Source organism: Anomaloglossus baeobatrachus, chromosome 4 (assembly GCF_048569485.1).
Source record: "Anomaloglossus baeobatrachus isolate aAnoBae1 chromosome 4, aAnoBae1.hap1, whole genome shotgun sequence".
NCBI lineage: Eukaryota > Metazoa > Chordata > Amphibia > Anura > Aromobatidae > Anomaloglossus > Anomaloglossus baeobatrachus.
Window position 1 is genome coordinate 85,707,294 of NC_134356.1, and position 288,358 is coordinate 85,995,651.

The following is a 288,358-nucleotide window of genomic DNA, read 5'->3' on the forward strand; positions in this document are numbered from 1 at the left end:
GGCTCCTTGAGTACTAGGTGGCAGACGTTGGTCTGGGCCTGGTAGGAGCTGGAACCCCGGTCGCAGGGGATCGTGTCAAGGGGCACGGACTGCTGAGGAGGGCAGCCGGCGGCCTTGAGCCATCACCGGGCAGGGGCCAGGGCACGACAGGGTATGTGGACCCTAGGCCGGGAAGTAGTTTCACGCGTCCCGGTAATTTACCCGACGGGGTTGAAGACTTCAAGATTCATCCCCAACCCGCTCCAAAATTGCAGTACTAGCGTACTGATAGGATAGGACTTTCCCAAATTACAGTTCAAAGAAATCTTATGCGTGAACCCTGAGAGCAAGCTCACTCCGTTAGCCATACAGGTGAGCGGGACCCGAATAGTTCCAAACTTGAGGGTCCAATAGTTAAAAGGTGCCACGGAAAAGGCCACAGGCTAACAGCAACACCAAGGACATGGATCCAGGCGTGCTCCCTCCATATTGCAGCGGTGCTCAGAATTCTGGCTTACAAGCTGTCGGTGTTATTATTCTTGGACTGAGTGAGTACGCTGAAAAATCCCTTTGCTTCTTCCCAACGGCACCCTGTCACTGACACCTAACGGGCCCCGGGGCAAAAACCCCTACCCACAGAGGGGTTAAACACCTTGCTGCTATACCACTGCCACCGGGCTCCTCCCCCACCAACAGCAGCGGTGGTACACCATCTTACCACGCACCGTGGGTGGCGTCACAAACTTCTAATCCCCCTGTACATAGTCCCCCTTTTAAAATTCGAGTGTCCGCACGACCCCCGGGTCCGGAGACCCCTCGAGCTACCGTGGATCCGGATCCGAGCAGTCCGGCTGCTGGCACGGGGGGCGACACAAGGTCAAGTTCAAGTCCAGAGTCCTGAGTCAAGATCAGGTTGTCAGGCAATATCTATAGCCAAAGAGGGTAGTAAGTCAACCTAGATGTCAAACTAATAGGTTATATCATGGTTAAACAGAAGTATCAAGATTCAGTCAGTCTAAAAACAGAAAGAAACAATTTTTAGTAGTATTACACCAGGCTAATAAATTAAACAAAACCAGGCAATGACAGTTCGAATCTGCAGATTTAACTAAAGTGCTATGAGCTTCCATTAGCTGTTAAGGTCCTGTCCCACACAGAGATAAATCTGTGAATTGTGGACAATCAGTGCCAGGTTTGTGGCTGTGTACAAATGGAACAATATGTCTATGATTTCACTGCAACCACAGATCTGCCAAAGATTTATCTCTGTGTGTGACGGGGCCTATAATCCTGCTCTGTGGTCAACTGACTTACATTTGTGATGATCTGGCCAATAGGTTTGTTTTGAACAGTAAGGCGGGCTTTGCACGCTGCGACATCGGTAACAATGTGTTACCGATGCTGCAGCGATAGTCCCGCCCCCGTCGCACGTGCAATATCTAGTGAAAGCTGCCGTAGCGATTATTATCGCTATGGCAGTTTCACACGCACATACCTGCCGTGCTTCCCTCTGGCCGGCGACCCGCCTCCTTCCTAAGGGGGCGGGTCGTGCGGCGTCATAGCGACGTCACACGGCAGGCGGCCAATTGAAGTGGAGGGGCGGAGATGAGCAGGATGTAAACATCCCGCCAAACTCCGTCCTTCTCATTGCAGCTGGGAGGCAGGTAAGGTGATGTCCCTCGCTCCTGCGGCTTTACACACAGCGATGTGTGCTGCCGCAGGAGCGAGTAACAACATCGCACCTGTCGCTGCACCGGCATTATGGAAATGTCGGAGGCTGCAGCGATGATACGATAACGACGCTTTTGCGCTCGTTCATCGTATCAAAAAGGATTTACACGTTGCGATATCGACTGCGACGCCGGATGTGCGTCACTTTCGATTTGACCCCATCGACATCGCACGTGCAATGTCGCAACGTGCAAAGCCACCCTAAGAGACAAACAGCGGGTGAAATAAGTATTGAACACATCACCAGTATTCTAAAGGCCCCGTCACACACAGAGATAAATCTGTGGCAGATCTGTGGCAGATCTGTGGCAGATCTGTGGCAGATCTGTGGCAGATCTGTGGTAGATCTGTGGTTGCAGTGAAATCATGGACATATTGTTCCATTTGTATACAGCCACAAACCTGGCACTGATTGTCCACAATTTCACTGCAACCACAGATCTGCCGCAGATTTATCTCTGTGTGTGACAGGGTCTTAAGTAAATATATTTCTAAAGGTGCTATAAACATGAATTTCTCAAGCCCCTGAAAAACTGGGATTATATATTCGGTAATATGAAAACAAAATCGAACTCTTCTGATGCCATAATAGATACCATGTTTCGATGAAAAAGGGCAAGTTAACCCCAAAACACCATACGAACAGTGTAGTTTTGAGGTGGGAACAAGTTTCATGTAATTGAAGGAAGGATGAATGGACTAATGTACCAAGCTATTCTTCATAAAAAAAAAAAATCTGTTGCCATCTACCAGGATTATGAAAATGACATGAGGGTGGACATTTCAGCAAGACAATGATCCCAAACACACAGTCATGGAAGCTCTCAAATGGTTTCAGAGAAAGAAAATTAAACTGCTAGAATGGCCCAGCCAATCACCTGACCTGAATCCAATAGAACATTTATAGCAGGAACTAAAGCTCAGAGTTTATAGAAGGATCTTAGGTGACCTTCAGGATTTCAAGAGTGTTTGTGTGGAAGAATGGACCAAAATCACACCTAAGCACACCATGTGATTAGTTTCTTCATACAGAAGGTGTACAAGATATTACATAAATTTCAGTGAGCATGTTCAGTACTTTTTTGGTGTGTCATTTCTCATTATTACACATCACTAAATCTATGGACATCTATGGTTTGATTTCTTTGTCAGTGTGGATTTGATGGGTTGTTACCAACATCTGGTGATGAATTCATGTCAATAGCACGTTTATAAATAGATTTTCTGAGACGTGTTCACTACATATTTGACCTGCTGTATAAGTGATTCTGGAATGGTGGCACACACACCTCAACATCAGCAAAGATACAAGCAATATGCTCAAGAACAAAGATGTCTGACAGTGGTAGCAAGTACAGTAGATGAGTAAGTTTATTACAGATAATGGCTTAGTTTTAATTTGTAGATGTAAAGATGCAAAGCTGAATAATGAGTATTCTGTGTAATCAGATGTTATATAAAATGAGAAAAATAACTCTCCTTGTACGAAAAGAGACAAAGAGAGAGCATTAGTAGAGGAGGATGTTATCACATTGTATGGGCTACAGTGCAGTAGATGAGAAGTCTATTGTGTTTCAAAATACCGTATATTTCGAATTATAAGACGCACTTTTCCTCCCAAAAATTTGGGAGGAATATGAGGGGTGCGTCTTAAAACCCAAATATTGTTCTAGTGTCACTTCGTTGAGAAACACGTGATGGTGTCTCTGCGGTTTTGGATGTTGATCTCCCCGAGGTCAACCATCCTTACCAATGTATTAAAACCCGAATATGACTTACCAGGAGGTTGAGAATTGGCGGCTCTCTGTGCGGGTGGCTGGGTGCCTGTTGGTGCATGCGAGCGGCTGCCTCTCTGTGCCAGTGGCCGGCTGCCTCTCTTTGCGGCTGGGCGGGCAGTCTGCTGGCTGCCACTCTGTAAGGGCCGCCAGCTAGCTGTGAGGACTGCGGTGGCTGTGCTGGCAGCGGAAACTGCGGTGGTTGTGTGGCGGATGTCCCAGATTGTCTGTTCATGATGGCGCCCGGAGTCAGCACATGTGCAGATGGAGCTCTTAGATGAGAGCTCCATCTGCGCACATGCCACGCCCGTCGCTATTTCTTTGTAGCCCAGACCATCGAAAGAGCATCTGGGACACTCTCCCCACCGTCCTGCTTCACCACACAACCACCACAGCGTCCGCTGCCAGCACTGACCCACCGTCGCTGCCACCACTGACACGTCGCCACTTCCGCCAGCACTAATCCACCGCCGCTGCTTCCACTGACCTGTTGCCGCTACCACTAGGACTGATCCCCCCGCTGCCACCACCAGCACTGGCCAGCTGCCAGCACAGCCTCTGGCTCCTGTGACCCCATTCCACCACCTCTGCCACTCCCCTCCGGTAAGACAACACCGGAGTATAAGACAGATCCCATTTTTTTTATTTATTTATTTTTTTTTACCTTTTTTATCTTTAAATTTGAGGTGCGTCTTATAATCCATGGGTCTTATAAAATGAAAAATACGGTAGCTTTTTATTGTGCCAATATGTTTCATTGAAAGACCAGCGCATTCCTCAAGGTAAGGCTAAGGTCAGATGGATGAATAACCCAGAAGATGATGGCATTAAAATACCCGGAATGGTCGGTAGCTCTCCTGACCCGAGCATTAGAGCTACATAGAAAAACATGAAGCTGACACAATAGGATCAGGAGAGCCGCGGCCAGTACGATCCTCATACGAGTTATACGGCCTTCTGACCCAGGTCAAATAAATCTAATTAGTCAAGAATAACCAGAGAGAATTGTGTGATAAGTTTGTAGAAGCCAAAAAAGTGTGTATGGAGATAAACCTATAGACATGTTCAGTGCTTTTTTTGTAAAAAATTATTTGCTGGTACGCATCTTTGAGGCCTGAGGTGAGTAGCGGGGGTGCGGCGGGGTGTGCCAGTGCCAGTGGAGAGAGTGGACGATCATGTGAGCACAAGTATGAGATTTGTACACTTCTGTCCGCATTCTGGTTTGATGTGTCCAGCCTCAGTCAATTCATTTTCATTGAGCATGTCTGTTCAGCACGTGACCACAACTATGTAAATCGCATACATGAATCAGACAAAAAAGGACAAGATGTACGACCAATTTAACCATGTTATTGTGACTGCACCCAATATACATAAGCACAACCAAAGAGAAACAGGGGCAAAGCAGTCATGGGTCACACCAGGGACCATCAAATCAGTAGTCAATCCAACAACTTTTGCAAAAATATAATAAATATTTATTTAAATATAGTGCATAGCAAAAGAAGTGACTTTAGATACACATTACAAAAAATCATGAATGTTGATCAGGCTAAAGCAGTATCACTGATGAAAAACACGGTCCACAGACCCTATGGGGAGTACGGGTGTACATATATCATCAAAGGACTCCTCAAAGTAATTTGCACACAAACAGTAGCTGCCCATCATACAGTGACAAGAAACACACACAATTTAAGGGGCGTTACAGTGTATGTCCAGGGTGACGGGCACTTATTCAGTTAATAGTTCACATCACTCGGAGGGGTCAAATCCATGTAAGGACAGCCAGATAGGGAGTACAACATGATGGTAATTAGAAGCACTCCCATCTGACACTCACCCATAGGTAGCCGTGGAGACCGAGGAAAACGTGCCCCGACGCGCACGTTTCGCTGACTTCTTCAGGGGGCCGTGAAGTGGTGTGGATGAGGCTAACGTGCTTTTAAATATCCCGCTGCAAAGGCCGCTTAACAGCCATTGGGCGCACGCGAGGCGGGACTCCGGCCAGAGACAGCGTCATCGGGCACTCCCGGAAGTGACACGAGACTTAACCCCCCTTTTGGGATTTTCCGGACACACCATCCTGCAATTATAAGTGATGGCTCCACGACCGTCTCTCTCTCCTTGTCTAATAAGTTAGGAGCGTCTGGGGAAAAAAAATCCCTTTTGGAGGAAGTGATCTTAGGCAGACCTTTTGATGCCTGCTGATACAACCCTGGACATATGGAGAATCATGTCATTGTACCAGCGTTTTTTTAATGCACAGTGATTAGTCTGATTATTGGAGAGAAGAAATAACACCCTGCACTATATCTGCTGATTATGGACTGAGCGGGGGGGGGGGTGCTTTTTGCTCATTTTTGTGTGGATCTTCCCTTACTGATTTGATTCCCTGTACTGTTGGCAGCTGCTTTACGTTTATTATAATCATGTCATATGCTGTACTTTAAATGCAGGCGCTTTATGAATGCAGGGACGGGGATCCTATTCTATGATCTTTTTGGTTACCCCTACTCAAACCGCTCATCACTGTCATGGTGCAGACCTTCTCTCTACCTGTTATGATTTGCCCTTTATTTTGCCCTTTACCTCCATGGCCACTTCAGCGGCACGCACGCGCAGCGTCACTCCTACCATGCCAGCGTCAGCCGGCCTCCATACGGCGTGACACGTGCATCCTGTGTGACGACACGGGAATTGCTCGCGTCACTTCCGGGAGTGCCCGATGACGCGGTCTCTGGCCGGAGTCCCGCCTCACGTGCGCCCAATGGCTGTTAAGCGGCCTTTGCAGCGGGATATTTAAAAGCACGTTAGCCTCATCCACACCACTTCACGGCCCCCCGAAGAAGTCAGCGAAACGTGCGCGTCGGGGCACGTTTTCCTCGGTCTCCACGGCTACCTATGGGTGAGTGTCAGATGGGAGTGCTTCTAATTACCATCATGTTGTACTCCCTATCTGGCTGTCCTTACATGGATTTGACCCCTCCGAGTGATGTGAACTATTAACTGAATAAGTGCCCGTCACCCTGGACATACACTGTAACGCCCCTTAAATTGTGTGTGTTTCTTGTCACTGTATGATGGGCAGCTACTGTTTGTGTGCAAATTACTTTGAGGAGTCCTTTGATGATATAAGTACACCCGTACTCCCCATAGGGTCTGTGGACCGTGTTTTTCATGAGTGATACTGCTTTAGCCTGATCAACATTCATGATTTTTTGTAATGTGTATCTAACGTCACTTCTTTTGCTATGCACTATATTTAAATAAATATTTATTATATTTTTGCAAAAGTTGTTGGATTGACTACTGATTTGATGGTCCCTGGTGTGACCCATGACTGCTTTGCCCCTGTTTCTCTTTGGTTGTGCTTATGTATATTGGGTGCAGTCACAATAACATGGTTAAATTGGTCGTACATCTTGTCCTTTTTTGTCTGATTCATGTGTGCTTTCTGTGTTTTTTCACAGCAACTTCTAGTGGGCAGATGGACCTAGGAGCACGAGAACAATCGTGGCTCCAAAAAATTGATCAGGTTTTTAAGGAGAGTCCTGATGTTGGTTTTAATCCGGACACGGAGGCTAATAATCTACTCATTTCTAAATTGAAATCTCTACTCAATCAGAAGACTAGGGTCTGGTGGAACAAGACCTTTATGGAAAGATATGTGGAAAAAGGTCTTGTTCCACGGGGCTTACGCATCCAGCTATGTCCCTCCTTTGAGGTTGAAGATGCCTCTTTCAAAAAAAGATGGGAAATGGCTTCTAATGAATGTTCTGCAACATATATGAAATTACTCATTGATCATAACACAAATACCCTGAGCCAGTTGGAATTCGAGATCAATTTGAGCTATGAAAAACTTACTACGGCCTTATCTGACGAGGGGTTATCCGCATTAAATGCAGATTTGGAGAAAGACTTTGCTAGATGGGAAAAAGAAATCATTACGGTCAAGACTAAAAAATATCAGAGAGATGCGTCTGACTATAGTAATGGCTATGTCTATAGGTGGAGACAGAACCGGCCCTTCAAAAAATATATCACGCGTTCCCGATCCAACTCTTTGTCCTCAACATCCTCATGTGAAAATATGCAGCCGGTTGGAAATAAAACTAATAAATTTCTTGAAAGATTTCATCTACCAGTGAGAACAGAGTTTCGGGGGGGAAAGGGCCCCAATCAGAAGCGGAAGCTGACTCCTCCACAGTCACTTGACAAAAAAAGTAAAAACGATCTTCAGGTGATTAACTTATCTAATGTTGTACTTAGTAAAGATCAGGTGGAGGTGCTTGAATTGGGACTTACTTTCTCTCCCGACTCTAATTACGATTCCTTTACAGTGATCAAGGATCTCCACTTGTTCTCAAGAAAATTAATCCTTCACAAGCTGCACGCACGAGGGAATGTTGATTCACAACAATTCACATCACAAGAATTGGAGGCTATTGCCATCTTGAAAGAGTTGGAGGAGGAATCTTTGGGCACCCCCACAGGTAAATTTCCACCTAAGACATACCCTAAATCAACCACGTTCCCGCCTTTTTCTCTTTGCCCTCAGGTGGAAATCTTTAATAAACTTGTGATGGAAGACTTGAAAAAATTGCAGAGACTGGGTCACCATCACAATCTCTCCACTAAACAGAGGAATGCTCTGAAAGAATTAAAAGCAATGGAGGGGATTGAGATTAAACCTGCGGACAAGGGCGGGAACGTGGTTATTTGGCCAGTGCAAATGTATGAACGGGAGGCCTTTAAACAGCTTAGAGTCCGGGAGGCCTATACCCCATTATCTCATAACCCCACTGGCAACTTTATGACTGAATTGGTTGGCATCTTGGACGCGGCTTTATGCAAGGGAATCATTACTAAAAAGATCTACGAAGGCCTATACACCAAATTCCCAGTCACTCCCACATTCTATCTGCTGCCCAAGATACATAAGAACCCCCGTTGTCCCCCAGGGCGTCCCATTGTCTCTGGCATAGGAGGGCTTTGCGATCCGATATGTAAATTTATTGAATATTATCTACATCCATTAGTCGAGACGCTCCCCTCCTATGTCAGAGACACCTCAGACGTCCTGAGGCGGATTGACGGACTGTATCTTGATCAGGGTTCTATCTTGGTGGCAGCAGATGTGGAGTCTCTGTACTCCTGTATTCAACATAGTGATGGGCTTGTGGCAACGAAATTTTTCCTACGAATGAGCCGCTGGGAGATACCTATGCAGGACCTGGTCTTGGAGCTCCTTGAGTTCATCCTGACACGTAATTTATTTTTGTTCAAGGATCGGTTCTTCCTCCAGAAACGCGGCACTGCAATGGGCGCGGCGTGCGCGCCGTCGTACGCAAATCTCTTTCTTGGCTATTGGGAGAGGGAGATTTTCGTCGATGGTGCCTACGCCGCTTCCCATTTGCAGTACTGGTTACGTTACATTGATGATGTATTGATGATCTGGGGGGGAACCGACCTTGAACTAAATTCCTTTTTTTCTGTTTTGAACGCTAACAATCGAAATGTCAGGATGACCTTTAGGAGCGACAATGAGACCATGGATTTTTTGGACATCAAAATCTTTGTCCAACCTGATAGGTCTATCCACACTGACGTCTTCCGGAAGGAGACGTCAGTGAATAGCCTGTTACACGCATCATCCTCACATTTACCCTCAACAATCAAGGCGATCCCTGTTGGACAATTTCTGAGGATCAAGAGGATATGCTCCTCTGATCAATTGTTTGATGCACAGGCTAGAGATCTCTCCCAGCGCTTCAGGAATAGGGGGTATAGTGCGCGTAGTATCAAGCAAGGTTATTCCAGGGCTAAAGCCGCCTCCAGACACAAATTGTTATCCACATCATACAAAACGAAATCTATTTCTGGACCAATTCGATTTATTTCCACCTTCAGTAACCAGTGGGGGGGGATAAGACGCATTTTGGACAAGCACTGGTCGATACTTAAAACTGAACCTACACTAGCCAAAGCCCTCCCTGACCATCCCCTTATGACAGCAAGGAGGGGAAAAAATCTGCGGGATATTCTGGTACATAGCCACTTTGTGCATCGTGACATCTTACCCTTTAATATTGGGAAACCAAAATGGGGATGCTTTCCCTGTGGCTCATGCGTGTCATGCGGTAATATTGAAAGAGCCTTTTCTTTCACATCGGTGGATGGGACAAGGGAATTCACTATTAGACACTACATCTCCTGCAATACTGATCATGTCATCTACCTTGCCAAGTGTGGTTGTAACTTACTATATGTGGGCCTGACGACTCGTCAATTCCGTGTGCGTACACGTGAGCATGTTTGGGCCATTATAGCAGCAAGGGAGGTGGATGATCTGCAGTCCCTTAGGACCATTCCTCGACACTACAAGTTGCATCATGACTGCAACCCTGCATCCCTTAGAGTACGGGCCATAGATAGGTTACATCTGGGCTCAAGGGGCGGCAATTATCAACAAGCATTGTCGCGCCTTGAGTGCAGGTGGATTGTCACCCTGGGTACAATGGCACCTGGGGGACTCAATGAAAAATTGTCATTTGACCCCTTCCTATGAATTCCGCCTGACCCAGTCTTCAATTGAGTTTTTCATTATGTTTTGGATTTTAGTAATATGCCTCGGTGTCCTTTTTAAAACATTTTATTAATGTTGGTGTGTTGTCTTTTTTGTTTCTCTGTTTCAATTTGTTTACAGGCTTTGGCTACAGCATTTACATGTATCCCGTTTCATGGACCCCTTTTTGGAGGCTTAACCCCCCCTTTTGGGATTTTCCGGACACACCATCCTGCAATTATAAGTGATGGCTCCACGACCGTCTCTCTCTCCTTGTCTAATAAGTTAGGAGCGTCTGGGGAAAAAAATCCCTTTTGGAGGAAGTGATCTTAGGCAGACCTTTTGATGCCTGCTGCTACAACCCTGGACATATGGAGAATCATGTCATTGTACCAGCGGTTTTTTAATGCGCAGTGATTAGTCTGATTATTGGAGAGAAGAAATAACACCCTGCACTATCTCTGCTGATTATGGACTGAGCGGGGGGGGGTGCTTTTTGCTCATTTTTGTGTGGATCTTCCCTTACTGATTTGATTCCCTGTACTGTTGGCAGCTGCTTTACGTTTATTATAATCATGTCATATGCTGTACTTTAAATGCAGGCGCTTTATGAATGCAGGGACGGGGATCCTATTCTATGATCTTTTTGGTTACCCCTACTCAAACCGCTCATCACTGTCATGGTGCAGACTTTCTCTCTACCTGTTATGATTTGCCCTTTATTTTGCCCTTTACCTCCATGGCCACTTCAGCGGCACGCACGCGCAGCGTCACTCCTACCATGCCAGCGTCGGCCGGCCTCCATACGGCGTGACGCGTGCATCCTGTGTGACGACACGGGAATTGCTCGCGTCACTTCCGGGAGTGCCCGATGACGCGGTCTCTGGCCGGAGTCCCGCCTCGCGTGCACCCAATGGCTGTTAAGCGGCCTGTGCAGCGGGATATTTAAAAGCACGTTAGCCTCATCCACACCACTTCACGGCCCCCCGAAGAAGTCAGCGAAACGTGCGCGTCGGGGCACGTTTTCCTCGGTCTCCACGGCTACCTATGGGTGAGTGTCAGATGGGAGTGCTTCTAATTACCATCATGTTGTACTCCCTATCTGGCTGTCCTTACATGGATTTGACCCCTCCGAGTGATGTGAACTATTAACTGAATAAGTGCCCGTCACCCTGGACATACACTGTAACGCCCCTTAAATTGTGTGTGTTTCTTGTCACTGTATGATGGGCAGCTACTGTTTGTGTGCAAATTACTTTGAGGAGTCCTTTGATGATATAAGTACACCCGTACTCCCCATAGGGTCTGTGGACCGTGTTTTTCATCAGTGATACTGCTTTAGCCTGATCAACATTCATGATTTTTTGTAATGTGTATCTAACGTCACTTCTTTTGCTATGCACTATATTTAAATAAATATTTATTATATTTTTGCAAAAGTTGTTGGATTGACTACTGATTTGATGGTCCCTGGTGTGACCTATGTAAATCGCATACTTGCAGCTTCATAACCTCCCACTGTCACCGCCGGCACCAGAGAGTCTTGACAGCGGGCAGTGTGCACACTGTGAGAATTCAGAAGGCTGCAGTCACAGAGTGACACACAGAGTGACTGCAGACTCATCACAAATTTGGACAATCCCTTTGATGCCCCTAACAACATAAATAAAAACATAGTAACCCTTAACTTGTCAGACGGCACAAGACTTTATTAAAGAGATTTTCCACTACTTTAACATTAATGACCTTTCCTTAGGATAGGTTACCATTGTCTGACTAGTCAGGGTCCGGCACCTGGCAACCCCGCCAATTCCCTACTCTAGGTGTCGGTGGTGGCAGGTGGCCAGAAGTGCTCAGTTCTGGATCTGCTCCGTCTTCTGATAGTGGCAGCCGTCTCCTATTAAAATCAATGAGGCGGATGTGCAGTACCCGGCCGCAGACACCATCAGAGGACAGAGCGGATCCAGAAATAAGCATTTCCGGCCACCTGCACCAAGATCAGCTGATCAGTGGAGTCCCATTGTGCTCACATCAGAAGCAATGCGCTAAGTGGGACAAAGGCCTAATGATGATACACAGTCAGTATCACAAATAAACATTTACATTCAGGTACCTTATAGATTAAGTTGTCTCTGAGTCGTTTCTTTCTTTCTTTCTATTCACCTTGTCCTGACGCAATGATGACTTTTCACATTCACATCTCATCTCTGCAGATTTCCATCTTCTCCGGTCTTCTGTAACACATCCAGACACGATGCCCCTAAAATATCAGAATGATTATAATACTTCTACTTAAAAATATCTGCCCTACACTGTGCCCCAGAATAAATAATGGCCCCTCACTGGGTTTTCTGCACAAAATATGACCCACACTGTCCCTCTTATGGTACATGCCCTCCATATTCCCTCTTTCCAAACTGAGCCTACTGTTTACAGTGTCCTTTACACTGTGTCCCCTTATACTGCCCAGTCTTTATACTGTGCCCTGATCACATTCCCCCTCCTTGCTATGACCTCACACTGTCCTCCAATTCTGCCCTCTCTCCATACCACCCCCACTACTACCCAGTCTTTATTCTGTGCCCCTCACATTCTTCTCATCCCTTCCTGTCTCCTCACTACCTTCTGTGTGTCCATATACTTTTCCCCTCACTCCCCATCCTGCCCACTTGCTCCTCATACCATGTCACTCTTTATTCTGTGTCCTCAAAATTTCTTTCCAGTTCGCTCCCCATCCTCTCTCCCCCCATGCACGAAACCTCATCCTCTCTCTCCCCATACATGAAACCTCATCCTCTCTCTCCCCATACATCACCTCTCATCATTTCTCTCCCCATGCATGAAACCTCATCCTTTCTCTCCCCATGCATTAAACCTCATCCTCTCTCTCCCCATACATCACCCCTCATCCTCTCGCCCCATGAATGAAACCTCATTCTCTCTCTCCCCATACATCACCCCTCATCATTTCTCTCCCCATGCATGAAACCTCATCCTCTCTCTCCCCATACATGAAACCTCAGCCTCTCTCTCCTCATGCATGAAACCTCATCCTCTCTCTCCCCATACTCTGTCCACAGATAGTTCCCTCCCCCACCCATTCTGTGTACAGTATATACATATTGCCCCCTCCCCACCCTCTGTCCCCCCCATAGTGTGTACACAGATAGTTCCCTCCCCCACCCTCTCTCCCCCATACTGTTTCATAAATACTCCCCTCTTACCCCATAATGTTCCTCCGTCCGTGTCTTCTTCAGCTCCACAGTGGAGCACTTCTCAGCGTTTCTCTGCCGCCTCTGCGCTGCAGCGCTGGCTTCCGGGTCAGCAGTCTGATCAGCTGACCTGATCACATGACAGCCGTCGCACTGACCCGGAAGTCAGCGCCGGCGACACTGCTTCAATTGTCCTCGCGTCTGACAGATGCTAGGACAATTGAGCAGTGGGAGCCGCGCGCTGCACTTTCTATGAGTGCAGCTGTCAGTGTGACAGCTGCGCTCAGAGAATAGCAGCTCCCACCCGGCAGACTTCCACACCGCCGCATCAGGCAGCCCGATAGCACCCCCTGGAGACGCTTCTGGCTTGTGCCTCCGCTCCACATGGCTAATTTGTATAGTTTACAAATTAGCCATGTGGACAGAGCCAGAGGCGCTCTTCAGATTTTCTGGTACGCCGTACCGGCGCGTACCACAGCAAAAAAAGCACTGGACATGTTAAATAAATATATTTATGGCATTAATGTTTCATACTAGAAAGCAGCGCTAAGTTTACCGGTTTGTATTTTTGTCTTGTTATACTATTTCTTTCAATTAAGTTATTTTCCTGTTCATGTAGCAAGAATGTTCTTACATTTATAGGCCTAAAATATGTTCATGATGAATATAATCCTTTTAGTACCACCTACTAAGATAATGAACCTTCCAGCAGCTACAAGAGAAATACCTATTTAGAACTGAGGCGAGGTATAATTTTATCTTCACGCAGAAATAGATGACAGATAAATTGATGTTTGTTAAGGTTCCGATTCACATCTTACATATATGCATTTAAAAAGTGCTTATACTTCACACTTAAGGAACATATCATAGATGCCTGGAAGTATATTATTTTAAAAAATGACATACCACCATGTGTAATATATGTCTAGAAATGTATAATGCCTGTTATTAAATATCTATATATCAATTACACATGTATTACCTAGTTAAAACCCCATTACATTTTCATTGTAGTAATTTTAGAACAAATAAACTGTAACATACCTGTAAGAAACATATGTTCAGACAGTAAGTAATTCTACTTGAGAATTTCAACCTTGTGTTCTCAAAATCTTAAAAATAAAACAATGCTTGAAGTCATGGATGCTTTTATTGGCTAGCATGCTTAAAATATCTCAACAAGAGACATTTTTATAGACAATGGCATGCAGTATCGGACTGGCTACCGGAGAAGCCGCCAGTAATACCAGGCCTGGCTGCGGTATATAGAGAAAGTCCAGCTCACCCAATGGAGATGCTGGATATTTTTCTACACCAGGCCTGGCTGCGGGTACCTGGATTGAACTCCAGAGCTCTCACCTGAGCTCCGGAGTGCAAACTGGACTGAACTCAGGGTTTGCAGGACTGAACTGCGAGAATGATTCAATGTCAATTGTGGTTCACTTTATGTCACAGCAGCGGACAGGCCGGGCTGAAGTCCGGAGCTCAGGTGAGAGTTTCAGAGTGCAGCCCGGCCTGTCCGCAGCTGTCATGAACTGAACTGGAAACATCAGGGAATCAGTCTTTACTTGCAGTTCAGTCCTGAAAACCCTGAGTTCAGTCCAGGCTGCACTCTGGAGCTCAGGTGAGAGCTACGGAGTTCAACCCAGGTAACCGCAGCCAGAAACGCTATTACTGGAGGTTCCTCCGGTAGCCAGTCCGACACTGGTGACATGCAAACATTTGCCCTCCCCCAGTCAAAATACTGCTAATGTGAACAGTTAAGCAAGTTGAAGATAAAAAGTATCCCTAAAAGCCATAAAGTAAAAGAGGACACATTTAATTTGTATTTTAGGCAAAAATAAAAAAAAATACAAGTTTTCATCTTTTACATATTCAAGTGAACAAAAAAAGGGTAAATGGGTTGATGCAAAAGTTTGGGCACCCTACATGGTTAGTAACTAGTAGAACTCTCTTTGGGAAGTATTCGATCTTTTAAACACTTTTGTAGCAGCCAAGAATCTTTCAGTTCTTGCTTGAGGGATTTTCATCCATTCTTCTTTGGAAAAGTTCTCGCAGATTCCTGGGTCCTCTTGCATGCACTCCTATTTTGAGGTCCAGCCACAGATTTTCAATGATGTTCAGATCAAGTGACTGTGAGGGCCATTGTAAAACCTTCAGCTAGAGCCTTTTGAGATAATTTATTGTGGATTTTGACTTGCGCTTAGGATCATTTTAGAAAACCAGAGGATTTTTCCTGTAGACTGCCAGGGAGGTCTGAGGAGGGACTGGAAATCACTGGAAAGGATGCAAACACCACTAAAATGGAATGGGGACAGCAAAAGGAAAATTACTGGACACATCTCAGACTCTCAAGTTTATGCTGAAAACAATGTTGTCCAAGTATTAAGCCCCTTTAACACTTTCATCCCAGGTGATACTCCATTTTTCGTTGGGTTTTTTGCTCCTCTTCTTCCAAGAGCCGAAGCTTTTTAAGATTTCAATCAATCTTGCCATATGAGGGCTTGTTTTTTATGAGACAAGTTATTTTTCTAAATGAAATCATAAGTTTTACCATATAGTGTACTAGAAAATAGAAAAATTCCAAGTGTGGAAAAATTTCACTAAATGGTAAATCTGATGTATCAGTGTGATGCATTAATTGATTTTATATTTTGATAGATTTGTAATTTCTTAATGCGGCAATACAGAATGTGTATTTTTTTTTAAAAAAATTACCTCTTTAATGTGAACATTTAAGTTTATTATTTTTTCTAAAAATATATATATTTTTTAATTTTACTAGTTTCCCTAGGGGGCTATAAGGATTAGTAGTCTGATCACTCATTCTATTGTCGTGATCAAAGCAGCACCACTCTGATCAGACTCTGTCGACTGTAACAGAAACTACGTCATGATAGCGACAGGAGTCATCACATGACCCGTCTCTACCATGGCAACGATCGGCTCCCCGTGATCGCATCATGGGGCCTCCGGTCATATTTTCACAGCGCGATTCAAGGGGTTAACAGGTACAGGTGGATCGTGGATCCACCTGTGCCTGCGAGGTACACATGCATGCTATTGAAATCAGCAGACATATGTAAGGATCGCCGCTAGCTCAACACAGCAGCCAGTGGTGATCACCCCTTCATGATTTAGGATGTACCGATACGTCCTAGGACACGAAGGAGTTAATGGACTAAAAATAAAATGGACAAAAATGACAATATAATAGATTTTAACCCCTTCACCCCAGGGCGATTTTCTGTTTTTTACTTTCATATTTTCCTCCCCTTCTACCGAGAGCCATCACTTTTTTTTCCATCAAATTGCCATATGAGGGCCTATTTTTTTGTGGGACAAGCTGTACTTTTGAATGAAACTATTAGTTTTACCATATAGTGTAATGGAAAATAGGAAAAAAATTCCAAACTGATGTGGCACTATGATGCCTCAGGTTGGCTCAGGTTTGTAGATACCAAACATTTATACTTTTACTGTTATCCAAGGGCTGAAAAAAATTGAGATGTTTGTCCAAATAAAGAATAGCGCTTTTGTCGCCATTTCCCGAGAACCATAGCGCTCTCATTTTCTTGGGGTTCTTGGATCAGTGATGGCGTATTTTTTGCATCTTGAGCAGACATTTTTAATTATGCTATTTTTGTGTAGATGCACTGTTTTGATCACCTGTTATTGCATTTTAAAGAAATGTTGCGGCAACCAAAAAATGTAATTTTGGCATTTGAAATTTTGTTCTCTCCATGCAGTGTACCTGTTAAGACCAGGAGGACGGGTAGGTCCAGGAGGTGGATCCACTGGGCTGAACACCTCACCGAGGGCAAGGTGCCCGGTAGCCAGAGCACTACAGGTAGCAGGACAGTCCGTTCAGAGGAGTGGAGTGAAGAAGTCCCTGGGACCACGGAGTCTCTGAAGGTAGTCCGGGTGACGGAGCTCAGGTTCGGAGGCCGAGATGATGTTAGGCAGAGTCCGGAACCAGCGGAGCGAGGAGGTGGGTCACCACACGGATCCAGTGATCGGAGATGGTAGGGACTGACGGGATGGCAGGCAGTCACCGTTCGGGGTTCGGGAGTCGTCAGGACCGGTTGGCGAGACAGGGGCGACTCTACAAGACAGATAGGTAAGTATGGCACAAGACACAAGGAGACCTGACTCCTAGCTTAGCAAACACGAAGAACAGGCCCCGCTCACTTGGAAAGGATCCCCCTATATACCCTGTACCTGATTCTTCAATATCCTGTTGGAGGACACTGGCCCTTTAAGAGAGGGTCAATGACCGCGCGCGCGCCCTAATGCGCATGCGCGAGGCCCGGGTGCCAGAAGCCAGAGCAGGGAGCGGTGCACCGGAGGCAGGAGTGCCGGGCTGGCTCAGCGTTACCGATGGGCGCCGGGAGCGGAGACCGGGCTGCCTGGGGACTGCAGGTGATGGGGCATGAAGGCTGTGGAGCGGGGGACCGGGAAGCCTGGCGCGGGAGCGGCGGAGCGTAACCTGAGAGCGGGGAAGCGTGGCAGGGGAGCCGGTGAGCAAGGCAGGGGAGCCGGGGAGCATGGCAGGGGAGCCGGGGAGCATGGCAGAGGAACCGGGGAGCGTGACAGTACCCCCTCCCCCACGCCCCCCTCCCCGCAACCGGGACAGGAAGGCACGAATCAGGGGAGTACCCACATTCTCCCGGGGTTCCCAGGACCTATCCTCAGGACCATACCCAGCCCAGTCCACCAGGAAGAACTGTCGGCCCCGCACGGTCTTCATGGCCACGATATCCCTTACCGCATAGATGTCATCATCAGCAATAGGAGGAGGAGCAGAACTGGCAACAGCGGAGAAGGGACCAAGGACAACCGGCTTGAGCAGGGAGACGTGGAAGGAGTTGGGTATCCTCATCGTGGCCGGGAGCTGCAGCTTGTAGGAGACCTCATTGATCTTGCTGATGACTTTAAACGGCCCGATGTAGCTATGACCCAGCTTGTATGATGGTAGCTTCAATCGGACGTACTTGGAAGCAAGCCAGACCAGATCTCCTGGAGAGAAACACGGAGGATCCAGACGCCTCTTGTCTGCGTGTCTCTTCATCCGCAGGGAAGCACGTCCAAGGGACGTCTTGACAGAGTCCCAAATTGTTGAAAAGTCACGGACTACAGTATCAGCAGCAGGGACATCCGAGGAAGAAGATACAGGTAATGGGACGGAAGGCTGAAGTCTGTAAACGACATGGAAGGGAGAGCTGGAGGAGGACTCACTGACGTGGTGGTTATGGGAGAATTCAGCCCAAGGAAGAAGCGTGGACCAGTCGTCTTGATGGGTATTAACGTAGGGACGCAAGAAGGAGGTCAGGATCTGATTGACTTGTTCCACTTGGCCATTCGACTGAGGATGGTAGGCTGAAGAAAAGTCCAGAGCCACTCCCAGATGTTTGCAGAGGGCCCTCCAGAAGCGGGAGGTAAACTGAGTTCCTCTGTCGGACACAATGTGTGATGGAAAGCCATGCAATCGGAAGATGTGCTGTATGTAGGCGTCAGCGAGTTCCTGGGCAGAGGGCAATCCAGCCATAGGGACGAAATGAGCCATTTTGGAGAACCGATCCAACACGACCCATATGACTGTGTGTCCGGCGGACAAGGGTAAGTCTGTAATAAAGTCCATAACAATGTGTTGCCACGGAACGGAGGGAATTGGCAGAGGCAGAAGGCGACCATATGGCAGGTGTTTGGGCGTCTTGTTCCGGGCACAAGAGGAGCAGGCTGAGACAAAGGACGCGACGTCCATGCGAAGGGATGGCCACCAGTAGTGACGTACAATTGCACTCCATGTTCTCTTCTGACCAGCATGGCCGGCTATTCTCGAGGCATGACCCCAATGCAACACTTTTTGTCTGTCAGTCTCAGAGACATAGGTCTTCCCGGGCGGTATCTGGGCCAGGGTGACAGGGGCCACCGGAATGATTTTACTTGGGAAGATGATGGGTTGGGATGTCTCCTCCTCCTGTTCCATGGGCACGAATGACCTGGACAAGGCATCTGCTCGCACATTCTTATCCGCGGGCCGAAAATGGAGCTGAAAATCGAATCTGGCAAAGAACAAGGACCACCTGACTTGTCGTGGGTTCAATCGCTGAGCAGACCGCAGGTATTCCAGGTTCTTGTGGTCCGTGTAAATGATCACGGGGTACACTGCTCCCTCCAGAAGGTAGCGCCACTCCTCCAGAGCCAGTTTGACTGCTAATAGCTCTCGGTCACCGATGGTGTAATTGCGTTCAGGCGCTGAGAAGCTCTTGGAGTAGAGACCGCAAGTAACCATCTTCCCAGAGGAGGACTTCTGCATGAGCACTGCTCCAGCTCCCGAGGAGGAGGCATCCACCTCCAAGGTGAACTGTCGGTTTAACTCAGGACGGTGGAGCACAGGAGAGGAAGCAAATGCCTGTTTCAGGGAGCCAAACGCGGCGTCGGCCGCAGGTGACCAGTCCTTTGGATTAGCCCCCTTCTTGGTCAAAGCGGAGAGAGGCGCAGTCAGGGCAGATATGTAAGGGATAAACTGACGGTAATAGTTCGCAAATCCAAGAAACCATTGGATTGCCTTCAGTCCGGAAGGAGGGGGCCAGTTGAGAATGGAAGAGACCTTCTCTGGGTCCATCTGCAGACCGGTATCGGAGATTATGTAACCCAGGAAGGGAAGAGAGGACTGCTCGAAGACACACTTCTCGTACTTGGCGTACAGACGATTCTCTCTCAGTCTTTGTAGTACCAGCTGCATGTTCTCTCTGTGGGTCTGGAGGTCCGGAGAGAAGACCAGGATGTCATCCAGATACACCACCACACAGACGTAGAGAAGGTCCCGGAACACGTCGTTTACCAATTCTTGAAAGACTGCTGGTGCGTTACACAGGTCGAAGGGCATCACACAGTATTCGTAGTGCCCATCGCGAGTATTGAATGCGGTCTTCCATTCGTCCCCAGAGCGGATGCGGACCAGGTTGTAGGCACCCCGAAGATCCAACTTGGTAAACACACGAGCTCCTCTAAGCCGATCAAACAATTCGGGGATGAGCGGCAGGGGGTATTTATTTTTTACGGTGATTTGGTTTAATCCCCGGTAGTCAATGCATGGGCGTAGGTCACCCTCTTTCTTCTTAACGAAGAAGAAGCCTGCTCCGGCAGGAGAGGAGGATCTCCGGATGAATCCCCTTGCCAGGTTCTCAGTGATGTAGGCAGACATGGCCCTTGTTTCAGCAGGAGACAAAGGATATATCCATCCTCGAGGTGGTGTAGTTCCCGGGAGTAGGTCGATGGCACAGTCGTAAGGACGATGTGGCGGCAGTACCTCTGACTTCTTTTTATCAAAGACATCCGCGTAGGACCAGTAGGCCGAAGGCAATCCTGGTAGGGACTCCGGAACCGGAGGTCGTCGGATGGGCTGTATGGACTTCAGGCAGTTCTCGTGGCAAGAGGAGCCCCATCGGGTAATTTCACCAGTACGCCAGCTGACCGACGGTTCGTGTGTCCGTAACCAGGGGAGTCCCAGCAGGATTTGATGAGACATGTGTGGGAGGACGTAGAGAGTGATGTTCTCGGTGTGCAGGGCACCGATACGTAGTCCTACTGGCTTGGTGATCCACGAGATGGTGTCAGAGAGGGGTCTCCCATCTACAGAGGCAATCACGAGGGGTTGGTCGAGTGGAGTAACCGGCACCTGGTACTTGTCCACCGTGGCCTGCTGGATGAAATTGCCTGCTGCCCCGGAATCGAGGTACGCCTCGGCCGTGAACCGCGTCTCTCCCGTTGTCACTTGAACGGTCCACGTAACCGGGTCTGAGAGAGTCCCAGCACCTAGGATGGCCTCTCCTACCAACCCTAAGCTTTGGAGTTTCCTGGCCTCTCTGGACAGGAACGTAGCAGGTGTGTGCCCTCTCCGCAGTAGAAGCAGAGACCCTTAGCGAGCCGTTCTGCTCGGCGTTGTTCGGACTGCCTCAGACGGTCAATCTGCATGGGTTCGTGGACAGAGACGCCAGACAATGCCGACTGAGGTACGACGGGCTTCTGCGGAGGAGAGGAATGCCATATCGGATGTCTCTCGCGGGACACCTCTTTGGATCGTTCCTGGAATCTGAGGTCCACGCGGGTGGCTAATGCAATTAGGGCATCCAGTGTGGAAGGAACATCGCGGCCTGCCAGCTCGTCCTTAATACGACTGGAGAGTCCTTCCCAGAAGGCGGCGGTGAGGGCTTCATTGTTCCACCCCAATTCTGAGGCCAAGGTGCGAAAGCGGATGGCATACTGCCCCACCGTCAGGGTCCCCTGACGTAGCATGAGGAGTGATGAGGCGGATGTGGCGGCACGTCCGGGTTCGTCAAAGGTGGTTCTAAACGCCTGAAGGAAGTCCTGGATGTTCGCAGTTACAGGGTCCTCCTTCTCCCACAAGGGGTTCATCCAGGCCAGTGCCTCACCCTCCAGATGGGACATCACAAACGCCACCTTGGCTTGGTCGGAGGCAAACAGGTGCGGAAGCAGCTTAAAGTGGAGGGAGCACTGATTTAAGAATCCTCTGCAGGTCTTGGGATCTCCGGCATAGCGGGGTGGAGAGGCCAAGCGGAGTTTAGAAGCTTCCGAGGTAGCCGCCACGGGAACTGTGGCCGTGGCCTGTGCTGTAGAAGCCTGAGATGCCAGGGACGTGGCAGTTGCTTGCAGCGTGTTCAGGCGGATATCCACCGAGGACATGAAGGCCAGCATGTGGGACTGGGTCTCGCGCTGTCGTCCGAGTTCCTGCTGCAAGTTGCCCAGCTGGGCCGCTAGTGCTTCGGCGGGATCCATGGCCTGTTCTTACTGTTAGGACCAGGAGGACGGGTAGGTCCAGGAGGTGGATCCACTGGGCTGAACACCTCACTGAGGGCAAGGTGCCCGGTAGCCGGAGCACTAAAGGTAGCAGGACAGTCCGTTCAGAGGAGTGGAGTGAAGAAGTCCCTGGGACCACGGAGTCTCTGAAGGTAGTCCGGGTGACGGAGCTCAGGTTCGGAGGCCGAGATGATGTTAGGCAGAGTCCGGAACCAGCGGAGTGAGGAGGTGGGTCACCACACGGATCCAGGGATCGGAGATGGTAGGGACTGACGGGATGGCAGGCAGTCACCGTTCGGGGTTCGGGAGTTGTCAGGACCGGTTGGCGAGACAGGGGCGACTCTACAAGACAGATAGGTAAGTATGGCACAAGACACAAGGAGACCTGACTCCTAGCTTAGCAAACACGAAGAACAGGCCCCGCTCACTTGGAAAGGATCCCCCTATATACCCTGTACCTGATTCTTCAATATCCTGTTGGAGGACACTGGCCCTTTAAGAGAGGGTCAATGACCGCGCGCGCGCCCTAATGCGCATGCGCGAGGCCCGGGTGCCAGAAGCCAGAGCAGGGAGCGGTGCACAGGAGGCAGGAGTGCCGGGCTGGCTCAGCGTTACCGATGGGCGCCGGGAGCGGAGACCGGGCTGCCTGGGGACCGCAAGTGATGGGGCATGAAGGCTGTGGAGCGGGGGACCGGGAAGCCTGGCGCGGGAGCGGCGGCGCGTAACCTGAGAGCGGGGAAGCGTGGCAGGGGAGCCGGTGAGCAAGGCAGGGGAGCCGGGGAGCATGGCAGGGGAGCCGGGGAGCATGGCAGAGGAACCGGGGAGCGTGACAGTACCGATAAAATTCATTATTTTATATTTTGATTTAACAGGTATTTCTGAACACGGCAATGCTAAATATGTGTATTTTGTTTTTAAAAAAATTACCTGTTTATTTCCAATGGGGCATATGGTGGGGTGATTTGAACTTTTAGAGGGTTTTTATTTTTTCATATTTTTAAAACTTGCTTTTTTACATTTGTTATTTATTTTACAGAGATGCTCACCTCCTGTGAGTGCCGGCGCTCTATCAGCTTTCACAGGAGGTGATTCATGGCAGCGTCATAAGTCATAAGCTGACCCCGCGTTACCATAACAACGCATTGACGCCCCGTGATTGTGCCGATGGCAATGGGGAACAGTGCGATACTCGCCATGGCTAGTAAATGCGCACTGTCAGTGCTTGGTAGCATGATCTAAAGGATCAACTGGCACGGGTGCATCTCTGATCCACTTGAGCCTGTTAGCCCCACATGTCTGCTGATCAGATCAGCAGACATGTGCGGAGATTACCACGGGCTCACCGCTGGAGCCTGTGGTAACCAGAGGTAGGCGACCAGGGACATACCAGTACGTCCTTGGTCATAAACGGTTTAATGAACAAAATGTTAAAAAACATTCCTGTACAATAACTTGCTTATAAAACAAATTTATATTTATATATATATATATATATATATATATATATATATATATATATTTATATTTCCCTCTTTATTATATTACAGTAAAAAAAAAATTCCGTTTTTCTAATTTTTTCACAAATGTAGATCTATTCTACAGGTGGTCTCTAATGAATTTTATAAATCTATATATATAATTGCCTTATTCTGTCTGTCTTGCTCAAAAATGACGTCATTACAGTGACAACCGCACGCATTGGCCGCTCGGCTCCACCCCCCACACACATTGCCCACTCGGCCCCACCCCCCACACACATTGGGCACCTATACACCTCTCCCCAGGACTACTCCACCTATTAGACATCTCCCCCCAGGACTACTCCACCTATTATACTCCTCTCCCCCCAGGACTACTCCTCCTATTATTCTTCTCTCCCCCCAGGACTACTACTTCTATTATACTCCTCACTCCACAGGACTACTCCTCCTATTATACTCCTCACCCCACAGGACTACTCCTCCTATTATACTCCTCACTGCACAGGACTACTCCTCCTGTTATACTCCTCTCTCCCCAGGACTACTACTCCTATTATACTCCTCTCTCCTCAGGACTACTCCTCCTATTATACTCCTCTCGCCGAGGACTACTACTCCTTTTATACTCCTCTCTCCCCAGGACTACTCCTCCTATTATACTCCTCTCGCCCCAGGACTACTCCTCCTATTATACTCCTCTCTCCCAGGACTACTCCTCCTATTATACTCCTCTCGCCCCAGGACTACTCCTCCTATTATACTCCTCTTTCCTCAGGACTCCTCCTCCTATTATACTCCTCACTCCCCAGGACTACTCCTATAATACTCCTCTCTCCCCAGGACTACTCCTCCTATCATACTCCACTCCAATGGAGGATGCGCAGCATGGGGGGATGAAGCACGATGGGGGGTGCGCAGCATGGGGGGATGAAGCACGATGGGGGTGCACAGCATGGGGGGATGAAGCACGATAGGGGTGTGCAGCATGGGGGATGAAGCATGATGGGGGTGCACAACTCCTCCCAAAACACACACACCACCACACACGCACCGCACAACACACCACACACACACTGGTAACCACAAACACCGTCCTACACAGACACTCACACACACAGACAACGCCACACACACACAACACCCAACACACAAACACCGCGGAACACACAAATATATGTACACACCGCGCAACACACACACTGCACAAAACATATTTCCACCAAACCACACACGCGCACCCCACACACACAAACCGCACAACACACAGAGGACCACACACACAACGCTGCAGACACACATCGCTCCACAAACAACGCAACACACAAACAACACACAAACAACACCGCTCTCACACACCCCCACACCCAGACAACACCCAGAACATTTACAGTGCCCTACACAAACACTTGGCAACTACACACAACAACATCTCCAAACAAATAGCCACATGGTCACAAATTGGAGTCTCATATGGGTCACACCGGATAGGGCATAATTGAAACCTCCCAGTGTGGCCCCGAGACGGCACACTCCAAAAGGTATGTAACAAACAAGAGCACTAGGAGTACTGATGCAAATAGTATAAATGTATTTAATATTTATAAATGACAAGTAGAAAAGTAGTAGGACGTTTACAAGCATAGGTTAAGGGAATAAAATTCTGGATCCCACTGACCACAATAGGAAACTCAGTAACAGGTAAGTACAAAGCTTGAGCTCAAATCACACACTGATGGTGCATAGGAGTGTGATTTTTGGATTGTGAACAAATATAAAGGAATGGGGAAGGACAGATATTTATTGAGCTCACACAATGAAAAAAGGGAGGGCTAAGTGTGAATAATGTCACAAAGAATTAGTGATAGTTGGAACAAGGCCCGTATCCACGGTATGACATGGCGCTTATCTGGTAGTAAAGCATTTTGCCCATTCACTATAATAGTACAGGGGAGCCAAATCTAAAAGGCTGGGTTACCAAAGATCTGAATCGCATAGGCCACAACCGTGAGCTCAATCACATATATATGTAGCTAAATAGCAAGTAGTGCCCAAGTGGGTATATAAATGTGATATGGGAGATAATCGGGTAAGAGACAAATATGAAGGAAATGGAGGGGAAAGGACAAGATGGTTTGAGCTCATATGATATCTGTGGAAGCAGGGCTGAATATAATGCGGTAATCAGTAGCAGTATAAATATAGCCCATATCATAAATAGCATAATGCTTACCAGAATCAATGGTGGTTCAGGGGAGCCAGGCCAGCCCAGAGAGGACCTCCGACGGCCGTTTCGCTGGATATACCCGCTTCTTTCGGGAGGAGTGAGTGCAGTGTATGCAGCCGTGCCATCCTTTTGAAGACGCCACCCGGTCACGTGATACGGATCACCTGACCGGATGCCAGAGAGGGCCGGAAGACCCGCGCAGACTCACAGCAAAGACCCGGGCGGCGCGCCCGGCGCGCACGCGCGGGATATGCCGGGAACGCCCAGCAGAATCCCGGGCAGCGCACCCAGCGAGCACCTGCGGGGCATGCCGGAGAGAGCACGGAGTCACCGCTCCCTGGCAACAGGAGGGACGAGAAGTGCAGACAGCCCAGGCAAACAAGAGGTTCGTTGCACCCAGTGCGTACCGGACATCACGCGTGTCGCGTCCCCCCTGGTGGCTGGATAGGGAAGGCAACCAGATTGAGATAAATAGAGATTATATAAATTCCAAACGGACTGCCACAAGTAGTATACATCATCAAGCAAAAATGTCATAAGGCTCAGGGAGGGGACGCGTCACCACTGACGAGCGTGACAATTGCTCCAAATGGAAAATAGTACCCGTGGGAGTCTTAGGATGATAAAAATAATAACCAATCTGGCTGCCTTACCCGGGTCCAAAAGGAGGGGTGGGAAAAAGAAGAAAGATATATAGAAATGAATAGGTAATTAACCATTTTTCATACTACCAGATAAGAGCAACATCACCCCATAGTAAGGGAGTATACATCATGGGATATATCCAAGAACAAAGATATATAAAGAGCATATATGCATGTGCATTTGTATACATTAAAACATGCAATTATACAGTGTATGTCAAAAAGAATTATAATGTAATTCACAAAGTTAACGAAAGTCCCATGAAAGAAGGAGGAAGATGTTCCTATTAGAACATATTAGTATCTCAAATATTTATTATATTTTAGTTCTTTATCCCAGGAATTTATTATTATGGATCCTCCATCATGATAGATTCATACTTCTTAGCTTGGTAGTTGAGTAGAATTAAAAGTCGAAACACCGCATAAATCAGAAAAAGGGATGACGAAGAAAAACCTAACAAAAAAAGGGAGATAAAAGAATTTTGTGAGTAAAACACAAAAATTAAAAACACTTGTATGGATGAGAGAATCATAAGTCACCCGGATTTCCCGGATGCCAACTCCAGTCCTCCTCAAAATGAGTTACTGTATTCCATAGTCCCAATAAAATTAGGGAAACATAGAACATAGTCTAAAAATCAAGGCATGGAGATTCAGGAATCAAGGATCAAAAGATGAAGGACGACAGGGAGACCGAGGGGCTCAAAGGGAATTGTTAGTTTGGCGACCCACATATGGCTTATAAGAAAGGGGCATAGCTGATAGACTCATTGAGATTGGCCGGAGTAAGTGTACCCAAAGTGGAAATCCAACGGGTCTCAGTCTGAGCTAAACGTTTCTTCAGGTTGCCCCCTAGAATGCCCCCATGTACCACGTCTATAACCAGGACCTTTAATGATCAAGGATTGCATTGGTGCGCAGCTCTAAAATGTCTAGGTAGGGTTTTTAAAGTTGAGATGTCAGTAACTGTCTTAGCCCCACATATGTCTCTCACGTGTTCACGTGTACGAACACGAAGTTCTCGCGTAGTTAAGCCAACATAAATCAACATGTTGCATAATAATTGACATGGGTAGTTTGACATGAGATGTGTTCCCTGATCTGAAACGTGCGTGACCCATCAGCAGAGGAGAAAGAATTCCCCCTGCTGATGTTGACGCACGCCACACAGTGGCCACATAGGGTGCATCCCCTTCTAGGTGTAACTGAACCAAGAAAGTGTTTTGAAGGGGTAGGGACATAATGGCTGCGCACCAGTAGGTCACGGAGATTCCTAGATCTCCTCGATGTCATAGAGGGGACATCAGGGAGGCAACCCCTAAGTGCCGGCTCAGACTGCAAGATCGGCCAGTGCTTAACGAGTATATCACGCATGTTTTCCCACTGTTGGTTGTGAGTGGATATAAATCTGATAGTGTTATCAGTCCTCCTCAGTTTGGATGGAAGCAGGAGTTGTCCCCTAGTCTTATGAATGGCACGATTGTAGCCATTCTTGATGGCCCTCTCACTGTATCCATGGTCCCGAAACCTCTCTTTAAGATCTTCTGACTGACGTCGGAAATTAGCCTTTGTTGAGCATATCCGCCTCATCCTGAGGAACTGACCAATCGGGATTGCTTTAATTGTTGAATAAGTATGTGCGGATGATGCATGGATAAGTGAATTTACAGAGGTCGATTTCCTGAATACATCAGTCTGGATGACCCGGTGGTGGTCTAATTCCAGACTGATGTCTAGGAAATCGACCCTGTTAGAATGGTACTGATAAGTTAATTTAATATTATATGAATTATTATTTAGTTCTTTCATAAAATCCCCGAGCTCTTCAGCTTTGCCCTGCCACAAAAACAAAATATCATCAATGTACCTCATCCAGCACAGCACATGGTCGGCCGTCCCCATGCCTCCATCGCCAAATAGTCCCCTCTCCCAGAATCCCAGGAAAAGGTTGGCGTACGAAGGCGCGCAGGCCGCCCCCATGGCTGTGCCCCGGGTCTGGAGGTAAAAAAGATCTTTAAATACAAAAAAATTATGTTTCAGGACAAAGCCGAGGAGCTCGAGGATCAATTCCAGTAGATGTGAAACCAGATTGGTCATTCCCAGGAAGAAGCGGACAGCGGTGAGGCCGTCACTATGTGATATGCATGTATATAGGGATTCGACGTCAGTCGTGACCAGAAGTACTCCAGAATCCACAAATATCCCATCGACCCTACTCAGAACGTCCGTAGTGTCCCAGACATACGAAGGAAGAGTTTCCACAATAGGTTTCATGTAAAAGTCTAAGAATTTACAAATTGGGTCACTCAATCCTTCGATGCCGGACATTATGGGACGTCCGGGTGGGTCAAGGGGATCTTTGTGGATCTTGGGCAACAGATAAAAGGTCGGGACTTTAGGGGACACAGTGAGAAGGCCATCATGCACTTTTTTAGTAATTATGCCCTCATCCACTGCCCGTTGTAAGATGAGTGATAGTGCACCCAAGAAACGAGGGAGAGGATTGTAATCCAATTTTTGGTATGTATCCCTGTTAGTGATGAGCGAGTACTAAAAAGCTCGGGTGCTCGAGGCTCGGGCCGAGCATCCCAAGATACTCGTGTACTCGGCCCGAGCACCGAGCCCAATGTTATCCTATGGGAGACCCGAGTATTTTTCTGAAATGACCCCCGGCAGCATGTAGAAACCCTAAAAATGTCACAAAAGTCTCAGAAGAGTGCTCAAATGACATGGCAACAGCATGGGGAAGACCCCTTGAAGCATTTATCACTCAAAAGCTGTGAACAATTTTGTCCGAGTTTTACGCCATTTTTACGGACTCACCAGAAAACCTTCCAAAATGACACCAAAATGAATTTTCATGGCGGAAATGTTAAGGGCACATACCCAATAGTGAGATAGAGCTGGTGTATGTTACTTTTTGAGATTAATACATGAAAGATTTTACGTAAAACATTGTGTGGCACTCCGATGTACAAAATGCACGTTTTGTGCTTTTTACTAGCGATGTCGGTCATTTTTTTTTTCATTCTATCTCCCGTCGGTCGGTCTCACTCTGTCTGTCTCTCTCTGTCTTGTCTGTCCCCCTCTCACAGTCTGACGGTCATTCTCCCCCCTCTCTCTTACTTACCGTTCCCCGATCACTGCCGCGGCACTGCACAGCTGTTCACTAAACTTCGGCGGCTTTTCCTCTTTGTTAAAGGCTCGGTCACGCTGTGCAGGCCGGCCAATCACTGCAATTCCATAACTAACAGGGCTGTGGCATTGCAGTGGTCTGCAAGCCAATCCCTGCATGAGGGCTGGCTCTCAAAAGAGCGCCAACATGCAGGGATGAAGACCACGAGTACAGCACGAGTATCGCGAAATTACTCGGTACCCGCCGAGTAGCCCGAGTACAGTGATACTCGTGCGAGTACCGAGTAGTAACAAGCATACTCGCTCATCACTAATCCCTGTTTCTAAGGTGCCTAAAAGCCTCCCTCTCGTATTTGTCACCAGGCCAAATGACAATGTTGCCCCCCTTGTCCGAAGGTTTAATCACTACATCAGTCAAGGATTGTAATTGTCTAAGTGCAAAACGGTGGTTGCGACCCAGATTATCACCACGTCTTTGGGTGGTAATTTTCATAAAATCTTGGGTCACTACTTTGGTGAAGATATCCACCGCTGCACATAAGGACAAGGGGGGAAACTTGGATGACCTGGGATAGACGTTAGGAGGAAACGTACCTTGGGTTTGGGCATCCTGCTCCTCTAACAGATCATTAAGTGCTTGTAATGCCTCCCTTTCCTGCGTACTGTCCAGTCCGTCCTCCCCACGATCTCGATGATGTAATTTCCTTAAAATCAGTTTTCTCGCAAAGAGGTGCAAGTCTTTCACTGCAGTGAAGAGGTTAAAACAATTAGTTGGGACAAAACTCAAACCCCTAGAAAGCAAATCAATTTGATGTTGTGTCAAAATATGATTAGAAAGATTGATTACCTCTAGGGCATTTGGTTTCTTAGCGGCTTTTCCTTTTGCCTGGTACTTAGGGGGGGATTATTGGATCGATTCCTATCCCTCGTGTTAATTATATTGGTTTCCGAAGTACCAACTTTGCCGGATGATTCCCCAATAGATTCATTATCAGAGACAATAGATTGCAGGGAGGTTGAACGAGAACGGGAAGCAGATCCAGACCTAAAAGTAGGCCTGGATCTACCACCCGTTGACCTCCATCGGTACATTTTATTGTTATTAAAATCGCTCAAATCCCTCTGCAATTTCTTAAATTTAAATTTCCTTTATATTTGTTCACAAACCAAAAATCGCACTGCACCATCAGTGTGTGATTTGAGCTCAAGCTTTGTACTTACCTGTTACTGAGTTTCCTATTGTGGTCAGTGGGATCCAGAATTTTATTCCCTTAACCTATGCTTGTAAACGTCCTACTACTTTTCTACTTGTCATTTATAAATATTAAATAAATTTATACTATTTGCATCAGTACTCCAAGTGCTCTTGTTTGTTACATACCTTTTGGAGTGTGCCGTCTCGGGGCCACACTGGGAGGTTTCAATTATGCCCTATCCGGTGTGACCCATATGAGACTCCAATTTGTGACCATGTGGCTATTTGTTTGGATATTGACTATTTCTGTGCTTTTCACAGTTTGGCCGTGGTTCATCATGGACTTTAGGACACGTGACCAGACGTGGCTCCTAGAACTTGACAAAGCATTTAAGGATGGGAATAAAACCACCCCAGAGGGCGTGAATGATGGAGTTAAAGAGAGAATTTTTAAATATAAGGGTATCCTTAGGAAAAGGACCCACATGTGGTGGAACAAGTCCTTCCTGGAAAAATATTTAGAAAGGGACCTTATCCTCAGAGGCCTCAGAATCCAGGTCTTCCCTTCGTATGGAGTTGAGGATAGAGAATTTAAGGATGAGTGGGAGTTGCTGTCCAGCACGTGCTCCCGCGGATACATGAAGCTTCTCATTAAGTCAAATACCCAATCATTAAAAGACTTCGAACATGAGATGGATGAATTGCAAGCTTCTATCTCCCGAGATATACCCCACGAGTCTTCACTGCACTTGAGGAGGAATTGAAGCAATTGGTTGAAAAATGGGACAAAGAAGTCCGTGATTTTAAATTTAAGAAATTGCAGAGGGATTTGAGCGATTTTAATAACAATAAAATGTACCAATGGAGGTCAACGGGTGGTAGATCCAGGCCTACTTTTAGGTCTGGATCTGCTTCCCGTTCTCGTTCAACCTCCTTGCAATCTATTGTCCCTGATAATGAATCTATTGGGGAAGCATCCGGCATAGTTGGTACTTCGGAAACCAATATGATTAACACGAGGGGTAGGAATCGATCCAATAATCCCCCCCTAAGTACCAGGCAAAAGGAAAAGCCGCTAAGAAACCAAATGCCCTAGAGGTAATCAATCTTTCTAATCATATTTTGACACAACATCAAATTGATTTGCTTAGTAGTGACCCAAGATTTTATGAAAATTACCACCCAAAGACGTGGTGATAATCTGGGTCGCAACCACCGTTTTGCACTTAGACAATTACAATCCTTGACTGATGTAGTGATTAAACCTTCGGACAAGGGGGGCAACATTGTCATTTGGCCTGGTGACAAATACGAGAGGGAGGCTTTTAGGCACCTTAGAAACAGGGATACATACCAAAAATTGGATTACAATCCTCTCCCTCGTTTCTTGGGTGCACTATCACTCATCTTACAACGGGCAGTGGATGAGGGCATAATTACTAAAAAAGTGCATGATGGCCTTCTCACTGTGTCCCCTAAAGTCCCGACCTCTTATCTGTTGCCCAAGATCCACAAAGATCCCCTTGACCCACCCGGACGTCCCATAGTGTCCGGCATCGAAGGATTGAGTGACCCAAATTGTAAATTCTTAGACTTTTACATGAAACCTATTGTGGAAACTCTTCCTTCGTATGTCCGGGACACTACGGACGTTCTGAGTAGGGTCGATGGGATATTTGTGGATCCTGGAGTACTTCTGGTCATGACTGACGTCGAATCCCTATATACATGCATATCACATAGTGACGGCCTCACCGCTGTCCGCTTCTTCCTGGGAATGACCAATCTGGATTCACATCTACTGGAATTGATCCTCGAGCTCCTCGGCTTTGTCCTGAAACATAATTTTTTTGTATTTAAAGATCTTTTTTACCTCCAGACCCGGGGCACAGCCATGGGGGCGGCCTGCGCGCCTTCGTACGCCAACCTTTTCCTGGGATTCTGGGAGAGGGGACTATTTGGCGACGGAGGCGTGGGGACGGCCGACCATGTGATGTGCTGGATGAGGTACATTGATGATATTTTGTTTTTGTGGCAGGGCAAAGCTGACGAGCTCGGGGATTTTATGAAATAACTAAATAATAATTCATATAATATTAAATTAACTTATCAGTACCATTCTAACAGGGTCGATTTCCTAGACATCAGTCTGGAATTAGACCACCACCGGGTCATCCAGACTGATGTATTCAGGAAATCGACCTCTGTAAATTCACTTCTCCATGCATCATCCGCACATACTTATTCAACAATTAAAGCAATCCCGATTGGTCAGTTCCTCAGGATGAGGCGGATATGCTCAACAGAGGCTAATTTCCGACGTCAGTCAGAAGATCTTAAAGAGAGGTTTCGGGACCGTGGATACAGTGAGAGGGCCATCAAGAATGGCTACAATCGTGCCATTCATAAGACTAGGGGACAACTCCTGCTTCCATCCAAACTGAGGAGGACTGATAACACTATCAGATTTATATCCACTCACAACCAACAGTGGGAAAACATGCGTGATATACTCTGATATACTCGTTAAGCACTGGCCGATCTTGCAGTCTGAGCCGGCACTTAGGGGTTGCCTCCCTGATGTTCCCTCTATGACATCGAGGAGATCTAGGAATCTCCGTGACCTACTGGTGTGCAGCCATTATGTCCCTACCCCTTCAAAACACTTTCTTGGTTCAGTTACACCTAGAAGGGGATGCACCCCATGTGGCCACTGTGTGGCGTGCGTCAACATCAGCAGGGGGAATTCTTTCCCCTCTGCTGATGGGTCACGCATGTTCCAGATCAGGGAACACATCTCATGTCAAACTACCCATGTCAATTATTATGCAACATGTTGATTTATGTTGGCTTAACTACGCGAGAACTTCGTGTTCGTACACGTGAACACGTGAGAGACATATGTGGGGCTAAGACAGTTACTGACATCTCAACCCTACCTAGACATTTTAGAGCTGCGCACCAATGCAATCCTAGATCATTAAAGGTCCTGGTTATAGACGTGGTACATGGGGGCATTCTAGGGGGCAACCTGAAGAAACGTTTAGCTCAGACTGAGACCCGTTGGATTTCCACTTTGGGTACACTTACTCCAGCCGATCTCAATGAGTCTATCAGCTATGCCCCTTTCTTATAAGCCATATGTGGGTCGCCAAACTAACAATTCCCTTTGAGCCCCTCGGTCTCCCTGTCGTCCTTCATCTTTTGATCCTTGATTCCTGAATCTCCATGCCTTGATTTTTAGACTGTGTTCTATGTTTCCCTAATTTTATTGGGACTATGGAATACAGTAACTCCTTTTGAGGAGGACTGGAGTTGGCATCCGGGAAATCCGGGTGACTTATGATTCTCTCATCCATACAAGTGTTTTTAATTTTTGTGTTTTACTCACAAAATTCTTTTATCTCCCTTTTTTTGTTAGGTTTTTCTTCGTCATCCCTTTTTCTGATTTATGCGGTGTTTCGACTTTTAATTCTACTCAACTACCAAGCTAAGAAGTATGAATCTATCATGATGGAGGATCCATAATAATAAATTCCTGGGATAAAGAACTAAAATATAATAAATATATGAGATACTAATATGTTCTAATAGGAACATCTTCCTCCTTCTTTCATGGGATTTTCATGAACTTTGTGAATTACATTATAATTCTTTTTGACATACACTGTATAATTGCATGTTTTAATGTATACAAATGCACATGCATATATGCTCTTTATATTTCTTTGTTCTTGGATATATCCCATGATGTATACTCCCTTACTATGGGATGATGTTGCTCTTATCTGGTAGTATCAAAAATGGTTAATTACCTACCTTATGACATTTTTGCTTGATGATGTATACTACCTGTGGCAGTCCGTTTGGAATTTATATAATCTCTATTTATCTCAATCTGGTTGCCTTCCCTATCCTGCCACCAGGGGGGGCGCGACGCGCGTGATGTCCGGTACGCACTGGGTGCAACGCACCTCTTGATTGCCTGGGCTGTCTGCGCTTCTCGTCCCTCCTGTTGCCAGGGAGCGGTGACTCCGTGCTCTCTCCGGCATGCCCCACGCGTGCGCGCTGGGTGCGCTGCCCGGGATTCTGCTGGGCGTTCCCGGCATATCCCGCATGTGGGCGCCGGGCGCGCCGCCCCGGGCTTTGCTGTGTGTCTGCCCGGTCTTCCGGCCCTCTCTGGCATCCGGTCAGGTGATCCGTATCACGTGTCCGGGTGGCGTCTTCAAAAGGATTGCGTGGCTGCATACACCGCACTCACTCCTCCCGGAAGAAGCGGGTATATCCCGCAAAACGGCCGTCGGAGGTCCTCTCTGGGCTGGCCTGGCTCCCCTGAACCACCATTGATTCTGGTAAGCGTTATGCTATTTATGATATGGGCTATATTTATACTGCTACTGATTACCGCATTATATTCAGCCCTGCTTCCACAGATATCATATGAGCTCAAACCATCTTGTCCTTTCCCCTCCATTTCCTTCATATTTGTCTCTTACCCGATTATCTCCCATATGACATTTATATACCCACTTGGGCACTACTTCCTATTTAGCTACATATATATGTGATTGAGCTCACGGTTGTGGCCTATGCGATTCAGATCTTTGGTAACCCAGCCTTTTAGATTTGGCTCCCCTGTACTATTATAGTGAATGGGCAAAATGTTTTACTACCAGATAAGCGCCATGTTATACCGTGGATACGGGCCTTGTTCCAACTATCACTAATTCTTTGTGACATTATTCACACTTAGCCCTCCCTTTTTTCATTGTGTGAGTCAATAAATATCTGTCCTTCCCCATTCCTTTATATTTGTTCACAAACCAAAAATCCCACTCCTATGCACCATCAGTGTGTGATTTGAGCTCAAGGTTTGAACTTACCTGTTACTGAGTTTCCTATTGTGGTCAGCGGGATCCAGAATTTTATTCCCTTAACCTATGCTTGTAAACGTCCTACTACTTTTCTACTTGTCATTTATAAATATTAAATAAATTTATACTATTTGCATCAGTACTCCTAGTGCTCTTGTTTGTTACACAACAACATCTATATATATAACAAAAATCATACATTAACTACACAAAAAATGCTAGAATACCCGATGCGTTAGAATCGGGCCACCATCTAGTCCCTAATAAGATCACAGGAGAGAATCTGTCTAAACAAGAACACATAAGATTGAGGGAGTTACAAAAATTGTCCGATGTAGTGCTGAAGTCGGCTGACAAAGGTAGCAACGTTATCATCTGGCCTACCCCAATGTATGAGAAAGAAGCATTTCCTCAACTGCATAATAAAACTTGTTCTAAAAAATTAACATTTAATCCTTTAGCAACCTTTAAGAAACAATTTAGTGAAATCATTGGGGGGCCATTAGTGACAATGTTGTCACCAAAGATCTGGCTTCAGTACTACAGTTAATGGAACCAATGATTTTCACCTTATATATCCTACCCAAACTACATAAAAATATGAGCGTACCGCCAGGTAGACCCACTATGTCGGGAAAAGCAATTTCATAGCAAATATCAACAGATGGATAGATTTTAATGCCTACCGCTGTTCATCAGAGATATTGGGGAATTTCTAAAAACAGTTGATGGTATACACATTGGGGAAGATACTGTACCTTACTGATAACAGGAGATGTGGAATCTTTATACTAATATTAGACATAGTGATAGACTAGCTGCCACCATGTTCTTCCAAAATATGTCAAATACATCTGATCCAATGAGTAATTTCATCATATGTTTACTCACGCATAAAATTTTTACCTTTTAGGGGTCCTTCTACCTGCAGCTCCATGGAACAGCGATGGGTGCATCCGTCACACCATCATACACCAACCTGTTCTTGGGGCTGTGGGAGAGAGACCTCTTCCTGTCGGATCAGTCATCGTGAATGGACCATGTTCTTTTCTGGGCACGGTACATTGATGGCATTTTCCTGATCTAACAGGGAACGGAGACAATGCTCCATCAGGTTATGAGCCAATTAAATGGAAATGAGTGTGATATCCACATCGTTTACCAATGGTCAAAAAATGATTTTCCAGATTTGACATTAAAGAGACACTCCCAGAATCATGTACAGACTGATCTGTACAGGAAACCCATGTCCACCAATGCAGTATTGCATGCATTCTCCTCCCATCCCAAACTCGTGATTATATCTATTTTTGCGGAATAGTTTTTGCATCCATGCCAAGTCTGTTCAACCGATGTGGATTTAGAGAAACAGACTGTACACAAATAGATTTAAAGAACGAGATTATAGTAGACGTATGATTAATCAGGCGTACCACGGAGCGAAATATTCTACTCATGAATCTCTTCCATACTCCAACAAAGACAAAAATAAACTACTGAGCAAATTTGATTAATTTTCAATTTACATAATTTGGACCTATGCAACAGTGCTTAGAAAGATCATGGCCAATTTTTCAATCAGTTCCGGTCTTGGCTAAAATTTTCCCCCAAAAACCTAGCATCACTATCAGTTGTTCTAAAAACTTAAGAGACCATCTAGTCCATAGCCATTCAGCATCAATGTTGATCATTCGGTTTTAGTACGATTTCCCCTACTCCTGTGCTTGGATGCGTACAATGTGGCAGATGCATCGCATACACTAATATCATCAGAAGCACCTCCTTCACTGCGTAAACTGTACAAAAAGGTTATGAAATTAAAAAACATATAACATGCAATTCTAGGGCAGTTATTTACTATTCCAGGTGCTCATGTGCCAAGATATATATATATAGGATTGACTACACGTCAAGTTTGTGTGAGGAAACATGTGCTTGGCATTGCAGCAGCGGCTGATCAGATGGATGCATCAGGTCTCAAAACTATACATCGCCATTTTAAGGAACATCATGGTTCCAATGGGGCACTTTAGAAAGTAAGCTGTATTTATTGCATTGACTTGAATTCCATGCCTGGAAACATTAGCCAACCTCTAGCACAATTTGAGACCAGATGGATATGTACCTTGTGCACTATACACTCCCTGACAGAAGTTCTGTCGCTAATCCATTGTCATGATTGACTCCTGGCTCAGCTGGAGCTGAGCCTTTTTTTTAGTTTCACTTCTGATGCAGGTCACGTTAGGGGTTAATCCTTTCTGCCTCGTTCTGGAGGTCAGGCTGCTTTATTAGGGCACTGTTTCTCTTGGACTTCGCCAGTGATATTTCTGGCTCTGCTGTGACCTGTTGTCTGCCCTGCCCCCTCCTGACCTCCGTGTTCACCTGACCTGTTAACCTCCTCTGTTGTCTGTTTCCATCAGTGTCTCTCCCGCTGTCTCCCTGTTCGTTCTTTATCTGTTTACCTTTATTCTGTCTTGTCTTCCCATTCCCCCTCGCTTCTAGGCTCTGATTTCCCGGCTACTGACTATTTGCTTCCCTCTGACTACGTTTAGACTTTGCTCTTGTGTATTTACAAGACCTCATGTTGTGACACGGCTTTCTGATGATTCTACTGCCATCTGGTGGGCTTGACTAGTATTACCTCTGCTAGGGAATTCCCTGCTCATACGTTTCCTCCACTTTTACGCCCCCTAGTGGTTTACCAGCTAACTACTTTCTCAGATAGTTTCAGGAATCCTCTCAGTCCCACATTACTGCGCTGTACTGCTATTGTACATCTTAGAGTACAGCGTGACATCCATGTTATGTAAATTAAAGTTTATAACCTGACTTTAAATTCATCCATTGGTTGTATAAATTACTCTTTTGAAAGCTGAAACACTCCCAAATTTAGTGAAAATAAAGTTGCTGCAAAGCTGAAATATTGATCATTTAATGAACACAGAAAGGTCAGATTTTGGCAGGACAAAAATGTTGTCACCCACAGAAAGCAATGTGAAATTCAAACAAATAATTAACTTCTAATACAAAGATATGTTGCATAACATTGGTAAATGAAGTTGTGGTGCTATTAGAGCCATATTTAATATTTTGTGTGACTTCCATGAGCTTGAAGGACTGCATTCATGCGATTCAACAATGATTCATACAATTTATTGATGAAGTCATCAGGAATAGCAAAGAATGCAGTCTGATATGCCTCCCAGAGTTCATCTAGATTCTTTGGTTTTGTCTTCCAAGCTTCCTCTTTCATCCTACCCCAAACATGCTCAATGATGTTCATGTCTGGTGATTGGGCTGGCCAGTCCTTGAGCACTTTGATCTTCTTTGCCAGGAGGAACAATGTTGTAAAGATAGATGTATAAGATGGAGCACCATCCTGCTGCAGAATTTGACACCTTTTATGATTGGGAATGTAAGAGGTAGCTAATGCTTCTTCGTATTTTAGACTATTGATATTGCCTTCCACCTTGCAAATGTTTCGCACACTCCCATACTGAATGTAACCCCAGACCATGATCTTTCCACCACCAAACTTAACTGTTTTCTGGGTGTATTTTGGATCCATACGGGCTCCAGTAGGTCTCCTGCTGTATTTGCGGCGGTTATGGTGTAATTCAACTGAAGATTCATCAGAGGAATCCACCTTCTGCCACTTTTCCAGCGTCCATCTGTTTAGCAGGCTGTGGCAAATGCCACACGGTTTTTTAATTGCCTTTTGTTTAGTGCTGGCTTCTGGGCACTGATCCGACCATGGAGGCCATTTTGAGACAGAATCCTACAAACCAGGCCTGTGGGAGCTTTGCTGCAGTGAAAGAGGGGCTGGCTTTGGATTTTCTAACCAACAAACGTTCCTCCTGAGCAGTTGTCTTGCGGAGGTCTGCTGGACCTGGGCTTGTCAAAAACATCTCCAGTCTCTTCAAATCTTTTTTGTAATACTTTGTACTTGACGCTGAGACACATTAAAGGTGCCAGCCACCTCTGCAGTGGATCTGGTCTTCAGCCTCTTGATAATCAAGGCTTTAGTCGCAGGGTGGATTTTTGGCATGTTGTCAGAGGTCAAGTTGCAGCTCAACTGAAGGTCTTGGGTGCTGGGTTTCTTTTTATACACACCCACTAATTAACCGATCAGTTAGTGAGCACAGGTGAGGATGTAAACTAGGATTGGGTGCATTATATGAGAAGGCGACAAAACGTTTGTCTTGCAAAAATCTGACCTTTCTGTGTTCATTAAATGATCAATATTTCAGCTTTGAAGCAACTTTATTTTCATAACCTAAACCAAATTTGGGAGGGTTTCAGCTTTCAAAAGAGTAATTTAAAAAAACAAAGGATTAATTTAAAGTCAGGCTATAACCTTTTATTTACATAACATGGATAAGCGACAGAACTTCTGTCAGGGAGTGTCTATCCATTTGGTCACAATGAAAATATGAGCTTTGTCCCCTTTTTACGATCCCATATTTATATAGGGGGTTGTGTTTTTCCTCTATTTTCTTAATTTTAATCCATTGTTTTTATTCACATTTAGGGTTTTTCTGCTAACATAAGTATGATCATCAGACATGACCCTCTCAGTATTGAAAATATATTTTCAAAATGCAAGACCAGAATGCACCATCAGTGACACCATAAATGCATCATCCTAAATTTATTACATGCTTTATATGGTATTGGACATTATATAACTATATTGTAACTATTTTTTTCCCAGGAATGATATACTTATTTGTCATTGTATATACTGTCATTGTATATCAGATATGTGTATTATGTCCACACATAAATGTGGTAGTCCCTGCTTACATGCCAGCACCACAGGTTTTTTATTATATATGTATATTGACTATTAGAAAAGTGAGCAGTATACACTACAATTCAAAAGTTAGGTCACTTAGTTATTTCCTTATTTTTGAAAGAAAAGCACATTTTTTTCAATGAAGCTAACATTAAATTAAACAGAAATATACTCTATATATTGTTACTGTGGTAAATATAATTCTAGCTGTAAACATCTGGTTTTGAATGCAATATGTGCATAGGTGTATAGAGGCCCATTTACAACCACCACTCCAGTGTTCTAATGGGGCATAGTGTTTCCTAGCTGTGTTAGAAGGCTAATGAATGTTTAGAAATCCCTTGAAAACCCTTGTGAAAGTATGTTAGCACAGCTGAAAACAGTTTTGCTGATTAGAGAAGCTATAAAACTTACCTTTCTTTGAGCTAGTTGAAAATCTGGAGCATTACATTTGTTGGTTCCTCTCAAAATGACCAGAAAAAGGGAACTTTCATGTGAAACTCAACAGTTTATTCTTGTTCTTCGAAATGAAGAATATTCCATGCGAGAAATTGCCAAGAAACTGAAGATTTCCTGCAACGGTGTGTACTGCTCCCTTCAGAGAAGAGCAGAAAAAGGCTCTAACCAGAGTAGAAAGAGTAGTGGGAGGCCGCGCTGCACAACTGCGCAACAAGACAAGTACATTAGAGTCTCTAGTTTAAGAAATTGACGCCTCACAGGTCCTCAACTGGCAGCTTCATTAAATAGTACCCGCAAAACCCCAGTGTCAATGTCTACAGTGAAGAGGAAACTTTCGGATGCTGACCTTCAGGGCAGTGTGGCAAAGAAAAGCAATATCTGAGACTGGCTAATAAAAGGAAAAGATTAATATGGGCAAAAGAACACAGACATTGGACAGTGGAAGATAGGAAAAAAGTGTTATGGACAGATGAATCGAAGTTTGAGGTGTTTGAATCACACAGAAGAAAATTTGCGAAACGCATAACTACTGAAAAGATGCTGGAAGAGTTCTTGACGCCATCTGTTAAGAATGGTGGAGGTAATGGTATGGTCTGGGGTTGCTTTGGTGCTGGTAAAGTGGGAGATTTGTACAATGTAAAAGGGATTTTGAACAAGGAAGGCTATCACTCTATTTTGCAATGCCATACTCTGTGGACAGCACTTGATTGGAGCCAATTTCATCCTACAACAGGACAATGACTCAAAGCACACCTCCAAATTATGCATCAACTATTTGGGGAAGAAGCAGGCAGCTGGTATTCTATATGTAATGGAGTGGCCAGCCCAGTCACCAGATCTCAACCCTATTGAGCTGTTGTGGGAGCAACTTGATCGTATGGTATGCAAAAAGTGCCCATCAAGCCAATCCAATTTGTGGGAGGGGGGGGAAGCTTGGGGGGAAATATCTCCAGATTATCTCAGCAAATTAACAGCTAGAATGCCAAAGGTCTGCAAAGCTGTAATTGCTGCAAAGGGAGCATTCTTTGATGAAAGCAAAGTTTGAAGGAGAAAATTATTATTATAAGTAAAAATCCTTATTTCTAACCTAGTCAATGTCTGGACTATATTTTCTATTCATTGTGCAACTCATTTGATAAATAAAAGTATGATTTTTCATGCAAAAGACAAAATTGTCTGGGTTACTTGACTTGCATTGCAAACGCTATTCGGAACGAATATACGAGTATTAGACAGTACTCGTTATGAGTATAAAGAGTATGAAGAGTTAGGTACTCGCTCAACTCTAATTAAAAGATCAAGTCCAAAAACACACATAAATTGATTAAAAATGTATAAAACAGGGTGCATTAAAGTCAGGAGGCTGCGAAATGGATATAAAAATAATCAATCACATACTGTATATACAATTATGTACTGCATATATCAATGTGTGAACAAAAAGCCCTCGGTCATATAACAGGTAGAGTTGAGCGAGTACCTAACTATTCGTATCTGTGAGAATTGGCCATTATTGGCCTGTTATTAGAGTTGAGCGAGCACCTAACTCTTAACTCGCTATACTCATAACAAGTACTGTCTAATACCCGCATGTTCATTCCGAATAGCATGTGCAATGCAAGTCAATGGGGAATACTCACAATGTAACTAGTAACTGAATTCTGCACTACTTGCTACTCACATGAATAGTAAGGAATTCGGGTTACTCGTTACTTTGCAAGTTGTCCCCCATTGACTTGCATTGCATATGTTATTCGAAATGAATACGCGAGTATTAGACAGTACTCGTTATGAGTATAGTGAGTAGAAAGAGTTAGGTGATGGCTCGACTCTAATAACAGGTCAATGATTGGCAATTCTCATAGATGTAAATAGACATCAAGCCGTAATTACAGAACCAACATGCATATAGAAGATACTTGACATATTAACAGCTTATAAAGAATAATATATATATATATATATATATATATATATATGCTACCGACATGCAGTTGCTAGGCACTTTATATGTTCATTATCTACTCAACTGGCCCTAATGAGCCCTAGAAGTCCCTACGTAGTAATGTAGGGTATGACACCCTTTCATCATCATATGGGCTGTCCCATATTGTTTAAAGGCATAGTATACTTAGTGTATGAAAACTTTTTACTTTGCAGAAAGAAATAAACATGCCTAGGCCACCAGGGAGGCCCATAGTATCAGCGTCAGGGTCCCTCACCGAGCCCCTATCGGCATATCTAGATTGGTTGCTACACCCATTATTAGAGACTATTCCTTCCTTTGTGAGGGATACAAGTGATCTGGTGAAACAGCTAGAGCTTTTTGAGTGGCAAGAAACATTCTGCTGGGCTTCACTGGATGTGGAAAGCCTTTTCACCAGAATACCACAACAACTGGGTATTAGCACCATAATAGATATGCTGAAGGGGCTTGGTGAGGATAATCTTCTTATAAATTTTGCGGAGCAAGCTCTGACATTTATTCTGAAAAATAACACCTTTAAATTTGGCCACACCTGGTTCTTACAGAGCAGCGGGGTGGCCATGGGGACCCCTGTGGCTTGTACCCTCGCAAACCTTTTCCTTGCGCATTTGGAAGACAATTTGATTTACAGTCCCAACAATCCTTATATAAAGCATATAAGAAAATATTTATGCTTTGTCGATGACATACTGATTGTCTGGGATGGGGACAGAGAGCAATTCGAGTCCTTTGTGACATATCTGAATTTACATAATGATTACAACATGTTGTTCACACATCTATTTGGGGGTCAGACTATAGAGTTCCTGGATGTTAAATTAACTGCCCAGGATGGGAGGATTATACGGGAGCTCTATAGAAAACCTGCCACAGTGAACGCATTATTACATTCTGAAAGTGCTCACCCAGGACACGTGTTGCAATCTGTCCCTTTTGGACAATTTCTAAGGCTTAATAGGATTACTAACAGTCCAGATAGATTAAAAGCAAAGACCCTTGATTTGAGACATAGGTTCCTAGAAAGAGGTTACTCCCTCAATCTTATTGATCAGATACAGAAAGAAGCAGAAATTAAATTTCGTTCTGATAACCAAGAAAAGAAAAAATCATGCAATATACGTGCCAAAAAACAATTGAACCGTTTTGTTTTTAATTTTAAGTATGGCCCTATGGACCGAATGATAAAAACAATTATAAATAAAAACTGGCACATTATTGAGGGAATCCAGGAATTGAAAGAAATGGCGCTTAATAAGCCTCTATTGACACATAGGCGCTGTAAAAATATCGGCGACATATTGGTCAAAAAGCGCTATATGCCCCCTAAATCGTGGTTGCACCATCTTGGTCCGGTAGGCAATTTCAGATGCGGCAATTGTTCGTTCTGTGCCTCCCATAAAATGGGCAGAATTTTAGATATTGGAGGCCATTCACACAGGGTTAGGCATCTGATTACCTGTAGGACTAAAATGGTAGTATACGTCATATACTGTCCTTGCCATTATTTTTATATTGGCAAAACTATACGACAGTTATTTATCAGGTTCAGGGAACACAGGAATTCCATTGCGAGTGGCATAGGGTCTATACGTTTAATCAATCACATAAAAAATTATCATGATGCAGATTGCAATGTGCTGACCTTTGCAGGGATTGACCTGGTTGAACCTGCGGCTAGAGGGGGTGACACCCATAAGTCGCTGCTTAGAAGAGAGGCAGAATATATAATGAAATTTAATGCCACAGGCCCTTTAGGTCTGAATGATAAGATTGATTTAAGTGTGTTCCTAGGATAATTTTTCCGGATTTTTCTCCATTATGGAAAAGTATATTTTGTATTTTGTATTTTTCTACTGCTGCATTCCTAAGATATGTTGATATGTAATGTTTTTAATTCACTTTAATTGTCTGACATCAGCCACATAGGCTATGTGGTTAAAAACGGACATGATGTCATGTTCATCCAGACCAGATGAAGCACTTTGTAAGTGCGAAACGGCCGTCGTCGGACATGCATAGCTCTCCCTCCCCACCCACCTGCCCTGCACATGTAACCTCCAGATCCGAATAAACACGATTTTATACAGCAATACCTGGTGAGTGCCATTCTCCTTTTACATTGGATAAACATGCCTTAAAACATTCTCTTTCATTATTCTGGCATTTGGCAAATATAAGGTTTATTCTGATTTCATATCAAAGTGGGAAAAACCTGCATATGTATCTTTTTAGCTAGTATATGTAAACTTCTGGTTTCAACTGTATATAATAATGTAGCCCCATAGTCCCAAATATATTATAATGCAAACCCCATAGTCCTCCATATATGATAATGCACACCCCATAGTTCTCCATACATTATAATGCACCCCCATACTCCTCCATATATTATAATGCACACCCCATAGTCCTTCACCAATGTGCTGACTGCCAAAAAAATACTTACCTCTCTTTCCCATTCTGCTTCTGTCTCCTTGGTGAGAAGTCTGCAGATCTACACATCTTGGGCTGGCATAATGGGCGCTCAGTAGTGATGTCAACACACCTGCTGCGCTAAGATGTCAGAGCGCAGACACAGCAGGAGAATGGTGGAGGGAATGTCAGTAGAGCACTCCCTTTTTTATCATTGCTTTAAACTGTGTTGGCATCTGCAATGCTGACACAGTTGAAAGTTCAATGCCTTGCCTACCATAATAGCCACGTGGTCTGCTGCCACTGGCATTACGCCATTGACTGTGAGGATCCGCCAGTGTCAGAGCCATTAATGGCGGTCATGCTGCCGAGAGTGTGTGAAATGTAGAATCTTACTAGATGTAAGGGGCCTCGTTCAATGCAAGTGTATGGATCGAGGTCATGCCCATCTACTCAGACTCTGGCCAGTGCACAGTGCATGCGATGTGAGGATTCATAAATCTACAATCACATAGAGCGAGTGCAGACTTGTAAATTCAAATCAGACAACCCCTTTGAGTTCTGAAAACATTAAAGCTGAAAAGCTGATGCCTTTACTTAGGGGTACTTTGCACGCTGTGACATCGCAAGCCGATGCTGCGATGTCGAGCGTGATAGTCCCTGCCCCCGTCGCAGCAGCGATATCTTGTGATAGCTGCCGTAGCGAACATTATCGCTACGGCAGCTTCACATGCACTCACCTGGCCTGCGATGTCGCTCTGGCCGGCGACCCGCCTCTTTTCTAAGGGGGTGGGTCGTGCGGCATCACAGCGATGTCACACATCAGGCGGCCAATAGCAGCGGAGGGGCGGAGATGAGCAGAATGTAAACATCCCGCCCACCTCCTTCCTTCCGCATTGCAGCCGGGACGCAGGTAAGGAGAAGTTCCTCGCTCCTGCGGCTTCATACACAGCGATGTGTGCTGCCGCAGGAGCGAGGAACTACATCGTACCTGTCGCTGCACCGGCATTATGGAAATGTTGGACCCTACACCGATGATACGATAACGACGCTTTTGTGCTCGTTAATCGTATCAAAAAGGATTTGCACACTACGATATCGACTGCGACTCCGGTTGTGCGTCACTTTCGATTTGACCTCACTGACATCACACCTGCGATGTCGTAGTGTGCAAAGCCTGCCTAACAGTTGATGCCAGTAGCATCAATTCATCATTAACAGCATGATTTCCTATCTTTCCCAAAGATTTAGTCATTGAAGTCAGAGTATGTTAGGAGGTTTAGAACAGCCAGAAACCTCCAAATTTCCTAAAACTTTTTTCTCCTCTGCAAGTGTTTTGTAAAGTCTCAGAGAAATGATACGATTCATTATTGATAGTCACTCTGATGTGACTAATACTAGTAATTGGTTTGTACTAATATTGCTTGTCTTTCAAACTTTGTTTTCGGTTAACATGCCAAACAGCACTTTCTAAGATAGAGGGTGATGCCTTAGAAGATAATGCTCTGTGGAATGCTTCTGAGCATATAATTTAAAGTTGAAGTCAATTTATTTTGAGCATCCTTTCTCAAAGATGAAGATACTGGTAGGAGACATAGATCAAAGGCTACTTACACTGTAAGAGATAGAGTTTAATTACCACCCAACAACTTCACTTCTTTTTGTATTAAGTTAATAGCTTCATTTAGAATCCCAACTGCTTTCAATTAGTCATCAACTTCAACAGTCATTCTTGCCCTGGTGCTCATTTCTATCTGAAATTGTCCCTAACAACTTTGAACAATTCCAGCTGCTCTTAATATATTTTATCTGAATTAAATCGATTTTATGTCCATTATTTTGTCTTCTAATGTACAGTGTCTGGTGATCAGACTTCCACAATTTTATATTATTTTCATCCCTAATTGCAATGTTCAAATATTTGCTTAATTGTGTACACATATCTGTGGTACTGTACCTAGTCTCAGTGTCACGGGGTATGAAATGATTGTACAGGGGCTCCTAGACTGGCCCTCAGACTAGAGACCATGCGCTGTCCCTTATCTCAGAGGTATCCTTGATGGTAGCAAGGTCCGAGCCCCCAGCATGGCCTTGACTACTTTTCAAACCCTGATCTTACTCTTTAGCTGGGTTTACACGCTGCGACATTGCTAGCATCGGCTAGCGATGTCAAGCACGATAGCACCCGCCCCCGTCGTACGTGCGATACAGACAGTATGGTCACCATAGTAAGCAGTATAATATTCCCCACAGCCCGTACAGTCACCACAGCCCACACATAATATGTAGGCTACGATCCTCCCTGTGTTCTGTCTTCATCTATGCTTTTAACAAGAATGAAATAAGCACACTTTTAATTTAATATCTCCATGGATGTGTTGCTGGATCCTCCTTTTCAGTCACCACAGCTCCCAGTATAATGTATTCCACAGCCCCCTATACAGTATGGTCATCATAGTCCACAGTATAATATCCCCCACAGCCCACCACAGTATGATGTTCTCCACAATCCCCTATACTGAATGGTCACCACTGCCCCCAAACTGTATAATGTCCACCACAACCCCCTATACAGTATGGCTACCACAGCCCCAGTATAAAATCCCCTACAGACCCCCATATAATATGATGTTCTCACAGTCCCCAGTACATCCCCCAGAGACCCCCATATAATATGAAGTCCCACAGCCCCAGTATACAGTCATATGTAAAAGTTTGGGCACCCCTATTAATGTTAACCTTTTTTCTTTATAACAATTTGGGTTTTTGCAACAGCTATTTCATGTTCATATATCTAATAACTGATGGACTCATTAATATTTCTGAATTGAATTGAGGTTTATTGTACTAACAGAAAATGTGCAATCTGCATTTAAACTAAATTTGACAGGTGCATAAGTATGGGCACCTCAACATAAAAGTGACATTAATATTTTGTAGATCCTCCTTTTGCAAAAATCACAGCCTCTAGTCGCTTTCTGTAGCTTTTAATGAGTTCCTGGATCCTGGATGAAGGTATATTTGACCATTCCTGTTTACAAAACAATTCCAGTTCAGTTAAGTTTGATGGTCGCCGAGCATGGACAGCACTCTTCAAATCATCCTACAGATTTTCAATGATATTCAGCTCTGGGGACTGGGATGGCCATTCCAGAACATTGTAATTGTTCCTCTGCATGAATGCCTGAGTAGATTTGGAGCGGTGTTTTGGATCATTGTCTTGCTGAAATATCCATCCCCTGCGTAACTTCAACTTCGTCACTGATTCTTGCACATTATTATCAAGAATCTGCTGATACTGAGTTAAATCCATGCGACCCTCAACATTCCTGGTGCTGGCATTGGCACACAGCCCCAAAGCATGATGGAACCTCCACCAAATTTTACTGTGCGCAGCAAGTGCTTTTCTTGGCATGCTGTGTTTTTTACCTCCATGCATAACACCTTTTTGTATGACCAAACAACTCAATCTTTGCTTCATCAGTCCACAGGACCTTCGTCCAAAATGTAACTGGCTTGTCCAAATGTGCTTTTGCATACCTCAGGCGACTCTGTGGTGTGCTTTCAGAAACAGCTTCTTTTGCATCACTCTCCCATACAGCTTCTCCCTGTGCAAAGTGCGCTGTATTGTTGACCGATGCACAGTGACACCATCTGCAGCAAGATGATGCTGCAGGTCTTTGGAGGTGGTCTGTGGATTGTCCTTGACTGTTCTCACCATTCTTCTTCTCTGCCTTTCTGATATTTTTCTTGGCCTGCCACTTCTGGACTTAACAAGAACTGTACTTGTGTTCTTCCATTTCCTTACTATGTTCCTCACAGTGGAAACTGACAGTTTAAATCTCTGAGACAACTTTTTGTATCCTTCCCCTCAACAACTATGTTAAATATTTTTTTTTTAGATCATTTGAGAGTTGTTTTGAGGAGCCCATGATGCCTCTCTTCATAGGAGATTCAAGTAGGAGAACAACTTGCAAGTGGCCACCTTAAATACCTTTTCTCATGATTGGATACACCTGCCTATGAAGTTCAAAGCATAATGAGGTTACAAAACCAATTAAGTGCTTCAGTAAGTCAGTAAAATGTAGTTAGGAGTGTTCAAAACAAGAAATTGCTAAGGGTGCCCATATTTATGCACCTGTCAAATTTAGTTTAAATGCAGATTGCACATTTTCTGTTAGTACAATAAACCTCATTTCAATTCAGAAATATTAATGAGTCCATAATTTATTAGATATATGAAAATGAAATAGCTGTTGCAAAAACCCAAATTGTTATAAAGAAAAATTGTTAATATTAATAGGGGTGCCCAAACTTTAACATATGACTGTAATATCTCCCACAGACCCCCATATAATATGATGTTCTCACAGTCCCCAGTATAATATCCCCAACAGACCCCCATATAATATGATGTCCCACAGTCCCCAGTATAATGTCCCACACAGACCCCCATATATTATGATGTTCCCACAGTCCCCAGTATAATATCCCCCACAGACCCCATATAATATGATGTCTTACCATTCCAGTATAATATCCCCCACATATATGTCCCACAGAACCAGTATAATATTTCCCACAGACCCCCATATAATATGATGTCCCCAAAGCACCAGCATAATATCCTCACAGACACCATATAATATGATGTTCCCACACAGCCCCCAGTATGTCTACACAGACCCCCATAATATATGATATTCCCACACAGCCCCAAGTATAGTACCCACAGACCCCCCCATATTATACTGTATGCCCCCAAACAGCCCCCACAGACCCCCATATAATATGATGTCCCCACACAGCCCCCAGTATAATGTCTACACAGACCCCCATATAATATGATGTCCCCACACAGCCCCCAGTATAATGTCTACACAGACCCCCATATAATATGATGTCCTCCCAGCTCCCAGTATAATGTCTACACAGACCCCCATATAATATGATGTCCTCCCAGCTCCCAGTATAATGTCTACACAGACCCCCATATAATATTATGTCCTCACAGCTCCCAGTATGTCTACACAGACCCTCATATAATATGATGTCCTCACAGCTCCCAGTATAATGTCTACACAGACCCCATATAATATGATGTCCTCACAGCTCTCAGTATGTCTACACAGCCCCCCATATAATATGATGTCCTCACACAGCTCCCAGTATAGTACCTACAGACCCCCCATATAATACTGTATGCCCTCACAGACTCCCATATAATATGATGTCCCCACACAGCCCCCAGTATAGTCCCCACAGACCCCCATATAATATGATGTCCCCATACAGCCCCCAGTATAATGTCTACACAGACTCCCATATAATATGATGTCCCCACACAGCTCCCAGTATAGTACCCACAGACCACCATATAATACTTTATGCCCCCACACAACCCTCACAGACCCCCATATAATATTATGTCCTCACACAGCTCCCAGTATAGTAGCTACAGACCCCCCATATAATACTGTATGCCCTCACAGACTCCCATATAATATGATGTCCCCACACAGCCCCCAGTATAGTCCCCACAGACCCCCATATAATATGATGTCCCCATACAGCCCCCTGTATAATGTCTACACAGACTCCCATATAATATGATGTCCCCACATAGCTCCCAGTATAGTACCCACAGACCACCATATAATACTTTATGCCCCCACACAACCCTCACAGACCCCCATATAATATGATGTCCCCACACAGCTCCCAGTATAACGTCTACACAGACCCCCATATAATATGATGTCCTCACACAGCCCCCAGTATAATGCCTACACAGATCCCCATATAATATGATGTCCCCACACAGCTTCCAGTATAATGTCTACACAGCTCCCAGTATAGTACCTACAGACCCCCCCATATAATACTGTATGCCCTCACAGACTCCCATATAATATGATGTCCTCACACAGCTCCCAGTATAATGTCTACACAGACCCCATATAATATGATGTCCTCACACATCTCCCAGTATAATGTCTACACAGACCCCATATAATATGATGTCCTCACACAGCTCCCAGTATAATGTCTACACAGACCCCCATATAACATGATGTTCCCACACAGCCCCCAGCATAATGTCTACACAGACCCCCATATAATATGATTTCCTCACAGCTCCCAGTATAATGTCTACACAGACCCCCATATAATATGATATCCTCACAGCTCCCAGAAGGTCCCCCCATTCAGTATCCAAATATATAAACCGCTTACACGCTTGTAAGTTGGGTGCTCTCTCCACCTCAGCCACCATCTCCTCTCCTATCTCACGTCTCACAGAGGATGCAGGTAGTGATGTCATCACGCTGTGTGACGTCCTCTGCACTCGCGGGCCCAACGGTCCTCCTGAAGTAACCGGCGGTACCGTAAGCTCTTACGGCTCCGGTCCCCGGTGGTGCTCCCGAAGCACTAGGGAAGGACGACAGCGGGGAGCAGGAAGAGAGCGGTGACCGCCTGACCGAAGCTGGAAGGAGGAGCCCGCAGGGGGTGCAGCAGCCACACAGTACATGGAGTGTAAAGCTGCTTTCACACATCCGTTTTTTGCTGAGCGGCACAATACGGCACTCTGCAGAAAAAACGCAACCGTTTTTTTTGCCGCCGGTTGCATTTTTTCACGCATAGACTTGCATTAGCGTCGTATTGTGCTTTGCGTTGCGTCTGGTTTTTGCCGGATGCGGCATATTTAGCCAATGCGTCGGCCGGATGGAACGTTGCCTGGCACGTTTTTTTGTGCGGCGAAAAAAACGCATCGTGCTGGATCCGGCGCAATGCGGCGCGATTTACAATGCAGGCCTATGGACGCCGGATGCGGCGTCCTGCGGCAAAAACCGCATCCGGCTGCTGGATGCAGTTTTTTGCACTGCGCATACTTAGTATCAAGCCGCATCCATCAAAAAACGGACGGGCCGCATGGAAAAACTTATGCAATGGATATGTTTTTTTTGCCGCATCCGTTGCATAGGTTTTTGAGCCGGATTGAGCCGCACTGCAAAAACCGGATGTGTGAAAGCAGCCTAAGGCCTTATGCAGTCAGCTCCCGTGCTCCCTCTGCTGGCGGCTGCAGGTAGTGTTGTGTCATCATCTATAGAGGAGTGAGATCTCTGAGCTAAGTCATCCGGTATAAAGAATAGGTGCTGAATGTTACACCTGTATGCTGTAGATATGTGAAAAGAACAGAGCATTCATTCATTTTGCTGGTGACCCAAAACAATGCCGAGTTTTCAAGAACCAGTGTGCCTGGCACTTTGAGCTGTTGGCCCATCAGTTTTCTTCAGACGGGTGCAACATAGCGTTCCTAATGTCGCATCTCGCTGGAGATGCTTTTGCTTGGGTCAGTCCCCTGTGGGACATAAATGACCCAATTACCACTGATGTGTAGTACTTTCTGTAGGCCTTCCAAAAAATTTTTGAGGACCTGTTTGGGTCATCTATGTTTCATCCTCTTTTCTGTACTTGTGTCATGGAGTTCTGACTGTGGAACAATATGCGGTTCAGTTTTCCAACCTGGCTTCAAAATTAGGATGGAATCATGAAGCATTCGCAGCCATGTTTTGGGAAGTTCTATCTGGCAGAATCATGGACAAATTTGCAAGTCATGATATACCCGCTTCTCTGGATGATCTTATCTCCTTAGCCATGAGGGTTGGTCATACGTTCCTGGAATGATCCAAGGAGGTTTCCTGCAAGAAAAAACCTATTCGCCTGTCTCCATCCTTCCAGAGGCCATTTGCTTCCCATGTTTCAATTTCCACTTTGATTCGTAAGCCTTAGCAAGTGAATAGTATGTGTAGATGTAGATGTGTGATCAACAATGGGAAAATCGCCAAGCCATAGGTTTGTGTGGAGGAGCAGAGCACCTCGTTCAAACCTGTCCTTTGAAGCCGGAACCCTCTTGCCTTGACTGGGTAGGAGGGATCACCCTCGGCGACTGCAGTTCCTCTTTTATCATTTTATCATGTTCAAAATAATAATGATTATGTCATAAATATACACAACCAATGTATACATAGCCATATTTTGAAATTCTTTCTTAATGCTTCAGCTCTGGTCATCTGAATCCATACCGTCTCTGGTTGCTCCACCTCATTTTGCTGGTGACCCAAAACAATGCCGAGGTTTCAAGAACCAGTGCGCCCAGCACTTTGAGCTGTTGGTCCATCAGTTTTCTTCAGACGGGTGCAACATAGTCTTCCTGATGTCGCACCTCAGTGGAGAAGCTTTCGCTTGGGTCATTCCCCTGTGGGACATAAATGACCCAATTATCACTGATGTGTAGAAATTTCTGTAGGCCTTCCAAAAAGTTTTTGAGGACCTGTTTGGGTCATCTTGGTTTCTTTTTCCCTAAGAACGCATGCGGAATCCGGTGACTCCCAAAACAGGAAGTGCAAAGGACAGTGGGTCACGCGAGATTATGTTAGGTCCTGGTGGTGGAAACACTGAACCGTACACCGGATTCCCCTTGTGAGGCAACCAGGCCGGTCACCCCGCCAGAAGGCCTTGATGCACGGCAGACAAAGGACTCCTGGTAGCAAGACAGTCCGTACAGAGAACTGGGAAGTAGATGTCCCTTGGATCACAAAGTTCCAGAAGGTAGTCCGGGTGACGAGACTCAGGGTCAGAGGCCGGGTAGAGATGTCAGATGGAATCCGGAACCAGCTGAGCGAGATGGCAGGTCACCAAACGGAGCCAGGGACCAGAGACTGGCGGGATTGAAGAGGTAGTGGAATATCAGCCGACAGTCACCGACAGGAGTTCTGGAGCAGTCGTGGTAAGGACCGGTTGGCGTGGCAGGACAGGCTCTGCGAGACAGACAGGGTTAGTACCGAACAAGGCAAAAGGAGTACCTGAACGCTTAGCTTACTAAACACGTAGAACAGGCCCCGCCCACCTGGAAGGAGAATCCTCTTATACCCTGTACCAGCATAGGCAATATCCTGTTTCTGGACGCTGGCCCTTTAAGAGAGGGTCAATGACCGCGCGCGTGCCCTAATGCGCATGCGCGAGGCCCATGTGCTAGAAGCCAGGGCAGGAAGCGGTGCAGAGGAAGCAGGAGTGCCCGGCAGAGTGTCCTGCATCGCAGAGGAGCGCCGGGAGCGGGGAACAGGACGCATGCAGGACGCAGGCGAGGGAGAGGGAGCAGGAAGGCCGTGGAGGAGAGGACCAGAGACTGGAGTGGTGAGCTGGGAGCACCGTGGGAACTGTAGAGCGGGACACGGGGACCGGGGAGCGTGACACGGGGACCGGGAAGCGTGACAGTACCACCTCCCCCACGACCCCCTCCCCGCAACCGGAACATGAAGTCACGTATCAGGGGGGTGCCAACATTCTCCCGGGGCTCCCAGCACCTATCCTCGGGGCCATAACCCGCCCAGTCCACCAGGAAGAATTGCCGGCCCCGCACGGTCTTCATGGCCACGATATCCCTTACCGCATAGATGTCATCATCAGCAATAGGAGGAGGAGCAGTACTGGCATCAGCGGAGAAGGGACCAAGGACAACCGGCTTGAGCAAGGAGACATGGAAGGAATTGGGTATCCGCATCGTGACTGGGAGCTGCAGCTTGTAGGAGACCTCATTGATCTTGCCAATAACTTTAAACGGCCTGATGTATCGAGGACCCAACTTGTACGACGGTAGCTTCAATCGGACATATTTGGAAGCCAGTGAGACCAGATCACCTGGAGAGAAACATGGAGGATCCAGGCGCCTCTTGTCCGCTTGTCTCTTCATCTGCAGGGAAGCGCGCTCAAAGGACATCTTGACAGAGTTCCATATAGCTGAGAAGTCCCAGACTAGAGCATCAGCAGCAGGGACATCTGAAGCCGAGGATACTGGTAATGGGACGGGAGGCTGAAGTCCGTAAACGACATGGAAGGGAGAGCTGGAGGTGGACTCGCTGATGTGATGGTTATGGGAGAATTCAGCCCAAGGAAAGAGCGTGGACCAATCGTCGTGATGGATGTTGACATAGTGCCGCAGGAAGGAGGTCACGATCTGATTGACTCGTTCCACTTGGCCATTCGACTGAGGGTGGTAGGCCAAAGAAAAGTCTAGAGACACTCCCAGATGTTTGCAGAGGGCCCTCCAGAAGCGCGAGGTAAACTGAGCTCCTCTGTCGGACACAATGTGTGCGGGAAAGCCATGCAATCAGAAGATGTGCTGTATGAAGGCATCAGCGTGCTCCTGGGCGGAGGGCAGTCCGACCATGGGAACGAAGTGAGCCATCTTTGAGAAACGGTCCACCACGACCCATATGACCGTGTGTCCGGAGGACAAGGGCAAATCCGTAATAAAGTCCATTGCAATGTGTTGCCACGGAACGGAGGGAATTGGCAGAGGCAGGAGACGGGAGGGAATTGGCAGAGGCAGGGCTTGTCGCGGGTTCAGTCTTTGGGCAGACCGCAGGTATTCCAGGTTCTTGTGGTCAGTGTAGATGATCACAGGGTATACTGCTCCCTCCAGGAGGTAGCGCCATTCCTCCAAACCAGTTTGACAGCCAGTAGCTCTCGATCACCGATGGTGTAGTTGCGTTCTGGTGCCGAGAAGCTCTTGGAGGAGAATCCGCAAGTGACCATCTTCCCGGTGGAGGATTTCTACATGAGTACTGCCCCGGCCCCTGAGGAGGAGGCATCCACCTCCAAGGTGAACTGTCGGTTCAAGTCAGGACAATGGAGAACAGGAGAGGAAGCAAACGCCCGCTTCAAGGAGCAGAACGCGATGTCAGCCGCATGTGACCAGTCCTTCGGGTTAGCCCCCTTTTTGGTCAAGGCAGAGAGAGGCGCAGTCAGAGCAGAGAACTGGGGAAGGAACTGCCGGTAATAGTTGGCAAAGCCGAGAAAGCGCTGAATAGCCTCCAGTCCGGAAGGAGGGGGCCAGTAGAGGATAGAAGAGACCTTCTCTGGGTCCATCTGCAGGCCGGTGTTGGAGATCACGTAACCCAGGAAGGGAAGAGACGACTGTTCGAACACGCACTTCTCGTACTTGACGTACAGGCGATTCTCTCTGAAACTTTGTAGTACCAGCTGCACGTTCTCTCTGTGGGTCTGTAGGTCTGGGGAGAAGACCAGGATGTCATCCAGATAAACGACCACACAGACGTAGAGGAGGTCCCTGAACACGTGGTTCACTAGTTCTTGGAAGACTGCCGGAGCGTTACACAGGCCAAAAAGCATCACACAATACTCGTAGTGCCCATCACGAGTGTTGAATGCGGTCTTCCATTCGTCCCCAGAGCGAATGCGAACCAGGTTGTAGGCACCGCGGAGGTCCAGCTTGGTGAACACACGGGCTCCTCTGAGCCGATCAAATAATTCGGGGATGAGCAGCAGAGGGTATTTATTTTTCACGGTGATCTGGTTTAATCCCCGGTAGTCAATGCAGGGGCGCAGGTCGCCTTCTTTCTTCTTAACGAAGAAGAAGCCTGCCCCAGCAGGAGACGAGGATCTCCGAATGAATCCCCTTGCCAGGTTCTTCGTGATGTAGGAAGACATGGACCGTGTTTCAGCAGGGGACAAGGGGTATATCCTTCCTCGAGGAGGTGTGGTTTCCGGCAGCAGGTTGATGGCACAGTCGTAGGGATGATGTGGCGGTAGAACCATTGATTCCTTTTTATCGAAAAAGTCCGCAAAGGACCAATAGGTGGAAGGCAGACCTGGTAGAGACTTCGGGACCGGAGGTCGTCGGATGGGCTGTATGGACTTCAGGCAGTTCTCATGACAAAAGGGGCCCCATCGGGTAATCTCACCAGCATGCCAGTCGACCGAAGGTTCGTGTGCCCGTAACCAGGGCAGTCCCAGCAGGATCTGATGAGACATGCGTGGAAGGACATAGAGGGCTATTCTCTCGGTGTGCAGGGCTCAGATACGAACTTCCACAGGCTTTGTAATCAACGAGACAGTGTCAGAGAGGGGTCTCCCATCCACTGAGGCAATGACGAGGGGTTTTACTAGTGGAATAACAGGCACCCGATACTTGTCCACCGTAGCCTGCTGGATGAAGTTGCCTGCTGCTCCGGAATCGAGATATGCCTCTGCCGTGAACCGAGTCTCTTCCGTTGACACCTGCACCGTCCATGTCACTGGGTCTGAGAGAGTCCCATTACCTAGGGTGGCCTCTCCCACCAACCCTAGGCTTTGGAGTTTCCTGGCTTCTCTGGACAGGAACGTAGCAAGTGTGTGCCATCTCCGCAGTAGAAGCAGAGGCCCTTGGCAAGCCGTTCTGCTCAGCGTTGCTCGGACTGCCTCAGACGGTCGATTTGCATAGGCTCGTGGGCAGGGACGCCAGATGACGCCGCCTGGGGAACGGCGGATTTCAGCGGAGGAGAGGAGTGCCGTACCCGACGTCTCTCACAGGACAGTTCTTTGGATCGTTCCTGAAAGCGGAGGTCCACTCAGGTTACTAGAGCGATCAGGGCATCCAAGGTGGAGGGAACGTCGCGGCTGGCCAGCTCGTCCTTGATACGACCAGAGAGCCCATCCCAGAAGGTGGCAGTTAAAGCCTCATTGTTCCATCCTAATTCCGAAGCCAAGGTGCGGAAGCGGATGGCATACTGGCCCACCGTCAAGGTCCCCTGACATAACTTGAGGAGTGATGAGGTGGACGTGGAGGCGTGTCCGGGTTCGTCAAATGTGGTGCGAAAAGCTTGCAGGAAGTCCTGGATGTTGGTGGGTCACAGGGTCCTGTTTCTCCCACAGGGGATTCATCCAGGCCAGGGCCTCACCCTCTAGATGGGACATCACAAAAGCTACTTTGGCTTGGTCTGAGGCAAAAAGATGCAGAAGCAGCTTGAAGTGGAGGGAGCACTGATTCAAAAATCCCCTGCAGGTCTTAGGGGTACTTTGCACGCTACGACATTGCAAGCCGATATTGCGATGCCGAGCGCGATAGTCCCCGCCCCCGTCGCAGCTGCGATATCCTTGTGATAGCTGCCGTAGCGAACATTATCGCTACGGCAGCTTCACATGGACTCACCTGTCCTGGGACTCGCTCTGGCCGGCGACCCGCCTCCTTATTAAGGGGGCGGGTCGTACGGCGTCACTGCGACGTCACACGGCAGGCGGCCAATAGGAGCGGAGGGGCGGAGAGGAGCGGGATGTAAACATCGCGCCCACCTTCTCCCTTCCGCATATCCTACGGAAGCCGCGGTGACGCCGGTAGGAGATGTTCCTCGCTCCTGCGCCTTCACACACAGTGATGTGTGCTGCTGCTGGAGCGAGGAACAACATCGGACCATCGCATCCGTGTAATTATGGATTACGCCGACGCTACACCGATGATACGATTACGACGCTTTTGCGTGGTAAGGACCGGTTGGCGTGGAAGGACAGGCTCTGCGAGACAGACAGGGTTAGTACCGAACAAGGCAAAAGGGGGACCTGAACTCCTAGCTTACTAAACACATAGAACAGGCCCTGCCCACCTGGAAGGAGAATTCTCTTATACCCTGTACCAGCATAGGCAATATCCTGTTTCTGGACGCTGGCCCTTTAAGAGAGGGTCAATGACCGCGCGCGCCCTAATGCGCATGCACGAGACCCGTGTGCCAGAAGCCAGGGCAGGAAGTGGTGCAGAGGAATCAGGAGTGCCCGGCAGAGTGTCTTGCGTCGCAGAGGAGCACCGGGAGCGAGGGAGAGGGAGCAGGAAGGCCGTGGAGGAGAGGACCAGAGGCCAGAGCGGTGAGCAGGGAGCGCCGTCGGGAACCGGAGAGCGTGACACGGGGAGCGTGACACAGGGATCGGGGAGCGTGACACGGGGACCGGAAAGCGTGACAGATTACTGTTGAAAAACCAAGGGGGAGGGCAGGAAGGAGCGGCATGTGATCTGAGAAGATAAAGGGCAGGGACACCAGGACTCTGCAAAATTCTGTTCCTGGACACCCAAGCGGCAGGATGTCTCAGCGGTCTGGCAACCAGCATGTGGAGGGTTCCGTTCCCGGGACCGTCGACTGAATTGAGGAGCAGACGGAGAAGATGTGCCGAAGAATCCAGGCACAGGCTCACTTTATCCTGACAAGGTGGATGATCGAAATGAAGGGCCTGGCTGCAGCTGTCTGGGCACGCGAGATAGAGATGACCTCGGAGGAGCGGGTAAGCAGTGGCCAACGCCCCTATGTTCCTTAGGAACTGGCCGTTCCGGCTGAGGGTTCCGGCCTGCCCCCGTCCGCCACGTCACCTCCCTCGCCGCCCGTGTCTCCGGCCAGTGCCCCGATCAACCCGCTCCCCCAAGCTGTGGCAGTGGAACCCGTCTCGTCTAAAGAGGAGAACCAAGCAACAGGGACCTCGGGCCTCGCCTGCACACGTCTCGGCTCCGAGCCAGGCCGCAGCCCTGACGACATCCCATCCGGCCCCGAGCCAGGCCGCAACCCCGAAGACGCCTTCCCCAGCTGCGGCAGTCCGCCTGGCCGCAACAGTGATGACGTCAGCTCCGGTAGTCCGCCCGGCCACGATGGAGGCGGCACCCGACCTGAAGCCTACTCCAGCTGCGGCGCCAGCCGCTCCCAAATACCGCATCCCGGCTGTGGAGCAGCCGGAATGTACCTGCAGGGAGGTGGAGCAGGCCACTGATCGATGTGGCCCATGGCAATGTGAGAGGCCGGTCGTTGCCGGCACCGAGGGTATCATTGTGGGCCTGGCTCCCGAGCTGGAGTCGGAGCACGGAACCCGTGCCCGGTACTTGGAGCGGCAGCAACAGTAGCTGCGCAGGGAGATCGCTGCCCGAGAAAAACGAAAAGCGGATGTGCTTGCCTGCAATTATAAAGAAAATGATCACCTGCGGCAGGCTACTTTTCGGGTTCAGGGCCCGACTTACAGAGGACAAGTCCAATATTTTGACTCCCAGAAGGCATGGGGTTTCATTTATGAAATTTTCGTATCCTGGAGGGATGTAGTCCCGAACTTGCCAACCAGCCACCCAGATCGTAATCTGGAACCGGGAGATATGGTGAGCTACACTCGGCATTGTGGAGAGCAAGGGTGGTTTGCCCTAGACATCAAAAAGTGGGTCATGGTGAATGAAACGCCCTTCCTCGCCTCCCACCATCATCTATATGAAGATAAGGAGTAGGTAGCGGATTCCAGCTACCCTTCTACAGTTTACCCCCCTGTTTTAAAGTTAAAAATGGACCATGGCTTCAGGACTGGCGAAGCCACCCAAAAACTTTCTTTGGCCATGTAAATAACCCCCATCTACCTTCTTGTTACCTCACCACCAGGACTGTAACTCCTCTGGAGAGGTTGGTTGGAGGAAGGGCCTGCGGTAGAGTTGGCCGAGGCCCAGACACTAACAAAACCAGTGGCTAACCTCCAGGCCAAGGGTTCCTGGACCATGGAACTCTTGGGGTGGGCTGGTGGGTAAGGGACATTTACCCTGACATTTCTGGACACCCACAGGAACTCGGGACAGTGTGCACCTGTGAGTAGCGGTGGCAAAGAGGGTGGGTTCAGGTGTTTTGGGTGGCGGGTGAAAGTGGGAGAAGGAGATGTTTGTTTGTTTATTGCAATGTTCAAGTGATGTGCCTCCCGTAAGGGATGAAAGTTTTACAATGTTTTATATGCTTGTTACCATTTTTCTGCTTTCAGTTGCTGCAAAATAAACGTCAGTGGCCGGACAGCCCACGGACGGGCTGTATTCAACCAAGGGGGAGTGTGACGCCCTGGCAAAACCTGGTAGTCACAAAAGTGTTCATCCTCCTTGTTACCACCAAAACCCACACTCAGGTATAACACACAGCCATTAAAGCCTAACAACCCCCTCATGATAATAAGGTCACACCAGTGGGCGGGATCAGGCACATGAGAACGCCCACCTAGGGGTCCTGAGGTGTCAGGGGCGGAAAGACAACAGATCAGTTGTGACAGTTGAAGTCGAGTAGTCAAGTCAAGTGGTGGTACTAGTCAGAGCTGACAGTGAAGTATAGTCAGGGGTAGGAGCCCTTGGATTACCCGGCTAGGTGGCAGACAGTGAACAGGGCCACAGGCGATGGAGATCCGGTCACGGGAAACCTTAAGTGGACGAGAGCAGGGTCGTAGCCCGCCAGTGCTGACAGCGGGAATCCGGTCCAGAGGCTGTGCTGACTGAGGCAGTCAGGGTGCCTGGACCCTAGGACGAGGAAGGTTGCATGCCCCCTTGTTAATTAACCAGCAGAGGACAAGGTTGCAGACCTTGTTCTCCCGAAGCCCAGAGAGCGACACGGAAGCCCAACGCGGCGGATAGATTGTCCGTCAGAACCCACAGAGATCCCAAGGGTCAGATTTTGCGGGCCACAGCTCCCAAATACACACAGAACCGGGAGTGGACTTGTCCGTTCCATGCAAAGTCGTCTAACAGAAAAGACAAACACAGCGTGCAGGAGGAAGGGATACCTGTTCACTAACCTGGGTGTGGGACCCGAATACACCCTTTAACAGCAGCCGGTCACTGGCAACTTGGTTTACCACTGGACTTGTATGAAATTACTGAACTGTGAGTACACCATTGACCCAGGGTCCAATCCGGTGTGCCACCTCCAGCAGCCATCACTCCCATGTTCCGACCACGGGCCCCGGGACTACACCTCCCCTACCCGTGGAGGGGATCCCATCTGACTGCCCAGCTACACCAGCTCCGGGTGTCCCATCACCAAGCAGAGGCTACCATCCCTCACCGCAACCCACGGGTGGCGTCACCGACACAACACATCCCCTGTAAATATCCCCTTCCGACGGTTGTAAGGACGGACGGCCGTGCTAGCCTGGGTCCGGTCACCACTCGAGCCACAGCAGTGAACCCGAATCCGAGCAGGCCCAGAGAAGCGGCAGCGGCCCCCGCCTGCAAGAAATGTCCACATGACTCAATATAGCAAACTACAGGAACTGGATCACCACAAAGACTGGAATTGCTGGAGCTATGTTGAAGCTATTATTGGCTCAAAGAAACAGACTCCCATCCCTTAGGCCTGCAACACACATCCGTGCCTCCAGTATGTGTTTGGTACATTTTTGCACGTACCGGAGACACGGAGACCAATGTTACTCTATGGTAGATGGCACACACACGTAAAATCACACGGAACGTGTGTCCATGTCGTAAGTACGTGTGTGCGGTTTTCTACACGGACAACATGTCCGTTTTTGGCCGGCACCACGCAGGCACCTACCCGCTATAGTCTATGGGTCCGTGCCTGCACGGACCGCACACTATGTCCGGGTTCAGCACGTTTCGTCCGTGTGCGTTTTTAAACGAGCGATCTGTTTTTTTTTTTTTAAATTAAAGTCAGTATACTTACCTTTTTTTCTGCTGTTCTCAGTCATACTTACATTGGCGCTCGTTTTTTTTCTTCCCCCGGCTCATACCGCTCCCCGATCCCCGAATTAAAAAAAATAAATAAATAAGATCGCTAGTGTAGAAATGCACACGCACGAAACGTGCTGAACACGGACATACTCCGTGTGCGGTACGTGCAGGCACGGACCCATAGACTAAAGCGGGTCCGTGCCTGCGTGCTGCCGGCCAAAAACAGACATGTTGTCCGTGTAGAAAAGCGCACACACGTACTTACCTCACGGACACACGTTCCGTGCGATTTTACGTGTGTGTGCCATCTACCATAGAACAACATGGGTCTCCGTGTGTACGTGTCTCCGGTACGTGCAAATATGTACCGCACACATACAAATTAAACGGATGTGTGTTGCGGGTCTTAAGAGGTGGAGGCATGAAAAGAAAACCAGCCACCAGCTGACAACTAGATTCCCACACAGCATTAACATAAGACAAGACCTCATATATCATTATGAGTGAATGAAGGAGCAGATGGAGACTCATTAGTCAGTCAGCAGGTGGTCAGGAAAGAAGTGAGGCTGAGCAACAGGAAAATGTGAAGACTAAGTGAGATAAATCCATGGTCTCCAGAGTTTTTTTTCAACTGCAATAGGAGGGGCTGCTGATAAGTCTTTAAGTTCCACATACTCTCCACTGATGTCAACATACTTCTTACATTGGTATTCCAAGTTCCGTAAGCCTAGCAAAAAGAAGGAATTCAGTTGTGCCTCAAACCAGTCATCCATAGCAGTCATAGCATCAGAAATGGTGTTAAATTTGGTACCCTTGTGATGTTTTTTCAGGTTTGGAAACAGATAATAGTCGGAGGGAGCTAGATCTGATGAATAAGGTGGGTGGTCAACCAGCTGTAAGCCCAGCTCTGCCAGTTGTGCCGTGGTTCCTTGTGCAGTGTGAACGGAGGCATTGTCTTGCAGGAACAACATTCCTTTGGCAAGCTTGCTGTGCCTTTTGGCCTTCAGAGCTGCCTTCAATTGGTGCAAAAGTTCAATGTAAAACATTACATTGATGGTGGAACCCTTTTAAAGGTAGTCCACTAGCAGCACACCCTCCTCATCCCAGAACACAGACGGCATCACCTTAGTGGCTGATTTTTGCACCCTGAACTTCTTTGGACAAGGAGAACATTGGTGGCTCCACTCTTTTGACTGCTCCTTGTTTTCAGGGTCATACAAATAAATTCAGGTCACATCCATAGTGACCAGTCGATCCAGGAAGTTCTTATCAGCCCGGAAATGCTGACAAATGGATCGGGAAGTTTTCACTCGCATGCTTCTCTGAGCTGTTGTTAAACATTTGGCGACTCGCTTTGCAGATCGCTTCCTCATGTCCAAATGGTTATGGATAATGACACAAACACATTCACGGGAAATCCCCATGATGTCTGCTATTGATTTAGCTGAAATTCATTGATTCTCTAGTATGAGGTTGTGCACAGCATCAACGATCTTTGGAACAACAATCACTCTCGGTCATCCAGGACGTTCCTCATCATTGGTGCTGAAGTGGCCCGTTTTATAATTGGCAACCCAGTTCTTAACTGTGTAATATAAAGGCCATTGATTCCCCAATGTCTCCAACATATCACCATGAATATCCTCTGCAGACTTTCCTTGCAGAAACAAGAATTTTAGTACTCCTCTGCTCTCAGTTGCTGTGAATATCGCATTAGACTTTGCCATTTTGTTTTCCCGCATGTGTAGAACAGTGTTGCCATATGCAACAAACATTTTGAAATCATATATTAGGCACATAAGGCTTTCATGTGATGTAACATTCGTTACCAAAGAAACAAAAAAAGATCACAAAGCTAAAGACTTATCAGCAGCCCCTTGTAATTAAGGGGACACCACCAAAAACACATCTGCAAATTTTAACCTCCCCAACCCCTCACTCTCCTAACCTTTTTTCATGTAAGGGACTTTGAATTTGTACTTGGATTAAAGTAAAAAAAAAAATACTATCGGATCAAGAACTGGAACCACTACTTCTTAAGCAAAACTAGTTGTTTTAGCAGAGAATTAACCGAGGATAATAAAAACAAATCCTTAATTTTCAAGATACAGGTGCTGAACATGTCAAGTTGATAAGATGGGCACTGTTTGGCTACATTGTGAGGAATAGAAAGATATATAAAGTGCCACTACATCACAAGATGACCATTCATATTCCTTCAGCCATTGGAAATTATCAAATATAGAAACTACTGATTTTGTATCCTTATTCAAAATGGAAGAGTCTTTATATTTACCAAGATATGAAATTACCCCAATGACACCATGATACAAATGTATAAACATTTTTATTTTTTCAATGCATAGGGTAAACATAACAATAACAATGATTTTAGAAAAAAACGGAGTAAGTAAGTGAAAGGAGGGGAATAACCCCACGTGACCCAGGCAAGAATCTTAGATCTCACATAAAGAAACTGCACATAGATTGAAATTATGCTAGAAGGTAACCTCATGCAAGTGCAAAATGCTGACACAAAAGAACCCAAGGTCTCCTATATAGCCAGTCAAATGAGGGGCTTACCTAGCAGGCAGATCAGCAGTTTAGTCCTGGTGTACACGTGGGGACCGGCGTCCCAACACGTGTTTCGTCTAGTGCTTCGTCGGGGGACAATGAATAAAAGTGCATAGTGTGGAGTTTAAAAAGGGCACCTAATTGTCATAATCAAGCCTGTACACCCGCACGTCAGGTGTGACTCACCGCTACGAGCAGCGCCGTGGGTCAGTCTCGGCAGCGAAGAGTCGGCGGAAGAAAGACTTCCGGTGACGTCACCAGTACTTCCGGCTCTTTGCCGCAACGAGCGTCGCCACGGACGCGAGCAAGGGGGCGTGTGTCACATCACCTGATCTATCTAAGAGCCCCCACCAGCAAGGAGTTGGCAGGTCGGGCTCCGTCAGTCAAGTCAGAAACAATGCAGCTTAAAACGTAAATGTACCATAGGCACTCATATATAGTTTACAACATTGAATATCCGTTTTGACAAATATTATAAATAGAGACAGGGAGGAATTGGAGTAAAAAAAGAGGAAAAGAGGAGCAGACGTCTGCAAGACATGTAGATGTGAAAACATATATAACATTTATTAGCATAGATACAACTATATATAATCGATGTCTGTTTCCTCCATAAATCCAAGTTTAAGCATATTAATAAGGCATAATTGCCACGTAGATCTCCATTCCTTCCAGATCTCACTGAACCAGGAGCAAGATGGGGAGGGGGGGGGGGGAGGGGGTGTTTTGAGAGGCGTGTTTTCTGACAGGAAAGGGTCCCCTTTAAAATTAAACAGGTAAAAAAACACACTGTTAAAAGAGTCATACTAGGATAACCAAAATATATACAGCATGAACATAGAAACTATTATACCGAGAAGGCAGCACGATATCATTCATTTAAGATCTCCATAATGGATCAACCACTATCCAGACCCACAGATCGTAGATGGGTTGAAATCCATTTAGAAAAAGTCCACGAGTGGAAATCTCCAAAGGGGAGAAGCTGATATGTTAAAAATGGATTAAAATAATGGGAAATAGGGATCACAGGAACGGGGCAAAAGAAAGCCGTTCATTAAGCCCATGTGGTGCCTGGGTGCCCAAGACAAAAATCCAGCGGCACTCCACCTGTGCCAAGCATTTTTTGAGGTCACCCACCCGAACTCCAAGATGTACCCTATCGATACCCCGGACCTGCAAGGATATAGGGTCACAGTTGTTAACCTCCCTGAAGTGTTGGGGTATCGTTTTTAGGGATTCGGGGTTGGTGACCTCCTTGGCTGCCAAAATATCCCGCACATGCTCCCTCGTGCGGATTCGGAGCTCACGAGAGGTCAGCCCAACATATATCTTGTTACATCCACATGTGGCGTAATAAATTACGCCAGAGGTGCTGCAGGAGATATATTCACGGATGGAAAACTCCCTCTTTCCATCCGCAGAGCAAAATTTCGTGGCTCGAATAATATTCTGGCAGCCACGGCAGCTACCACAAGGGTAGCAACCTACACGTTGGGGACCACATCCAAAAAGGGGGGTTCTCTTAGCGACATAATGGCTATGTACCAATGTATCTCTGAGACTCTTACCCCTCCTTGCTGTCATCAGAGGACGTTCTGGTAGATACCCACAAAGGGAGGGCTCAGTTTGAAGAATGGCCCAATGTTTGTTCAGTATGCCTCTGATTTGCTCCCACTGGCGACAATAGGTGGAGATAAATCTCGCCACAGGGGTAGATGTTGACTTCAACGTGACGTTCCCAGACAGGAGCTGAGCCCGCTGGGAATGTTTAGCACGCTGATATCCCTTTTTAATGGACCTCCTACTGTAGCCCCTATTGGAGAACCTCTCCCTCATATCTCCTGATTCAAATTCGAAGGTACTGTCCGAGGAGCACAGTCTGCGTAATCGCAAAAACTGGCCAGTCGGGATGGCGTTCACAGTCGACCTGGGATGTCCTGAAGTGGCGTGGAGGAGGGAATTAACTGCTGTAGTTTTCCGAAAGATGGTGGTGGATACTGCCCCATTCGGTTCCACGGAGATTCGAATATCCAGAAAATCTATGGTCCTTGGTCCGATCTGATGGGTCAAATAGATGTTATAGCTGTTGGAGTTGAGCCGACGCACAAAGTCTTCTAGCTCAGAGCCGGTTCCTCCCCAAACGACCAGAATGTTGTCGATATAGCGGAGCCAGCACTGCGCAAGGGAGCTCGCTGGCACGCCGTCCCCGAAAACCTCCCTCTCCCAAAAACCGAGAAAGAGGTTTGCGTAAGACGGCGCGCAGGCCGCCCCCATCGCAGTGCCGCGCCGCTGGAGGAAGAACCGGTCCCGAAACACAAAAAAGTTGTGCGTCAACACAAACTCCAACAGTTCCATAATAAGACCGGCCAAGGACCCATCAAGATTACTCGAATCCAAATAGAATTGTACAGCAGCAAGACCATGTTGGTGACAAATACTAGAATATAAGGCCTCAACATCCATCGTTACCAATATGACCTCCTCCTCCAAAATTAAACCCTCCAATCTCCTCAGGACGTCAGATGTGTCCCTGACATGGGAGGGCAACGTCTCCACTAAGGGATGCAGATAATATTCAATGAATTTACACGTGACGTCACATAGCCCTTCCATGCCAGAGACAATGGGACGCCCAGGAGGTACTCCAGGGTTTTTATGAATCTTGGGGAGGAGGTAAAAGGTTGGAACCACTGGTGTTTTTACTAAGAGGCCTTCATAGATTTTTTTAGGAATAGTCCCCTCCTCAAACGCCCTCAATAGTATCATCTCCAGGTCATTAGTGAAGCTGCGTACTGGGTTATGGTGGAGAGGTTCATAGGCCTCACAATCCCTTAGTTGGTGCCATGCCTCCCTCTCATATAATTCCACTGGCCATATCACCACGTTTCCACCTTTGTCGGCGGGTTTTATCACCACCCCATCAAGAGACTCAATTTCCCGGAGTGCCATCTGTTGTTGTCTAGTGAGATTATTTTTACCCCCTCGCCGTGGGAGTTGCTGAATATCTCTCGACACTAATTCACCAAAGATCTGAATCGGGGGGCATAATGACAAAGGTGGAAACGTGGTAGATTTTGACATAGTATGGCGTGGAAAGTTACCTTGTGGGTGGTGGATAGACTCCTCCTCCAGCTCTTCGAGCGCAGCCAAAGCCTCCTGTTCACGGATCGAGGTACTAGGTTCTCCTAGAGTTTTCTTAGAGTGTAGTTTATGTAGTACCAGTTTCCGCAGAAACAGATGGAGGTCTTTAATTACTGAAAAGAGATTGAAGTTAGTTTGAGGCACAAAAGATAACCCCAACTTCAACACCTCAGTCTGCATAGGGGTGAGGACATGTTTGGATAGATTGATTACCTCCATAAGTCCTTCACCTCCTTTCCTCTGGGCTGGAGGAGGAGCTACCCGTGCACCACCCACCACCGAGATCTGTTTATTCCGAGCATTAGTTGCTCTTGTGTTAGGTCTTGCATTCCTCGTATTATCCGATGTAATATCTTCATCTAATGAGGACATAGATGAGGCAGAGACTGACATGGATGAGGCCTGATGTTTCTTCTTAAAAGTAGGAGTACCCCGCCAACGAAAAACTTGGCCATTTTTATAATCTGCGACGTCCCACTGGTATTTCTTAGTCTTAAGCTGGTGTCACACTAAACGACAGCGACAACGACGTCGCTGTTACGTCACCATTTTCGGTGACGTAACAGCGACCTTGTAAGTCGCTGTTATGATCGCTGCTTAGCTGTCAAACACAGCAGAAGCAGCGATCATAACGTCGCTGTGCTACATGTTCAGAGAGCAGGGAGCCGCGCTTAGCGCTGGCTCCTTGCTCTCCTGCAGCACACATCGGGTTAATTAACCCGATGTGTGCTGCAGCTACATGTCACAGTTCAGAGAGCAGGGAGCCGCGCTTAGCGCTGGCTCCTTGCTCTCCTGCAGCACACATCGGGTTAATTAACCCGATGTGTGCTGCAGCTACATGTCACAGTGCAGAGAGCAGGGAGCCGCGCGCACTGCTTAGCGCTGGCTCCTTGCTCTCCTTGCTACAGTATGCATCGGGTTAATTACCCGATGCATACTGCAGCCACATGTCACAGTGCAGGAGCCGGCGCTGGCAGCAAGAGCGGAGGCTGGTAACCAGCGTAAACATCGGGTAACCAGGGAAAGGTCTTCCCTTGGTTACCCGATGTTTACGCTGGTTACAGCTTACCGCAGCTGCCAGTGCCGGCTCCTGATCGCTTCATTTCGTCGCTCTCTCGCTGTCACACACAGCGATGTGTGTGTCACAGCGGGAGAGTGACGACGAAAAAATGAAGCTGGACATTCAGCAACGACCGGCGACCTCACAGCAGGGGCCAGGTCGTTGCTGGATGTCACACACAGCGACAGCGACGGGACGTCGCTGCAACGTCACAGAAAATGGTGACGTAGCAGCGACGTCGTTGTCGTCGTCGTTATGTGTGACACCAGCTTTAGTGTTCAATATCTCTTTTTCCCATTTAGAGAATTCCTTATCAAGTGAATCATTATATTTAGACAATTCATCAGGGGAAAGTTCTGAGTTTAGATGGACCTGGGCGTCTGCAATTTCAATCTCCAGATCACTGATGGATTTTTCATTCAGCTCAATCAAGAGCTGCATGAAAATCCTGGAGCAATTGGACGCAGCCTCCTCCCACTTTGTTTTAACTGTCTCATCCGAGACGATAAAGGAGGGAAAAACTCTAACCCTTAGTCCCCTGGGGATCAATCCCCTGTCTATATATCTTTTCATGAAAGCTACGTTCCACCATAGTCTTGTCTTTCTATTAAGCATGGTTTTAAGGCTGTTCATGCGGTCTATGGTAGACCTAGAACTCAATGTAGGTAACTCATCCCCTCCAACTTCAAAAACTCGATCCAGTTGGGTTTCCCACGTTTTTTCGCGGGCTTTGTGATCCATGGGATCCTGAAAAAGACCTGTGATAAACCACAGAATAACTGTAATGTATAACATAAGGAACCACAGAAGGTTAAAGGCAACAACTCAATTTGTATCCTTGATGTATCCCAGAATATCTTGCACCAATGGTTAGAAATAAAGATTGATTCATGCTCTCAATATCTTGCCTAAAGAGCTAATGCCAGAAACTATAGGACTAAAGGGAGGTGAGGGAAAGATGTTTTTGTGGATTTTGGAAACCAAATGATATATGATAAAAAAATTTGCTTAATGAAACGCATGGTCCCCTCCCTCCTGTTTGTCACATATTGTTATGCTGTTTTTTCTATACATTTTTAAGCTAATTAATAAAGACAAGTTTTCCTAATTTTTTTTGGACACTTTTTTTACTCACTGGAAAAACCTTCTCTCTCTTTCCCCAAATGATACATGGGTATCTTAGAATGACCTATGCTAATATAGTCCAATAGTTTTTATTTATGTCTCCTGTATGGAGACCTTCCTCTAAAGGCCGCTTTACATGCTCCGATTTATCTGACGATATGTCGTCGGGGTCACGGTTTTCGTGACGCCCTTCCGTCATCGTTAGCGACATCGTTGCGTGTGACACCTACGTGTGACTCCGAACGATCGCAAATAGGGTGAAAATAGTTGATCGTTGACATGTCATTCAGTTTAAAAATATTGTTCGTCATTTGGAACGCAGCAGACATATTGCTGCGTTTGACACCCTTCCAACGATGAACAACATCCACACGACCGCCTTGGTCAAATAGTATATCGCAGAACGATGTAGCGTCGTTTGTGAGATGTGTACGTGTGACCGCTACAAAACGACCTATGAGCGATCTCGGCAAATAGTAACAACGATCTGGCCGTGTCACATCGCTAACGATATCGCTAGCGATATCATTGTGTGTAAAGTAGCCTTTAGAATGGCTGTAATGACTCATTGAATAATTTAGTAGGATCTTTAGACAATTCTAACTATACAGTATCTACAGATTTTCCAAGTCAATTAAATTCAATTTTATATATGTTAGGGTGAACTCTTAATCAGAGAACACTAGTTGCCTACTGCCTGGCCGAATTGGTATGGGCCAAGTGCATGCGTAAAAGAATTCACACCAGACAAAGTCAGATATGAAATCTCTTCTTGGTCACAGTAAAGATGGCACCGAACAGACTGAGGAGAAGCATGCGTCCTCTTGATATAGGCTAGGGGCGTACACAAGTTCAGATATGCACATTTAGTGGGACAGTTCATGAGCTAGCCAATGGGGAGATCCGTGTTGCTGTTGATAGGCGGGTCTGACCAGTGGATGAAACCATGGTAATGGGAGGGACGTCATCTGGTGGATCCATGCTGATGGTTTGGTCTGTGATGTCATCTGATCTGTGGGTTGGTCTTCTAGCTTGACCAGGGGTCTTCCCTTATATGGTATCTTCTTTCATTCCTTGCATTCCAAGCAAGGTGTGGAGAACAGGAAATGGCAGCCATCTTTATGTCTGTGTCATGTGTATGATCTGAAACCTGAATTATGTAAGGCAAATCGACATATTTCCCACAATCACTTGTCAAGAGGTTAATTAAGTATTTGATGGAAAGGTCATCCTCAACAGTCCCCCTAAATACTTTATTAACCTTCTGACCCTACTCCTAACCCATCAGTCTCCAATACCTGGCTGCAACTATTTTCTTTTTGCTGCCCACTATACGAGCAATGCTAAGCCTTTGCCCCCATTGGTACAGACTTCGATCGGAGCCTGATGTACTCGCCCTACTTTGACTGCCTAGCTGGGGACTGTGAAAGACTGAAGGGGGCCTAGCTGCTCTATATCTACAGAATAGCTAACCTCCTGAGCTAGGAAAGTGGGTTCTGACGTTTCTACTCCTTTCTCGATCATCTTCCTTATACAGGGAAAAACACAACAAACAATAGCTACAACAATTAAGACAACAAGGATCTCTATGCCTATATGAGCTAGCCATCTCTGCCATCCCTTCATCCATAAAAAGTATTGGTCCCAGGGATCCTCTACACCTGAATTCCTTTTTAATTCTTTTTGTAGAGAAGCTAGCTTTTTTATGGCTACCATAACCTTCCCGGTGGGACCCGTATTATCTGGAATGTAGGTACAACACGAGGATTTTGTCAATTTACAAACACCTCCTTTCTCTGCCACTATCATGTCAAGAGCCATCCTGTTTTGAAACGCCATTATTGATGTAGGGCCTAGCTGATCTGCCAAACCTTGAAGAGCTTCTCTAGTGTAATTGACAAATCTTTGTTGGTTATAATAGATGTAATTGATCCAGTCTACGATTTTATTTATTGTCACTAGAGGTAGTATGAATGACTCAAAACCTGCTTTGACTTGATCCCTGGCTTTAAATTCTTCTGGTACCCCCCGTGGGACTCCTATAGCATCAATGTAAACATGGGAGTCAAAACTGCCTTTGATTTCGGGATTTGTCTCTCTTTTTGTTCTGTGTAGCTCTTCTGACGTTAGGGCTTCCTCTCCTTCTGCTGCTATGTAGAAGGGCATTATGGCTTTGGCTAGTGTGCATTCCCCCATCCATTCACCTTCTAAATGACTTCTGATCTTCATGTCCCCACATATCCAGAAGACATCAGAAATGGACTGGGTCTGGTTGACCAGGTCCTCTCTGGTGGCATTACTATATCTGCTGCAATATCCCTCTGTGAAATTACCCACAAATGTGTTTCCCTCAGTGTTCGTATGACAGATGTATTTTCCTGGATATATGGTGATGCCTTGACCTGGGTTAGGTGTGTCTGTGACTATGGGGTACTTCTTTTTCCAGTTTTCACAATTTAATTCACTAAGGGATTTGTTAGTGAACAGACTCAGGAAACATTTTTCCACATCTGGGGGGAGATCTAGAGGGACAGATCCTAGTTGGGGTCTCGCCCCTGCACAGACAAAGCAATTAGATTTATTATATTGATTGGCGGTATATTTCATCCACTTCAACCATAAGTTGGTCTCAGTGTACCCTGTTTCAACGGCAAGGATATCTTCAAATGTGGGGTTTGCAATGGCCATCATTTTATTAAGTTTTTGAATACGGAACATTAGGAAATTTGAGTGTGTGTTTCTATCTTTTGTCGACATTTCTCTTATGTCTGCTAATCTGAACACACCTAGATGGGCACAACAAGCACACCCACCATATACATATTTGCCCAGTAGATAGGTGCTATTATCGCCAGGTTGAGGGTTCTCTAGGTTAAGGACTAGTGGATTACATTGGCCAATAGTATCACAGGGCTTGATGACTTTTGTATGGGAGAGTGTCATCCTGTTGAGTAGGGGTTTGCTATGGGAGTCTAGTTTATTTAGGGCTGTTTTTGGTCGATAACCCCAATCTTCACCAGTGTTCCACCCGACTGTCCTCCATGAACTACATGTTTGTCCCCACCCATCACCTGTAACACATATATTGTTGTCCTGATCTTAATTGTGCTGGTTGACTCATTGAGGAAGGTGAGGAAGCCCATTGAGTGTCACACTCTACTACATCACAATAATCGAATTTAAAAGAAGCAACATGTGTAGTGGTGTTATACCAGAACGTAATCACCCCCCCTGCTTTGGTGATCGCGGCCTGTTGTGCTCCTACAAAGGAGTGTAGAACTGTGTAACACATAAGGTAAAAGATATGCGGCATTATGCAGAAGTCTCTTATGGAGGCGTGACCTTCTTGCAGTGGGAGGCGTGTATCCACGTTGGTCTTCCTTCAAGTTTGACAGAAGTGGAAGTAGTCAGGAGCACTTGGTAGAGACCTTCAAATCTCGGTTCCAGGGATGTCTTTCTGGTGAACTTCTTTACCAGCACGTAGTCACCAGGTTGGAAATTATGGACACCTTCACTGGAATCTGGATCTGGAATGGATGATAAAACTCGTGCATGTGTTATTGACAATTCTTTAGTAAGGGCAACAACATAATTCACAAAAGTATCACTTCCTAAAGCTAGCTGTTGTGGGAAGTATTGACCCAGCCTTGGAGTCCCCCCCAAAAAGAATCTCGTATGGTGTGAGTTTAGTGGGACACCTTGGAGTGTTTCTGACTGAATATAAGGCAATAGGCAAAATGTCTATCCAGGGAAGTTTGACCTCCTGACTATCTTTCAGGATTTTGTTTTTCAGGGTACCATTAAGTCTTTCTACTTTTCCATTGCTCTGAGGGTGATATGGGGTATGTAGACCCAAATCCGCTCCTACAAACGTCCATAGCTCCTTCGTCAATACTGCCGTGAATGCAGGTCCTTGGTCACTCTCAATTACCTCTGGGACCCCATATCTGCATACTAACTCAGTTATCAGTCTCTTAACAGTCACCCTGGCAGTCATATTGGTTACCGGATAGGCTTCGGGCCATCCTGAGAACATGTCAGTCACTACCAGTACATACTCATACTTCCCTACTTTTGGCATTTGAATATGATCAATTTGAATTCTTTGGAAAGGATAGAGTGGTTTGGCCAAATGTTTTTAAGTAACTTTCTGGGGTGGTGCTGGATTGCATTTTGCACACACAAGGTAGGACTTGCAATAGTTTTGGGTGACAGTAGAGATCCCTGGTGCCAGATACGTCTTCCAAATCAAGTCATTCATCTGGTTCTTGCCTCTATGGGTGATACCGTGTGCCCATTCTGTCACCGAGGGGTATAGGTTGCGGGGTAGACAGATCTTTTTGTTCTTCCTCCAAACTCCATCTTCATCCTTTTTTGCTCCTGTTTCTAGCCAATGCTTTTTCTCATCATCGGGTGCCTTGTCTTGGTGTAAATGAATAAACTTCATAGGAAAGCTCTGGAGTCCCTCTTCAGGATCTTGAGGCACGTACACCACTGCTTTTTCTTTCCCAGGTGGGTGCACAGCATACGTTTTCGCTATTTTGTCAGCAAAAAAGTTTCCCTTTGCCTCTGGAGAATTTAATTTCCCGTGATCTTTAATCTTGATCCCTGCAACCTCTGAAGGTAGGTCCACAGCAGCCACAAGTTCTTTTATGGCAGCAGCATGTTTTACAGGATTTCCACTGGACGTTAGGTATCCTCTGGCTGCCCAGATACTGCCGAAGTCATGAGCCACTCCGAAAGCATATCTTGAATCCGTGTAGATGTTGGCCACCTTCTCTGCCACTTCTTGACAGGCCAGTGTCAAAGCCTTAAGTTCTGCTTCTAGTGCAGACATGTGTGATGGTAGGGATCCTGCTGAGATAACCTGGTCATATGTAACCACGGCATATCCTGTATGGAACCTTCCTGTTTCATCTGCAAATCTGGAACCATCGGTAAAAAACGTCAGGTCAGGGTGCGGGAGTGGGTCTTCAGACACAATTTTCTTTGAGGCTGCTTCTTGCTGCATCTGTTGTAGACAGTCATGATCCTCTGAGTATATATAGGCCTCTTCTCCTGGAGCATGATTGTCATTGTCTATATCCCCCCTGGAAAGAGGAAGCAGTGTGGACGGGTTAAGAACGGTACAGCGGACAAGAGTGACATTATCCGGAATTAGGAGGGAACATTGGAGTCTCATATGACGCTGTAGTGACAGATGTTTAGGTTGAGTCTGGTCAAGTATAGCTTTGAGATCGTGTGGAGCCATCAAGAGCACTGGATGTCCTAAGATGATGTCTAAAGTCTTGTCCAGTAGCATATGTGCAGCATGTACGACTCTAAGGCAAGTTGGTGAAGCTTGAGACATAGAGTCCAGACGGGCAGAGTAATAACCGGTGGGTCTTGTTTTTCCCCCATGTTTCTGGGCTAGGACTCCGGAGGCATGTCCTGCTACTTCACTGATAAACAGGTAGAAAGGCAGCTGATAATTCGGGATTCCAAGGGCTGGTGCAGATTGTATGGCTTGTTTAAGAGCATAAAAAGCTTCCACAGACTCTGGTTTTAGTGGGAAAGCAGACATCTTGAGGTCATCATACAATGGTTGCATCAACTTGGAGGCGTCTGGAATCCACTGCCGGCAGTAGGTGATAAGTCCCAAGAAAGCTTGTAGCTGCTTAGTTCCTTTTGGTAGAGGAAATGTCTCAATTGCGTCCTTTCTTTCACTTGTGAGATGTTTTAACCCTGGAGAGAGACAGTGTACTAGAAACACGACTCTGGGTTGACACCATTGAACTTTGTTGAGGGACACTTTGCAGTTCTGTTGTGCGAGGTGAAGTGGAAGACTGAGACTTGATTTTTCAGCTGCTGCTTGATCAGGACAACACAACAGAAGATCATCCACATACTGAAGGAGAACAACCTGATGGTTCCTCTCTCTCCAAGGCTGCAGACAAGAGGCAAGGGCTTGAGAGAAATTACTTGGTGAATTCTGTGCTCCTTGTGGCAAGACCGTCCAGGTGTATTGTGATCCTTGGTAAGTGAAGGCAAACAGGTACCAATCTTCTGGATGCAATGGTACGCTGAAGAAAGCATTGGCTAGATCGATGACAGTGAAACGTGTAGCATCCGATGGTATCTGAGACAGCAATGTATGTGGATTGGGCACAATGGGACTTTCCAATACAGTTGCTGGTTAACAGCCCGGAGATCTTGAACCATACGGTACTTTGGGGCTTCTCCCTTCAATGTCCTCTTCTTGACTGGGAACAAATGCGTGTTACAGAGAGAGGTACACTTGACTAGTGCCCCGTTATCCAAGAGAGTCTTAATTTGAGTACCCAAGGACTCTTCCTAGGCAGATTTGAGTGGGTACTGAGGCACCCTGTGGAGTTGAGCTCCAGGTTTAAGAATGGCCCGTACAAGAGGTACAGCAAGACGTCCAATATCTTCAGGACCAGTGGACCATAGAGTAGATGGGACTTGCGATATCACTTCTGGTGGAATACCCGAGGCAGCATTAACGACTTCGTCCATCATCATAAGCAACGGTGCTGCTTGAAGTTGACACTCTTCACTCGGATCGAGCGGATCAGTAATGGTGTTGGTAAGACCATTAGATGAATAGTTGATAGTCGCTCTCAATCTTTGGAGAAGGTCTGCTCCCAGAAGGTTAGTGGGACAAGTGGGGGACACCACTAGGCGCATAAATACATCTTCGTATGGTCCAACCTGTACTTCTCGGGTGAGCTTGTTAGAAGTAGGCTTGCCATCTACTCCCACGCATGTCACAGCTTCAGAGGATATCAGGTCGGGAAAAGGCAGGTCCTGTAGTCTGATAACACTTCTGGCTGCACCTGTATCCATAGGAACAGTAAGGGTTTGCCTTGAACGTTGATGGTTACTTTGGCTATTGGACCAGACGTAGAAGCCAAAGTAGTGGACACGGGCTTGCCCCTGTCCTATCGGTTACTTAGATGCATCAGAGCAGCGGTATGGTTAGCATTAGTGATGAGCGAGCATGCTTGTCACTACTCGGTACTCGCACGAGTATCACTGTACTCGGGCTGCTCGGCGGGGACCGAGTAATCTCGCGATACTCGTGCTTTACTCGTGGTCTTCATTTCTGCATGTTGGCGCTCTTTTGAGAGCCAGCCCTCATGCAGGGATTGGCTGGCAGACCACTGCAATGCCACAGCCCTGTTAGTTGTGGAATTGCAGTGATTGGCCGGCCTGCACAGCGTCACCGAGCCTTTATATCGGCCGGCGCGCTGTGCTCTGCTCACAGCTATTCTGACAGTGAGTGTAGGGAGAGTGTCGCTGATTCAGGGAAAGCTTTGCGGCCCTTTATAGCTTTTTCAGTTGCAGGGCTGCAAACAGTGTGACCAAAAGTCCTTCTCAGGACTATTCTAGTTGTATACAGGCAGGCAGGGTATAGCCAGGTCGGAGTACAGTAGCAGAGTCCTTCTCAGGACTATTGTTGCTATATACAGGCAGGGTATAGCCAGGTCTGAATACAGGCTAGTGACCAAAAGAGTCCTTGTCAGGACTATTGTAGCAGTATACAGGCAGGCAGGCAGGCAGGGTAGTGGTGACCGTATACCAGCCTTCATATCTGGGGCTGGTGTACACAGTGTAAAACAGTCCAGATAGTGTCTGACTTGTCTGTACTGTAATTGTCGCTCCCCAAAAAAACCTGTTAGTAGGTTATTATTGCGTCCGTGCTTGGTTTTTAAAACCGCACGTGTGTGCCTGTTGGTGGCAGCGTACAGGTGCACTGGTGTGCGTTTACCAAACTATTATATAACGCACAAGTGTAGTGTATAATACACGTCAGTCAGCAGTGGCTGATAGTGTCAGAGTTCTTAATTTTTGCTCCTAAAACCTGTGTTAGGTTATTATTGCGTCCGTGCTTGGTTTTTAAAACCGCACGTGTGTGCCTGTTGGTGGCAGCGTACAGGTGCACTGGTGTGCGTTTACCAAACTATTATATAACGCACAAGTGTAGTGTATAATACACGTCAGTCAGCAGTGGCTGATAGTGTCAGAGTTCTTAATTTTTGCTCCTAAAACCTGTGTTAGGTTATTATTGCGTCCGTGCTTGGTTTTTAAAACCGCACGTGTGTGCCTGTTGGTGGCAGCGTACAGGTGCACTGGTGTGCGTTTACCAAACTATTATATAACGCACAAGTGTAGTGTATAATACACGTCAGTCAGCAGTGGCTGATAGTGTCAGAGTTCTTAATTTTTGCTCCTAAAACCTGTGTTAGGTTATTATTGCGTCCGTGCTTGGTTTTTAAAACCGCACGTGTGTGCCTGTTGGTGGCAGCGTACAGGTGCACTGGTGTGCGTTTACCAAACTATTATATAACGCACAAGTGTAGTGTATAATACACGTCAGTCAGCAGTGGCTGATAGTGTCAGAGTTCTTAATTTTTGCTCATAAAACCTGTGTTAGGTTATTATTGCGTCCGTGCTTGGTTTTTAAAACCGCACGTGTGTGCCTGTTGGTGGCAGCGTACAGGTGCACTGGTGTGCAATTTCCAGAAACTTTGATATAACGCACAAGTAGTGAATATACACGTCAGCAGTGCACAGCATTGCAAAATGCGCAAGGGCATTGGCAAGGAACAAGGAAGTGGACGTGATGGTGGTGCAGGCAGAGGCCGAGGTCGTGGGCAAGCTCTAATTTCGCCACAACAAAGGGCCACATCTAGTCGCTCGCACGTCCTGTCCCAAATTCTTGGGGACCGCAGCAGTACACCGCTCTTGAACCAAGACCAGTGTCAACAGGTTGTTAGTTGGATAGCGGATAATGCTTCCAGTCAGATTGGCACCACCACAAACACTCTGTCTTCCACACGGTCAAGTGTCAGTAGCCGTGATACTGCACCGCACATTTCTGAACCTGATCCTCCTTCCTACCACCAGGCTGAGTACACGTCCTCCTCGGACATTAATGATCCCACACTTGGACACTCGGAAGAGCTGTTCACGTTTCCATTCACACATTCTGGCCTCTCGCCAGCTCATATTGAAGTGGGTCATGAGGAGATCGTCTGTACAGATAGCCAAATATTTGAGCAGCCACGTTCTCACGAAGTTGGCAACGTGTCTCAACAAGTGGTGGACGATGATGAGACACAATTGTCAGCAAGTCAGGAGGAGGAGCAGGGTGCGGAAGAGGAAGACGACGTGGTGGATGATCCAGTAACTGACCCAACCTGGCAGGAGGATATGCAGAGCGAGGACAGCAGTGCACAGGGGGAGGGAGGCGTAGCATCACAACAGGCAGTAAGAAGCAGGGTGGTGGTCCCAGGCAGAAGTCAGGCAACCGTTCCCCGTAACAACACGACGACACAAGGTGCCTGTACAAATGTTAGGTCTTCACGAGTCTGGCAGTTTTTTAAGTTGGATCCAGATGATTCAAAAAAGGCCATTTGCAACACCTGCCGTGCCAGCATCAGCAGGGGTACCAAAACTAGCAGCCTGACCACCACCAGCATGATCAGGCACATGTCAGCCAAGCACCCGACTTTGTGGGAAGTACAACAGAGTCGAGGAGCAGTGCTTGCTGATGTCACTGCTACGTCTTCGCTGGTTGTGCATGCGAGCCAATCCTCTGTCCATGCTGCCTGCGAACAAGCCTCCTCCACTCCTGCACCTGCAGTTGCCTACGCAGAAAGAACACCATCATCAAGCACGTCCTTGTCCCAGCGCAGCGTTCAGTTATCCATTCAGCAAACCTTTGAACGCAGGCGCAAATACACTGCCAACACCCCACATGCCACAGTTCTAAATGCTAACATTTCGCGACTGCTTGCGCTGGAAATGTTGCCTTTTAGGCTGGTGGAGACAGAAGCATTCCGTGACCTGATGGCGGCAGCTGTCCCACGTTACTCGGTCCCCAGCCGCCACTATTTCTCCCGGTGTGCCGTCCCCGCGTTGCATAACCACGTGTCACAAAACATCACACGTGCCATGAACAACGCTGTTTCACCCAAAGTCCACCTAACCACAGACACGTGGACAAGTGCTTGTGGGCAAGGCCGCTACATCTCGTTGACGGCACACTGGGTTAATATTGTGGAAGCTGGGACCCAGTCTGAGCGAGGGACGGAACACGTCCTTCCCACACCAAGGTTTGCAGGCCCTACCTCAGTCAGTGTTTCACCCACACTCTACAGCTCCGGAATGTCATGCTCTTCAGCCTCCTCCTCCTCCTGCGCATCCTCATCCACTGTGCCCTCCACACCAGTCACAAGCTGGAAGCACTGCAGCACTGCCTCGGCGAAGCGGCAACAGGCTGTGCTGAAGCTAATCTGCATAGGTGACAAACCCCACAATGCAGAAGAGCTGTGGACAGCTCTGAAACAGCAGGCAGATCACTGGCTCACACCTCTGAACCTAAAGCCAGGAAAGGTCGTTTGTGACAATGGCCGGAACCTGGTGGCGGCTTTGAGGCGAGGCCAGCTGACACATGTTCCATGCGTGGCCCATGTGCTCAACCTCGTGGTTCAGCGGTTTATAAAGTCATACCCAGAGCTGTCTGATCTGCTGGTAAAAGTTCGCCGCCTGTCTGCACATTTTCGAAAGTCACCTACTGCTTCAGCCGGCCTTGCCGGCTTTCAGCGCCGTTTGCATCTTCCGGCTCACAGACTGGTGTGTGATGTCCCCACGCGTTGGAATTCAACTCTGCACATGTTGGTCAGGATATGTGAGCAGAAGAGGGCAGTTGTTGAGTACCTGCATCACCTAAGCCGTCGGGAAATGGGTCAAACTCCACACATAACACCTGAGGAGTGGAGATGGATGTCAGACCTATGTACCATCCTCCAAAACTTTGAGGACTCCACCAAGATGGTGAGTGGTGATGACGCCATTATTAGCGTCACCATACCGCTACTCTGCCTTCTAAAACGGTCCCTTTTGAAAAACAAACATGATGCATTGCAGGCGGAGCGCGATGAGTTGCAGCAAGAAACAGTAGTGGGTGTGGGTGATAACACACAGCCCAGCCTCGTCTCATCACAACGTGCAGTGGAGGACTATGACGAGGAGGAGGATGAAGACATGGAGCAACTCTCCGGCCAAATTGAGGATATGACATGCACACCAGTCATATCCTCGATTCAGCGTGGCTGGCCAGAGGACAGGGTAGATGAGGAGGAGGAGGAGGAGGAGGAGGAGGAGGACAGCATGTTCAGTCATCTTGTTGGTCAGGCTACTGAAGTCCTGGCTGTTAAGAGTCTGGCGCACATGGCTGACTTTATGGTAAGCTGCCTGTCTCGTGACCCTCGCGTTAAGAACATCTTGGCCGACAATCATTACTGGTTGGTAACACTGTTAGACCCACGCTACAAGGAGAACTTTTTGTCTCTTATTCCCGTGGATGAGAGGTCAACCAAAATGCAGCAGTTTCGGAAGGCCATACTCACGGAAGTAGGCAAAGCATTCCCCTCACAAAACGCTAGCGGCATAGGTCAGGAATCAGTGGACAACCGAGGCGTACAGCCGAGAGAGGCACAAGTCCAATCCGCCAGAGGTAGGGGAACAGTCTTTAAGATGTGGGACAGTTTTCTCAGCCCCTCACGTACCACAGCCCCTGAGGTGCGGGGTAGTGCCACAAGAAATCCTAAGTTTGCCCAGATGCTGAAGGAGTACCTTGCAGATCGAACAACTGTACTCCGACATTCCTCTGTGCCTTACAATTATTGGGTATCCAAGCTGGACACGTGGCATGAATTGGCTCTCTACGCCTTGGAAGTCCTGGCCTGCCCTGCTGCTAGCGTTTTGTCAGAGCGTGTTTTTAGTGCCGCAGATGGAATCATTACAGATAAACGCACCCGCCTGTCAACTGAAAATGCTGACAGGCTGACTCTGATAAAGATGAACAAGGGTTGGATTGGGCCAGACTTCACCACACCACCAGCAAATGAGAGCGGAATTTAAAGTTTGCCATGTACCTCCACTCACCCATGGGTACACTTCTCGACTTTGGATAATCGCTGGACTGCTCCTCCTTCTCCTCATGCGCCATCATGATGACCGTTACAATAGTTAGGTCTTTGTTTCAGGTATACCCCCAGTGGTAAATTTTTTCGCCCATTCTTTGCAGAATGGACATTACAACGACAGGAGACCCGCTCCTTTGCAATGGGAACAATGTTTTGAGGCCCTCATGCACGTCTCTACCCAGGGACAACGTGTAGCCTCCCAATTTTTGGCTGCCCTGCCTAAGGGCTATACTGAAATACACCCACTTCCTTAAAATGGACACTTAATGTTTTGAGGCCCTCATGCACGTCTCTACCCAGGGACAATGTGGAGCCTCCCAATTTTTGGCTGCCCTGGCAAAGGGCTATACTGAAATAGACCCACTTCCTTACAATGGGCACTTCAGGTTTAAAGGCCATCATGCACGTCTCTACCCAGGGACAATGTGGAGCCTCCCAATTTTTGGCTGCCCTGCCTAAGGGCTATACTGAAATACACCCACTTCCTTAAAATGGACACTTAATGTTTTGAGGCCCTCATGCACGTCTCTACCCAGGGACAATGTGGAGCCTCCCAATTTTTGGCTGCCCTGCCTAAGGGCTATACTGAAATACACCCACTTCCTTAAAATGGACACTTAATGTTTTGAGGCCCTCATGCACGTCTCTACCCAGGGACAATGTGGAGCCTCCCAATTTTTGGCTGCCCTGCCTAAGGGCTATACTGAAATACACCCACTTCCTTAAAATGGACACTTAATGTTTTGAGGCCCTCATGCACGTCTCTACCCAGGGACAATGTGGAGCCTCCCAATTTTTGGCTGCCCTGCCTAAGGGCTATACTATAATACACCCACTTCCTGACAATGGACACTTAATGTTTTGAGGCCCTCATGCACGTCTCTACCCAGGGACAATGTGGAGCCTCCCAATTTTTGGCTGCCCTGGCAAAGGGCTATACTGAAATAGACCCACTTCCTTACAATGGGCACTTCAGGTTTAAAGGCCATCATGCACGTCTCTACCCAGGGACAATGTGGAGCCTCCCAATTTTTGGCTGCCCTGCCTAAGGGCTATACTGAAATACACCCACTTCCTTAAAATGGACACTTAATGTTTTGAGGCCCTCATGCACGTCTCTACCCAGGGACAACGTGTAGCCTCCCAATTTTTGGCTGCCCTGCCTAAGGGCTATACTGAAATACACCCACTTCCTTAAAATGGACACTTAATGTTTTGAGGCCCTCATGCACGTCTCTACCCAGGGACAATGTGGAGCCTCCCAATTTTTGGCTGCCCTGCCTAAGGGCTATACTATAATACACCCACTTCCTGACAATGGACACTTAATGTTTTGAGGCCCTCATGCACGTCTCTACCCAGGGACAATGTGGAGCCTCCCAATTTTTGGCTGCCCTGGCAAAGGGCTATACTGAAATAGACCCACTTCCTTACAATGGGCACTTCAGGTTTAAAGGCCATCATGCACGTCTCTACCCAGGGACAATGTGGAGCCTCCCAATTTTTGGCTGCCCTGCCTAAGGGCTATACTGAAATACACCCACTTCCTTAAAATGGACACTTAATGTTTTGAGGCCCTCATGCACGTCTCTACCCAGGGACAACGTGTAGCCTCCCAATTTTTGGCTGCCCTGCCTAAGGGCTATACTGAAATACACCCACTTCCTTAAAATGGACACTTAATGTTTTGAGGCCCTCATGCACGTCTCTACCCAGGGACAATGTGGAGCCTCCCAATTTTTGGCTGCCCTGCCTAAGGGCTATACTGAAATACACCCACTTCCTTAAAATGGACACTTAATGTTTTGAGGCCCTCATGCACGTCTCTACCCAGGGACAATGTGGAGCCTCCCAATTTTTGGCTGCCCTGCCTAAGGGCTATACTGAAATACACCCACTTCCTTAAAATGGACACTTAATGTTTTGAGGCCCTCATGCACGTCTCTACCCAGGGACAATGTGGAGCCTCCCAATTTTTGGCTGCCCTGCCTAAGGGCTATACTATAATACACCCACTTCCTGACAATGGACACTTAATGTTTTGAGGCCCTCATGCACGTCTGTATGCAGGGGCATTGGTGAACCTCACAATTTAGGACTGCCCTGGCAAAGGAAAATACTACAAAGACTCACTTCCTCAAAATGGGCACATTAGACTCAAGAGGCCTTCATGTACGTCTCTTCTCAGGGACATCGGAGTGCCACACAATGTTTTCACGTAAAATCTTTCATGTATTGATCTCAAAAAGTAACATACACCAGATCTATCTCACTATTGGGTATGTGCCCTTAACATTTCCGCCATGAAAAATCATTTTGGGGTCATTTTGGAAGGTTTTCTGGTGAGTCCGTAAAAATGGCGTAAAACGCGGACAAAATTGTTCACAGCTGTGACTTTTGAGTGATAAATGCTTCAAGGGGTCTTCCCCATGCTGTTGCCATGTCATTTGAGCACTCTTCTGAGACTTTTGTGACATTTTTAGGGTTTCTCCATGCTGCCGGGAGGTCATTTCACAAAAATACTCGGGTCTCCCATAGGATAACATTGGGCTCGTTGCTCGGGCCGAGTACACGAGTATCTTGGGAGGCTCGGCCCGAGCTTCGAGCACCCGAGCTTTTTAGTACTCGCTCATCACTAGTTAGCATGAGTCTGAGCTTGTGATGGACGGTCATAATATTGTTCATTGCGATGAGAATAGTTGTATCTGCGATTGTCCTCATTGTGGTGTTTCAATCTACGTTCTTGAAAAGGGACTCTACAATCACGTCTGTAGTGACCTGAGTTACCACAACTGAAGCAGACTACTTTGGCATGAGGTAATGAAGGCTCCTGGTTTTGATTCTGCACAGCAGTCCATAGAATGTGGGTTTTCTTGTTTAAGGTTGTTATAGTTTTCTCAGGGAGTATTTTCTCGAACCCCTTAGCTATAGTTAACACATCCTTAGGATCCAATGTGGCATATTCAGGTCTGATTGCTTGAAATTGCTTCCTCAGGGCTTCTCGAAGGCCTTCAACAAAAGAGTAGACAAGCAATGTTCGTTGAATTTTAATTTGGTTACTGAAACCGAGGTCATTAAACATTTGGGTTAATCAAGCATGATATCTCTCCACTGATTCTCCTGGTTCTTGTGTGACATCCTTAAAAGATGTTGATTGATCAGCCAGCTTATCTGAAGCCCCTGTTTTAAGTTATTGACAGAACTCAACACCGGAGTTCCACGTGGTGTCACTGACAAGTGTAGCGTCATTGAATGCAGTTTCCATAACAGGCCAATATGCATCACCCGCTTTAAGATTTGCCAAGGAAATGAGATCTTGCCACGTTGCAGAGTAATTCCTCTTGATTTGAAGCGTACTTCTGTAGAAAGGCATCGGCTGCTTTTCTGGATCTGGAAGCTGGTTCAATAGAGTAGCGGCTTGCTGTGGTGTAAACTTGACATAGAGGGTGGGCCCCACAGACGTGAGCTTTCCTGTTATTGGTAGTGGTACCAGCGGTGGGATTGGAAGAGGCAGCGGGGGTATGGGCATTGACACTTGTATGAGAGGAGCAGGAGGAGGTAGTAAGCCTAGAAGGAGAGTTTCTGACTGAACAGTTCCTATATCATGAGGAGGAGTCCAGGTGAGGCAGGTAGTCTTGAGAGCTTTTACTATCCGGTGTTCATTACTAATCAACCTGATTTCAGAGAGACAGCAAATGTTTGGGGGGCTGCATTTGTTCATTATAACGCCTACTATCTCTCTTGCGCATGCATGAATGGGATATCCTAAAAGCGTCTGTCTCCATTGTTGTTATGTCACCTTTACCCACCACCAACAAAGGTCCCTCTGGAATCTCTTTTTCAAGAACTGGTTGCCAGTACTCCCTTCCCCCTATGCTACCTGTGGTACTACTGTTCCCTTCCCAAATTGTGCCTTCCTCTGATACAGTGGCTACCGTCCCATATAGATGTGCACTTGGTTGTGAAAGGACTCTCGAGGCGCCGGGAGTAGTATTAGAGAGACTGCGTGAACGTGGGAGTGCTGTTGCATCAGAAGTGTTGGGAGGAAAGGCCGCTGAGTGGAGTGGCTCACGTGAGTGTGTGACTGGATTGACCTCAAAGGTGACAGTGGAAAGGGTTGGTGCTGAGAGTGATTCCTGTGGTTGTGCAGCTAAATTAGCAGCGGAAGTGACAGTGGAAAGTGTCGGTGCTGGGGATGATCCAGGTGGGAGGATAGCTGGATTCACAGGGGAAGTGGTGGGGGAAAGGGTTAATGCTTCACCGGACATCATTGTGACAGGAAATGTGGGTCATGTCTGTTCACTTCCCAGAGGGATGTAGTACTGACCATTAATGGTCATTACTGGGTAGAGGGATCTGGGCGGGTGCCACTAGGGACAGCACATTTGTCTCCAACAAAATGGCTACCACCAGGGAGTGCACATTTGTCTACAACAAAATGGCTACCACTGGGGACATCACATTTGTCTTCAACAAAATGGCTACCACCAGGGAGAGCACATTTGTCTACAACAAAATGGCTACCACCGGGGACAGAACATTTGTCTACAACAAAATGGCTACCACCTGGGAGAGCACATTTGTCTACAACAAAATGGCTACCACCGGGGACAGAACATTTGTCTACAACAAAATGGCTACCACCTGGGAGAGCACATTTGTCTACAACAAAATGGCTACCACTGGGGACAGCACATTTGTCTTCAACAAAATGGCTACCACCGGGGACAGCACATTTGTCTTCAACAAAATGGCTACCACCAGGGAGAGCACATTTGTCTTCAACAAAATGGCTACCACCGGAGACAGCACATTTGTCTCCAACAAAATGGCTGACACTGGAAGTGGCACATGTTCCTCCTCCAAGATGGCCACCAGCAGATTCAGCACATGGCTTTTGTCCACCATTTTGCGGCCTAGAGTCACCACATCCACAACAAAATTCATTCTCATCCGAATTTCTACAACTGCAACCAGAACAGGTCAATACCACAGCATCAGCATTATATGGAGGTGGTCGCTCACAAGGTATATTCTTGTAATACACATAATTTAAAACTCTGCCTTTCTTTTTCCTCACTTCTTTTACCCAATTCTCTCTATATAATCTTTCCGAAACTCTTCCCCATGCACAAGCAGCAGATAGCAATCCATTGTCTTCCAAAACACCTTTTCTCTCTGTTAGCATAAGCTTCCACTCTAAAGGCTGCAATCTTCCTCCTGCTGGCATTCCACACAATTTCATGAGTTTTGTACATTGTTTAATATGACTCTTTCCTTCATGAGAAGCAACTAATGTGCATGGGTATAATTTGCCATCTGAATTTGGCTTATTACCAATACGACAAAACTTCATCAATTTATCCATCTTTTTCTATGCAGACCAAGATAAAAACAGACAATAGACGGGGGAAATGATAAATAACTGAAACACTAAAGCAAACCTAGGGTTTGCAGCATACACTTCCAAAGTAGTCCTTGTTCTGAACTCTACAAAACAGTTCCTCTACCTGGTCTCTACTTGCCTCAATCTACCCTTGTACCCAGTCTCTATAACACCCAGGCTCCTGTTAACAAGCTCCTCTTTGGAGGACTTGTAACTAGCCTCTCTAACACAGGCTCCCGTTAACAAGCTCCTCTTGGAGGACTTGTAACTAGCCTCTCTAAAGCCCGCTACACACGCTTCAATATATCTCACAATCCGTCGTTGGGGTCAAGTTGTAAGTGACGCACATCCGGCATCGTTTGTGAGGTATCTGCGTGTGACACCTACGTGCGATCAGGATTGAACGCAAAACCGTTGATCGCAAACACATCGTATCTTTCTCTAGAATTGAGCGTTTTGTTGCACGAACCTAGTGAATTGTAACGTGTGACATCCCTCATACGATTTTGGTGTCTGATGCTATGTGCGCAGGTGTGCGCTCTGCACCGCAGCTTTAAAAAGGTCCGCTTCAGAGCGCAGCTGAAAAGCTGCGTTCTGAAGCGCCTCACAATGTCTGTCATTCACTAATCTCTGTCAGTCGGTCACTATCTCTGTCCCTCACTCTCTGTCCATGTCAGTCTATCCCCCTCTCTCATATACTCACCGATCCCCGATCCCCGGCGCTGCACGGCGTTCACACTGCTCCGGCGGCTTTTACTGTTTTGAAAAAGCCGGCCGCCCATTAAACAATCTCGTATTCCCTGCTTTCCCTGCCCACCGGCGCCTATGATTGGTTACAGTGAGACACGCCCCCACGCTGAGTGACAGGTGTCTCACTGCACCCAATCACAGCAGCCGGTGGGCGTGTCTATACTGTGTAGTGAAATAAATAATTAAATAATTAAAAAAAACGGCGTGCGGTTCCCCCAATTTTAAAACCAGCCAGATAAAGCCATACGGCTGAAGGCTGGTATTCTCAGGATGGGGAGCTCCACGTTATGGGGAGCCCCCCAGCCTAACAATATCAGCCAACAGCCGCCCAGAATTGCCGCATACATTAGATGCGACAGTTCTGGGACTGTACCCGGCTCTTCCCGATTTGCCCTGGTGCGTTGGCAAATCGGGGTAATAAGGAGTTATTGGCAGCCCATAGCTGACAATAAGTCCTAGATTAATCATGTCAGGCGTCTCCCCGAGATTCCTTCCATGATTAATCTGTAAATTACAGTAAATAAACACACACACGAAAAATCATTTATTAGAAATAAAAAACACAAACATATACCCTGGTTCACCACTTTAATCAGCCCCAAAAAGCCCTCCATGTCCGGCGTACTCCAGGATGCTCCAGCGTCGCTTCCAGCGCTGCTGCATGGAGGTGACCGGAGCTGCAGCAGACACAGCCGCTCCAGTCACCTCCACGCAGGTAATGAAGACAGCCGCACGATCAGCTGAGCTGCCGCGGGTAACCTCAGTGACAGCTCAGCTGATCGCGCTACTCACCGCTGCTCCTCTCACCTCCACGCAGCAACTGAGGTGAGTAGCGCGATCAGCTGAGCTGTCACTGGATCCAGCGGTGGCCGTGGGTAACCTCAGTGACAGCTCAGCTGATCGCGCTACTCACCGCCGCTCCGGTCACCTCCACGCAGCAACTGAGGTGAGTAGCACGATCAGCTGAGCTGTCACTGAGGTTACCCGCGGCCACCGCTGGATCCAGTGACAGCGGGTAACCTCAGTGACAGCTCAGCTGATCGCACGGCTGTCTTCATTAGCTGTGTGGAGCTGTCAGGAGCGGCGGTGTATTCTGCAGCTCCTGTCACCTCCATGCAGCAACGCTGGAAGCGACGCTGGACCATCCTGGATTACGCCGGACATGGAGGGCTTTTTGGGGCTGATTAAAGTGGTGAACCAGGGTATATGTTTGTGTTTTTTATTTCTAATAAATGATTTTTTCTGGTGTGTGTGTTTATTTACTGTAATTTACAGATTAATCATGGAAGGTGTCTCATAGACGCCTGACATGATTAATCTAGGACTTATGGCTATAGGCTGCCAATAACTTCTTATTACCCCAATTTGCCAACGCACCAGGGCTAATCGGGAAGAGCTGGGTACAGCCCCAGAACTGTCGCATCTAATGTATGCGGCAATTCTGGGCGGCTGTTGGCTGATATTGTTAGGCTGGGGGGCTCCCCATAACGTGGAGCTCCCCATCCTGAGAATACCAGCCTTCAGCCGTATGGCTTTATCTGGCTGGTTTTAAAATTGGGGGGGACCGCACGCCGTTTTTTTAATTATTTAATTATTTATTTCACTACACAGTATAGACACGCCCACCGGCTGCTGTGATTGGGTGCAGTGTGACACCTGTCACTCAGCGTGGGGGCGTGTCTCACTGTAACTAATCATAGGCGCCAGTGGGCGGGGAAAGCAGGGAATACGAAATTGTTTAATGGGCGGCCGGCTTTTTCAAAACAGTAAAAGCCGCCGGAGCAGTGTGAACGCCGTGCAGTGCCGGGGATCGGGGATTGGTGAGTATGAGAGAGGGCTGCTAACTTCAGTAACTTAGGAGTTTAGCGGTCACCGGTGAGCCCTTCACAGGTGACCGCTAATCAGGACGCGACACAGACAAAGCCGCAGCATGACCGTGAAGTCAGGTGAAGTTCACCCGAGTTCATTCTGACAGTGCGGCTCTGTCTGTGTCTGCTGTCATCTGCCATTCAGCTCTGCTACATGGCTTTCTGTGTCTGCTGTCAGCGGCCATGTAGCAGAGCTGAACGGCAGATGACATAGTAAAAACACATCCCTACGCATTACACACGCTTGGCAAGTCAATAAATAAAAAAAAAAAAAAAGGTGCCCAATACATACGTCACAGAACACATGATCTAAAGGATCGCACACAAAATTGATCAATTTAACATAGACTACTAACGCACGTGTGACAGCAAATGAACGACCTACGTGGGATCTCATAAGATCCCGTATGCGACCTGGGCGTGTCACATCGCAAATGCGATTGTACAACTAATTGCAACGTGTAAAGTGGGCTTTACACAGGCTCCTGTTAACAAGCTCCTCTTTGGAGGACTTGTAACTAGCCTCTCTAACACAGGCTCCCATTAACAAGCTCCTCTTGGAGGACTTGTAACTAGCCTCTCTAACACAGGCTCCCATTAACAAGCTCCTCTTTGGAGGACTTGTAACAAGCATCTCTAACACAGGCTCGTGAGTCCCTGGAAAACACGTGCCTAACCTGGCCAATTAAAACCGCGCTATATCTCTAGGTCTTGTACCAAACCGTATTAACTACTTAAGTCTCCACTAGACCCACAAACCATATCCCAGGCGACAACTAACAGAACTCAAAACCCACTTGCTCTCTTAACTACCAGTCAATCTCCCCTCGAGACAACACAAAACAGGCAGCAGGCAACTAAACACGTGATGGTTCTTCTGCAATTAATATGGCCAGCAGCCGTGAGACCCGTCTGCCGTGTACAGAGACCCTGAAAACCGAACACAGTCAGGCAATCAGTGCCACACACCAAGAGATCACACAGGGAAGATTACAGATTATAAAAATCAGCAGACTCACCGTGTTCAGTGGGAGGCGATCAATCTCCTTTCTCAAGGTGTGGAGCTCATCCTATTTCTGATTCCAAGGGTTTTCGGGTGTCGACGTCTGATGGCTCCACGTTGGCGCCAATAATGTTAGGGGGAACTCTTAATCAGAGAACACTAGTTGCCTACTGCCTGGCCGAATTGGTATGGGCCAAGTGCATGCGTAAAATAATTCACACCAGACACAGTCAGATATGAAATCTCTTTTTGGTCACAGTAAAGATGGCACCGAACAGACTGAGAAGCATGCATCCTCTTGATATAGGCTAGGGGCGTACACAAGTTCAGATATGCACATTTAGTGGGACAGTTCATGAGCTAGCCAATGGGGAGATCCGTGTTGCTGTTGATGGGCGGGTCTGACCAGTGGATGAAACCATGGTGATGGGAGGGACGTCATCTGGTGGATCCATGCTGATGGTTTGGTCTGTGATGTCATCTGATTTGTGGGTTGGTCTTCTAGCTTGATCAGGGGTCTTCCCTTATATGGTATCTTCTTTCCTCTGGACATTCCTTGCATTCCAAGCAAGGTGTGGAGAACAGGAAATGGCAGCCACCTTTTATATCTGTGTCATGTATATGATCTGAAACCTGAATTATGTAAGGCAAATCGACATATTTCCCACAATCCCTTGTCAAGAGGTTAATTAAGTATTTGATGGAAAGGTCCTCCTCAACAGTAGAGTCCTAAATTAAAAATAGCTTTGGATCCTACTTTATCAACGTATAAAGGCCACTTTACACACTGCGATCTCGCTAGCGAGATCGCTAGTGACCGTACCCGCCCCCATCGGTTGTGCGTCACGGGCAAATCATTGCCTCTGGCGCACAACATCGCTTGGACCCGTCACACTACTTACCTGCCTAGCGACGTCGCTGTGACCAGCGAACCACCTCCTTTCTAAGGGGGCAGTTCGTTAGGCGTTACAGCGACATCACTAAGCGGCCGCCCAATAGAAGCAGAGGGGCGGAGATGAGCAGGATGAACATCCCGCCCACCTCCTTCCTTCCTCATTGCGGGTGGCCGCAGGTAAAGTGATGTTCCTTGTTCCTACGGTGTCATACATAGCGATGTGTGCTGTCGCAGGAACGACGAACAACATCGTACCTGCAGCAGCAATGATATTTGGGAAATGGACAGCTTGTCAACGATCAATGATACGGTGAGTATTTTTGATCGTTAGCGGACGCTCGTACGTGTCACACGCAACAACGTCGCTAACGAGAATGGATGTGCGTCACGAATTCCGTGACCCCAACGACATCTCCTTAGCGATGTCGTTGCGTGTAAAGCAGCCTTTAGGCTCTGTTCACACTAGAAAAAAGATTTTTGTCAAGGAATTTCTTGAGTCTGAAAGAGTAGCGCACTTGCGGTCAAAAAACGCACCAATAACGCACCATAAAACTGCATGCGTTATTACCGCGGTTTTAATGCGTTTTTGAGGCGTTTTTGGTGCGTTTTTGAGGCGTTTTTTCCACAGCTTGGTCCCTGTGGTTTTTTACCATTATGGCAAAAAATGCAGGTATCTGCAGAAAAGAAGTGACATGCACATTCCTTTTCTCAAGAAATTCTGCAGAAAGAATGTTCTTTAGAAAAAAACGCAGTGTGTAAACAGCTATTTTTTTCCCATAGATTTAGCTGGGGAATGTCTACAGAAAGGTTGCAACTGTTTACTAAAGAAATTTCTGCAGCAAAAATGCAAAAAAGCAGGTAAAAACACAGTGTGCGCACAGGGTCTTAGAATGTCTATTACTTCTTAATTATTTTAGTGTTTTTCTTTGGTTTGTTGACAGATGTTGTGTGTAGTTTCCAAGTATCCCACTGTTTTGTCCCGTTTGATAAGTTGTTTTTTCTATAATTTCTTGAAATTGGTCTAGTATTTGTGATTAAGATTGTATAAAGGATAAAAGAATGGGTCTGCATTAACACAGCTATCATTCAATGTAGTCCTGGTTGTTAAAAAAAATCTGTTTTTGTTAAATTTAGGCAGAACAATGTTTTTTTTTACTGTACAATTAAATGTTACGTTTTATGCACCTGGGATTACTGATACTACGCTGTATCTTCTTTTTTTGTTTACTGTTTCTATTATCCTTTTTGGTGTTTATCTTAAGAATTACATCTAATATATAAAGCTGAATGTGTGTGTGTGTGTGTGTGTGTGTGTTGTGTGTGTGTGTGTGTGTGTCCGGGATTGGCATCTGCACAGTCGCAGCTACAGCCGCAAAATTTTGCACACTCACACGTCTGGACCCCAAGAGCGTCATAGGCTATATTGTGAGGTGAAATTTTGACCCCGCGGATTCCAATTTACCAATCAATGTTGCCCCTATCTACAGATTATGGGGAAAAAGTGAAACGAAAAGTGTATCCGCACAGTCGCATCTACAATCACAAAATTTTGCACAGACACCTCATGTGACCCAGGGAACGTCTTAGAGTATGTTTTGACAGGAAAATTTAACCTCGCGCTTTACAGTTACTCTCCAAAAAACATGCCTTCATTAAAGTAAATGGAGCCTGGAACTACAGGTTATTAGTAGGAGCTGTGAGTGGTTGCTATAGGAACAAAAGACATTCATAGTACAAGAAGCTTATATGTGAGGTAATAAGAAGTCGGTGGGGAGCCGGATAGAGAGAGACAGAGAGAGACAGAGAGACAGACAGGGAAAGAGACAGAGAGATAGAGACAGACAGGGAAAGAGACAGACAGAGACGAACTGTGAAAGACAGACAGAGACAGACGGGGAAATAGACAGGCAGAGACAGACCTGGAAAGAGACAGACCTAGAAAGAGACAGACATGAAAAGAGACAGATTGGGAAAGAGACAGATAGACTTGCAGACAGGGACAGAGACAGGCAGACAGGGAAGGAGGAGACAGCCAGAGAGACAGACAAAGATAGATTCGGAAAGACACAGACCTTGATAGAGACAGAAGGGGAAAGAGACAGAGAAATAGAGACAGACAAAGATAGGCAGACAGGGAAAGAGACAGACAGGAAAAGACACAGACAAAGAGACGGGGAGACACATGGGGAAAGAGACAGACCTGGGAAAGAGACAGACCTGGAAAGAGACAGATAGGGAAAGAAACAGAGAGATAGAGACAGACAAAGAAAGAGACAGACAGAGAAAGGCAGACGGGGAAAGAGACAGATGGAAAAAGAGACAGACGGGGAAAGAGACAGACGGGAAAGAAACAGATGGGGAAAGAGACAGACAGAGACAGACGGGAAAAGAGACAGACGGGGAAAGAGACAGACGGGGAAAGAGACAGACGGGGAAAGAGACAGACGGGGAAAGAGACAGACGGGGAAAGAGACAGACGGGGAAAGAGACAGACGGGGAAAGAGACAGACGGGGAAAGAGACAGACGGGGAAAGAGACAGACGGGGAAAGAGACAGACGGGGAAAGAGACAGACGGGGAAAGAGACAGACGGGGAAAGAGACAGACGGGGAAAGAGACAGACGGGGAAAGAGACAGACGGGGAAAGAGACAGACGGGGAAAGAGACAGACGGGGAAAGAGACAGACAGAGACAGACGGGGAAAGAGACAGACAGAGACAGACGGGGAAAGAGACAGACAGAGACAGACGGGGAAAGAGACAGACAGAGACAGACGGGGAAAGAGACAGACAGAGACAGACGGGGAAAGAGACAGACAGAGACAGACGGGGAAAGAGACAGACGGGGAAAGAGACAGACGGGGAAAGAGACAGACGGGGAAGGAGACAGACGGGGAAGGAGACAGACGGGGAAGGAGACAGACGGGGAAAGAGACAGACGGGGAAAGAGACAGACGGGGAAAGAGACAGACGGGGAAAGAGACAGACGGGGAAAGAGACAGACAGAGACAGACGGGGAAAGAGACAGACGGGGAAAGAGACAGACAGAGACAGACGGGGAAAGAGACAGACAGAGACAGACGGGGAAAGAGACAGACAGAGACAGACGGGGAAAGAGACAGACAGAGACAGACGGGGAAAGAGACAGACAGAGACAGACGGGGAAAGAGACAGACAGAGACAGACGGGGAAAGAGACAGACGGGGAAAGAGACAGACGGGGAAAGAGACAGACGGGGAAAGAGACAGACGGGGAAAGAGACAGATGGGGCACATTACTTGGCCAATTTTGTTAAATATGTGTGGAATATCTGTGGTGTTGAAATATATGTTGTGAAATGCTTCTATTAGCTTAGTTTTTGCCTTTTAATAATTACATTTCTATCTATTTGTTTTGTGGTTTTTGTGTGCAGAATAAATTTTTGTTAAAACATTCTACTTTGTTAACAGCAGTTATTAACCCGGGCAAAGCCGGGTAGTACAGCTAGTAATTTAATATTTTGATGATAACATGACAAAATGATAACCAATATGTTACATTTGTATTTTTTAAATTTCTTTACTGTTTAATTGGGAAAAGGGAGGGGAGTAATACAATTTTTGCTATATTAAAAATGTGAAATTAATCTTTACTTTAATTTTAAATCTCACAAGGGACTTTAATCTGCAAGTATTTGATTGCTTGCACTATATAATGCAATACATTGGCATCCCATCAGCTCTCCGATATCTAATCAGAACAATTGTACCACAGAATAACGCTATTTAGATGCCACTATAAGAGATTGACAGCTACATTTAAATATTTTTAAGCCCCAGTCACATTTAACGACTTACCAGCGATCCCAAAAAGGATGCGACCTGATAAGGATCGCTGGTAAGTCGCTGGGAGGTCGCTGGTGAGATGTCACACAGTAAGACCTTACCAACGATGCAGGAATGATACAGGTCAACGTAGCAACCTGTATAACGATCTCTGCTGTCATTGGGACCCTGTCACACAGTCTCAAATATACCGATGTGGGACAGCAGGACATCGCCTTTGAAGAAAATGGTCCAGGACATTCAGCAACAACCGGCGACCTCGCAGCAGGGGCCAGGTCGTTGCTGGATGTCACACACAGTGACATCGCTAGCAAGATCGCTGTTGTGTCACGAAAACCGTGACTCAGCAGCGATGTTGCTAGCGATGTCGCTTAGTGAGACGTGGCCTTAAGTACAGTGATCAAAGCTAACACTGGTGGCAGGTGCTTGAAAGAAAAAGTCCGTACACCTTGAAGACTTTGTAGACAATCCTTTCCAAGCAAAGACTGAAGTTTATTCTGAGATAGCAACAGAGCAGATAAGACAGGTTATGCGGCGAGAAGACACAAGCAGGTGTCTTGCAGAACAGCAGAATTAGCAACAGATGAAGATGTGTCCCCCGAAAGGCTTGTGGTGGCTTTTATATATGTTACACAAAGGAAAGCTCATACTGCAGAGAAAGGCGTATATGTTAGAGAACAAAGAATATAATGAGACATCATGACATTATTTACGAGCAGTGCAGTAAAAACATATTAGAATCCTATAGGCCTCCATGACACTTTTAACTAATTCAGTAATGTTGTCATTGCTGACATCTCTGATCCCTGAAGGCGCCTCTACTTCACATAACTCTTCAAACACTGGCAACTCTATTGATAACTTAGTTTCTTTATCAATTCAATATACCTGCTATTCATGACTACACATCACCATCTATCAACTGACGCAATTGTCTTCTTCTAGTCAAATTAACCTTTTTGGACTTTTTCTTATACTTGTTAATAACACTGATGTCATCTCTATCCCCTCTCTGGGGGGAGAACTCTAGGCAATGTATCACATTAGCTGAAAAGTTAATTTGCTAAAGTCTAGAGTTGAGCGCGGTTTGCGGTTCGAGGTTCTCCAGTTCGCGGCTCGAGTGATTTTGGGGGCTGTTCTAGATAGAACTAGAACTTGAGGTTTTTGCTAAAGCTCGATAGTTCTAGATACGTTCGAGAACGGTTCTAGCAGCAAAAAGACCAGCTAATTACTAACTGGCTTTCCGCTGTAATAGTGTAAGTCACTCTGTGACTCACACTATTATGAAATTTCAGTGTATAGTGTGCGGGAACAGCGCATTCAGATCACTGCTGTATGGATAATGGCGATCGCCATTTTTTTTTTTTTCCCTTGTCTTCCTTCCCTAAGCGCGCGCGTGTAGTGGGGCGGGCCAGCATGTCAGCCAATCCCAGACACACACACAGCTAAGTGGACTTTTAGCCAGAGAAGCAACGGCATGTGTGATAGGATGTCCATGTCACATGTCCCTGCATTATAAAAACGGACATTTTCCTCCAGCACGCCATTATCTTCCTTCTGCGTCCTTGGTGTCAGTCATCACTGGCGCAGCTCCTATCTCCGATACTGCTGTGTATGCTCCATACACAGCGCTGTACAGAATAGGGATAGAAGTTTCTATCAGTCCTTTAAAGGGCTAATACCGGCAGGGTCAGAGCCATAGGTAACAGGTCCGTGAAAACAGAGTTTAACAGCTACACAAGATGACAGCGTCTGTGTAGCTAAGGTCAGGGATTTCCTCGCTGCATTTCCCCATTAGGAGGGATAGAAAGGCAGGCTTCCTTTCCTCTACCCAGAGACCCACAACCCTGCCACTGTACCCTCCTGCCCTTTGCACACTTAAACTCATTGTTACTAAGCCATTATACTAGCAAACACTGAGTAAACTTAGTGGCATCCTAAAAGTGGCTGTTGGACTTCTGTATTGTCCCACTAGTACAAAGATATTTGCAGCACGTCTGCCTGCATTGCACACTCAAACTCATTGTTACTAAGCCATTATACTAGCAAACACTGAGTGAACTTAGTGGCATCCTAAAAGTGGCTGTTGGACTTCTGTATTGTCCCACTAGTACAAAGATATTTGCAGCATGTCTGCCTGCATTGCACACTCAAACTTATTGTTACTAAGCCATTACACTAGCAAATACTGAGTGAACTTAGTGGCATTCTAAACGTGGCTGTTGGACTTCTGTATTATCCCACTAGTGCAAAGATATTTGCAGCACGTCTGCCTGCATTGCACACTCAAACTCATTGTTACTAAGCCATTATACTAGCAAACACTAAGTGAACTTAGTAGCATCCTAAACGTGGCTGTTGGACTTCTGTATTGTCCCACTAGTGCAAAGATATTTGCAGCAAGTCTGCCTGCATTGCACACTCAAACTCATTGTTACTAAGCCATTATACTAGCAAACACTGAGTGAACTTAGTGGCATCCTAAACGTGGCTGTTGGACTTCTGTATTGTCCCACTAGTGCAAAGATATTTGCAGCACGTCTGCCTGCATTGCACACTCAAACTCATTGTTACTAAGCCATTATACTAGCAAACACTGAGTGAACTTAGTGGCATCCTAAACGTGGCTGATGGACTTCTGTATTGTCCCACTAGTGCAAAGATATTTGCAGCACGTCTGCCTGCATTGCACACTCAAACTCATTGTTACTAAGCCATTACACTAGCAAACACTGAGTGAACTTAGTGGCATCCTAAACGTGGCTGTTAGACTTCTGTATTATCCCACTAGTGCAAAGATATTTGCAGCACGTCTGCCTGCATTGCACACTCAAACTCATTGTTACTAAGCCATTATACTAGCAAACACTGAGTGAACTTAGTGGCATCCTAAACGTGGCTGTTGGACTTCTGTATTGTCCCACTAGTGCAAAGATATTTGCAGCACGTCTGCCTGCATTGCACACTCAAACTCATTGTTACTAAGCCATTATACTAGCAAACACTGAGTGACCTTAGTGGCATCCTAAACGTGGCTGTTGGACTTCTGTATTGTCCCACTAGTGCAAAGATATTTGCGGCACGTCTGCCTGCATTGCACACTCAAACTCATTGTTACTAAGCCATTATACTAGCAAACACTGAGTGAACTTAGTGGCATCCTAAACGTGGCTGTTGGACTTCTGTATTGTCCCACTAGTGCAAAGATATTTGCAGCACGTCTGCCTGCATTGCACACTCAAACTCATTGTTACTAAGCCATTACACTAGCAAACACTGAGTGAACTTAGTGGCATCCTAAACGTGGCTGTTAGACTTCTGTATTATCCCACTAGTGCAAAGATATTTGCAGCACGTCTGCCTGCATTGCACACTCAAACTCATTGTTACTAAGCCATTACACTAGCAAATACTGAGTGAACTTAGTGGCATTCTAAACGTGGCTGTTGGACTTCTGTATTGTCCCACTAGTGCAAAGATATTTGCAGCACGTCTGCCTGCATTGCACACTCAAACTCATTGTTACTAAGCCATTATACTAGCAAACACTGAGTGAACTTAGTGGCATCCTAAACGTGGCTGTTGGACTTCTGTATTGTCCCACTAGTGCAAAGATATTTGCAGCACGTCTGCCTGCATTGCACACTCAAACTCATTGTTACTAAGCCATTATACTAGCAAACACTGAGTGAACTTAGTGGCATCCTAAACTTGGCTGTTGGACTTCTGTATTGTCCCACTAGTGCAAAGATATTTGCAGCACGTCTGCCTGCATTGCACACTCAAACTCATTGTTACTAAGCCATTACACTAGCAAACACTGAGTGAACTTAGTGGCATCCTAAACGTGGCTGTTAGACTTCTGTATTATCCCACTAGTGCAAAGATATTTGCAGCACGTCTGCCTGCATTGCACACTCAAACTCATTGTTACTAAGCCATTATACTAGCAAACACTGAGTGAACTTAGTGGCATCCTAAACGTGGCTGTTGGACTTCTGTATTGTCCCACTAGTGCAAAGATATTTGCAGCACGTCTGCCTGCATTGCACACTCAAACTCATTGTTACTAAGCCATTATACTAGCAAACACTGAGTGAACTTAGTAGCATCCTAAACGTGGCTGTTGGACTTCTGTATTGTCCCACTAGTGCAAAGATATTTGCAGCAAGTCTGCCTGCATTGCACACTCAAACTCATTGTTACTAAGCCATTATACTAGCAAACACTGAGTGAACTTAGTGGCATCCTAAAAGTGGCTGTTGGACTTCTGTATTGTCCCACTAGTGCAAAGATATTTGCAGCACGTCTGCCTGCATTGCACACTCAAACTCATTGTTACTAAGCCATTATACTAGCAAAAACTGAGTGAACTTAGTGGCATCCTAAACGTGGCTGTTGGACTTCTGTATTGTCCCACTAGTGCAAAGATATTTGCAGCACGTCTGCCTGCATTGCACACTCAAACTCATTGTTACTAAGCCATTATACTAGCAAACACTGAGTGAACTTAGTGGCATCCTAAATGTGGCTGTTGGACTTCTGTATTGTCCCACTAGTGCAAAGATATTTGCAGCACGTCTGCCTGCATTGCACACTCAAACTCATTGTTACTAAGCCATTATACTAGCAAACACTGAGTGAACTTAGTGGCATCCTAAACGTGGCTGTTGGACTTCTGTATTGTCCCACTAGTGCAAAGATATTTGCAGCATGTCTGCCTGCATTGCACACCCAAACCCATTGTTACTAAGTCATTGCACTAGCAAACACTGAGTGAACTTAGTGGCATCCTAAACGTGGCTGTTGGACTTCTGTATTGTCCCACTAGTGCAAAGATATTTGCAGCACGTCTTCCTGCATTGCACACTCAAACTCATTGTTACTAAGCCATTATACTAGCAAACACTGAGTTAACTTAGTGGCATCCTAAACGTGGCTGTTGGACTTCTGTATTGTCCCACTAGTGCAAAGATATTTGCAGCACGTCTGCCTGCATTGCACACTCAAACTCATTGTTACTAAGCCAATATACTAGCAAACACTGAGTGAACTTAGTGGCATCCTAAACGTGGCTGTTGGACTTCTGTATTGTCCCACTAGTGCAAAGATATTTGCAGCACGTCTGCCTGCATTGCACACTCAAACTCATTGTTACTAAGCCATTATACTAGCAAACACTGAGTGACCTTAGTGGCATCCTAAACGTGGCTGTTGGACTTCTGTATTGTTCCACTAGTGCAAAGATATTTGCAGCACGTCTGCCTGCATTGCACACTCAAACTCAATGTTTCTAAGCCATTATACTAGTAAACACTGAGTGAACTTAGTGGCATCCTAAACGTGGCTGTTGGACTTCTGTATTGTCCCACTAGTGCAAAGATATTTGCAGCACGTCTGCCTGCATTGCACACTCAAACTCATTGTTACTAAGCCATTATACTAGCAAACACTGAGTGCCCTTAGTGGCATCCTAAACGTGGCTGTTGGACTTCTGTATTGTCCCACTAGTGCAAAGACATTTGCAGCACGTCTGCCTGCATTGCACACTCAAACTCATTGTTACTAAGCCATTATACTAGCAAACACTGAGTGAACTTAGTGGCACCCTAAACGTGGCTGTTGGACTTCTGTATTGTCCCACTAGTGCAAAGATATTTGCAGCACGTCTGCCTGCATTGCACACTCAAACTCATTGTTACTAAGCCATTATACTAGCAAACACTGAGTGAACTTAGTGGCATCCTAAACGTGGCTGTTGGACTTCTGTATTGTCCCACTAGTGCAAAGAAATTTGCAGCACGTCTGCCTGCATTGCACACTCAAACTCATTGTTACTAAGCCATTATACTAGCAAACAGTGAGTGAACTTAGTGGCATCCTAAACGTGGCTGTTGGACTTCTGTATTGTCCCACTAGTCCAAAGATATTTGCAGCACGTCTGCCTGCATTGCACACTCAAACTCATTGTTACTAAGCCATTATACTAGCAAACACTGAGTGAACTTAGTGGCATCCTAAACGTGGCTGTTGGACTTCTGTATTGTCCCACTAGTGCAAAGATATTTGCAGCACGTCTGCCTGCATTGCACACTCAAACTCATTGTTACTAAGCCATTATACTAGCAAACACTGAGTTAACTTAGTGGCATCTTAAACGTGGCTGTTGGACTTCTGTATTGTCCCACTAGTGCAAAGATATTTGCAGCACGTCTGCCTGCATTGCACACTCAAACTCATTGTTACTAAGCCATTATACTAGCAAACACTGAGTGAACTTAGTGGCATCCTAAACGTGGCTGTTGGACTTCTGTATTGTCCCACTAGTGCAAAGATATTTGCAGCACGTCTGCCTGCATTGCACACTCAAACTCATTGTTACTAAGCCATTATACTAGCAAACACTGAGTTAACTTAGTGGCATCTTAAACGTGGCTGTTGGACTTCTGTATTATCCCACTAGTGCAAAGATATTTGCAGCACGTCTGCCTGCATTGCACACTCAAACTCATTGTTACTAAGCCATTATACTAGCAAACACTGGGTGAACTTAGTGGCATCCTAAACGTGGCTGTTGGACTTCTGTATTGTCCCACTAGTCCAAAGATATTTGCAGCACGTCTGCCTGCATTGCACACTCAAACTCATTGTTACTAAGCCATTATACTAGCAAACACTGAGAGAACTTAGTAGCATCCTAAACGTGGCTGTTGGACTTCTGTATTGTCCCACTAGTGCAAAGATATTTGCAGCAAGTCTGCCTGCATTGCACCCTCAAACTCATTGTTACTAAGCCATTATACTAGCAAACACTGAGTGAACTTAGTGGCATCCTAAACGTGGCTGTTGGACTTCTGTATTGTCCCACTAGTGCAAAGATATTTGCAGCACGTCTGTCTGCATTGCACACTCAAACTCATTGTTACTAAGCCATTATACTAGCAAACACTGAGATAACTTAGTGGCATCCTAAACGTGGCTGTTGGACTTCTGTATTGTCCCACTAGTGCAAAGATATTTGCAGCACGTCTGCCTGCATTGCACACTCAAACTCATTGTTACTAAACCATTATACTAGCAAACACTGAGTGAACTTAGTGGCATCCTAAACGTGGCTGTTGGACTTCTGTATTGTCCCACTAGTGCAAAGATATTTGCAGCACGTCTGCCTGCATTGCACACTCAAACTCATTGTTACTAAGCCATTATACTAGCAAACACTGAGTGAACTTAGTGGCATCCTAAACGTGGCTGTTGGACTTCTGTATTGTCCCACTAGTGCAAAGATATTTGCAGCACGTCTGCCTGCATTGCACACTCAAACTCATTGTTACTAAGCCATTATACTAGCAAACAGTGAGTGAACTTAGTGGCATCCTAAACGTGGCTGTTGGACTTTTGTATTGTCCCACTAGTGCAAAGATATTTGCAGCACGTCTGCCTGCATTGCACACTCAAACTCATTGTTTCTAAGCCATTATACTAGTAAACACTGAGTGAACTTAGTGGCATCCTAAACGTGGCTGTTGGACTTCTGTATTGTCCCACGAGTGCAAAGATATTTGCAGCACGTCTGCCTGCATTGCACACTCAAACTCATTGTTACTAAGCCATTATACTAGCAAACACTGAGTGACCTTAGTGGCATCCTAAACGTGGCTGTTGGACTTCTGTATTGTCCCACTAGTGCAAAGATATTTGCAGCACGTCTGCCTGCATTGCACACTCAAACTCATTGTTACTAAGCCATTATACTAGCAAACACTGAGTGAACTTAGTGGCACTCTAAACGTGGCTGTTGGACTTCTGTATTGTCCCACTAGTGCAAAGATATTTGCAGCACGTCTGCCTGCATTGCACACTCAAACTCATTGTTACTAAGCCATTATACTAGCAAACACTGAGTGAACTTAGTGGCATCCTAAACGTGGCTGTTGGACTTCTGTATTGTCCCACTAGTGCAAAGATATTTGCAGCACGTCTGCCTGCATTGCACACTCAAACTCATTGTTACTAAGCCATTATACTAGCAAACAGTGAGTGAACTTAGTGGCATCCTAAACGTGGCTGTTGGACTTCTGTATTGTCCCACTAGTCCAAAGATATTTGAAGCACGTCTGCCTGCATTGCACACTCAAACTCATTGTTACTAAGCCATTATACTAGCAAACACTGAGTGAACTTAGTGGCATCCTAAACGTGGCTGTTGGACTTCTGTATTGTCCCACTAGTCCAAAGATATTTGCAGCACGTCTGCCTGCATTGCACACTCAAACTCATTGTTACTAAGCCATTATACTAGCAAACACTGAGAGAACTTAGTAGCATCCTAAACGTGGCTGTTGGACTTCTGTATTGTCCCACTAGTGCAAAGATATTTGCAGCAAGTCTGCCTGCATTGCACACTCAAACTCATTGTTACTAAGCCATTATACTAGCAAACACTGAGTGAACTTAGTGGCATCCTAAACGTGGCTGTTGGACTTCTGTATTGTCCCACTAGTGCAAAGATATTTGCAGCACGTCTGTCTGCATTGCACACTCAAACTCATTGTTACTAAGCCATTATACTAGCAAACACTGAGATAACTTAGTGGCATCCTAAACGTGGCTGTTGGACTTCTGTATTGTCCCACTAGTGCAAAGATATTTGCAGCACGTCTGCCTGCATTGCACACTCAAACTCATTGTTACTAAACCATTATACTAGCAAACACTGAGTGAACTTAGTGGCATCCTAAACGTGGCTGTTGGACTTCTGTATTGTCCCACTAGTGCAAAGATATTTGCAGCACGTCTGCCTGCATTGCACACTCAAACTCATTGTTACTAAGCCATTATACTAGCAAACAGTGAGTGAACTTAGTGGCATCCTAAACGTGGCTGTTGGACTTTTGTATTGTCCCACTAGTGCAAAGATATTTGCAGCACGTCTGCCTGCATTGCACACTCAAACTCATTGTTACTAAGCCATTATACTAGCAAACACTGAGTGACCTTAGTGGCATCCTAAACGTGGCTGTTGGACTTCTGTATTGTCCCACTAGTGCAAAGATATTTGCAGCACGTCTGCCTGCATTGCACACTCAAACTCATTGTTACTAAGCCATTATACTAGCAAACACTGAGTGAACTTAGTGGCATCCTAAACGTGGCTGTTGGACTTCTGTATTGTCCCACTAGTGCAAAGATATTTGCAGCACGTCTGCCTGCATTGCACACTCAAACTCATTGTTACTAAGCCATTATACTAGCAAACACTGAGTGAACTTAGTGGCATCCTAAACGTGGCTGTTGGACTTCTGTATTGTCCCACTAGTGCAAAGATATTTGCAGCACGTCTGCCTGCATTGCACACTCAAACTCATTGTTACTAAGCCATTATACTAGCAAACAGTGAGTGAACTTAGTGGCATCCTAAACGTGGCTGTTGGACTTTTGTATTGTCCCACTAGTGCAAAGATATTTGCAGCACGTCTGCCTGCATTGCACACTCAAACTCATTGTTTCTAAGCCATTATACTAGTAAACACTGAGTGAACTTAGTGGCATCCTAAACGTGGCTGTTGGACTTCTGTATTGTCCCACGAGTGCAAAGATATTTGCAGCACGTCTGCCTGCATTGCACACTCAAACTCATTGTTACTAAGCCATTATACTAGCAAACACTGAGTGACCTTAGTGGCATCCTAAACGTGGCTGTTGGACTTCTGTATTGTCCCACTAGTGCAAAGATATTTGCAGCACGTCTGCCTGCATTGCACACTCAAACTCATTGTTACTAAGCCATTATACTAGCAAACACTGAGTGAACTTAGTGGCACCCTAAACGTGGCTGTTGGACTTCTGTATTGTCCCACTAGTGCAAAGATATTTGCAGCACGTCTGCCTGCATTGCACACTCAAACTCATTGTTACTAAGCCATTATACTAGCAAACACTGAGTGAACTTAGTGGCATCCTAAACGTGGCTGTTGGACTTCTGTATTGTCCCACTAGTGCAAAGATATTTGCAGCACGTCTGCCTGCATTGCACACTCAAACTCATTGTTACTAAGCCATTATACTAGCAAACAGTGAGTGAACTTAGTGGCATCCTAAACGTGGCTGTTGGACTTCTGTATTGTCCCACTAGTCCAAAGATATTTGCAGCACGTCTGCCTGCATTGCACACTCAAACTCATTGTTACTAAGCCATTATACTAGCAAACACTGAGTGAACTTAGTGGCATCCTAAACGTGGCTGTTGGACTTCTGTATTGTCCCACTAGTGCAAAGATATTTGCAGCACGTCTGCCTGCATTGCACACTCAAACTCATTGTTACTAAGCCATTATACTAGCAAACACTGAGTTAACTTAGTGGCATCCTAAACGTGGCTGTTTGACTAATGTATTGTCCCACTAGTGCAAAGATATTTGCAGCACGTCTGCCTGCATTGCACACTCAAACTCATTGTTACTAAGCCATTATACTAGCAAACACTGAGTGACCTTAGTGGCATCCTAAGCGTGGCTGTTGGACTTCTGTATTATCCCACTAGTGCAAAGATATTTGCAGCACGTCTGCCTGCATTGCACACTCAAACTCATTGTTACTAAGCCATTATACTAGCAAACACTGAGTGACCTTAGTGGCATCCTAAGCGTGGCTGTTGGACTTCTGTATTATCCCACTAGTGCAAAGATATTTGCAGCACGTCTGCCTGCATTGCACACTCAAACTCATTGTTACTAAGCCATTATACTAGCAAACACTGAGTGACCTTAGTGGCATCCTAAGCGTGGCTGTTGGACTTCTGTATTATCCCACTAGTGCAAAGATATTTGCAGCACGTCTGCCTGCATTGCACACTCAAACTCATTGTTACTAAGCCATTATACTAGCAAACACTGAGTGAACTTAGTGGCATCCTAAAAGTGGCTGTTGGACTTCTGTATTGTCCCACTAGTGCAAAGATATTTGCAGCACGTCTGCCTGCATTGCACACTCAAACTCATTGTTACTAAGCCATTATACTAGCAAACACTGAGTGAACTTAGTGGCATCCTAAACGTGGCTGTTGGACTTCTGTATTGTCCCACTAGTGCAAAGATATTTGCAGCACGTCTGTCTGCATTGCACACTCAAACTCATTGTTACTAAGCCATTATACTAGCAAACACTGAGTTAACTTAGTGGCATCCTAAACGTGGCTGTTGGACTTCTGTATTGTCCCACTAGTGCAAAGATATTTGCAGAACGTCTGCCTGCATTGCACACTCAAACTCATTGTTACTAAGCCATTATACTAGCAAACACTGAGTGAACTTAGTGGCATCCTAAACGTGGCTGTTGGACTTCTGTATTGTCCCACTAGTGCAAAGATATTTGCAGCACGTCTGCCTGCATTGCACACTCAAACTCATTGTTACTAAGCCATTATACTAGCAAACAGTGAGTGAACTTAGTGGCATCCTAAACGTGGCTGTTGGACTTTTGTATTGTCCCACTAGTGCAAAGATATTTGCAGCACGTCTGCCTGCATTGCACACTCAAACTCATTGTTTCTAAGCCATTATACTAGTAAACACTGAGTGAACTTAGTGGCATCCTAAACGTGGCTGTTGGACTTCTGTATTGTCCCACTAGTGCAAAGATATTTGCAGCACGTCTGCCTGCATTGCACACTCAAACTCATTGTTACTAAGCCATTATACTAGCAAACACTGAGTGACCTTAGTGGCATCCTAAACGTGGCTGTTGGACTTCTGTATTGTCCCACTAGTGCAAAGATATTTGCAGCACGTCTGCCTGCATTGCACACTCAAACTCATTGTTACTAAGCCATTATACTAGCAAACACTGAGTGAACTTAGTGGCACCCTAAACGTGGCTGTTGGACTTCTGTATTGTCCCACTAGTGCAAAGATATTTGCAGCACGTCTGCCTGCATTGCACACTCAAACTCATTGTTACTAAGCCATTATACTAGCAAACACTGAGTGAACTTAGTGGCATCCTAAACGTGGCTGTTGGACTTCTGTATTGTCCCACTAGTGCAAAGATATTTGCAGCACATCTGCCTGCATTGCACACTCAAACTCATTGTTACTAAGCCATTATACTAGCAAACAGTGAGTGAACTTAGTGGCATCCTAAACGTGGCTGTTGGACTTCTGTATTGTCCCACTAGTCCAAAGATATTTGCAGCACGTCTGCCTGCATTGCACACTCAAACTCATTGTTACTAAGCCATTATACTAGCAAACACTGAGTGAACTTAGTGGCATCCTAAACGTGGCTGTTGGACTTCTGTATTGTCCCACTAGTGCAAAGATATTTGCAGCACGTCTGTCTGCATTGCACACTCAAACTCATTGTTACTAAGCCATTATACTAGCAAACACTGAGTTAACTTAGTGGCATCCTAAACGTGGCTGTTTGACTTCTGTATTGTCCCACTAGTGCAAAGATATTTGCAGCACGTCTGCCTGCATTGCACACTCAAACTCATTGTTACTAAGCCATTATACTAGCAAACACTGAGTGAACTTAGTGGCATCCTAAACGTGGCTGTTGGACTTCTGTATTGTCCCACTAGTGCAAAGATATTTGCAGCACGTCTGCCTGCATTGCACACTCAAACTCATTGTTACTAAGCCATTATACTAGCAAACACTGAGTGACCTTAGTGGCATCCTAAGCGTGGCTGTTGGACTTCTGTATTATCCCACTAGTGCAAAGATATTTGCAGCACGTCTGCCTGCATTGCACACTCAAACTCATTGTTACTAAGCCATTATACTAGCAAACAGTGAGTGAACTTAGTGGCATCCTAAACGTGGCTGTTGGACTTCTGTATTGTCCCACTAGTCCAAAGATATTTGCAGCACGTCTGCCTGCATTGCACACTCAAACTCATTGTTACTAAGCCATTATACTAGCAAACACTGAGTGAACTTAGTGGCATCCTAAACGTGGCTGTTGGACTTCTGTATTGTCCCACTAGTGCAAAGATATTTGCAGCACGTCTGCCTGCATTGCACACTCAAACTCATTGTTACTAAGCCATTATACTAGCAAACACTGAGTTAACTTAGTGGCATCCTAAACGTGGCTGTTTGACTAATGTATTGTCCCACTAGTGCAAAGATATTTGCAGCACGTCTGCCTGCATTGCACACTCAAACTCATTGTTACTAAGCCATTATACTAGCAAACACTGAGTGACCTTAGTGGCATCCTAAGCGTGGCTGTTGGACTTCTGTATTATCCCACTAGTGCAAAGATATTTGCAGCACGTCTGCCTGCATTGCACACTCAAACTCATTGTTACTAAGCCATTATACTAGCAAACACTGAGTGACCTTAGTGGCATCCTAAGCGTGGCTGTTGGACTTCTGTATTATCCCACTAGTGCAAAGATATTTGCAGCACGTCTGCCTGCATTGCACACTCAAACTCATTGTTACTAAGCCATTATACTAGCAAACACTGAGTGACCTTAGTGGCATCCTAAGCGTGGCTGTTGGACTTCTGTATTATCCCACTAGTGCAAAGATATTTGCAGCACGTCTGCCTGCATTGCACACTCAAACTCATTGTTACTAAGCCATTATACTAGCAAACACTGAGTGAACTTAGTGGCATCCTAAAAGTGGCTGTTGGACTTCTGTATTGTCCCACTAGTGCAAAGATATTTGCAGCACGTCTGCCTGCATTGCACACTCAAACTCATTGTTACTAAGCCATTATACTAGCAAACACTGAGTGAACTTAGTGGCATCCTAAACGTGGCTGTTGGACTTCTGTATTGTCCCACTAGTGCAAAGATATTTGCAGCACGTCTGTCTGCATTGCACACTCAAACTCATTGTTACTAAGCCATTATACTAGCAAACACTGAGTTAACTTAGTGGCATCCTAAACGTGGCTGTTGGACTTCTGTATTGTCCCACTAGTGCAAAGATATTTGCAGAACGTCTGCCTGCATTGCACACTCAAACTCATTGTTACTAAGCCATTATACTAGCAAACACTGAGTGAACTTAGTGGCATCCTAAACGTGGCTGTTTGACTTCTGTATTGTCCCACTAGTGCAAAGATATTTGCAGCACGTCTGCCTGCATTGCACACTCAAACTCATTGTTACTAAGCCATTATACTAGCAAACAGTGAGTGAACTTAGTGGCATCCTAAACGTGGCTGTTGGACTTTTGTATTGTCCCACTAGTGCAAAGATATTTGCAGCACGTCTGCCTGCATTGCACACTCAAACTCATTGTTTCTAAGCCATTATACTAGTAAACACTGAGTGAACTTAGTGGCATCCTAAACGTGGCTGTTGGACTTCTGTATTGTCCCACTAGTGCAAAGATATTTGCAGCACGTCTGCCTGCATTGCACACTCAAACTCATTGTTACTAAGCCATTATACTAGCAAACACTGAGTGACCTTAGTGGCATCCTAAACGTGGCTGTTGGACTTCTGTATTGTCCCACTAGTGCAAAGATATTTGCAGCACGTCTGCCTGCATTGCACACTCAAACTCATTGTTACTAAGCCATTATACTAGCAAACACTGAGTGACCTTAGTGGCATCCTAAGCGTGGCTGTTGGACTTCTGTATTATCCCACTAGTGCAAAGATATTTGCAGCACGTCTGCCTGCATTGCACACTCAAACTCATTGTTACTAAGCCATTATACTAGCAAACACTGAGTGAACTTAGTGGCATCCTAAACGTGGCTGTTGGACTTCTATATTGTCCCACTAGTGCAAAGATATTTGCAGCACGTCTGTCTGCATTGCACACTCAAACTCATTGTTACTAAGCCATTATACTAGCAAACACTGAGTGAACTTAGTGGCATCCTAAACGTGGATGTTGGACTTCTGTATTGTCCCACTAGTGCAAAGATATTTGCAGCACGTCTGCCTGCATTGCACACTCAAACTCATTGTTACTAAGCCATTATACTAGCAAACACTGAGTGAACTTAGTGGCATCCTAAACGTGGCTGTTGGACTTTTGTATTGTCCCACTAGTGCAAAGATATTTGCAGCACGTCTGCCTGCATTGCACACTCAAACTCATTGTTTCTAAGCCATTATACTAGTAAACACTGAGTGAACTTAGTGGCATCCTAAACGTGGCTGTTGGACTTCTGTATTGTCCCACTAGTGCAAAGATATTTGCAGCACGTCTGCCTGCATTGCACACTCAAACTCATTGTTACTAAGCCATTATACTAGCAAACACTGAGTGACCTTAGTGGCATCCTAAACGTGGCTGTTGGACTTCTGTATTGTCCCACTAGTGCAAAGATATTTGCAGCACGTCTGCCTGCATTGCACACTCAAACTCATTGTTACTAAGCCATTATACTAGCAAACACTGAGTGAACTTAGTGGCACCCTAAACGTGGCTGTTGGACTTCTGTATTGTCCCACTAGTGCAAAGATATTTGCAGCACGTCTGCCTGCATTGCACACTCAAACTCATTGTTACTAAGCCATTATACTAGCAAACACTGAGTGAACTTAGTGGCATCCTAAACGTGGCTGTTGGACTTCTGTATTGTCCCACTAGTGCAAAGATATTTGCAGCACGTCTGCCTGCATTGCACACTCAAACTCATTGTTACTAAGCCATTATACTAGCAAACAGTGAGTGAACTTAGTGACATCCTAAACGTGGCTGTTGGACTTCTGTATTGTCCCACTAATCCAAAGATATTTGCAGCACGTCTGCCTGCATTGCACACTCAAACTCATTGTTACTAAGCCATTATACTAGCAAACACTGAGTGAACTTAGTGGCATCCTAAACGTGGCTGTTGGACTTCTGTATTGTCCCACTAGTGCAAAGATATTTGCAGCACGTCTGCCTGCATTGCACACTCAAACTCATTGTTACTAAGCGATTATACTAGCAAACACTGAGTTAACTTAGTGGCATCCTAAACGTGGCTGTTTGACTTCTGTATTGTCCCACTAGTGCAAAGATATTTGCAGCACGTCTGCCTGCATTGCACACTCAAACTCATTGTTACTAAGCCATTATACTAGCAAACACTGAGAGAACTTAGTAGCATCCTAAACGTGGCTGTTGGACTTCTGTATTGTCCCACTAGTGCAAAGATATTTGCAGCAAGTCTGCCTGCATTGCACACTCAAACTCATTGTTACTAAGCCATTATACTAGCAAACACTGAGTGAACTTAGTGGCATCCTAAAAGTGGCTGTTGGACTTCTGTATTGTCCCACTAGTGCAAAGATATTTGCAGCACGTCTGCCTGCATTGCACACTCAAACTCATTGTTACTAAGCCATTATACTAGCAAACACTGAGTGAACTTAGTGGCATCCTAAACGTGGCTGTTGGACTTCTGTATTGTCCCACTAGTGCAAAGATATTTGCAGCACGTCTGTCTGCATTGCACACTCAAACTCATTGTTACTAAGCCATTATACTAGCAAACACTGAGAGAACTTAGTAGCATCCTAAACGTGGCTGTTGGACTTCTGTATTGTCCCACTAGTGCAAAGATATTTGCAGCACGTCTGCCTGCATTGCACACTCAAACTCATTGTTACTAAGCCATTATACTAGCAAACACTGAGTGAACTTAGTGGCATCCTAAACGTGGCTGTTGGACTTCTGTATTGTCCCACTAGTGCAAAGATATTTGCAGCACGTCTGCCTGCATTGCACACTCAAACTCATTGTTACTAAGCCATTATACTAGCAAACACTGAGTGAACTTAGTGGCATCCTAAACGTGGCTGTTGGACTTCTGTATTGTCCCACTAGTGCAAAGATATTTGCAGCACGTCTGCCTGCATTGCACACTCAAACTCATTGTTACTAAGCCATTATACTAGCAAACAGTGAGTGAACTTAGTGGCATCCTAAACGTGGCTGTTGGACTTCTGTATTGTCCCACTAGTCCAAAGATATTTGCAGCACGTCTGCCTGCATTGCACACTCAAACTCATTGTTACTAAGCCATTATACTAGCAAACACTGAGTGAACTTAGTGGCATCCTAAACGTGGCTGTTGGACTTCTGTATTGTCCCACTAGTGCAAAGATATTTGCAGCACGTCTGCCTGCATTGCACACTCAAACTCATTGTTACTAAGCCATTACACTAGCAAACACTGAGTGAACTTAGTGGCATCCTAAACGTGGCTGTTGGACTTCTGTATTGTCCCACTAGTGCAAAGATATTTGCAGCACGTCTGCCTGCATTGCACACTCAAACTCATTGTTACTAAGCCATTATACTAGCAAACACTGAGTGAACTTAGTGGCATCCTAAACGTGGCTGTTGGACTTCTGTATTGTCCCACTAGTGCAAAGATATTTGCAGCACGTCTGCCTGCATTGCACACTCAAACTCATTGTTACTAAGCCATTATACTAGCAAACAGTGAGTGAACTTAGTGGCATCCTAAACGTGGCTGTTGGACTTCTGTATTGTCCCACTAGTGCAAAGATATTTGCAGCACGTCTGCCTGCATTGCACACTCAAACTCATTGTTACTAAGCCATTATACTAGCAAACACTGAGTGAACTTAGTGGCATCCTAAACGTGGCTGTTGGACTTCTGTATTGTCCCACTAGTGCAAAGATATTTGCAGCACATCTGCCTGCATCGCACACTTAAACTCATTGTTACTAAGCCATTATACTAGCAAACACTGAGTGAACTTAGTGGCATCCTAAAAGTGGCTGTTAGACTTCTGTATTGTCCCACTAGTGCAAAGATATTTGCAGCACGTCTGCCTGCATTGCACACTCAAACTCATTGTTACTAAGCCATTATACTAGCAAACACTGAGTGAACTTAGTGGCATCCTAAACGTGGCTGTTGGACTTTTGTATTGTCCCACTAGTGCAAAGATATTTGCAGCACGTCTGCCTGCATTGCACACTCAAACTCATTGTTTCTAAGCCATTATACTAGTAAACACTAAGTGAACTTAGTGGCATCCTAAACGTGGCTGTTGGACTTCTGTATTGTCCCACTAGTGCAAAGATATTTGCAGCACGTCTGCCTGCATTGCACACTCAAACTCATTGTTACTAAACCATTATACTAGCAAACAGTGAGTGAACTTAGTGGCATCCTAAACGTGGCTGTTGGACTTCTGTATTGTCCCACTAGTCCAAAGATATTTGCAGCACGTCTGCCTGCATTGCACACGCAAACTCATTGTTACTAAGCCATTATACTAGCAAACACTGAGTGAACTTAGTGGCATCCTAAACGTGGCTGTTGGACTTTTGTATTGTCCCACTAGTGCAAAGATATTTGCAGCACGTCTGCCTGCATTGCACACTCAAACTCATTGTTTCTAAGCCATTATACTAGTAAACACTGAGTGAACTTAGTGGCATCCTAAACGTGGCTGTTGGACTTCTGTATTGTCCCACTAGTGCAAAGATATTTGCAGCACGTCTGCCTGCATTGCACACTCAAACTCATTGTTACTAAGCCATTATACTAGCAAACACTGAGTGAACTTAGTGGCATCCTAAACGTGGCTGTTAGACTTCTGTATTGTCCCACTAGTGCAAAGATATTTGCAGCACGTCTGCCTGCATTGCACACTCAAACTCATTGTTTCTAAGCCATTATACTAGCAAACACTGAGTGAACTTAGTGGCATCCTAAACGTGGCTGTTGGACTTCTGTATTGTCCCACTAGTGCAAAAATATTTGCAACACGTCTGCCTGCATTGCACACTCAAATTCATTGTTACTAAGCCATTATACTAGCAAACACTGAGTGAACGTAGTGGCATCCTAAAAGTGGCTGTTGGACTTCTGTATTGTCCCACTGGTGCCAACCTATTTCTAGCACCTGTGCAGGACACCCTCCTGCTCTGTTTTTAATAAGCTATAATGATAGCAAAAAATACTGCCATTTAGTGGCCTCATAGAACTGGATGTTGTATTTCATTATTGTCCCACTGGTGCCAAGCTATTTCTAGCACCTCTGCAGGACACCCTCATGCACATTTTGCTACGCTAATGTTATAGCAAACTCAGGGAATTCATTGCTGCATTTGATAATTCGGAGGGATAGAAAGTGAGGCTTCCTTTAGCTTTTCCTTCTGTTCATAGACAGCATCTCCAAGTCCACACCCGAAGAGCAATTTCTCCTCCACTTGTAAGTGTGGAGAAGCAGCTAGTGCACATGCGTGTGCCGATTTACCCCAGCTGCAGGCTAACTATAGTGTTTCGCCTAGTGAGTATTCTCAGCCTGACTGTGCCATTCCTGAGGCTAAGTCTTCATTTCGGGATACAGCGCATGCTCCCACACTTAGTGCGAAAAGCCTTTTTGCACAGGTACTTGCATTCCGTGCCGGGTCTAAGTCCTGTTTTGTGCCTAGACACCATGCTAAAGCTGATAGTCTTTTTTCAGAGACTGTATTTCATGCAACAGACCATGCTCAGGCACTTACTGCATCAGAGACTAGGTCCGGTAATGAACTCTTTGGCCCTGCCCCTGATGTGGGGGGCCCATATAGACCACAGGGCATCAGGTGTCCTGACGATGTGGCCAGGCCACTCCCAAATGGCTTGCAGAGGCCCGCCCCTATGACTTGTCACCTCATTATTGATGGTCAGACGATGACTGGTGAGGTGTTTGTGTCGTGGCAGCCATGAGGTCATTATTGAAGTTGCGGTTCCAAATAGGACGCTAGTTATGCCACTCATGACGTGTCACTCTGCTTTTGTCTCCAGGAGGTGCATTGTGGTTCACCCTGGTTGGGGCGGACCCAGGTTATAAAACGGGCTGGAGCCAACAAGGAGGTGCACAGTCTTCTATTATGCTCCGAAAGAGCACACCTCCATGTGTTGAACCCATTGCGGCTTTAGGCCAGAGGTAGGCAGGGATAGGGCGTCGATGCAGGCCGCCACCACAGTTGGTAACGCAGAACGGTTAAGACCAGCTCCTGTCCTACAAGTCCTGCTTGTGCAGCCCAGTGGCATTAACAGGCCTGCTGCTGCTGATGCGCCTGCTGTCCACAGGTGTGGCCCCAATGCACACGGTCAGCGTACTGAATGGCCCCTGTGATGTTAACAGGGAGTTCCTGGGCTGGGTGAGCGTGTGGACCCTGTGACGCTAACATGGCTCCCAGTCTCAAGATCCGAGTGGCGTCTAACTCGGTTCAGGCAACTATTAGTTTCATAGCCTCACAGATCTGTATCCTCCACCTAACCTTCCAGTTGCCAACCTCTCCTTTTCCATCTGGGAGCACGGTGGACATTGACTGCTGATGGGGATATATACCTTTCTCTTTCTTTTCTTATTAATTTTCGTTATATAGCGGTAACATAGTATAGCACCTTATCCAAATCTGCCAGTCCCACCGTAACAGATGGTGTTTCTTCATCAAATGTTACTTTTGCTTACCCAACAAACCCACGGACAAAACCTTTTTTCCCCTTTCCAACACACCTGTTCCCCTTTCCACCAGCATTTGTTCTTTTTCAACTCATTTGGTATATGACCAAAAGTGCAACTCTGCAGGGACACCGTACTCAATGCCATCTCAGCACAGCAGCCAGCCCTCGGTCCCTCAGATGTGGACAAGTAAAAGACCATTTCCTCCTATCCATGACAAAGCGTTGAGATTCACTCTGAGCAGCACTGGTGTTTACTGGAAAAGCAGATCTAAGAATCCGTACCACCTTCTGCAGATACTCCTGTATACGTGCGTCCCTTTCTATGGCAGGAATTATTTCGCCAAATTTTGTCTTGTACCGGGGATCTAACAGTATGGCAACCCAGTAGTTAGCATTACTTCGAATTCGTACAATCCGAGGGTCATGTTGTAGGTAGTGCAGCAAGAAGGCGCTCATGTGTCTTGTGCATCCAGGGGGACCAAGTCCTTGGTTTGTTGGTGGCAGAGAGGTGAGAATCGTGCCTCCTTCCTCTGCTCTCTCCCCCCAACCTCGCACAACCGAAATGTGAGCAAGCTCTCACTCATCTGCTGAGTCTTCCATGCCCATCGCAAGTTCGTCCTCCATTTCTTCATGGGCTCCTGCACCTTCCTCAACAATTTTTGCTGATACTATGCGCCCTTGTTAATCCCTATCCCCCACCATGACTGCCGCCTAGGTACCGCTCACCGTATGGACCTTGTAGATCTTATTATCCCTTCTGCATATGACTCCTCCTGTACTTCCTCACCTTCCTCTTGGACCAACACCTGACTCCGAATAATGCTTACAGTGTGCTCCATCTTGTAGATGACCAGAATTGTCACGCTGAAAATGGCATCGCCAGTGCTAAACATCTTCGTCGACATTTGTAAACTGTGTAGAAGGGTGCATAGGTCCTTGATCTGACACCACTCCAGCAGTGTGATCTGCACCACATCTGGATCAAGTTAGCCCAGGGTATACGTCATACCGTATTTCAGCAGGGCTCTGCGGTGCTGCCACACACGCTGCAACATGTGCAGATTCCAATTCCTGCGTGTCGGAACATCGCATTTCCGGCGTTTAACCGCCAGACCCTAAGACTTCAGGAGCGATGAAAGTTGTTGAGCTGCTGGGTGCGAATGATGAAAGTGAGCACATAGCAGCATGCCCGCTGCACAAGGCCATGTAGGCCGGGATGGTATTTTAAAAATTGCTGGAGAATCAGATTCAACACGTGAGCCATACAAGGCACGTGTGTCACATTGCCCTGGCGAAGGGCCGCAGACAGGTTTGCATCATTGCCGCACACGGCTGTTAAGTCACCAACGTAGTCCACTCAATCAATTTGTACTCCGGTCGCCAGGTGACAACGTGTTCCTTTCGTGCATAGTGCTGATGATGGGAAAGGAGTTGATGCCTGCGGCGCAGGTGGACGCAGGTTATGGTCACCCACTGGGTTGCATTACCTTGACAGATACAGAACCACAGGCTGAATGTAGGTGGTGGGTATCTCACAGATGAAGTACCATCATTCAGCTACAACCAATGGGAAGACACCACACCCTTTTTTAGGCCCCTCCTGTCTGCAGACCACTGCCAGACAAAGCTATGAACCTCTTGTTACTGTTACCCCCAGTTCAGTTTTATGAGTTTGTGTGCTTGTTACCTGATTACTTTTCCTGCTTGCTGTTTATGTACCTCGTTGGCTGATCCGCATTTCACCTCTGCTTGTTTTCTAAATAAGTTCTGGCCATCCCATTCTGTTCCTCTTCCTCAATTAATGTTTTTGACCCTGCCTGACTACTATTATCTGGAACTGCAGCCTTCCACAGGTATTGATCAACTTGGGCCCTGTGTAATTCCAAATCACTGTATAGGGGTTAAAGGGTTTCAGGGTTCTGGGTGTCCAGCTTGGTGAGTGGCTTGCCTCTAGCCTATCCTTTACAGCCCATCTGAGTGTGTCGATCCAGGCAGGTGTTACACCGTGCCCTCTGCAGAAGGCCATGTAGGCTGGGATAGTGTTTTAAAAATTGCTGGACAACCAGGTTCAACACGTGAGCCATACAAGGCACGTGTGTCACATTGCCCTGAAGAAGGGTCGCAGACTGGTTTGCATCATTGTCGCACCCGACCTTCCGTGACTGCTGGTTGAGTGGAGACAACCATTGATGAAACTCGGTCTCACTCTCCAGAGCTAACCGTCCACAATTCCTCTCTCACATTTCCCCTACATTTCAAAGTAAACATTTGACCGCCTGATGGCCTTGAGCTCTGCTGCCAGCATAGTAAGGAGGTGTGTGGGATTCCTTGGGCGCAGTTACAAGGAAGGGTGGCCTGACCACACAGGGTTTGGGCCGAGGTGGAGGACCCACATGAGGTTGAGGAGGCAGAAGCAGTGGAGGAACTTGTACATACAGAGGAAGGATTGACACACAAGTCGTGGGGACGGCAAGAGTTGTACAGCAAACCCTTCTCCATCTCTCACCATAGTTACCCAGTGCCCAGTCAGCCACATGTAACTCCCCTGTCCATGCTTACTGGTCCAAGTATCTGTGGTGAAATGCACCCTGTCACACACAGAGTTTCTCAAGGAATCGGTGAGGTTGTGTGCGACCTGCTGTGGTAGCCAGGCACGCCTTTCTTGGAGAAGGAGTGACGACTGGCCATCGGCTCTTGGGGCACTGCAATGGGCATAACGTCTCGAAAATCCTCGGTCTCAAAAGGGTGTAAAGGCAGCCTTTCTGTTGCCAACAAGTTGCAGATGATGAAACTCAACCTCTTAGGCATGTCATGCCCTTCGAAAATCATGTAAAACACAGCGAGGGGACTCCAACCACAGTTTCCCTCGTTTCCACTAATTGGGCCACACACACCCCACTTGACTGACATCAGTTGACCCCCCTTTTGAAAAATAAAAAGATGCTTGGCATGAAGCACTGTCAAAAATACGCGTGCCTTTCACCTCCCCTGGATGACCCAGGGGAAGAAAAGTCCTCTGAGAGCCATGACTTGTTTATCTTGGTTCTTTTTTCAAAAGCGAGGGGACTCCAACCACAGTCTCCCTCGTTTCCACTAATTGGGCCACACACACCCCACTTGACTGGCATCACTTGATCCCCCTTTTCAAAATGACACAGATGCTTTGCATGAAGCACTCTCAAAAATACGCGTGCCTTTCACCTCCCCTGGATGACCCAGGGGAAGAAAAGTCCTCTGAGAGCCATGACTTGTTCATCTTGGTTCTTTTTTCAAAAGCGAGGGGACTCCAACCACAGTCTCCCTCGTTTCCACTAATTGGGCCACACACACCCCACTTGACTGGCATCACTTGATCCCCCTTTTCAAAATGAAACAGATGCTTTGCATGAAGTACTCTCAAAAATACGCGTGCCTTTCACCTCCCCTGGATGACCCAGGAGAAGAAAAGTCCTCTGAGAGCCATGACTTGTTCATCTTGGTTCTTTTTTCAAAAGCGAGGGGACTCCAACCACAGTCTCCCTCGTTTCTACTAATTGGGCCACACACACCCCACTTGACTGGCATCACTTGATCCCCCTTTTCAAAATGAAACAGATGCTTTGAATGAAGCACTCTCAAAAATACGCGTGCCTTTCACCTCCCCTGGATGACCCAGGGGAAGAAATGTCCTCTGAGAGCCATGACTTGTTCATCTTGGTTCTTTTTTCAAAAGCGAGGGGACTCCAACCACAGTCTCCCTCGTTTCCACTAATTGGGCCACACACACCCCACTTGACTGGCATCACTTGATCCCCCTTTTCAAAATGAAACAGATGCTTTGCATGAAGCACTCTCAAAAATACGCGTGCCTTTCACCTCCCCTCGATGACCCAGGGGAAGAAAAGTCCTCTGAGAGCCATGACTTGTTCATCTTGGTTCTTTTTTCAAAAGCGAGGGGACTCCAACCACAGTCTCCCTCGTTTCCACTAATTGGGCCACACACACCCCACTTGACTGGCATCACTTGATCCCCCTTTTCAAAATGAAACAGATGCTTTGCATGAAGCACTCTCAAAAATATGCGTGCCTTTCACCTCCCCTGGATGACCCAGGGGAAGAAAAGTCCTCTGAGAGCCATGACTTTTTCATCTTGGTTCTTTTTTCAAAAGCGAGGGGACTCCAACCACAGTCTCCCTCGTTTCCACTAATTGGGCCACACACACCCCACTTGACTGGCATCACTTGATCCCCCTTTTCAAAATGAAACAGATGCTTTGCATGAAGCACTCTCAAAAATATGCGTGCCTTTCACCTCCCCTGGATGACCCAGGGGAAGAAAAGTCCTCTGAGAGCCATGATTTGTTCATCTTGGTTCTTTTTTCAAAAGCGAGGCGACTCCAACCACAGTCTCCCTCGTTTCCACTAATTAGGCCACACACACCCCACTTGACTGGCATCACTTGATCCCCCTTTTCAAAATGAAACATATGCTTTGCATGAAGCACTCTCGAAAATACGCGTGCCTTTCGCCTCGCCTGGCTGACCCAGGGGAAGAAAAGTCCTCTGAGAGCCATGTCCACATTGTCAGTGGACAGACACGTGTGCTTATCTGCCAGCAGACCCCCAGCAGCACTGAAGACAGGTTCCGAGAGAACGCTGGCTGCAGGACAGGACAAGATCCCCAAGGCGTACGTGGCAAGCTCAGGCAATTTATCCAGATTGGAAGCCTAAAATGAGCAGGGCTCAAGTTGCATAATAATGGCATCGACGTTTCCTTGCATATACTCATATATCTGTGTGTCCTCCTCTTTTTCTTTGTCCAGCTCTTTTGTTTTCGCATGAGTATATGTCCTTGTTACTTTCCCATGTGTTTGTGTTGTGTTGTGAGTTGTTTGTCACCTTTTGGACACCTTTGAGGGTGTTTCCTAGGTGTTTTTATGTGTTTGTGAATGCCTGCCATTGTTTCCTATGCGGTTCGAGTTCGGTTCGTTGAACGTTCGACGAACTGAACTCGAGCCGAACCACGACCGGTTCGCTCATCTCTACTCAAGTCTGCCTAAAATGGCTGTTAGATACAACATGGTGCTCAGCATATTATGGCTGACTATTCTCTAACAACTCCCCCTTTTCTACTCTGTCCAGAGTACAGCTTACAGAGCTAACATATGCAAGATTGAATTGCCATAGACAGAATTATTGAGGGACCTCAATGACTCATACACCTATAAGCCAGTTTTTTCAAGAGATTAGATTGAGCACGTACATGGAGGGCCCACATCCCTAACAAAAACACAAAAACACAAAAAAAAATGTAGTCAAAGTATCAGTCCCAAGGTAATGAGTCCTGTAACAGTCCTTAAATCTTATGATCCATGTTTCCTGATTTTCTTCCTCCCCAAATTCTGGAATCTCCAGATCTTCTCCCTCTGTTACACTATCAAAGTCCCACTATATAGCGTGAAACACCCCCTCCAGATACTCGAGCGGATCCATGGTTAGGGACCTGTGGGAAAAATGAAAGTGAGGTATCAGTTCTTACCAATATTAAGAAGGGCAGTGAGCCCCATAGGGGTGAACAGGCCCATGACGATCAGGAGGGTGCAGCGTAGTAAGGAGTTAAAGGTTTTGGTTAGGATGGGGGAGGTAGATGGGGGCATAGGATTGGTGGATGGTACTGGAGGGGGGATTGGAGGAGAGCAAAGAAGGGGTGGGGGTGTAGTAGGAGGTATAAAGGGGGTGTAAAATATGTTACCTCCCCTTTCGTCGCCGTGAACTTTGTGCCCCAGGACGTCCGTGCTGCATCCTCCTGCGATGGCTGACCTGGCCGCTTTGATGGAGATGGTGCGCGGGGCGTCGGAGGTCCTTGGGGTGGACGTGCTGCGGGAGCAGCTGGCGGTGGTCTGCGGTGCTGGAGCAGTGTTGCCTGCTGCCCCAGTGCCCGGGCCTATTCTACGTGCTCGGCGGGCGCGGCCGCCGGAGCGCTACTCCCCCAGCGGGGGGGGGGAGCAGGAGATCAAGGAGCCCTTTCGGGGACCCTCCGGGGCAAGGGAGCTCCGCATCTGCCTCTGTGGTGCTGCCGGCCGCCGGGAGGAATCCTCGTCGGAGATCCCGTAGGTCGGAGGTGGACGGAGCTTCGGCGAGGCCTACTTCCGGTCCGCGGCCTGCGAGGCCCCGGACCAGAGTAGCGGCAGCCCCCGGTGATGTGCGGGCCGGGGGTGGAGCCCAGCGTCACGGATCTGCGGAGGAGACTCCCTGCAGGCAGCAGGGGAGGAACTAAAGACGGGCAGCGGAGGTGGAGCGCAGCGGCAGCCAGAGACGAGGGGGGAGGAGTATGGTGGCCCGGAGGGCCTGATGCGGTCCCGGATTATGGTCCCCCCCAGCGAGGATCGGGCTGGGGGGGGTTCCCAGCGTCTGTCAGGAGCAGCACGGCCTTCCTGCAGCCGGCAGGGAGGGAGCCCACTGAGCGGGGAGGATGCAGCGGCGGCGCAGCCATCACACAGGAGACCGGCAGGGATGGACGGCGGTAAGGCGCCATGTCGCGCAAAAAGAACGAGATCCAGCAGGAGACGCCCGGAGGAGCGGGGTGCGGTGACCGTGGGGGTCGACGGCCGCCAGGTGCGGGCTGTCCCCTCGCTGGTCCCCCCTGTGGCCTGCAGCGGCAGTTCGGACTCCGGAGAGGAAGAAGGGTCGATGTCAGCGGCAGGTCGGACGGAGCGGCAGCAGGAAGATCGTGGCACGGCTGTGCCGACTTCGGTTCAACGGCAGCCTGGTAAGCGGACGACAGAAATGTTTAATTCTGTGGGTAGTGCGGGCGGGGGCGGGGGTTCCTCCGCGGGAAGCGTTACGCAGGGGGCGAGTGCGGTCGGACAGTCTGGTTTACCGGGCCCGGAGTTTTGGGGGCAGCTTTTGGGGGTGTTGCAGGGGTTGTCGGCGGAACGGGTTAGTCGGATTGGGCCTGGGGCTCCGGTGGGGGCGTGGGTGGGCCCCTCGGAGGTGGTGCAGACAGAGGCGCCGGTGCGCGAGGTTGCGGCGCGGGACCCTACCTCGGCGGTAGGTGCGGGACAGGCGGCCGGTGGGGCGGCTGACGTGGGTGCGAGTAAGGAGGCGGAAAAGGAAAAAGAAAAGGAGGATGCGGTTGTGCGGTTGGATGATAGGGCACGAGTGAAATTTATGTGTGTTTTGAAAGTCAGTTAGGGGTTCATTTGAAAAAGGAGGTGAGGGAAAAGAATTGGAAAGGGGAGTATGTGGAAGTTTTTTCCCTGCTTCCCTTGGAGAAGTTAAATTTGGATAAGGTGAAGCCCAGTGATACAAAAAAGGAGAAAGAGGACGAAGAAAAACGAAGGTATAGGTTGATCCCGAGGTCGTTTACTAACTGGCTACAGGCCTTTGCGATCTTAGCCAGCGTGATCGGGGAAAATGAGCCGGAGCATTGTTCCGCCCTATTTGGATATATGGACGCGATAGGGGAGGCGTATAGAGTATACAGCGGTTTAGGGTGGTTAAGATATGACGAGCAGTTCCGGCAACGGAAGGCTCTGCGGCCTGGTGTCCAGTGGGGTCACAAAGATATTTCTTTGTGGATGCGGTTAATGACGGCTCTGGCTCAGCCCTTTCGAGGGGGTGCCGGGAGCCCGGGTGCGAGCGGCGGGTCCCCGGCTGGACAGAAAAAGGGGGCTTGTTGGCAATATAACGAGGGACAGTGTAAGTTCGGGGCTTCATGTTGGTTCAAACATGAGTGTTCCGGATGTGGAGGTTCCCACTCCTTGGCCAGGTGCTTCAAGAAAGGAAAGGGAAAGGCGGGGGAGGGGTGTGGAAAAAGGGAGGACGCCAGTGAGGGTAGAGGCGATGCTTCCCTATTTAAATAGATACCCAGATGTTCGGGCGGCAGAGTTGTTGGCATGTGGTTTTATGGAGGGTTTTCGGATTCCGTTTGAATCTGAGGTGCCGGTGTTTCGCCCAGGGAATTTGAGGTCCGCGAAAGAGCATCCGGAGGTGGTGAAGGAAAAGCTGCAAAAGGAGGTGGAGTTGGGGAGGATGGCGGGCCCATTCCAGGACCCGCCATTGTCCAACTTAAGGATTTCCCCCCTTGGGGTGGTACCTAAGAAGGAGCCGAACAAATTTCGGCTCATTCATCATTTATCTTATCCGGCGGGACTGTCGGTGAATGATGGGATATCACCAGAGTTGTCGGCGGTATGTTATGTATCGTTCGACAAGGCCTTGGAGTTGGTAAGGGTTGCGGGGCGGGGGGCCCTGATGGCAAAGGCGGATGTAGAAGCAGCTTTTCGTTTACTCCCGGTGCATCCAGAGAGCCTTCATCTCTTAGGGTGTATGTGGGATGGTGATTACTATGTGGATCGCTGCCTGCCGATGGGCTGTTCCATTTCGTGTGCTTATTTTGAGGCATTCAGTACTTTTGTGGAATGGGTAGTCAAGGATGTGGCAGGAGTCCATTCAGTGATTCACTATTTGGATGATTTCTTTTGCGTTGGTCCGGCGGGCTCTTCGGTTTGCTCCTTGTTGTTATTTACGTTAGAGCGGATCGCGCGGAGCCTAGGTATTCCGTTGGCAAAAGAAAAAACGGAAGGGCCGGTGACAGCTCTATGTTTCTTAGGTATCGAAATTGATACACTGGCGATGGAATGCCGGTTGCCGGAGGGGAAGCTTATGGATTTGAAGGCGTCGGTGCGGTTTTTGTCTCAGGCCAAGAAGGTGCGGTTGCGGGATTTGCAGTCAGTGCTCGGGAAATTGAATTTCGCTTGTCGCATTATGCCGATGGGGCGGATATTTAATAGGAGACTGGCAAGCGCAACCGAATCACTTTGTCAGAGTGACCAAACTGATGAAGGGGGATTTGTTGGTTTGGGAGGAGGTCTTGGACCGGTACAACGGTCGGACCCTTTGGATGAGCGAGGCATTGTCCAATAGCCAGCTGGAATTGTATACTGATGCGGCTGGCGCGACAGGTTTTGGAGCAATTTTTCAGACGCGCTGGTGTGTGGGAAAGTGGCCATGGCTTTGGGTGGAAACAGGTTTGGTAAAGAATTTGGCGCTGCTGGAATTGTTTCCCATTATTGTGGCGGTGGAGTTGTGGGGCCCCATTTTTTCCGGAAGAAGGGTTTGCATGCATTGTGACAACATGGCGGAGGTGCATTCCATCAATGCACTGTCGGCAAAATCCCCACCGGTTGTGGGGTATTTAAGGCATCTGGTGTTGCGTTGCTTGGAGTTAAACATTTGCGTGGTGGCTCGGCATGTGCCAGGGGTTCGAAACGAGGTGGCTGACGCGCTATCACGGTTTCAGTTTTGCAGGTTCAGGACGCTGGTGCCGGGAGCGGACGCGGATGGAGAACATTGCCCGGAATGGCTGTGGGGCCTGGCATCGGTGTAGCATTTGAAGGAATTAGGAGATCGGTGGCTGAGGCTACTTGGTGCCGATATCAGGCGGTGTGGAAGGAATGGGCAGACTTGGAAAGAGGGGACTTCATGGAGTCGGGTTACAAGGGCCGAGTGTTGGGGGTCCTGATGTTAATTAGTGGGGACTTTTCGGCAGGTCGGTCCATTTCGGTGATTGGTTACAAGTTGGCGGTATTGGCCTTCTTGTTTCAGATGCAAGGGGTTCGGGACGCGACTAAGGATTTTCTGGTGCGGCAGGCAATGAAGGGTTTTCGCAAAGGGGCCCAGTCGCGTGACATGAGGCGGCCGGTGTCATTGCCATTGTTGGTTCGTTTAGTGGGGTGTTTAGGGGAGTTGTGTTCGTCTCCTTATGAGCGGGTGTAGTTTTCGGTAGCTTTTGTATTGGCGTTTTTTGGGGCCTTTCGCATTGGTGAATTGGTCAGCCCGACTAAGCAAGCGATGGGTGGTTTGCTGATGGAGGATGTAATGCTGGGGGAGGATAGAGTGGAATGTCGGCTTTGTTTTTCAAAAACGCATCAGAGGGGCCGGGGGCGCTTAGTAGTGTTGTTTGCTTTACCGGGGCACCAGTTGTGCCCGGTGGTACAAGTTTCAGACTTTTTAAGGGTGCGCGGTGGTTACCCCGGCGTTTTCCTTAGGCATGCGGACGGATTGGCTTTGTCGCGTTACCAATTCAATGTGGTGCTGAAGATGGCTTTAGCACGGGTGGGGGAGGAGCCAAGTGAGTACGGGTCTCACTCCTTCCGGATTGGGGCGGCAACGGAAGCCGCTAGGTGGGGTTTGAGTGAGGATTGTATCCGGCGGATTGGGAGGTGGGAGTCTTCCAGGTTTCGCTTGTACATTAGGCCTCACTTGGTCAGGTGATGGTTCGAGGGTGGGGGATTCCTTGTTTGCGTTTTGATTCTGGTATGTGATAATTTTCTTGTTCTGTTGCTGTTTTTATTCGTGGTCTTTATATTTTGTAGGTCCATGCCTTGTGTGGATCCTCGGGCACTCCTATGTGTATTGGGGAGCGTTGCGGGCGGATGTTCGTCGCGACGGTCGGCAGCTTGGAGTGGCGGTGACGGAAGCCCGAGTAAAGTGGCTTGGAATTCGGGGCATGACCTGGGGTAGAGTGCGCCCCGAGGTGGCTTATTATAGCCGCATGGATCGAGACCCGGATGTGTTGATTTTACATGTGGGGGGGAATGATTTGGGAGTAAGGTCGGCGAGAGAATTAAAAAGGGACATAAAGCTGGACCTGTTACATTTATGGAGGGCGTTCCCGGGCATTGTTATTGTGTGGTCGGATATCATAGCTCGGTCGCAGTGGCGTTTTGGTAGGTCGGTGGACCGTATCAACAGGGCTCGGAGCAAATTAATCCGGGCAATTGGCAGGTTTGTGGCGCAGAATGGTGGTTTGGTGGTGCGGCACAGAGAACTGGAGGAGTCCACGGAACAGTACCTAAGGCGAGATGGGGTCCATCTCACGGACGTGGGTTTAGATTTGTGGATGTTGGGATTGAGGGATGGTCTGGAGCAAGCGCTGGGGGTGTGGAGGGCCCGGGCCAAGTAAGGTGTCACGTGGCCGGTCTGTGGCGGGGTGATAGGTCAGTCTGAGAGGTTGGGAGTACCGACAGTCGGTTTTTTGGTACGAAGTCGCTCAAGGGGAGTGGCTTCGGAGTGGATGGGAACTTGTGGGCGGAGGTCCTGCAGGTTCTGGGTGGGGGTAATTAACGATGGAACGTTATTACCCCTCACCTCGGGCCGGTTGGTCACGGCCGAGGTGGTCCTCTGGGCCGGTTGGAGGTTACGGCCGGGGGGTTAAGAATGATGGTTTCCCTCTCGGATGGATCTATCGGTGGTTTTGGTTATAAGGGGGGTATATATGTATAAGGTTATGTTTAACAATGGGTGGCATGTTTGAGCCACGAGTTTGGTATACATATATACGGTTAAAATAAAGCTGTGGCCATTCCTGCAATAAAGTCGTGGTTATCGTCTTTATTTAAGTAAATATGGTACGGGGGGTGTGGAACCTGGTAACCTGCCTATCCCTTATAGATGCGTCAAGAAGTTTACATTGATCAATGTGAACAATTTCAACCCCTTTGTCTCTTGGTTTACTAAACCTATGTACTCCTAAAACTGTGGGGTTGATCACTTGAGTGATAAAAAATGAGCACTCCCAATTTGCTTCTCTGAGTTCTACCTGAAGTTTTTAACTATGATCTGAACTTCTGTAACAAATTTGGATTGAAAGGATTTTTCAATAGGATTGACACAACTTTTAGCCATCTGAAAAGCTGAATACTGCTAAAGGTGCTAAATCTGTTGTTGGTTTTGGTGCCACTGGTCCCTCTGTACTATGGCTTGTTTTGAGCTAGGAGATACAATGTCACTTGGCAAATGAACAGGCATCTGTCTTCCCGTCATTAATTCAAAAGGAGAAATCCCTGTGGATTTGGAAGCCACAGCACCGATGGGCAGCAGAATGGCTGGTAAAATGAAAGGGGCAAATCCGACTATGTGTCTTACTTGATTCATCGTCCAGTGTACAGCCAGTACATGCTTCATACACAAAGTGAAGCCCTTTTCCACGGACGTTAACAGCCAAGAGGAAAAACCCAAGGCATGTAAATGGCTTGCAATTTCCGAACTTTCTTTGGGCCATTTTTGCAAAAGCACAGATGAGATGGATACATCCCCTGTACAGGCTTGGATGTAAAAGAGCTGGGAGGGATCATGTTGATTAATGCCCTGGCTTCAGTGAGAGCCCGTTTTAACCCCTCAAAGGCCTGTAGGGCTTTGATAATTATTTGGGCATAATCATTCTCAATATATTTTATGAGCTCATATAGTGGTTTAGCAAGGCTAGCAAAATCCTCAATAAATTCTCTGGAAAAATTAACAATGGGTACGGAGAAAAAGCCGTTTGCAATGTCAAGACATGAAAACACTTTACATTCATTACTCAGCTGTGACATGACTTCAGGGACAGATGCAACAAAGTAAGCAGCTGATGGAGTGCACTTATTTACAAGTCTCAGGTCCACAACCCTGCGAAAGCTCCCATCTGTCTTTCTGGCAGGCAGGATGGGGCTGTTGCACGGGGAGTTTCCATGCACAACCACGCCCTGTTTTTCCAACTCAGAAACCGCAACCCGTATGTACGGGGGGGTTTCTTCAGGAATCCGGTACTGTTGCTGGAAAGGTGGTAGCTTATCACCATCAATTTTAACCTGAGTTTGTATTAAACCACAATCAGTTTCCTTTGAAATCCACAATTCTGAGAACAACTGTTTCAATTCATCTTTTAACACTAGAACTACTGAGGTAGTCATTTTGACTACTTTGCACCATGTATTTCTATATAGGGGTCACAAGTCCAGTAGTTCTAGTGTTAAAGCATTATTTGCAACTTTTTCCCCCAGAATTTCATCAGTACATAGATTCAAGCTGGCAATGTTTACTTTATGACTCTCCAACTCTTCCTCCACAGGGACAATGACAGAACAAATGGTGGCTCTTTTCACGCCACAGAACTTGGTTACATAAATCAACAACAATTCCCATTGCTCCTAGTACATCAGTTCACAAAATAGTGGAGTTCAACTGTAGATTTACCCAAAAGCACATCGAAGAACATTGGTTAACAAGGCTTCAACCCCATCCTCAATAGATTCAGCATTATTTAAAACTCCTGACTTGAAAGCCCCATCCAAGGGTACTTTCTTCACAAACTGTTCCATCATTGCATTCTTATCCCCTTGATCCATACTACTCAATGGCTTGTCAAACACTATGCACCAGGCTACAACCCACTTACTTGCTTCAACTCTAAGATCATCCCCTTTCTTAATTTTGAAGAAGGACTCCTGGAGTGGGCTTTTTCCCTCCTAGCTTTCGGGAGATCACTAACTTCATCCTCCCCTGACAATCTGTAAGGTCATAATGAATCCCTCTTTCTTCTTGTACTTTGTAGTGGGACATAAATTCAGGAGGAACAAAGGACATAAAGCATCGGGCAGCATCCTCTGTGGACTCAATTTGAAACTTATTCAACCATGATTCAAAACCAAGAGCATTACAAAACACCCCTTTACTTACATCCCAATTGGGATTTAATAGGTTTTTAATAAATTTAAGATGTATCAGGGACGCCTGGCCGGGAGCTATTTTAGGGGTAAAAGTGGCATTAGGTTTATCCCCTATCTGGGATGAATCGTCCCCATCAACAGCCTCCCCTGACTCTCTCTTTAACCCCTTAACGACCCATGACGTACTATGTATGTCATGGATCGTATGCCGGTAAGCACCGCCCCCTGCCGCCGGCAGGCGGCGGCGAGACGAGCACATATCAGCTGTTATCAACAGCTGATGTGTGCCTGCTAGCCGCGGGTGGAATCACTTCCACCCGCGGCCATTAACCCCTTACATTTTGCTGCCAAAGTCTTGGCAGCGATATGTATATGGGCGCCGCCATGACAGTGACTTACCCCGCCCCCACCGGAAGTCACGTGACATGATCACGTGACTTTCGGCGGTTGCCATGGTAGCACAGGGTCATGTGATGACGCCTGTAGCTAACACGAGTCACTTCCTCTCAATGCCGGAATACAGCCGGCATTGAAAGTGAAGCAGCAAATCTGCAGTTCTCAGCTCTGTAGCTGAGATCTGCAGATAGTGCAGAGCGATCGGATTGCTGATCGCAACAGCCCCCTAGAGGGACTAGTAAAATAAAAAAAAAAAAGTTAAAAAAAAGTTTTAAAAAATTAAAAAAAATAAAAAAACCTAAAAGTTCAAATCACCCCCCTTTCACCCCATTGAAAATTAAAGGGTTAAAAAAATAAAAAATACACACATATTTGGTATCGCCACGTTCAGAAATGCCCGATCTATCAAAATATAAAATCAATGAATCTGATCAGTAAACGGCGTAGCGGCAAAAAAATTCCAAACGCCAAAATTACGTTTTTTGGTCACCGCAAATTTTGCGCAAAATGCAATAACAGGCGATCAAAACGTAGCATCTGCGCAAAAATGGTACCGTTAAGAACGTCAGGTCGAGACGCAAAAAATAAGCCATCACTGAGCCTCAGATCCTGAAAAATGAGAACGCTACGGGTTTTGGAAAATGGCGCAAAACGTGCGCCACGTTTTTTGGACAAGCTTGTGAATTTTTTTTAACCCCTTAGATACAAGTAAACCTATACATGTTTGGTGTCTACAAACTCGCACCGACCTGAGGCATCATACCCACACATCAGTTTTACCATATAGTGAACACGGTGAATAAAATATCCCAAAAACTATCGTACAATCCCACTTTTTTTGCAATTTTTCCGCACTTGGAATTTTTTTGCCTTTTTCCAGTACACTATATGCTAAAACTTATGGTTTCATTTAAAAGGACAACTCGTCCCGCAAAAAACAAGCCCTCATATGGCAAGATTGATGGAAAAATAAAAAAGTTACGCCTCTCGGAAGAAGGGGAGCAAAAAACAAAAACGCAAAAACGGAAAGTGCCCGGGGGCTGAAGGGGTTAACTGCTCCTGCATCAACTGAATATATTTTGTCACTACGTCTTGCTTTTCCACATGCTCCCTCATCCAGTCTTGTAACCTAAAGGTCCAGTCACACTAAGCAACTTACCAGCGATCCCAACAACGATAGGGATCGCTGGTAAGTTGCTAGGAGGTTGCTCGTGAGCTGTCACACTGCGACGCTCCAGCGATCCCACCAGCAACCTGACCTGGCAGGGATCGCTGGAGCGTGGCTACACGAGTTGCTGGTGAGCTCACCAGCAACCAGTGACCAGCCCCCAGTCTCCTAGTTACAGCACACATCAGGTTAATTAACCCGATGTGTGCTGCAGCTAAATGTGCACAGAGCAGGGAGCAGCGCACAATGCTTAGCGCTGGCTCCCTGCTCTCCTAGTTACAGCACACATCGGGTTAATTACCTGATGTGTGCTGCAGCTAAATGTGCACAGAGCAGGGAGCAGCGCACACTGCTTAGTGCTGGCTCCTTGCTCTCCTAGTTACAGCACACATCGGGTTAATTACCTGATGTGTGCTGCAGCTAAATGTGCACAGAGCAGGGAGCAGCGCACAATGCTTAGCGCTGGCTCCCTGCTCTCCTACTTACAGCACACATCAGGTTAATTAACCCGATGTGTCCTGCAGCTAAATGTGCACACAGCAGGAGCCGGCAGCACAGGCAGTGAGAGCGGCGGAGGCTGGTATCAAAGGTAAATATCGGGTAACCAAGGACAGGGCTTCTTGGTTACCCGATGTTTACATTGGTTACCAGCCTCAGCAGAAGCCGGCTCCTGCTGCCTGCACATTTAGTTGTTGCTGTCTCGCTGTCACACACAGCGATCTGTGCTTCACAGCAGGACAGCAACAACTAAAAAATGGCCCAGGACATTCAGCAACAACCAACGACCTCACAGCAGGGGCCAGGTTGTTGCTGGATGTCACACACAGCAACATCGCTAGCAACGTCACAAAAGTTGTTCGTTACCAGCGATGTTGCTAGCGATGTTGCTTAGTGTGACGGGGCCTTAAGTCTCCATTCCTCAACTTTCTCCCCTTCCACACTCTGACTCGGTGCCACCTCCCCCATCTCTTTCATCACTGCAAGCAAGTCCCGGAGCTCATACCCCTTCCTTTGTGCTACCTCTGCTTGCTTTAATGTCTCATTCAGCCGCGCTTCTCTCTCTCCATACACTACTCCATTCCTCGTGATCCCACTAACATGCTGTCTCTGAGGCTGTCTCTCAATAGTCTGGTCAAAAGCCATCACTGACTTACACAAAGCCACTACTCGCTTCCTTCTTTTCCCAGAATTTTCTTTCTGTCTAATTCTCTATTCTCTTGCACAAACCAGTGCATACATTTTAACCATGTAACTTCTGTATTAACCCCTTCCACCTGGGGGGGGTTAGCGTGCCTTTATGCCTGTCTTTTTAACCACTCCATATCAGTTCAGTGGTCTACAAGGACGAGTTTTAAGTCTGCTCTAGTATCAACCAATGCAATTCAAGCAAGAGTTAGATACTCACACCTCTCTGTATGCAAGACCCGTGCCGGCTTGAGGCGACCAAGTGAGATGTAGTTGCTTTCCAGCCTCACTCACTACGCTTGCCAGGCGTATCCTTTCCATCTTTTAAAGCCTCTTTGCTACCGTGGCACAAAAACTCTTCTCCACATCCTTGTAGATAAACTCACAAAGAGGTTTCTTCTAAAGGCCGCTTTACACGCTGCGACATCGCTCAAACGATCTCGTTGGGGTCACGGAATTTGTGACACACATCCGGTCGCTTTAGCGATGCTGTTGCGTGTGACACCTTTGAGTGATTTTGCATCATTGCAAAAACGTGCAAAATCACTCATCGGTGACATGCGGGTCCATTCTCGATTATCGTTGCTGCAGCAGTAACGATGTTCTTCCTCGTTCCTGCGGCAGCACACAACGGTACGTGTGACACCGCAGGAATGAGAAACCTCTCCTTACCTGCCTCCCACCTGCAATGCGGAAGGAAGAGGTGGACGGGATGTTTGTCTCCGCCCCTCCGCTTCAATTGGGCAGCCGCTTAGTGACGTCGCTGTGACGCTGAACGAACTGCCCCCTTAGAAAGGAGGCGATTCGCCGGTTACAGCGACGTCACAGGGCAGGTAAGTAGTGTGACGGGTCTGGGCAATGTTGTGCGCCACGGGCAGCGATATGCCCATGTCACACAACTGATGGGGGCGGGTACCAACGCTAGCGATATCGGTCACGATATCACGGCGTGTAAAGTGGCCTTTAGTTACACATAAATCTTTATAGTCCTTAGTCTTTTGTAATTTTCTTATAAAAAAAACAACAATCGGGCAGACTGGGATGCACTGTGAGTGGTTCTCTTCCGGCTGGCTTACTTTGAGTGACTTCCACGTGGCGCAACGCTCTCTCTTCTTTTTTCCTTTCCAGTCCTTAGCTCTCGTCTACAAATTCTTACTAGATTCTTCTTGGAGGCAGCCACCGTCCTGGCTTCTCCTCCTTAGCTGAGCTCGCCACTTGAAAGAAAAAGTCCATAGACCTTGGGAGCTAAGAAGACGTTGTAGAAAATCCGTTCCAAGCAAAGACTGAAGTTTATTCCGAGATAGCAACAGAGCAGATAAGACAGGTTATGCAGCAGGAAGACACACGCATGCGTCTTCTAGAACAGCAGAATTAGCAACAGATGAAGAAGAAGGGTCCCCCGAAAGGAGTGTGGGGCCTTTTATATATGTTACACAAAGGAAATCTCATACTGCAGAGAAAGGCGTATATGTTAGAGTACAAAGAATATAATGAGACATCATGACATTATTTACGAGCAGTGCAGTAAAAACTTATTAGAATCCTATAGGCCTCCATGACACTTTTAACTAATTCAGTAATGTCGTCATTGCTGATATCTCTGATCCCTGAAGGCGCCTCTACTTCACATAACTCTTCGAACACTGGCAATTCTATTGATAACTTAGTTTCTTTATCAATTAAATATACCTGCTATTCATGACTACACATCACCATCTATCAACTGACAAAATTGTCTTCTTCTAGTCAAATTAACCTTTTTGGACTTTTTCTTATACTTGCTAATAACACTGATGTCATCTCTATCTCCTCTCTGGGGGGGAGAACTCTAGCCAATGCATCTCAATAGCTGCAAAGTTAGTTTGCTCAAGTCTGCCTAAAATGGCTGTTAGATACAACATGGCTGCTCAGCATATTATGGCTGACTGTTTTCTAACAGGGCTGACTATATAACACAGCTGCCATCAATTCAGTATGGAGCTGGCTCATGGGTGATGGATGAACCTGGACTGTAAAAGTCTGGATCCACAAGGGATTCCTAGTACCCATTCCTATTACCCATGCACCAATCCCGGGCCTGAAGTTCTCAGAGAACTTTGGATAACTATCCAAAAAGGAAAAAAAGGAAATGGGAATAAAGCAGGCGCATTATACTGACCAGTCTCTGCACACTTGTAACTCTACTTCTGCATATGCAATGTTCCCCCCACCGGCAGTCCCGCATCTGTGATTCGTTGCAGTCAGACAGCGCCCCCACCCTGTGTGACAGCTGCTGACTGCTTGGAATCACATACGCTGTGTGCTTCTATACTGGTGTAAAAATAAATAAATGAAAAAAAATTTGCATAGGGTCTCCCCATATGATGATACCCAGCACAAATAAAGAATATGGCTACAGGCTGCAGCCCCCAGCTGTATCTTGTCTGTGTATCAAAATAAGAAGGATCCCATGGATTTTTTTTTTAGTTATTGGGAGCTAGTAATCTCACGCTGGGGAAACCCATGGTTATTAGGCCCCCAGCTTAAAAATAGCAGCTTCCCAGAATTGTCGTATCCATTAGATGCAACAATCTCAGCACTTTACCTGGTTCATGCCGGTTGCCCTAATAGGTAAAAGTCCTAGATTAGCAATGGTAAGTGTCTAAGTGAAAATAAATAAACACAAACACAGAAAAAACCTTTATTTAAAATAGAGTACAAAAAAACCCACACTCTTTACCCTTTTTATTAACCCCAAAAACCCAGTTCTGACATAATCCACACAAAGTACCACAGCCCAGGCTCTGCTACATACATACTGAAGCCATAGTGCGTCAGCACCAAACAAGTCCACATGGTGTGGGCTTCAGACAGAGACTGATTTAGCCACAGCAATGAGTGGTGACGTCACTCAGATTATCTGCAGTCGTAGATTGAGGTTACCATGGCACCCCACCTGTGACCACAGGTAAACTGACCTCATTAAACTCAGTGACCTCACCTCAGGCTACCTGTATCTCCTGTCAGCAAAAAACAAACACATTTTTTTTTTTGCAAAGAGATGCAGATTTGGTGCTGAAATTTATACACCATATTCCTGCACCAAATCTGCATCTCCTAGTAAGAATCGCATCAAAACCGCATTTGTTATGATGGGGTTTTAAAACTATTTTTTCCAGGAGATGCAGATTGGGTGCAGGAATATTGAGCATAAATTTCAGCACCAAATCTGCATCTATTGGCAAGAAAATGCACAAAAACAGTTTTGATGCTATATTGGTGTGGTTTTCTGCTAGGAGATGTAAATTTGGTGCAGAAATTTCAGCATTAAATTTGCATCTCCTGGAAAAAAAGAAAACAGTTTTTGTGCATTTTTTTGCCAAGAGATTCAGATATGGTACTGAAATTTATATACCATATTTCTGCACCAAACCTGCATCTTTTGACAAAAAATTGCATCAAAACCCCATGCGTTATTACTGCAAATTGGGGAATGCTCACATTGCACACACTGCACATTGTGAGGATTCTCGGGTGCCAGCATCTGGAGTGGATGATCATGTGACCGCAAGTATGGGATTTGTATATTACAGGCCACATTCCAACTAGAAGTATCTGACCGCGCTCAATAAATTTGCATTGAGCAAAGCCAGATACAGTCTAGTCAGCACATGATCGCGTGCATGCTCCCGGCGCCAGCATCGGAAAATCTTCACTGTGTGTATTGAGTGCAATTTCAAGATTCACAAGTCCGCAGTCACATACAATGTCTGAAGGCTTGTAGCTTAAGATCAGACAACCCCTTTACATGCAACTTTCTCATATGGGTAATACTAATATTAGTTATTTTTTTTTTCTTAAATAAATGCAATAATAAATTATAAAGTTGAATTATAAATTATTATTTTTCTAAAATCCCATTTTATCTTAGCATATAGGAATAGCAGGTGCCGTATTGAAAATATCTAACAATGACTTTTTCAAGTAAGCAAGAACAATATACTCAAAGATTAAGACATTCATAGCAAAAGTAAATACACTGAGGCTTTCCTGGAAAAAAATACCAAATTATTCTATTTTTCAGGATTACAGAGAGTTTAGTTAGATTTGCAATCTGTTACATTAACCACATGACTTCATATTTGTGGCTCAACCCACGTTAGTGGCTCCTGGTGCTTCCTTGAGGAATGTATTTACCATTCTAATTGATGTATTGAACATGGGTCAGTCATATTCAATTACACCTTATGTTTGCTAGTTCTCTGGCCAAAAACAAATTCTCAAGAGTGAAGTGCAAAAGTTAACATCTGTGGGTGGAGAAATGAAATCAACCTCTCAGAACGGCTGTCAGCGACACCTGTGTATTTCTGGCACCGGTGACATGTTGGAGAGCCAAAATAAAGTTACGCGTGACTTTGAAAGGCTGAGCTGTCTGTTCCACTTTTCTCTTCATCCATAAAAAATGAAGTGACCTCAAGTAACTGGCAATCAAAAATCTCTGCTGCCTACTCAGAGGTAAGGGGTTAATCACTTTCACTGCCCGTCATGGTTAGCTAGCAAGAGTTATACAGTGAACATTTCTTTATTCAAAAATTATCGTAAAAATTCATTTGTGTGATATGTTTGACCGATGGGAAAATTATAACACAATATGTCAAATCACGAAAGTGTTTTGAGTAATCCTGTTCATTGTGTAATGGGAGTCTAAAGCATCTTGATGAAGCAGAATTATTTCCTTCATTTTAAGGGTGCTTTACACACTGCGACATCGCTAACGATATATCGTTGGGGTCACGTCGTTAGTGATGCACATCCGGCGACGTTAGCGACATCACAGCGTGTGACACCAAAAAGTGACGATCAACGACCGCAAAAACGTAAAAAATCGTTGATCGTTGAGACGTCGCTTCTTTTCATAATATCGTTGGTGGTGCATGCCGCTGGTTGTTCATCGTTCCTGCGGCGTCACACATCGCTATGTGCGTGTGACGCTGCCGTACCAATAATGTTCGCTACGGCAGCAATCAACAAATGTCGCACGAACGACGGGGTCGGGTGCTATCGTGCACGACATTGCTAGCTATCGCTAGTGATGTCGCAGCGTGTAAAGCACCCTTAAGACTCTTTAAATATCATTCAATAAAATTGTAAAATTTCATTTCAACTGGAAAACCTCTATTCTTAATCCCCAAAACTGAATTTTGATAAGAACGAACATGGATGAATCAGTTTTAGGCTATGTTCACACAGTGCATCTTAGGATGCAGTGTTTTTGGCCCCAAAAAACGCGCCCGCGACAAAAACGCATAAAAAACGTATATGTTTTTGCCACATTTTTGCCGCATTTTGCCCAATGCATTTTTTAAGTGAAATCTATTGCCTGGATGGCTCAAAAACACTGGAAAAACGCAAAAAGAATTGACATGCTGCAGCTTCAAAAACGCTGTTGGGAACAATGTTTTCATATTAATATGCCACTTTTACAGAGTGGCAATAAAACATAAAACCGAAGCTAAAATATTTTTTTTCAGGAAATACTTTAGGAAACAATCTTTCCTCTATAATGTCTTGAACATAAGGTATATGTTATTAATATTGCTTGGCTCTGATAGGGTTCAGTTAGGTGTAAGGGGTCTGCCTCGTTCCGGGACTCGCCATTTTATTATTGTCTGAATACCTCCGTAAAGCCGCCAGTATTAACTCTTCAGCGTGCATCCTGGTCCCTGTAAGTTGACTCTGATCTGCCCTGCTACCCAGTCTACCTCTCCTTGACCTCCGCTCTCCTAGTCTCATCCTCCCATCCTGTTTACCTGACCCCGATCCCTTTCTGTGTCTCGGCCTCCTACCCCTTCTCTGTACTTATGAGAAAAATGCTCCACAGCACTGTATAGGAAATGGCGTGGGTCTTGATTCTACTGAATCACCACAAAAAGCACAAACTCAAAAGCATGTTACAAGAGAAAAGAGACAAGAGTTTATATAGTGCAAATAAGTACAAAAAGTTTATTCATGGCATATGAGACAGAGTGAACATCCATATTTCATAAAAACATTAAAAAATCAAGGACAGGCCCCCCGTGGGGTCAGTAATGATCCATAATGAGACATGTTGGATCAGGTATTGAACACAAGTTAAGGGGTCCAAAAAACATGCAGAGACCCTTACTGGGGTGTATAAGTGGCCATAAGATAGTTGAACTACATGTGGAGGCCCAGATATTAGAAAGACCCCCAAAGCAAACGTCCAGTACACAATATAGTGTTTTAGGGTTTCAGTATATACAGGTCAGCGTATTAGAATAAATGCATGTTAATAAGGACACACAATAAATCCCCGTTAGACATCAATACAGATATGAAGTATTAACACCACATGTCTGCCAACGTTAATGGACTAGATGGGGGGGCCAAATCAATGTGAAAACCTCAGCAAATCACCCTAATACGTTTCGATTTTCTTTAGGTATATATCTTCATCAGGAAAGAGGCATCTCGCAGCCATCTCCCTTGACTCCGGGTTTAAATAGTGATTAGTAAAAGCTAACCCGGAAGTCTCAGAGTGGCGCTCTGGACATCCCTAATGGACTCAATGAATCGGTTAGTTACGCTCCATTTTTATAATCGTGATCAGAGGTCGACATAACCTCTGGTTGCCTGTAAAGTCGTTTGACCTTATATACACACACAGCTTGTGATAACCTAAAAGTTGGTCTCTATCAGTAAATTGTGGCCCAGTCTTCCCCTTTTACCTGCATCCTCTTTTCTAAATTTTATTTTTTTTAATTCCTTCTATTCTTGACCTTCCCTTAATCTCCTATGACGTCGGATTTATCAAGTCATTTATGTGTTCCATTTTTCTGTCTTTTTATAGGCAATAAAAATTAGGCTCATAATGGTGTGCATAAGAAAACATACAGATGAATCTATAAAGAAAGTGAAGACTGGATCTTCTAATAATGAATGATACAAATCTGATATATTTCACCATATGAACTCACTTGATTTACCGTTCTTATATATAATGGGACTCTGTATTATACTCACTACTTTGCGATGCACAGCGGTCTCTGTGCGAACGAGCTGGATCCGAGACCTGTCATCGCGTAGCTGCTGCTGTCTGGACATCTCGCGCCTGCGCGGGTGCCTTGGCGACGCGTCCCCACTCCCGCGCATGCGCGATTATGACGTGACGGCTAGCGTCTCGCAGGACTTGGCCAGTATGCCGACGCGAGCACCACTCTGAGACTTCCGGGTTAGCTTTTACTAATCACTATTTAAACCTGGCGTCAAGGGAGATGGCTGCGAGATGCCTCTCCTCTGATGAAGATCTATACCTAAAGAAAATCGAAACGTACGTAGGGTGATTTGCTGAGGTTTTCACATTGATTTGGCCCCTCCATCTAGTCCATTAACGTTGGCAGACGTGATGTTAATACTTTCTATCTGTATTGATGTCTAACGGGGATTTATTGAGTGTCCTTATTAACATGCATTTATTCTAATACTCTGACCTGTATTTACTGAAACCCTAAAACACTATATTGTGTACTGGACATTTGCTCTGGGAGTCTTTTTAATAGCTGGGCCTCCACATGTAGTTCAACTATCTTATGGTCACTTATACACCCCAGTAAGGGTCTCTGCATGTTTTTTGGACCCCTTAACTTGTGTTCAATACCTGATCCAACATGTCTGATTATGGATCATTACGGGGGGCCTGTCCTTGATTTTTTAATATGTTTTTATGAAATATGGATGTTCCCTCTGTGTCATATGCCATGAGTAAACTTTTTGTACTTATTTGCACTATAAAAACTCTTGTCTCCCTTCTTTGTACTTACCTGATCTCCGACCTTGGCTACATTCTCTGACTACAACTTTGCTCCCCTTCAGCTCTTGACGTGATCTCCTGGCTTCTAACCTCCTTGCTTTCACTTGAATATGGCTTGCTCACTCCCTTGGTTTGATGTGATATCCCGGTGTTGACTTTAGGCTTGTTTGACCTTCTTACACAAAGCTAGTTACCTCTTGTGGCCTTTTGTTGTACTGCACTTAGAAGTCTGAGCTTCTCTAGTCTCTGCGCCCCCAAGTGGAAGCTTGACAGCATATTAAAAAAAGGGAAGAAAGCACCTCCTCAATCCCTTAAGTTATAGTCACATGTAGTGTTGTTGCACTGTTTTCAATGTTGAAAAAACACTGAAAGAATTGACACGCTGCTTTTTGAAAACACGCAGAAGTTTTGCATTTGTCAGGATAAAAAAACAATTCTCGGTCGTCAACCGAGTAGTTGTGCTCAGGAGTGAAAAAGGCCTTGGAAAAGAAGCCAGAGGTTACCATTGTCATGCATATCTTCCACTTGCACATTCTACCCCTCCACCTAGTTTCAGACAGAGGAGTTCAATTCACATCCAGATTCTGGAGGTCCACCTGCAAGCTGCTGAATGTCACTCTGAACTTCTTGTTAGCCTACCATTGTCAGTCCAATGGTTAAGTGGAGCGTGTCAACAAAATTTTGATGAACTTTCTGCTGCACTTCATCAATGCACATGACATCAACTGGGTCAAACTGTTACGTTGGCCTCAATTCTCATACAACAATCATGTAAGTGAGTCTTCCACTAATTCTCCATTTTAAATTCTATATGAATAGCAGTCCAATATTTCTTTCCCTGTGGCCACCACCTCAGGCAACCCTGTGGCTGATACTCTCATCAATAGTTTCTCCAAAATCTGGGTGAAGACCAAGGACTTCTTGGAGCAGTACTCAGTGCAGATTAAAATTCATGCAGATAAGAGACACCTGGATCCTCTCTCATTCTGGCCTGGAGAGAAGGTATGGTTCTCTTCCAGATATGTCCATCTCAAGGTGCATTCCTACAAGTTGAGTCCCCACTAGTGTTGAGCGGACCCGAACTGTAAAAATCCGGATCCGCGCGGTTTCAGCGTCCGATCCGGGTCTGACCCGGACCCGGGAATCCGGCTGCACGATCCGGATTCGGGGGTTTTTTTTCCTCTCTCTCTCGTCCCGGATTCCACTCACCATTGACATATATGGGGCCGGATTCCGGTTTGATGTCCACACCAGGGGGGCAGAGCCAGGCAGTTGGCTCTGCCCACCGAGGAGTTCACAGGCCTGGAGGTGGGAAAAAGACACAAGTTCTAGTGCACGAGAGGAGAGTAGCCTTGACAGTGAAGGAAAGAGGTTGAGTTCAAGGGCAGACCTGTGACCAGGCATGCCAATAGTCTACTCAGGTGGCTGGGTTGGAGCCGGGGAACCAATTGGAAACAGGAGCACCAGGAGGGGTACTCAGACCCAGTACGAAGCCCCGAACCGACAGGGCCGAGTCAAATCAACTGATTGAAGACTGGACTTAAGGACCTATCCCACACAAGACCCGTTAGAAGACAACAGCCCAACCATACAGGGTAAAGCCACAGCCAAGGCATAGAGACCCAAAGGGCCAGCATCTGCGGGCAAACAGGGCTCTTCCGACAACCAGCAAGCCGGGGAGCAGACTACCATTGCTTAGGCATAGGAGTCTCAAACATTCATACAAAGAGGTGCAGGAGAAAGGCGGAAACCACCAACCTAATAAGGGAGAAGCTGCAGCCGGCTGCGGGTCCCGTTCATCACCCCGTTTCGTTTACCAGAGACTCCCGTGTATTGTGTCATAGTGAGTACACCAGTGCCTTCGGGCCACGCACCGCGCCGCACCGCACCAGCATACGCCCGCACCTGTCCCCATGCCTCGGCACCTCCCTCGGGCTCCCGGGACCATCACTCCCCTACCCACGGAGGGGTCAACACCAAGCTGTGCAATACCGTCCCCGGGAGGCCTAGTTAACGGCAGCGGTGGTGTCCATCCATTCACCACAACCCGTGGGTGGCATCACGAACTTACATCCCTTCCAAACCACCGTGGCCCCGGCCATGGAACTCCCCACTGAAGTCCCTGTGTATAGCGCCAACCCCCTTGCAGAGCGACGTGACCCCCGGGTCAGTGAGGAGCTTGAGCCACCCACTGTACGAGCACGGATCCGAGCGGCTCGTCGGTCGCAGCCGAGCCCGCGGGGCAGTACATCAGCATGTCAGCATTTTTAGCTGACAGGCGGATGCATCTAATAGTTAATATGTCCCCAGTGGCTCTAAGAATTCATGCAGTCAACTTAAGCAAGGAGGGAGCAGCAACTGAAGTCTTTGAGCCTCCAATTTGCCTTAACTCTGTTTAAAAAAAATAAAGATGTGTGGTGCCCCTGAGGCTCTGGTCGCCACAGGATACTGCACCTCAATTAAGGTGTGGTAGCCATCTCAGGTAAGGGAGGCGTTAATCACTGGTGTTCCACATTCACACACTACATGCAGCTCAGGAGCCTTCTCACAGGGTGGGATGGCTCAGGGTAGGCAGGGGGGTAGCCATCACGAAACATGGGTCTTCCCCGGTCACTGAAGCCAGCCACCTAGGGGGCAGGGTCCACTTGGGGTAGATATAGGCACAACACACTCTTATCAGAGAGATCCGTTGGGACCATAGTTATGACAAGACACTTTTGGAATTCTTGGACTTTATTAGGCCCGGGGCCTGGAGCTGGAGCTCGGCCAGGGTACCTAACGGCGGAGGGTATCATCATAGACCAGGGACATTTTCCGTCTCTCTCTCTCTCCAGTGGTGAGCCCTTTTCTTGCCTGGGATTGACCGGAGCCCACGACGGTAGAGACCAGCACCTGGGTGCAGCGTTTAATTCAGTGAGTAAAAGAACCTGGAACCGCAGTTGCTAACTCAGACTCTGACTGTGACGCCACTAGTGACGCACTCCAGCGCTTCCAAAGGACCGCAATCCCACCGTCATCCACCCGGGGCCCGCTCCCCTGGTGTGGAGCGACACCATAGCGGCTGCCACAACATCTGCCTTGGCGAGGAGTTCGGCAGTGGCAGCTACCTCCTGGCCACACACCACAGGAGGCATCACAACAAACTTTCACCAATAACCCCACTTTCACCACCATTTACTGCATGCCTCAGGACAACGGAACCGGGCAAGGCCACCCGTGATAACCTCTGACCCGACCCAAAAAGGCCCGGCAATGAGTAGGTTAACCACCTGCCCCGTGGGGCGCCGCAGATGCATTCATACAATGGGAGAAAAGCCCAAATTCACCTCTTGTGTGAATTAGGATCTTGTGTTGTTATTTCTTTGGGATGGATTTTCCCCACAAGGTGCATGAGTTTAAAAAATTTTTTATAGAAGCCCTTGCTTCAATCTATTTGAAGCATTTTTGTTGTCCTGATGATATGAGGTGGCATAAGATGAACTGCCACCTGCCTAACTTGGAGCAAAATTGGAGTCAGATACCTGAAGATCCTTTTTGTGCCAAATTCCTTTCTTGCCTTTTCATTGGGGGACACAGACAGTGGGTATTATGATGTCTCCAGGGGAGGCGTGACACTAGATTTGAAAAAATTGTTAGCTCCTCCCCCCACAGCATATACCCTAGCTAGGCAGGAAACTAGCTCAGTTTTTTTCTATTGTCAGCAGGGAGGCTGACATGTCTGGCCTGAAGCCCAGGCCAGCTTATTTTTTTTATTTTATTTTTTCTTTTTCTTTTTCATTCTATTTTTGAATATGGGGCAATACCAGGGTGCCTTGCCACCCTCGTTCTCCCCGCTTACGGGCAGAGGAAACCTGGCATGCACAAGCCGTCAGTCTTCCCTCGCGCCCAAGTGGTCGGGTCTGTGCACCCCTCCAGGCTCCCTGGAAGCACCTCACACCAAAGTAGCTCCAGAGGGCTAAGCAGAGCTGAGGACCTGCTTCAGCCTTGAGCCGAAGATGCGTCCCTGAGATCCCCGCATCCCAGACCGACGCGTCTTCAGACGGAGCCAGGAGCAGGTAGGGAGACGACGAGTCCTCTGTCCCCTGCATCCAAACCGCTGCCTGAAAAGGCGCCGGTAGGGCGATGCAGGCCGTGATCCCGGGGAGCCTCATTAATTTGAGATCGCCTTCTTGGCTCTGCACTTCTACAGCGCTATATACCGCTCTGCTCAGCGGTATATCGCTGTCTCTAGCGGTGTGTGCCTGCTGGCTAGCAGTGTATATCTGCTGTTAGCGGTATATACTGGCTCTGCCTACAGGTATATGCCAACTGTTTGACAGTATATGCCATTTTGCTATCGGTATATACCGGCTCTGCATAGCAGTCACTTTATAATACTGCTAGTGGCTCCTCACTCATAGTAACAGCGGCATAACCCCTACCTAGGGCTGTAGGACTCTGTTGCTGACATGCGTAACCGCAAGGGTGATAAAGCTTCCCAGGCATCCTCTACGTACCTGTACTATGCTTGTACCACCTGTGGATGCTCGTTTTCTAATGGCCGAAGCTATTCACTATGCCGGGGCTGTGATGCCCCTACTACCGCATACCTCCCAACCGTCCCGGATACAGCGGGACTATCACGCTTTGCAGAGTTTGTCCCATTGCCACGGGCGGGAGGTCCGTATCCCGTGGCTCTGCCCACCCACTCTCTCCCTGCCTCGCTGCTTTTCCCTCCTACCATCCTAACACGTGTCTTGAGCATTACAGAGCAGAGCACGCTAGTCTCTGTGCTGCTGCTAAGGTAATGAATGTCCCAAGCGCTGATTCCCTCCCCCTCCCTCCCTCCCCCCCTCCTCCCCCCCCCCCACCTCCCTCCCCTCTCCTCCCTCTCCTCCGGCCCGGAGCCTGTGCTCCTCTAGCTGTTTCTGTGACTTCCGTGTGTTTGTGTCCTGATCTATCGTGTGTGCAGTGTTTGCCTCTCAGTGCTGCAGGCAAAAACCACAGTAGATTAGGACATTGGGGAGAACACAGTGTGTACTTACCACTTGTTTCCTCTCCTGCAGGTGCACAGCACTGGCCGGTAATATGCAAAGATAGAAGCATTGCCAATGCTTCTATCAGCTACCGTCCTCATGATCTCCTGCCTGGCAGAGCTGCTGCATCTTAGGCTAAGTTCACACCTCCGGTTTTGCAGAGCCGGCCAATCCGGCTCTAAAACCTATGCAATGGATGCGGCGACAAAACCGCATCCTTTGCATACGTTTTTTACATGTGGCCCGTCCGGTTTTTGCCGCTTGCAGCAGGCTACTGAGCATGCGCAGTGGAAAAAAAACGCATGCGGCGTCCATAGGCATGCATTGCAAATCGCGCCGCATCAGCCGGATGTGGCGCGATGCGGTTTTAATTGCTGGACAAAAAAACATGCCAGGCACTGTTCCATCCAGTCGCCGCATCGGCTAAATCTGCCGCATGCGGCAAAAACCGGACTGAACGCAAGCCCATGCGGCACAATACGGCACTAATGTAAGTCTATGCAGGAAAAACCGCAACCGGCGGAAAAAAAAAACGGTTGCGTTTTTCCTGCAGAGCGCCGTATTGTGCCGCATGACAAAAACCGGATGTGTGAAAGCAGCCTTAGGCGAAGTTCACACATCAGTTTTTTCCAATCAGGCACAATCCGGTTTGTTCCTGATGCAACGGATCCGTCTCAGATTGTGAAAAAACTGATGCGACGGATCCGTTTTTTTGTTTTTTTTGTTTTTTTTGTTAAGCTGAGAGAGAGACAGAGACCCCACCATCACTGCACAAATACCGGCACTACCTCACACGCATCATCACCGCACACGCCAGCACTACCCAGCACGCATCATCACCGCACAGGCAGGCACTACCTCACATGCATCATCACCGCACACGCCAGCACTACCCAGCACGCATCATCACCGCACAGGCAGGCACTACCTCACACAAATCATCACCGCACACTCCTGCACTACCGCACGCATTATCACCGCCCACAACCCAGCATTACCTCAGTGACGTCACCGCTGACAGCGCGACTCCCTTCAGTTGCTGGAGCTGATAGAGAGAGGCGGTGTTCTACTGCCGTTCCTGTCAGCTTCATGCAGTAGAGCTGAGAGCGTCGCGGGACCTCTGTGGATTACGTCGGACCTGGAGGGGTATTTGCTGATTTTAATAAAATGGTGAAAGAGGGTGTTTTTTTGTCTTTTATTCCAAATAAAGGATTTTTTTGGGTGTATGTGTTTATTTACTTTCATTTACAGGTTAATCATTGGGGGTGTCTCATGAGATTGCCTCTACCCAACTCTTCCCGATTGCCACCGCACCCAGGCAATTCGGGAAGAGCCGGGTAGAGTCCCGGGACTGTCGCATCTAATGGATGCGGCAATTCCGGGCAGCTGCTGGCTGATATTTTTAGGCTGGGGGGCTCCCCATAACGTAGAGCTCCCCATCCTGAGAATACCAGCCTTCAGCCGTGTGGCTTTATCTTGGCTGGTATCAATATTGGGGGGGGGACCGCACGCCGTTTTTCTTGTAATTATTTATTTATTTTACTGCACAATGTAGACCCGCCCACCGGCGGCTGTGATTGGTTGCAGTGAGACAGCTGTTACTCAGCGTGGGGGCGTGTCTGCCTGCAACTAATCATAGGCGCCAGTGTGCAGGGAAAGCAGGGAATACGAGATTGAATAATGAGCGGCCGGCATTTTCAAATCAGGAGAAGCTGTCGGAGCAGTGTGAAAGCCGTGCAGCCCTGCGCCGGTGATCGGTGAGTGGGTGAGAGTGAGTGAATGAGTCAGTGAGTCAGTCAGTGAGTGACAGAGTTTGAGAGAGAGTGAGTGATTGATTTTCTGACAAGCAATTAATTTATATCACTTCTGGGCATGCTCAGAAGTAAAAACCGGATATGGTACATGCTTCCGGCATTTGGTAGCATGACACCGTATCCGCCTCGCATAGACTTTCATTATGCACCATGCCGCACCCGGCGCTAGGCATTTTTTTGCCGCTGGCAAAAAACGTTCCTCTCTGCGTCCTGTGCGGCCGCCGGAGTGACGATTTTTGCCGCATCAGGCAAAAACCGGATCAAACGCAAGTACATGCGGCACAATCCAGCACTAATAAAAGTCTATGAGGAAAAACCACACCCGGCGGCAAAAAAAACCCAGATGCGTTTTTCCCGCAAGGCGCCAGATTGTGCCGCACAGCAAAAACCTGATGTGTGAACATACCCTTAGCTGCACACCCTGTTCAGCCCTCCTCCTGGGTCCTAGCTGCCTGCACACCCTGTTCAGCCCTCCTCCTGGGTCCTAGCTGCCTGCACACCCTGTTCAGCTCTCCTCCTAGGTCCTATCTGCCTGCACACCCTGTTCAGCTCTCCTCCTGGGTCCTAGCTGCCTGCACACCCTGTTCAGCTCTCCTCCTGGGTCCTAGCTGCCTGCACACCCAGTTCAGCTCTCCTCCTGGGTCCTAGCTGCCTGCACACCCTGTTCAGCTCTCCTCCTGGCTCCTAGCTGCCTGCACACCCTGTTCAGCTCTCCTCCTGGGTCCTAGCTGCCTGTACACCCTGTTCAGCTCTTCTCCTAGGTCCTAGCTGCCTGCACACCCTGTTCAGCTCTCTTCCTAGGTCCTAGCTGCCTGCACACCCTGTTCAGCTCTCCTCCTGGGTCCTAGCTGCCTGCACACTCTGTTCAGCTCTTCTACTGGGTCCTAGCTGTCTGCACACCCTGTTCAGCTCTTCTCCTGGGTCCTAGCTGCCTGCACACCCTGTTCAGCTCTCCTCCTGGGTCCTAGCTGCCTGCACACCCTGTTCAGCCCTCCTCCTGGGTCCTAGCTGCCTGCACACCCTGTTCAACTTTCCTTCTGGGTCCTAGATGCCTGCACACCCTGTTCAGCTCTCCTCCTGGGTCCTAGCTGCCTGTACACCCTGTGCAGCTCTCCTCCTTGGTCCTAGCTGCCTGCACACCCTGTGCAGCTCTCCTCCTGGGTCCTAGCTGCCTGCACACCCTGTTCAGCTCTTCTCCTAGGTCCTAGCTGCCTGCACACCCTGTTCAGCTCTCCTCCTGGGTCCTAGCTGCCTGCACACCCTGTTCAGCTCTCCTCCTGGGTCCTAGCTGCCTGCACACCCTGTTCAGCTCTTCTCCTGGGTCCTAGCTGTTTGCACACCCTGTTCAGCTCTTCTCCTGGGTCCTAGCTGCCTGCACACCCTGTTCAGCTCTCCTCCTGGGTCGTAGCTGCCTTTACACCCTGTTCAGCTTTCCTCCTGGGTCCTAGCTGCCTGCACTCCCTGTTCAGCTATCCTCCTGGGTCCTAGCTGCCTGCACACCCTGTTCAGCTCTCCTCCTGGGTCCTAGCTGCCTGCACACCCTGTTCAGCTCTCCTCCTGGGTCCTAGCTGCCTGCACACCCTGTTCAGCTCTCCTCCTGGGTCCTAGCTGCCTGCACACCCTGTTCAGCTCTCCTCCTGGGTCCTAGCTGCCTGCACACCCTGTTCAGCTCTTCTCCTGGGTCCTAGCTGTTTGCACACCCTGTTCAGCTCTTCTCCTGGGTCCTAGCTGCCTGCACACCCTGTTCAGCTCTCCTCCTGGGTCGTAGCTGCCTTTACACCCTGTTCAGCTTTCCTCCTGGGTCCTAGCTGCCTGCACTCCCTGTTCAGCTATCCTCCTGGGTCCTAGCTGCCTGCACACCCTGTTCAGCTCTCCTCCTGGGTCCTAGCTGCCTGCACACCCTGTTCAGCTCTCCTCCTGGGTCCTAGCTGCCTGCACACCCTGTTCAGCTCTCCTCCTGGGTCCTAGCTGCCTGCACACCCTGTTCAGCTCTCCTCCTGGGTCCCTCTTTCCCTTTTTTAAAAGTTGGTAGGTATGCTACCGTGTCACAACAGACCCCGTTGCCGGACCAGGAGGCCGTGCAGTCTTTGGATTCTGCTCCGGCCACCCCCGTCTGATGATGTAATTCCTGCATGGGCTCTTCTAATGTCTAAAAGGATAGAGGACCTTGCCGCTCAGATGTCCCAGTCTTCCACAGGCTCCCACAGCCTCCCCCCGGCTCAGCTCCCTCAGAGGAGCCCGCCTGCTTCGTCTGGTCCCTCACAGAACGTAAAAAGGCTGTTTCCAAAAGGCGCCATTGCGATCTCTACGCCTCATCCGACTCGGACGATGGTCAGTCTGACCAAGGTTACGTGACTTTTAGTAGTCACGATTCTCAAGACTCTGACACTGATTCAGATGTCCGTTCTGAGTCTAGGCATATAAAAGACACACTATTTTCGCCTGTCAATCACTCTCTGTCGATCTCTGATCAGCCTCCGGACCCGACTTCTCAGTAGGCAATCAAGCGGGCCAAGAAGCCTTCTAAGTCCTTTGCCCAGGATCCGTTTTTTCGTCAAATCGTATCTAAACGGTGGGTTCACCCTGATAGAAGGTTTAATAAAAAACACTTCACTTCATTCGCTTATCCTTTTCCATCTGAAATGGTTAAGACCTGGTCAGTACCCCCCGTTGTGGATCCGCCAGTATCCAGGCTGGCTAAACACACGGTCATGTCTCTTTCAGACAACACGTCTCTCAAGGACTCGTCCGACCGCGCAGTTAATGCTGCGGTCAAATCTATTTTGCAAAATTGGAGTCAGATACCTGAAGATCCTTTTTGTGCCAAATTTACCCTGACTTGTGGCCTTGAATCCAGGAGTTCTTGTTATTGGCCACAGAAGTTCCATTACTATAATGTAAATGTTTTCTGAGACCATCCTCTACGTGTACAAATGGGAAAAAAAGAGAAATCTCATGCACATGATTCCTCTTTTATCCTGACAAATGGAAGACTGCTGGATTTTTTAAAGAAGTAGCATGTCAATTCTTTCAGCATTTTTGCAGTGTTTTTCACAGTCTTTTTTCACCATCGAAAGCAATGAGAGTGAAAAAATGCAACAAAAATGTTGTGTGAACATAGCCTAAGGGGTGGAGGAGGCGTTTTTTTCTCATTTTAAATTTGTTTTGTATACAAGTCGTCATTATACTTGAAATAATGTCTCCTAACCTTTTTTTCCCTGTAAAATCCATGTTTTCTTTGGTTTAGTTGTCAGTCTGTAAAAATGGCATAATTCTGTGACAACATTGTTCCCATCAGCGACCTGGGAGTCAGAAATGTGAGCAGGCATCTTCTCCATGCTGTTCCCATTCAATTTGAGTACTTTTTCCATCTATTTCAGCAATTTTACTGCTACTACCGAGATCTCCTAAGAGGCTCAACCTAGAAAAATCCTTAAGTTCTCCACTGATTTCCATTTTACTCGTTCTTCAAGACGAGTACACAAGTATTGTGATTAGCTCAATTCGAGTACTGAGAACACGAGCATTTCAGTGCTCACTTATCACTTGTCACAACCAAAATGGCAGAATTATCCATTACAAGAGTGAAAAACCTAATTTTTGTCAAATGAAATCAGGTGTGGGTCAGTGCCGATACTAAGGGTATGTGCGCACGTTGCTTTTTACCTGCTTTTTACCTGCTTTTTTGCTGCTTTTTCTTCTGCGCTGTTTAATGCCAAAATGGATGTGTTCTTCTATTCAAGCAAAGTCTATGGGAATTTGGGTTTCTTGTTCACACTATGTTGTTCAAAATGCTGCCTTTTTGAGGCAGAACTTTGGTCAAAAACTCAGCTTTTCAAAGAAGCAACATGTCAATTGTTTTTGCCATTTGGGTTTTGCACTGCAAAGCTGAGTTTTTGACCAAAGTTCTGCCACAAAAAGGCAGCATTTTGAACAACATAGTGTGAACAAGAAACCCAAATTCCCATAGACTTTGCTTGAATAGAAGAACACATCCATTTTGGCATTAAACAGCGCAGAAGAAAAAGCAGCAAAAAAGCAGGTAAAAAGCAGGTAAAAAGCAACGTGCGCACATACCCTAATACATCTAAAGTCCACTAAGTTTTCTTGTGTAATAATGTACTGAAATATACTGCTAATTTAAAAAATATTCTTTTGAGGATACACAAACAATTGCTTCCTCATTTAGAAAACTGCTTGCCTGTCACTGCTGCGTTAAAAAAAGGATAATTTTTGGACAGCTTGATAAAAAAATCTTTGAAATAGCTTAATCATTTTGTAAATAGCAAACCTATTGTGGATACGAAAAAAGGGATGTTCTCACTCTTAGATTAGAAGCCATTCATTCTTCATGCTTAGAACAGTAAATCTGGTTTTGTCTTCTTAAATAAAGGAACTATTTTCAGATGTACTGTGAAAAAACTATTGTTACTTCTGTTATGCTCGCCGGGCACGCTGATATGTTAGTGAACCCACTGGGCTGCAACACACAGAAAATCCAGAGGGGCTTGACTACGGACCTGAGCCTGGTCTTCTCCAAAGCTCCTGATGATGGAGGTGTTGTGCTGCAGGTATTGGTCAGGGTGCCACTCAGGAAGACTGGTGTTGCGTCAGCTGGCCCCAGTGGTACGGAAGCAAAAGTCACTGGTATTGGGTTGCGGCAGCAACTGGTGTAGAGATTCCACCTGAGATGAATGGATGGATTGAAGGATGGATGGACGGCAGCAACTGGTGACAATACTTCAAGGTAGCAGGTATCATGATAGAGTACCGGTGAGATGGAGTGTAGTAGCAGCAGGTAGTGATATTGCAGCAGCAAACAGATATCAGAAACTGAACTACCACTATGTATAAGCGGCAGCAGTACTGTGCTAGTGAACCTGACTATAGAAATAAGTCTAAAGGCCGCTTTACACACTGCGACATAGCTAGCGATGTTGCTAGCGATTGCACCCGCCCCCGTCGTGCGTGTGTCACGGGCAAATCTCTGCCCTTAGCGAACAATATCGCTAGGACGCGTCACACGCACATACCTTCCTAACGACGTCGCTGTAGCCGGCAAACAAACTCTTTTTTTAAGGGGGAGGTTTGTGCGGCATCACAGTGACGTTACACAGCGGGCCACCAATAGAAGTGGAGGGGCGGAGAGCAGCCGCATTAACGTCACTCCCACCTTGTTGCCGGAGGACGCAGGAACGCTGTTGTTCGTCGTTCCTGGGATGTCACATATAGTGATGTGTGCTGCCTCAGGAACAACGAACAACCTGCGTCCAAAATGAGCAATGATATTTGGAAAAGGAACGATGTGTCAACAATCGATGACTTTTGCCGTTTTTCCGATCGTTAGCGGTCGCTCGTAGGTGTCACACGCAACGACGTCGCTAACGAAGCCGGAAGTGCGTCACGAATTCCGTGACCCCAGCGATATCTCATTAGCGATGTCGTTGCGTGTGAAGGGGCCTTTTGTCTATCTCAATGCCCAGGCAACTCTCAAAGGGTAGAGTTGCCTTAAATACCTGTAGCCTCCCAGCTTACCTGGGAAACACATCTGGGTTAGGAGGATGCTGGCCCTTACAGAAAGGGGTGTGGCTGCTGGCGCGTTCTATGGGCAGAGGCCTGGAGCCTGTCAGGAGTACAGATGATCCATGAAGTTGCTGCATGGGATGGGAATGGGACCACTGCTGCAGGACGCCTGGGCAGGTGAGGGAAATGATGTCCTCGCTGGGGGAGGAGAGCAAGAGTGTGTGAGAATGCATTACATGAGCGTTACAACTTCATTCAGAAAAGAACAAAGCTATTGGTAGTTCCCAAGCAGGAATCATTTTTTAATTCCATTTGTGAAAAAAATGGCATCTTTTTCTTGCACCGCCTGTGTATGAGAATCTATTGTTTTCAAACAGCACACCTGTTTCTGGTTTCTAAATAAATGAATAATTTTGGTGGCCTATTTAAAAACTATTGCTTTTTAATGCAGTAAAGAACAAATCTTGCGATATTCCCCAAAGAGGGATGATTTTTGCACCACTGCATGTGAAACAGCCACAAATTTGAGTGTAGTATAAATTTCAGCAGGATAGGCATCTGAAATAAAACGATATACCATATTTTTCGCTTTATAAGACGCACCGGATTATAAGACGCACCCCAAATTTAGAAACAAAAAGGTAAAAAAAATAAAAATGGGGTCCATCTTATACTCCGGTGTTGTCTTACCGGAGGGGGCAGCAGTGGTGGTGAAGCTGGGTCACAGGAGGCAGAGATTGTGCTGGCAGGCGCAGCAGGTCAGTGGTGGCAGGTGCGGCGGGTCAGTGGCAGCAAGCGTGGCGGCGTCAGTGGCTGCAGGCGCGGCAACGTCCGTGGTGGCAGACGCGGTGGTCAGTGGGCGCAGGCACGGCAGTGTCCATGGCAATAGGCGCGGCGGGTCAGTAGTGGCAGCAGCGGCGGCGGGTGAGTAATGCAGCAGGCCGTTGCGGTGAGTGTCCCAGTGTCAGTGGTCCCGGTTCAAATAATGGCGCCTGGAACGGCTCATGCGCAGATGGAGCTCTCATCCAAGGGCTCCATCTGCGCATGCACTGACTCCCGGCACCATCATTTGAAACTGGGACCACGGACACACTGGGAAACCTGCCACACAGCCGCCCGCAAGCACAGAGTGGCAGCCAGCAGGCTGCCCGCCCACCCGTACAGAGAGGCAGCCGGCACCAACAGGCACCCGGCTGCCACCCGCACAGAGCCACAGGCACCCGGCCACCTGAACGCACCCGATCGCTGCACAGACAGACCCCCCAGGTAAAGCTATATTCGGATTTTAAGACGCACCCCTCATTTTCCTCCCAAATTTTTGGGAGGAAAAGTGCGTCTTATAATCCGAAACATACGGTAATTCATGGGCTGTTTTTACAAATTAAGTAACCTAAAAAGTTTTTTAGCGCAATGTGTTTTTACCACAGGTTACCATCCATTTTACACTAGTTAGAGATGTTGAAGTCACTTGGATATTAAGTACCTGTAATTCAAACTTTGAATTAAAGTTTGTGAATTTGAATTTCAAAAGATTTGATCATTTTTAATAGTAAACTTATTTTTGGACTTTTTTGTGCACTTGCATTTTTTATTTGTATTTATTTCCATACTACATACAAACAAGCACTTTTATTCATACACAATCCATACTTCTGTATAACCAATACTATTAAATACTCTGCTTTCTTGTAAGGTTATATGTGCATGCTTCATCTTTTTCTGGGAGCATCTTGAGTGCATCTTTTTATCCTGTGGTCACAGAAACACAGCTTGTGGCCCAAAAAAAGCATGGCGTTTTGCCTCCTCTTTGCTAATGCATTTGTTAAAGGAGAAAAAAAAATATGATAGGATAGGATAATTGATAGATAGCTATAATAGATAGATAGAGAGATTGATAGATAGAAAGATAGATTGATAGATACATAGATACATAGATAGATAGAACAGATAGACTAGATAGAAAAAAAAAACAGAAAAGCTTGACAGAGCGATAGCTAGCTTGGCCAGCTGTTTTTTTAATTATTTTTTGGTAAAAAAATGAAGTGGGATCGGACCATTTTTCATATACAGCACAGGAACAGCAGCAGCTGCAAGCTGCAACCCTCAACTGTTTGCTGTACCTAGCCTTGTTATGAAAAATAGAGCTTTATTTTAAAATTATTTAGGGCTTAGTAGCAGCTGCCAATAACTCCTTATTACTTCAATTGCCCCCGCAGCAGGGTAATCGGGAAAAGCCGGTTAAAGTGCCGGGACTGTTGCATCTTATATATGCGGCAATTCCGGGTAGCTGCAGGCTGATATTTTTAGGCTGGGTGGAGCCCAATAACCATCGGTCTCCCCAGCGTGAGAATACCAGCCCGCAGTATTTATTTTACTGTGCAATATAGACCTGCCCACCGACGTCTGTGATTGGAAGCCTCAGACATGCTGTCACTCAGTGTGGGGGGATCCTCTGACTGCAAACAATCACAGATGTTGGTGAATGGGGGAAGCAGTGCACATTCAATAAAGGCAATGAGCGGCCTGGGAAGTGAATGAGTGGCCACGGGAGCAGTGTGACAGCTGCCCTGGTGAATCAGTAAGTATTAAGTTCTTGCTCATTCCCCTTTGCGCCGGATTCTGGTCCCTATAGACTTTATGTGGCTACCGGCATCCGACCAGATACTAGAGATCAATCCTTCGCCGACCCCAAGTCAGCGGAGGATTGATTTGCCAGTAGTCAGAAATGCAGGGACAAATCACAAAAAGAATTGACATGCTGCATCTTGGCTGCCAAAAAACAGATGTACTGTACGGACAGCAAAATAGAAATCTCAGACTTTGCTGGGGGAAGGAAATGCATGCATTTGCTGCCTTTTTTCTTAGCACAAACGTCACAAAAAAACACACCAAAAATGCAGTAAAAGATGCAGTGTGCGCATATAGCCTAAAAATAAGTGCCCAATTATCACTTGCAAAATAAACTATGTAAGCTGTCCAACTATTATTAGCAGATCCATCCAGCTATTGACCGAATCCTGCTCTCAAGTCCAAGCACTGTATGCCCAAGTTAGATGTCCTTTCGGTATGTGTGCTTCATTTTCTAATGTTCTAATTAGATAAAGCTTATTCTAGTCTTGTTAACTTCAGATTCTACAAATCCATGTGTTCTTTTTTGCAGAAAATGAATGCAATTTTTCTGTTTCAAGGCAAACACATTGGCATGACCTTTCAGTTTATCAAGGATAGAAAGCTCAGAGACTCTTTATCTTTGGCAACAAGACAACCGCAAAGTGAATTAATCCTTTATAAAATGAACTTTTATGTTGTTAATTCATATGCAATATATTCATACAGGAGTAACACTTGACATATAATATAAATGCAGTAAAGAAAACACAATAAACACTAAAACATTGACAGAATGATGCTCCCTATCAAATTGAACTGCATGGCAAATGAATTACCGACATAACAAAGGACGATTGTTCAGTGAATGCTTTTTTTTTGCATGAAAGAAAAAACTGATAATTCATCTAATGGTAAATTAATGTAATGGAACAAACATTTGTCACCCATTGACGTCTACAGCCCATTCAGTGCATCCAAATTTAGCAGCATTATCTTATACAGTCATATGAAAACGTTTGGGCACCCCTATTAATGTAAACCTTTTTACTTTGTAACAATTTGGGTTTTTGCAACAACTATTTCAGTCTCATAGATCTAATAACTGATGGACTCAGTAATTTTTCAGGATTGAAATGAGGTTTATTTTACTAACAGAAAATGTGCAATCCGCATTTAACAAAATTTGACCGGTGCAAAAGTATGGGCACCCTTATCAATTTCTTGATTTGAACACTCCTAACTACTTCTTACTGACTTACTAAAGCACTAAATTGGCTTTGTAACCTGATTGAGCTTTGAACTTCATAGGCAGGTGTATCCAATCATGAGAAAAGGTATTTAAGGTGGCCACTTGCAAGTTGTTCTCCTATTTGAATCTCCTATGAAGAGTGGCATCATGGGCTCCTCAAAACAACTCTCAAATGATCTGAAAACAAAGATTATTCAACATAGTTGTTCAGGAGAAGGATACAAAAAGGTGTCTCAGAGATTTAAACTGTCAGTTTCAACTGTGAGGAACATAGTAAGGAAATGGAAGAACACAGGTACAGTTCTTGTTAAGCCCAGAAGTGGCAGGCCAAGAAAAATTTCAGAAAGACAGAGAAGAAGAATGGTGAGAACAGTCAAGGACAATCCACCTCCAAAGACCTGCAGCATCATCTTGCTGCAGATGGTGTCAATGTGCATCGGTCAACAATACAGCGCACGTTGCACAAGGAGAAGCTGTATGGGAGAGTGATGCGAAAGAAGCCATTTCTGCAAGCACGCCACAAACAGAGTCGCCTGAGGTATGCAAAAGCACATTTGGACAAGCCAGTTACATTTTGGAAGAAGGTCCTGTGGACTGATGAAACAAAGATTGAGTTGTTTAGTCATACAAAAAGGCGTTATGCATGGAGCCAAAAAACCACGGCATTCCAAGAAAAGCACTTTCTACCCACAGTAAAATTTGGTGGAGGTTCCATCATGCTTTGGGGCGGTGTGGCCAATCCCGGCACCGGGAATCTTGTTAAAGTTGAGGGTCGCATGGATTCAACTCAGTATCAGCAGATTCTTGACAATAATGTGCAAGAATCAGTGACGAAGTTGAAGTTACGCAGGGGATGGATATTTCAGCAAGACAATGATCCAAAACACCTTTCCAAATCTACTCAGGCATTCATGCAGAGGAACAATTACAATGTTCTGGAATGGCCATCCCAGTCCCCAGACCTGAATATCATTGAAAATCTGTGGGATGATTTGAAGCGTGCTGTCCATGCTCGGCGATCATCAAACCTAAATGAACTAGAATTCTTTTGTAAACAGGAATAGTCAAATATACCTTCATCCAGGATCCAGGAACTCATTAAAAGCTATAGGAAGCGACTAGAGGCTGTTATTTTTGCAAAAGGAGGATCTACAAAATATTAATGTCACTTTTATGTTGAGGTGCCCATACTTTTGCACCGGTCAAATTTTGTTTAAATGCGGATTGCACATTTTCTGTTAGTACAATAAAACTCATTTCAATCCTGAAATATTACTCAGTCCATCAGTTATTAGATATATGAAACTGAAATAGCTGTTGCAAAAACCCAAATTGTTTTAAAGAAAAAAGGTTAACATTAATAGGGGTGCCCAAACTTTTTCATATGACTGTATGTAATTTCACGAAATAAATGCATTGAACAATGCCCTTAAAAATGATTTGTTACTGGATAATTAAAGGAAAAACCTCCGGACGAACCTCCAGCTTGTAGGTTGAATACATATTTAGTACCTGAGAGCCATTGGGAGGTCATGTGAGGCTGCACATACATCTGATGAATAAGTACCTATATACTGGCACTCTCAGTGGGTGAGGGTGGTTATGCACTATATAAAAGCACCTTGTGTCATGATCCAGGCTGTAATCTGCCTTAGCAGTGTTCCATCCCTGGCCTGGTCATGTCAGGAATTAATCTCTCTCTGCCTCGTTCCTGCTTCCGGCTCGCTATATATTGGTGCTGCAACTCTTGTGCAGCATCAGTTATAGTCTATGCCTATAGCAAGTGTAGCTGGCTCTGGTGAGTTCTCTGATCCGACCTACCGCATTTCCCTGACTTCCTACCAGTATCTTTCAGCACGTTCCTGGCCCCGGCCCTCCTACCTTATCCCCTTGTATTTTCTGACTTCCTAGTGTTTGACTTACGCTCCTTCTTCGACTTGGTTCTGTCTCTCTCCTTTGATATCTCCGTGACTGACTGGTTCCTGATCCCGTTGCGTGCTCCTAACGCTATGTGTGGTTTTTCCCCTTGTACTTTGTTTGACCTCTGGTTACCTACTCAGCTCTCTGACTACTCTACTGCCACCTTGTGGTTACTTCCGTGTACTGCTCCTGGTCTACTATTAGTACATGGTTGCTGGGCTCTATTACCACTCTGCTGCCATCTAGTTGAGTTTGCGCTGTACTGCTTCAGGACATCCAAAAATACAGCGTGACACTTTATATCTTTTATGCTATGCTTATTGACTCTTTTGTGCATATCCTCGTCTTTGCTGTATGATATTGTATCTGTGTCCTTACTGAATTTGTATGCTACCTTGTGGCTGTATATACATTTTATGAACAAGGGCCCACATTTTGATACTTTCCTGTGTAAGGGGGGGATTTATGTACTATACGAAAACACCTTATATGTGATATTCATGTTGTATTTATTCTATAATTAGATCATTTTGTATATGGAGTCCTTGCTGCTGGATGATTTGGCAATTTTGTCCTTATGGAGATCCTGTTTTGACCAAACTACCCTGTGTGTGCTTTTTCAATTGTTTTTATGAGGTTCACATTCTGCACTGTGTGTTCTGTCTGTTTAATATAGAATATTTTTCAGCATAAAAATCCATTTGGATATTATTAATTTGTTATTATGGTCTACTATCGGTCAAATGTAGGTTCATATCTTTATCTGGGACTTCAGTAGTAATATATTGTTTGTACCATGGGTCTGTGGATTCAAAGATGGCTCAATTACAGAAAAATACTTATATTTCATAGGGCTGTACAAAGGCACCATATAGCAGTACATCAAGCACTATAAAATATAGATCCATAAAGTAATGTTCCCACTTGCAAAAACAGTAATCTCCCTTATAATGTTACCATTCAATAAATGCTCAGGGAAAGAATGTAGCAGATCTTGCCCGATTTAGCGATAAAATGTGAGATCTTGCGCTTTTGTGACGCCCTTGACTAGCCAGGTAGTCACAGGTAGACCCCCTGCACAAACACCCTGCCCCTAATAAGGTGACAGCAGCCAACCTACAAACCCTTGTCACCTCTCTCAGTGTTCAATGGTCACACCAGGGGGCAGAGCCAGGTAGTTGGCCATGCCAACCGAGGAGTCCAGAGGGCCTGAGACAGGAAACAGTCAGTCAGTCAGTCAGTAGTCGGTTCAGTACAGTGAAGTGGAGTGGAGTTCAAGTTCAAGTGCAGCAGGCCTGTGGCGTCAGGTGTGCAGTGACAACACTGACCGGTGCCGGGGTCGTAGCCCTGGTACCGTGGCAAGGAGGCAGACGGTGGTTGCCGCCTGCAGGAGCCGAGAAGACGGCTGGTGGAACCATAAGGGATTGGGGAGCCAACTGGAAACTGGAGCACCAGGAGGGATACTCAAACCCAGAACGAGGTCCAGAAGCCACTGGACTACGTCGAATTCACTGATTGAGGTCTGGACCGTAGGTCCTTTCCCGTCCCAAGACCTGAAAGACGGCAACAGCCCACCAAAGGGGATAGAAAGCCACCACACAGGCAGAGAGATCCCACGGGCCAACGCCTGCGGGCACACGGGTTCCTAGAAACACATGAAGCCGGGGAGCGGACTACCATTGCTGAAGAATAGGCAGTCAAGTTCTACCACAGAGGTGCAGGAGAAAGGCGGGAACCACCAACTTGAGAAAGGGGCAAAGCGCAGCCGTCTGCGGGCACCGACCACCATCCTTTTTGGTTTACCAGAGACTCCGGTGTGTCTGTCATAGTGAGTGCAAAAGTGCCCTCGGGCCACGCACTGCACCACACCATCTTGCCCGCACCTCACAACCACCGGGCCTCGAGACCTTCACCCCCTACCCACGGAGGGGTTAACACCAATCTGCATAACATCGTCCCTGGGAGCCTAGTTAATGGCAGTGGTGGTGTCCACATTCACCACAACCCGTGGGTGGTGACACGAACTTACATCATCAAACACCACGGCCTCGGCCATGAACCTTCCCCACCGAAATCCCTACACGTAGCACCAACTCCCCTTCAGAGCGACGTGACCCCCAGGTCCAGGAGGAGCTCGAGCCACCCACCGACGAGCACGGACCCGAGTGGCTCGGCAGCCGGCCGAGCCCTGGGGCGGTACACTTTCACTGTGAATGGGGTCAAAAAGGGTTGTGGGATTGCACAACCCAAAAAGTCTAGACCCAACTTTTTCTTGAAAGTTGAGTGCTTTACTGGTTTAAGGGTACATTAAAGACACCTGCCAGCATTTATGTATATGTGTCACACTTCTCGGTGTGGACCCACTGTGCCACAGAACCATCTCACCCTGGAGGGGCGTAACTAAGCGATGACCTCAACTTCACTAGAGCATCTGATGGTGAGGTTAGGCTTGTGCTGGAAGGTAGTCACCAGGTACCACTACAGGGGATCTTTCGGTACAGTGGCAGCTGATTCCAGGGATCGAGGATGTAGGGACAGGCTCACAGTGGCAGCTGATTCCAGAGATCGAGGATGTAGGGACAGGCTCAGGAGCAGGCAGGATGGCCAGGCAGACTGGATAGCTATTACAGACTGGACAGCTGATTCAAAATGACTGACCCACACCTTCAACAACTGTAAACAGGTAAAAGCTTAAAATACAATATGACAACAAAAATTCATATAGCTTACCCTATACAAGAGAGAGAGGACCCCGCTGATCATAATATCTCAAGGCCCCATCACACGCTACGATATATCTAACGATATGTCGGCGGGGTCACGGAATTTGTGACGCACATCTGTCGCGGGCGGAGGAGGGGACGCCGCGCTCTCCCTCTGCTCGGGTCCGGCTGCCGCGGCTGCTGCGGCCTGCTGCTGCTCGGTGGCTCGAGCGATGGGCCGGATCCCGGGGACTCTAGCGGCGCTCCTCGCCCGTGAGTGAAAAGGGGGTTTTGGGATTTGGAATAGTTTATTGTCCGTGACGCCACCCACGGTTGTGGTGATTTGTTGACACCACCGCTGCTCTGTATGGGGATCCCGGGAGTGATGGTATGGAGCAGCTAGATGTTAGTCCTCCCCTCCGTGGGTAGGGGGTTGGTTGTCCCGGGGCCCAGTGATGAGGTGGGAGATGCAGGGCTTGGTGGGCGCAGGGACGCGGGGGCAGCGCTGTGCCTTGCGGCACTGTGGTACTCACTCAGCCTGAGACGATGACACAGTTCTCGGTAAAACACACGGCTGGAAAGACGGTTCCCACGGACGGCTGCACTTGCTTTTCCCCAGTAGTTGACGGTGACGGTCCCTTTTCCTGCACCTAAGATGATGATGGTTGCGATGGGTTCCCACCGGTAACCCGCTCCCCGGCTTGGATATGGGCCGGAGGAGCCCTACTTTGCCCGCAGGCGCTGGCCCTGAGAAACTGGTGCCCTGGCGGTGGCGGTGTCTCTCTGGTACGGTTGGACTGTTGCCTTCAATCGGGACTTGGTTGTTGGGAGACAGTCGTCCCCTTCACTGACGGATTTGGCAAATTATGGCGACTCCTAGCCTTGCCGGGATCTGAAAGGCCCCTGCCCTGGTGCTGACTGTTCTTCGTATACTGCTCCAGACCGCCGGGTCACCACCCGTCCGCGGTCCTTCCAGCAACCTCCGAGCAGTCCCCCTGCAGACTATCACCGCCATCTGCTGACCTTGCCGTCACTGTCCGGGGTACACACCCGGACCAACTTCAGGCTTTACAAACTGTCACTACTCCTACTTTCCTCCTTTACCACTTCACTTCCTTCTACTTTCACTTCCCTCACTTAACTCCACTGTTTACTCCTTCCACTTCTTCCTCCAAACTCTATCTCTGCTCCACACTCAAGCTCTCCCTGAGCTAACTGCCTGGTTCTTCCCGCCTCCAGGGCTGTGAACTCCTTGGTGGGCGGAGCCAACCGCCTGGCCCACCCCCTGGTGTGGACATCAGCCCCTGGAGGAAGGCAACAAGGATTTTTGGTTAGCCTAGGTGTTCCTAACTGGGGTGTAGGGTGTGGTGGTGTTATGACCTGTGACCCCTGGCTTGCCCAGGGCGTCACATTCCCCCTTAGCAAAATGCAGACCGTCCGCGGGCTGCCCGTCCAACACCGGTTTTATTTTCTGAAAATATATAAAAGGTAAAACGGTAAACATAACAACTTATGACATCATCCCAAATCGGGAGGTTCAGTACTTAAACGTTGCAAACGGTTTACGGTTACGGTCTCCGCTCTCTCCCACCCAAGTAACCTGGCCCTGATGCTGCCCCTAAAACCCAGGCAGCACCCCTTGACCCAAGTCCAGCACAAGTTACCCGAGCGGGATCTGTCCTTCCCCTCCAGAGGGTAGCCACCGGTTCCTGTGGTGGCTGGGCCCCAGCCGGCTCTACTGCGGGCCCTCCCTCCAACCTGCCTCTCCGGAGGCGGCAACTGCAGAAACGGTAACGGTAAAACAACTTATTTACATGCTACTTAACGTTTGTGGTTGCCCTGCAAGTTCACGGGCTTGTCCATAAGGAGTCCCTTATGCAACTTTTTAAACGGTCCCCACGGGGACAACGGTGCCGGCAACGGCCGGTTCTCTCAATCACGGTTGAATCAGGTGAAGCTTCGGTTATCATCTTATCATTACTTGTAAATCTTGCAAACATAAACACAGTGCTGGTGGTCCCAACGGGGACTACTGCAGCGGGACTCCGCTGCCCTGGAAGCGGCTACCACCGCAGGGGGTAGGCCCACTCAGGGACCGAGCGGTACAGGGGGTTCTCCTTCCATTGGCAGTTCAACCCCAAACGACTGACAGCCGCTGGGAATGGCGGCAGAGGCAGCGCACTTGGGACCTCCTCCTCCATCAACGGCACTCTCTCCGGACCCCCGGTCACGGTGCCGATATCCGTCTCCCACTCAATCAGGGCTGGTTCCGGGGTTTGTGTGGATTGATCGCGACGCGGTACGGCTGCAGCGGCCCCTTGCTCGTGGGCGCCCACTACGGCAACCATTCTGCGCATCTCTGCCTTCCAATCCATCAACTGCTGCAGGCTCTGCGCCCTCACCTTCACGCAGAACCGGCCCAACTCCTGCTCCAGCCACGCAACGGTCCCGGCGGGGAGCTCACCCGGGCCGCAGTCCTCAAAAGCTACTCTGCCTCGTTTCCCCCAGAGCTTGGGTACTCCGGTGGTGGGTATTCCCGCACTCCAATTCGAGGACGCCGCCATTTCTCCATCCGCGTCCCCCTCAGCTTCTTTCCGGCCCCTCCTCTATTGGGGCGGGGTCTCTGGCCTTCGCACCTCTGCTACTCGAGAAGACGCTCGAGCGGGAACTTTTCGCGCCAAAGATGGCGACTTCTGAAATTTTTCAGCCGGATACCTCCGGCGGTCACAAGGCGCACCTCTACCCAACGGCAGAGCGGTAAGATCCTGTTCGTGACGCCAAGTTGTCGCGGGCGGAGGAGGGGACGCCGCGCTCTCCCTCTGCTCGGGTCCTGCTGTCGCGGCTGCTGCGGCCTGCTGCTGCTCGGTGGCTCGAGCGATGGGCCGGATCCCGGGGACTCTAGCGGCGCTCCTCGCCCGTGAGTGAAAAGGGGGTTTTGGGATTTGGAATAGTTTATTGTCCGTGACGCCACCCACGGTTGTGGTGATTTGTTGACACCACCGCTGCTCTGTATGGGGATCCCGGGAGTGATGGTATGGAGCAGCTAGATGTTAGTCCTCCCCTCCGTGGGTAGGGGGTTGGTTGTCCCGGGGCCCAGTGATGAGGTGGGAGATGCAGAGCTTGGTGGGCGCAGGGACGCGGGGGCAGCGCTGTGCCTTGCGGCACTGTGGTACTCACTCAGCCTGAGACGATGACACAGTTCTCGGTAAAACACACGGCTGGAAAGACGGTTCCCACGGACGGCTGCACTTGCTTTTCCCCAGTAGTTGACGGTGACGGTCCCTTTTCCTGCACCTAAGATGATGATGGTTGCGATGGGTTCCCACCGGTAACCCGCTCCCCGGCTTGGATATGGGCCGGAGGAGCCCTACTTTGCCCGCAGGCGCTGGCCCTGAGAAACTGGTGCCCTGGCGGTGGCGGTGTCTCTCTGGTATGGTTGGACTGTTGCCTTCAATCGGGACTTGGTTGTTGGGAGACAGTCGTCCCCTTCACTGACGGATTTGGCAAATTATGGCGACTCCTAGCCTTGCCGGGATCCGAAAGGCCCCTACCCTGGTGCTGACTGTTCTTCGTATACTGCTCCAGACCGCCGGGTCACCACCCGTCCGCGGTCCTTCCAGCAACCTCCGAGCAGTCCCCCTGCAGACTATCACCGCCATCTGCTGACCTTGCCGTCACTGTCCGGGGTACACACCCGGACTAACTTCAGGCTTTACAAACTGTCACTACTCCTACTTTCCTCCTTTACCACTTCACTTCCTTCTACTTTCACTTCCCTCACTTAACTCCACTGTTTACTCCTTCCACTTCTTCCTCCAAACTCTTTCTCTGCTCCACACTCAAGCTCTCCCTGAGCTAACTGCCTGGTTCTTCCCGCCTCCAGGGCTGTGAACTCCTCGGTGGGCGGAGCCAACCGCCTGGCCCACCCCCTGGTGTGGACATCAGCCCCTGGAGGAAGGCAACAAGGATTTTTGGTTAGCCTAGGTGTTCCTAACTGGGGTGTAGGGTGTGGTGGTGTTATGACCTGTGACCCCTGGCTTGCCCAGGGCGTCACACATCCAGCATCGTTAGAGATGTCGTATCGTGTGACGACTGTTAACGAGCAAAAATACTCACCTTATCATTGCTCGTTGACACGTCATTCATTTTCAAAATGTCGTTCCTCCTTCAGTGTGCCGGTTGTTCATCGTTCCCGAGGCAGCACACATCGCTATGTGTGACACCCTGTGAACGACTAACACAGCTTAAATGTGGCCCGCCAGCAATGCGGAAGGAAGGAGCTGGGCAGAATGTTACGTCCCGCTCATCTCCGCCCCTCCGCTTCTATTGGCTGGCTGCTGTGTGACGTCGCTGTGACGCCGAACATCCCTCCCCCTTCTGGAAGAGGATGTTCGCCACCCACAGCAACGTCATCCGGGAGGTAAATACGTGTGACGGGGGTTACCGACTTTGTGCGCCACGGGCAACTAATTGCCCGTGGCACACAAAATACGGGGGTGGGTGCGATCGCTCATGCGATTGCACGATATATCGGCGCGTGTGACACCGCCTTTACACTCTGCAGAAGAGAGATAAGAGGACCCCACTGCCCATAAAAGCCTACACACTACAGAAGAGAGAGAGAGGACAATGCTGACCATAAGAGCTTACACTCCACAGGAGGGAGGTAGAGGACTCCGCTGATCATAAGAGCTTACACACTACAGAAGAGGGAGAGAGGACCATGGTAACCATAAGAGCATATACTCTTCAGGAGAGAGAGAACCCTACTGATCATAAGAGCTTACTCTCTACAGAAAAGGGAAAGGGGATTATGGTAACCATAAGAACTTATACATTGCAGAAGAGAGAGACTTACCCAGTGACTCTGGAGATGGAAAATGACTCTGCCGTTCAAACTCTGCCCCACCTGGAACCACTGATCTGTAATTGTCCAATTACTGACTCCCCTAAACAACATATGATAACTTATAAGATGTCATTACTGCAGGACATTATGGGGAGGCCCATATGGCAACACAAAAAGATATTCGCCTGCTCTTCGATACTTTAGCAGTGTAGAAAACTGTGTCATGTAAGGGTTTTTTTTATTGAAAATTGCAAATTGAATCTCAATGTCTTTGAATTGATGTGAAACTGCACATTTCAGGAAATTTTACTCAAACTTGATCCTCTGCAGATGGATCCACTCATTTCTAATTGTGATATGTTTAGAAGCATGGATGAGAATATTATTATTATTATTATTATTATTATTATAGCGCCATTTATACCATGGCACTTTACAAGTGAAAAGGGTATACATAAAAACTAGAACTAGAACTAGAATTGCGCAGAGAAGAAGGATGAAATAGCAGACAGACATTGATGGATTTTGGTTAGTAAGGAGGTAATGTCAGGTCCAGAGAGATAGATCTGTGTGTCATCGGCATAGAGATGATACTGAAAGCCGTGGGACTCTATGGGCTGTCTTAGGCTGAAGGTGTAGATGGAGAACAGCAGGGGTCCAAGAACTGAACCTTGGAGGACACCAACGGTTAGAGGGTAAGATGAAATATACAGTAGTAGAGATATGTGGCTGTAAATGCAGCTATGATATAAGCTGAATCAATAACTAATTTTATGATAATCTACCTGTGTTGTCTGCCTGTACTTGTTTTCTCAATCTTCTACTCACTGTTCCTCCCCATCTAGTCTCCGTAGAATATACTAGGAGATTTAACCTAACATCTCACAGTCTGTCCTAGTTTAATCAAGATGGATTTTAGTTGTTTTTCAGTGGCTATGGAGGCGATGGGGGGGAAGTTTTTCAAAAGTGGAAATAGAATCAGAATTTTCTAATAATATGTAATACAAATTTACTTATATTAGCTTTTCCTGTTGATTTATGCAGTTTGTTACTATGACTGTGACCATTTAAACCTTGATGTCTAACTATAGGGATAGATCTAAGCAGTTTCTATACATATGCATGAACATTTGTCCCACAAAATTTTAGTATGTTGGTGTTGCTCTCTGCATATAAACCAAATATAGCAATGAACATTTATGGGCCAGACTGTATGCCTAAAAATATTCTTTTAAATATATTTGGATAGTACATATTATATGTTCTTAAAATAAATTGGAAAGTACAGTTAGGTCCAGAAATATTTGGACAGTGACACAATTTTCGCGAGTTGGGCTCTGCATGCCTCCACATTGGATTTGAAATGAAACCTCTACAACAGAATTCAAGGGCAGATTGTAACGTTTAATTTGAAGGTTTGAACAAAAATATCTGATAGAAATTGTAGGAATTGTACACATTTCTTTACAAACACTCCACATTTTAGGAGGTCAAAAGTAATTGGACAAATAAACCAAACCCAAACAAAATATTTTTATTTTCAATATTTTGTTGCAAATCCTTTGGAGGCAATCACTGTCTTAAGTCTGGAACCCATGGACATCACCAAACGCTGGGTTTTCTCCTTCTTAATGCTTTGCCAGGCCTTTACAGCCGCAGCCTTCAGGTCTTGCTTCTTTGTGGGTCTTTCCGTCTTAAGTCTGGATTTGAGCAAGTGAAATGCATGCTCAATTGGGTTAAGATCTGGTGATTGACTTGGCCATTGCAGAATGTTCCACTTTTTTGCACTCATGAACTCCTGGGTAGCTTTGGCTGTATGCTTGGGGTCATTGTCCATCTGTACTATGAAGCGTCGTCCGATCAACTTTGCGGCATTTGGCTGAATCTGGGCTGAAAGTATATCCCGGTACACTTCAGAATTCATCCGGCTACTCTTGTCTGCTGTTATGTCATCAATAAACACAAGTGACCCAGTGCCATTGAAAGCCATGCATGCCCATGTCATCATGTTGCCTCCACTATGTTTTACAGAGGATGTGGTGTGCCTTGGATCATGTGCCGTTCCCTTTCTTCTCCAAACTTTTTTCTTCCCATCATTCTGGTACAGGTTGATCTTTGTCTCATCTGTCCATAGAATTCTTTTCCAGAGCTGAGCTGGCTTCATGAGGTGTTTTTCAGCAAATTTAACTCTGGCCTGTCTATTTTTGGAATTGATGAATGGTTTGCATCTAGATGTGAACCCTTTGTATTTACTCTCATGGAGTCTTCTCTTTACTGTTGACTTAGAGACAGATACACCTACTTCACTGAGAGTGTTCTGGACTTCAGTTGATGTTGTGAACGGGTTCTTCTTCGCCAAAGAAAGTATGCGGCGATCATCCACCACTGTTGTCATCCGTGGACGCCCAGGCCTTTTTGAGTTCCCAAGCTCACCAGTCAATTCCTTTTTTCTCAGAATGTACCCGACTGTTGATTTTGCTACTCCAAGCATGTCTGCTATCTCTCTGATGGATTTTTTCTTTTTTTTCAGCCTCAGGATGTTCTGCTTCACCTCAATTGAGAGTTCCTTAGACCGCATGTTGTCTGGTCACAGCAACAGCTTCCAAATGCAAACCACATACCTGTAATCAACCCCAGACCTTTTAACTACTTCATTGATTACAGGTTAACGAGGGAGACGCATTCAGAGTTAATTGCAGCCCTTAGAGTCCCTTGTCCAATTACTTTTGGTCCTTTTAAAAAGAGGAGGCTATGCATTACAGAGCTATGATTCCTAAACCCTTTCTCCAATTTGGATGTGAAAACTCTCATATTGCAGCTGGGAGTGTGCACTTTCAGCCCATATTATATATATAATTGTATTTCTGAACATGTTTTTGTAAACAGCTAAAATAACAAAACTTGTGTCACTGTCCAAATATTTCTGGACCTAACTGTATATTCGATAACACATTCCTATAAAAAGGCATGACAAAATGTACTATTTATTTTTTATCTTAGAAGTCAATACATACTAGAGATTTGCATATGTTTGAAATAAACTTTTAGCACATATGAACGAAGATTCTCCCTTTACTGTATATAAATTGGAGGTCCTTTAAAAGTAGTGTGAGGATAAATGTGACATTAAAGAAGCTCTCCCATGACTCCCAGTTGGCATCAAGCCCTGTGATTAGTAATGGGTGAGCATCCATCAGACACCCCCATTACTAATCCAGTAGAAATATCTATAAAATTATTTCAACAAATACACCCCCTGACTACAGCCCTCATTCACCAATTTATTAAAATGGGGGTTTTTTTGTTTACATAAAAGTAGAAAATGATTAAAAAAAATAAAGACAAGAGACCATCTCATTCATCAATTTATTTCCCTGCAAAAACCCTAGTCCAAGGTTCAGCGTAATCCAAAAGGAAGTCCAACAACATTCAAATACTCAGTATTCCAGCCTATGAAGAACAGATCATTCCTCATTAGATGGGAGAGCAGTCACTGCAGCCTCACATACTGCTGTGCAAGAACCACAGCTGTGAACTAAAATGACCTCATGAGGACAACACAGCTCACTGCATAGGATAACACAGTAGTATTTGAGCCGCAGCGGGCAGTGATGAGCGGTGACAGAATAAGTTCAGTGTCTGCAGCTCTTGTGCCAAGTATCGCGAGAGTCTGTGGCAATAAACGTAGGCCAACTCATGAATCCAACACAGTTCACGGTTTGCAATTCTCATACCAAAATATCGTGAGAGAGACACCTCATGCTGTGGGCATTGAACCGTGGTAAATTCATGATGTCACTACTGGTCACTGCACCTATGCATGTGAACATTTCACCAGTACATGTGAAAACAGACACCACACACACTGTAAGCATGGAGGTGTGAAGGGGGCCTAACAAGAATAGCAAACTGGTGCTGAATCCTGAAAAAAGAGGTGGCTTGGTGAGTATACACACAGTTTACATGCACATATACACAGAATTATTGGAAAAAAAATATTCATGGGAGTGTTTTTTTAACAATAATTTAGAGCAAGGGTGGGCAATTAATTTTCCCAAGGGGCCACATGAGAGACCATGTCTGATGTTGAGGGCTGAACTAATAGGCTGAAATTAATTCTGCTCAATATTAATATTTAATATTGACATATTAATTATATATTTTTTGTATTTTATATTATTATGAATTGCATCACTTAATATTGAGCAAAATTAAGTATGCTGACATCACCTTATATATTGTATGAGCCCATACAAAACCCCCTATATACAGCATGAGCCCTCACATAGCTCCTTACATACAGGATGCGCTTTCACACAGCCTCCCTATATACAGTATGCAAATTGTCTCTTCAGGGAGGAAGGAGACAAACTCTAGTGCCACCTATTGGAAGTAGCAATCCTAAAAGTCAAAATTGGCCCTTTAACCCCTTCAGCCCCCAGACTGTTTTGACCTTAAAGACCCGGCCATTTTTTGCAATTTTGACCATTGTCATTTTATGAGGTTATAACTCTGGAATGCTTCAACGGATCCTGGCAATTTTTACATTTTTTTTCTGTAACATATTGTACTTCATGTCAGTGGTAAATTTAGGCCAATATGTTTTGAGTTTATTTGTGAAAATTTTGGAAATTTGGTAAAAATTTTGCAATTTTCAAAATTTGAAATTTTTTGCCCATAAATCTGAGAGATACAGTATGTCAAACAAAATGGTTACTAAATAACATTTCCCATATGTCTAATTTACTCCAGCACAATTTTCGAAACAAATTTGTCTTTCGTTAGGAAGTTAGAAGGGTTCAAAGTTCATCAGCAATTTTTCCTTTTTCCACCAAAATTTACAAAAAACAAATTTTAGGTACCACATCACATTTGGTGTGATTTCAGAAACCTAGGCGACAGAAAATACCCAAAAGTGACCCCATTCTAAAATCTGCACCCCTCAGTCTGCTCAAAACCACATCCAAGAAGTTTATTAACCCTTTAGGAGCTTCACAGCAACCAAAACAATGTAGAAGGAAAAAATGAAAATTTTACTTTTTTACACAAATGTTACTTTAGCCATAAAATGTAGCATTTTCACAAGGGTATCAGGAAAAAATGCACCATAAAATTAATTGTGCAATTTCTCCTGAGTACACCAATATCTCATATGTGGTGGAAATCTATTGTTTGGGTGCACGGCAAAGCTTGGAAGGGAAAGAGCATCATTTGATTTTTTGAAAGCAAAATTGTCTGGAATCATTAGCCGATGCGATGTTGCGTTTGGAGACCCCCTGAGGTCCCTAAGCAATGGAGCTCCCCCACAAGTAACCCCATTTTGGAAACTAGAGCCCTCGTGGAATTTATCTAGATGTTTAGTGAGCACTTTGAACTCCTGGAGGCTTCACAAAAGTTTATAATGTTCAGCCATGAAAATATATATATTTCTTTTACCACAAAATTGTTATTTCAACCAGGTAGCTTTTTTTTCACAAGGGTATCAGGAAAAAATGCACCATGAAACGTATTGTGCAATTTCTCCTGAGTACACAGATACCTCATATGTGGTGGAAAGTAATTATTTGGATGCACGGCAGGGCTCAGAAGAGAAGGAGCGCCATTTCACAACAAAGTGAGTTGGAATTATTAGCGGACCGCCATGTTGCATTTGGAGACCCCCTGAGGTGCCCAAACAATTGAGCTTCCCCACATGTGACCCCATTTTGGAAACTAGACCCCCACCCCATACAAAAAAATTTTAGTTTGGCAAAATAAAAAATATGGATGTCAGTAAAAAAAAAAAAATATGAGCGCTTGCAACTGACACTAATGCAATTGCCACACATGAGAGCGATGCACGAATCTCACATCGCATCATCCGGAACAGCCGCACACTCCTGTCTGGAAGAGATCGACTGTGCCGTATGATGCGATGTGAGACTCATGCATCGCTCTCACGTGTGGCACTGGGCTGACCCTTACAATATTCAGTAAAAAATATTGTAGTTGACAATTACTACAGTATAATTTTACTGACACTAAACTAAGTTTATTTGTATTTCTTTCTTAGTTTACAGAAAAAAAATCAGGACGCACGATATGCTGCAAAAAAGGGGGGGACTAGGTAGGATGAGAACAAAGATGGATGGAGGATGGGAGAGTGTGCGGCGGATGGAGGCACGGCGAAGGATGGGAGAGTGCGCGGCACAGGATGGGAGAGGGCAGTGGAGGATGGGAGAGGGTAGGCAGCAGATCAGGGTGAGAGGTGGTGGAGGGGGCAGCAGATCGGGGAGGGTGAGAGGAAGTAGCAGATGAAGAGGATGGGAGAGGGCAGGCAGCAGATCAGGGAGTGTGAGAGATGGGAGCAGCAGATGCAGGAGGGTGAGAGGTGGGAGAGAGCAAGCAGCAGATCGGGGAGGAGGGCAGCAACTGATGGGGGAGCACAGTGGCGGATGAAGGGGGACAGCGGCTAATGGGGAGAACGTTGGCAAATGATGAGGGGCAGCGGCTGATGGCGAGAGCGGTGGTGGGTGGAAGGGGGCAGTGGCTGATGGGGGGAGTGTTGGTGGATGAAGGGGGGCAGCGGCTGATGGAATGAGCAGTGGTGGAAGAAGGGGGGCAGCGGCTGATGGGGAGAGTGGTGACGGATGGAGGGGGGGCAGCAGATGGAGGAGGACAGTGGCAGAATGGAGGCAGTAGCGGCGGTGAATCAGGGGCGGTGACTACTGCTGCTTCTGCTGTGGCGGCTGAAAGTTGGCAGTGGCGGGGGGTGATCGATAGTGGGGGCTAATCAGGGCAGTGGTGGATCGGGGGCTGATCGGGGGCAGCGGTGGATCGGGGGCACTTACCAAATAGCACTTGCAGGGATCGCTCTCCTTAGCATCCACGGATGGAGTGAAGCTGAGGGGAGTTGCCCCAGATCCAAGGTGATTGGTAAGATCGGTCACAAGGCCGGTCTCTCCAATCAGAGCTGGGGCGGGTGAAACAGAGATCACCCAGCTCCAGCCAATGATCAGTGCTATAGCTGCACTGAACATGACTGGATTTCAATGTTTCACAGTGGCTGTGATTGGCTGAGCAGCGTTCATCAGCCAATCACAGCCTCCATAGGTCTGGGGGGGAGACACCACCCCTCCTGAGGTGAAGCAGAGGTCCCCTCCTCCTCAAATCTAAGGTTTTTGCACACCGATCGCAGCCACCGGGGCCCCGGGGCCTCAATTTTGCCATTTAGGGTCATTAAGTACCAGGTCACCATGACGTACCCAGTACGTCATGGGTCGTTAAGGAGTTAACGAGCCTTTTCATATGACCATGTATTTATGACAGATCAGAACCTCAATTTCCATACACGGTGTTTCGGAATGATTGTCCCTCGTCCGTGGAAAGTATGATATCTGATCTAGCTGTATGAGAAGCTCTACTGAGGTCCAAGGGGAAAACGTTTCTCCTTGCAGAGACGGACAAACCAATCTGGCTGACAGCGGTGAGGAGTCCTATAGCTGCAATGCTCCTCTGGGTAATATTCAAATTGTCTCTTCAGGGAGAAAGGAGATGAATTCTAGTAGTAACTCTACTTCCAATAGGTGGCACTAGAGTTCGTCTCCTTTCTACCTGAGGAGACAATTTGAATATTACCCAAAGGAGCATTGCAGCCATAAGACTCCTCACCGCTGACATCCAGATTGGTTTGTTAGTCTCCGCAAGGAGAAAGGTTTTCCCCTTTGACCCCAGTAGAGCTTCTCATACAGCCAGATCAGATCTCATACTTTGTGCTGACAAGTAACAATCATACTCACATACCTGTCTCCCATTCCCTTGTTTTACTGCTTTATCTTTAGGTGCACTGATGCTCCTCACAGCACAAGTGATAATGTGACATCATTGCTTCTGCTGCGCCTCATGCTGATTGGTGGAAGATGGAGCCAGTGACCCGAGAAAGTGGACAGACCGTCCCAGAAACACGTATTGTCTGTAAAGCCTCATTGTTATTTTATTTTAATCAATTACTATTAAAACCACAATTTTTACTTCACCCTTTTTCATCCCTGTGCCGCTATTAGATTGGTTGCGCACCATTAATCCTGCCTTTTTTCTCTTATCTCTGCTTCCTCCACCAATGTGTTTACCGCTATCTACATCCTAAGGATGCAAATAGTGGTGTCATCAGGTGGCGGATAGCAGGCGGGTACAGAGCAGCCCGCGGTTCACTGTTTCATCCCTCCGGCTGTCTCAGACCGGACTGCAACAGCCACAGAGGCCCTTATGTGGTCCACTTTGTGCAGCCCTAATCTAGAGGGAAGTGTCTTAGAGTTCACTTTTGGATTTCTGGCGCCCAAAACTGAAGAAAAATGTTCATCTATTTAATAAGGTATAATGTAAGAAAACCAAACTTGTCCATTTCAATAACAGTCCAAAATAATTTTATCTCAGTCTGAACAGATGTGTTTTTTAATGTCCAGCTTCTACAAAAGGTGAAAGTATAAAGATGAAAGAAAATTGTGATATATTTATATTCTAAAAGACTTGTCATTTTACCTTGTTTTCTAAAGAATATTACAAGTTATATAGCACATAATGATATACATATGGATATTTGTCTTTTATTCAAATCACTATGAGTACTGAGATCTCATTAGGAAAAGGAATACATTCATGTCACAACTAGAATGTGAGATAACATTAATTTGATAATGTCACTTTTGAATTGCGCTGCTTAAATGAAATTCATTTTAATTCACTGCAAATGTAATAAGAGGCAAGTGATGCAAAAAAAAAGTATAAAAAGTACTGTATAAAATAACTTATTATTATTATTTAACGGCCTTCAGCTCAAACTCAAGCCACGGTGACTTGATGGATGAATGCACTGTAGGAACATCAATATTGCGCAAGCCGAGACAGGTCCACCAGGGGCTTCTCTACCATTATCTTGATAGATCAAGCCATCAGGTTGCTGGTCTTCATCTTCACCTTGTTCCCTCTATTCTTCTGACCATGATGTCCTTCTCCAGTTATTGCTTCCTTTGTATGATGTGTCCAAAGTAGACAAATCATAGTGTCACGGCACAGAAGAGAGGCTATATGAGTTGTATAGGACAACACAAAGAAAGGGAGAGAAATGCCTTATTACTACAGTAAAGGGAGAAGTGGTGGCTCCTGACAAAAACCTGCAGCTCACCCTCACTACTCTCACTGATCCTATACAGGCTCCACACCTGTCGCCAAGCTGGATACTTGGGGCCCTGTCTTCGTCTGGCAAAATGCCCTAAGTAAGAATGGCAGTTATGAGCACTAGTCAACACCACTAACACTAAAGGAAGACACAAGAAAACAATACAGGGGAAACACAAATTCTATCACTTGAGCCATGGTAGATAGCAAAAAGTCAACTCTTATCTGAGTAGCACCAACCATAGAAGTCTCTGGAGCAACAGGAGACAACATCTGCAGACCACAACAAAGAGCAAACTATAAACCACACGCAAACCACCACAGTATGAAATTAATAAAGGAAGTCAGAGGATCCAACTGTTAGGAATGACTGATAATTCCCAGGGTCCTAGAGTCTACTAGCTCTAGAAACAGAGAACTTTCAGATAACAACATGTGTCGCTAATCTCTGTGATCTTCTAGCACTCGCAGCCACTGGATTGTCAGCTGGCTGTGATACTTCTGTGACAGGCCATGACACATCCGTGACAGTACCCCTCCTTTTACGTGTGACCACCGGGCACTCGGGACTTCTCATATCAGGGAGAGAAGAGTGAAATGCAAGCAACAACCTAGTGGCATTAACAATAGATGACGAAACCCATGTCCTCTCCTCCGGTCCGTAACCCTTTTAGTGGACAAGATACTGAAGTGAGCGATGTACACAGCAAGAGTTAACAATTTTAGCAATATGAAGCTCAAGATTGCCATCCACCAAGACTGAGATGGGTGGCAGGGGTGAGGGTTTCAGTGGTTCAACAAATTTGTTTAACAATGACATATGAAACACATTTAGAATTTCCAAAGCCTTTGAACGTTCCAGGCTAAATGCTACTGGGTTAATGATATGAGTCATTTTATAGGAACAAATAAACCTCAAACCTAATTTCCAATATGGACTTTTCAACTAGATGTATCGGATGGATAACCATATAAAAACATTCCCTTTGACGTCCGGACCTGGCAAATGTTTATATTAGCCATAAGTTTGTACCTGTCACTCATTATTATCAGATTACTCTGAACCTTTCGCCACACCAAAGAAAGCGAAGCAGAAAAATATCCCTCTTTTGAGATATGAGAAGCTCTTATCCCCGTAAATGTGTCAAACTGAGGGTGAAAACTATGCGTCAAAAAAATGGGGACTTCCCAATAGATTCCTGATGCTGGTTGTTGATGGCAAGATAGGCCAAAAGTAAAAATGACATCCAGTCTTCATGATTCTCAGAGACAAAGCATCTGTGATAAGCCTTCAGATTCTGATTAGTGCCCTCGGTCTAACCATTTGACCGCAGGTGGAGAGCCATAAAAAAAGACAATTGCACCCCCAGGCAAATATAGAACACCTTCAAGAACTTTGAGACAAACTGAGTTCTGCGATCTGAGACAACATTGGATGGAATCCCATGAAGTCTCACAATGTGATCAACAAAAAACTATGCCAAAATGTTGGCATTAGGTAAATCCGACAATGCAATGAATTGTACCATTTTACTAAATCCATCAACCACCATGAGAACTACAGTCTTCCCCCCTAACAATAGTAGGTCAGGGATAGAATCCATGGGCAAATGTGTTCATGGTCTACAGGGAATAGACAGGGTCAAAAGAGATCCAGAAGGACAAGCATGCGTGACTTTTTCACTCGCACAAGTATTGCAAACTGACACGTATTTCACAATGTCCCTATGCAACCTTGGCCATCATAAATTATGACAAAAAATGTCAGCAGTTGCTCTTGCAACTTAATAGCCAAAAGTTCCCTGTTACCTACATCATATTTCCTCTCCATGGAAGTACGTTTTTCAGAGAAAAAAGTGCATGATCAGCCCTGTGATAATACTGCCCCAAAGCCCACATCAGATGCATCAACCTCCACAACAAATAGTTGGGAAACATCAGGTTGCAGAAATATGGGTGCAGTGGACAAACATTCCTTGACCAAAGGAATAAAATAGCTTTAAACGCAGAATCAGACCAAACTGACTTGGCTGTCCCCTTTTTAGTCATATCAGTCAAAGGTTTCACCATGATACGGTAATTCCGAATAAATCTACGGTAATAGATGAAAACCCCAAAAACTGCTGTAATGCCTTTAGGTTATCTGGATGCTCCCAGTCCAACACTGCGCGGATCTTCTCAGGATCCATCTTGAACCCAGTAACCAACTTGATAGCAAGTAACCAAGAAATTGCACATCTTGTACAGCAAAAACACATTTTTTAGATTTAGGATACAATTTATTCTCCCTCAAGATCTGCAAATCTTGCGTAACATGCTGTTAGTGAGACTCAATATCAGGAGAGTAAATTAAAATATTGTCTAAGTAAATGACCACAAATCTCCCTGCAAGAGGCTGAAAAATGTAGTTGATGAAATGCTGGAAAATGGCTGCAGGATAATTATACAACCCAAACCAAGTTCTCAAAATGACCTTCAGAAGTATTAAATGTCATTTTCCACTCATCTCCCTCCCTGACTCTAAATCCAACTTGGCGAACCACTTGATACCAATGTACCGCCCCGGGGCTCGGCCGACTGCCGAGCCACTCGGATTTGTGCTCGTCGGTGGGTGGCTCGAGCTCCTCCCGGACCCAGAGGTCACGTCACTCTGAAGGTATGCTGGCGCTACGTGAGGGGTGGTGTTCGGTGGGGAGGTTCACGGCCAGGGGCGGCGGTTGTTTGGGGGTTAGGTTCATGACGCTACCCACGGGTTGTGGTGAGTGAGTGTGCGCCACCGCTGCCGTTGACTAGGCTCCCGGGGATGGTGTTGTGCAGCTTGGTGTTGATCCCCTCCGTGGGCAGGGGTTGGTGGCCCCGGGGGCCCGATTGGGCATGAGGTGCGGGTGGGATGGTGCGGTGCGATGCGCTGCCCGAGGGCACTGTTGTACTCACTATTATAAATACACCGGAGTCTCTGGTAAACCAAAAGGATGGTGGTCGGTGCCTGCAGTCAGCTGCGCTTTGCCCCTTACTCAGGTTGGTGGTCCCAGCCTTTCTCCTGCACCTCTTTGTAGAACTTGACTGCCTATGCTTCAGCAACGGTAGTCCGCTCCCCTGCTTGATGTGTGTCGGGGAACCCGTTTGCCCGCAGGCACTGGCCCATGGGATCTCTCTGCCTGTGCGGTGGCTTTCTATCCCCCTCGTTGGGCTGTTGCCTTGAGTCGGGACTTGGGTGGGAAAGAACCTAAGGTCCAGACCCCAATCAGTGAATTCGACTCGGTCCAGTGGCTTCTGGGCCTCGTACTAGGTCTGAGTACCCCTCCTGGTGCTCCGGTTTCCATTTGGTTCCCTGGTTCGGTACCGGCGGGCCACTACTCTGTCCCGGTCCCTGACAGTTCCACCGGCTGTCTTCCTGGCTCCTGCAGGCGACCACCACCATCTGCCTCCTGGCCACAGGGTATCTGGGCTCCTACCCTGATCCCTGACAGACGTTACTCCTCTCTACTCCATTTCACCTCCTCTCCTTTTCACTTCCCTAACAGATGTGCTTGTTTTTCCTGCCTCAGGCTATCCGAACTCCTCGGTGGGCGCGGCCAACCGCCTGGCTCCGCCCCCGGGTGTGAACGTCAAGACCTGAGAGGGGTGACTCAGAGTTTTTAGGATGGCTGCTGATACCTTTTTAGGGGCTGGTGTTTGTGCAGGGGGCCTACTTGTGATGTGACTACCTGGCTAGTCCAGGGCGTCACACCAACAATCTGATTAAACAGGTTCGGAATCAAGGGAAGGAGATATGGATCTCAGACCATGATCCAATTGAGTTCCCGAAAATCAAGACACAGATGGAGATCCCATCCTTCTTTTCACAAAGAAGAAACCTGCCACCACAGGAGAAGAAGAGGGTCTAATATGTCCCTTGGCAAGACATTTGGAGATATATTCTTTCTTGGACTGTCTCTCTCGGCCCAAAAGATTGTACAAACTGGATTTAGGCAATTTAGCTCCAGGAAAATGATTTGTCAGACAATCATAGATTCGGTGAGGAGGTAAATTTTGACAATCACTTTCAGAAAACACATCCTCAAAATTAGAAACAAACTCAGGTATGGTTGTGGTTGTCACCCCAGAGAGAAATATACAAAGTCAGTTATCAATGCAGTACTCTCCCCACTCCAATATTTGTCTAGATTGACAGTCTATCACCGGATTATGTTTAACCAGCCATTGCACTAATGATAGGAAATATGGCACTTCTGATATAAAGTGGGAGCTCTGGTTAGGTCCAACTCGGTTAGTACTAATATAATTGAGCCAGGCACTCCAATTTGATGAAAAAATAGATGGTTTTATTCACAACAGCAAATAGTTCAATCAAAAAAAGATGTTTCGGTCAAAATGTTGACCTTCATCAGTAGAGACTAGTTGTGTGTATATAGACAAGAAGAGAAAAAAGCACGATGGTCAAAAGTAAAATGTAGAGCCAGAATAATAAATGATATACTGTCAGCAAATAAATGCTTGGAAAAGGGAGCTAACTTGATGACAACTGAATGCCTTATTGAATGTAAATACAAGGTAATAGGCAGAATCGCCTGCTCATCCCCAAAGAGTATTGTAAAGTAATGGCAATGTTAGCTGCCAAAAGGATTAATTAGAACGAATTTGCAGAAAAATGCTCAGACCCATCTTCAGAACTCCGGGCAATATGATTCTACTGACCAATCTCCCTGACCGGTCTCCCTGTCGGAGACCATACAATTTAGCCTCAGCCAGCAAGATTCAGTCTGGGTCATCATAAATGAGCCCCAATGGCTCAAATTGCTTCCACCAACTGGAGAGCTTGGGAACCAGTCATTAGTGAAAATGCCCAAGTTTATACGTCCCTGAGAATTAGCGAAATGATGATACCCAACCTCTGTTCCACATTGCCAGAGGAACGTGAACGTAGTCTGAAGTACAGATGACACGCTTCCCTGAACCTCATGAAATTGTCACTTCCCCCAGAAAATATGCCACGCAGTGGAGCTTTAGGTTCAGGAAGGTTTTGTCTATAAAGCCAGCTTTACACGTTGCAATTTCACATATGATATCGTATGCGATTTGCAACGCCCCCATCGTATGTGCGGCACGTTCAAGTTGTTGCTAGCGATGTCGAGCGTGATAGCACCCACCCCCGTTGTTGGTGCGATATGTCGTGATCGCTGCTGTAGCGAACATTATCGCCACGGCTGCGTCACATACATTGTCAGGAATGTCGCTGTGACTGCCGAACAATCCCTCCTTCAAGGGGGAGATGCGTTCGGCGTCATAGCGACGTCACTGCAGTGTTACTAAGCGGCTGCCCAATAGAAGCGGAGGGGCGGAGATGAGTGGGACGTAACATCCCGCCCACCTCCATCTTTGCTCATTGCCGGTGGACGCAGGTAAGGAAATCTTCGTTGCTCCTGCGGTGTCACACATAGCGATGTGTGCTGCCGCAGGAATGACAAACAACCTCGCTACTCACCTGTCAATGATTTTTAGTGTTGGAGCGACCTCTCCAAACCCAACGATTTTTACCTCTTTTGCGATCATTTTAGGTCGCTCAGAAGTTTTACATGCTGCGATGTCGCTACCAGCGCCGGATGTGCGTCACTAACAACGTGACCCCGACAATATATCGGTAGCGATGTTGCAGCGTGTAAAGCACCCTTGACATGCGGCGGTGGATACCGCGCTTTCCATGCCACTATTTACAGGCGTCTTCACTCCCCTAATGCGTCCAGGGGACCGAAAATGTTCTTTAATATGCACATCATTTGAACCACATGAATAAAAACACATTGCAGTTTTTCAGGAGTGCCTGATTTCTAATTTGAAGATTGTGGCCTTGGAAACTACTGAGTGCACCCCTATTTCCCATGATAATCTACAACTGGGAAGTGCCCTTTGTTACATAATCTATCCATAGTATTGCTAACATCCTTCTCCAGTACCACATTTCGAAAGCGTTAATTCTTCATCTCTCTTGTTTCTTTGTCATCCAGGTTTCATATCCGTTTGTTACCACAGAAAAGACCAAACTATGTATGAAGAGTGTTTTTGTAACCAGTGAAATGTTTCTCGATTTCAAGACCTGTAAAAAATTACTAGTGGAACAAAACAACTTTGCCTATCTATGGAAACATTTATTTTTTAATTGGATGGGATTCATGATAAACATAAAATAATATGTTTCATAAGATGGATAAACAGTGTCTCTCCTGGGTTGTAAGTGGTACTGGAGGTGAAGTCAATTAAAGTAAAGCTGCAATACCAAAGATAGCCATGGGGCAAGAGTGAGGCCATCCAAGACATATTTGTATGTTACACTGAAACCAACAAGAGACATTTTTTATTTGCCTTGCAAAAAAAGATAAAACCCGTAAATGGAAGACCTCTCTAATAACTGAGAATTCCCAAATAGCTATTTGAATATGATAATTCTAAACCAGTCAACACCTTTAATTACATTTCACACAAAATGCAATTATTCATGAAACCTATTAGCATCAAGGTATAAGAATGGGTGCTTACAAAATTTGTCCTTACATAATTACTTAAAACATTTTGTTTTGGACTGATTTATTGTATTAATTGCCAAATTAAAGTATATTAAATTATATTCTTCAGGCGCTTTCTGTTAGGAAGACATTGCATAATTGTAATGGAAGGTTAAAAAGATGCTCAGGAGATGCCAGTGTGTCTTTTTAAGCATTATGTGAGCATTTCCACCACAAAAAATAATGAGCATTTATAATAGATATCAAGGAAATGGCAATAAAAGATGCACAATAACTTCTTAAAAAACGCTTACCAAAAACGCCTGCAGATAGAAAAACTTTGACAAAGCACTTCAGGAAATGGACAAAAAAATGCTAACAAAAATAAAAAAGCTTGCAAAACACTTAAAAAAAAAACAAAAGAAAAGAGAAGAAATTCCTGAAGCATCTTACACTTAAAAATTAACGTTTTCGACTGTTGGAAAAAGATGCTTTGTGATCATATCCTTCCATTTTCCCTTTTTTCCTACCTTTCTTCCAAGGGCCAATTTTTTTTTTTTTTTCAGACAATATAGCCATATTGGAATTATTTTTTTTCAGGAAAGAGTTGTACTTTTAAATAACAACATTCATTCTGACACATAAGGCCCCGTTACACTCAACGACATCGCTAACGAGATGTTATTGGGGTCACGGAATTCGTGATGCACATCCGGCCTCATTAGCAACGTCGTTGAGGGTGACACGTAAGTATTTGATACACTGCTGATTTTGCACGTTTTCTCACCTACAAAGAATGGAGAGGTCTGTAATGTTTATCATAGGTACACTACAACTGGGACAAAATTTTAAAAAATCCAGAAACTCACATTATATGATTTTTATTGCATTCGTTTGCATTTTATTTCAAGAAATAAGTATTTGATCACCTACCAACTGGAAAAAAATTTGGCTCTCACAGATCTGTTACTTTTCCTTTAAGAACCCCTCCTACTATTGTCTGATAAGAAATATTACACATTTTCTTATTTTCATGTGTACTATTGATTTATTAAATTAGATTTAAAACAACAGTTACGATTTAAGTTGAGGATACTCATATTTTTTTTCCTGGCTAGTTTCATTAGTTTCTTTTTTGTGTGTGAGTTTAACCACAATTGAATAGCATTGTGTGATTTTCATTAGTTGATATTAACTTAATTTAAATTGAAAATTTGTTTTATCAATTCCAAGCTATTTCAGTGATCATTGTGGGTTTTCTTATATTAATAAAAGGGTACCCACAACTGTGTGTGTGTGTGTGTGTGTGTGTGTATAGAAAACTTAAAAATTGAAAAGTTTAGCTTCTGATTATTTTTATTATATATCTTTAAAAGCATTTTCTGACAGAGAGATCCAGTTCCACCATATTTTAGGCAAGTTAAATGATTCAGTGCTGTATGTCCTGTAGCCAGTGTTAGACTAAAACGCTGTCAAACTGATTTATACGAGACCCATTACAGAGGTAAAAGAAGTCCTCCTCTCTTATCTGCTCCTCTGTGAGTCCAATTACACAAAACAAAGCTAGTATTAACCCTTATTACACACCAAGCCACCCGGCTTCAGGGCTGGAAGAGTTGGATACAGCATCAGATGATGGCGCTTCTATGAAAGCGCCATTTTCTGGGGCGGCTGCGGACTGCAATTCACAGGAGAGGCGCCCACATACCTCTGGCTAACCTGTGCTGCGGATTCCAATCCCCAGCTGCCTAGTTGTACCTGGCTGGACACAAAAATGGGGCGAAGCCCACGTCATTTTTTTTTTTTAGTTTTTTGGCAAAAAAAATAAAAAATGCTTCCCTGGATTTTCCATTGCCAGTGAAGGTAACATCAAGCAGTGGGGGTTAGCAGCCAGTAGCTGCTTGGATTACCCTTAGCAATCAATACAAAAAATGCAGCTGGAGCCCATATATATTTTTTTTTAATTATTTATTTAAATAACTAAAAACAAAAAGGGCTTCCCTGTATTTTGATTGCCTGACATCACAGTGCTGTAAAAATAAATCTTTAAAAAAATAAATGACATAGCGCTCCGCGGTATTGTTACGAACCGGCGCCGCCATAGCCGCAAGCATCAGAGGCTAGGTCCGGTAAGGACCTCACTGAGCATGTCCGTGAGGTGGCAGGCCCTGATAGGGCAGAGGGTGTCAGGTGTCCTGATGACGTGGCAACTCCGGACTGGCTCGCAGAGGCCCGCCCCTATGATCTGGCACCTCAGTATTGGTCGTCAGACGATGACTGGTGAAGTGTTTGGGGCGTGGCTGCCATGAGGTCATCAATGACGTGGCGGTTCCGGATAGGTCGCATGTGACGTCACTGATGACATGGCACTCTGCTATTGGACCTTGGTGGTTCCACCCTGGGTTTGGGGCGGACCCAGGTTATAAAGGGGGCTGGAGACAACATGGAGGTGCGCAGTCTTCACTTTTGCTCAGTCAGAGCACACCTCCATGTTAGAGCCTCATTGTGGCATAAGCCTATGTTGGGAAGCGGTAGGTAGGGTTAGGCGAACGGTGCCTGTCACGCCAAGATTCGTGGCTCGGCACATCAGGGTCAGGCGCTGTGCTTCCCTCCTGCTGTTCCAGTCTTGCTATAGCAGCCCAGTGGCATTAACTGGGCTGCGGCTGCTGTGCTTCCTGTCCGATTGTGCCCCCTACGCACACGGACAACGCACCTGCTGCGCCACCTGTCTGATTGTGCCCCCTACGCACACGGACAACGCACCTGCTGTGCCACCTGTCCGATTGTGCCCCCTACGCACACGGACAACGCACCTGCTGCGCCACCTGTCCAGTTGTGCCCCCTACGCACGGACAGCGTACTCCAGGACCCCTGTGGAGTTAACAGGGTGTTCCTTATTTTCCTCGGCTTCCCGATCAACGCTACTGGTGTACCCACCTGGCCTGACGTGTCCTACACACACGTGGCCAGTCGAGAGGTGGCCAGAAACGCTAATCGGAGGACCGCTCGGCCTGACGTGTCCTACACACGTGGCCGACAGGGCGCTTTCGTGGCGGTCTTCCGGTCAACGCTACCTGGTTACCACCCGGCCTGACGTGTTTCCTGCACATGTGGTTGGTGTAGCGCTAGGTGCACCAAAACGCTAATCGGGTTGTCGTCCGGTCTGACGTGTCCCAACACACGTGACCGGTTCCCAGAGTTCCTGGGTTATCTCAGAGCCATCCAGCTATATAGTCTCCGCCTAACCCTCAGGTGGCAGCAGCTCCTTTGTCATCTGGAGCACGGTGGGCCCCGACTGGCGATTAGGATATATACCCCCTGGTCCTAATCTGCCGGTCCCCCCGTAACAGGTATTTTTGATTCTCAGCGCAGTTAAAGCAGACAGCTACAGGTTGCCACACCCATCTGCCTGGCATTACCTTGGCTGGCAATCAAAATACAGGGAAGCCTATTAATTTTTTTTATTTAAAAAAATAGTTAAAAAAAAATGACGTTGGATCCCCCCATTTTTGATAGCCAGCTAGGGTAAAGCAGAAGGCTGTAGCCTGAAAACCACAGCTGGCAGCTTTACCGTGGTTGGGGATCCAATGTGGAGGTCACCCCAGGCTCTTTTTTATAATTATTTTATAAATAATAATAATTACAAAAAAAAGTAGGATCCCCCCCAAATTGGATCACCAGCCAAGGTAAAGTGGACAGCTGTGGTCTGGTATTCTCAAGGTGGGAAGGTCCATAGTTATTGGCTGCAGAGTCCATGTCGTAACGGTTGCTACCAAAGCTGCAATGCCCTGCTCATGAGGTAAGGGCATGCCTAATCAGGAGAACTATTCTACATTTCCAAGTATTGGTATTTGCTGATATTATTGCTATTCCACCTACTATATATTGGGGATAGGATCTTGGAGATGGAATACCCCTTTAAGTCCAGTTATCCAGCTGAATGAATACTAAACAACAGAGCTCGCTATTTAGATGTGTTTTCTTGTGGCGTATAACGGACTCTCATATTTGGTAGTCGTTCAGCAGGGCAACTATAAAATCAAATACCTCCATTTGGAAATGTAGTATAGCTCTCCTGATCAACTATGTTCCTTACCTCATGAGCAGGGCATTGCAGTAATAATTATAATAATAATTTATTCATTTATATAGCGCTATTAATTCCATAGCGCTTTACATACATTGGGAACACTGTCCCCATTGGGGCTCACAATCTAAATTCCCTATCTATATGTATTTGGAGTTTGGAAGGAAACCCATGCAAACATGGGGAGAACATAAAAACTCCTTGCAGATGGTGTCCTTGGTGAGAATTGACCAGGACCTCAGCGCTGCAAGACTGCAGTACTAACCACTGAGCCACCGTGCCACCCATTTAGCTTACAGATGCATAACCACCACTCACTGTGTCTGAACACAGGAAGCTGAGCTGACAGTCGCTCTGTGCATGCGGCAGCGTCTATTGTGAAGGAGAGGGCCGCGGGGGATCAACGCTGCACAGGTACCATGGGACACCGGGGAACACCGGTGGGGTTATAGGGGGTGACCTGGCAGGGCCTGGGGAGGAGTTTTCTATCACATGTGTCATGGCACATGTGACAGAAATCAGAGGAGTAGGGTGAATGCGGCCAGCGCGCTGCTGTGCGCCCGGCCATCTTGGATTTCTGGGAGGGAGTCGGGGGGGGCACTTTGGCGACATCAGGGAACCGGAGGGGACTGGGGAGGAGATTTATCTCCCATCTGACAAGTTTGTTCATGCCAGATGGGAAATAAATAATTTTTTACCGACGCTGTCATTTACTGTAACGTGATCATCGGTATACGGTGTATACCGGTGATCACGTGAGCGGGGACCGGAAAAACCGGCCTAAATCATGATCTCCAGGGTCTCAGCTACCCCCGAAACCCCGGAGATTTTCTGACGCTGGGGGGCGCTATTCACTTATTTCTGCCTGATTTTTATAAATGGCAGACCAGAATAACGCTTTATTCACACGACTGATCCGTTTTTGCGGTCCGCAAAAAACAGTTCGTTTTTTTTACGGGTGCATCCGTTTGGCATCCGTTTCTGTTCCATATACGGTCCGTATGTCATTCGTCTGCCTTCCGTTTGTTTGCGTACTGCAAAAAACAGAAGGAGGGAAAATACATAAATTACAGATCCATAGCTTCAACCTACATGAGGCGGTCACAATTTCACTCCAGTGCCATTTTCTACTGCTTTTCACAGCGTAGAGCGCTCTGGTAATTTTCTTGTGCTTGTACACTTCATATCAGTCGTTTCTGTCATTATAATGGCAAAAAGACACATAATGTCCTACTCTCCTGCATTTTGTAATTTTGCACCCTTTGGTGCCTTTCATGTGGCACTAAGGGGTGCTTAGCCTTGTATTTAGCCAAAAAAATGAAAAAAAAATGACGTGGGGTTCCACCTATTTTTGTAGCCAGCTAGGGTAAAGCAGACGGCTGCAGCCAGCAGACCATAGCTGGCAGCTTCACCTTGGCTGGTAATCCAAAACTGAGGGCACCCCACGCTGTTATTTTAAATTAAATCAATAGTTAAAAAAAAAACACGTGGGGGTCCCCCCAAAATTGGATTACCAGCCAAGGTAAAGCAGACAGCTGGGGTCTGATATTCTCAGACTAGGGAGGTCCATGGTTATTGGACTCTCCCCAGCCTAAAAATAGCAGGCCGCAGCCGCCCCAGAAGTGGCGCATCCATTAGATGCGCCAATCCTGGTGCTTCGCCCCAGCTCATCCCGTGACCTGGTGCGGTGGCAAACGGGGTAATATATGGGGTTAATGCCAGATGTGTAATGTCACCTGGCATCAAGCCCTGGGGTTCGTGAGGTCAGGCATCTATCAGATACCAGACATCACCAACCCAGTCAGTAATAAAAAAAAAATAGACGACAAACACATTTTTATTTGAAAAGAACACTGCCCAAAATATTCCCTCTTTCACCAATTTATTAAAAAGAAAAACAAAGCCAGGTCTGCTGTAATCCAAGCGGTTCCCATGACGATCCATACCATAGTCCCTGTCCCAGTCAATGAAGAACAGAATGTTCCCCATTGGCTGGGAGAGCAATGCAGTGACCTGAGCTAACATCAATAGGTCAGCCCAGGTCACTGCAGGGCATGACAAGTGCTGCTGTCAGGAGCATAGCGAGGTACATTACCTGCGCTGATCTCCTGCACTGCTGATAGCAGACCTGTCACTGACTTCAATGACCTTCACAGCCAAGTATCGCGAGAGCCTGTGACGTCACTGCTAGTGACAGTCTCTGGTCGGCAGCGAGAGGAGGAGATGTGACAAGTGGCGGCCATGGAGGACAGTGACAGCTGAGGTCGGGAGGGCAGGACTTCATCACCGCAGGTAAGCCGAGCAGGGCCATGTGTGCGGAGTGCGAGGTGGGCGGAGCCGAATGGGGCCACGTGTGCGGAGTGTCAGGTGGGCAGAGCCAAGCGGGGTAATGTGTGCAGAGTCCCAGGTGGGTGGAGCCAAGCGGGGTAATGTGTGCAGAGTGCCAGGTGGGCGGAGCCAAGCGGGGCCATGTGTGTGGAGTGCCAGGTGGGTGGAGCCAAGCAGGGTAATGTGTGCAAAGTTTCAGGTGGGTGGAGCCAAGCGGGGTAATGTGTGCGGAGTGCAAGTGGGTGGAGCCTAGCGGGGCCATGTGTGCGGGTGGCGGAGTGCGAAGTGGGTTGAGCCTAGTGGGGCCATGTCTGCAGGCGGCGGAGTGCAAAGTGGGTGGAGCCTAGCGGGGCCATGTGCGCTTAGGACGCCAGTGTCAGGGACTGCATGTCTGGGGACAGATGAGTGTGAGTGTGTGTGTGTGTGTGTGTGTGTGTGTACATGCCGAGTGCAGGAGGGGGCAGAGCCCAACAGGGAAGTGTTGGCTCCCTGCACACGTAGCTAGGATAAATATCGGGTTACTAAACAAAGCGCTTTGCTTGGATACCCGATGTTTATCTTGGTTACCAGCTTACCGCAGGCTGCCAGCGAATGCTCCCTGCACACTGTAGCTGTAAAAATCCCTGCTTTTGCTGATAGAACCGTTCTCGAACGTAACTCGAACTGCCGAACTTTTACCAAAAAGCTCGAGTTCGAGTTTTAACTAGAACACCCCCCAAAATCACTCGAACCGCGAACTGGAGAACCACGGACCATGAACCGCGCTCAACTCTAGTAATGAGAACCTTGTACTACTTGTGTATTTGTTCCTAGTAGCGAGTACAATGCAAGACTATGGGAAATGCGAGTAATTTTCTGCAGGCACTGTACCTCCGTGCTAGCCACCGGATCTCCGGCTAATGTTACAACCAGGACCCAGCTCTCTCTGCTCAGAGCGGTGCTCGCGTCACTCATTGCCGGAAATTTAACCCCCTGAATGCTGTGATCAGTGCGATTGCAGAAGTCAGAAAGTAGGGAGAGGGATCTCTTAACTCTCCCTGGCAGATCGAGTCCCCGGAAAGTGATGATAGGGGCCCAATTACTGCCATAATAACCCTGGGTCATCACCAAGACGACCCAGGCTTACTAAACTACGGATCGCCTCACAGACCAGGACACCTATGTCACCGGACTTCCCTCCAGCAAAGACCGTGAGGCAAAGGTGCAGTGAAACCTGGTGACGTTCATGCTGGAGGATCTGTTGGAAACCCTGGTGATCCGTCGACTTGAATCTGATTCACCTTGTGACGGGACTCAGGTTACCTGTGGTCACACGTGAACGTCCAGCTGTGACAGTCACTAACCTGAGTGATGTTACTGCTAATCACTTAAAGTCTGCTTGCAGTTATAGTGTTCAGTCATGTTCCATGATCGCGAGCTGGAATTTCCGATGTAACAGTGCTGAAATCATCATGGGACCTCATGTGGATTACGTCGGACTTTCAGGGGTGTTTTGGGGTTAATAAAGTGGTGAAAGAGGGTGTTTCTTTTTCTTTTATTTCAAAAAAAGGATTTTTCCTGTATTTATGTTTATTTGCTTTTACTTACAGATTAGTGATGGGGGGTGCCATAGATGCCTGCCATCACTAATCTAAAGCTTAGTAACAGCTGTGGGCTGTTATTAACCTCTCATATTCTCATCCTGTTTTCCACCGCACCAGGGTAATCGGAAAGAGCCTAATAAAGCGCCATGCTTGTCACATCTAATGGATGCGACAATCCCGGGCAGCTGCAGGTTGCTATTTTTAGCCTTGGGGGTGGCCTAATAACCATAGGACTCCCCAGGCTGAAAATACTGGTCCCCAGCTGTTGGGCTTTATCATGGCTGGGTATCAAAATTAGGGGGGACTGTCCAGTCTTTATTATTAAAGTCTTACCTCATGTCAGTGACTTCAATGTGAATAGCGGCAGAGAAAGATAGGGCCAAAGTGCAGCAAACTGTCCTTGGGAAGCTATATAGATGAAATGTCTAGCAGAGGGACCATGCTCTAATTTGAACAAAAAATTACAGTTCATAAAGGACCATTTGGGGGACATTTCAAAATTGAAATACTTTTATTTTCATTTTATTTCCCTTAGTATCTTAGCTCCAGTTACAAGTTAAATCTAGCCTCCTAGTGATCTAACTGAACTGCATGGGACTCCTATTGCCTTTTTGCTTCTGCTCCTTTACTATACGCAGCAATCACATGACCGCTTTTTATGGAGGAGGAGGCAAATTCAGTGCTTCCTATTACTGTGTACACAGCACTTCTTTACTGTTGTGTACACAGCGATGGAGAAGGAACAGACAGTAATAAACTGTTTGTGCTTTCTCTATGGGAACTCCATCGATCTCTGATAGCTGGATCCTCATTTGCAAAGTAATATAATTTCATGTACCTACGCCCTTATGCAGAAATATTTTATATCATCACTGCAGAGTAGAAATAGGACCCCAGAATGTTTAAAGGGAATCTGTCAGCCGATTTTTGCTACCTCATGTGACAGCAACATAATGTAGGCAAAGAGATTCTGAATCCAACAGTGTATCACATAGATTACTTGTTGCAGTCATTCTGTCACAATCAAAGAATTGAGTTTTCAGCATGTAGCTTAGCCCAGGAAGCTGTCCTACCCATACCAGGCTCTCTATAGAGATTATGCATTGACTGTGAGGTGTCAACAACAGCAGGGGGCGTGTTAGATTAGAGTGTATGTGAGCTTCTAGTCTGGTAATGTTAATCACAGGATTATAAAGCCATTAGATTACGTAAAAAATAGGTCACACAAAGATAAGAGAGGCATAGTTGCTTTTTGTTTTTTAACTCCTACAGCATGCAGTCCTCAGCTTACATACCAAAAACCTGCTGACACATTCCCTTTAAAATCTATGGAAGGTCCAAAAGCGTAACAGATAAGTGCGTAATATTTATTAATATATTTATTGCCAAACATGAAAATAAATTTGATATTGAATTGGATTTTCAAAGATACTAACATTGCATAAAAGATGAGTATATTACAGCACAGTGACAAGATTGCAAGTACTTTTTTCACAAATTTTCAAATCGTCGTTGAACGAATATACTTTTTTTTTCATGTTTAAGAGTAAAATATTCATTGCATAAATATTTTTTAACTAAATTTAAAGATTTTCAATTACATCAGTAAATAACTGAAGATTATAAACACATCACTGACATAAAAATAATATTGCTTCCCCTTTGACTAACCATTTCTTATAAATTCTATTCTCCCTCCAAAGCATATAAGGAGATCTATTATTACGTGCTTTTCTTGTGCAGTTGGACAAGCTCATCATGTGTTGATGAATCACAAAATTATATATAGAACCTTATCATTAGCAATATCTCACATTGCGAGATAAACTTATTTTTATATATCACCGTCAGAATGTGACATTGTGTAAAAAAAAGTGATTGCAACTCACAGGAAAAAAAATTCTCAAGTTCTAAAATGGTTTTTATATAGCAGCACATGATATATATAAAGACTATATATGCTGGAGATGTATGAAGAAGCTTTTTAAGTAAAATACAGTATTTAATCTCTTAAAGGGAATGTGTCAACAGAAAATAACATGTTTTAAAAATCAGGTTTTTGTTTTACATGTATTTAAAAAAATGTTTTTTTTTCCTATACTTAGTTTAAACTGAAAAGAAAATTAGTACTTTTACAATTTTCTTATTAGACACTGGAGCTATTTTAGATTCATACTTACTGATCATGCAGGAAAAGTTTTCAGCAGGTTCATAATCATCAGAGGGAGGATTAGATCGACAGGTGAATCATTTATACATTTAAAATACATCAAATACATATAACAAAAAAAACTTATGTCAAAATAGGTAACTTTCAGATTATTATAGATTAAGAAATCTGGAGAGATTAAAATTCAGCAAATCGCAACACTTCATAAGAAAATTCTATTCACATCAAAGCTATTTGATGCACATTTAATGGTTCTTATTACACTATGTGCATAATTGTTAGGCAAGGGGGTATTTTAATCATATCATAATTTTTAAGCATATTTTCCAAGTTCAAGCTGTATAAACTTCCATGATTATTGAAAAGAAGCACATCAGGTGATGTTTATTTGTATAATGAGGAGGGTGTAGGCTAAGGATATCAATATCCCCAGCAGGGATACCAACTCACTCACCACCGTGGCCGGATAATGTTCTCCCCCGCACTGCCACAGCCGTCCATGTGCTCGCGTGCTGCCTTCTCCTTCCAGGGCCTGTGCACGCCACACAGAATTGCTGGCAATGTGCTTAGGTTGAGCGCGCCTGCCCTGCTCTTAAAGGGCAGGTGTGTCATTTCCCAGACGTGCCTTTAAACCTATGGCTGAGAGGCACTAGGTTATGAAGGCATCCTTCCACTAGGAGAGGTGCCTGTGCAACGTCCTTAGTTAGTTTAGTTTCATGCTTGGTAGCCAGTTTTCAGGTCTTTTGTATCCTGTGTCAATGTTCTTTTACCAATAGCAGTGTTCTAGTTGATGCTCTACCCACTCCTGTCTGCTCCAGCCACCCTGTCTGCCTGAGCCATCACAGCTGCACTTGCCTGCACTAGAGACTGTCCATGTCTGCACCTGTGTCTGTCTTTGAGTTCCCTGCCCTTTGGGCCAGATGCCATAGTCCTGGATACCTGGCATCTACCCCGGTGGTTGCTTAGTCAAGCCCCTCCAACTTCAGGGTTAGCCCGGGTTCCCCTGTGGTCCAGTGGGTCCACTGTTGCTACTGCTCATCTCAACATCTGCGAGTGTTACAGTTCTGAGCCAACTTTAACAACTGAAAACTATTAGAGAGTAGCTCTGAGGTAGTTTTACTACTAGGATGTTCCACGAGGATGGAATCATGATGTTCACTTAATAACCTAAGTCGTAAGTTTCTCAGAAAAACATCCTCGAAATCAGAGATATACTCCAGCAAGGCCCTGGTAAAGATTGTGGATATACAGGTGCTTATGCAGTTATTTTGACAGTAATTGATCCACTTTTCTAACTTCCATGTGTGAAGAGTAAGCCAAAGGAGACTTTAGACCACAAAGAAATCCAGACCCTCGTTTTGCGCTGACTAAAGGTGGACCAGTGCCAGGAGTTGCCCCCCCCCCAAACTTCATGCATTCCTCAGTGGGCTCAGATGTATGTTCATTAAACACAAGACCCCTGGCTGATAATGTTGTCTTCTTTGGTCTTTTACGGTGATGATAGTCAACATGGATAGCCAGAGACATGGCAACCTCCAGGGATCCATGGGTCCCATGCAGGATAACTGCGTTTTTTACTCTCTCTGTGAGACCCTGGCAAAAGTGACTCCGTAGTGCTGGATCATTCAACCTGGTGTTCAAGCATCATCTCCGGAACTCAAAGCAGAATTCCTCAGCTGGCCGGCCTCCCTTCTGAATTTGAGGTAGCTTGGATTTAGCCAGGGCAACATAAATGAGTTGCAGAGCACTAAAAAAATCCTTAACCATCTTAAGCAACTAAGAATCATTCAGTATAGAGAAAGCCCAGGCTTGAATTTCCCTCTGAAGGAGTGTGATAACTACCACACCCTCTGCTCCTCAGTACCCAAGGAGTGCGGACAAAGCCTAGAGCAAAGTTTACAGGCCTCCCTGAACACCACAAACCTCCGTAGAATCCATCCAGCAACACCAATTTAGGGTCAGGTAAGGACTGCCCTAGAGCAGTGGCCTCTAAACCCGAGGTCTGTGAGGACAGCTCAAATATAACAGAATTTATATCAGATCTACCAATACTTGTGACAAATTCTCCAGCTGCTCCATTATAGCAGCTACAGGGTGGATCGTAGACCAAAATAAGGTGAGGCCAGTGATAATGTCATGCTACAAGATGGAGGGGAGAGAGAGACGTAGATGCACTGCTCCCAAAACGAGATTGCCCCAGGCACTACTGTGGCGCCCCAGGACCTGGTCGCCACAACAGCATTGCCCTCCCAAAGGGTTAATGCTGAGCCTGGAGGTAATGGGGAGGTCCACTGGCCAGCAAGTTTGACATCCAACGCAGTTCTCCCTCTGGCCAGCAGGGGGAGCTCTGAACCTGGGATTCCAGGGAGCATTCCTTAAGTCTGACCTGAGGGAGGAAGTAGTGTTCAGTCTGTAGAGAGAAGTGATAGTGAGCAGACGCAGAGTGTGCTGTCCTGTGGATCTGGGGCCTAGAGCTAGAGTAGCTTGGCCCAGGGAAGCAGGAGTAGCAGAGAGGCAGCGGAGAGACTCGGACATCAGAGTCTGTGGCCACCAGGGCTTAAAATACTCCCTAGTAGCCGAATCCGAAGGGCAGGAGAGCTGCAAGCACCTGGCCCATAAACATCCCGAAGGTACAGCTGCAGCATCAGGGCCTGGTGTGGACTCTAGAAGAGAAGCACCAGAGAGGGCCCGCGCAGCCTGCTACACAGGGAAAGGGACGTACCATCGGTCCCAGCAGCAAAGAGGGCCATTGCTGGATTCAGAGAAGCAGGGTCCTATCATAACAAAGAAAAGCACAGGAGTAGGCCTCATACTCAGCTGGCCAGAAAGATCACCCCAAGTACTTCCAGGCCGACCGGATCCCCATCACCACCTGTAACGGTCTCCCAGGACTGGACTGTTCCCAAAGTAAAAGAGGAAAAGGTAAAGAGACTGTTTTTTGTGCCTGGTTCTTTCATTGCCTGTCGGCCCTGCACCGTGTTAGCCACACAACCCCATAGACTTTCACGAGCACTAACAGTGTCCCCGGGGCTCCGCTCCACCTGTGGGGAGCAGTACCACTATTGCTGCTATATCATCACCCCGGAGGCCTCACACAGCAGCGGCGGCTTAATAGCCGCAGACCACAGGTGGCGTCACGAACACAAACTTTATTCATCAAGCCACATATTCTACTGACACCCACCAGGGCCACAGAGCCGGGCCCAGCCACCACTGACTACCACCGGACTAGTCCGGCCCGGCACCGGGTGTCCCATAGCCCTGGGGTGGGCGAGTCACTACTCTGGCATAGCTACTGGTTGATGCGCTGCACCAAGGGGCTGGTCAGCACTAGACATGATGGAAGGAAAGGAGGAACTATTAGTAGGAAAGAATAAGGAGGAGCAACCTCTAACACTTTCCGCCAGCAACCCTGAGCTCCCTGATGTCTCTAAACAGGTTCTTTCACCCTGTGCAGTGATTACATTCCTATTCCAGTCTTTTCCTGAGCACAACTAGTGCACAAGCTTGACTAGGCCAGCAGGAACACTAGACCTGCTCCAGGATAAATACACCAAAGAGAAAAGACAGACAAGGGTAAAAAAAATGATTAATCAAAATTCCGTACAAATCCACCTTGAATTATAATGTAGATCAAAAAATACCTTAAAAAGGAATAGGTGTTTTTTTTATCTTTCGAAATAAATTTTTATTCAAAAGTTTTAGTTAAAAATACATCAAATGCATATTCATAAATACTAATATAAAGGACAGGATCAAATACCCATATCAGAGCAGCAGCGGTAAAACCAAAAGTTACAACTCCTTAGTGTTAAGACCAAATCATGTGTAATACCATAAATTTAAGGATTGCAGAAAAATAATGCATAAAGTGCAAAGTGCTTTTTCATTATATATACCGCTAAATAATTATGGTAAAAAAAGGGGCATAGAATGAAATTAGCTGATATAGTAAAGGTACTGATAAATTACAAAAGGCGTTGCTAAATTCAATATACCTTGGAGATGGTCAGGGTTGTTCAGTGTGCCGCATATATCCCAAATATATGCGGCACACTGAACAACCCTGACCATCTCCAAGGTATATTGAATTTAGCAACACCTTTTGTAATTTATCAGTACCTTTACTATATCAGCTAATTTCATTCTATGCCCCTTTTTTTACCATAATTATTTAGCGGTATATATAATGAAAAAGCACTTTGCACTTTATGCATTATTTTTCTGCAATCCTTAAATTTATGGTATTACACATGATTTGGTCTTAACACTAAGGAGTTGTAACTTTTGGTTTTACCGCTGCTGCTCTGATATGGGTATTTGATCCTGTCCTTTATATTAGTATTTATGAATATGCATTTGATGTATTTTTAACTAAAACTTTTGAATAAAAATTTATTTCTAAAGATAAAAAAACACCTATTCCTTTTTAAGGTATTTTTTGATCTACAAGGGTAAAAAAAAAAACCCGCAATAGTACAATGCACATCAGACTACAGGCAAGAGAAAAGGGAAAGGATTAATGAGGCAATTCAAAAAGGGAATAAAGGATGGGAAGATACCAAACAAACTTACAAGCAGCAATCTTCAGATATGGCTCCTTAAATGACTTCTTTGTCCTCAGCTCACACCTCCATACCAAGACCAAGATTTAGCAAACTATCACTGGTAATTACCTAAGCTAAGAGGTGGGTACTTAAGGGGTGCTTCACACACAGCGAGCTCACTGCCGAGATCGCTGCTGAGTCACGCTTTTTGTGACGCAGCAGTGACCTCATTAGCGATCTCGCTGTGTGTGACACTGAGCAGCGATCTGGCCCCTGCTGCGAGATCGCTGCTCGTTACACACAGCCCTGGTTCGTTTTCTTCAAAGCCGCTCTCCTGCTGTGACACACAGATCGCTGTGTGTGACAGCAAGAGAGCGACAAATGAAGCGAGCAGGGAGCAGGAGCCGGCGTCTGACAGCTGAGGTAAGCTGTATCCAAGATAAACATCGGGTAACCAAGGTGGTTACCCGATATTTACCTTAGTTACCAGCCTCTGCAGCTCTCACGCTGCCTGTGCTGCCGGCTCCGGCTCTCTGCACATGTAGCTGCTGTACACATCGGGTTAATTAACCCGATGTGTACAGCAGCTAGGAGAGCAAGGAGCCAGCGCTAAGCAGTGTGCGCGGCTCCCTGCTCTCTGCACATGTAGCTGCATTACACATCGGGTTAATTAACCCGATGTGTACTGTAGCTAGGAGAGCAAGGAGCCAGCGCTCAGTGTGCGCGGCTCCCTGCTCCCTGCTCACACTGGTAACTAATGTAAACATCGGGTAACCATACCCGATGTTTACCTTAGTTACCAGTCTCCGCAGCTTCCAGACGGCGGCTCCGTGCAAGCGCAGCGTCGCTTGCACGTCGCTGCTGGCTGGGGGCTGTTCACTGGTCGCTGGTGAGATCTGCCTGTTTGACAGCTCACCAGCGACCATGTAGCGATGCAGCAGCGATCCTGACCAGGTCAGATCGCTGGTCGGATCGCTGCTGCATCGCTAAGTGTGAAGGTACCCTAAAGCAGAGAGGAGTGGAAAAATCAGAGCAGCCAAGATAACCCAGGACAGAATGCCTTAGGAGACCATAAATATTGCTTAACCTTTGCAGTACCAAAGAAGATCTGTACAGCTAATTGGAAAGTAAAGCAGATGCAACCAGTGCAAGTGTGTGTGCATCCATGCACTGCGATCTGTCTGGACACCCAAATAGAAGAGACTACTCTCCATGATGGTACCCCCGTGTCAACGCCCCGATGATAAGCACAATGCCTTACATACGAAGTCACAAAGCACTCAGTGCCCCTATGTCTATCTTAATAGCCTTAAAACAGTTAAGGCTGCTTTACATGAGTCGATTTATCGTGCGATCGCATTTGCGATCGCACCCGCCCCCATCGTTTGTGCGGCACGGGCAATTTCTTGCCCGTGTCGCACAATGCTGTAATCCCCCGTCACACGTACTTACCTTCCAAACGACCTCGCTGTGGGCGGCGAACATCCACTTCCTTAAGGGGGGAGGGACGTTCGGCATCACAGCGACTTCACACAGCGGCCGGCCAATAGAAGCGGAGGGGCGGAGATGAGCGGGACGTAAACATCCCGCCCACCTCTTTCCTTCCGCATTGCCGGCGGTACACAGGTAAGCTGTGTACATCGTTTCCGGGGTGTCACACCGAGCGATGTGTGCTGCCTCGGGAACAATGAACAACCGGGCGTTCGATTTTTAGAAAATAAGCGACGTGTCAATGATGAACGAGAAGGTGAGTATTTCTGCTCGTTCACCGTCGCACGTAGCTGTCACACGCTACGATATCACTAACGATGCCGGATGTGCGTCACTAACGACGTGACCCCGCCGACATCTCGTTATATATATCGCAGCATGTAAATCCCGCTTTAGAATGCCCTCATGCCGCTCACAGCACTCCATCTCAGCCATAATTCCTCCCTTGCTAGCAACAATAACTCACTCTCTGGTATAAACTTATGCTTACTTGCTGTGGGCTGGTAACCGTACTAATTACGGTAGAGTTTTTGTTAAAATGTACATATGCTATGCCATGGTAAATAATAACAAGAGTGGTAAAACAATTTGTTTGCAGCAAAGTAGAACAAATACATCATGCTTTAATAGGAATATACAATCATGTAGTTCTAGGCATTAAACAAAGCTTAACGATTATTTTATGTAGCTCCTCTTATAAACATTGGCTGTGCCACAGAAATGAAAATGTATAAAATATATGCAATACATTATTGAAACAACATCTTTCTTCTCAGTAGGAAACCCTTGTAACATCTCATTGCATAGTTTAATGTAATCAAACAGATGTAAAATACAATTACATTTTCAATGTTTTTATAGCTTCATCTTTACACTAATTTATATTAAATACTTCTATGCATTTCTAAGCTCTTTATATGATTATTTAAATAGGAACATAACAGTATGTGTACAAGTTATGTTCTAGAGAATACTTTGTAGAGAAAGTGAGAAAACTGATATTGAAAATTTACTTTTTAATTCATGTTTACATTGCATAAATCCTAAACCACTTGCGTAGTGTCACCCATTCTATAGGTTCGTCACCATCACATCCAGCGTTCTGTCAATAGACTTCTGCTAATATTGATATGTAATGCACTTAGGCCATGTTCCCACTCTGCATATGTTGCATTTTTTGTGCTGCATATTTGCATGGGGGAAAAAAATGCAGTATATTTCAGCTCAAGCAAAGGGGATGAGATTTATAAAAGGTGTATGCCCATTGTGTTCTTCTACTGCAAAAATTGACCTGCAGTGCAGTTTTGCTTTTCAATCAGTTGCATGGAAGTTTTTCCTGCTATTGATATGACTTTTGTTTGTGGATTTTCCCTATAGTCTTGAATGGGATACAGAAAATCTGCAAATAAAAACGGTGAATGCAGATCTAAATAGAATATAGGAATAGGATGCACTTACAGTATATCACAAAAGTGAATACACTCCTTATTTTTTGCAAATATATTATTTTATATTTTCATGGGACAACACTGAAGATATGACACTTTGATAAGATATAAAATAGTCAGTGTCCAGCTTGTATAACAGTGTAAATGTAGGGGCCCTCTAAATAACTCAACACACAGCCATTAATGTCTAAACCACTGGCAACAAAAGTGAGTACACCCCTAAGTGAAAATGACAAAATTGTGCGAGAGAGAGAGACGCAGAGGTGTAGGAAGAATTCAGACGACACAGGGGATGCGGTTTAACTTGTGCTTTACTCACGGGTTTTGTGGAGCTGCCACCCACCTGGTGCTGGTCTCTACCAATCTGGGCCTCAGGTAATTCGGTATTCCTTTAATCCCAGTGACGGTGTGGTGACTTGGTGAGCGTTACTTCCATGCAGCTGTCTACAGTTGGTGGGTCCCTGCGGCCTGAAGCGTTCTTGGGTTCCGTCCTGTTGTCACAGTCCTGGCCTGTCTGTCAGGCAGCTTGAACTTCTCTTGGGTCGGACCTCTGTCACCGTTCCCGGGTTCCCTCTTTGCTGCTGTGCTATTGGACACTAACGTTGGGGAGGAACCCTGATGATTCCCTCACCGGGCAGATATAGCAGGTGAGCTTGAAGTGTCTTCCTGAACTAGGGCTCTGCACCCCACCGGTGCTCAGTCTCATGAGTACTCACACCGTACTCTCCCGGGCGACCATACTCCTTTAGCCCAATCATTCACTTTACACTCTCTGTCTGAGTGTTGACTTCTGACTGACTTAGAATGGACCGTCCGACTCACTTCGGACTTAAGGGGGCTTTACACACTACGATATCAGAGCCAATATCGCTAGCGTGCGTACCTGCCCCCATCGTTTGTGCTTCACGGGCATATCGCTGTCCGTCGCGCACAAACTCGCACACCCCCGTCACATGGACTTACCTGCCCTGCGACGTCGCTCTGGCCAGCGATCCACCTCCTTTCTAAGGGGGCGCGGCGTGCGGCGTCAAAGCGGCGTCAAACAGCAGGCATCCAATAGAAGATGAGCGGGACAGGTAAGGAGATGTTCCTCGCTCCTGCGGTGTCACACATAGCGATGAGTGCTGCCACAGTAACCAGGAACAACGCTAATGAGCGTTAAATGATTTTTGGTTTTAGGACGACCTCTCCGCGGCAAACGATTTTGGCCGCTTTTGCGGTCGTTTTAGGTTGCACAAAAGTGTCACATGCTGCGATATCGTTAATGACACCGGATGTGCGTCACTAACAGTGTGACCCCGATGATAAAACATTAATGTTATCGTAGCGTGTAAAGCCCCCTTTACTGTCTGTCAAGATGTCTGTCTACTGTCAACTGCACTGACCAGCCCCTCCTCCCAGGTGTCTGACTACCGGATTGCATCAGTCCCGACCAATAGGTGGCCATCCATCAGATCCGTCTCTAGCCTGTTACCCAGTCTGGGGAAAAAGTGCATGGATGTGTATGTTTGAATGGTATTTACCGGCACTGGTCTTCCAGGAATCCCGGGGTTAGCACCGTATCTGTTGCTGAATGCAATACCCTGTGGCACCTGATGCCTCAGGGGCGCCACACTCATGCAGACCCAAACCATGACACTCCCACTATCATGATTGACTGTAGGCAAGACACACTTGTCTTTGTACTCCTCACCTGTTTGCACCACATATGCAAGTTTATCTTGGTCTCATCAGACCACAGTACAAAAAAACAGTAATCCATGTCCTTAATCTGATTGTCTTCAGTAAACTGTGGGCTTGCATGTGCATCATCTTTAGAAGAGGCTTCTTTCTGGGGCATCAACAATGCAGACCAATTTGATGAAGTGTGCGGTGTATGGTCTGAGCACTGACAGGCTGATCCCCCACCTCAAAACTTAAATGTCTATTTTGAAAAGACAACCTTTGGCTATGATGCTGAGTGTTACGGTTGCTGCGAGCACTGGAGACTATGTCCAGATTTCTTGCTACTGCACATGTGCGAGCGCTGGAGACTAAGTCCAGATTTCTTGCTACTGCACATGTGCGAGCGCTGGAGACTAAGTCCAGATTTCTTGCTACTGCACATGTGCGAGCGCCGGAGACTAAGTCCAATCTTGGAGCCATTGCACATGTGCGGGTGACATCATCGCTGACACGAGGTCACATGTCTCTGACACCTTCTATGCCGATTGGTCGCTGGTCATGTGCTTGTGACGTCTTGCTCGGTGATAGGCCAGCATGACGTCACTCCTGTCGTTCTGGCAGCGGATTGGCTCTGGTGTCCTCCATCTTGGATGAGGCACAGAGTCTATATAAGACCCTGACACACGCCGCATGGCGCTCAGTCCTCTTGGTTCATGCATATGAGTAGACGCTCTGTGCGCGTTCCTCTAGGCATTCCTCTGTCTATGCTAGGTGAGCGCTACCGGCAGGGTAGCGTTCTTATACCTTACAGCTTCGGCTGCTGTCCGTATCCTTACCTCTTAGGGGAGCGGACATAGGCAGGTGCCTGAGGCACATGGTCTGGCTGGGCCTTGTGATTGTACTCGTAGGTGGACGTTGCCGCTAGGGTAACGTTCCTTATACTGCGTCTGGCAGTTGTTCGTATCCTCGCACACTAGGGGAGCGAACAGAGGTAGGAGCTTTGTGCGGCTTACGCTGCTGTTCGTCTCTTTTGCACCACTAGAAGAGCGGACCTAGGCAGGTGCCATATCTAGTGGTTCGTGTCCTCGCACACTAGTGGAGCGAACGCAGGTAGGAGCTTTGTGCGGCTTACGCTGCTGTTCGTCTCTTTTGCACCACTAGAAGAGCGGACCTAGGTAGGTGCCATTTCGCACACATTGCCTTTGTCTCTGTGATTATTAACAGAGATCATTCCACACACCCTCCAAGTAAGGGAGGAATTGCTTTACTTTCTTATTATATCCTTCTGTGAGTTAACAGAGGTATTGCACTCTGCCATAGTCTGCAGCAAAGTCTTTGCACGGTGGACCCTGACTGTCTGATACTCCTTTCGGTTATTATCAGACAGCCCCCCGTAACATTAGGACTGAGCCAAGGGTCTGGCAGTTATGGCAGAATATCAGCAGTTACACCGTTACATACAAGTACTTGAGTCACGGCTCAAGAGTATGGAGGATAAACCTCAGACCATGGTGACATCTGCACATGATCCTCGACTTGCTCTGCCAAACAGATATTCTGGCGATGCCAGATCATGTCATGGTTTCATTAGTCAGTGTCAGATACACCTAGAGGTTAACTCTTCTCGCTTCTCTACGGAGAGGTCCAGAGTAGGCTTTATCATCTCCTTACTTCAGGACAAAGCCTTAGAATGGGCGACTCCCCTATGGGAGCGCTCTGATGTGGTTACTCTGAGACATCAAGACTTTCTTGATGCTCTTAAGGCGGTATTCATGGGTCCGCAGGTTACCCATGATGCGGCCCTGAGACTGTTAGATCTATCTCAGGGTTCGTTATCCACTAGTTCTTATGCCATTGCTTTTAGAACTCTGGTGGCAGAACTAGATTGGCCAGAGAAGGTGTTGATTCCTATCTTCTGGAGAGGGTTGGCTGGCTATGTCAAGGATGCCCTTGCTACTCGTGAAGTCCCTGCTTCTCTGGAGGACTTGATCACAGTAGCAACGAGGATCGATGTACGCCATAAGGAACGTAGACTCGAGGTCTCTTCCTCACACCCTAAGCATCGGGCTATTCCAGTTGTTGAGGGTCCACTACCATCTTCCTCAGCATCTGAAACATCTCCCACTCCTATGGAGTTAGGTCATACGTTCTCCAGACTACGCAAGTCTGGTCCTCCTATATGTTACGTATGTCGTCAGGCTGGGCACTATGCCAACAAGTGTCCTAGTCGTCAGGGAAACTCCCTGGCCTAGTAACCATTAGAGGGGGGTTACTAGAGACGTCTTCTGCACCCTCTAAGTGTTGTATCCCAGGTCAGCTCTCGTTATCTGAGAATACATGGCCTATTATGGCTTTTGTGGATTCCAGAGCTGACGGGATTTTTGTGTCCTCAGGATTTGTAAAGGGACACAATATTCCCTCTATCATGTTAGAGGCGCCTATTCCTGTCCGTGTTGTTAATGGAACTATGTTGTCTGACTCCATTACATTGAGGACAGTTCCCTTGCGCCTTTCCCTGTCTCAGGGTCACATAGAGGAGATTTCTTTTCTTGTTTTGCCTGAGGGTATAGACGACGTCCTTCTGGGTCTTCCATGGCTTCGGACTCATGCTCCTCACATTGACTGGGAGTCTGACAGCATTATTAGTTGGGGTTCGAAATGTCAGTCCCGATGTCTTCCCTTACCACCTAAGGTTGTTGCGGTTGCATCAACTGATCTCTCTCCCATACCTACACCCTATTTGGATTTCGCTGACGTGTTCTCCAAACAGGGCGCTGAGGTTCTTCCACCCCATAGGCCGTATGACTGTGCCATAGACCTTATCCCAGGTTCGGTTCCACCTAAAGGCAGGGTTTACCCCCTGTCGATACCTGAGTCGGAGGCCATGTCGACCTATATAAGAGAGAGCTTAGAGAAGGGGTTCATTCGTAAGTCTGTCTCTCCCGCGGGAGCTGGGTTTTTCTTTGTTCGGAAGAAAGAGGGTGATTTGCGTCCCTGCATAGATTACAGGGGTCTCAACGCAATCACAATAAAGAACAAATACCCATTACCTTTAATTTCGGAGCTCTTTGACAGACTGAGAGGAGCTCAAGTTTTTACGAAGTTGGATCTGCGGGGTGCGTATAACTTGGTACGAATTCGAAAGGGTGACGAATGGAAGACCGCTTTTAACACCCGAGACGGTCACTATGAATACCTCGTCATGCCTTTTGGGTTATGTAATGCACCCGCAGTATTTCAGGACTTCGTAAACGATGTGTTCAGGGATTTACTGTTATCCTCAGTAGTGGTGTATCTGGACGACATCCTGATTTTTTCTCCTGATCTGGAGACTCATCGTCAGGATGTCGTTCGTGTCCTTTCCCGTTTAAGGGAGCACTCATTGTTTGCTAAACTCGAGAAATGTGTATTCGAGCAGTCCTCATTGCCTTTTTTGGGTTACATTATCTCACAAGAGGGTCTGGCTATGGATCCTGCGAAGCTCTCTGCTGTCCTGCAATGGTCCGAACCTCATTCCTTGAAGGTGGTGCAACGCTTCTTAGGATTCATAAATTATTACAGGCAGTTCATACCCCATTTTTCTACTTTGGTGGCCCCTTTGGTGGCCTTGACTAAGAAAGGTGCTAATCCCAAAGCCTGGTCTACTGAGACATCTCAGGCTTTTGAGGCAGTAAAAAGACACTTTTCAACTGCTCCCGTTCTTCAAAGACCCGATGAGAGTAAGCCCTTCCTCTTAGAGGTTGATGCCTCTTCAGTGGGTGCTGGTGCGGTCTTGTATCAAAAGAACGGTGCAGGTAGAAAAAGGCCGTGTTTCTTCTTTGCGAAAACCTTTTCACCGGCAGAGAGAAACTATACCATTGGGGATAGGGAACTGCTCGCCTTGAGATTAGCCTTGGAGGAGTGGCGTCACTTGCTGGAAGGAGCGAAACATCCTTTCCAGGTCTATACAGACCATAAGAATCTGACGTACTTACAAACCGCTCAGCGTCTGAATCCTCGCCAAGCCCGCTGGTCCTTGTTTTTCTCCCGCTTTCACTTCTCCATCAACTATCTGTCTGGGAGTAAGAATAACAAGGCAGACGCCCTGTCTCGCTCTATGCTTTCTACCCAGGAAGACATTGACGAACCTCGTCTTATCCTTCCCTCCAGGGTTTTTCATACGCTCTCCCCTGTGACGTTAGACCAAATCCCACCGGGCAAGACCTTTGTTCCGCCTGATAGACAGAATGATATACTGTCATGGGCCCACACCTCAAAGGTGGGTGGGCATTTTGGTATTAGGCGGACACGAGAGTTACTGGAGAGGTGGTATTGGTGGCCACACTTAGCCAGCCACGTCAAGAGATATGTCGGTTCCTGCTACTCGTGTGCTCGCAACCGTCCATTACGGCAGAGACCGGCTGGGCTCTTGCATCCTTTACCAGTGCCAGATAGACCATGGGAGGTGGTAGGCATGGACTTTGTGGGTGATCTTCCATGTTCACAGGGACATAGATTTGTGTGGGTCATTACGGACCATTTCTCCCGGATGGTTCATCTCGTACCGTTATCGAGAATCCCATCTTCCAGGGTACTAGCCAAACTATTCCTCAAGCATGTCTTTAGGCTTCACGGGATGCCAGATCGTATCATTTGTGATAGAGGCCCGCAATTTACTTCCCGTTTCTGGCGAGATCTTTGTAGCCTTCTGCAAATTGAGTTGAATCTCTCTTCGGCATACCATCCGGAGACCAATGGTTTGGTTGAGCGTACCAATCAATCCATGATTATATACCTTCGACACTTTGTTGCTGAGAACCACGATAACTGGTCCTCCCTCCTACCCTGGGCAGAATTTGCCCTTAACAATTCGCTGGCTGAGGCCACTGGGCAGACACCGTTCGTACTCAATAATGGGCAACACCCTAGGGTACCGGTACCGTTTCCCGCTGCTGCACCTCCTCCTCTTGTGGCCGACTGGGCAACTAATGCCAGAGAGGTTTGGGATCGGACTCAAGAGTCGATCCAAGCAGCTAAGGACCGTATGAAGACGGTGTCCGATCGGTTTCGTCGCCCGGCTCCTGTCTTTTCTCCAGGGGACTTTGTGTGGCTCTCTGCAAAACACGTGAGACTTAGAGTGAGCTCTGTCAAATTTGCTCCTCGCTTCCTGGGTCCTTATGAGGTTCTTCGACAGGTAAATCCTGTAGTCTATCAATTGAAGTTACCTGTCCATCTTAGGATTCATGACAAATTCCATGTCTCACTGCTAAAGCCGGCTATTTTACCTCACGCTCGTGAAGTGCACTCTCCTGCCTCTGATTCCTCTCGCTCTAGCTATGAGGTACGAGCCATAGTTGGTTCTAAGATGGTTAGAGGGCGCAGGTTCTTCTTGATAGATTGGGAGGGCTATGGCCCGGAACATCGCTCTTGGGAGCCTGAGGAGGCTGTCCATGCTCCCGACTTAGTTGCCGATTACCTGCGTCGCCGGGAGGGGGGCCCTTGAGGGGGAGGTACTGTTACGGTTGCTGCGAGCACTGGAGACTATGTCCAGATTTCTTGCTACTGCACATGTGCGAGCGCTGGAGACTAAGTCCAGATTTCTTGCTACTGCACATGTGCGAGCGCTGGAGACTAAGTCCAATCTTGGAGCCATTGCACATGTGCGGGTGACATCATCGCTGACACGAGGTCACATGTCTCTGACACCTTCTATGCCGATTGGTCGCTGGTCATGTGCTTGTGACTTCTTGCTCGGTGATAGGCCAGCATGACGTCACTCCTGTCGTTCTGGCAGCGGATTGGCTCTGGTGTCCTCCATCTTGGATGAGGCACAGAGTCTATATAAGACCCTGACACACGCCGCATGGCGCTCAGTCCTCTTGGTTCATGCATATGAGTAGACGCTCTGTGCGCGTTCCTCTAGGCATTCCTCTGTCTATGCTAGGTGAGCGCTACCGGCAGGGTAGCGTTCTTATACCTTACAGCTTCGGCTGCTGTCCGTATCCTTACCTCTTAGGGGAGCGGACATAGGCAGGTGCCTGAGGCACATGGTCTGGCTGGGCCTTGTGATTGTACTCGTAGGTGGACGTTGCCGCTAGGGTAACGTTCCTTATACTGCGTCTGGCAGTTGTTCGTATCCTCGCACACTAGGGGAGCGAACAGAGGTAGGAGCTTTGTGCGGCTTACGCTGCTGTTCGTCTCTTTTGCACCACTAGAAGAGCGGACCTAGGCAGGTGCCATATCTAGTGGTTCGTGTCCTCGCACACTAGTGGAGCGAACGCAGGTAGGAGCTTTGTGCGGCTTACGCTGCTGTTCGTCTCTTTTGCACCACTAGAAGAGCGGACCTAGGTAGGTGCCATTTCGCACACATTGCCTTTGTCTCTGTGATTATTAACAGAGATCATTCCACACACCCTCCAAGTAAGGAAGGAATTGCTTTACTTTCTTATTATATCCTTCTGTGAGTTAACAGAGGTATTGCACTCTGCCATAGTCTGCAGCAAAGTCTTTGCACGGTGGACCCTGACTGTCTGATACTCCTTTCGGTTATTATCAGACAGCCCCCCGTAACACTGAGCATGTTCACTGTTGTTGAGCCACCCCCCTAGTGTTCGAGTTTGGTTTGGTTCGTTGTATGGCGGGATAGTTCGGCGAACACCTTCAAACCCCATTGAAAGCAATGGCAGGCAAACACAAACACATAAAAACACATTGTACATATACACATACAGGTAATAAACATTGCCGTTATACTTACAGGTTCCCGCGACGAATCCTGCACTCTGTCTCCCACCGCTTCTCCTTCCGATCATCACTGTGTCCTCCCGGTAACCAGCACTGATGATAGGACCTTCTGTGACGTCGTCCTAGCATGTGACCAGTCACGTGTCTATTATCTCATTGGCTACAGACTGGTCACATGGCTAGACGTCATGCTAGGTCCTGTCAGTGCATCTCTCAGGTACGCGGTGCTCGTTTGAGCATCTCCGTGTACTGGCAAAATGCTTGGGCACATGCTTGGTCCTCATTCCTGCATGTCGGCGCTCTTTACAGAGTCAGCCCACATGCAGGGACTGGATGCCACAGCCGGTGAATAGCGGCACCGGGAATCAGGTGATCGGAGATCACCGTTGCTATAGTAACCCGCCTGTAAGATTACTATAGCAATGGTGGCAGCAGTGACTTCACCGCTTACAACCTGCAGTCTCTGCTCACTCACTGAGTGATTAGACTGAACGGGAGCAGCAGTGTCTTCCTCCCATAAAGTGCTGTTTGATGTACCAGAGCTGCATGGGTTGAAGGAGAAAGAAGACAGAAGACCAGGATCGAGGAGGAGTGAGAGGGAGTAATAAACATGGAGTCTCTAAGTGTGTCTGTGTATTTATTTCTATTAAAGTATTTTTTCTCTGTGTGGTGTCTTTTTTTTTTAACCCTTTAATGGAGATTCTCAATGGCCGGGTCAAACTTGCTTGACATTAAGAATCTCTGTCTTAATACTAGCTAGTAAAACAAAGCTAGTATTAACCCATTATTACCCAGTGAGCCACCCATCACCAGGGCAGCTGGAGGAGTTGGATACAGCGCAGATGATGGCGCTTCTATGAAAACGCCATTTTCTGGGGGGGCTGCAGACTGAAATTCACAGCAGAGGAGCCCAGAAAGCTCGGGCCAACCTGTGCTGCGGATTCCAATCCCCAGCTGCCTAGTTGTACCTGGGTGGACACAAAAATGGGGCGAAGCCCATGTCATTTTTTTTTAACTATTTCATGAAATTCATGAAATAATTAAAAAAACGGCTTCCCTATATTCTTAGTTCCCAGCCCGGTACAAATAGGCAGCTGGGGGTTGGGGGCTACCATACCTGTCTGCTATACCTGGCTAGCATACAAAAATATGGCGAAGCCCAAGCGTTTTCGTCGAACGACTCGAACACTGCCCTTAACAACTTGAATTTGAAATTGGCAAACGGTTCGAATCGAAAATCGCTCATCTCTAATGTTCACTCAACTCCTTTAGTCAACCACCGTGAGGCCTGTTCTGAGTGGAATGTGACTTGTTAAACTTCTGTATTGTCTTGACCACCGTGCTGCAGCTCAGTTTCAGGGTGTTGGCAATCTTCTTATAGCCTAGGCCACCTTTATGTAGGGCAACATTTCTTGTTTTCAGGTCCTCGGAAAATTCTTTGCCATGAAGTGCCAGATTGAACTTCCAGTGACTAGTATGAGAGAAAGTGTGAGCAATAACACCAAATTTAACACACATGTTCCCCATTCCTAGCTGAGACCTTGTATCACTAATGAATCATATTACTCAGGTGAGAAAAAATGGGTAATAGGGCTCAATTTGGAAATTTTCACATAGTGGTGTACTTATGGTTTAAACATTGATGTCTATGTGTTGAGTTATTTAGAGGACACACCAAATTTACACTGTTACACAAGCTGTACACTGACTACTTTACATTGTATCAAAGGTTCATATCTTCAGTGTCATCCCATTAAAAGATATAATAAAATATTTACAAAATTACGAGGGGTGTAGTTACTTTCGTTATATATCTTGTATAGTTTTGGGCAGCCTGATTTAATACTATGAGCATCTAATACTATGAGCTTGGCCAATAGATGGTAAGCCAGTATGGTACACTAAACATATCTACTGTATGTGACTGGCATCTTTTGCTAGCATTCAGGGCCGTATTTGGTGTTGATGCTACCCTAGGCATTCTAAGTGGTGACTCCCCCTACTGGTAAGTCAAATTAACAGAGTCCATGCCCTTAGATACTAGTCAAGTCCCCCATACACACCAGACTAATATTGGTGAAACTTGCCAATATCACTTTGTTTGGCTGACAGTCGAAAGGCACCTGCAGTATATAAGAAATCGCCTGTTTCAGCCAGGAAACTCAGACAACTTTTTTCTAATTTTCATCAGCTTTTCATTGTTTTGTTCATTGTTTACATCCTGGTGACATCCATGTGACATCCGTGTACTATCCATTTTTATACAACTACTTTTTTTATTATTATTTATTTATAGAGCACCATTAATTCCATGGTGCTGTACATGAGAAGGGGGTTACATACAAAATACATATACAAGTTACAATAGACAGACTAGTACAGAGGGAAGAGGGCCCTACCCTTGTGGGCTTACATTCTATAGGATTATGGGGAGGAGACAGTAGGTGGGGTGTAGATTGGGCGCCAGCTCCGCACGGTGGTTGGGCGGCAGCTCCGCACGGTGGTTGGGCGGCAGCTCCACACGGTGGTTGGGCGGCAGCTCCACACGGTGGTTGGGCGGCAGCTCCACACGGTGGTTGGGCGGCAGCTCCGCACGGTGGTCGGGTGGCAGCTCCGCATGGTGGTCGGGCGGCAGCTCCGTACGGTGGTGGGCCACAGTGAGTTTAAAACATGTACATGATCACAAACACTTCCCAGGTTTATAATAGAAATGCCTCTGTAAAAATTGTATGCTACTTGGATATTCCATGCGGGATCAGATTTTTTTCTCACATTTATAGAATTGAATGTGTGATTCTCATCCGAGACTTTGCAGAAACAAATGCATGTGGTGATTTTTTTCATATGGACACTCGGACCAAGAAAAAAATCGTGTAATGTAGTGAACAGCAGTATTGAGCAACATTGATCAGTGTGCTATCCCTGTGTGATTTGATATAAATCAGACAGCACTCATCCAATTTTTACACTTGTCTGCATGAGATCTGTCACAGGGAAGAATGACTGGACAGGGACACCTAGGCTGACCCTCAGACTGGGGACAATGTGCTGTCCCTTAGGTCAGAGGTACGTTTGATGGTAGTGAGTTCTGAGTCACCAGCGTTACTCTAAAGGTATCGTCACACTAAGCAACATCGCTAGCAACATCACTGCTGAGGCACAACTTGCTAGCGATGTTGCTGTGTGTGACATCCAGCAACAACCTGGCCCCTGCTGTGAGGTCGTTGGTTGTTGCTGAATGTCCTGGACCATTTTTTAGTTGTTGCTCTCCCGCTGTGAAGCGCACATCGCTGTGTGTGACAGCGAGAGAGCAACAACTGAATGTGCAGGCAGCAGGAGCCGGCTTCTGTGGACGCTGGTAACCACGGTAAACATCGGGTAACCAAGAAGCCCTTACCTTGGTTACCCGATATTTACCTTCGTTACCAGCATCCGCCGCTCTCACGCTGTCAGTGCCGGCTCCCTGCTCCCTGCACACATAGCCAGACTACACATCGGGTAATTAATTAATTATTTATTTATTTATAATTAATTACTCTGGCTAGGAGTGCAGGGAACAGGGAGCTGGCACTGGCAGTGTGAGAGCGGCGGCACTGGTAATGAAGGTAAATATCGGATAACCAAGGTAAGGGCTTCTTGGTTACCCGATGTTTACCGTGGTTACCAGCGTCCGCAGAAGCCGGCTCCTGCTGCCTGCACACGTAGCAGAGTACACATCGGGTAATTAACCCGATGTGTACTGTGGTTAGGTGGGCAGGGAGCCAGCGCTAAGCGGTGTGCGCTGGTAACCAAGGTAAATATCGGGTTGGTTACCCAATATTCACCTTAGTTACCAAGCGCAGCATGCTTCCACGTGTAGCGACGCTCCAGCGATCCCTGCCAGGTCTGGTTGCTGGTGGGATCGCTGGAGCGTCGCTTTAGTGTGACATCTCACCAGCGACCTCCTAGCAACTTACCAGTGATGCCTATCAGGTTGCATTAATGTTGGGATCGCTGGTAAGTTGTTTAGTGTGACTGGGTCTTAACTTCTGTCCTAACTGTGGTATAACGCCTCTCCTCCTCCCCCATGGGTAGGCTGGGACCATAGTCACAAACCCCACTACTAAACACAGACAAGGGAAAAACCAATACTCATACAAACGGCAACCAAACACAAAGGAGCAACAATACGTGCACAGGGGAAAATAACATAAAAGGAAGTAAATTAATAACTGGGAAACTTCTACACCACACACACACAGTGTAGCACAGCACAGATCACCAAAGATTAGATCACCCCTATAAAACCAAAATTGCTGCACAAGCTGGAGCTATTATCGGCACTGAGCACCAGGATCCAGTACCTTATATTGGAGGAGATGACTGTGATTGGCAATTAGCAACTTGAGCTCCTAGCAGAGTTCCCCAGATAAGCAAGAATTAACTCCTGCAGGAATGAGGAACAGTGCACATGAAACAGCCGATGCCCAGCTCTGGATGAACAACTAGGAGACATCAATTTGATTGTCAGACTCTGCAGTGTGAACAAAGCCAACAGCTACAGTCACACATTAATGTGAGTGCTAAAATCCAAGAGAAACAGACCAATTGATTCTCAGGTGTCATTCTTGTTATATCCTATTTGCTTTTGAGTGTATAAGGCTAGTTTCACACTTGCTTTGTTTTGACACAAACGGAATCCATCACTAATGTAGTACAGTTCATTTATTTACATTGGAAGCGCGTTACTATGGCGCGTGTGTGTGTCATGCAGTACCCGCTTGTGTCCACATGATGTCGCGCTTCCACTGTAAATAAATGAACTGTACTTCATTAGTGACGGAACCCGATTCCGTCAAAATAGCGCAAATGTGAAACGGCCCTAAAGGTGCGCTTGCTTCCAAGCCAATATAAAAATCTTTTGGAAGATCACATTTTTACTCAAGTTTATCACTAAGCAACAAATCTGTGATTCAAAATGAAAGCAAATGGGAAGCCTTCTGAACTGCATCTGTGTCTCACAGATCCCCATAGACTTGAATGACAGATTGATCCACAAATATAATCAGAGTAAGACCTGCTGTGAGTTTCATAGATCTGACCACAGAATCAAAAAAGCACCAGATCGCTTAATTAATTAATTTTGTCTATTTTTGGTAAGTCTTATCAAAAATAAAACTTCTTTATTTTGAAAACTGCCTGTTACTTAGCTTCACTATGACTTCAAAAATAAACACTTGTGTGGGTTACTTGCGCCTTTATTGCATTTCCACTGTAGAACAAACATTTTTTTATCTGCGGATGGATCTGACATGACTAATATCAGACTGCTGATCCTTTTGTTGGCTAAAAGCCCTGTCACACACGGAGATAAATCTGTGGTAGATCTGTGGTAGATCTGTGGTAGATCTGTGGTAGATCTGTGGTAGATCTGTGGTAGATCTGTGGTAGATCTGTGGTAGATCTGTGGTTGCAGTGAAATTGTGAACAATCAGTGCCAGGTTTGTGGCTGTGTACAAATGGAACAATACGTCCATGATTTCACTGCAACCACAGATCTGCCAAAGATTTATCTCTTTGTGTGACGGGGCTTTAAGGCGGGCTTTGCACACTACGACATCGCAGGTGCGATGTCGGTGGGGTCAAATTGAAAATGACGCACTTCCGGCATCGCATGCGACATCGTAGTGTGTAAAGGCTCGATGATACGATTAACGAGCGCAAAAGCGTTGTAATCGTATCATCGGTGCAGCGTCGGCGTAATCCATGATTACGCTGACGCGACGGTCCGATGTTGTTCCTCGTTCCTGCGGCAGCACACGTCGCTGTGTGTGAAGCCGCAGGAGCGAGGAACATCTCCTACCGGCGTCACTGCGGCTTCCGTAGGATATGCGGAAGGAAGGAGGTGGGCGGGATGTTTACATCCCGCTCATCTCCGCCCCTCCGCTCCTATTGGCCACCTGCCGTGTGACATCGCAGTGACGCCATACGACCCGCCCCCTTAATAAGGAGGCGGGTCGCCGGCCAGAGCGACGGTGGCAGGACAGGTGAGTCCATGTGAAGCTGCCGTAGCGATAATGTTCGCTACGGCAGTTATCACAAGGATATCGTAGCTGCGACAGGGGCGGGGACTATCGCGCTCGGCATCGCAGCATCGGCCTGCGATGTCGCAGCGTGCAAAGTGCCCCTAAGAGGTAGGCTACCACCAAAGATCTCTGACAGCTAATGCTCTGCACTGTTCGGTACTAGATCAAGCATTCACATACTCGGGTACTTGCAGAGTTATGCCGGGTATGGCGGGTGCTGGTATTTCGTCAGTGAAACCGACTGCAACACAGAGGCTTGCTTCACTACATGATGAGAGCACGCATCCCAGGAAGAGCCATTCGCAGTCTCTGAATGGCTCTCCCAAACAAGAGAACAATATTCTTGGATGTTGTGTGACAAAAAAAAACGCCCTCTGTCCCGCTGGAACTGTTTTGATTATGGCTGGCAGTATGTGGTCAGAGAACCAAAAAGGTGAATCATTGAATTTCCATAATGTTCATTACTCAAGTTGTGGTCATCCAGGCATCTGACTAGCTCGAATGTAGTAACAAGCATTTGAGCATTTTAGTGCTTGCTCAATACTGACAGCGGCTTTCTCATAGAGAACACAGAAAAACTTGGAGAAGCGATTGCTACTGTGTAAGGGAAACTCAGGTGAGATAGCTCCTGGCTGAATCATCATTTGGCAGAGAGCTTTCTAAAGTGGGGCTTTAGTCCAGAATTACTTGTACTCCTACTGTATATGGAGAAGCAAATAAACAGAAGGTCAGCTCACCGGTTTGAAAATGAAGATTGTTGCACAAAGACTGTAATGCCAGCAGGAAACAATGGAGAAATCAGGAAATCCAGCAATTCAAAATCTTCATAAAAAACATTCATTTATTGTGCAAAGATTAATATCCAAAAAAAGACATGGTAAAAAAAAATCCAAAGATTTTTTAGCATGAGGACAACATACGGACAAATGCGTAAATCCTTAATCTGTGTTTGAAGTGTGTCTGAGAATAATGGCATTTTACATAATTTCCTGTGTACAATGTGTGCTGGTATAAAAATTCGTGTGCAAAGACAACTTATCATGATAAAATGTTGAAAAAAAAGTGTGTAAAAAATATATAACAAGGCTCATATATCCTAATTATCTATTATGAAGTGTCAAATTATATTGGATGTTCAGGCCAGTGGGAAACCTAGTTTGTAGCAAATAAATCCACCATGCTTCTCAATTCAATAATGCTCACCTGTGGTCACCACCCCAAGCCGGCATGTTAACTCGTTCAATGCCTTGATTCCTACAGGTGGTTAAATTGCATCATGTTGTTCAGAAAAATGTTTGGATGCAGACGAGCACCTAGTGGTTAATTTATTCCTTGCATCAGATAAGATACCTGTGGACTCGCTTTTTCAGCGGGTTGGTTGTACAGCCCACGTATTGTTGAGAATAATCAGTGCAGGAATTTACTGTATTTCATTTCCTGCATTAATTGTTCTCTACAATACGTAGGCTACATATACAATAGAGGTTGCATATACAATAGAGGTTGCATACACAACAGAGGCTGTTGTCTGCATATACAATAGAGGCTGCATACTCAACAGAGGCTGTGAGCTGCATATACAATAGAGGCTGCATACACTACAGAGGCTGTGGGCTGTATATACAATAGAGGCTGTATACACAACAGATGCTGTGCTCTGCATATAAAATAGAGGCTGCATATACTATAGAGGCTGCATACACAACAGAGGCTGTTGGCTGCAGATACAATAGAGACTGCATGCACAACAGAGCCTGTGGGCTGCATATAAAATAGAGGCTGTATATATAACAGAGGTTGTATACACAACAGAGGCTGTGGGCTGTATATACAATAGAGGCTGCATAAACAATAGAGGCTGCATTCAGAATAAAGGCTGGATACACAACAGCGGCTGTGGGCTGCATATCTAATAGAGGCTTCATATATAATAGTGCCTGTATACACATCAGAGACTGTGGGCTGCATATACAATAGAGGCTGCATATACAACAGAGGCTGTGGGCTGCATATACAATAGAAGCTGCATATACAATAGTGCCTGTATACACATCAGAGACTGTGGGCTGCATATAGAATAGAGACTGTGGGATGTATATAGTGTATACACAGCACTACACTGTATACAAAGATCCACACTATATACAGACACATTGTAATACACGATGTAGTGTGGACCTGTATATGCACTATGGTTATGTGTATGAGCCGGGAAAAGGAAGACAGACACACAAAGATCGTATTCACCATTCTGGTGCGCTTGGTGTTTATTGGAGAATCCTCTTTTTCCGGCAATATCAGACTTGGTCAACCCCCCTGTTTCAGCGATCACGGCAATAACTGCAGTGGGGCCCTGAGAAGAGGTGGGGGGCATGGCCCGGAGGCAAAGTTAGGCAGAGTTGGGCATAGTGGGGCCCAATGAAGAGGTGGGGGGTGGGGCTGAACATTAATTAAGTGTAAATTAATGACCCCGGGGCCCGGGCCTCTCCTCTTCACCTGGCCCCATACAACAGTAATGGTTGTAATACCCTGCTGGCGGCCCTGTTTGTAATGGCCACTCCAAAACATTCAATTTATTATCCTTAAGCCACTCTGTAGCCAGTTTGGCAGTATGCTTTGGATCATTATCCATTTGAAAGACCCATTTCCACCCATTACCAGACGTTTGTTAAGAATTTCACTGCTATAACAAGACCACTTAGTTACATAACTAAGAGGGGTACGGACTTCTCTAGATGAACTCAGGGTGCTTTTATATGCTTTTGATTGTCTTAAGAAGTGCTACTCGTCAGCACCTGTATTAGGGTTGGAACACCGTATAGGGGCACTCCATTCAGAGCTCATAATGTTTATGTGCTTAAGGGCCCTGCTGCACAAATTGTAGTAGAGTTCCCCTAGTTTGTATTACATAACCCCACAGTTTCCAAACAAAGAGCCACATGGTCACAAATTGGAGTCTCATATGGGTTACACCGGATAGGGCATAATTGAACCCTCCCAGTGTGGCCCCGAGACGGCACACTCCAAAAGATACGTAACAAACAAGAGCACTAGGAGTACTGATGCAAATAGTATAAGTTTATTAAATATTTATGAATGACAAGTAGAAAAAGTAGTAGGACGTTTACAAGCATAGGTTCAGGGAATAAAATTCTGGATCCCACTAACCACAATAGGAAACTCAGTAAGGCTACTTTCACACATCAGTTTTTTGCCATCAGGTGCAATCTGGAAAAAAACGGGTAAACCGGATCCAGTATCGCATCCGGTTTATCCCCATAGACTTGCATTGTAACGGGATTGTACCTGATGGCTTTGCGTTGCATCCGTTTTTTTCCGGATGTGGCAAAATTAATAAATGCGGTGGCCAGATAGAACGTTTCATGTAACGTTTTTTGGCCCCTTAAAAAAAACGCATTGTGCCGGATCCGGCACAATGCGGCATTGTCTCCAATGATTGTCTATGCATGCCGGATCCGGCGCGATGCGGTTTAAACCGGATGCGGCCGCCGCATCCGGTTTGGTAAACACAGCATGCGCATTTTTTTTTTTTCTTCACAAAACATATATAAGGCCTTCTGGACATTCTACACACTTCCTGCCTTTCGGTCCTGCCTTCAAGTTGTGCTGTCCTCCAGTCCACTGATCCGTTGCAGTCCTACAGTCAAGTCCAGTGCTCCAGGGAAGAGGTAATGTCCACAGTACTGTCCAGAGTTCACTGTTCTGAGCTGCGTTCATGTACTTACACATTTTTTTTTTTTTCCAGGTGCATTGCAGCGGTCAGGTCCAGTCTGGTGGTCCAGTCAATTCTGGGTGAAGTGTGAGTCCTGTCCAGTGGTTGTGTCCCTGAGTGCGGTGGGTGGAGTACAGCGGTCCAGGGCAGAGGTAATGTCCACAGTACTGTCCAGAGTTCACTGTTCTGAGCTGCGTTCATGTACTTACACATTTCCCCCCCCCCCCCCTCCAGGTGCAGTGCAGCAGTCAGGTCCAGTCTGGTGGTCCAGTCAATTCTGGGTGAAGTGTGAGTCCTGTCCAGTGGTCGTGTCCCTGAGTGCGGTGGAGTACATTGTTCACTCCATGAATTGGCAAGTTTTTTTTTTTTTTTTTTTTTATAAGGTCTGTTATGGAATATCTTTTTAATAAAGAGCTGTCTGGCTCCGACCTTGTATTTGAAAAAGATTTTAAAATAAAAAAAAAAAAAAAAAAATATTAAATGTATACAAAAACTTTGCCTGCGTTGTCTTATTACCTTTACATTTTTTGGTTGTGTATTTGTACTACATTAAATCGGTGTTACATGATAAAGTGTGCCTATAAGGTTGTGCAGTAATTATACGTATATAATCGTGCTTATTTCTTTCAGAAATTTGCACGTTCCAAAAAAACAAGCGATGTCTTCTTCTGGGAGCCCTCCCTCCTGTTCACAAACAACTTAGGTATTTTTTTTTTTTTTTTGGTGGTTTTGGGTGTTTTTTTTAAAAAAAAAAGTTTAAAAAAAAAAAAAAAAATTTCACAGGTAGCAGAAACATCACAGGAGGTGCTTCCAGAAGTGGACGAAAGGGGTGGAGAAATCCACGGAGTGGGCGGTCAGATTGTAAGTTTCATACAGGAATTGATTACCACAGCACACCCAACACATAAAAGCAACTAAATGTTTTTTTTTGTTTTTTTTCTTCACTAAAGGCTTCCACTTCTAGGGCTCACGATAGAGCTCCTCCAAGACCGTCTCAGGGTCGGCGTCGAGGTGGCGGAGGTCATAGTGTAAGAAAATATCTATTTTTTTTTTTTTTTGGTTTCATGTCTTTGTGTGAATTGCAGTCTAATATTTTTTTTTTTTCGTTCTTTTTTCTTTCTTGGAACAGGATTCACAGCGTGCTCCCGATTCTGACGGTGAGGAGGCCGGATGTATCAACATCGACCTCCTCATCGATGAAGTTAGAGAGAGGGAGCCGCTGTGGAACATGGGTGACCGCCGCCACGCTGATACCATCGTAACCCGTCGACTCTGGGATGAGGTATGCCACGCAGCGGTAGAAGGTTGGGAGAAGCTCAATTCTCGGGCCCAGAAGAAAGCGCGTAAGTATTCACAGTTCAGTAGTTTATGCTGCAGGATTTAATATGTGTTGTTTACCAACCACTTTGTGCTTTCCACTTTCAGGTGACAAACTTCAGAAGCGGTGGCGGTCTATCAGGGATCGCTTCAAGAAGGAGTTGAATCTAGAGATGCAGGCCCCGAGTGGATCCGGAGGACGCAGATCCAAATACCGTTATTTTAGAGCGTTGTCGTTCCTCTGGACAACTATGGTGTGCAGAAGGTAAACATTCCCCACAATATGTACAAAGTATAATTGTTGATATGTCTGACCTTTTTTGACTTTTTTTTTTTTAGCCAGGGCCAATATATAGCAATTAAATTAATTATTTTTTTGTTTTTCCTCTTTTTAACAGCACCATCTGCAGCACTCGGGAGCCTGCATCGAACCCGTCAGGAGCGATCCCAGCACAGTCCGCCACTGGGGAACACAGGCACAGACCCCACCCATCTGAACCTTCCCTTTCATCTGATACCTCGGTCCCATCCACCTGCGCTGGAGCTTCCAGTGAGACTTCATTACCTGAAGCTGCTGGTGACGAGATAGCTTTTCCCCTACCCCACCCCTCTGACACTGCTGCCCTCAGTAGAACACCTTTGGGTTCTGGGCGTCAGCGTCATAGGGGTCAGGATAGGAGCTATGCGCCCGAGTTCTTGCATCTAAATGCAGCCTTCCAGAACGCCATTAAATTATTAGCTGAATAAACTAGTTCTGGTTTTAGCTTCATGAAGGCCTCTATGGATAAAAATACACACGAATTGTGCACGCGTCTGGACAGGCTGGATTTAGATGCAAGTAAATCACCAAATCATTGTTTTTTTCAAGCCGTACTCGAGCGCATGGAAAAGCTGTCTCCTGACCAGCAGATGCATGTAATGCAAGCCACACAGCAGGCTCTGGCGCAGGTTTCCTCCCAACCTCCTCCACCCACCCCTCGTCCAGCACCTGCCCCCCCTCCAGCCATTGTCCCTACTCCCCCTGCTGCCCAGTACCAGCCTGCTGCCCAGTACCAGCTCCCAACCACATCTGCCCCTACACTCCCTACCCACTACCACCTCTCGCCTTCCACACCCATCATGACCCAAACACAAGCCTCTAATTCACCCGCGACCTCTTCTGTCTCCCAATCCCTCCACTCAACCCCACAATCCTTAACACATCCCATCTCCTGTTTTCCCTCTTAGTTTCTCCACCACACCTTCACCTTCTGTTACTTCCCCACCACCACCATCAACACCACTTTCCACCCTCCATACTCCCACTGTGCATGTGTTCCCATCTGACAGCCCCTCCAGTACTATCTCCACCCCAAGCCCAAGATATACGAATTTATAATTTGTTATTTATGTATGTAATAAAAAATAAAACATTTTAGTTGAAATGTATTTATTTGTTCTTGTTTTTTTTTTGGGGTAATCTTATTTTTCAAGTTCGGTTAATAATAAGGTAATACAAAAACATAACATGTTATAATTATAAGGTGTAAAAATTACCAATTTTTTAAGATATACAAACAGTTTCAAATTACCAAGGTTAACAAGATATATGTTTTTTTTATTTTTAACATTATTTTTATTTTTAATAAAACTAAAGACAAATCTTATACCATTTGATCTTGCCAATCTACTCTACCTTCTGGGGACACAAAATAGTCAGCATATTTGTCACGGATTGTTGAACAGGCAACACTACTCCTAAATCCAGGACTGGTGTAGTCAGACAAAGAGGTGGATTCCAAACTCTGGTCATCCAAGGACAAAGGTTCCTTTGTTAAAACAAAATTATGTAGTACCACACATGCTTTGACTATTTCATCAACCTTTTTCAATGTTTAAATTAATCGCTGTTAACAACACTCGCCATTTGCTGGTTAGTATCCCAAAGGAGCATTCCACCATTCTTCTGGCTCTGGATAATCGGTAATTATATATTTTTTGTGTTTGCGTCAATCCACGGCTTGCATATGGCTTTAATAGATGTTGTGAGAGTTGAAAGACTTCGTCGGCCACAAAAACAAAGGGCATTGGGGGCTCACATGTGCCAGGAAGAGGTCTTGCAGGAGGGAAATCAAAAGTATTCCCATATATTCGCCGCCCGATTGGGGACATTTTAAAAACCTGCGAGTCATTTGATCTCCCATATGCGCCAATGTCCACTGAGATAAATTTGTAGTCCGCATCCGTTATTGCCATTAGGACAATTGAGAAATACTTTTTATAGTTGTAGTATTCTGAACCCGAAGCTGCAGGTTTCACAATTCTTATATGTTTGCCATCCACTGAGCCAAGGCAATTTGGAAACTGACAAATGTTGTAGTATTGTTCGGCAATTGCAAGCCATCTGTCCCTGGTGGGCTGTGGGATGAAATCCTCCTGTAGACAATCCCACAAGGCTCGGCAAGTCTCTCTAATGATTCCCGAGATGGTGGAAATACCAAGTCTAAACTGGTAGTGCAGGGAAGAAAGCGACTCTCCAGTTGCAAGGAATCTGTAAAGGAAAGACAATAATTAAAAAAAAATAATAGCAAACACATTACAGTTAAAACTCAATTTAACAGGAGGATACAATTTAACCAAAAAAGCTTACCTAAGCGTAACCAGCAAACGCTCCTCGGGTGTTATAGAGTACTGGCAGTAGGTGTCCGTTTTACGTATGTGGTCTGCAACAAGGCCAAGGAGGAAGTCAAAATTATTCACTGCCATCCGGACATAGCTTGTGAATTTTTCATGGTTTCCACGGAGCTCCAGGTACAGTGTTGAAAACACCCCACGTGTCAGTCTCTGGGCAGTCAGGGGATGGATCCAAAAGCGTCGATGTCGCTGACGCCTCAGACGCTGTCGCTCCTTTTCTCTGACGATAATACCCAAGCGATTGGTCTCAAATGCAAAATCAGCAGAGATCTTTGTGATCTTTTCAAGAATAACATCCATGGTTTCTGCTTGCCTCTGTCTTCATTCTGTCATATATGCGTCAAACTATTGTATATATACCGTATTTTCCCAGCCAATCAGAATACGGAACTCGTTAAATTGTTTGTTTATTTTTTTTAAGAAACGGATCCGTAAAAAAAACGGACCAAACGGATGCTAAACGGATACAAACCGGACCCACCGGATCCGGTTTTTACCGGATCCGTCAAACCGGATCCGGTAAAAAACGGATCCGGTGGGTCCGGTTTCCACTAAAAAACCGGAACCGTTGAATACGAAAAAAAAAGGACTGTGCCTGAATATAGAAAACTGATGTGTGAAAGTAGCCTAACAGGTAAGTAGAAAGCTTGAGCTCAAATCACAAACTGATGGTACATAGGAGTGTGATTTTTGAACAGATATGAAGGGATGGGGAAGAGATGGTATTTATTGAGCTCACTCAATGAAAAAGGGGGGGAGGGGAGGGCCAAGTGAGAATAATGTCACAATAAATTCGTGATAATTAGAACAAGGCCCATATCCACGGCATAACATGGCGCTTATCTGGTAGTAAAGCATTTTACCCATACACTAGAATAGTACAGGGAAGCCAGATCTAAAAGGCTGGGTTATCAAATGTCTGAATCGCATAAGCCACAACCGTGAGCTCAATCACATCTATATGTAGCAAAATAGCAAGTGGTGCCCAAGTGGGTATATAAATGTGATATGAGAGATAATCAGGTAAGAGACAAATATGAAGAAATGGAGGGGAAGGAAAGGACAGAATAGTTTGAGCTCAGATGTCTGTGGAAGCAGGGCTGAATATAATGTGTTATAAGTAGCAATATAAATATAGCCCATATCATAAAGAGCATAACGCTTACCAGAATCAATGGTGGTTCAGGGGAGCCAGGCCAGCCCAGAGAGGACCTCCGACGGCCGTTTCGCGGGATATACCCGCTTCTTCCGGGAGGAGTGAGTGCGGTGTATGCAGGCACGCCATCCTTTTGAAAATGCCACCCGGTCACGTGATACGAATCACCTGACCGGATCCCAGAGAGGACCGGAAGACCCACGCAGACTCACAGCAAAGCCCCGGGCGGCGCGCCCAGCGCGCATGCACAGGATGTGCCGGGAACGCCCAGCAAAGTCCCGGGCAGCGCACCCAGCGCGCACGCACGGGGCATGCCGGAGAAAGCACGGAGTCACCGCTCCCTGGCAACAGGAGGGACGGGAAGTGCAGACAGCCCAGGTAAACAAGAGGCGCGTTGCACCCAGTGCGTACCGGGCATCACGCGCGTCACGCCCCCCCTGGTGGCAGGATAGGGAAGGCAACCAGATTGGGATAAGTAGAGATTATATAAATTCCAAATGGACTACCACAGGTAGTATACATCATCAAGCAAAAATGTCATAAGGCTCAGGGAGGGGACGCGTCACCACTCACGAGCCTCACGATTGCTCCAAATGGGAAATAGTACCTGTGGGAGTCCTAGGATGATAAAAATAATCACCATTCCAGCTGCCTTACCCGGGTCCAAAAGGAGGGGTGGGAAAAAAAGAGGAAGAAAGATATATAGAAATGAATAAGTAATTAAGCATTTTTCATACTACCAGATAAGAGCAACATCACCCCATAGTAAGGGAGTATACATCATGGGATATATTCAAGAACAAAGATATATAAAGAGCACACATGCAATTATACAGTGTATGTCAGAAAAGAATTATAATGTAATTCACAAAGTTCATGAAAATCCCATGAAAGAAGGAGGAAGATGTTCCTATTAGAACATATTAGTATCTCATATATTTTAGTTCTTTATCCAAAGAATTTCTTATTATGGATCCTCCATCATGATAAATTCATACTTCTTAGCTTGGTAGATGAGTGGAATTAAAAGTCGAAACACCGCATAAATCAGAAAAAGGGATGACGAAGAAAAACCTAACAAAAAGAGGGGAGATAAAAGAATTTTATGAGTAAAACATAAAACTAAAAATAAAAACACTTATATGGATGAGAGAATCATAAGACACCTGGATTACCCAGATGCCATCTCCAGTTCTCCTCAAAAGGGGTTACTGTATTCCATAGTCCCAATAAAATTAGGGAAACATAGAACACAATCTAAGAATCAAGGCATGGAGATTTAGGAATCAAGGATCAAAAGATGAGGCACGACAGGGAGACCGAGGGGCTCAAAGGAAATTGTTAGTTTGGCGACCCACATATGGCTTATAAGAAAGGGGCATAGCTGATAGACTCATTGAGACCGGCCGGAGTAAGTGTACCCAAAGTGGAAATCCAACGGGTCTCAGTCTGAGCTAAACGTTTCCTCAGGTTGCCCCCTCGAATGCCCCCATGTACCACGTCTATACCCAGGACCTTTAATGACCTAGGATTGCATTGGTGCGCAGTTCTAAAATGTCTAGGTAGAGTTTTTAAAGTTGAGATGTCAGTGACTGTCTTAGCCCCACAGATGTCTCTCACGTGTTCACGTGTACGAACACGGAGTTCTCGCGTAGTTAAGCCAACATAAATCAAGGGACAAGCACATGTTGCATAATAAATGACATGGGTAGTTTGACATGAGATGTATTCCCTGATCTGGAACGTGTGTAACCCATCAGCAGAGGAGAAAGAATTCCCCCTGCTGATGTTGACGCACGCCACACAATGGCCACATGGGGTGCATCCCCTTCTAGGTGTAACTGAACCAAGAAAGTGTTTTGAAGGGGTGGGGACATAATGGCTGCGCACCAATAGGTCACGGAGATTCCTGGATCTCCTCGACGTCATAGAGGGGACATCAGGGAGGCAACCCCTAAGTGCCGGCTCAAACTGCAAGATCGGCCAGTGCTTAACGAGTATATCACGCATGTTTTCCCACTGTTGGTTATGAGTGGATATAAATCTGATAGTGTTATCAGTCCTCCTTAATTTGGATGGAAGCAGGAGTTGTCCCCTAGTCTTATGAATGGCACGATTGTAGCCATTCTTGATGGCCCTCTCACTGTATCCACGGTCCCGAAACCTCTCTTTCAGATCTTCTGACTGACGTCGAAAATTAGCCTCTGTTGAGCATATCCGCCTCATCCTGAGGAACTGACCAATCGGGATTGCTTTAATTGTTGAATAAGTATGTGCGGATGATGCATGGAGAAGTGAATTTACAGAGGTCGATTTCCTGAATACATCAGTCTGGATGACCCGGTGATGGTCCAATTCCAGACTGATGTCCAGGAAATCGACCCTGTTAGGATGGTACTGATAAGTTAATTTAATATTATATGAATTATTATTTAGTTCTTTCATAAAATCCCCGAGCTCGTCAGCTTTGCCCTGCCACAAAAACAAAATATCATCAATGTACCTCATCCAGCACAGCACATGGTCGGCCGCCCCCACGCCTCCGTCGCCAAAGGGTCCCCTCTCCCAGAATCTCAGGAAAAGGTTGGCGTACGAAGGCGCGCAGGGCGCCCCCATGGCTGTGCCCCGGGTCTGGAGGTAAAAAAGATCTTTAAATACAAAAAAATTATGTTTCAGGACAAAGCCGAGGAGCTCGAGGATCAATTCTAATAGATGTGAATCCAGATTGGTCATTCCCAGGAAGAAGCGGACAGCGGTGAGGCCGTCACTATGTGATATGCATGTATATAAGGATTCGACATCAGTCGTGACCAGAAGTACTCCAGGATCCACAAATATCCCATCGACCCTACTTAGAACGTCCGTAGTGTCCCGGACATACGAAGGAAGAGTTTCCACAATAGGTTTCATGTAAAAGTCTAAAAATTTACAAATTGGGTCACTCAATCCGTCGATGCCGGACACTATAGGACGTCCGGGTGGGTCAAGGGGATCTTTATGGATATTGGGCAACAAATAAAAAGTTGGGACTTTGGGGGACACAGTGAGAAGGCCATCATGCACTTTTTTAGTAATTATGCCCTCATCCACTGCTCGTTGTAAGATGAGCGATAGTGCAGCCAAGAAACGAGGGAGAGGATTATAATCCAATTTTTGGTATGTATCCGTTTCTAAGGTGCCTAAAAGCCTCCCTCTCGTATTTATCACCAGGCCAAATAAAAATGTTGACCCCCTTGTCCGAAGGTTTAATCACTACATCAGCCCAAGATTGTAATTGTCTAAGTGCAAAATGGTGCTTGCGACCCAGATTATCACCACGTCTTTGGGTGGTAATTTTCATAAAATCTTGGGTCACTACTTTGGTGAAGATATCCACCGCTGCACATAAGGACAAGGGGGGAAACTTAGATGACCTGGGATAGATGTTGGGAGGAAACGTACGTTGGGTTTGGGCATCCTGCTCCTCTAACAGATCATTAAGTGCTTGTAATGCCTCCCTTTCCTGCGTACTGTCCAGTCCGTCCTCCCCACGATCTCGATGATGTAATTTCCTTAAGATCAATTTTCTCGCAAAGAGGTGCAAGTCCTGCACTGCAGTGAAGAGGTTAAAACAATTAGTTGGGACAAAACTCAAACCCCTAGAAAGCAAATCAATTTGATGTTGTGTCAAAATATGATTAGAGAGATTGATTACCTCTAGGGCATTTGGTTTCTTAGTGGCTTTTCCTTTTGCCTGGTACTTAGGGGGGGGATTATTGGATCGATTTCTCCCCCTCGTGTTAATTATATTGGTTTCCGAAGTACCAACTATGCTGGATGCTTCCCCAATAGATTCATTATCAGAGACAATAGATTGCAGGGAGGTTGAACGGGAACGGGAAGCAGATCCAGACCTAAAGGTAGGCCTGGATATGCCACCCGTTGACCTCCATCGGTACATTTGGTTGTTATTAAAATCGCTCAAATCCCTCTGCAATTTCTTAAATTTAAAATCACGGACTTCTTTGTCCCATTTTTCAACCAATTGCTTCAATTCCTCCTCAAGTGCAGTGAAAGACTCGTGGGGTATATCTCGGGAGATAGAAGCTTGCAATTCATCCAACTCATGTTCAAAGTCTTTTAATGATTGGGTGTTTGACTTAATAAGAAGCTTCATGTATCCGCGGGAGCACGTGCTGGACAGCAACTCCCACTCATTCTTAAATTCTCTATCCTCAACTCCATACGAAGGGAAAACCTGGATTCTGAGGCCTCTGGGGATAAGGTCCCTTTCTAAATATTTTTCCAGAAAGGACTTGTTCCACCACATGCGGGTCCTTTTCCTAAGGATACCCTTATATTTAAAAATTCTCTCTTTAACTCCATCATCCACACCCTCTGGGGTGGTTTTATTCCCATCCTTAAATGCTTTGTCAAGTTCTAGGAGCCACGTCTGGTCACGTGTCCTAAAGTCCATGATGAACCACGGCCAAACTGTGAAAAGCACAGAAATAGTCAATATCCAAACAAATAGCCACATGGTCACAAATTGGAGTCTCATATGGGTTACACCGGATAGGGCATAATTGAACCCTCCCAGTGTGGCCCCGAGACGGCACACTCCAAAAGATATGTAACAAACAAGAGCACTAGGAGTACTGATGCAAATAGTATAAATTTATTAAATATTTATGAATGACAAGTAGAAAAAGTAGTATGACGTTTACAAGCATAGGTTCAGGGAATAAAATTCTGGATCCCACTGACCACAATAGGAAACTCAGTAACAGGTAAGTACAAAGCTTGAGCTCAAATCACAAACTGATGGTACATAGGAGTGTGATTTTTGAACAGATATGAAGGGATGGGGAAGAGATGGTATTTATTGAGCTCACTCAATGAAAAAGGGGGGGAGGGGAGGGCCAAGTGAGAATAATGTCACAATAAATTAGTGATAATTAGAACAAGGCCCATATCCATATCATATGAGGATAAAGCCAACCTGCTGAATGACTTTTTTTCTACGGTTTTTATACAAGAAAATGCCATGGCAGATGACATGACCAGTGATACCATAAATTCACCCTTGAATATTACCTGCTTAACCCAGCAGGAAGTACGCCGCCGCCTCAAAATCACTAAGGTTGACAAATCTCCGGGCCCGGATGGCATACACCCCAGAGTACTACAGGAATTGAGTTCTGTGATAGATAGACCATTATTTTTAATCTTCTCAGATTCCTTAATAACAGGGTCGGTACCGCAGGACTGGCGCATAGCAAATGTGGTGCCAATATTCAAAAAGGGGACAAAAACTGAGCCGGGAAATTATAGGCCGGTAAGTTTAACCTCTACGGTTGGTAAAATCCTTGAGGGTTTCTTGAGAGATGCTATACTGGAGTATCTCAAGAAAAATAACCTTATGACAGAGTATCAACATGGGTTTATGAGGGATCGATCCTGTCAAACTAATTTGATCAGCTTCTATGAAGAGGTAAGTTCAAGCCTGGACCAGGGAAATGCAGTGGATGTTGTGTATATGGACTTTTCAAAAGCTTTTGATACGGTGCCACACAAAAGGTTGGTACATAAAATGAGAATAATGGGGATAGGGGAAAATATGTGTAACTGGGTTAAAAACTGGCTCAGTGATAGGAAACAAAGGGTGGTTATTAATGGTACGTACTCGGACTGGGTCTCAGTTCATAGTGGGGTACCACAGGGGTCAGTATTGGGCCCGCTTCTTTTCAACATATTTATAAATGACCTTGTTGGGGGCATGCGGAGTAGAATTTCAATATTTGCAGATGATACTAAACACTGCAGGGTAATAAATACAGAGGAGGATAATTTTATATTACAGGGAGATTTATGTAAATTGGAGGATTGGGCTGAGAAGTGGCAATTGAAGTTGAATGTAGATAAATGTAAGGTCATGCACTTGGGTAGAGGAAATAACATTTATGATTATGTACTTAATAGTAGAACAGTGGGTAAAACAGACACAGAAAAAGACTTGGGTGTATGGGTGGATGGTAAACTTCACTTTAGTGGACAGTGTCAGGCAACTGCTGCCAGGGCTAATAAAATAATGGGATGTATTAAAAGAGGTATAAGTGTTCATGAAAAAAATATAGTTCTACCTCAAGTCACTAGTGCGACCACACTTAGAATACTGTGTACAATTCTGGTCACTGATATATAAGAAGGACATAGCTGAACTGGAAAGAGTGCAGAGAAGAGCAACCAAGATTATTAGAGGAATGGGTGGGCTGCAATACCAAGACAGGTTATTAACCTTGGGGTTATTTAGTTTGGAAAAACGAAGGCTTAGGGGGGATCTAATCACAATGTATAAATATATGAGGGGACAGTACAGAGACCTTTCCAAAGATCTTTTTACACCTAGGCCTGCGACTGGAACACGGGGGCATCCGCTACGTCTTGAGGAAAGAAGGTTTAATCATAATCACAGACGAGGATTCTCTACTGTACGAGCAGTGAGACTGTGGAACTCTCTGCCACATGATGTTGTAATGAGTGATTCCCTACTAACATTTAAGCAGAGCCTGGACGCCTTTCTTGAAAAATTTAATATTACCAGTTATGTATATTAGATTTTATGACAGGGTATTGATCCAGGGAACTAGTCTGATTGCCGGATGTGGAGTCAGGAAGGAAATTTTTTCCCCATTGGAACTTGTTTGCCACATAGGTTTTTTTTTGCCTTCCTCTGGATCAACATGTTAGGCTACAGGTTGAACTAGATGGACTTAGAGTCTCCCTTCAACCTTAAAAACTATGATACTATGATACTATGATACTATGATCCACGGCATAACATGGCGCTTATCTGGTAGTAAAGCATTTTACCCATACACTAGAATAGTACAGGCTTCCCTGTACTATTCTAGTGTATGGGTAAAATGCTTTACTACCAGATAAGCGCCATGTTATGCCGTGGATATGGGCCTTGTTCTAATTATCACTAATTTATTGTGACATTATTCTCACTTGGCCCTCCCCTCCCCCCCTTTTTCATTGAGTGAGCTCAATAAATACCATCTCTTCCCCATCCCTTCATATCTGTTCAAATATCACACTCCTATGTACCATCAGTTTGTGATTTGAGCTCAAGCTTTGTACTTACCTGTTACTGAGTTTCCTATTGTGGTCAGTGGGATCCAGAATTTTATTCCTTGAACCTATGCTTGTAAACGTCCTACTACTTTTTCTACTTGTCATTCATAAATAGCCCCACAGTTCACTGGAAAACCCAAGACATAGCACATATTGTAAAGAACACTGTCTAGGAACCTGTATTTCAGCGGTTACCTCTAGTCTTCCGACTCCTCTCAGATTTTTATGATGTGTTTTCTGAGAAGGGCTGTCAGGGGTTGCTTTGACATAGACCTTATGACTGCACCATAAGGTTGAGGACAGGAGCAAAATTGCCTAAGTGCAGACTGTATAACTTGTCGGGCCCTGACAGATTAGCTCTCAAGGAGTGTATATGATTGAAACCAGGAGTTTACATACACTAAGAAGACACATATGACATGAAATCAGTATAAATTTATAAATAAAATCATTTTAGGTCAATTAGGAACCAAAATTATTTATATTTGCCAAATGCTAGAATAATGAGAGAGAGAGAGAGAAAGAGAGAATGTTTTAAGGCATTTTTATTACTTTCTGCAAAGTCAAATGTTTACATACATTTCATAGGTATTTGATACCATTGCCCTTAAACTGTATGACTTGGGTCACACAATTTGGATATCCTTCCATGAGCTTCTCACAATAGTTGATAGGAATTTCAGCCCATTCCTCTTGACAGTACTAGTGTAACTGAGCCATGTTTGTAGGTCACCTTGCTCCCACCTGCCTTTTCAGCTTTGCTAATACATTTTCAATAGGATTGAGATCAGGGTTTTATGATGGCCACTCCAAAACATTGATGTTGTTATCCTTAAGCCACCGTGTAAGCAGTTTGGCAGTATGACCGCTTACTGACATGACTAAGAGGGGTACGGACTTCTCTAGATGGACTCAGGGTGCTCTATATGCTTTTGACTGTCTTAAGAAGTGCTGCTTGTTGGCACCCATATTGATACAGTCTGATGTATCTCAACCTTTTACGGTGAAGGTTGATGCATCAGAAGTGGGGGTGGGAGATGTATTGCCTCAAGGTCTGTCTCTTGGTAAAATATCACTGTTGCTGGTGACTGCGTCAATTTAAGAATAGTTAACACGTTCGGGATTGGGGAGCCTACCCACTAAGGTAATACTCTGCTGTGTGTCATCTTTGCTGGGTGAAGTATTCTTCATTAGTAATCCTCTTTCACCGCTGTAGACTTTTTCTTCCACTGTAATATAGATAGACAACTTGTATAATGTCAGGATCTCTATGGCTGTAAATGGGACATCTAGGAATGCTTAGGGTTGCTTCTTATAGGGAATCTGTCAGCAAGTTTTTGCCACCTCATCTGAGAGTATCATGATGTACACAATGAGACCCTGATTCCAACAATGTATCACTTAGTTTACTGGGTGCAGCGGTTCTGACAAAATAAAAGTTTTTAGAATTAGTATGCAGTAGAGTTGAGAAAACTAACCCTGCTCACACCAGGCTCCTTATGTACATAGTCTATTGACAGTGAGCTTCTCACTACAGGAAGAGACAGAGTAGGTTTAACAGTCTTGTATAGATCAGATCTGGCAATGATATACCCCTACTACCCCATACCCCAACTTTGATCTTAAGTAAGCAAGTGATACATGGCTCAATTTAACTCATGTTGTCCTCAGATTACATATGAAAACCTGCTGGCAGATTCCCTTTAAACAGGGGATTACATTGGGAGATTACTAAAACACAACTTGCATGAAAGAATGTCTAGCCTTGCCCCCACAAATCCATTTATAATTCACATGGCTCCCCATAAAATCAAATATTGGACCATTTACTAGAAATTTGTCTCACTTCATTGATTTACACTTCCAGCAATCTGTCATCTCATTACCATCAGACCTCAAGGACTCTTTCCATTCTTGATTTGGAGCAACTGAATAAAACTATCAATTTCAATCAGGCTTCCTTTGTCATTGCTGATGCATCAGCCTTATACTCCATAATACCCCATAAAAATGGTCTAAAGTCAAGAAAGTATCCATGTCCATGGATCCATATATGGAAACTGCACAGAAAAACTGATTCTACAATTAATTTCATACGAAACATAATATTTTGAGTTTCACTAATAACCTATATAATGAAGTTAGAGGCTAGGTGATGGAATTCTGATTTTATTTGCTTTATGTTTATCTCTATATAGGGGTTTTTAAGGAGCTGTATGTATCAAATTAACATCTTTACAGTGACCGTATTCTTATTTAAGTGTGGCTATTCAAGATTGTTCATCATTTGGCAATGGAACATAGCAGAAGCTACTTACTCATTCCCTTAACTGCAACTACTTTGACCTCTCATTTACACAACATTTTTCAGAAAACTCCATTGATTTTCTGGACAAGGGTTTATCCAAAGATTATTATGGCAAACTACTCACCAAGACCCACTTTAAAATTGTTGATTTTAACAGTTACTGGGACTTTTAGGCTATGTGCCCACTCTTCGGAAAATTCACGGAATTTGCCGTGATATTTTTCTCGGAAATTCCGCAGATTTTTCAAAAATCCACAGTACAGTGAGTCCCCAGCCATTTCTATGGCATTTGGAGTGCGTTGTGCCCATGCTGCATTTTTTTCCGCAGCGGAAATAATACGGATTTCCCCGTGGAAAAATCTGAAGCATATCAACTATTCCTGCGGATTTTTCAGCACGATCCCATGCTTACCTGCCTTGATAGAAGACACCGGAGTCACTTCCTCCGGAGAACAGGAGCATAGTGGAGCCAGGAGCAGGAGGTGGGCGGAGCCTGCACGAACTCCAGTCATGTGACAGCCGGAGCTAGTTCAGGCCCGCCCACCGTCTCCGGAAATGTGCAGATCGACACAGCCGGAAAGTGAAGTGCTGCGTGATGGAGGTAAGTATGAACTCCCCGATCACTGCAGCACTTGTTCTGCATTGAGGATCCAGTGCTGAAGCCATGATACTGTATCCTCAATGCAGAATGACCGCAGCATATTCGCAGGACATTCTGCAATAAAACCGCAGCATGAAAACAGACAAAGCTGTGCTGCGGTATTCTGGGAGCTTCTGCGGAATGTCCTGTGGATATAACCATAGGACACTTTCCCCGTGGGCACATAGCCTTAGGGGCACTTTGCACACTACGACATCGCAGCTGCGATGTCGGAGGGGTCATGTCGAAAGTGACGCACTTCCGGCGTCGCACTCGACATTGTAGTGTGTAAATCCTAGATGATACGATTAACGAGCGCAAAATTGTCGTAATCGTATCATCGGTGTAGTGTCTGGGAATTCCATAATTACGCAACTGCGACAGGTACGATGTTGTTCCTCATTCCTGCGGCAGCACACATCGCTGTGTGTGAAGCCGCAGGAGTGAGGAACATCTCCTACCTGCGTCCTGCAGCTCACGCCGGCTATGCAGAAGGACAGAGGTGGGCGGGATGTTTACGTCCCGCTCATCTCTGCCCCTCCGCTTTTATTGGCCGCCTGCCGTGTGACGTCGCTATGACGCCACACGACTCGCCCCCTTAATAAGGAGGCGGGTCGCCGGCCAGATCAACGTCGCAAGGCAGGTGAGTCCATGTGAAGCTGCCGTAGCGATAATGTTCGCTATGGCTGCTATCACAACATATCGCTGCTGCGACGGGGGCGGGGACTATCGGCTTGCGATGTCGTAGTGTGCAAAGTGCCCCTTACAGTGCTCATGGTTAGAGAGATTCTCATTAAGGGTTCACCATCATGAGCATATAAATTGGATAAGTGCAATCTGCTAAAAAACATCGGCTTGGCTCAGATCAATGTTATTCAATGAGGCATAGGTTGATCTGTGTTTTTCTTCTCAGCTGTATTCGTCATGTTGTGATTGCATGCATAAATTGGAACAATGCAAGTCTTTGAGCGCGGCAAAAACAAATTGGACTCCACATGGAAAATCCATGTAGCATGCAATTAATAAGCATACATCTCTCAAAACCCGGGAAATTGTATCATCTAAGAACAGGAAGTTTGCTAAAAAGATTTTCCTGCCAACCAGGGTTGGACGTATCATTGGTGCAACCTGTGCAACCTCACAGTGGCACATTTTCATGAGCTATTTGACTACAAAGGACCCATATATTGTTCTTGCATAAGGGCCCTGTTTGGAGATACTCTGTGGTGATAACAAGATATCTGAGAAGATATATGCCTTCTTTCTTGTGTGTATATGTGTCGCCCCAGCAGCGGATCTAACCACTCGGATCCGTGGGCAATGTCCGTTCATGGCTCGAGGGTCTCCGGACCTGGGGGCGTAGGGGCCACACTCTAAAGTAAAAGAGGGATATTTACAGGGGAGTTGTAGTTCGTGACGCCACCCATGGTGTGCGGTAATTGGGGGTACCACTGCTGCCATTGGGAGTACCCAGGGTGATGGAATGGGGCAGCCAGGTGTTGTTCCCCTCCATGGGTAGGGGTATGCCTCGGGGCTCTGGAAGATGATACGGGGTTCTGTGATGGGGAGATCACTCATGTACTCACTCAGCCAATAAGCATACGCTGACAACAGTTAAACCAAGTCTCTAGGTGCCGCTGCCTCTCAAGGTGAGCTCGTCAGGGTCCCGGCCCCTACAGTGCTGCCTGGTGATCCCTGACCTGCCTCCTGGCACAAAAGTTTAGATTTACTGTAGTGGCCCGGTAGTCTGCGTATATGGATGGCCCTATCCCCCTCGTTGTGCTAGTGCCCTGATTCTGGAGCTGCTGGGAACAGTCCATAAAGGCTCCACTCTCTGCAGGTTAATTGCCGGGTTGCCTGGAGCTTCTCCCCGACCTAGGGTCCGTTTACCTCGCCGTGCCTTCGGATCTGGACCGGTGTTAGGACCAGGCTGCCGACCATTTACTTGAACAGGTCCAGGCACCTTGCCTCAATCCCCTGTTACCGGGGGTCTGACTCCTCCAGGTCCAGACCACCGCCTGCAACCTAGACAGCTACTCTGGGGAGCCACCGCTCCCTGCTTCCTCCACTTTCTCTACTTCACCTTCTCTACTTTACACTGACACTCCACTGACCTTCCCTTCCTGACCCCTAGGTGGACGACCCTATTCCACTTAAGCCGCCCACTGGTGTGTCTGGTGGGTGTGGTGCAGTTGTTCCTAGGATTTGATTTGCTGTTGGAGGCAGCACTGTAAGATGGAGACCCAGAACAATGATGGATTTGAATACTGCACTAAGGGGAAAGAGCGTGCAGTACCCTGTGACAACCTGATAGTCCAGGGGCATCACATATACACAACCCCTGGCAAAAATTATGGAATCACCTGGCTCTAAGGATGTTTATTCAGTTGTTTACTTTTGTTTAAAAAAAGCAGATCACAGACATGGCACAAAACTAAAGTAATTTCAAATGGCAACTTTCTGGCTTTAAGAAACACTAAAAAAATCATGAAAACATAATGTGCTACCAGTAATGGTTACTTTTCAAGACTAAAAAGGGGGGGAAATTATGGAATCACACAATTATGAGGAAAAAATTATGGAATCACCCTGCAAATTTTCATTCCCAAAACTAAGGGGTACTTTATACGCTGCGACATCGCTAGCGATTGCTAGCGACGTTGAGCACGATAGCTCCCATCCCCGTTGCTCGTGCGACATTTGGTGCTCGCTGCCGTAGCGAATAATATCGCTACGGCAGCGTCACACGCACATATCTGGTCAGCGACGTCGCTGTGACCGCCGAACAATCCCTCCCGCAAGGGGGAGGTGCAATCGGCGTCATAGCGACGTCACTGCGGCGTCACTAAGCGGCCGGCCAATAGAAGCGGAGGGACGGAGATGAGCGGGACGTAACATCCCGCCCACCTGCTTCCTTCAGCATTGCCGGTGGACGCAGGTAAGGAGATATTCGTCGCTCCGGCGGTGTCACACATAGCGATGTGTGATGCCGCAGGAACGACGAACAACATCGTACCGGTGGCAGCAGCGATATTAAGGAAATGAACGACATGTCAACGATCACCATTTTGGAACGATTTTGCGATCGTTGATCGTCGCTCATTAGTGTTACATGCTGCGATATTGCTACCGGCGCCGGATGTGCATCACTAATGACGTGACCCCGACGATATATCACTAGCGATGTCGCAGAGTGTAAAGTACCCTAACACCTGCATCAAATAAGATCTGCTCGTTAGTCTGCATCTAAAAAGGAGTGATCTCACCTTGGAGATCTGTTACACCAAGTGGACTGACATAAATCAAATTAAATCTTTATTTTTATATAGCGCTAACATATTCCGCAGCGCTTTACATAGATTAGAAACACTGTCCCCATTGGGGCTCACAATCTACAGTTCCTATCTGTATGTCTTTGGAGTGTGGGAGGAAACCGGAGTACCCGGAGGAAACCCACGCAAACACAGGGCGAACATACAAACTCCTTGCAGATGGTGTCCTTGGTGGGATTTGAACCCAGGACCCCAGTGCTGCAAGACTGCAGTGCTAACCACTGAGCCACCGTGCCGCCGTGACATGAATTATGACTCCAACACGAGAGATATCAACTGAAACAAAGAAGAGGATTATAAAACTCTTAAAAGAAGGTAAATCATTATGCAATGTTGCAAAAGATGTTGGTTGTTCAGAGTCAGCTGTGTCTAAAATCTGGACCAAATACAAACAACATGGGAAGGTTGTTAAAGGCAAACATACTGGTAGACCAAGGAAGACAGCAAAGCGTCAAGACAGGAAACTTAAAGCAATATGTCAAAAAAGAAATGCACAACAAAACAAATGAGGAAATGGAGTCAATGTCGGGGACCGAACTGTAAGAAACCGCCTAAAGCAAATGGAATTTACATACAGAAAAGCTAAACAATAAAAAGATGACTGCCTGAAGAGAACATGTAAATTTCCACAGTCATTGATGATATGGGGCTGCATGTCAGGTAAAGGCACTGGGAAGATGGCTGTCATTACATGTTCAATAAATGCCCAAGTTTACATTGAAATTTTGGAAACTTTTCTTATCCCATCAATTGAAAGGATGTTTGGGGATGATGAAATCATTTATCAAGATGATAATGCATCTTGCCATAGAGCAAAAACTGTCAAAACATTCCTTGCAAGAAGACACATAAGGTCAATGTCATGGCCTGCAAATAGTCCGGATCTCAATCCAATTGAAAATACTTGGTGGAAGTTGAAGAAAATAGTCCTTGACAAGGCTCCAACCTGCAAAGCTGATCTCGCAACAGCAATCAGAGAAAGTTGGAGCCAGATTGATTAAGGCTATGTGCGCACGTTGTGTACAGTCACTGCAGAATTTTCTGCAGCGATCTGAAGAGCACACGTGCGCTTCAAATTGCTGCAGAAAATGTCCGTAGAGAAAAAATAAAAAAGCCGATTCCATGCGCTCTGTCTGCAGCTCCTGCCATAGACAGAGCAGGAGCTGCCGGCAAAGCGCACGGAAGAAGTGACATGTCACTTCTAGAACGCAGCGCTTCGGGCAGCAGCCGAAGTGCTGCGCTCTAAGACGCCACGTGCGCACGGCCCCTGCACAATCTCCATAGACTGTGCAGGGGACGCAGGACGCATGCAGTTACGCTGCGCTACAAAGCGCAGCGTAACTGCATGAATTACGCACACGTGCGCACATAGCCTAAGAGTAGTGTTTGTCACTCATTAAGTCCATGCCTCAGAGTCTGCAAGCTGTTATAAAAGCCAGAGGTGGTGCATCAAAATACTTGCATTGGAGTGTTCTTTTGTTTGTTTGTTTTTCCTGATTCCATAAATTTTTCCTCATAATTGAGTGATTCCTTAATTTTTTCCCCCTGTTTGGTCTTATAAAGTAACCATTACTGGCTAGCACATTATGTTTTCATGATTTTTTTTTAGTGTTTCTTAAAGCCAGAAAGTTGCCCTTTGAGATGACTTTAGTTTTGTGCCATGTCTGTGATCTGCTTTTTTAAACAAAAGTAAACAACTGAATGAACATTCTCAGAGCCAGGTGACCCATAATTTTTGCCAGGGGTTGTAGTTGTCATCAAACTTTTGTTCAGTAAAACTACATTTTTAAATAAGTAGTGTTCTCCATCAGTGACCTTTTAATAACTGGTCCTGGCCAGCATGCGGCCTGCGAGGGTGTACCACCCCAGTAGTAACAGCACACAACCCAGCCAGGACCTCATCTTTCATGAAGTGTACTGGGCTGCAGAAAGCACAGACCTCATCCACGGTTACCGCCCCCTGCCACACTACACCTTCAAACATCAGTGACTTTTCTCAGAATTAAAAACCAGTCCAAGTCTCATCAGTATTCCAAGGAGTGTTGCCAAAGTTTGATCACTGTCAGTTTTTACTGTCAGTTTTTGGTCAATGTGTCAATTTTTGCTATCACAGTTTTGTCACTTTCACTAGTTTTTCAAAGATGAAAAAAAAAATATTGGTGGTTACTCAAACTTTTACAATTAAACAATCTGTGAAAATCTGACTGCATCCGTCTGATATTCTAATACATGTGCAATATAAAAACATTACATATACTTTACATTAAGAAGTCTCCACGGGCGGTGGCGCTAGCTGCTACACAGCTCCAGCTCTGCTAGATCCAAGAACCGGACTCACCAGCAGCAGCACATATTATCGCATACATTATAATACCCAGCAGTGCATGCTACACACTTGCCATAAAACATACTCTTTACAAAACAGTAGGATAATGTCGCGGGCGGCGGGGCGCTGCGCTCGCTAACGCTCAGGTCCGGCGCTGCTGCTGCTGCTCGGTGGCTCGAGCGGTGGGCCGGATCCGGGGACTCGAGTGGCGCTCCTCGCCCGTGAGTGAAAAGGGGATGGTTTGGTTTGGGGATTTTGTCCGTGATGACACCCATGGTTGTGGTGAGGTTGGGAGTTGGGACACCACCGCTGCTCTGGACGGGGATCCCGGGAGCGATGACAGGGAGCAGCCGAGATGTTTTTCTCTCCCCTCCGTGGGTAGGGGGATTTGGTGGTCCCGGGGCCCGGTGATGGTGACTGTAAGATAGATGGCGGGGTTTGGTGAGGTGCAGGGTCGCGGGAGGGCAGCGCAGTGCCAGGCGGCACGGTAGTACTCACTCAGGCAATGACGCAGACGGAGTCTCTGATAAAACAAACGGCTGGATGGACGGGTCCCGCAGCCGGCTGCGATGGTCACTTCCGGTAGGTTGGCGGTGACTGTCTCTCCCTGCACCTGTGATGTGTTGTCGGCTCTGATGGCTTCCCACCGGTAACCCGCTCCCCAGCGGTGTATTTGCCAGAGGAGCCCCTTTATGCCCGCAGGCTCTGGCCCTGGGAACTCTAGCTGTGGCGGTAGCTGTATTTCCCTTCACGGTTGAGCAGTTGCCTTCAGTCGGGTCTTTGCTGCTGGGAAACCCCGGAGGTTCCCGTCGCTGATGGATTTGACCGGTTTAACGGCGACTCCAAGCCTGGTCGGGGTCCGTAGGCCCTACCGAATGGTGCTTGCCTCTCTTCGCTCCCCGGTCCGGTACTGGTGGGCCACCGCCTGTCCCCGGTCCTTACGGTTGTGCGTCAATCGGCCTCGCCTGCAGACGGTCACCACCGTCTGCCAACCTTGCTGTTTGTGCCCGGGCCACGTACCCGGACACGGTCAGTCTGCTTCACTACCACTTCCCTCAACTCTCCAACTGTTCTCTTCCTCAACTCCTCAACTACTGTCCTTTCCCGCGTCCAGGACTGTAAACTCCTCGGTGGGTGGGGCCAACCGCCTGGCTCCACCCCACCTGGTGTGGACATCAGCCCCTGGAGGGAGGCAACAAGGATTTGCATGTGTGACTGATGTGCCTAACCGGGGTGTGGGGTGTGTTGTTGTAGTACCTGTGATGTCCTGGCTTGTCCAGGGCGCCACAATAACATCACACAGTAGGGGGTAGCATGATCACCTCTTAAACGGTCAGTGTTCAAACTGTAATTATTCCACCAATGGTGGTACACAATTGAAGGATTCAAAATCCACAATCAAAAAAACAAAAATCCATGGAACTCCAAGTATGTACAATAGTTGCAAGTCTAATATATAATGGTGTGTGTGTGTGTCCGCTAAAAGAATCCCCACTGCTGCATTTACAATCACGAAAATTTGCACAGACACCCCATTGGACTCAGGGAACTCCATAGACTATGTTTTGAGGGGAAAATTTAACCCTGCGCTTTACAGGTCATTAATAGGAGCTCTGATTTATTGCTATAGGCAACGAACAACATTCTTAGTATAAGAAGCTTATGTGTGAGTTAATATGATTTCGGTAGAGACAGACACACAGAGACACACAGAGACAGGGTAAGAGACACACACACACAGACACACACAGACACACAGAGACACAAACAGACAGAGACACAGACACACACAGAGACAGACACAAAGACAGAGTTGGAGACAGAGTCACAGAGACAGAGGCACGGAGACAGAGAAAGAGACACACACAGAGACACACAGAGCAAGAGAGAGACAGACAGACAGAGAGAAACAGACAGACATACAGAGGGAGACAGACAGACATAGAGAGTGATACAGACAGACAGAGAGGGAGACAGACAGAGAGGGTGACAAACAGACAGACAGAGAGGCACACAGACAGAGAGGGAGACAGACAGTTCGATAGGGAGGGAGAAAGAGAGAATGAGAGAGAGGGAGAGGGAGAGAGACAGAGAGACACTTAATTACTATCGCGGGCAACGCTGGGTACTACAGCTAGTTAAAGATATTTATTGCTGTGTCAAAGATGTCATTCAATGATTCAAAAGAAGAACAAAGCAACACTTAATTATTTCACAGCCTCAGACATCACAAACATTTTCGGCTTCCATTCCTCCTATTTTACTACACAGCCTGTAGAAGAGCAAGGCCCAGGAGAGCCGAAATTTCCATGTGAATAATTAAGGTTAGCTCTATCCTGCTCATTAATCTTTAATTTGCATCTAAAAAATCTGTATTGCTGAGGTCATACAGTCACCAAATCACAAGGGGAGTGGAAACGCCCAGTGTCAATTTATTCATATACGTCTGTGAATATTCAAGGAACAAAGCAATGTGGAAGTATACGGAAGGATGCTGCAGAATTGCTACATTCTGAAAAGTATTTGAATTTCTAACAGATATGTCAGGAGAGCAGACAAATCCTCCTAAGTGGATCTGTCGGATGTACGCTGAAATGAAGAGGGAGTTGTTGATTTCTACATGATATAATATTCTATTATTGATTTAGTATTTTGAATGTAAAAAAGCTGTTTAAATGCTGTTTAAACTCCTAGAGAAAGCCTGTGAGATCCACTTTCTGTGACCAGGTTTTGCTCATTAAAATATTTTTCTTTATAAGTTTGGACGTAAGGATAACTCAATTTCTCTGTAGTGTGGGGAAGCCTGGACTCATACATTTTCCAAATGAGTTCTGACAACGTTTATGGGATTTGTTTCCCATCTTATACAATTATGACATATCAAATATTTTTGGAATATCCTTTTGATATATGCAACTCACACAGGGGAGAAAAACAAAAAAACAAAAAAGTGAGCCGGAGTATGAGATGGTATACATGGAGCTTGTGAGCTCATGTTCACACTGGCCATTAGACAAAGAGAAACCAAGGGAAAAATTGTGAAAACATACCCTGCTGTAACTAAATAAAAGCATAGTGCATATAAACATAGGGTACTTAGTAAACACTGTTTTTGATCAAAAAAAGCATAAAGCTATCCCACCAACGCCAAGGTGTACCCAGTTGGGATAGTACCTACACTCTCTAATATTAAAACCTTACCATGGGTCTAAAATAGGCCTCAATGTGGCTAAGGGCGGAGAGCGACCGGGTCCCAACAGGACACACACAGTCAGGGGGTTTCTCTTTGTCTAATGGCCAGTGTGAACATGAGCTCACAAGCTCCATGTATACCATCTCATACTCCGGCTCACTTTTTTGTTTTTATGTAGTTTTTTTGTATTCAGTACAAATGGGGTGTGGCCCTCCTTCTTGGTGAGCTGGACATTTCATTCTGTGAATCCCCCTGACTGTGTGTGTCCTGTTGGGACCCGGTCGCTCTCAGCCCTTAGCCACATTGAGGCCTATTTTAGACCCATGGTAAGGTTTTAATATTAGAGAGTGTAGGTACTATCCCAACTGGGTACACCTTGGCGTTGGTGGGATAGCTTTATGCTTTTTTTGATCAAAAACAGTGTTTACTAAGTACCCTATGTTTATATGCACTATGCTTTTATTTAGTTACAGCAGGGTATGTTTTCACAATTTTTCCCTTGGTTTCTCTTTGTCTAATGGCCAGTGTGAACATGAGCTCACAAGCTCCATGTATACCATCTCATACTCCGGCTCACTTTTTTGTTTTTATGTAGTTTTTTTGTATTCAGTACAAATGGGGTGTGGCCCTCCTTCTTGGTGAGCTGGACATTTCATTCTGTGAATCCCCCTGACTGTGTGTGTCCTGTTGGGACCCGGTCGCTCTCAGCCCTTAGCCACATTGAGGCGTATTTTAGACCCATGGTAAGGTTTTAATATTAGAGAGTGTAGGTACTATCCCAACTGGGTACACCTTGGCGTTGGTGGGATAGCTTTATGCTTTTTTTGATCAAAAACAGTGTTTACTAAGTACCCTATGTTTATATGCACTATGCTTTTATTTAGTTACAGCAGGGTATGTTTTCACAATTTTTCCCTTGGTTTCTCTTTGTCTAATGGCCAGTGTGAACATGAGCTCACAAGTTCCATGTATACCATCTCATACTCCGGCTCACTTTTTTGTTTTTATGTAGTTTTTTTGTATTCAGTACAAATGAGGTGTGGCCCTCCTTCTTGGTGAGCTGGACATTTCATTCTGTGAATCCCCCTGACTGTGTGTGTCCTGTTGGGACCCGGTCGCTCTCAGCCCTTAGCCACATTGAGGCCTATTTTAGACCCATGGTAAGGTTTTTATATTAGAGAGTGTAGGTACTATCCCAACTGGGTACACCTTGGCGTTGGTGGGATAGCTTTATGCTTTTTTTGATCAAAAACAGTGTTTACTAAGTACCCTATGTTTATATGCACTATGCTTTTATTTAGTTACAGCAGGGTATGTTTTCACAATTTTTCCCTTGGTTTCTCACACAGGGGAGAGATGGCAAAACATGTGCAGCTCTTCCACACATTTCATGGCCAAAAGTGTAGGAATTAGTGATGAGCGAGCATGCTTGTCACTACTCGGTACTCGCACGAGTATCGCTGTACTCGGGCTGCTCGGCGGGGACCGAGTAATCTCGCGATACTCGTGCTGTACTCGTGGTCTTCATTTCTGCATGTTGGCGCTCTTTTGAGAGCCAGCCCTCATGCAGGGATTGGCTGGCAGACCACTGCAATGCCACAGCCCTGTTAGTTGTGGAATTGCAGTGATTGGCCGGCCTGCACAGCGTGACCGAGCCTTTATACCGGCCGGCGCGCTGTGCTCTGCTCACAGCTATCCAGACAGTCAGTGCAGGGAGAGTGTCGCTGATTCAGGGAAAGCTTTGCGGCCCTTTATAGTTAGTTCCGGAGCAGGGCTGCAAACAGTGTGACCAGAAGTCCTTCTCAGGACTATTCTAGTTGTATACAGGCAGGCAGGGTATAGCCAGGTCGGAGTACAGTAGCAGAGTCCTTCTCAGGACTATTGTTGCTATATACAGGCAGGGTATAGCCAGGTCGGAATACAGGCTAGTGACCAGAAGAGTCCTTGTCAGGACTATTGTAGCAGTATACAGGCAGGCAGGCAGGGTAGTGGTGACCGTATACCAGCCTTCATCATATCTGGGGCTGGTGTACACAGTGTAAAACAGTCCAGATAGTGTCAGACTTCTCAGTAATTGTCGCTCCTAAAAACCAGTTAGGTTCTTATTGCGTCCGTGCTTGCATTTAAAAACAGCACGTGTGTGGCAGTCAGTGGCAGCGTACAGGTGCGCGTTTTGCACAAACTATTATATAACGCACAAGTCTAGTGAATAATACACGTCAGTCAGCAGTGTCTGATAGTGTCAGACTTCTCAGTAATTGTCGCTCCTAAAAACCAGTTAGGTTCTTATTGCGTCCGTGCTTGCATTTAAAAACAGCACGTGTGTGGCAGTCGGTGGCAGGGGACAGGTGCGCGTTTTGCACAAACTATTATATAACGCACAAGTCTAGTGTATAATAATACACGTCAGTCAGCAGTGTCTGATAGTGTCAGACTTCTCAGGAATTGTCGCTCCTAAAAACCAGTTAGGTTCTTATTGCGTCCGTGGTTGCATTTAAAAACAGCACGTGTGTGGCAGTCGGTGGCAGCGTACAGGTGCGCGATTTGCACAAACTATTATATAACGCACAAGTCTAGTGTATAATAATACACGTCAGTCAGCAGTGTCTGATAGTGTCAGACTTCTCGGTAATTGTCGCTCCTAAAAACCAGTTAGGTTCTTATTGCGTCCGTGCTTGCATTTAAAAACAGCACGTGTGTGGCAGTCGGTGGCAGGGGACAGGTGCGCGTTTTGCACAAACTATTATATAACGCACAAGTCTAGTGTATAATAATACACGTCAGTCAGCAGTGTCTGATAGTGTCAGACTTCTCAGTAATTGTCGCTCCTAAAAACCAGTTAGGTTCTTATTGCGTCCGTGGTTCCATTTAAAAACAGCACGTGTGTGGCAGTCGGTGGCAGCGTACAGGTGCGCGTTTTGCACAAACTATTATATAACGCACAAGTCTAGTGTATAATACACGTCAGTCAGCAGTGTCTGATAGTGTCAGACTTCTCAGTAATTGTCGCTCCTAAAAACCAGTTAGGTTCTTATTGCGTCCGTGGTTGCATTTAAAAACAGCACGTGTGTGGCAGTCGGTGGCAGGGGACAGGTGCGCGTTTTGCACAAACTATTATATAACGCACAAGTCTAGTGTATAATACACATCAGTCAGCAGTGTCTGATAGTGTCAGACTTCTCAGTAATTGTCGCTCCTAAAAACCAGTTAGGTTCTTATTGCGTCCGTGCTTGCATTTAAAAACAGCACGTGTGTGGCAGTCGGTGGCAGGGTACAGGTGCGCGTTTTGCACAAACTATTATATAACGCACAAGTCTAGTGTATAATAATACACGTCAGTCAGCAGTGTCTGATAGTGTCAGACTTCTCAGTAATTGTCGCTCCTAAAAACCAGTTAGGTTCTTATTGCGTCCGTGCTTGCATTTAAAAACAGCACGTGTGTGGCAGTCGGTGGCAGGGGACAGGTGCGCGTTTTGCACAAACTATTATATAACGCACAAGTCTAGTGTATAATAATACACGTCAGTCAGCAGTGTCTGATAGTGTCAGACTTCTCAGTAATTGTCGCTCCTAAAAACCAGTTAGGTTCTTATTGCGTCCGTGCTTGCATTTAAAAACAGCACGTGTGTGGCAGTCGGTGGCAGGGGACAGGTGCGCGTTTTGCACAAACTATTATATAACGCACAAGTCTAGTGTATAATACACGTCAGTCAGCAGTGTCTGAAAGTGTCAGACTTCTCAGTAATTGTCGCTCCTAAAAACCAGTTAGGTTCTTATTGCGTCCGTGCTTGCATTTAAAAACAGCACGTGTGTGGCAGTCGGTGGCAGGGGACAGGTGCGCGTTTTGCACAAACTATTATATAACGCACAAGTCTAGTGTATAATAATACACGTCAGTCAGCAGTGTCTGATAGTGTCAGACTTCTCAGTAATTGTCGCTCCTAAAAACCAAATAGGTTCTTATTGCGTCCGTGCTTGCATTTAAAAACAGCATGTGTGTGGCAGTCGGTGGCAGCGTCAGGCTCCATATTGTCCCTGGATAGAGACGTGCATGATGGCCTATAAACATGAAGTGCCCATTGTAAGGAAGTGGGTCTATTGTAGTATAGCCCTTAGGCAGGGCAGCAAAAAATTGGGAGGCTCCACGTTGTCCCTGGATAGAGACGTGCATGAGGGCCTGTAAACCTGAAGTGCCCATTGGAAGGAAGTGGGTCTATTGTAGTATAGCCCTCAGGCAGGGCAGCCAAAAATTGGGAGGCTCCACGTTGTCCCTGGGTAGAGACGTGCATGAGGGCCTGTAAACCTGAAGTGCCCATTGGAAGGAAGTGGGTCTATTGTAGTATAGCCCTTAGGCAGGGCAGCCAAAAATTGGGAGGCTCCACGTTGTCCCTGGGTAGAGACGTGCATGAGGGCCTCAAAACATTGTTCCCATTGCAAAGGAGCGGGTCTCCTGTCGTTGTAATGTCCATTCTGCAAAGAATGGGCGAAAAAATTTACCACTGGGGGTATACCTGAAACAAAGGCCTAAGTATTGCAATTTGTAACGGTCATCATCATGGTGGCGCCTGAGGAGAAGGAGGAGCAGTCCAGCGATTATCCAAAGTCCAGAAGTGTGTACCCATGGGTGAGTGGAGGTACATGGCAAACTTTAAATTCCGCTCTCATTTGCTGGTGGTGTGGTGAAGTCTGGCCCAATTTAACCCTTGTTCATCTTGATCAGAGTCAGCCTGTCAGCATTTTCAGTTGACAGGCGGGTGCGTTTATCTGTAATGATTCCACCTGCGGCACTAAAAACACGCTCTGACAAAACGCTAGCAGCAGGGCAGGCCAGGACTTCCAAGGCGTAGAGAGCCAATTCATGTCACGTGTCCAGCTTGGATACCCAATAATTGTAAGGCACAGAGGAATGTCGGAGTACAGTTGTTCGATCTGCAAGGTACTCCTTCAGCATCTGGGCAAACTTAGGATTTCTTGTGGCACTACCCCGCACCTCAGGGGCTGTGGTACGTGAGGGGCTGAGAAAACTGTCCCACATTTTAAAGACTGTTCCCCTACCTCTGGCGGATTGGACTTGTGCCTCTCTCGGCTGTACGCCTCGGTTGTCCACTGATTCATGACCTATGCCGCTAGCGTTTTGTGAGGGGAATGCTTTGCCTACTTCCGTGACTATGGCCTTCTGGAACTGCTGCATTTTGCCTGACCTCTCCGCCTCGGGAATAAGAGACATAAAGTTCTCCTTTTAGCGTGGGTCTAACAGTGTTACCAACCAGTAATGATTGTCGGCCAAGATGTTCTTAACGCGAGGGTCACGAGACAGGCAGCTTACCATAAAGTCAGCCATGTGTGCCAGACTCTTAACAGCCATCACTTCAGTATCCTGACCAACACGATGACTGAACATGCTGTCCTCCTCCTCCTCCTCCTCATCATCTACCCTGTCCTCTGGCCAGCCACGCTGAACCGAGGATATGACTGCATGTCATATCCTCAATTTGGCCAGAGAGTTGCTCCATGTCTTCATCCTCCTCCTCGTCATAGTCCTCCACTGCACGTTGTGATGAGACGAGGCTGGGCTGTGTGTTATCATCACCCACACCCACTACTGTTTCTTGCTCAAACTCATCGCGCTCCGCCTGCAATGCATCATGGTTGTTTTTTGAGCAGAGACCATTTTAGAAGACAGAGAAGCGGTATGGTGACGCTAATAATGTCGTCATCGCCGCTCACCATCTTGGTGGAGTCCTCAAAGTTTTGGCGGATGGTGCATAGGTCGGACATCCATCTCCACTCCTCAGGTGTTATGTGTGGAGTTTGACCCATTTCCCGACGGCTTAGGTGATGCAGGTACTCAACAACTGCCCTCTTCTGCTCACATATCCTGACCAACTTGTGCAGAGTTGAATTCCAACGCGTGGGGACATCACACACCAGTCTGTGTGCCGGAAGATGCAAACGGCGTCTTAAGCCGGCAAGGCCGGCTGAAGCAGTAGGTGACTTTCGAAAATGTGCAGACAGGCGGCGAACTTTTACCAGCAGATCAGACAGCTCTGAGTATGACTTTAGAAACCGCTGAACCATGAGGTTGAGCACATGGGCCACGCATGGAACATGTGTCAGCTGGCCTCGCCTCAAAGCCGCCACCAGGTTCCGGCCATTGTCACACACGACCTTTCCTGGCTTTAGGTTCAGAGTTGTGAGCCAGTGATCTGCCTGCTGTTTCAGAGCTGTCCACACCTCTTCTGCATTGTGGGGTTTGTCACCTATGCAGATTAGCTTCAGCACTGCCTGTTGCCGCTTCGCCGAGGCAGTGCTGCAGTGCTTCTGTGTCGCCCTGGACAAGCCAGGGGCCACAGAGCACAACACTTAAACACCCCACACTCCCTGCAGGCATATCATAGTCAAAACACAAAATCCTTGTTGCCTTCCCCAGGGGCTGTTGTCCACACCAGGGTGTGGAGCCAGGCGGTTGGTCTCCACCCACCGAGGAGGAGGGAAAACACAGGCAGTGAGAGTTAAGCTAAGGAAGTGGAAGGAGGAAAGTAGTAGAGAGGAGAAAAGTGACAGCAAAGAGCCTGAAGTTGGTCCGGGTGTGTGGCCCGGACAGGACAGCAAGGTTGGCAGGATGTGGTGACCGTCTGCAGTGGAGGCTGATTGGAGTCTGCCGTAAGGACCGTGGACGGGTGGTGACCCGGCCGTACCGGACCGGTATACAAAGAGAAGCCAGCACCATTGGCAGAGGACTTTCGGATCCCGGCAAGGCTTGGTGTCGCCGTGAATTTGCCAAATCCGTTAGTGAAGGGAACCTCAGGGTTTCCAAACAGCCAAGTCCAGATAGAAGGCAACCGTACAACCGTGAAGGGGAGACACAGCCACCGCCAAGGGCAACCGTCTCCCAGGGCCAGCGCCTGTGGGCAAAAGGGGCTCCTCCGGCCCATATCCAGGTCGGGGAGCGGGTTACCGTTGGGAAACCATCACTACCAACACTTAACTTAGGTGCAGGGAGAGACAGTCATCCCTAACCTGCAGGGAGGAACAACCGCAGCCGTCCGAGTGACCCGTCCATCCAGCCACTTGTTTAACCGTGAACTGTGTCATCATCATTGGGCTGAGTGAGTACCTCTGTGCCGTGCGGCACAGCGCTGCCCCTGCGACCCTGCACCTCATCAGGCCCCGCAACCCGCCTGTCATCCATGTCTACCCCATCACCAGGCCCCGGGACAACCAACCCCCCTACCCACGGAGGGGAGAAATAACAACAAAGCTGCTCCCTGTCACAGGCTCCCGGGATCCCCGTCCAGAGCAGCGGTGGTGTCCACACAATCACCACAACCGTGGGTGGCGTCACGGACAATATCCCCAAAACCCAAACCACCCCTTTTAACTCACGGGCGAGTAGCGCCGCTCGAGTCCCCGGGATCCGGCCATCGCTCGAGCCAACGAGCAGCAGCAGCCGTAGAGCAGCGTCAGCCGGACCCGAGCAGTGGGAGAGCGCACCGTCCCCTCCTCCGCCCGCGACACTTCCAGCTTGGGACTGGTGTGGAGGGTAAAGTGGATCAGGATGCGCAGGAGGAGGAGGAGGCTGAGGAGCATGACATTCCGGAGCTGTAGAGTGTGTGTGAAACCCTGACTGAGGTAGGGCCTGCAAAACTTGGTGTGTGAAGGACGTGTTCCGTCCCTCGCTCAGACTGGGTCCCAACTTGCACAATATTAACCCAGTGTGACGTCAACGAGATGTAGCGGCCTTGCCCACATGCACTTGTCCACGTGTCTGTGGTTAGGTGGACTTTGGCTGAAACAGCGTTGTTCAGGGCACGTGTGATGTTTTGTGACACGTGGTTATGCAATGCGGGGACGGCACACCGGGAGAAATAGTGGCGGCTGTGGACCGAGTAACGTGGGACAGCTGCCACCATCAGGTCGCGGAATGCTTCTGTCTCAACCAGCCTAAAAGGCAACATTTCCAGCGCAAGCAGTCGCGAAATGTTAGCATTTAGAACTGTGGCATGTGGGGTGTTGGCAGTGTATTTGCGCCTGCGTTCAAAGGTTTGCTGAATGGATAACTGAACGTTGCGCTGGGACAAGGACGTGCTTGATGATGGTGTTCTTTCTGCGTAGGCAAATGCAGGTGCAGGAGTGGAGGAGGCTTGTTCGCAGGCAGCATGGACAGGGGATTGGCTCGCATGCACAACCAGCGAAGACGTAGCAGTGACATCAGCAAGCACTGCTCCTCGACTCTGTTGTACTTCCCACAAAGTCGGGTGCTTGGCTGACATGTGCCTGATCATGCTGGTGGTGGTCAGGCTGCTAGTTTTGGTACCCCTGCTGATGCTGGCATGGCAGGTGTTGCAAATGGCCTTTTTAGAATCATCTGGAGCCAACTTAAAAAACTGCCAGTGTCAGAGTTCCGGGTTTTCCAGTTTTCTTTTGAAAGAGCTTGCCCTTTGTTAACATGGAGTTTTCTGTTCTGTTGCCCTACTTCCTGTCCATCTGTTTAAAAGCCGCCCCTAAAGCTTAGTCCAGTGCCTGAGTATACTGCTTCCTGTGTGCTCCTGCCCTGCTGCTTTTGGTTCCTGATTGTTATTCGGATCCTCTTGGAAAACAACCGACACCGACTCTGGACTTCATCTGGTATCATCTAGCTGTGCCCGGACTCCGTTTGCCGTCTTTGGTCGGCACTTCTGCCCGGTTCCTTCCGTTTAATACCACTCTGGACTCACATCACGTACGGACATTTTTGGACTTACCTATTGCCCTTTTGTGTCCCGGCTGCTGCGCATTTAGGGCTTCTGGGGTGATTGCCAGACAGTCCCTGTATAGGGGTTCGCTCTTGGTGGTCTCCCTGGGGGAGTCCGGTGCGCGGTCCCGGGAATTCCCTTTCGCTCCGTCCCTGGAAGGTATTTCCTGTATTTATGTTCTACTGTGTTTTTGTTCCGTTTATGTACATATTTGCTGGTTGCATATTATAAACGTCTTGCACCAAGAACTCGTCTCTGGTTGTCATTGCCCTAACGCAATCGAAATCCTCAGTACATACAATAGTATTACAGCCAGACTCGGGAAGACCTAACATTTGTACAGGCACCTTGTGTCGTGTTGTTCCGGGGAACAGTTGCCTGACGTCTGCCTGGGGCCACCACTCTGCTTCTTACTGCCTGTTGTGATGCTACGCCTCCCTCCCCCTGTGCACTGCTGTCCTCGCTCTGCATATCCTCCTGCCAGGTTGGGTCATTTACTGGATCATCCACCACGTCGTCTTCCTCTTCCGCACCCTGCTCCTCCTCCTGACTTCCTGACAATTGTGTCTCATCATCGTCCACCCCTTGTTGAGACACGTTGCCAACTTCGTGAGAACGTGGCTGCTCAAATATTTGGGCATCTGTACATACAATCTCGTCATGGCCCACTTCAACAGGAGCTGGCGAGAGGCCAGAATTTGTGAATGGAAACGTGAACGAACAGCTCTTCCGAGTGTCCAAGTGTGGGATCAGTAATGTCCGTGGACGTGTACTCGGCCTGGTGGTAGGAAGGAGGATCAGGTTCTGAAATGTGCGGTGCAGTATCACGGCTACTGACACTTGACCGTGTGGAAGACAGAGTGTTTGTGGTGGTGCCAATCTGACTGGAAGCATTATCCGCTATCCAACTAACAACCTGTTGACACTGGTCTTGGTTCAAGAGCGGTGTACTGCTGCGGTCCCCAAGAATTTGGGACAGGACGTGCGAGCGACTAGATGTGGCCCTTTGTTGTGGCGAAATTAGAGCTTGCACACAACCTCGGTCTCTGCCTGCACCACCATCACGTCCACTTCCTTGTTCGTTGACAACGCCCTTGCGCATTTTGCAATGCTGTGCTGATGTGTATTCACTAGACTTGTGCGTTATATCCAAGTTTTTGCAAAACTCACAAAAATGCAGCGGAAAGCTGCCACCAACAGGCACACACGTGCGGTTTTTAAATGCAAGCACGGAGGCACTAAGAACCTAACAGGTCTCTATCCAGGGACAACGTGGAGCCTCCCAATTTTTGGCTGCCCTGCCTAAGGGCTATACTACAATAGACCCACTTCCTTACAATGGGCACTTCAGGTTTACAGGCCATCATGCACGTCTCTATCCAGGGACAATGTGGAGCCTCCCAATTTTTGGCTGCCCTGCCTAAGGGCTATACTATAATACACCCACTTCCTTACAATGGGCACTTCAGGTTTACAGGCCATCATGCACGTCTCTATCCAGGGACAACGTGGAGCCTCCCAATTTTTGGCTGCCCTGCCTAAGGGCTATACTACAATAGACCCACTTCCTTACAATGGGCACTTCAGGTTTACAGGCCATCATGCACGTCTCTATCCAGGGACAACGTGGAGCCTCCCAATTTTTGGCTGCCCTGCCTAAGGGCTATACTACAATAGACCCACTTCCTTACAATGGGCACTTCAGGTTTACAGGCCATCATGCACGTCTCTATCCAGGGACAACGTGGAGCCTCCCAATTTTTGGCTGCCCTGGCTAAGGGCTATACTACAATAGACCCACTTCCTTACAATGGGCACTTCAGGTTTACAGGCCATCATGCACGTCTCTATCCAGGGACAACGTGGAGCCTCCCAATTTTTGGCTGCCCTGCCTAAGGGCTATACTATAATACACCCACTTCCTTACAATGGGCACTTCAGGTTTACAGGCCCTCATGCACGTCTCTATCCAGGGACAACGTGGAGCCTCCCAATTTTTGGCTGCCCTGCCTAAGGGCTATACTATAATACACCCACTTCCTTACAATGGGCACTTCAGGTTTACAGGCCCTCATGCACGTCTCTATCCAGGGACAACGTGGAGCCTCCCAATTTTTGGCTGCCCTGCCTAAGGGCTATACTATAATACACCCACTTCCTTACAATGGGCACTTCAGGTTTACAGGCCCTCATGCACGTCTCTATCCAGGGACAACGTGGAGCCTCCCAATTTTTGGCTGCCCTGCCTAAGGGCTATACTATAATACACAAACTTCCTTACAATGGGCACTTCAGGTTTACAGGCCATCATGCACGTCTCTATCCAGGGACAACGTGGAGCCTCCCAATTTTTGGCTGCCCTGCCTAAGGGCTATACTACAATAGACCCACTTCCTTACAATGGGCACTTCAGGTTTACAGGCCATCATGCACGTCTCTATCCAGGGACAACGTGGAGCCTCCCAATTTTTGGCTGCCCTGCCTAAGGGCTATACTACAATAGACCCACTTCCTTACAATGGGCACTTCAGGTTTACAGGCCATCATGCACGTCTCTATCCAGGGACAACGTGGAGCCTCCCAATTTTTGGCTGCCCTGCCTAAGGGCTATACTACAATAGACCCACTTCCTTACAATGGGCACTTCAGGTTTACAGGCCATCATGCACGTCTCTATCCAGGGACAACGTGGAGCCTCCCAATTTTTGGCTGCCCTGCCTAAGGGCTATACTACAATAGACCCACTTCCTTACAATGGGCACTTCAGGTTTACAGGCCATCATGCACGTCTCTATCCAGGGACAATGTGGAGCCTCCCAATTTTTGGCTGCCCTGCCTAAGGGCTATACTATAATACACCCACTTCCTTACAATGGGCACTTCAGGTTTACAGGCCCTCATGCACGTCTCTATCCAGGGACAACGTGGAGCCTCCCAATTTTTGGCTGCCCTGCCTAAGGGCTATACTACAATAGACCCACTTCCTTACAATGGGCACTTCAGGTTTACAGGCCCTCATGCACGTCTCTATCCAGGGACAATGTGGAGCCTCCCAATTTTTGGCTGCCCTGCCTAAGGGCTATACTATAATACACCCACTTCCTGACAATGGACACTTAATGTTTTGAGGCCCTCATGCACGTCTGTATGCAGGGGCATTGGTGAACCTCACAATTTTGGACTGCCCTGGCAAAGGAAAATACTACAAAGACTCACTTCCTCAAAATGGGCACATTAGACTCAAGAGGCCTTCATGTACGTCTCTTCTCAGGGACATCGGCGTGCCACACAATGTTTTCACGTAAAATCTTTCATGTATTAATCTCAAAAAGTAACATACACCAGCTCTATCTCACTATTGGGTATGTGCCCTTAACATTTCCGCCATGAAAAATCATTTTGGGGTCATTTTGGAAGGTTTTCTGGTGAGTCCGTAAAAATGGCGTAAAACGCGGACAAAATTGTTCACAGCTGTGACTTTTCAGTGATAAATGCTTCAAGGGGTCTTCCCCATGCTGTTGCCATGTCATTTGAGCACTCTTCTGAGACTTTTGTGCCATTTTTAGGGTTTCTCCATGCTGCCGGGGGGTCATTTCACAAAAATACTCGGGTCTCCCATAGGATAACATTGGGCTCGTTGCTCGGCCCGAGTACACGAGTATCTTGGGAGGCTCGGCCCGAGCTTCGAGCACCCGAGCTTTTTAGTACTCGCTCATCACTAGTAGGAATCCTTCAAGTAGTTCCAGAAAATAAAGCATTTCTCCCATAAAATTATAGCAGCTCCACGTGTTTGTTATACACACGTTCACTTCTTTTGTGTGTATTGGAACAACACAAAACAAAAACAGAGAAAAAAGGCAAATTAGACATAATTTCACAAAAAAACTTCAACAATGGGCCAGACAAAATTTTCGCCGCCCTCAACTTAATATTTGGTTGCACACCCTGTGGAATAAATAGCTTCAATCAATCTCTTCCTACACCATGTGCAGAATTATTAGGCAAGTTGTATTTTAGAGGATTTTTTTTATTATTGATCAAGAACTATGTTCTCAATCAACCCAAAAGACTCATAAATATCAAAGCTTAATATTTTTTGAAGTTGGAGTCGTTTTTTTTTAGATTTGGCTATCTTAGGAGGATATCTGTTTTTGCAGGTAACTATTATTGCGCAGAATTATTAGGCAACTTAATAAAAACAAAATATATTCCACCTCATTTGTTTATTTTCACCAGGTTAACCAATATAACTGCACAAAATTTAGAAATAAACATTTCTGAAATGCAAAAAGAAAACCCCCAAAAATTAGTGACCAATATAACCACCTTTCTTTATGATGACACTCAAAAGCCTACCATCCATAGATTCTGGGAACCAAGATAAGGAACACATATTTACCATCATATTTGTTTCAATATATGTGGGTCACTCCCAATGCATAAAGTATGAAAATAGGAGGAAAAAGGAGATTAACAACCCAAGTAGTATGAATAAAATAGTTCAAAGACATCCTCTTAGTGAAAGAAGGTACAGAATCTTTATTAAGAATTTACCACACAGATAATTAAGAGATAATTTTTTTTTCTGATCAAGGATCGGTTCTTCCTCCAGAAGCGCGGCACTGCGATGGGCGCGACGTGCACGCCGTCATACGCTAACCTCTTTCTGGGGTGGTGGGAGAGAGAGGTTTTCGGTGATGGCACCTGCGCCATTGCCCAGGCGCAGTGCTGGTTACGCTATATTGATGACATCTTCATTATCTGGAGGGGAACCGACCTTCAGCTGCAGAATTTTTGACATCCCTGAATTGCAACAACTTAAATATTAGACTCACGTATAAATGGAGCCCAGAGGTAGTCGAGTTTCTTGATATCAAAATTATGGTCACACAAGATAGGTCACTCGAAACCAAGATCTTTAGAAAGGAGACCTCTGTTAACAGTTTACTCCACGCCACCTCTGCCCATTTACCTTCAACAATTAGGGCAGTCCCAACTGGACAATTTTTAAGGATTAAGAGAGTGTGCTCATCAGAGGATTCTTTTGAACATGAGGCTTTGGATCTGAGGATATCGCTCTAGGTCTATAAAAAGAGGGTACCTAAGGGCAAGGTCTACCCCAAGAGATCAGCTTTTGTCTAGTATGGGGAAGAAAAAACAAGCAGACACAACCATCAGATTTATTTCCACATACAACAACCAGTGAGAGGAAATTCGGAAAATTCTTGGCCAGCACTGGTCCATCTTACAAACAGAGCCATCTTTCAAAAATGTACTCCTAGAACGTCCAGTACTAACGGCACGGAAAGAGAAAGATCTCAAGGACCATTTAGTCCGAAGCCACTATGTGTGTAATTCTGGTCTACCTTTTGACATAGGGAAACCCAAATGGAGATGTTATCTGTGCGGAACATATTTGTCATGCCGCAATACTGAGAGGGCGAAGTCTTTTGTGTCGGCGGATGGGAAGAAAGAGTTCGAGATTAGACACTACATTTCATGCAGCACCGAATACGTGGAATACTTTGTCAGATGTGGTTGTGGATTAATCTATGTAGGGTTGACATCAAGGCAATTCCGTATTCGGGTGCGTGAACATGTAAGGGACATATTGGCGGCAAAAGAAGTGATTGATCTCGAATCTCTAAAAACCATCCCCCGACACTTTAGACTTCACCATAACTGTGACTTGTCCTCTTTGAAAGTGAGGGGTATTAATAAACTCCACTTGAGGGCACGTAGTGGTAATCATAAACAGGCCCTCGCAAGGCTAGAATGTCGATGGATATCGACACTAGGTATGATGTCACCACATGGCCTAAATAAGAAACTTTCTTTCTCATGTTTTCTCTAGTCTGGTTATATAGTGATTTTAATATTTGGTGTATCCATTTCCCTGCATCAGATTTTAATGGTGTCTCTTTTTCTGTGTTTTTCTTTTTTATGCCAGCACTAACTAATCTATGTTTTGCTCTATGGATTGGAGGGACTATCCATCTGGATTTTGGGAATGGGCAATGTGGACATGACCCCCACCTCATGTTCTATCAATACAACTGCTGGATGATGGACGGAATGTGGCTCTCAACTCCGTTGTACTATGGAGCTAACATTTGGATAGATTATATTTGCATGTAATGATTATTGTGGGGTTTTTGGAATGAAGCTCCGGTTCACGGGTGTTACTATATACGAGGATATGTATATATCTGTACAGATCCTAATGTATTATGGATTGAGATGATGTTTTTTTTGGGATTGAATCACAAATTGTTTGGTTCTTTTCTTTCCCCGTTGCCCATGTGAATCTGTACACATATGTGCATATGTGTGTGTCTGCATGTGCACAACAATGCGGATGTATGACGCGCATAGCTTTACTAATTTTTCCTCCTTGCCCAGGAGCTATGTTAACTGCTTGGTTGTTTCATCCCTCAGTATAAATTAAAGACATAATTGTTGTGTGAACACCTTGCTTCATATAATACTATGTGTTGTTAAACTACTTACTGCAAGCCTTGTCTGATTTATGAAATCCGTCCATCATATGTTATCATCCTGGTAGTATTATACCTTTATATTTCAAATCTGATAGATTACAGTTTTAAATATATGGGATCCCCACGTGCGTTATTTGGTGGCGCACGTGCATTGTTTTTGTGACTCACGTGGAACATTGGTTTGTCCGGGATGCCCACGTGCGTTATTTTGGTGGTGACTCACGTGGAGCATCGGTTTGTTTTAGACATGACCATATTTCTGCCCACTTCTAAAATGGCCACGTCTTGGGCACGCATGTGCGGCGGCATCCCATCGTCAGCATTCTCGACTGACGGCTTCCAGAACGGAGTGGGGCGAGTTCAGTGTGACGACACTGTATACCCGCGTCATTTCCGTGAATTGCCCGAGGACGCTGATGCGAATGCGATCCCACCTCCCATTCGGCCGTATCAGGACACATGGTGACTATGCACCATCACTTTAAAATGACCCCCCTATCCAGACACCATGCAACGGCCCCCCGAGAAAGGTTACGAAATGCGTTGGGGCGCATCTGTCAGCATCTTAAGGACATGGGTAAGCTGAGTTAACCCTTTAATTTATGAAGCTTGTGTAACGCTACTTAATGGGTATATGAAGGAAAAACAAAAAGCCAGCACTAAATGTGCACTTCAGCACTAAAAATTACAAACTGTACTTATTATAAAAATGTTGAGATTTTTGGCAAAAAATTGCAATTTCTTGAGCTACCTCGCCACATCACGGCAAATCTCATTTGAGGCAGTACTACACTAAAATATTTTTATAAAATGTGCCATACGGCCTCACATATAAATAGTAGAACTGCTCTTAGCAGCACTCACCTGGTCTATTTCAATCCCGTATCCATGACTGAGTCATGGCTGTGGGCGGGACAGGTCCAAGCAAATGCTGCATGAAGTAAATAGCCTGTGGACAAGGCCTGATGACTTAATGTGAACAGTCACCAACCGCCAAAATCTAGACAGGTGGAATACATCCCAAATTGGGGTGCATAGCAAGGTGGGGGTCAGCCACCGACCAATTCAATGAAGAAAAAACAAAAAGCCAGCACTAAATGTGCACTTCAGCACTAAAAATTCCAAACTGTACTTATTAAAAAAATTTTGAAGTGCTGAAGTGCACATTTGGTGCTGACTTTTTGTTTTTCTTCATTGAATTGGTCGGTGGCTGACCTCCACTTTGCTATGCACCCCAATTTGGGATGTATTCCATCTGTCTAGATTTTGGCGGTTGGTGACTGTTCACATTGTCATCAGGCCTTGTCCACAGGCTATTTACTTCATGCAGCATTTGCTTGGACCTGTCCCGCCCACAGCCATGACTCAGTCATGGGTACGGGATTGAAATAGACCAGGTGAGTGCTGCTAAGAGCAGTTCTACTATTCATATGTGAGGCCATATGGCACATTTTATAAAAATATTTTAGTGTAGGACTGCCTCAAATGAGATTTGCCGTGATGTGGCGAGGCAGCTCAAGAAATTGCAATTTTTTGCCAAAAATCTCAAAATTTTTATACTAAGTACAGTTTGGAATTTTTAGTGCTGAAGTGCACATTTGGTGCTGGCTTTTTGTTTTTCTTCATTGAATTGGTCGGTGGCTGACCCCCACCTTGCTATGCACCCCAATTTGGGATGTATTCCACCTGTCTAGATTTTGGCGGTTGGTGACTGTTCACATTGTCATCAGGCCTTGTCCACAGGCTACTTACTTCATGCAGCATTTGCTTGGACCTGTCCCGCCCACAGCCATGACTCAGTCATGGGTACGGGATTGAAATAGACCAGGTGAGTGCTGCTAAGAGCAGTTCTACTATTCATATGTGAGGCCGTATGGCACATTTTATAAAAATATTTTAGTGTAGGACTGCCTCAAATGAGATTTGCCGTGACGTGGCGAGGCAGCTCAAGAAATTGCAATTTTTTGCCAAAAATCTCAAAATTTTTATAATAACTAATAAGTACAGTTTGGAATTTTTAGTGCTGAAGTGCACATTTAGTGCTGGCTTTTTGTTTTTCTTAATGGGTATATGGCACTCTGACTTTATATAGCTTTGTCACTAGGCTGGCTATATGCTGTACACCTCTAAACTTTGGGAGTAGAGTTAAGCGATGTTCGAGTCGAACGGTTCGCCAATTTCATGTTCGAGTGATTTTGGACGGTGTTTGAGTTGTTCGACGAACTCGAACAATTTGCTTAAAGTTCGGCAGTTCGAGTTACGTTCAAGAACGGTTCGATCACCAAAATCGTGGCTTTTCACAGTAAGGCTATGTGCACACGTTGTGTATTTGCATGCGTCCTGTGTCCCCAGCACACTCCCTCTACCTTTCCTATTCACCGATCACGGGCGCCTCGCTGCACGGCTGTCACAAATCTCCGGCGGCTATTCCGCTTTTGAAAATGGCTGCTGCTTCATTATTCAATCAGGTATTCCCTGCCTTCCCCACCCACTGGCGCCCATGATTGGTTGCAGTCAGACACGCCCCCACGATGAGCGACAGCTGTCTCACTGCAACCAATCACAGCCGCTGGCGGGTGGGTCTATATCGTACTGTAAAATAAATAAATAATAATAAAAAAAAATAAAAATGCGGTTCCCCCCAATTTTGATACCAGCCAGGATAAAGCCACATGGCGGGAGGCTGGTATTGTCAGCATGGGGAGCGCCACGTGAAAGTGCCATTTTCTGGGGTGGCTGCGGACTGCAATTCGCAGCAGGGGTGCCCAGAAAGCTTGGGCACCCTGCACTGCGGATTCCAATCCCCAACTGCCTAGATGTACCTGACTGGACAAAAAAATTGGGCGAAGCCAACATCATTTTTTTTTTTTAATTATTTCATGAAATTCAATTAAAAAAAAAAGGGCTTCCCTATATTTTTGGTTCCCAGCCGGGTACAAATAGGCAGCTGGGGGTTGGGGGCAGCCCGTAGGTGCCTGCTGTATCTGGCTAGCATACAAAAACATGGCGAAGCACACGTAATTTTTTGGGGGGGCAAAAAACTCCTGCATACAGTCCTGGTTGGAGTATGCTGAGCCTTGTAGTACTGCAGCTGCTGTCTGCCATCTGTCTGTATGCAGGAGAGCAGACATCAGCTGCAGAACTACAAGGCTCAGCATGCTGCATCCAGGACTGTATGCTGGATGGAGAGACAGGGGGAGCAGAACTACAAGGCTCAGCATGCTCCATTCACTAGTGTATCCAGGAGAGCAGACAGCAGCTGCAGAACGTCAAGGCTCAGCATACTCCATCCAGGACTGTATGGAGGAGTTTTTGCCCCCCAACAAAAATTACGTGGGCTTCGCCATATTTTTGTGTGCTAGCCAGGTACAGCAGGCAGGTACGGCTGCCCCCAACCCCCAGCTGTCTATTTGTACCCGGCTGGGAACCAAAAATATAGGGAAGCCCTTTTTTTTAATTATTTCACGAATTTGATGAAATAATTAAAAAACAAATGACGTGGGCTTCGCCCAATTTTTGTGTCCAGCTAGGTACAACTAGGCAGCTGGGAATTGGAATCCGCAGCACAGTTTTGTCCGCGCTTTCTGGGCCCCTCTGCTGCGAATTGCAGTCCGCAGCCACCCCAGAAAATGGCGCTTTCATAGAAGCGCCATCATCTGGCGCTGTATCTAACTCTTCCAGCAGCCCTGAAGCTGGGTGGCTTGCTGGGTAATAATGGGTTAATAGTAGCTTTGTTTTACTAGCTAGTATGAAGCCAGAGATTCTTAATGTCAGGCAAGTTTGACCCGGCCATTAACAATCTCCAATAAATGGTTAAAAAAAAAGACACCACTCAGAGAAAAAATACTTCAATAGAAATAAATACACAGACACATTAGAGACTCCATGTTTATTAGTATCTCTCAACCCTCCACGATCCTGGTCTTCTGTCTTCTTTCTCCTTCAACCCATGCAGCTCTGCTACATCAGACAGCACTGCATGGGAGGAAGATGCTGCTGCTCCCGTGCAGTCTAATCACTCAGTGAGTGAGCAGAGGCTGCGGGCTGTAAGCGGTGACGTCACCACTGCCACCGTTACTATAGCAACGGCAATCTCCGATCATGTGATTCCCGATGCCACTATTTACTGGCTGTGGCAGCCAGTCTCCGCATGTTGGCTGACTCTGTAAAGAGCACCCACATGCAGGAACGGGGAAGCCGACCATGTGTCGGAGCATCTCGCCGGTACACGAAGATGCTGGAACGAGCACCGCGTACCGGATAGATGCACTTACAGGACCTAGCATGACATCTAGACATGTGACCAGTCTGTAGCCAATGAGATAATAGACACTTGACTGGTCACATGTTATTTTGACGTCACGGAAGGTCCTATCATCAGTGCTGGTTACCGGGAGGACGCAGCGATTATCGGAAGGAAAAGCGGCAAGAGACCAAGTACAGGACGCATCGTGGGGACCTGTAAGTATAATGGCAATGTTTATTAACTGTATGTGTACATGTATAATGTGTTTTTATGTGTTTGTGTTTGCCTGCCATTGTTTTCAATGAGGTTCGAAGGAGTTCGTCGAACGTTCGTCGAATGTTCGTCGAACGGAGCCTCAGTTCGACGAACCGAACTCTAACAATAGGGGGGTGGCTCATCTCTATTTGGGAGTGGTTAAACTTTACACAATGGCTCTATCGTTCAATACCTGGGAACGATTTGATTAATTGAACTGCCCATTGCTTGACTCTCTGACATATGGTGCTCCCTGGAGCTCTCACTTTGCACCTGTCTGTTTACCCTGCTAATTTTACTGTTTTTTATATTTCCTCTTGTAATTATCTGTGTGGTAAATTCTTAATAAAGATTTTGTACCTTTTTTGACTAAGAGGATGTATTTGGACTATTTTATTCATACTACTTGGGTTGTTAATCTCCTTTTTCCTCCTATTTTCACATCTATAGATTCTGTCAGTTGCTTGATCTGTTTCCAATCAACATTGCATGCAGCAGCCACAACAGCCTCCCAGACACTGTTCTGAGAGGTGTACTGTTTTCCCTCTCTGTAGATCTCACATTTTATGAGGGACCATAGGTTCTCTGTGGGGTTCGGATCAGGTGAACAAGGGGGCCATGTCATTATTTTTTCATCTTTTAGACCTTTACTGGCCATCCACGCTATGGAGTAGTTGGATGCCTGTGATGAAGCATTGTCCTGCATGAAAATCATGTTTTTCTTGAACGATACTGACTTCTTCCTGTACCACTGCTTGAAGAAGTTGTCTTCCAGAAACTGGCAGTAGGTCTTGGAGTTGAGCTTCACTCCATCCTCAACCCAAAAAGGTCCCACAAGTTCATCTTTGATGGTACCAGCCCATACCAGTACCCCACCTCCACCTTGCTGGCGTCTGAGTCGGAGTGGAGCTCTTTGCCCTTTACTGATCTAGCCTCTGGCCCATCCATCTGGACCATCAAGAGTCATTCTCATTTCATCAGTCGATAAGACTCATTTTTCAAAGGTTTTAAGATATTTCTTGGCCCAGTCTTGACGTTTTATCTTATGTTTCTTGTTCAAAGGTGGTCGTTTTTCAGCCTTCCTTACCTTGGCCATGTCCCTGAGTCTGGCACACATTGTGCTTTTTGATACTCCAGTAACGTTGCAGCTCTGAAATATGGCCAAACTGGTGGCAAATGGCATCTTGGCAGCTTCACGCTTGATTTTCCTCAATTCATGGGTAGCTATTTTGCGCCTTTTTTGCCCAACACGCTTATTGCGACCCTGTTGGCTATTTGCCATGAAACGCGTGATTGTTTGGTGATCACGCTTCCAAAGTTTAGCAATTTCAAGACTGCTGCATCCCTTTGCAAGACATCTCACAATTTTGGACTTTTCAGAGCCCGTCAAATCTTTCTTCTGACCTATTTTGCCAAAGGAAAGGAAGTTGCCTAATAATTAAGCCCACTTTATATAGGGTGTTGATGTCATTACACCCCACCCCTCTTCCTTACAGAGATGCACATCCCCTGATTTACTTAATTGGTAGTTGGCTCTCAAGCCTATACAGCTTGGAGTAGGACAACATGTCTAAAAATTATCATGTGATCAAATTACTCATTTGCTTAATAATTCTCCACACAGTGTATATCCATCTACAAGCTTCTTACACGTCTCAAAAGGAATTTTGGACTGCTCGTCTTTTGTAAACTGCCCCAGGTATCTCATATGTGCAGAGCGGTCCCCCGGAGACAAAGGACCCTGATGTACGCTTCACGATCTTTCAAACATACAGATCATTTCAGCAGGGGGAAGATTAGACTTGTCAGTGTTATTATATTGTATTTTTTCTTTATATAATTGTGATCGCATGTAAAAGCTGTTACCTAATGGCCCATGGAATTTGTTAATGATCCTCTTTCTGTGCCAGTTCGTTTGCATTAAATTTGAATACTTTGCACTATACTCTTGTTTTGTTCTCCTCTTTTCACTGTTTTAGAATTGTTTGCCCTTTATTGGTACAGAACAGGGTAATTCATGACAGAATGAGATGACTAGATGCTTCACAGGGTATATGGTTTACTGAAACACCAAACATTACTGTTTAAAGAAAGGTCTAAGGCAGAGGCGTAGCTAGGAGTTCAGCTCCGGGGGGGGGGGTGAAACATCTGAGTGGGCCTCTAACCAGGTAACCCTGATTACAACTGTGATGGCACAGCCTAATTGTGGGTACAGAGGAGTCTCGGCATGGTTATTACCAGGGATAGATAGATATGCAGCAATTGGTAATAATGTTTAAAATTTAACTTTTAATTCTATTTCTTAAAATGACTCAAGGTCTAAAATATTTTTCACCCGTGAATAGTGACCACACAGATAGACGGACACAAGCAAGTTGAGTATTCAATTCAATAGGTATACAGAACCATATTAGAGAAAGAAAAATCAGATATCCAATACCCTCATAATCAAGGGGTAGTGTAGTTACATAAATATATCCGATTTTTTACCTCAAGTTGCCTTTTATCATCTGACAGAAGCAGGGTCTCATATCTCACCCATCTTCTCTGACAGAAAAAATATTACCTTAATAGGGCATGATATAGTAATCCATGTGGACATCATAAGAAGCGCGGTCCCTGGACCCGGTGTGTATGGAAACACACATCTAGGATGATATTGATTCCATGCTCCTTTGATAAGCCTCCAAATGCCTCCAAATGGTAATTTCCCCTGATGAATCGATAAGAGGAAACGCGTTGGGAAGAGAACAAGGAGGGCTATTGAGCATATCCTAGCTGTTTCATTGGGCTGAATAGATAATGTATATCATGCCCTATTAAGGTAATATTTTTTCTGTCAGAGAAGATGGGTGAGATATGAGACCCTGCTTCTGTCAGATGATAAAAGGCAACTTGAGGTAAAAAATCGGATATATTTATGTAACTACACTACCCCTTGATTATGAGGGTATTGGATATCTGATTTTTCTTTCTCTAATATGGTTCTGTATACCTATTGAATTGAATACTCAACTTGCTTGTGTCCGTCTATCTGTGTGGTCACTATTCACGGGTGAAAAATATTTTAGACCTTGAGTCATTTTAAGAAATAGAATTAAAAGTTAAATGTTAAACATTATTACCAATTGCTGCATATCTACAGAGGAGTCTCAACAGATGACCGCGTAGTTACTGAAAATAAATCTCTACATGTTGACCAACACTTATATTACCACCATATACTGATAGCTGTCAATCCTGCAGAACATGTAAAGGTGGTGTCACACACTGTGGTGTCACACCATTTTCTGTGACGTTGCAGCGACGTCCCGTCGCTGTCGCTGTGTGTGACATCCAGCAACGAGCTGGCCCCTGCTGTGAGGTCGCCGCTCGTTGCTGAATGTCCAGCTTCATTTTTTGGTCGTCGCTCTCCCCCTGTGACGCACAGATCGCTGTGTGTGACAGCGAGAGAGCGACGAAATGAAGTGAGCAGGGAGCAGGAGCCGGCATCTGGCAGCTGCGGTAAGCTGTAACCAAGGTAAACATCGGGTAACCAAGGTGGTTACCCGATATTTACCTTCGTTACCAGCCTCCGCCGCTCTCACGCTGCCAGTGCCGGCTCCTGCTCTCTGCACTGTGACATGTAGCTGCAGTACACATCGTGTAATTAACCCGATGTGTACTGTAGCTAGGAGAGCAAGGAGCCAGCGCTCAGTGTGCGCGGCTCCCTGCTCTCTGCACATGTTGCAGCACAGCGACGCGTGTCGTTATGATCACTGCTTCGGCTGCTGTGTTTGACAGCTAAGCAGCGATCATAACAGCGACTTACAAGGTCGCTGCTACGTCACAGAAAATGGTCCTTTACATTTCCCTTCTTTTTTTATCTGGCTTAAACTGACATAGCCTCTTCTTTTAACCTCACCCCATCTGCAGAAATTTCAACACAGACACATTTGACCCCTCACATTGCCAGCCTTGTGCCCATCTATTCAAAACCTGAATAAACTCCTCATCCTGCTGATACCCCAATACTGAGCCCCTGCTGCCTTATGTGTCTCTATTACCATACCTGCTGTGGGATCCAATAACAGTGCTCCTCTTACTGCCTCACGTAATTGTGGCGCCGCTGAGGCTCAGTCGCCATGGGGTATTGTATCTCACTTGGGGTGCAATGCTTGGACTCGGGTGATGAAGGAGTTAATCACTGGTGTTGTTTGTTTCACTTAAGGCCCCGTCACACTAAGCAACATCGCTAGCAACATCGCTGCTAACGAACAACTTTTGTGACGTTGCTAGCGATGTTGCTGTGTGTGACATCCAGCAACAACCTGGCCCCTGCTGTGAGGTCGTTGGTTGTTGCTGAATGTCCTGGGCCATTTTTTAGTTGTTGCTGTCCCGCTGTGAAGCACAGATCGCTGTGTGTGACAGCGAGACAGCAACAACTAAATGTGCAGGCAGCAGGAGCCGGCTTCTGCGGAGGCTGGTAACCAATGTAAACATCGGGTAACCAAGAAGCCCTGTCCTTGGTTACCCGATATTTACCTTTGTTACCAGCCTCCGCAGCTCTCACTGCCTGTGCTGCCGGCTCCTGCTCTGTGCACATGTAGCTGCAGCACACATCGGGTTAATTAACCCAATGTGTGCTGTAACTAGGAGAGCAGGGAGCCAGCGCTCAGTGTGCGCTGCTCCCCGCTCTCTGCACGTGCGGTGGTAACCAAGGTAAATATCGGGTTGGTTACCCGATATTTACCTTAGTTACCAAGCGCAGCATCTTCCACGCGGCGCTGGGGGCTGGGGGCTGGTCACTGGTTGCCGGTGAGCTCACCAGCAACTCGTGTAGCCACGCTCCAGCGATCCCTGCCAGGTCAGGTTGCTGGTGGGATCGCTGGAGCGTCGCAGTGTGACATCTCACCAGCAACCTCCTAGCAACTTACCAGCGATCCCTATCGTTGTTGGGATCGCTGGTAAGTTGCTTAGTGTGACGGTACCTTTACACAAAACATCAAGCTATGAGTCACCACTTACACAGGAAGCTGGACAGTCTGGGAAATTCCAGGTTAATTGGGCAGCAGCCACTGAGAGTCATCCCAAGGGTGGGGGCACTGAGTGAGGAAGAGAAACACAAACAGTTTTCCCTGGAGATCAGTCTGGGACAGAGAAGGACCAGCAGGTCCTTGGGGGGGTACTGTGCAGCTCCCCACAGAGGGGAAGACTGGAAAAAGGTAAGAGGCGACCAATGGAGATAATGAGACAGAAGAGACATGGCAGCTGAGGTCGAGCCTTACCATTCCCACAGTGCCAGCGCAGTTGGGGTGCAGAACCCTCGGTTGGGGAAACCTTCATGGACTCGAACAAATCTGCAGGGGTTGGCGATTACATGTCCCATCACCCACCACCCACTTTCCTGGAACACAGTGACATTTAGGATCCGGGGTCAGGTTTACAGCCAGGCTCCACGGCGAACATCCGCATCACCTGCATACAGGACGGGACACTTAACATGGACAGTGGAGTCCCCAAGTTGCTTCAGGCCATGGAGAGCAACGAGTCAGCACAAGGAGGAAGGTCTCACACATTTCCACAGACACCGGTGATTTCCTTTAATTCACTCGGGACCAGTTGGAGTCCATCCATGGTGGCAGAAAGCGGCACCTCTGAGGACCTTTAAGAACTGTGAGTAAAAGGAACTTTGAACCGCAGCCCCAGTGTTGTCCTTGTCATTGCCAGTGCCGTCACCCAGTGCTTCGGCGTCATCAGCCGTCCCCATCTCCCTCATCCTCCCTGGGGCTCACTGGGGCTCGCTCCACCTGTGGGGAGCTGGACTATCTAGGCTGTGTTAACATCAGCCCCGGAGGAGAGCAACACCTCGTAGCGGCGGTCGATTCCTGGCTGCGCACCACGGGTGGCGCTGCAAAGCATTTCTCATTCCCATCCAACACCGCTCCTGGAAGAGGAAAAGTCGCAGGAAGGGTCCACGGCGGAGGAGGCCGGGACCCCTGTCACGGCTGCAACCAGTGACACGCTTTCCAGGGACCCTTCAACCTCCTTCCATCCCCCTTTACATCAGACACCCATTCGTTTGTCCTTTACATGTGGATGACGGGGCCACGGAGTCGGGTCAGGCCAGTCACAGCAACCCCACAAAACCACTGGCCGGGTGACGAGTAACCCCCTAAGGCCCCATGGAGCGCTACATAATAATGCCCCTTACAAAGTAAGGCTATGTGCCCACGTGTGTGCGCTCTGCCCCGCAGCATAAAAGTCACTGCATGTCCGCTTCAGAGCACAGCTGAAAAGCTCTGTTCTGAAACTTTGGTGACTGCAGAATTCGTGCGCTCTGGATGCTGCCTCTCCCTATAGACAGAATGGAGACAGCATGCAAAGCGCAAGAAAGAAGTGACATGTTGCTTTTTAGAACGCATCAATTTGGCAGCATGCAAATCGCTGCGTTCTAAAACGCCACGTGGACATGGATTATGCGCAATCTTCATAGATTGTGCAGGGGACACAGGACGCATGCAGTTATGCTGCAATGCAATACGCACGTAACTGCCTGCAAATACGCACTGTGGGCACATAGCCTAATAATGTCTCCTAAAAAGTGCACACATTTTGCCACTAGAAAGTAACAATGTTGCCTGTGCTCCTTTGACTTTTTTCAATACCCTGAGTGCCCCTATAACAATATTAGTACTTAGGGGTCCTGTTAACATTTAATAATGTCCCGTAAGTCCTATACACAGTATGATGCCCCCACAGCTCCCCTATACATAGCATGATGGGCCCACACATCCCCTATTCATAGTATGATGGGCCCACAGCTCTCCTATACACAGAATGGTGGACCCACAGCTACCCTATACACAGTATTATGGGTCCACAGCCGACCCAGAACACAGCATAATAGCCTCCATACTGGATAATAGCCCACACAGTAGCCAACACATTGTTTAATGGTCCCCTCAGTAGCCCGCAAAATGTATATTGGCCTTCACATTAGCTCCAACACTGTATAATGGTCCCCAAAGTAATCCACGGAGATTATGACAGCCCCAACAGTAGCTTCCACACTAAATAAAGGCCCCACATTGTATGATGGCCTCACATTCCCACATTAGCTTCACACTATATGATGTCCCCCACAATAACTACTACTCTGGTATAAGTGCCCCCACAATGTATAAGGGACCCCCACAATGTATAAGGGACCCCCACAATTTAAAAGAACCCCTTTTACAAGGGGCCACTAGACCCTCAGAAAACCCATAAAACATTGCCATGAAAATGCGTATCCATATGCCCAGCCTCTACTTCTGAGCCCCTGCCAAAGTCCCTGACATGTTCCATGACATATATCTATCATGGAGCATTAAGAGGTTGACTCCAGCAAATGCCAAAGTGCCCCAGAATTCTGTAAGACCCCATCTCTATCACTCCAAGTTCTTCAACAAGAAGGTCCTTTTGGTTACTATGTTTGCTAAAGTATATTTTTGTGCCCAATTGAGTATCAACCTGTTTTTTGCTTTTTCCACATTTACTTAATTTTGTCTTGGGTCATGAGTGGTTATCAGGCAAAAAGTCATGTTGACAGAATTCTGCCTCTTTTGTCCTTCTAACCATGAATCCTGCTTGCTATATAGGTAATAATAATAATGAGTGGATGTGCTTGCCAAAGCTCATTACTTGGTCAAGCCTCGAGCACCTGAGTTCGAAAAAGCTTGATTTTCCCATTGACTTCCACTATACTTGGCACTAGAGTCACGTGGGAGCAGCCCAATGCTCAATCAAATAACGAGCAGTGCGAGCACGCTCGCCCATCACAAGTGATAATACAACCTTGTGACTTCACCTTATTTTTTTTCTTAGGCTCACCATGTGAGGTGGATTCATGAAGCTTCAGGTTAAAGTGGGCACACAGACTCTGCGCATTAGTGCAGCAAGCAGGAAGCCATGTGTGGAGCGAGAACTTGGCAACCAGAGACCAAAGGAACAGGATGGCAGTTAAAGAGACAAGACACAAGTCCAAAGCAGCAACCAGGGGAACCAGAAAAACCACAGGCTTAGTTTAAGAATGGGTGTCCAGCTACAGAATACTTGCTTGGTGCAACAAAGAGGTAAATCAAGGAGGATAGCAGAAGGTTAACTAGCAAGGCCGAGGGTATGCATTGTCATAAAGGCAGATGCAGAATAGGAGTTGATGGCGGTGCTCGCCAAACTAAACACATGACTAGGAATCTTTATGCTAAAACACAACTGTGTGTTAGTGGACATTACATAGGCCTAGAGATATGATATTACCGTCCATCTTGCAAAACCCGACATGGAGCACAATATAGGACAACGAACATAAGGGAAGAATGCAGAACCCGTTATTCCTTGGAGAGGTGCGTAACAATTTTCAGGTCATCTTTGACTATTGGAGACTCTTCCATATACCCTTATTAATGAACACAATTTAGACCCAAGTTTTACCATATAAAAAATCCATTGTCTTATCGTCACTGGTGCATGTTTTTATATAAACAGACATGCGAGGACTGGAGTTTACTCTAGCATATATACCATAAATGTAAACTATTCTACTTTGATATCCCTCACTCAGTTTTCAGACTATAACTTCAATAAAGGGATTAAAAAATGTTGTAGAATAATGGAAATCATGCCTGTAGCGATTTGTTCACACGGAGTTTGCATATGATTGAAGAATTGTGAACTTATTGTTGATTGCTATTTGTGATTTTCTATCTGGAACATTTTTAATGCTGACACAATTCCTATAGTAATGACAGCCATAGAATGCAACCCTGTGAAATAAGACACAAGCTACTGTCAGTTTTTTTCAGTATTGCTACCAAAGTTTCTGCTATTTTAGTTGCTAGAAAAACTGAAAAATTATAAAGAATTCTTCGTTTGACTCTTATCCGTCAGGAGAATTGGTCTAAAATGTCAACAGGAGGAACGTTTCTGACAGAAATCATATCCAGTTATCACGCGTCCATTTCAGCTGGCACAACTGTACCAACAATACAATATGAAAGAGTGAAAGATGAATAACAATGCAAGAGAGTAAACTCAGCATCATATTTCTATGTGTGCTCTGTGTGGGGTCTAGGAACAGTATTATAAAATAATATATCATATTTTCTGTGGTTGAGACCAGAGAAAAATAATCTCTATCTTCTGTACAAAAAAATGGAGTGTTAAAGAAAATGGACTATGTGTTTTTAAAGGGACCCTGACAGCTGATACATGGTGCCCAATACATAGGCAGCCTGTATTAGACTCTACAGGCTACAGGATTTCAGCTAGATATATTTGGACAAGTTTTGGCATTTTAGCTGTTTACCAAACAATATTCAAAATACAGTTACAGGGTGATTGACTTGGAAAAAGTAGCTGTAACTTCTTACAGAAACAAACTATCATACTGATATTTGGACTACATTAGGAACTTATGGTGTAAAGCAGATGTTGAAAATGTCCACTGTTCTCATCCAAGCAGGCCTGCATTCCCCTGTTGTGCGGTGTTCTGCGTTACACTCGTTGGGTATCTTGGCGGCGTCAGACTCTGTTCACATTGCAGAGTCTAACAAACAGCCTGGGATCACTTGGTTGCACAGCCTGTATTGGGCATTGGCTGGTTCTGGTTTCACTGATCTCCAGTTCAGCAGAAGTTAACTCCAGTTGGCTTGTGATTGTCTGCTGATCACTACCAGCTGATTTCATACTTGATAAGCGTCTGGAGACTGGAGCTCTATACCCGAAATAGCTCTTTGCTTCCTGGTTCCTGAAGTTATCCTGTGTATGGTGATTTTCAAGTTGCATTTCTGCGTGGTGTGTGAGTCTTCCAGTCATGTTATTATTTCCTACCTTTTTGCGTTACTTACCAGTTCACATATTGTCCCTCCTTTGTGTTTGAGTGCAGCATGCATGAGTTTTCATTTACCCTTATCTGTAATTATTTATGGGGTCTTCTTGATTGGGTGTCCAGCCCGCTCCCTGGGTGGGGTAAGTAGTATCAGGGCTTGGACAGGCGACCGGGCTACATTGGAGGCTCGACCCTGGCTAAGTCTACTGTCTAGATAAGGAACAGTGAAGGTGCCCCAGTCCTAGGATCAGCCTAGGAGTCCTTGTTCCACCCGTACTCCCCCGTGACAGTGCCGTTCCATATTGTTGAATGTATTCCGCAGGACGTCTGGGGTCAAAGCCTGAATGTCTCACTATATGTTCTTTATGAGGACCTGTAATGTTTGTGTGAAGCCCCACAGGTGTTGTGTCGGTGCATTACCTTCAGGGACTCCACTCGGCTGGATCTTGTCACAGGTAGGAGATCTTCTTCTTGTCGTGACGCCACTCTCAGTATTGCGGCCAGTAGGGACCGCCACTGCAGGTTGAGGGTCGCCTGGGGCTGATGGTGTGTGCAGTTAGTTGGAATAGCCTCCTGAGAGTGAGGCAAGCCCCAGGGCCCGGTGTAGGTGCGTAGTACCACAAGGCGCAGAATGACTCAACACAGGCAGGATGTCTTTCAGGGTTTTTACTCACAGTTGATGGCAGGGTGAGTAACCCGGGCGTAGCTGGGATGAACCAAGTGGGAACCAGGTGTCCTTCAGGCTGACTTGTGAGGGTGACTACTAACTCGCCTTCCTTAGCCCTTGGTGGTTTGGGGTAACCCCGACTTTGAGTCCCTATGGGGGTCACCCAGGGAAGTTGCTGAAGCCTCACTCCCCTTCGTTTGCCGTGTGCTTGTTGCCTGGGCCAGATCACTCCAGCTTCTTGCCTCCTGTGACCTATGGGCCCTAACTGTGGCTACGTGGCTGCGGCTTTTGTAGTGTTGTGGCGTGGGCTTTGAGAGCCCCACACCGGCAGGTTTAGCAAAAGAAAGCTGGATCTATCTCCGCTTCGGGATCTGCCGCCCGGTTGGGCCTGGTACTCTCTAGCAGTCTCCTTACTTCCCACTCCGTGCTCTCTCTTTAGCTGAAGATGGATTTCGGGTAGCCCTCCTAGTTGACCGTTCTCCCCCGTCAGTAGCCACTGCGCGGGCGCTGTTAGACAGCAACAGCCCCACAGGTCTGCTCCTCACTGAGCCCTATGGAGTTCTGCTCTAACTGACTCACTGCCCCTCCTCTCCTGTTCTTGCCTACGCCACCTAGCAACCAGATTCTCTTACCACACCCCTTGAGAGGAGATGGAGGCTTTTGGCCCCCTCCACTATTCCAGTGAAGGTCAAGGCTTTTCCCCCTCCTGGGATCCCCAGGGGTCCTCTCATGGGTACATGTGTGAGAGCTGATTACTATGCGCCTGTGTACCACACCCCTGTCAGCCTTCTGGATTACCTGTATTGTACTGTCCCCAGCATGGGTGCAGTACTCAGTGGTGCCTGACCAGGTCAGGGGCGCCACATTTGTCACTTTTTACTCAACACATGACCTTTCAAATGGCCCGAAAGAAAAAATCTGGCGGTGATAAATCAGGAAATCTTGGTGGCCACAGTCCATTGGAGATTACTCTGTCATTAAAGAAGGTTTCAATCTCTGTCATGCTAACATCTGATGAATGATGTTGCACCATCCTGCTAGAAGTAGCCCATGCTAAGTTGCTCATCGTCCAGCTGATTGACAAAGGTTCGAAAGATTTCCATGTACACTGCTGTTGTCGCTCTTGCTTCAAAAAATATGTGGCCAATTATTGCCGCTTGGAAATGGCACAACAAACACCAACTTATTCTGGATGAAGCAGCATCTCATGAAGTGAGTTCGATTTGTCAACTGCGCAAAAAAAGGTTTTTCTTGTGAATTGATTTAGACTTCCACATATAGTCCAATATATTTTGTTTTTCAGCAATAAACCACTGACAATAACAAATTATTTGCTCTGAATCGGGGAGTTTCAATTCCTGAATGACAGTGACTATGTACAGACAAACACGACCCTTCTTGACCAATCATTGACATGTGGAATATGACTGTTTCCTGGGAAAGTATGTGCAACGATTTACGTGAACATGCAAGAAGTAATCGTTTCACATCTTGAATTGTTTCCTCAGACATTTTAGGACATTTTCCATCATGCCTATCCGTTAATCTTTCTGTGCGTTCCAGCTTATTCACCAATGACAGAATATGCGGTTTGGATGACAGATTTCAACCTCCAAATTTCTTCAGAAACTCACTTTGGCACCTCTTTAAGGATTCAGTTTTCCAATAAGTCCAATAAGTAGAGATGAGCGAACCGGTCCCGGTTCGGCTCGAGGTCGGTTCGCCGAACGGAGGTCCCGTTCGAGTTCGGCTCGTCGAACGTTCGACGAACCGAACTCGAACTGCATAGGAAACAATGGCAGGCAATCACAAACACAGAAAAACACCTAGAAAACACCCTCAAAGGTGTCCAAAAGGTGACAAACAACTCACAACACATGGGAAAGTGACAAGGACATATACTCATGCGAAAACAAAACAGCTGGACAAGGAAAAAGAGGAGGACACACAGATATAGGCATGGCACGCCCTTCTAAAATCATGTAAAACACCGCAAGGTGACTCCAAGCGTAGTCTCCCTTTTTTTCCAAAAATTGGGCCCCACACACACCCACCCATTCAGTGGCAGCAGTTGTGCCCCAGTTGTACAATTCACAGCTAGATTTGCATCAAGCACATTCAAAAATACGCCATAATTAACCGTCCCCAGGATGACACCGGGGTAGGTAGCAAAGTCTTTCCTGATCCCAGCTCTGTTCATCTTGGCTTCTTTTAAAAACAATGTAAGCAAGGGTTACTCCAAGTGGAGTCTCCCTTTTTTCCAAAAATTGGGCCCCACACACACCCACCCCTTCAGTGGCAGCAGTTGTGCCCCAGTTGGACACTTCACAGCTACATTTGCATCAAGCACATTCAAAAATACGCCATTCTTATCCGTCCCCAGGATGACACCGGGGTAGGTAGCAAAGTCTTTCCTGATCCCAGCTCTGTTCATCTTGGCTTCTTTTAAAAACACAGCAAGCAAGGGTTACTCCAAGCGGAGTCTCCCTTTTTTCCAAAAATTGGGCCCCACACACACCCACCCATTCAGTGGCAGCAGTTGTGCCCCAGTTGTACAATTCACAGCTAGATTTGCATCAAGCACATTCAAAAATACGCCATAATTAACCGTCCCCAGGATGACACCGGGGTAGGTAGCAAAGTCTTTCCTGATCCCAGCTCTGTTCATCTTGGCTTCTTTTAAAAACACAGCAAGCAAGGGTTACTCCAAGCGGAGTCTCCCTTTTTTCCAAAAATTGGGCCCCACACACACCCACCCATTCAGTGGCAGCAGTTGTGCCCCAGTTGTACAATTCACAGCTAGATTTGCATCAAGCACATTCAAAAATACGCCATAATTAACCGTCCCCAGGATGACACCGGGGTAGGTAGCAAAGTCTTTCCTGATCCCAGCTCTGTTCATCTTGGCTTCTTTTAAAAACACAGCAAGCAAGGGTTACTCCAAGCGGAGTCTCCCTTTTTTCCAAAAATTGGGCCCCACACATACCCACCCATTCAGTGGCAGCAGTTGTGCCCCAGTTGTACAATTCACAGCTAGATTTGCATCAAGCACATTCAAAAATACGCCATAATTAACCGTCCCCAGCATGACACCGGGGTAGGTAGCAAAGTCTTTCCTGATCCCAGCTCTGTTCATCTTGGCTTCTTTTAAAAACACAGCAAGCAAGGGTTACTCCAAGCGGAGTCTCCCTTTTTTCCAAAAATTGGGCCCCACACACACCCACCCCTTCAGTGGCAGCAGTTGTGCCCCAGTTGGACACTTCACAGCTAGATTTGCATCAAGCACATTCAAAAATACGCCATTCTTATCCGTCCCCAGGATGACACCGGGGTAGGTAGCAAAGTCTTTCCTGATCCCAGCTCTGTTCATCTTGGCTTCTTTTAAAAACACAGCAAGCAAGGGTTACTCCAAGCGGAGTCTCCCTTTTTTCCAAAAATTGGGCCCCACACACACCCACCCCATCAGTGGCAGTGTGAAGCCCCACAGGTGTTGTATCGGTGCATACCTTCAGGGACTCCACGTAGCTGGTGCTGGTCACAGGTAGGGAATCTTCAGTTTTGATCGTGACGCCACTCTCAGTATTGCGGTCAGTGGGGACCGCCACTGCAGGTTAGGGGACGCCTGGGGCTGATGGTGGGTGCAGTCGGATATAGTAGCCTCCTGAGAGTGAGGCAAGCCCCAGGGCCCGGTGTGAGTTTGTAGTACCACAAGTCGCAGAATGACTCAAACACAGTCCAAGAAGTCTTTTAACGTGTTTACTCACTGTTTGGAGGTCACGGTGAGATGCCCGGGCGACACTGTGATAACCAGGTGGAACCAGGAATTCCAGGAGGCCGTTCTGAGGGTAGCTGTCCACTCGCCTTCCTTGCACTCTTTCTGTTTTAGGAGGATCCTTTGCTTGAAGCGTGGTAGGACCCCTCCAGGGAAGCTGTTACCACCCTGCTCCCCTCTCTCTGGCTCGCCTGCCGGCAGCGTGGCCTTGGTGGGATGGCTTCTGGCCCTGTCCCCTTATGGGCCTGGTGTGCTGCTTGGCTCAAGCTCTGTGTAGTCGTGGTGAGGGCATGAAGTACCCCCCCAACCTGTAGGTTAAGCAGCTCTGGATGATCTGCTGCCTGTACTGGGGACCTAGTTCCCCTTGTGCGCTCGGATACCGGGATCTCCGTACTCAGCCACCCCTCTTTCTCTGGATGCTCTTCAGGCCGACCCACAGTACTCCGTTCTCCTCCGCTTTCAGCTACAGCACTCCTCAGGACCTGTCTGCACGGGAGCTTCTCTGCTCCCCCTCCATACACTTCAACTTCTTCCTCTCGACCCCACACTTCCTCTCTCTCTCTGCCCTGCTTCCTAGCAACCAGCCCCTGAACACACCCCTAGCTGGGAATTGAAAGTTAACCCCTTCTGGCTACCCAAGGGTCCCCTCTGGTGATGTGGGAGGCCTGGTCACTATATGTTTGTGTGTGCACCTCATCCTGGCCTTTGGAGATTACCTGGAAGCATTGCTCCCGCATGGGTGCAATACTCTGTGGCGCCTGACCAGGTCAGGGGCGCCACATTCCCCCTTAGTTATCATCAGCACGTCCTCGGGCTGCAAAGACAAGAGAAAGAAAAAAGGTAATTACAAACTTTTCCCACACAGGGGCAATTATTTACATTTAAACAGGCCAGGTACCATTCCACCACCAACCACCCACATGTCCGAAACCCACCCAAAAACCTTCAGGAGGTAGGTCACCGGTCCTTTTGGTAACCAGGTCTGGGCCATCACATTTCCCAGACCTTTCCTCCAATCTTCCTCTCCTGAGGGGAGTGGTGTAAGGTAGGCCCCATAAACAGGCGTACCCGCTTCCGAGTGTTGGAGGGCAGGCCCCATAAACAGGCGTGCCCCCTTGTTGGTGCAGAGCCATGCCCCTCAACAGGCAGACCCTGTGGTTGGTACCAAGAAGGCAACTTTTTACAATGCAAAGTTTGTGGTTAAAGCCAGTTCATAACCAGTGGTCTAACATTTTAAGGAGGTCTCACAATAGTCCTTGTGGGCACATTTCGCTTAAACGTTACTTAACTATAAACAGGTTAAACATTACATTTCATACAGTCACTTTGAACTAAACTGTACTTTCTCTATAGCGTAATGGGAGCTGACCAAAGTTGCTGCGGGTTGATCTACGCAGTACTATACTGTCATCTGTCTGAGGTTGTGTCCTCCCACCCGATGTATGTGTCTCAATGTGAATTCTGGGTGTACTGGGTACTGATACCAATGCGTGGTTTTCTGCTTCAGATACATTTGGCACTTCTAGGTTCTGAACAGGTGCTTCTAGGTCTCCTACTTCTCTAGATTGAGTGAATGTAATGACTGGAATAACAACTGCTCCATTGTATTGAGGCCAACTTGCTGGAAAATCTCCAAGCGCAGTATGGATCATCCTTTCTTTTGGTTCTTGAACTGGCACAGGGTTGGGAATTTCTTCAGGGATTCTTAGTTGTTCAGGACATTTCTTTAGGCGATCTCTAGAAACGACAGCTGTTGTTTTTCCTCCATCTTTGCTGATAAGGCATGTCTTTTCATTGCTAAGCGTTGATGGTAACACAGTATAGGGTTCTTCTTCCCAGTGATTGTCAAGTTTATGACGCCTTCTCTTTCCCTTGAGAACTATATCTCCTGGCATCAAAGGAACAGCAGGTGCTTTTCGATTGTAGGCCTTTTCTTGTTTCTCACGCTGCTGAGTCAGGCTTCGCTCCACACACTCTTGTACTTTCTTGTATTGGGCTTGGCGGTTGGAATCCCAATCAGCACCTTGTTGATGGTCTTCAGGGGTCTCAACTCCCATTTCCAGATCTACTGGCAATCTCCCTGGTCTGGCCCTCATCAGGTATGCCGGTGTGCAGTTCGTGGAACTCACAGGGATGTTGTTATACATGTCCACTAGATCGGGCAGCTTTTCCGGCCACTGACTTCGTTCTTCTAGTGGGAGCGTCTTCAGAAGATCGAGAATGATGTGGTTCATCTTCTCACACATGCCATTGGTCTGAGGATGGTAAGGCGTAGTACGGATCTTCTGGCAGCCGTATAGGTTACAAAACTCCTTAAACACTTCAGCTTCAAAGGCTGGTCCTTGGTCAGTGAGCACTTGATCTGGATAGCCATGTGGTCGACAGAAGTGTGTCTGGAAAGCTTTGGCTGCAGTTTGACCTGTCAAGTCCTTGACTGGTACTACCACCAGGAATCTGGAGTAGTGGTCAACCATAGTGAGAGCGTAGTTGTAGCCTTGTCTGCTGGGTGCCAACTTTACATGGTCCAGGGCCACGATCTCCAGGGGCCGTTTAGTTTGGATGGGCTGGAGTGGTGCTCTCTGGCGGTGCTGGTCTTTTCTTCTAAGATTGCAAGGCCCGCAGTTTCGACACCACTTCTCTAGGGCAGATCTCATGCCCACCCAGTAGAATCTTACTTTAAGTAGGGCCTCCAGTTTCTTCCAACCAAAGTGGCCTGCACCATTGTGATAGGCTTCTAGCACCATCCTCGTATCCTTCTGTGGTACAATCACTTGCCACACCTTCTCATGCGTCCTCGGGTCAATGATGCTCCTGTAAAGTTTGTCTTGATAGATGAATAATCGACCCCTCTCCTTCCATAGGTACTGTGCCTCAGGTGGGGCTCCTTTGTCAAGGCTGGCGCCAGGCTGGCTGATCAGTTTCTTTACCAAGCCCACCGCTGGATCATTTTCCTGGGTCTCCTTCCAGTTGTAATGAGGTAGTGGGTTCAGGGTCACCTCTTGGCGGTTGGCACGCGACTGCCGACACTGTTTTGCTCCATGGCGATGGAACGCTGGCAGCTCAATCTCTTCCAGATCATCTTCATCTTCACCCTCGTCTGCTAGGTGAGGCATCCTGGACAGAGCATCTGCGTTGCCGTTCTTGCGGCCAGCTCGATACTTGACAGTAAAGTCATAATTCGCCAGTCGGGCTACCCAACGCTGCTCCATGGCACCCAATTTAGCAGTATCCAAGTGGGTCAGGGGGTTGTTGTCCGTGAAGACAGTGAATTTGGTGGCTGCCAAGTAGTGCTTGAACCGCTCTGTGATAGCCCATACCATGGCCAGGAACTCTAGCTTGAATGAGCTATAATTCTCTGGGTTTCTTTCGGTAGGCCTGAGCTTCCTGCTGGCGTAAGCAATCACACGCTCTTTGCCTCCCTGCACCTGTGAAAGCACTGCTCCCAGTCCCACATTACTGGCATCTGTGTACAGTACGAATGGCAGACCGTAGTCAGGGTAGGCTAGGATCTCTTCACCCGTCAAGGCCCCTTTCATTTGTCTGAAGGAGTGTTCTTCTGCTTCTCCCCAGTGAAATGGCGGGCCGGAGATCTTTCCTCTCTTCTTTGGGTGGCCTACCAGGAGCTCTTGCAAAGGCGCCGCCATTTTCGTGTAGCCCTTGATGAACCTTCTGTAGTAGCCCACCAAGCCAAGGAACTGACGTACCTCCCGGACGGTAGTAGGTGTGGGCCATTCCTGGATGACTGTGACCTTCTCTGGGTCCGGTGCTACTCCTTCTGCACTGACCACGTGACCTAGGTACTGGACCCTTGGCTTCAGTAGATGGCACTTGGATGGTTTCAGCTTCATTCCATATCGGGATAGTGCTTCAAAGACTTCAGCCAGGTGTTTCAGGTGGTCCTCATAGGTCTTGGAGTACACGATGACATCATCCAGGTAGAGCAGGACGGTTTCAAAGTTGAGGTGCCCTAGGCAGCATTCCATAAGCCTCTGGAAGGTCCCGGGGGCATTGCAGAGTCCAAATGGCATGCTGTTGAACTCACAGAGGCCCATTGGGGTGGTGAAGGCCGTCTTCTCCCGATCTTCTTCTGCTACAGATACTTGCCAGTAGCCACTAGTAAGATCTAGGGTAGAAAAGTAGTTAGAGGCTTTCAAGGCAGCGAGGGATTCCTCTATCCTTGGCAAAGGGTAGGCATCCTTGTGTGTTATCTGATTTATCCGTCTGTAATCCACACACATCCTCATCGTGCCATCCTTCTTTCTTACCAGGACCAGGGGAGCTGCCCAGGGGCTGCAACTGTCCCTTATGACTCCTGCCTCCTTCATGTCCTTCAGCATGTCCTTTGTGCGCTGGTAATGGGCTGGTGGAATAGGCCTATGTCTTTCCTTAATGGGAGGATGACTGCCTGTGGGTATGTGATGTTGCACCCCTTTGATCCTACCAAAGTCTAGTGGGTTCTTACTAAAGACCTGCTCGTATTCCTGCACGACCCTGTAAACCCCATGTTTCTGGTAGTCGGGTGTAGAGTCAGTCCCCACGTGTAGTTTCTGGCACCAATCTTCTAACTGCTTTTGGGAGGTCTCGCCCTCTTTTGAGTCAGCTTGTGTCAGGGGACCTACAGGTGTTATGGCGTCATCTGAGCATGTAAACAGTTTGGCTATGGTAGCGTACCTTGGTAGTCTGGCTTCCTCCTCCCCACAGTTCAACACTCGTACAGGCACTCGTCCCTTGTGTACATCAACTACCCCCCTGGCTGTCAGAATCGTGGGCCAGTGGTCTGAATGAGTGGGCTCTAGTACAGCCTGGTAATCCTGTCCTCTGAGACCTACCGCTGCTCTACACCACATCATCATTTCACTCCGTGGGGGTATCACAATGGGGTTAGCATCCATCACCCGTACACTACCAATCTCACCGCCAGTCTGTTTTACCTGTTGCTTCCTCAGAATGATTCGGATCTCCTTTTGCAAGGCTCTTTGCGACCTGCCGTCAGCACCTTCAACAATCTGGTGAAGCAACAACAACACTTCCCCTAGGCAATTTTCTATGACATTAGTGCCTAAAATCATTTGCGGGTTCCTTTCTCTAACATCAGTGTCCACAACAATCAGTCCTTGTCCCTTCATTTCCTGCCTTCCCACCTTTATGGTTACCTCTTTGACCCCGATCTGGTCTATAGGTTGTCCGTTGGCAGCATAGATGGTGAGGGAGGGGTCCGGTGGTCGGAGATCGTCGTCCGACCAAAACCTCCGATAAAGGACATGCGGGATCGTGGTGACCTGAGAGCCGGTGTCCAATAATGCCGGGGTAGGGATCCCGTCCAAGACGATGGACAGGACAGGACGTCCACCCACGTACTGATCACAGCAGCGACTTGGGCCTGATCTTCTTAATCCTGAGGACTGGCCCCCGGCCCCAGGTTTGGCTCGTTTAAAGGACAGGCCCTTGCATAGTGTCCTGCCTCCTGGCAACGACGACAGATGGGTTGTCCAGATGAGTCATAGCGATCACTGCTCCTGCCTCGGGTTGGGGGACCTCTTCTCCTCCGCATCCAAGGGACGTCCTCTGGGTTGTCAGCTAGCAGGATCCGATGAGGGACTTTGGTCTCTGAGGGCAACTGCATTGCTTTCAGGATTTGTGCGACGTCCTTAGTGAGCTGTTGCACCTGGGAGGATAGTGTATTTATGGTCTCTGCTGGCGTGTTGAGTCCTTTTGCAGTTACCAGGGCCTGCGAGGAGGATTCCGCTCCTGCAGCCGTGGAACTGGCAGGCCATGCTGGTGTGACGGGGTCTGTGTCCACAGGAGGTTGGAGTGCTTTCACTGCCCTGTCTTTCAGAATGGCAAAGTCCACGTCAGGGTGTTCCAGGGACCACAGCTTCATCTGCTTCCCATCCTCAGGAGAGCGCAGGCCCCGCAAGAATTGTTCCTTCATCATCCGGTTTCCTTCCTGATCACTGACAGGGTCCACCAGCTTGAGAGCCCGTAGTGCAGCCTGCAGCCTGAGGGCATAGTCTCTTATACTATCTTGGGGCTTCTGACGGCAGTTATAGAAGTCCGTTCTCAGCTCTCCCTCCGTGCGGTGTTCAAAAGCAGCTGCTAGTTTGGCAAAGATGGTCTCAACAGAGCTCCGGTCATCATTGGCCCAGGACTCAGCTTCCAATTCTGCTGCTCCAGTCAATTGTCCCAGCACCACAGCGGCCCTCTGTTTACCAGTCATCGCGTGCATGTCTAGCAGGGTGTTGATCTTTTTCTTAAACCCGGTCAGCGTGTCTATTTTACCGGCGTATTGAGGCAGCCATTGCGCCCCTGGGGCATACAACAAGGACACTGGCATTATGGGGGCGACCTCGGCCGGCGCAGCTGCGACCGCGGCACCGGCACCAGGCGCTGCGGCGTCCAGCGCGACAGGGGCTGGCATCGCTTGGGCTGCGTCGCCCTGACCAGGGGCATTACCTCCTGCAGCGTCCATTTTTCTTCAGAAATCTGCGCGCTCCCTTTCCACTTCCGGGGTCAGTACGCTCTCCGAATTGTGGGGGTTCTGGGGCGGCCACACCTCTTCGTGGGCGGTGCTCTCCTCCCTCGCGCGGGCTGCAGCGCGCGCTTTTGAAGATGGCAATATGGCGGCGGCTCAATTTTTGCGGTCGGACCTCTGAGGCGCACGGTCACCTGTCTGAACAGGTCTAGTCCATATCCTGTTCGTGACGCCAGAAGATGTGAAGCCCCACAGGTGTTGTATCGGTGCATACCTTCAGGGACTCCACGTAGCTGGTGCTGGTCACAGGTAGGGAATCTTCAGTTTTGATCGTGACGCCACTCTCAGTATTGCGGTCAGTGGGGACCGCCACTGCAGGTTAGGGGACGCCTGGGGCTGATGGTGGGTGCAGTCGGATATAGTAGCCTCCTGAGAGTGAGGCAAGCCCCAGGGCCCGGTGTGAGTTTGTAGTACCACAAGTCGCAGAATGACTCAAACACAGTCCAAGAAGTCTTTTAACGTGTTTACTCACTGTTTGGAGGTCACGGTGAGATGCCCGGGCGACACTGTGATAACCAGGTGGAACCAGGAATTCCAGGAGGCCGTTCTGAGGGTAGCTGTCCACTCGCCTTCCTTGCACTCTTTCTGTTTTAGGAGGATCCTTTGCTTGAAGCGTGGTAGGACCCCTCCAGGGAAGCTGTTACCACCCTGCTCCCCTCTCTCTGGCTCGCCTGCCGGCAGCGTGGCCTTGGTGGGATGGCTTCTGGCCCTGTCCCCTTATGGGCCTGGTGTGCTGCTTGGCTCAAGCTCTGTGTAGTCGTGGTGAGGGCATGAAGTACCCCCCCAACCTGTAGGTTAAGCAGCTCTGGATGATCTGCTGCCTGTACTGGGGACCTAGTTCCCCTTGTGCGCTCGGATACCGGGATCTCCGTACTCAGCCACCCCTCTTTCTCTGGATGCTCTTCAGGCCGACCCACAGTACTCCGTTCTCCTCCGCTTTCAGCTACAGCACTCCTCAGGACCTGTCTGCACGGGAGCTTCTCTGCTCCCCCTCCATACACTTCAACTTCTTCCTCTCGACCCCACACTTCCTCTCTCTCTCTGCCCTGCTTCCTAGCAACCAGCCCCTGAACACACCCCTAGCTGGGAATTGAAAGTTAACCCCTTCTGGCTACCCAAGGGTCCCCTCTGGTGATGTGGGAGGCCTGGTCACTATATGTTTGTGTGTGCACCTCATCCTGGCCTTTGGAGATTACCTGGAAGCATTGCTCCCGCATGGGTGCAATACTCTGTGGCGCCTGACCAGGTCAGGGGCGCCACAGCAGCACTTGGGCCCTAGTTGCAAACAGGATGTTTTGATTTGCATCAAGCACATTCAAAAATACGCCATAATTAACCGTCCCCAGCATGACACCGGGGTAGGTAGATAAAGTCTTTGCTGACCCATGACTTGTTCATCTTGGCTTCTTTTAAAAACACAGCAAGCAAGGGTTACTCCAAGCGGAGTCTCCCTTTTTTCCAAAAATTGGGCCCCACACACACCCACCCCTTCAGTGGCAGCAGTTGTGCCCCAGTTGGACACTTCACAGCTACATTTGCATCAAGCACATTCAAAAATACGCCATTCTTATCCGTCCCCAGGATGACACCGGGGTAGGTAGCAAAGTCTTTCCTGATCCCAGCTCTGTTCATCTTGGCTTCTTTTAAAAACACAGCAAGCAAGGGTTACTCCAAGCGGAGTCTCCCTTTTTTCCAAAAATTGGGCCCCACACACACCCACCCATTCAGTGGCAGCAGTTGTGCCCCAGTTGTACAATTCACAGCTAGATTTGCATCAAGCACATTCAAAAATACGCCATAATTAACCGTCCCCAGGATGACACCGGGGTAGGTAGCAAAGTCTTTCCTGATCCCAGCTCTGTTCATCTTGGCTTCTTTTAAAAACACAGCAAGCAAGGGTTACTCCAAGCGGAGTCTCCCTTTTTTCCAAAAATTGGGCCCCACACACACCCACCCATTCAGTGGCAGCAGTTGTGCCCCAGTTGTACAATTCACAGCTAGATTTGCATCAAGCACATTCAAAAATACGCCATAATTAACCGTCCCCAGGATGACACCGGGGTAGGTAGCAAAGTCTTTCCTGATCCCAGCTCTGTTCATCTTGGCTTCTTTTAAAAACACAGCAAGCAAGGGTTACTCCAAGCGGAGTCTCCCTTTTTTCCAAAAATTGGGCCCCACACACACCCACCCCATCAGTGGCAGCACTTGGGCCCTAGTTGCAAACAGGATGTTTTGATTTGCATCAAGCACATTCAAAAATACGCCATAATTAACCGTCCCCAGCATGACACCGGGGTAGGTAGATAAAGTCTTTGCTGACCCATGACTTGTTCATCTTGGCTTCTTTTAAAAACACAGCAAGCAAGGGTTACTCCAAGCGGAGTCTCCCTTTTTTCTAAAAATTGGGCCCCACACACACCCACCCCTTCAGTGGCAGCAGTTGTGCCCCAGTTGGACACTTCACAGCTACATTTGCATCAAGCACATTCAAAAATACGACATTCTTATCCGTCCCCAGGATGACACCGGGGTAGGTAGCAAAGTCTGTCCTGATCCCAGCTCTGTTCATCTTGGCTTCTTTTAAAAACACAGCAAGCAAGGGTTACTCCAAGCGGAGTCTCCCTTTTTTCCAAAAATTGGGCCCCACACACACCCACCCATTCAGTGGCAGCAGTTGTGCCCCAGTTGTACAATTCACAGCTAGATTTGCATCAAGCACATTCAAAAATACGCCATTCTTATCCGTCCCCAGGATGACACCGGGGTAGGTAGCAAAGTCTTTCCTGATCCCAGCTCTGTTCATCTTGGCTTCTTTTAAAAACACAGCAAGCAAGGGTTACTCCAAGCGGAGTCTCCCTTTTTTCCAAAAATTGGGCCCCACACACACCCACCCATTCAGTGGCAGCAGTTGTGCCCCAGTTGTACAATTCACAGCTAGATTTGCATCAAGCACATTCAAAAATACGCCATAATTAACCGTCCCCAGGATGACACTGGGGTAGGTAGCAAAGTCTTTCCTGATCCCAGCTCTGTTCATCTTGGCTTCTTTTAAAAACACAGCAAGCAAGGGTTACTCCAAGTGGAGTCTCCCTTTTTTCCAAAAATTGGGACCCACACACACCCACCCCTTCAGTGGCAGCACTTGTGCCCTAGTTGTACACTTCACAGCTAGATTTGCATCAAGCACATTCCAAATCCACAAGCATTTACTCTCCCCAGGATGACACAGGGGTTGTAAATTCCTTCTGGATCCATGACTTGTTCATTTTGATGAACGTCAGTCTGTCCACATTGTCACTGGACAGACGCGTGCGCTTATCTGTCAGCACACACCCAGCAGCACTGAAGACACGTTCAGAGACAACGCTGGCAGCTGGACACGACAAAATCTCCAAGGCGTAAGTTGCGAGCTCTGGCCATTTTTCTAGGTTTGAAGCCCAAAAGGAGCAAGGCTCCATTTGCAAAGTCATGGCATCGATGTTCTTTTGGAGATACTCCTGTATCATCCTCTCCAGCCGTTGACTATGTGTCAGACTTGTTGTCTCTGGTGGCCTTGCAAAAGAGGGTCTAAAAAAATTATGAAAAGATTCCATAAAATTGCTGTTACCAGCACCAGATACGGTCCTACTGGTACGGGTAGACTGTTGAAGATGACGAGACCGTCCCATGTTTGTCAAGTTACAACTGGGAGATTCCCTCCCTGCACCTGCACGGTTGTTTGGTGGAAAAGCCGAGCTAAGATCGAGTAACAGCTTCTGCTGATACTCCTGCATACGTGCGTCCCTTTCTATGGCTGGAATTATGTCACAAAATTTGGACTTGTACCGGGGATCTAATAGTGTGGCAATCCAGTAGTCATCATCACTTCTAATTTTGACAATACGACTGTCATGTTGGAGGTAGTGCAACAAAAAGGCACTCATGTGTCTTGCGCAGCCATGCGGACCAAGTCCACGCTGTGTTTGTGGCATAGAGGTGCTACCCGTTCTTTCTTCCTCTGACATCTCCCCCCAACCTCTTTCAACTGAAATTTGACCAAGGTCTCCCTCATCCGCTGAGTCTTCCATGTCCATGGACAGTTCGTCCTCCATTTCTTCATGTTCTCCTGCACCTTCCTCAACATTTCGCCTGCTACTATGCGCCCTTGTCGATCCCTGTCCCCCATGGTCCCATGCCTGCTGCGTTGGTGATGATGAACGTCTGGACCTTGGTGATGTTGTTGTCCCTTGCGCATATGAATCCTCCTGTAGTTCCTCCCCTTCCTGTTGTCCCACCCCCTGACTCCGAATAGTGTTTAGCGTGTGCTCCAGCATGTAAATGACTGGAATCGTCATGCTGATAATGGCATTGTCAGCGCTAAACATATTCGTCGCCATGTCGAAACTGTGCAGAAGGGTGCATAGGTCCTTGATCTGAGACCACTCCATCAGGGTGATCTGCCCCACCTCTGCATCTCGTTGGCCCAGGCTATACGTCATGACGTATTGCACCAGGGCTCTGCGGTGCTGCCACAGTCGCTGTAACATGTGGAGAGTTGAATTCCAGCGTGTCGCCACATCGCATTTCAGGCGATGAACCGGCAGGCCGAAAGACTTCTGGAGCGATGCAAGTCGCTCAGCTGCGGCGCTTGAACGGCGGAAGTGAGCAGACAGTTTTCGTGCCCTGTTCAGAAGGCCATCTAGGCCGGGATAGTGTGTTAAAAATTGCTGGACGACAAGGTTCAACACGTGAGCCATACAAGGTACGTGTGTCACCTTGCCCAGGCGAAGGGCCGCACCCAGGTTTGCAGCATTGTCGCACACGGCCTTACCAGGCTGCAGGTTGAGTGGAGACAACCATTTATTAAACTCGGACCACAGAGCTGACCACAACTCCTCAGCTGTGTGACTCTTATTCCCAAGACATGTCAAGCTAAAGACCGCCTGATGCCGTTGCGCTCTGCTGCCAGCATAGTAATGAGGGGTGCGTGATTCCTTCTGCGCAGTGAGAACGCTGGTGGCCTGACCAGGCAGGCTTGGGGCGGAGGTGGAGGACCCAGATGAGGTGGAGGATGCAGAAGCAGTGGCGGAACTTGGACAGACAGAGGATTGACACACAAGTCGTGGGGACGGCAAGACTTGTGCAGCAGACCCTTCACCATCTATCACCATAGTTACCCAGTGCCCAGTCAGCGACATGTAACGTCCCTGTCCATGCTTACTGGTCCAAGTATCGGTGGTGAAATGCTCCCGTTCACACACAGAGTTTCTCAAGGAAGCGGTGATGTTGTGTGCGACATGCTGGTGTAGCGCGGGCACACCTTTCTTAGAGAAGTAGTGGCGACTAGGCATCTGGTACTGGGGCACAGCGACAGACATAAGGTCTCTAAAATCCTGTGTGTCCACTAGGCGGAAAGGCAGCATTTCGGTAGCCAACAGCTTACAGAGGGATAGAGTCAACCTCTTAGCTTTGTCATGGGTCGCAGGAAGTGGCCTTTTATTTGACCACATCTGAGGGACAGAGATCTGGCTGCTGTGTGTAGATGGTGTTGAGTAGGGTGTCCCTGGAAAAATGCAGGTTTGTGAGGAAAGTGCAGGCGAAGACATGATGTTGCCTTCATCCAACGTTGGTGCTATCGATGTCTGAGAGAGCTGTACACACTCACTTGTTTCCCCTTCCAAACCAACTGACGACCTACCAAGCAAAGTGCCTGTTGCGGTTACAGTGGTGGAAGTTGTGCGTGGAAAAACAGGTGTGACAGCTGTCCCCACAGTCCTAGAAGATGAAGAGCGCGCGGATGCACTGGAAGGGGCAGGCCGTGGATGGTTCGCTCCGCTAGGCCGCATTGCAGCACAGTGAGCTTCCCACCGGGACTTATGATATTTATTCATGTGACGATTCATGGAAGAAGTTGTCAA